The 221276-nt window shown below is 41.3% G+C and overlaps 3 protein-coding genes across 5 annotated transcripts; 1 reads left to right on the top strand and 2 right to left on the bottom strand.

Moving 5' to 3' along the window:
- The first annotated feature begins 25648 nt into the window (after window positions 1-25648).
- ITPR3 (inositol 1,4,5-trisphosphate receptor type 3) lies at window positions 25649-155370 on the top strand. 3 transcript variants are annotated; one of them, XM_020795844.3, is made up of 58 exons: window positions 25649-25989; window positions 55052-55122; window positions 71700-71821; window positions 81488-81574; window positions 82873-83031; window positions 84105-84203; window positions 84321-84404; window positions 86361-86507; window positions 87305-87400; window positions 91448-91492; window positions 94604-94746; window positions 95953-96052; window positions 98508-98668; window positions 99431-99572; window positions 100454-100615; window positions 100944-101116; window positions 101897-102016; window positions 103217-103399; window positions 103604-103855; window positions 103987-104131; window positions 105276-105423; window positions 106519-106715; window positions 106891-107020; window positions 107390-107447; window positions 107692-107857; window positions 110411-110575; window positions 111776-111844; window positions 113499-113624; window positions 117543-117665; window positions 117907-118107; window positions 119151-119402; window positions 120869-120994; window positions 122726-122851; window positions 123731-123851; window positions 124642-124826; window positions 125569-125717; window positions 126167-126275; window positions 126787-126877; window positions 127604-127773; window positions 129433-129607; window positions 131412-131596; window positions 131745-131945; window positions 132143-132253; window positions 133078-133173; window positions 134215-134316; window positions 135503-135589; window positions 137564-137674; window positions 139179-139371; window positions 142709-142834; window positions 144953-145125; window positions 145412-145576; window positions 146072-146264; window positions 147591-147698; window positions 148190-148314; window positions 149163-149328; window positions 149962-150122; window positions 152317-152478; window positions 153605-155370. In XM_020795844.3, the coding sequence occupies exons 1-58, from the start codon at window positions 25901-25903 to the stop codon at window positions 153671-153673; spliced, it is 8001 nt and encodes a 2666-aa protein (XP_020651503.3). In that variant the 5' UTR covers window positions 25649-25900; the 3' UTR covers window positions 153674-155370. The 3 variants fall into 3 exon arrangements, 1 of the variants encoding a protein (XP_020651503.3); XR_012086332.2 differs by lacking the exons at window positions 152317-152478; window positions 153605-155370 and having other exon boundaries at window positions 146199-146264; XR_002300734.3 differs by lacking the exons at window positions 152317-152478; window positions 153605-155370 and having other exon boundaries at window positions 149269-149328.
- Window positions 154055-164162, bottom strand: UQCC2 (ubiquinol-cytochrome c reductase complex assembly factor 2). The gene is made up of 5 exons (XM_020795877.3): window positions 163967-164162; window positions 158894-158968; window positions 158124-158193; window positions 157001-157076; window positions 154055-154685 (listed from the first exon to the last, which is right to left on the bottom strand). The coding sequence occupies exons 1-5, from the start codon at window positions 164102-164104 to the stop codon at window positions 154682-154684; spliced, it is 363 nt and encodes a 120-aa protein (XP_020651536.2). The 5' UTR covers window positions 164105-164162; the 3' UTR covers window positions 154055-154681.
- Window positions 164163-166209: 2047 nt separating this feature from the next.
- On the bottom strand, window positions 166210-201946 carry IP6K3 (inositol hexakisphosphate kinase 3). The gene is made up of 6 exons (XM_020797959.3): window positions 201810-201946; window positions 187712-188088; window positions 173102-173312; window positions 171049-171227; window positions 169429-169604; window positions 166210-168243 (listed from the first exon to the last, which is right to left on the bottom strand). The coding sequence occupies exons 2-6, from the start codon at window positions 187908-187910 to the stop codon at window positions 167788-167790; spliced, it is 1221 nt and encodes a 406-aa protein (XP_020653618.3). The 5' UTR covers window positions 187911-188088; window positions 201810-201946; the 3' UTR covers window positions 166210-167787.
- Between the last annotated feature and the right edge of the window lie 19330 nt (window positions 201947-221276).

Here is a 221276-nt window from a genome sequence, read left to right as displayed (position 1 = left end):
CCTTTTCCATAAGTGGATATACCCACAAGGCAGTGGAGGTTTGAAATTGGAGTTTTCCTTCTCCTAGATGGGCTGCCTTCCATGGCTGACAAGCCCAACCTACCTGGCCTGCTCTCTAATAGTGCGGAAGTATGATCCGACCCTTAAAACTTTCCTGCCTCCCAGGTGTATGCAATGCTAATTGGCTTTCCTATTTACCATATTAGGGTCAGAGATAGAGTCAGAGAATTTGAGGATTTCCTGGCACACCCTCATTTAAGGAGGGAAAGCCCACCTCCTAGGCCATGCGGTGGTGGCGGGGAAACACTAGCCAGTAGAAAAATGCCCATATGGAAATGTTGTCAATGATACACACAAAACAAAGGGATCAGCATGCATCAATGTCGTACTAGGATCCTGCACTGGAACAAGTCAGAGTAGAGCTGAACAAAAAACACCGCCATCTGAGGATGGTGTAAATAGAAGAACCTTTGCTTTGCTGTTGCTAATTGTAGCCTTGCATCGTGTGGACGCCAGGATGCAGTACAGGCATCATGGGGCCAAGGAAGGGTGAGCAAAAGCTGAGCATTGGTGGGCCTTAAGCTCTGCAATAAAAAAAAAATAGGTGGTTGCCTTTTAGCCCTTGGAAACAATGATGCTTCCTCTGTTACCCAAATGCCTGTCCTTGGCTCAGGACCATTTAGCATTGGTTGCAAAAAGGTAAATGTTGTTCCACAGATGTCATGGATTTCTGGATTTCACTGTTACACATTTTATTCCTCAAATCCAAAAATATTACGGGAGCCAGGTCTAGAATAAGGAGCATTTGTTTTACCCCATTGCTCTGCCACAATATACATTATGTTTGTTGTGGTTAGGATCACCACTGCATTTTGTGGCAAAGGGGTTGTGCTTCTGATTGATCTGGTTCATTTCACATATAGACAACCATGCCGATTCAGAGCATCCTCATCACATTCTCACAAGCCTTTTGAAAGTGAACTGAGAGAAGGAATGTAGCAAGTTCTCATTACTAGCCATGCTGAAGCGAAGTCAGTGATCACCAGGAACACAGTGCTGTAATTTGTAAAGAACTGGAATAACTAATCAAATCCATATAGGGAACACTTCCTTTCAATTTCGAACACCGTTTAGTTAGCAATAAGCCTTCGTTTCCATGTTCATTTAGGAGCATTGGAAAGAGACTTTTACCTGTTTTTTTTTTTTTTGCAGAGTAAGCATTTCATCTCATATTTCCAATCAGAGAGTACTGTTAAAAAAATATATGAATGTTCTGATAACGCCGATTTTTTTCTTGTCCAGCAACTGACCATCCAGCCTTCTTTAACAGGGCACACTCCAAATATGTTAGACCAACTCTCATCATCCCCATCCACAATGTGGGCACGGTAATACGGTAAGAGATTTGTAATTCAACACATGTGGGCAACACCAGTAGGAGACAACATTATAGTTTTCTTAACAGCCACCACAAAGTATCCTGGGAATTTTAGATCTCTCAGAGGTGGGGCTTGACTTTTATCCTAGAAAAAAATCACATTGGTAAGAGCACAGTTTCAAGCCACAACATTTATAACATTTTCAGGCTGTTATAATTCTGTGGTGCTGAGGTGACAGAGCACCTCATGAAGCTGTATCTTTCAGAAACTATCACGTTAAGTAGTCCAGAACTTTGAAAAGCAATATTTTTACTATGAATTCCAGAATCCTCTCCAATTAATATGACAATTGCCTGTGTTTGCATAGGGATTCTAGATGTTGTCATCCAAAAACCATAACTTTTTAAAATTTGCCTCTACGGTTGTTAATAGCTTATCTGAACGAAAACATTTAGCAGGGCAGGGATCATCTATGTGTGGCAGGTGAAGACCAGACACAGAAATGTTAGTAAAATAAAATAATTTGCTTCTGTGTAGCCAAAACATTCCAGTGCTGCAAGTCTCATAAAATTGCACTGCCACTGTTCGCTGGTTGGATTTATAAAGTGCCCACAGAGAAGTTTATATATTTTGAAAAACAGCAAAACATGGAGGCATGTGTGGCTCTTGCTTTCACTTCGTTCAGAAAAATGTACCAAGAGGATCTTGTGCATCTTTCTCCCTTGGAAAGAAGATGTAGATGTTCCAGTTGAAAGTAGAATTCATAAATTTTACCACAGAAGCTCGCATGAGCTCTGCCATTTAAAGTTACTACAAGAGTAAATAAAGTGAACATGGGATTTATTCATGCAGCCTGATTTGCTGTTCCCCATGGCATTTGCCATGTCCCAGAATATATAAAACCAACATCAGCAATTTTAGGCACAATTGTATTTAACTTAACCAACTAAGAGAATCTGAAGCATGCTGGCATAGGGGAGAGATGTTCCAATTAGACCTTAATCTGCCTTATTCAACAAAGATCTATGACAATTTAATAGGCACTGGAGTGTTTCAAATACTCAATGAAATTTTAATTGGTATGCAATCTGAGAGTTACAAGAGATGCTGCATCCCACACTTAATGAGTCTTGTCTTTCACAAAGTTCCATGATCTCTGCTGAGGGGTGTGTGCAAGAACTGGCTCAGGAAAGAAAGCATGGCTTAGCTGTGTGAATGTAGCCGCTCTGTATGTATGTTTGGGTTGCAGGAGAGAGAGCACCATACATGAGTGAACAAGGAAGGATCAGATGGCCCACGTTTGTTGACCCACAGCAGATGTCAGATTTCCAAGGAGTTAATACCCAATTTGCATTTTAAAGTGCATTATGTTTACCAGGAAAAAAAATGTAGTTCTGTGAGGCAGCTACTGTTGTGGTAATGATCTGCACCTCACAGCAGCTTGAGGATCTATGGACTCCTCTCAGCAAACACGAGTGTGTCTTGTTTCCCAATGTGTGATATTATCTCTCTCATCAGTGCAGGGCTTTCTTACTTCCATTTGACACATTCAGCTGCATTTTGGAGAAATCTATTTGAAATTTCAAGTCAAACTGCGTAACAGTAATGGCTGAAGAAGGGTAATATAGCTTGCAAAGTGCTTTTTGATATGCTGGGATGAATGGTGCTCTATGAAATCTAATAGAATATATTACCTTCAGTGCATTTTGTGAAAAAAAGTGTCTTGCTCCTGTGAATAAAATTCACTATATTTCCATTTTTATAGGCTATACACTACAAACGGCTTCATGTTCGTCCTTTCTGTTCTGACTTCTCTTTACAGCTTGATCAGGACTTCCTGATCAAGCAGTTACAGACAAATGAGTAAACAAACATTGATGGCTTGATTATGATCCGTCATTCCACACAGGGTGAATCAGCAGATGCATGGGAGTGGTGCTGCCCAGCTGCTCTTTAGGCACCAAATGAGCTTTCCTAAGAACACTGTCTTACAATAATATCAGATTTCAGACTAGGAATAGTTCACTCACCTGGAGGAAGTATTCATAAAAGAACAGTTGTTGGGTGTACAGACACAACTCTCCAGGTATTTGTAATGAGATTCTAAGGGCCAGATTCCTCTCTTGGCAAACATACACATCAGATTGTTCCTTATCAGATGGAAATTCTATACATCCTTTCTCAGACACTTTTATTTTGGAGGAAACAACACTAGAAACTCAAGCGGGTCCTTTTATCTGCAATTGCACACAGGAGTGGCTCTAGGACTTGTCATCAGAGGGTATCTCAGGCTGAAGATTTTTCAGGGGCAGTACTTCAGTGGGCATCAATTAGCTTATACAGTAGGACTCCCATATTTGCTGGGGATTAGTTCCAAGCCCCTGTCTACAGATTCTAGTGCAGTGGGTCATGGATAGAATTTCAAACTGACTACACACAGCAGGAAGAATGAAATAAATGTGAGGGATATTACTGATGTATCACAAATTATATGTTTTTTAGATCAGAATCCAGAGTAGATCCATAAAGATCTCTGATTTGTTTTACATGTCTCTACACCACTATGGTGTAGAGACATGTACACACTCCCTGGACAAGACCCTGATGTTGGGAAAGTGTGAAGGAAAGAGGAGAAGGGCACGACAGAGGATGAGATGGTTGGACAGTATCACCGAAGCTACCAGCATGAACTTGACCCAACTCCGGGAGGCAGTGGAAGACAGGAGGGTCTGGGGTGCTCTGGTCCATGGGGTCATGAAGAGTCGGACATGCTTCATTAGTCATGGGGAAGATGGGGTGGGTATGCTTTTTCCTGTAGTTCCTCACCAGGTGGCTGGAGCATGTTTTCCCCCCTCTCTACTTCTAAACAAGGGTGTTGCACTACACAGCTGTGTAGGATCCTGCTGCTTCCTGCTCCTTCCACGACAATGGAGGGAAAAGCTGGCTATAGTTCCAGGGTCACATCAGAAGAAGCAAACGGTCCAGTGCTGCTCTGCAATACATGAAATTTAAAAAATTTCAAACCAGAAGACAAGACAATTTCCAGCCGGCTGGAATATAAGATAAGAGGTAATATACTCCTTCTGCCCACTAACAGGTAACATACAAAAACCTTACCAAATAACTCAGAAAATTCAATAATGTTGTACTTGTCACATCTAATAAAAATAGTTCCAAGTTCTGGGTGATATCTTATAGAAGTTTATGGATCAGGCATTTTCAGCATTTAGAGCTACTTAAGGATTTACTTGCTTTCACCAGGTCTAGCATCCAGACTACAGTCCGACATATGTATATACCTGGGCTTTATGTCCCACTAAATTCAGTGAACTGCACTCATTTCACATGCTAGCAAGGTTATGTTCAAAATCCTACAAGGGAAGCTTCAGCAGTAAGTGGACCGAGAACTCCCAGAAGTACAAGCTGGATTTTGAAGGGGCAGAGGAACTGGAGACCAAATTGCTAACATGTGCTGGCTTATGGAGAAAGCCAGAGAGTTCCAGAAAAACATCTACTTCTGCTTCATTGACTATGCAAAAGCCTTTGACTGTGTGGACCACAGCAAACTATGGCAAGTCCTTAAAGAAATGGGGGTGCCTGACCACCTTATCTATTTCCTGAGAAATCTATATGTGGGACAGGAAGCAACAGTTAGAACTGGATATGGAACAACTGATTGGTTCAAAATTGGGAAAGGAGTACAACAAGGCTGTATATTGTCCCCCAGCTTAATTAATTTATATGCAGAATACATCATGTGAAAGGCAGGACTGGATGAATTGCAAGCCCGAATTAAGATTGCTGGAAGAAATACCAACAACCTCCGATATGCAGATGATACCACTCTGATGGCAGAAAGTAAGGAGGAATTAAAGAACCTTGTAATGAGGGTGAAAGAGGAGAATGCAAAAAATGGCCTGAAACTCAAGATCAAAAAAACTAAGATTGTGGCCACTGGTCCCATCACCTCCTGGCAAATAGAAGGGGAAGATATGGAGGCCATGAGAGATTTTACCTTTTGAGCTCCATGATCACTGCAGATGGTGACAGCAGCCACGAAATTAAAAGACACTTGCTTCTTGGGAGGAACATGATGACAAACCTAGACAGCAACTTAAAAAGCAGAGACATCACCTTGCCAACAAAGGTCTGCATAGTCAAAGCTATCGCTTTTCCACTAGTGATGTATGGAAGTGAGAGCTGGACCATAAAGAAGGCTGACCACCAAAGAATAGATGCTTTGGACTTGTGGTGCTGGAGAAGACTCTTGAGAGTCTCCTGGACTGCAAGGAGAACAAACCTACTATTTTGAAGTAAATCAACCCTGAGTGCTCACTGGAAGGACAGATCCTGAAGCTGAGGCTCCATTAGTCTGGCCATCTGATCAGAAGAGAAGACTCCTTGGAAAAGACCCTGATGTTGGAAAAGTGTGAAGGCAAGAGGAGAAGGGGATAACAGAGGATGAGATGATTGGACAGTGTCATTGAAATTACCAACATGAATTTGACCCAACTCTGGGAGACAGTGGAAGACAGGAGGACCTGTCGTGCTCTGGTCCATGGAGTCACGAAGAGTCAGACATGACTAAACAACAACAACACATCATTATCCTCTAAAGGCGTTTCTGCATCAAAATGCAAAATAATAGAGATAAAATCCAAAGGCGCTGTAAGGGGTAAACTGTACAGAATTGGCTCAATGTATTTCTCACTGTAATCCTTTTTCAAAAGAAACCCCCTCCAAATATTACATAGCTGATATAAACACATTCCTTCTTGCTTTCCTTGTCACTATCACAGAGATGCTTTGTGTGTTAGAATATTCTGAAAAAGCAGTTATGTTGGGGGGAAAGGAACACAATCTCATGTGTAATGACCACAGACGCCTAATTCGCCTTCCCTGCCCCATATACATACTACGTATACCTGTGTCAGGAACATACACAGATTAAGGAAACAATGGATGAATTTCTCAGTTATTACCTTGTGTTATCTTCCATGTTAAAATGATACCATTGCATTTACAGTCCTTTGTCAAGGCCAGGTTGGAGCATAACAGTAAGACATTATGGGACTATATTATAAAAATTATATTCCAAAAATATCAGACTAGACTGATATGAAATTTGGCTTTCTGAGAGAGGTCACTTTGAGAATAGTCTTTGACAATTTTAAGAGAAAAAGACATAACACTGCTTATCTATAGAATGTAAGGTTTGATGAATGATGTCCAACAGTTTTATAAGGTATTACCTTCCTCCCCTCAGAACTTTGTTGAGGATTAGAATGGATAGTTATCTTTCTATATAGCCTCTCCTACAGGTCTGTGGAAAGGTCTAATATAAACAGCAGTAAAATGCATGCACTTTTTTTATTTAAGCTGTTTTTAGTCTACTTTATCACATACTATATACAGTACATATTGTCTAAATAACTGAAGGTCATGACCCTTAACAGCTACAATTTCCTGGTATTTTAGAGTTTGAATGAAAGTGGTAGAGCTATTAGCAGAACATGTAAAACTGAATGTTTTGTTTTTGTTGTAGTTGTTAACTGAATTCTGAAACATCACAGAAAGTCTTTAGTTTAGATTTTATTTCAAGTGTAAATAACTTCTTTTTTATTTAAAGGGGTTGTAGACTGCACAGCATTGATTCAATAAGACTGCTCATTCATCAGTAATACAAATCCACAATGCAATGCTTTTAAAACAAGTCCATCTGTTGTTATGCCTGGAGGGAAGGAAGTCAATTTCCTGTAGGAGCCAAGTGGAGACACTGTTCTCTCACTAATTAGCAGCTAGGAAGGTTGCATTTTCCAGACCCTTGTCCAGCTAGTAGTAACATCAAAGAACCAAACTCTTAATCCCCAAGGTCATTCTTGTCTTTTGTAGCTGCTACAAAGACTAATATGATTTAGGCTGCATTAACCAGAGCCATAGTTTCCATATCACAGGAAGTTCCTCTTTATTCTGCTGTTTAGAGTATTTTGCCCAGTTCTGAACACAGCTCTTTAAGAATAATATGATGGGCAAAAGTAGAATGGGTTCAGAGAAAACAATATGGGAAACAAGTCCAGTGAGCAAGCTTTGAATGGACAAGCCCATGTTTCGGCTGGAGACCATGGAGGGCGGGACCATTGCTCTTTTCAAACAGAATCAAAATGCCACCCCCATCTGTAGGAATAGATGGGGGGTGGCATTTTAATTGCTGCTGCCACCGTGGAGAAGGCTATATCTTCCAGGCTTAGGTTACATGAGAGCTGATGCTGGGCGAATTCATGATAGTGTGAGAATGGTTTGTTTTTATTATGTGCTATCAAGTTGCCCTTGACTTGTGGTGACCCTATGAATGTGTCATCTCCAAAATGTCCCCTCCTCAACTCTTGTTCAGCTCTTCCAAACTCAAGCCTGTGGCTTAATTGAGGGAGTTAATCCACCTTGTTTTGGGTCTTCCTCTTTTAATGCTACCTTCAACCTTTCCCAGCATTATTGTCTTTTCCAGAAAATCCTGTCTTCTCATAAGGTGCCCAAAGTAAGGCAACCTCAGTTTTAGCATTTTTGCCTTCAGAAATAGTTCAGGCTTGATTTGCTCTTGGACTCTTTTTTTTTATTTTTATTTTTTGTCTTTCTGGCAATCCAGGCTATTCACAAAGTTCTCCTTCAGCACCACATTTAAAATGATTTTTTCCCTGTCAGCTTTCTTTACTGTCCAGCTTTCACACCCTTTCATGGAGATTGAAAATACATTAGCGTGGATGATCTTAGTTGTCTGCAGTGGCACGTCCTTACATTTGATGGTCTTTTCTAGTTCCTTCATTGCTGTCTTTCTGAGTCTCAGTCTTCTGATTTTTTTTTTTTTTTTGCTGCGGTCACCGTTTGGACTGCTGATTGAACTGAGGTATACAAATTCACTATTTCAGTTCCTTCATTGTCAGCATTGAAGTTGTGTAGTTCTTCAGTAGTCATGATTTTGGTCTTCTTCATGTTCATCTGCAGTCTGGCATTTGCTTCTTTCACTTTCACTAAAAATGTTACAAGTGATTGCTGCTTTCCACTGGTAAGATGGTGTCATTTGCGTATCTTAAATTATACATGTTTCTTCCACTAATTTTCACTCTTCCTTCATCTGAATCTAGTCTGGCTTTCCATATGATATGTTCTGTATACAAATCAAATAGATAAGGAGATATAATGCACCCTTGCCTGACTCTGTTAGACAATGGAATAAATCACTTAGAGGAGGGGAGATAAACTTGTGGCCCTCCCGAGGTTGTTGGATTGCCATAACCCCTCACAGTGGGCTGTGCTGACTAGGGTAGCTGATAGTTGCAGTCCAGCAAAGTCTGGGGACCACAGGTTGGCCAATCCTGGTCTACAGGAATAGTAGGCTTACACTTGCTAGAGGTCTTCACAGTGACCAGTTGGAAATGCTCTAGCTGCTAGCACTTTATTTCCTGCTTAGGTGTGTGGATGTGAATGTGGAGGAGTGGATTGCCTTCAAGACCCTCTAGCTCTGTGATTCTATGTAACATTGCAGTGAAGCTGCGAGAGCGCTTCCATTTTTGTTCACATCTTCTTGCAGGGGCTGGCAAATTATATCAAGAATATGTGATAGTGGAAGTATTGAGTGTATGGTGGTTGCTTACCACATTTTATGTACTAGGAACATTCTTCTTTTTTTCTTTAGTGAAATAGCTTCCACAGAAAAATGAGTGCAATAAAATAAAAATGCATGGCATTTTCACACACACAAAAGTGTGAAGCAGCCTGCAGTTTTCCACAGCTGAGAGGAACTGATTACATTTTTTGGTCATCTCATGGGGAGGAGACAATGATCAAATGCCTCCTCGCCTGTCTGTTGGTTGCCTCCATTTTCTCTGGTGTTTGGTGCACCAGGCTATAGAAGGAACAGGCAGCATGCTCTTTGGTTACTTCGGCCCTTCAACATACAAGAAACTAGTTGATGACAGGCTGGTCTTTTCAAGATCGTTGTGTGTGTGTTTTTAAAAGGACTTTGTTTTACCTGCCTCCCCCCCCCCCCCATTTAGGGAACAATAGTGATCTTTCTTCTTTGAACTGTTACATATTACAGTACATATGCTGGTAATAATTGCAGGAATGAACACAAACTTGAGTTATAAAATACTTCCTGCTCTCTCCACAGATTCTTTTACATTCTGCAGAGCTTGCTTTCTCACCAGGAGGATAAAGGAAGGGCTGGATATTTGGCTGGTTACACCCGCAATCCTGAGCATATTTACTTAGAAGTAAATCAAGTAAACATGTTTTGGGTCAGGGTATGAATGATGACAGTAGGCATGGAAGAAGAATGGGAATTGATTTATAACTTCCAGTGAAAAGACTTTGCCTTTTCTTTGTGGACAAACATATGTACAGTACCTATGTATTTTGAAAATACAGTTACCCTATCTTTCCATCCCATAAAGCTGAACTGGGGAATGGTGGTTCTCCATATATTCATGCATAGCAAATTCCATCACCCTGACTGGATAGGTCATTGAGTTCAGTATCTGGCTGTTGAGCCAAAGGTTGGCAGTTTGGTTCCCCACAGTGCATCCCAGAAGGGCCAGGTTCTGTAGCCTTGGGCAAGCTGCACAGTCCAGGATGCCCCCCAGAAGAAGGGAATGGCAAACCACTTCTGAATATTCTGCACCTGGAGAACCCTGAAGGGTCAGAATAAATCAGAATTGACTGGACGGCACACAATAATAATTGGCACCATACAATAACTGTTTTAATCACCCAGACTTTTTATTAACTTGTTTGATCTCTGCCAAAATGTTGGTTTTTTTCTCTCTCTGGTCTTTTTTTAAAGTTATTTTTTAAAACTAGTAATGATTATGTGGAAAGGTGGGACTTAAATCCTTTAAAGAAATGAAAAAAAAGTGTGGTTGTGCACCAACTAATTCTGATGGAACTGGGCTTCTGTTTCAGAAGAATTCTATGGTGTCTCTGTTCTGCAGAGCTGATAAAGAAATTTATCTTAGATAGGTATGCATGTTATGTCCCCCAGGTAGTAGCTACCTCCATTTTGTGCTTGCCTCACCTAGCAACCATGGCAAGTATAAAAGTTTGCTAACAAAGGATGCTTATGCATCTTTACACGGAACCAAGTTTCACTGAATTTAGTGGGACATAAAACCCAGGTGTATACATATGTAGGACTGTAGTCTGGATGTTAGACCTGGTGAAAGCAAGTAAATCCTTAAGTAGCTCTAAATGCTGAAAATGCCTGATCCATAAACTTCTATAAGATATCACCCAGAACCTGGAACTATTTTTTGTTATATGTGACAAGGACAACATTATTGAATTGTCTGAGCTCTTCAGTAAGGTTTTTGTATGTTACCTGTTAGTGGTCAGGTAGGAGTATATTACCTCTTACCTTATATTCCAGCTGACTGGAAATTGTCTTGTCATCTGGTTTGAAATTTTTTAAATTTCATGTATCGCAGAGCAGCACTGGACCATTTGCTTCTTCTGATGTGACCCTGGAAGTATAGCCAGCTGTCAGCACTTGAAAGACTTTTTCTTCCATTGCTGTGGAAGGAGCAGGAAACAGCAGGATCCTACACAGTTCTGTAGTGCAGCACCCTTGTTTAGAGGGTTAAGGCTAATACATTATCTTCCAAAGTAATATTTATGAGCTCTATATTACTAACCCACTCTTCTCTATTTGTGTGAAGACACACAAGTGGAATTCTTTTCTGGTATTTATTCCACAGGGCACCTGCAGAAGACTCACTATGATCTCAAGTCCAGCAGAGCAAGGCCCAAGACATTTTGCTTCCTGTGTCAAATGACAAGATAACACTCCCTCACCAGTCAACCTGCAGAAACTGACTGGCCTGACCTCAGCCCCGGCAAGGGGATGATGTGCTTTGTTCTAGCTGAGGCTATTGTGACTCCCTCCAGGATCCACTGTTTGAGGCACTCCTGCCTATTTCATTCAAACCCAAATCTGTGTTAAAGTTCAATGAGATTTACTCTCTTGTAAGTATGGATAAAAACTGCAGCTTCAGCAGGTTGTAATGTGAAAGCCATAATGTGAAAAGTAACCAGAAGCTACCAAAGACAGTGGGAGTGTGAATCGGTTACTATTTATTTATGACGCTTAAATCCAATGACCCTTGAAAACAAAATTCAATTCCAAGAAAATGAAATGCCCCCAAAAAGTAACATTTAATGATTTAGTTGCAAGCGAATTTTAAGACTCAAAAAGAAATATAAAAAGGGCATAAAAACAAACCGCAATGCAGGAACTAAAAATTTCAAGACGAAAACTCTGAAACTAAATTAAGATTGGAGGAAAATATGTATTCATACACATTGTAAAAAGGCTGCAGCCATCTTCACAGGTTTGGCTTCCTCCAGCGCCCCCCTACCACCCCCTTCTGCTCCAGCGCCCCCACGCCGCCCCTTTTTGTTCTACCGCCCCCCTGAAAAATGAAATCGCCCCCTGGGGGGCATTATCGCCCACATTAAGAACCACTGCTGTAGTGTAATGTAACTAAATTTGGGACTGAAATCAAGAGCTCTTGAGGAAACCTTTGGAAGATACTGTAGCCTATTTTGTAAGCCTTTGTCTTATTATACTGCACTGGATGGAGTCATAACATTTTGCAAATGAAGAAGAAACAGCATTACTCAGTCATATTCCCTTCATACAATATTTGGGAAGGGAATGAGGCCAAGCATATGGGGTTTGTCCAGCAATCAGAGCCGGTCCTACCAGTGGGCAGAATGAGGCAGCCCATTACTTCTAGGGCTGAAGAGGGCAAAACCTTATTAGTTTTATGAATAACAGAAGAACTGGTAATGCAATTAGTTTTTAAGCACAATGGGTAACATGCTTACTTTGAATGTGACTTCTAAAGTGTTGAGGTGTTAAGATTTTTTTTTTGGTGTGTGTTTTTCTTTCTATTTTCCCACTTCTAAAAAAGTAATTTTGTAGATAATAATACTAATGATGGTGGTGTGGTTAAAAAGGAAAATGTTAGTAATGGGTTGGTTTTAATGGGATAAGTAATACATTACTTTTTAAAATGCAAATACTGTTGCCAATACATTCCTTTTGAAAAATAACCTTCTGAGGTGTGCCCTGAATCCTTTGGCCATTTTCCTCTCTGGGAGAACAGACCTCTCTCTGTGTCACACAGCCTTTCCCATTCCCTTAAAAACAGCCTGCTGCCTTCAGGTATGACGAATGTTGCTATGGCATCACCAGTTTTCCACTGGCTATCCATTCAGCTTCTGTCGTATGGAATGTGGCACCATTTTGTCCTTCACCTCAAGCAGTAAAACGTCTTTGGCCAGCCCAGCCAAAAATCAATTCATATTCATCTTCAAAAGATATTGCAGGCACAAGGAAACAGGAAGACTGTTCCATTTGCCTCTTGATTAAATGAAAGCATTTTTGCATGTGTGATATGGTTTGGGGCAAGCTGCCATTAGAGCTCGTAGTAAATTGGAGTCTAGATAATCCCAACCTGGTTACACAGTCTCACCTATAAAGGGCTGATATCTTCATTGCTTTGCCAGATAAAGCACCCTATGATTTCCGATAACTGCTAGTTAATGCCTGTCTGTTTCCCTTTGCCTTCATCCTTATGCACACAGTTCTTGCCTCTGTCCTGCTGCCAGCTGGTCTGGTATTGCTAACGGCAGCTGTTAATTGTTCTTATGTTCCGTACTATATTTAATTCTTCACTAATTTTTACCCTCCTTAATCATATTAAAAACCTTGAATTTCCCGAGGGAATGTTATTGCCTCAACTATGGAAATATACCTGCAAATAGCAAAGACCTAAGCCAAGAGGGGATTGGATGTATTTTAAAACCAGAACTCAGAGTGACTGCATTTCTGAATTTATTTAACTCTTTGTAAAATAGAAAACAAATATTTAATTGTGTGGCTTTACTTTCTTTTCCATATTTACGTACTGCCCAGGAATGAAAGTTCTCTTGGCTATTTAGGAGTATTAAAAAAAAAATCTAAAGCCATAAAATACAGAAGTGCAACATAAAAATAAAATGTGATGCAAACTAAAAGAGCAGAATGAAAGTACAAAATAATTGGCAACAGAAAACCATTAACTATTTTTAACCAGTGGAGCTTTTCAGGCTGTGTTCAAAGACATATCTGGCTCTTACACATTAGAGGAGAGGTTAGTAAAGCATGGATAGTTGTAGGCAAGCTACCTCTACCTAGACAGACAGGTAGTTTGTACACAGTTATAATTTATATATCAGTCTAAACTGATAAAAGGCATTCCAGGATATTGCGCAACATGGGGAATAAAAGAGAGTTTCCAGGAACCTCACAGAATAGCTGCCAAGAGGCAGAGCAATATTCTTCAGCATCCTTTCTTGTAATCGGTGATCCAGGCATTAGTGGTCGTGTCTTCTCCAAATCATGCATGAAATTTGATTGAAACAAGAGTGATTGTAGAATTCCTTTCCAAGGAAAGCCAGGCTTGCTCTATCTCTTATTAACTTCTGATGGATATCCAAGATTGTATTGTCTGATATGACCTTTGTATGTAAATATTGTGAAGCTGATGTCTGGAGAATGTTAACTTTTAAATTTAGTCTTTAAATTGTTTTTCATCTGGTTGTTGTAGGTTTTCTGGGCTGTTTGGCCGTGTTCTGGAAATTTTTCTTCCTAACGTTTCGCCAGTCTCTGTGGCCAGCATCTTCAGAGGACAGGAGTAAGAACTCTGTCTGTGTTCTAGTGTAGTGTGTGGGATAGTTGAATATTTTTGTCCTTTTCAGGAGATTGGGTGATTATGGTGATGGGGGTGATTTTTTTTTTGTTATGGATGTATTGTTGTGATAAGGGGGGAGATGATCTTTCACTGTGATTGATGGGTGTTGTCATCTATTTGTAAGAAATATTTTTATCCTAGCAGCTTTTGTTGTGCTCTTGCTTTGGGGGTTCTCATAGCTGCAGAGTAATACATAAAGACATTTAATAAATTAACTAAATAAACAGATAATAAATTTTATCTAATATCAATAACTTCAAATCTATCAAGAAAATCTGTTCCACCCAATATTGATAATTCCCGATCCAGGCCTTACCCAGTGAGATGTTGGCAATGACTCTACAACTATTTTTCATCCAGCAGATCTCTTTAGATTTCCTTAAGAGTGATTCAATCATGGGCTTTCTTAAGTTGATATTACTTTTCTTTTCTTAAGGAAGGGGTTAAAACTGCCTAGACCCAGTCATCTGCTAACTAGAAATGGGTGTATTCTTATTCATATATGAATATCCCACAGAGGTGCAGATAACGAGAGTCCGGCCCCCTGGAGACAGACCGACCACTCAGGATTTCACTACTGCCATGAGCTCCATGGAGCCTTCCTATCTCTCCGTTGCTCACGTTAGATTAGCCACTCTGTGACCTGGCAGAGAGGGTTGTCATCTGCCAGAACTGGCTAATCTATCATGAGCAATGGAGCAATAGGAAGGCTCCACGGACCTTGTGGCAGCAGTGAAATCGTGAGTGGTCAGTCTGGCTCCAGGGGGCTGGACCCTCATTATTTGCACCTGTGGGGGGATATTCGTATACAAATACAAATACCCCCATCTCTACTCCTAATCAATTGATATAAAATATTGGAATCACTTGTAACCACCTCAGCCTGGAGCCCACAGTTAATAGAATACTATATGTTGAGGTGCACAGAACACCAACTGCTCAAATTGTATTGGATTGCTTTCAGGTTCTCTTTTTAGAAATTTAAAATTTAAAGATATCTAGCATCACACTTTCTGCACCTGTTTGTCTGAAACTCAGAGGCATGATACTGTACATTCTTAAGGTCCTACTGCACCTATTAACTTAATTTGAAAACTAGGACAAAAAGGTGGCATGGATTTGTTGATTTTCATTTTAGTCAACAGGAATCATGAAGATATGTAGATTTCTGAATGCAGATAAGGACATTGAGTCAAATCATACACCCTTCAGAGCAGCATGAACAAAATGGGCTGTTTTCTAAATCAGCAGACTGGATTTTGAACCAGACTGTCCCTTGAATGGCCAAGAAGCCTAAAGAAGAAGACTAAATTCTGTTAGATCACCGCAACTTAATATTCCTAGCCATTTGTGATTCTATACAAGTGCTGCACTGAGTATCCGTCAAGGAGAGATTAATGCCTCCCAGTTCCTCCATCAAATAATATACACCAACTTGTGCTGCCTATTTAGGGATAGAGAATCAATGATAATACTTTGGATTAACTTGGCATTCAACGTTCGCACCAGCAGATCTGAGGGCTAACTGCAAATTCATTATTTCACAGGTACCAGCACTAAAATTCCAGGGCACAGTTACTCTTTAATGTTTTTCTTTTATGTGAGCTCTCTACATTCTTGGCTTTTTCTGTGTGGCTTCTGTTTCTGAATTGTTTTTGGCTCCCAGGCCTGTCAACTTCCTCCTTTATTTTCTAAAGAAATATGCTCTCAACCATCTACCTCCAGGCTTGTGACTCTCAGTAACAAGTGTGTTCCTTTCCTTTGCATTTGTGACAAAATAACATTTATATTTTCTATAGGAGATAATAAGACCTGCCATCACGTTGCCATCTGATAGAGTTAAGTTGGCAAAGTTTGTTCTAAGTTTGTAGTGGGCTTGGCTGGCAATCTCTGATAAGGATTGTTACACAAGGTACAGTAAGTAGGAATAAGTTCAAATATGAATGCAGACCAGCAGGAGTGGAGGGCCAGGACAGGAAAACCTCTTGGAATGGGAGGTTCCTGAATAACATCCTTTTACCTAGTAACTTACTCAGTGTTTGCTCTGCTTCCTAAAGATTAGCAAGTGGCTGCACTGCAGATCTAATTAAACCAATGGCCCTGGCTAAGAAAGAAGAACATTAGTTTAAAGATACTGGGCTTTGTAATATACATGCTTTTTGTGTACTTTATGCCCAATTCGGTCACTACCATCTTCACCTTTTGTTGCAAATACAGAGGAAGCCCAGCTACCTAATGGCTCGCTCCTTCACTGCTTAGAGCTGCAGTCAGTAATTTGCTGAAATTCTCTGCCACGTTGATATCTCAGTGTTATCAAGGACCCTGTCTTAAGGATCTGGTCACTTTTTGCTCTACAGGATATGTGGCAGGCTGTCGTGGGTGGAACCCATTCATTATTTTAAAGTTGGTATTATTTCCAGAAGTCTTACCTTTTAGATTATGCTTGCTTAAACGTGTCACTTACCTTGAAAGCCTCATTAGGTTCTGACTTGAAGGTGCATGACAACAACATCTAAGCTAACTTATGCAACTTCATTGGAATCAATGTCTTCTTTTGCCCTCCTTTTTGGTGACACATGTCCTCCTTTTTGGTCACATGAAGGAGGCACAGTATGCTCAATACAGATATACACTTAGTCCCATGAGTCAGATGCGCTAGGATATGAATGCTTACTTGTGATCTCATAAAACTTACATCTACAACTTTGGTTCTTTTTGGTAACTGTTTTTCCTCCTGTCTGGTTCAACTGTATGAAGAGTAAAATGGATGCTCAAGGTGGTAAATCTTTTTGGGTGTGCTTACAGAGCAGTGTTTTACCCAAGAGGAACATCCCAGAATCACTTGTAATGTCTCAGAGGATGCTGGCATCTGATTATTAGATTACATAAAACTGTGCATGTCATAGATTTGGACCCTGACATCTTTAGTGAGATAAAAAGGATTCTGTGGTGTGTGTATCAGGTCAGTGGAACTGCACATTTGGGTGGGAAAATGTGTTCAGCTGATACTCCTGACCCCATATTTTCTTGGTGTGTACCTGTGGTTTCCAGACCTTTTATCATATTAGTTGCCATCTCCTGGACATATCCCAGTTTCTCAGTGTCCTTTGTAAACTGTGGTGCCTAGAACTGAACACAGTATTCCAGATCAGGTTTGACCAAAGCAGCCATTCCAGACCTTATTTGTGGGATGCAAATTAAGTCAGGATGAATTTTGGATCAAAACCTTTTCTGGTTTCTCTCCTTTTCCACTGATAAATTATCACTGTGTCTATCTTCTAGGCATCAGATATGAAGTGGGGAGGGAATGGAGTGGGGTGGACACAGCATGAAAGATGCTTCAGAGAAACCATCCTTGTTAGACTGCATTGTACTTCTGCATAATAGTAAGCCAATGGAGTGGGAGCAGAATTTATCTCACAAGCCAAAAATTCTTCCTTTTTATTTTCTCTCCCTAAAGAATTCCTTCTCTCCCAGACTTGGCTGTGAAAACAAAGGGCTTAGTGTATCAACTGCTCCTTCTCGTACAAAGGCAGTTAAGAGTCATTTTCAGTTTCTCATCACCAGCTGCTTTGTCTTTATGGCATTGCTCAGCATTGGCTGGTTTAATGTTGGTCAGATAACCCTGAAGCACAAAATTTTCCCCCAAACATAACAATTCTGACCATATATTCCTTTCAGGGGGCTTTATTTCATTTTGTACATATGCAAAATGGTTCAGGTAAGAGTTTTCACCATCAGTATGGGGCATTTGAAGGCTATTCCAAAGGTGATTAAGGATGCACTGCATTTCAGGTCGGAACATTTTACCACTGAGATTATGTGTGATAGAATAATGGTTCTGCACCATGGCTGTTTAACTTGCCTTTTCCCACAGCATACAGAGAATATCTGTGGGACTCCCACATTTGTGCTGATTATCCAAGAAGCAGAGACTTGCTTTTTCATACTTTCTTTTGTATGAAACAAAGCAGACTTCAAAGCAGCTACTGCCCACTATCCCAGGAGATGTGGGAAGAGGTAGTGATCTGGCAACATTTCCATCTTCTTTGGTTTCATCTAGAATGATGTCCATGAATATGCCATGTTGAGCCTGTGGAGGTATTTCTGTTGTGGTCTTCTTCAATAATTTGATTTTATCTGTTGAGGATACACCTCAAAGAATGTACTGCCTCACATATTTTCCTGCTTTCTCCTATACTGTTCTCAAGCATCTTTTGCGACATTGTCAAGAGGACAGTGTCTGTGGAAAAAATGGGCTAGATTAAATCCATTCATATAGCTAAAACAATTTACACCTGATTCCCTTTGCAGCCAGTTTCCATTCCCAATCTCCCTGCTCTCCTGCCTCCCCCCCCCTCCACTATTTGTAATTTGGAATCTACAGTATCCCTTTTTCCAGTGGCATACAGCTTGGAATGGATCTCTGCTTTTACATGGTCCTCCAGGACAGCCAAGGTGGATGTAATTCTTTCTATTCTGCCATCACGTTAGAAACGGGGCCTCTGATCTTCCGTATGTATGTACAAGTCATCCACTTACATGCAGGGATGTGAAAGGCATGAGAAAGCCAAAGTTAACTTCGAATGAGCACAAGGAGTGGGTGGAGAGGATCTCCTGCTAGAGGAAACTCCACAGTTTTTTTTAAACCTTCCCATTGAGGAATTGCAGCATGGAAAAAGAATGCAGCTCAGCTAAGGAGACAGATGACTCTGTGTCCATTACCACACTGAGTCACTCTGTGATGCTGCTTGCAGCCACTTCCTTTCCAGAGCAACCCCTGTTTTAATGTGTCCTTCAGCACATATGTACCAAGGAAGGAAATACATTTATAGTTCCTCTCCCTCAAACTATGGAACTGGGGACAGAGATAACAAGAAATACAGGCAGAGAATGTGGAACAGAGTGACAGTGGGTGACTATGATGTTGAAACATCTCAGAGGCACACCCTCCTCTACTTCCATGTTCCACTCTCTTAAGAACAGGAATATGTTGGTCCATGAGACAGAACAACAATAATATCCATGGCTGGACAATATCCTTGTGTGAGCTGGCCAAAATACTATAGAAGTATGGAAACAGGGCAAATGTTGAGGTCATGAGATCTGCTGTTAAATTTGAGATTAAAATGGAGATGGTGAGCTGAATGAAGCACTGAAAGATGTGAAGGTACCAGATTAGATATAGAATACAACTGAGATGAATACAACTGAGTCTCTCTGTAGATCTGTTGGCCAAATCATCTGGTCTAATATTTTATTTCATTTTTCTTTTTGTTTTCCTACCTCTAACTATTTTGTTTCATCCAGTCTGATGAAGAGTTTTTCAGAATTTAAAAGCTTGCATGGTTTTGTGAGATTCTGGTTGGTCTTCATTAGAGGTGTTGCCTGTGAATGCCTTGCATATTGTCTTATTATTGTTCATATTCACTCCTTCCCACAACTTCCCATTAGTACTCACTAATCTGACAGAGGCCTCAAAAAGGAATTCAAAAGCATGCATGCTTTTGTCATGTCTTGGATTATTCATTATTCATGTAAGGTACATTTACCCTGCCTTTCTCCTAAGAAAGGACCTAAGGAGGTGTACAACATTAAAACATAACATTAAAGCTAAAAACAGTGAATTATTCAAATAATCAAATACCTTTGGTTGGTTCTTACAAAGATATTGCCCAACTGTGGATAGATTATTGTTGGTTCTTATGGACTTGACCTTTCTCTGATTCTAGTTGCTTCTCATGGATTTGGCCTTTAATACTTGGCCCCTTTTTAACAGCAGTCCATATTGTTTGTAAAATGGGAAGGGAAAAAAAAAGCTACAAGACACATTTTCCTTTTTGCTCTTTCTCCACTAATAGTCTTCAACAAGTTTTGTATTCTCAATTGTAAAAACCTACTTCTCCCTAACAGGGAGGTGGTGGTACTGTGTGTTAAACTGCAGAAGCCTCTGTGCTCCAAGGTCGGAAGACCAGCAGTTGTAAGATCGAATCCATGCGGCGGAGTGAACTCCCGTCACTTGTCCCAGCTCCTGCCAACCTAGCAGTTCAAAAGCACGTAAAAATGTGACTAGATAACTAGGTACCACCATAGTGGGAAGGTAATGGCGTTCTGTGTCTAGTTGCGCTGGCCACGTGGAAACATGGAATGAGCACCGCCCCCTAGAGTCAGACATGACTGGACTAAATGTCAAGGGGAACCTTTACCTTTACCTTATTTCTCCCCAACAGTGCCCTTGTCTTGACCTATCATTAGATCTTTCTCACAAAGCCAAAATGGCAGATCTTTGTAAACAAATTAAAACCCCATCAGTCTGGGTTTTCCTCTACATAAAGCATTAATTACTTTCATTTCTCCTTTATTTTAAGAATCCTTCAGCAATTCAGAAATGATGTAGTCTAGGAGTAAAGGCAAGAGATCTCAGTTAAGTATTAGCTCACCAGTATTGGAATTTCCTCCACAAATTCTTAACAGTTTTGTGTTAAGATCTCTTTGCAAACTATCACATGGCCCTCACATCATGCATTCAGTCAGTGGTGGGTGGATTTTAAAATGCATTACTGGTGTACAATAAGTGACCAAGGACTGGGAAATGTGACTGAAATATTTTCTGATTTCTTTTTGCAAACACAACATCAATTCAGCATAATAAACTTGGATCAACAGTCTCTGAAACCAGCTGAGTTATCAAATTCCAGTGGCACAGCCACACTGGCCTACTGCAGGCAGCAGCAGATGCTTGTGATATTTAAAACATTCACATGTTTACTGTCGTTTGATACCACCTTGTCAGAGACATGGAGTGCTGTCCATGTGCAAGAGGGCTCTACTTCAGGAGTGCAGGCAGAATAGCGAGTGAGTCCCGGAGAAGGAAGGCATCTGAAGAGGCAGGCCAGAGCACTCATACTTGAGAGACAATGGCTTTTTGTTTGTAAAGAGGTCTTCATGCATCGGGGCTTCTCCTTTTCCAGAGACTGTTGATAACCTGCAGCTGAAGCATGGGTTCAGTCGGGTAGCTCCTGTATAAAAACCCTGTATCCAGGCCACTCCAGGTGCTAATAATAGGGCCGTCTTTAGGTCCTTCTCTGCCAGTTCTGGGCCTGGTATACATTGCCTCAGTAGCCCACCTTCCGATGGAACTTTTCCAATTAACTCTGTAATCAATGTTTGACCATACCTCAGGCTTCTACTATACTTCAAATATGTGCAGGCCTTGACCTTGGATTGCCTGGGCCTCAGTGCTTGCTTGTTCCCCAGAATTCAGAAATGTGATAGTATAGATCTCAGAACATTGCTTGCCACCTTTGTCTTTGACTAAGACCCTTTTGATAACAGAGCACATATACATGTTGGAGAATACCATGAAATGTAAAAGATCTGAAAGCAAAACTATTTACCAAGTAGGGATATTTCACCACAGTAATTACAAATGGTAACACCATCTTTCTTGCTCTGCTATGCAAATTTTAAGTGGGAGAGTCTTGATATAGCCCCATTCTTTCCTTAAAATCAAGAGTTCTCTCTGAACCATGAATGTTCCTCTAAGCTAAGGCAATGGTTCCAAACCTTTTTTCACTTGCATATCAGTTGGCAGCCTACTTGCATAAAATTGTACTCTTCATATCAACAAAATGTAATTAATATAGTTGCTGTTATTTCACATTTATGTGTTGTGAGTGACTATAAATAAATAGCCCAATAATGGGATTAAAAAGCAATGGAATAATAAGGTGAAGGGACTGTTGCACTTAAACATATTGGAACACCAATATGTTTAAGTGCAACAGCACTTAAATGTTTGTGAAGCAGAGGAGAGTGACAGCCGAGCATACACACTGTAGTGGCCTATTCACAATACGTTGTTTACAGAGGGACTCCTCACCATTCACCAAAATAACAAAGCAAGGGAATGGGACTTTTCTTGAGGTTAAATAACCAAGAAAACTTGCTCCACCATTCATCATAATGTTCAATTAATTTCACAACTTTTGACTTGAAGCTTGTCTTACAATGTTGACACGTGTTTCCCACCGTTATTCAATTACTGTATTATTTTTTGCATATCCCTAAAAGTGCTTGTTTGTACACCTGGGGGTTTGTGTACCTCAGGCTGGAAGCCACTGCTTTAAGGTATAATCAATGATTGGATATACTGGGCATATTTTGTGTTAGGTGGAATAATATGATGATTTGTATCTTCAACTCCCATTCATAACTACGTACAGAGATTTTTCTAGGTGACAGAAGAAAGCCCAGTAATTTGTTACCAAAGACAGTGCACCAGAAAGAAAGCCGTACAATGTGAGTATTGTCATAAGGGTGGCTGTGGATGCAGATGGCTTTGATCACAGGGTTTTTAGGGGGATAAAATGGCAGGGTGTGTGGACTGGAAGTATGGACATTTTCTGAGCTTCTCAGAGGAAGATATAGATAGACTATGAATGTAATGGATAGTGATTAGTCAGGTGGAAGACACTGCTCAGTGCAGCTCTTCATAGCCATTTTGAAGGACAGCATTGCAGCTACTGAGTTTATTTCTGATTGATTCTCTACCTGGAATGAAAGTTTCTACATTTACCTCGCTCTTAAAAGTGCATCATTTCCAGACAGACGTGAACTGGCACTTGCCCTACAGAAGTGTCCCTACACCATTTTGCAAGACTACCATGTTTGGAGTGGATGTGGAGACAAAATAAATAAATAAATGCTATAGATAAAACCCCTGATACATATCAAAGTCTAAAATCAATTTGCGTCCTGGGAAGGAATAGAAAGGACACATTTCTATTTTTAAAATATGAGTGTTATTATAACAGAGCCAATAGGTAAATTTAAAAGCCAGCATATGGAAATGCAGAGCAGGTGCATGTACGTTGGGATCGGGTTGTTGTGTATGATGATTAGCAAGGCTGATGAAGACCGGAACTCAAGAGGAAATATCCACAGGAATAACATATCCGGAGACACTACCTTGTGAGCTATGAGCCCAAAAGCCAATGTGGCCACTGAGTGGCAAAAAGAAAAGCAAAACTTTGTTCCTCTCTGGGCAATATTATTTTTGGTTATATGCTGTCCAATTGGAACCAACTTATATATACCCTAATTAGGCTTCCAAAGTGGGTTAGATATTTAAGATGTGGTATTACCAGTTCCGCACCTCCGGTGAACTTCCATGACTAAATAGGGATTCGAACCCTACACCTTCACTCTATCCACTACGCCACACTGGGTACCTGAGGTAATCTTATATCCATCTGCAAATGACAGAGTGGGGCCTGCTGTAGCCCTCACTCTTGAAAGAGTACCTGTTCCATGCTAGACAGTGGACTCTAGAAGATGATGAGGCAGGACTTAATCAATGCTAAAAGTTATTGTTCCTCCATAGAGGTTGTGAATACAAAGTTTTGTTTAGCCTTATGTGCAATTATTTAAATCTAATGCTCAGTCAGTGCACCCTTATGCCCTCAAATGCACAAGGGAGTCACCAACAGTTTTCTAATGGATATTGATGCATGGCCCAGCAACACAGTGTTGTTGCCTATCCTGCCTTTGAAATGACCCTCCCCAAAATTACACAGAGAGAGAGAGAGAGAGAGGGAGGGAGGGAGAGAGAGGGGGGGGGGAACAATGTCAGAGTAAAGTGACCAGATGGAAAGGAGGACAGGGTCCCTTGTTCCTTAGGAGAGGAAATTTCAGCAGACATCACTTTTAACACACGCCACACCTTGTGACATCTTCTCCACTACCTAACTATTCTAGGTACAGGAACCTCGTCTTCTTCGGCTGGTTACCCTATGTGGCCCGTTAAAAAAACCTGACAGGAAAAAAACTGATTGGTTTGACACGTGTTGCTGGAGAAAAGGAAGGCCAAACACAAGAGATCACAGGCTTCAGTTTGCAAGAGCTGAGCAGGGCAGCAGAGGACAAGCCCTTTTGGAAAGCGCTCATTGATAGGGTTGCCAGAAGTCGGAGGCGACTTGACTGCACACAACAACAACAGACCCTAGGTGGGAAGCGAGTGTGTGGCTACCTTTTGCCCCATGGCTGATGCATGCTGCGCTCATGCCCCTTTTCTGCCTGCGACAGAAAACACCTTTCTGCCCCGTGGAGATGGGAGATGTGCTTTTGCCAGGACAGGGCCTTCCCCCGTGACGATGGGCCGAGGCGTGCCCATTCCCCCACAAGAAGAGAGGCGTTTCATGGGAGTTCTTTTGAGTGTGTCAGCGAGGGGGATTTAGTCAGGTTATTTTGTTGTACTCGAGACGAAGAGCTACCCGCACCCAGCCCATTCCCCCATCTAGGCAGTCTGGAAAATGCCACCCTTTCCTAGTTCAAGGTTTCCAGGTGGCGAAAAGGCCGCGGCCCCTTTAAAGCCAAACTTCGCTGCTGCTGAAAGAAAAGGGAGAGTCACCGCCGGAGAAACTCGGGCGCTTCTTTCCGCCCCCGTTGCCCGACGGAGGCTGAGCGGCAGCGCCTATCTCGACAGGAAGGCTGCGCGGCCGCGTCGCAAGCCGGGGGAGGGCAGGGGGAGACGGGCGGGCCAGTCGGCCGAACCCAGAAGCCAAACGAACCGCGTCCGCACCAGCGCTTGGTTTTGTAACAATATGCGAAGCGGCGGCGCAAACGAACAAACACAAAAGTCCACAACTCCTTCCCTCCGCTGGGCTGTGGTCCAGGGTGTGTGTGTGTGTGGGGGGGGGGGGTCGTGCGTCTGTGCAGGAGGCGTGGGCGAGCCTGCGAGCGCACAGCCGGGATTGAGGCTGTGAGATCTCATTGCTTGTGCAAGGCAGATAGATGCAAGTTTCCAACAGGAAAGGTATCTGCCTACCTCCGAGGGTCCAAGAAGCCCCGTTCCCTAACTGTGCCGGCTAGGCCTTCTGGGAGTTGTAGTCCAAGAACATCTGGTCCCTTCCAACTTTCTTGGAACCACTGGTTTCCAATAAGAGCAGGGGACGCCCCTTTAGTTTGTCACCCTGATGGCAGAAGCCCCGGGCACTGGTTTGAAAAATATGGATGATCTCGGGCAGTTCCCGCAAGAACAAAGCGACAATGTTCTTTTTCTGGAAGGGCTCAGATGCACAAAATTGTGGAGCGGGGGTGGGGGTGGCGGGCTGGCTTGGGAGGAAGCCGCCTCCTTTTTTTTTTCTCCTCGCCGCCTTCCCCGCTGCTTCGTGCGACAGACGCTCTCGCAAAGCCACGAGTTCGCGGTTGGAAAAGTTTCCTTCCCCGGGTGGGCGGGAGGCGTGGCCCTCGGGGGCGTGGCTTCCCTCCCTCTGCACACCCGCCCCCCCATCCCCATCCCCATCGCGATTTGCATCGCACATTTCAGCAGGACTTCCTGATCGCTTTCTATTGGCTGCAGGTACGAAAAAGAGAGAGAGTACCAGGGGAAACTCATGCAAATCTCTGGTCGGTTCCGCACTCCTTGCCGCCGCCCCCCCCCCGCGGCACCTCTTGCAGCCGATCCTCCAGAAACCACTTCTCGTCTCCTCCTCGTTGCCGTCGAAGCATAAGCACGTGTGACCGGAGAGATCGCTCCGGATCCTGCCCCTCCGGTTTGCCCGTTTGCCGGGCGGAGGAGGATTTGTGGAGCAGAAGTTTTCGGCGCCACCACCAGCCACATGGTGGAAGATCGGAGTGGGAGGTGAAGGACGAGACGGAAGGGGGGGCCGGCAGCGGTGGCGGCGCAAAAAACCGAGAAAGGCATCATCAGGAGGTCAAGACGCGGGAACCATGAATGAGATGTCCAGTTTCTTGCACATTGGGGACATTGTCTCCTTGTACGCCGAAGGGTCGGTCAACGGTTTCATCAGCACTTTGGGGTGAGTGACAGACGGCACCTTTCTGGCGGCAGGAAGGGAAGGGTGGGTGAGGAGGAGGAGGAGGAGAAAATCCTTCCGAGAGAGAGAGAGAGAGAGAGAGAGAGAAAGTTGCGAGGTGTTTTTTTTTTTTAATGAAGCCAACGAAAAAAGAAAGAGCAAACAGAATTGCCCCCTCCCTTAAGGCTGCCTCGCTTCGGTGGGTGAAGAAGCGTTGAGCCCAGTGCCGTGCAGAGCGCGATTCTAACGGACTGGACAAAAATGGGTTAATAGGCGATTCCGAGGCTGAAGTTGCCCTGAAGTTCCGGACGGCGCTGGAGTTCCGCGACGTTGCTTCGCTGGATTTGTTTGTAAACAGGCGGAGGCGCGCGGCGCGGGTTCAAAGCATCCGGACCCCCGCCCACGCGCCGACGCCGGGAGCTTTGGGATCGGATGGGAGGGAATTCGGAGTCTTTCCGGCAGGATCTGTGCAGGATGTACTGAAGAGCCTGATCGAAGCTCACTCAGGTTGTCCATAGATCGATATCTTCCGGCTGTGGGCTGCAATCTGTGACCAAACCAGTAGAGTGCCTGGCTTAAGGACAACCCGCGACAAGCTGCTTCCTTCCCCTCCCCTGCCCCGTCCACTTTGAACCAGGAGGCTTCCTTGAACCTGTTGGGCAACTGCTGGGGTGGGTGGGGGTGGGTGGGAGGTGAGCAGGAGTCGAGACAGGGCTGGCCTGTGAGAAGGGGTGCTCTAGTGGTCTGTGGACCTAGAGCAGCATGAAGACAAATAATGAAAATACTCTAGAGAACAGGGTCCAATCCACATATCCCCATCTGTGCAGGATACAGTCTGGTATGTGTGCTTCCTGATACTGTATACACATGCATGAACAAATTAATTTGTACTGGTTGACTATGATTAGTAGAAATTATCACGATGGCAAGAATAGGGAACAGTTTCAGTTTGGGCTGTTTTTTCTTTGCTGCTCTCTGTATATGACTAATTGCAAACGCCTATTGTTTTGCTTGAGCAACGGAACAAAATACAGTATTATCAATCCTTAACGATGTGTTATTATGGCATAAATATTCGTAGCCTCATTTTGGTGCATAAAGTGTTAAGAACCAATCTCTCTCCTGGCCATCACCATTGTTCATAATGTCGTTCAGCGATGCTCAAAAACTCTGTAACTTTGTATTCCAGCCTTGAATTCTGTTTGCCCAACTTAATCATATCAATACAGTTAATGCTAACGTTCAGGGTATAGAAAGCTGCCCTTTGCTTTCCTTCTGGAAAGACGATTTGTATCATACACTGTAGATGCCCTTCTTGAATCTCCGTGACCTGGCCTTCTTTACGCTGTCTGCTCCCAGTTAGCCCTCCCACTCATGTTCCTGCTTTCCCCTAATCCCTCCTTTCACCTTTGTCATGCCTTCTGCTTAAGGTTGCAAGCCTGCTGGGCAGGAACTTTGTCATTTTCAGCACCTAGTGCATGGGGCTGGCGCTCAATCAATGCTAATTGGTAGCCATGAATCAGTGCCTGCAAACTGTGACATAACCTGCCAAGTAGCTTGCCAGCTTACACTCCTCGGGAGCCGCTTAAAGGCTGCCATCCAGCTGTGCTGGTTCATTCTTTGCTCTGGTGGCCCCTTTGGATCCTCAACAGACTCTGCAGAGCTGTTCCCCAAAAGAAGAGAGGAACGAAGGCAACTTATGGGCTCCATGAGGGTCGACCCTTGACTTCTCTCTGTCAAGGATTTAGAGACACACAGAGATGCCTGTAAATCTGGAGTAGGAGTGAACAGTTGTGGTTAATTCCCACAAAGCCATTGTTTTCAGACTCCTTTCCCTTAGCAGGACATTGCTGGCTGGGTGGCTGGCAGGCGGAGCAATAACTTGGGTAGAGTGATCAGAGCTTTGACCCAGGGCTCCAACATTTAGAGGGTGAAAAATCTGATGGTGGAAAGGTGCAAACCCACCCATTGGCATTTGTTGGTAGAAGAGTGTGGAACTGTCTGGCCCAAGTGAGAATGCCACCTCTCCGTGCTCCTCCCCATGTGGAAGTAAATGCAAAGCATGTGGGTAAGTGTACAATCAATTTGAACGTAGTGCACTCAGGTCCAGGTGTTCCTCTTCATCCCACTGTCTGTCCCCTGCATATGCCAACTTCATGTGACCAAATAGGATAGCAAAGCCTCAGCTGCCAGGATTGATTTCTTAAGAAAAATAGTACAGTTACATGAAAGCTCATCAGTGTTTGTTGGCCCTGCGTGACCAGTGGATGAGAATAAGATAAAATTCATTTCCTGGCAGAGCTGAAGTCTTAAAGGGCAGGGATGTGCTGTATCCATGCAGCTTCCATACAGATTGCAAATGACTCCATGTTTGTGCCAGTTTTCAACAAGTTGGAGAAGATTTGATGCCCAAAGCTTGAAGGAGGCCATGCAAGTAGAAGGCATCCCCTGTACGCCAAAAGCCCCCTACAAAACAGTATCAGGTAAATGGCTCTCTAGTGACACAGGAAGACCATGTGTGACAAAAGGCACTTTGTCTTTTTCTGGAAACAGGCTCTTCTGTTGCCACTCTTCTCTTTAACACAGGTGGTTTTATGATAGTTTTATGAAGTCAGCCTTCTCAAAAACCTAGTGGCTCCCAATGAGTATGGGTATGATCTCCATCATCCTCAGCCAGACTGGCAAGTGGCCAACAGATCTGGAAGGCATCAGATTGAGAAAAAGCAACTCTAAATCAGTATCATTCTAGATACTCAATGCTTGGGAAGCAATTGATGTTCGGAGGAATGAAGAGTTATATATATATTCTCACTGTATATATATTCTCACTATATACTGCCCCATAGTGAACAGGCACTTCCTGGGTGGTGTTCAAACAGCCATGATATTATATCACAACAACAACAACAAAACAACAGTTAAATATATTAGCAATCAACAAATAACAAAACGTAGTCAGTAAAAAAACAAGTGGCATAATATCATTTGCTAAATAAAAAGGATTAAATTAATATTGACTCCAGTCTAATGTCCTAACCACTTATGCTACCTGTGCAAAGGCCACTGCGGCCTTTGTGGTACACCAGAGCATGAAATCTGCCAGACATTTTAGGTAGGTAGCATGAGACTTTAGTACTCTTTGGTTGAAATCTTGTTCCTTCATGTAGAAATCTTGTTGCTTCATGTTGTAAGTTACACTAAAGAAACCCCATTGAATCAGTGGGGATTTGGTGAGCTAACTGCTCCATATGTTCCATTGATTCGATTGGGCTTACAGTACTCTGTTTTGAACTCACTTCATGAAGCAACAGGATTTGAGTTTCTGTGCAGTCACCTATAAATGCCGGGTGCCCTGGTTGGTTACATTTAGTTTTTTGTTTCCTAAATAGGATATAGGTCAACAGAGGTGTGTATGTGTAATTAAAGAGGTGCACATGTGTATTTGTTTGCATCAAAGTACAAACATAGGTCTAAGAAGTGCTGCAAAACTGAGTGGATATTTCAGGATGGCTGTAGAAAACAATATGGGCTGCAACATGTTATGTACTTGTACCCTGGGAGATTCATGTAGACACTAGTACTAAAGACTGCCTGCAAACAAAGTCAGAAGCAGACTCTGTGAGGCAAAGGCAGAACTGCAGTTAAAAGGAAAAGGAGAAACCCAAGCATATTGGGGCAGAGAAGAACCACAACAGTATCCACAGATGGTTGCTCGGTCATCAGTATCATCAACTTGCCTAAAACAAAAACAAATTTTATGACATAATGGAAAATAGCTTTTCAAATCTGTGCCAATTACCATGCAATCCTACACTTCCTTCTCAGAATTAAGTCCCTCTGAGTTCCCTGAGATGTACGTCCAGGCGAGGGGGTAGAGTATTGTAGCTTTAATTATTAAACCAATTTGCAGTGTCCATTAAGAAGCCATCCAGAACTATTTGTGCCTTATTGTTCGCGAAATTAAAACTTGAGGTATATCTTACTGTGGTACAGTATAAAAAGAACATATGTGTCCAGCATCATGGCAGCTGATGTGTAGTATTGTGTTTGAGAGAGCAGGTATTGATTGGGAAGCCATAGCTGGCCATATAAACATTCTGCCAGGAGCTAGGTAGCCTAATTTGGGAAACTTTTCAGTATATTATATTCCACAAATCTGTTGAATAAACTGAATCTCACAATGATAGAAACAGAAAACTCACCTTTTCCAAGGAGGACATTCATATGTCTACAGGTATTCTGTTACTGTAATCTAATGTATGGTAAGTTGGTGGAGAGAGGGAAGAGGGGGTTAAGAGATGCACTAAGAGTCCAAAGTTCCTATTAGCAGCCCAGATGTTTGCATCCATTCTCAGGGTAATAATTTCTGATGGTAATTGTGGTGCAGCTTGTTGGTTAGCCTGGAACACATAGTGGTCCTCCACAAAACAAACGCAGTGTGATTTTTATCTGTAAGACTGCTGCTTGTGGTTCCTGTCTTCAGGCTAGAGTGGAACCTAGAAGGTGTTGTCATTAGATTGCATGATACTTGTTGTTAGAAAACAGCATTCCACAATGTGGTATCCTCCAGATTCATTTGACTGCACTGGCTCAACTAACTATGGAGAATGGGAGTTACACTCTTAAAACAACTGGAACATGTTGAGTCCACAAAGACTGTCTTACAATATGGATTCTTTGTGGTGTTCCGCCTAGAGTGGTCTTAACTGACTAGATAGGCGGGATATAAATAAAATAAATAAAATAAAATGAATAAAATAAATTCCTTTCCAGCTGTGAATTGGACATCATCATTGCTGTTCTGAGGCTGGATGTGACAGTTTTCACCAGCAATATTGTGCTGCATACAAAATAGTCTCCTAGTTTTTTATTTAGCTAACCTCTGCTTCTTCTTCCTGCATTTCTTTTCCTGGTTATTTTACTTGGAATGATCAGATGGATTAATCTGAACTTTTTCTTTCTCTTTACACTATTGAAGTTTACTTCCTTTCTGTATTTTATGAATTTTACTTTTTTTTTGGTATTCATTCATTCATTTAGTACTTTGCTGGGCACCTTCTTGATCCAGTAAATTCTTGGCATCCTTCGATAAATCCATGTTTTAGATTCTTCTATCATTTTAAGAATTGCCTAGGTTGAAGTCCATGTTTCCATGCCATACAGTAGAACCATAATACAAAGCACTGGGTGTTGTGCATTCTCAGAGCAGATTATGCATTCAAAAGACTGTCACTGCAAATTTGTAGCTTTGAAGAACAGGACTTTGGTGATTGGCTAAATGAATTCAAGAAATGAAGTTCAGAATCTGCTTTAAATCATCTTATACAGTACATCATGTTCAACGCCTTCTTTAGTCTTCCCAAGTGTATGGCAATGGATGAGGTCTTCAGGTTTGATGCAGTACTGCCACTGATGAGAGGTTTCTTTACAAGAAGGATGAAATGGCACAAAAGGAGTTTTAGATACAAAGTATCTCATCTGAATCAAAGATTGAAACAAGGAGAATGACTTGGGGATCTATAATGAATTTTATCTTATTGTGTAAATTGTGTATTTATGTATACTAATTGTAATTATGTTCCATTTGCAAATATTAGATACTTTGATGTTCTATTAGGAAGGATTATAGAATCATAGAATTGTTGTAGGGTTGGAAGGGACCTTGGAGGTTTTCTAGTCCAACTCCCTGCCCAAAGCAGGAGACCTCATACCATCCTGGACAGATGGCTGTTCAATTTTTTCTTGAAAACCTCCAGCAATTGGGCACCCACAACATCAGGAGACAAGCTGTTCCACTGCTTAATGGTTCTCACTGTCAGGAAATTCCTCATTTCCAGGTTGGATCTCCCTCTGACGAGTCAGAGAGTCACATGGATGTGACTCTCTGACTTGGTCCTCCCAATCACTCTGGCACAGATCTAGGAAAAGTTAGTTTTGGAATATAAATCCCAGAATCCCCCGGCCAAATAAGATTCTAGGAGCTGCAGCCCACAAATTAACTTTTCCAAGCTGGTGCTGTGGATATGGAAGGGAAAAGGGAAAGGAGGATTAAAATAATCTTTAACTTAATCTATAACTTAATAAAAGGAAGCTCCCGTGTAACTTGTATGTATGTATGTATGTATGTATGTATGTATGTATGTATGTATGTATGTATGTATGTATGTATTTAATTGCAGTACCTGAATTTGGTGTTCCACCTCAGTTTAAAATGTGTCCCTTGTGCTTTCATTTCAGTCTCAACATGTGTTCTTTGCTATGCTGGCATTCAGAACTGGTCAAAATGCTGAAATTACATAAATGACAAGTTTGGAATAAACGCTAGAGACAATTAAAGGCTCCTTGCAGAAATGAAAGGTTGCTGTCTTGTAACAGAAGAATCTACTGGTGACCAAACAAGCTGAAGGAAAATTGCCTGAGGGCTAAATAAAGCTGCCAGTTCCACCCTTTAGTCACATACTTAGCTTTGTAGGCTTTGCTTTAATCTTAAGAAAGAACAGGCAGGTAGAGAAGAAAAGTCTAGCAAGAATGCTCATTTAAAGCAGCAATCCGGATCACAGGGGAGCTTCCTTTTATTAGCAGACCTAGAGAATAGGACCAGGGGCCATTAAAAGCTGAGGCAAAGACAGAAGTGAAGATCAGGTTTATCCCTAGGTGGCTATCTCCTGTGCTCCATGGTAAGGGGCATTGCTCACTGCGTCAGGAGCAGGAAGAACTCCCCTTCTCTCAGTATCAGTTGTGCTTCTCCTGTCCAAGGATACCAGAGAGGGAGGAAACATGGAGGCCTTGATGTGGAGAGCAGGGTGTGGCATGTATTTGCCTATGTGTCATCTTTCCTTGGAAAAACGATACACATCTTTAAGAACTAAAATGATTCATAAATGAGAATGGAATGTGGGTGGCGGTCACACAATCCAAATGCTAGGCTGGATTGAGAATCATATCATCCAAAACTATACATATATGTGTGTTGTGTGTGCGTATGTGTGTGTGTACATATACATGTATGCATGCATGCAGGTGAGGTTTGATAAGAAAGGGGGAAGCTTGGCTTGTGTCATAATATTCTGTGTCATAATATTCCTGAATTCTGCTATGGAGTTGGCGGAATGCTTAGCACTCAGAATGGCTTACAGAAGAATGTGTCCAAAGGGAGTTGTCCTCTGTTCAGTCCCAATTGTGGTCCACCTAGTCCTGTCCTGTCCAGAAATAGGAGAAGCTCTGCAAAACCACCAGCAGGTGACTGAGGCTAAGGCCCTCGGTATGCCAGCTACCAGCTCTGCTGCCGACCACCACCAGTGGCAGTAATGAAGTGGCATTTTTCAGACACACATAAAGAGACTTAATTGCCACTGCCTTGCTGGGATAGGAAGTTAGGGCATGGCAAGTTTTATTTTTGGGACACAACAGGAAAGAAGATATGGCTCTCTGTTCTTTAGTCCTTTCTACTAATTGCTGCTTTTTTTTCTTTGCTTCTTGTTGGGAATTGTTTTGTCTTAAGCTAAATTAAGCCACTTTATACCAAAGCTTGATAACATTATTTTTTGGGCTCATGACTTCCAGAATTTCCCAGCTGTCACATAAATAGTCCAAAAATACTTGGCTAGGTGAGATTTAGCGCATAGAGTCAACTTGTTTTTCCCTCCAGCCCAACAAGGTACTTCTTATGTTCATCAACCTTGTTGTTGTTATGTGCTGTCAAGTCACCTTTGACATGTGGCGAACCCATGAGTGAGTGACCTCCAGAATGTTTTGTCCTCAACAGCCCTATTCAGCCCTTGCAAACTCAGTGCCATGATTTACTTTGTGGAGTCAATTCATCTCATATTTAGTATCACACTTTTTCTGCTGCATTTTTCCTGTTATTATTGTCTTTCAATTTTTCTATGATGATGATGATGACGACGACGTTGTCGTCGTCGTCGTCGTCGTCATCATCATCTTTTCCAGTGACTCGACTCTTCTCATTATGTGCCCAAATTACAAAAGTCTCTGTCTTGTCATTTTTGCTTCATGAGACACTTCAGACTTGATTTGACCTAGAACCAATTTGGTTTCTGGCAGTCCAGGCAGTCCAGGTTATCTGCAAACCTTACAGTACTTTAAATATAGAAAGGGCAGATATGTACAACACTCTACTCTGTGACAAGAAAATTTAAGAGAAGGAGAAGAAGACTCGCTTACTATAAAATGAGTTTCCAGTACTGCTTTGTTAATGTCCAATGCAACCAGTGGATCATATGGAGAAATGATTGTTTGTTCATGGAAGACTGCCCCAAGAGATGATGGGCTGTCGTTTGTTTGAATGCTTACATCACGGCTATCTAGAGTTCTCCAACCAGCATTTGGGTTAGGAAGAGGTTGGGCATCTGTCTGTCAAGGATATTGTAGTTGCAAGATTTTGGAATTAAATAGGGGTTTGTGAAAGATGAACCCAAAAATCCTTTCTAACTCTATAAATCTATTATTTTAAAAGTACCCCACTGAACCGTAATGTAGCCCTCCTCCTCTTCAGAACATGTTTGGGGTACCATTCACTTGGTTTAAACAGACATTGTAAACACACACCATACAGTGATTTGAATTAATGATTCTTCCCATGACAAGCCACAAACTTGAATTTTGTTGGGGCAGGGATGCTTACCCTTGTTGCAGAGACTGGTGCATACAAAAAAGTATGTGAGAAACTGAATATGACTATGTGTCATGAATGCACTCTGACCCCTTCCCCTTCAGCTTTGAGTAAACATGGCTGAATGTGTGGCTGCTATTTAGTTTAAAATCACACCTGTTGATTAACTATTATTGTGGTTGCTGATAAATTTGAAGGGTGGGGCTCTGAAACAGTAACCGCACTTGAAGGAGCGGTTGGACACACAAGTGATGTGAACTTTAATTCTTTGCAGGTTTCCTTGCAATAGATCTCCTTCACCAGATATTCAGTTTCTTTTTGGGCCCAGTTTAAAATACCCCTTTTTGTTTTTAAGCCTCTGCAGTAGTTGGCTTCCTCATATCTGTGCTGGTTTCTCATGCTTTATTTGCTGCCTCTTTCTCCTCTTTCTTGTACTTTTGGCTAAATTGGCTCATTTTGTTTTGTCTGTATTCTTTCCTTCATGCAGTTGATGCTTTTCTCTAAAATTCACTCCTTCCTTTCCTTACACCCATACCTCCTTTTTTGCAGGGGTGTTTAAAAAATGCATCTGTCCTTGGTCTTTGACCTTTAGTCTCTGTTTCTTCTCCTCATTCTTTGTACAATCCACAGCAAATGGATGCATTTGCCCTTAAAAACAACAGAAGGAGGTGAGCTCTTTAATAGCCACCACTCATTTTATTGTTGGGGAAATGCTACTTCATCTCAAAGGGCCCATTAGTAGGATGGTGTTTGAGTGATGTTCCCAAGACATGTACTCGTTTGGAAAATGTCTTGTGGGAATTAATTTGGAAGCCCTGGTAAGTAAAAAAAGTCATAAACAACTGCATGAACTAAATATATAAATTGTAGTCTTCACGTTCAAAACTATTGCCTTTTGTGGTTAAAAAAAGGTAAAGGTTCCCCTTGACAAAGGGACGTGGTGGCACTGCGGGCTAAACCGCAGAAGCCTGTGCTGCAGGGTCAGAAGACCGAGCAGTCGTAAGATCGAATCCACGCGATGGAGTGAGCGCCCGTCGCTTGTCCCAGCTCCCGCCAACCTAGCGGTTCGAAAGCATGCAAATGCAAGTAGATAAATAGGGACCACCTTGGTGGGAAGGTAACAGCGTTCTGTGTCTAAGTCGCACTGGCCATGTGACCACGGAAAGATTGTCTTTGGACAAAAAAAAAAACGCTGGCTCTATGGCTTGGAAACGGGGATGAGCACCGCCCCCTAGAGTTGAACATGACTGGACAAAAATTGTCAAGGGGAACCTTTACCTTTACCTTTTTTTCCCCTTGACAATTTGTCCAGTCATGTCTGACTCTAGGCGGCGGTGCTCATCCCCATTTCCAAGCCATACTAATGGGCCCTTTGAGATGAAGTAGCAATCCGCTGTGGTCACGTGGCCAGCCTGACTAGACATGGAACGCTGTTTCCTTTCCCACTAAAGTGGTACCTATTTATCTACTCGCATTTTTTTTTTTTGCATTTTGTATACTTTCGAACCACTAGGTTGGCGGGAGCTGGGACAAGCGACGGCGGCTCACTCCGTCGCGTGGATTCGATCTTACAACTGCAGTGCTTCTGACCTTGGAGCACAGAGGCTTCAGCGGTTTTACCCACAGCGCCACCACGGCCCAATTGCCTTTTGTGGTAGACCTCAGCAATTTGCAGTGCCCCATGTTTGAAATGTCACTGTCATGAAAAAATTTAAGTGAGAAGTAGTAGCTTTATCTGCAGAGATCAGTTCCCCAAAGTTATTTTTCCCCAGTGTGAATCATTGGGAAGCATCACATGTAAACACATGAGATTCTAGGAAATATGATAATTAGGCCTACTCTACTAGCCCTTCCCATGGAGGAAAAAACCTCAGTTAGTAGAAGTTTAGCACTCCTAATTAGCTACTGACTATTACAAGAATCTCTAGTACTATTTGACATGGTCCCACTACTGATACATTACAAAACTCCATAGTAGGACATAGCAAATTTTAGAGCAGGGTTGAAGAAACTTTTAGCCTTCCATATGCTTTGACCTACAAGCCCATCAGACCAAACTACGTACTATGACCAATGTTGAGGAATTGTTGGTACTATAGTCTGAAAAACTTCGAAAAGTAATAGTTCTCTACCCCTGTTTTAGGCTCTTATGGGTTGAGTCTGGAAATGTTACTTTCTGTAAGTTACTGTACTTTCTGTAATAGCTCTGGCTGTGGTGACTGGGATAATTTTTGGAGTTCTAGACCAAAAAAAGTAACTTTATAAAACTGTGCACTAGTGGTGGCTGCTTGTGTACTGAAAAAGCAAATGTGTTTTCTACAGTCTGTCCTCTTGCTGGTTGTACATTGTCTGGTGGCTGGGAGGAACAATGGCATCCTTTGCTGTCACATCAAGGCTGCTGTTGAATGCAAGGAAAAAAAAATCAAAATGATGAAAAACCTCTGAAAACTTGCAGTTATGTCTGGAGCAACTTGCTGAAAGCCACCCAGACTGGTTCTACTCATAGGAAGCACAGTGGGGAATTGAACTCTTTACCTGTGAAGCCAGGTACCTAAACCACTGAACCATCCGGATCGGGTTCTTTTGGACAGATTTTTTGTTAGATTATTTTTTTAAGCAGATACTTTAGCACAGTGACAAATACAAATGCATTTTTATTTCCTGCCTGTAGAGATGTAAAAGCATGCTTGGAGCAATCAGTAGTTTTCATCTGAAAAAATCTTACCAGATCCGAGTTATGGACCCATTTTAACACTGTTTTTTTTTTTCCACTGTTGAAAAAATGTAAGAGGAAATGTGCAACAGAACAGAACAAAGTACTTAATGGAGGACTCAAGCCCCTGGCAATTACTTGTAGAGATTGAAAGTGAATCTACTCATCTAATTGCAGCTATTGCTTGCTAATTTGAATTTTTATCTCTTGATGGATGGTGACGGCTTGTTTGTTTTTATTACTTCACAGTTATTTGATGGCAGCCATTTTTTCACAGCATATCTACATTAAATGAATTGTTGGAGTGTGGTTGTGGGGGAAGCGGGCTGTCATAGGATCTGACAAGCTGCTCTTGACCTGTGTGCTTTCAGTTCAACACCTAACTAGAGTTTCTGTAGATGCAAATGGACACACACACTGGCTGTTTATATGCTTAGCGACCTTACCTTTTGGACAGAGGCATTGCATATGCAGATGTGAAAAGGTCAGTCCCCTTACCCATACCCGTACTTAATATAATGAGATTGAGCTAAACTTAGAGCATATATGCTCCACACTGAGTTGGTTTGTGCCTCAAAGCTTGACTCAAAGGTAGACCAATTTATCGACTGTTTTGAGGGATGGTTCACATGTCTGCATACTGAGAACTTCATAATACTGCAGTCATTGTCTGAACAGAAAAAACATGCCTTGCATGGTCAGGCCAGGCTTCAGGTGCTTCTGGATCCTCACAAGCAGGCCGCCACATTTAAGCGATGTGTTTCTTTTTACCCACTTACGTGCATATGGCGGCGAGTTGCGCAAACAATTACAGACCAATTTCTTGTTAGCAGTTGAAAAGGGTAAGTTCAGACATGCCTGTTCTTTGCTGGAAGATAACAGCGCTGGAAAACAGTTGGAACGAACCTTTGTGTTATATTACTTTCAGAGCAATGCTTTTTGAACAGCAACAATTCATGTGCTCAGTTGTGAGTCATTCTGAGATGAGACATTGCAAGCTTATCTGTAATTTCAGGTACTGTATTCTTGGAAGACATGCAGGTATCATGCAAACCCTTTCACAAGTTCACTGAACCCACAGAGGGCTCCTCAGAACTCCATGGTGAAGACCCACCCAAGACCAAAACCCCTATGGATGTTTGTTGGATGGTGGTGCGTTCCTTCCCGAGTAGCAAATTAGATGTCACAGGAGCCCATCTTCAGAGCTTGAAAAAGTTTTTTTTTTTAATAATGGCACACAGAATTCCCCAGCTAATTGTGGCTGCCACTGGTCTTTCTAGCTTGGACCCTGATTTCTCACAAATAATCCCATTCTTGTACTTGGAGTAGGGAGGTATGTGTTCCAGTGCTGAGGCAGAAGTACTCCCTGTTGTCCCAGGACCCTTCTAAATACTCTTTCAGAAGTATGGAGTTATGTACATTCTCCTATAGAGCATTTTATGTCGCCACTCTGAACATTCTCCTAGACTGGTGTAAGGCAAAATAGAGTGAAGAGTGGGATCACCTGTCCAGCTGTGTGGTCCATGAGCAAAAGGGTAAACACCCATCAAAGCATCTCCCTTTATCCTCCATTGTGCATGAACAATTTCTGTGAGTGTGGAGGGGTTATCGTGAACAGTTGTGGGCTGCCAATCAATAGTTTGTTGGCCTCTGTGGGAATGGAAGGCTAGATCGGGAATGGAAGGCTATCAGCAGGGTTCTTCTCATTTCCTTTGGATTAAGCCAGGAGGATTGTTCAGTGGAGATCTTACTGTCAGAAGAAACAGCTAGCTACACTGTACTTCAGCTGCAGATCCTGCAGCTTCAGCCTTTGGCCAGGATGCTTTGGGAGCTTTTATGTTTCTCTCATCCCCCTAAGGTCTGCAGTCGAGACTGAGGATGGTTCTTGCACGACTCAAACCCTTTAAAATTACATTTTAGCAGTCCATTATCTAAATGTGCATTTAGATTAAAGATTAATACAGATCAAACATTTTAGAATGTAGGATATGTGGGCAGATGTTTTAAAGGTAAACGTGCTAAAAGCCTCAGCTTTCCCCATCCCTGCTGAGGGAACTTTTGCAGGATTGTGTGGTTGATGGTGTGCTGTGAGATTGCATTTGTAGCCTCCATGTCACAGTTCTATGGCTGGCTGCCTCATGTCAGCTCAAGCTGTTTGCCTGTCTCCTCAGTACAGTATTTTCCTGTGGCAGTGGCTCTCTGGGGTCTTGTATGCAGTGACCACTTATCTATTACCTGATCCTTTAATCAAAAATGCTGGAATCTGAACCAGAAATCTTCTGTGTGGAAAGTAGTCTACTCTGCTATTAGTCTACAGGCTCTACAGATGATTTCTAATTCTGTGTCATAATGATAATCTGCTTGGAAGTGTATCTGTTGACATGGGATAACTTTGGCAGAAAACTCACATGTGTGATTGTGCTGTAGTAATTAATTTAATATTAGCAGTTCTTGAGGACCCACCATCTTTTCTTTCTAGATAAACACTCAATGTGCTAATCAGTATCTCCTGTACTGACTGATACATACCAACATTGACTTTCTGCAGTATCTAGTTTGGTTGCTGAAATGGTTCCAGAGATCCACAAATCTCACTGAAATAAATGACACCCATATCTTACACGTATTTGCACAGAAACTATTCCTTTTGACTTTAGTAAAATCTATTTGAGATCCTTCAGGTCCAGATTTTTTAACAGGAAGCTTGATTTCAAAATTAATCTTTTAATTTACAAGAGGGCAGGTTGACTTTGTTTCTAACCACAGCACTGCCCATAATTTTGCTGCCAGAGTGGCTTCTGATACCAAGTATTGTGCAGAGCTCTTTCTCGTGTGACAAAGGTGCCTCCGTTCAGCTGTCTCTCTAGCTTAAACTGTGTATTTTCTGTAATATATATTCTAACATGTAAGCCACCCCGAGTAGACATTGTCTAGAGGGGCGGGGTAAAAATCGAATAAATAAAATAAAAATAAAAGTAAACATCCTAATTAAAGCCATATGGGGAGCTATGTTGGATCAGCCCAATGGCCTGCTTTGCCTAGCATTTCCTTCCCCACAGAGGTGGGCAACCCATTTTGCCCCTCACTGTTTTGATGGGCTTTTATGCACATGGTGACTAGATACAATGGAGGATAGAAGATCAGGAGGTGTGGTTTGAATAAAGGTTCCCTGATGGTGTTTTTTCATTTCTGGTTGTCTGGTAAAAGTATAAGAACTCTTCCTCTGTGGCAGATAGTGGTTTATGTGGCATGTATTTTGGTCATTGGAACATACAGTCTTTTGAGTCCTATGCAGTACACGGCTTTTTGTCATTGGGATTGTTCCAGATTAACATCCTGCAGATTCATCTGTGCTACTGCTTTGTGACTGCACCAAAAATTGCATGATTTCTATTTCAGTGAATTCCCTACTGGGACAAAACAACAATGAATGTAAGTGCATAAGTGGCCCAGTCAGGACCTGTGCTAATTAACGTCCTTAGATCATGTTGCTGTTGCACTAATTGCCTCATTTTAGCATCTAAGAAAGGAATTCTGGGTGCCCTACTTACTGTTAGGTTTTGAGCACCCAATATTCTTACTGAGACTACTGTTGTATTAAATGCTGGGTAAATCATTTCCCATCAGCAATGATTTTTTTTTTAAAAAAAAACTCTGTAACACTCTAACAACTGCAGTTGATATTAGAGCCAAATTTCTCTAGGCTCAAGAAAAAATGCACAGTGTTTTTGTTTGCTCTTACTTGGTTGATCGTGTTGACTTTCCATTTGTGAATAACTTAAGGTAACTGCAGGTGGATTGAACTGACCTAAAGTGGTTAATTCATCTTGCTAATTGTACTGGCTGGTGTTTCCGACAATGACATAAGATGGTGAAGAGGCTGTGTTTGATTTTTATAATATGGATCCAGGAATCAGCAAATATGTAAAATACAACAGATAAGATATTCAGGAAATGGAAACAGATAAGAGACTCCAAAGTTGCCCACTTAAGCAACTTCTGGTCCTTTTTCAGACCTACAGTATTCATCTGGGCTTGTGCTCTTAACTAGTAAAAGCGCTCAAAGGGGCAAACTAGGTGGGAGGAAGCGAGATCACAGCATAGATCTGACATCTTGTGATGCTCGCAACATATGAGAGAGACTTCAAGCTTGATTTTACCTATTTGGCTTTCTGGGGTCCAAGGTATCTGTAAAGCTCTCTTACAGCACCATATTCCAAATTAATCATTTTTTTCCTGTCAGCTTTTTTCACTGTCAAGGTCTCACATCTGTACATAGCAATTGGAAATACAGTAAGGTTGATGATCTTGGCCTTTGTCTCCAGTGACACGTCCTTACACTTGATTATTTTCTATAGTTTCTTCATAGCTGCCCTCCCAAGTCTCTGTCTTCTGATTTCTTAGCTGCAGTCTTTATTGAGTCTGGTGATTTTAACTGAGGTATACAAAATCTTTAAGAATTTCTATTTCTTCATTCTCAACATTAAAGTGTCATAGTTTTTCTATAGTCATGATTTTTGTCGTCTTAATGTTCAACTGTAGTTCTGCTTTTGTCCTTCCTTCTTTCACTTTCATCAGCAATAGTTTCAAATCCTTGCTGCTTTCTGCCCATAATAAGGTCTCATCTGCATATTTTCAATTTTTGATATTTTTTCTACCAATTTCTTCCACTTCATTGAAATCTAATCCAGCTTTCCATGTAATATGTCCTTTGTACAGATTGAACAGACTGAGAGATAAAATACCTCTTTGTCTGACTCCTTTGCCTCTGGGAATCTGCTCTGTTGCTCCATGTTCTGTCCTAACTGTAGCTTCTTGTCCACAGTGTTGGTTGTATGTGTCAGCGCAAGTATGTATTAAGCTGCATTCATTTCTTTTAGAACAGCTCATAATACAGAACATGCTAAGGGTATTTTAAAAGCAAATATCTATATTAACTCAGTGCTGAGCCTTGAGCACTTTGTGAGTGGAGAGGTATTTCTGATTTTTAGAAAATGTATAGCTTTAGATTTTGAGCAGTGAGGGATTGTAACATCTACGGGGCCTGATGTATACGTTTACCATGTATACTTGTTGGGAGCTACTCTGAAGCTGCCCTGGACGATTTTGGAGCTGGGGAAGATATGATTCCTAAGGTAGGTGCCAGTCAAGCATACCTTAGTCATCTCTGTTTTTGTCTTCACAAAATTAAGTATTGGTGACTCATAGCAGTGGAATCAGGAGATGTCTTTGTTTCATTTAGTTGTTAGAGATTTTTCCATTCTGTCAATATGATAAAAGAAGGAATTCAAGCCAATTGTATTTGTATTGAGAGCGTGTTGAGAGCGAATGTGTCTGTTACTGCCTTCCGATGCTAGAGTAACCAAGGAAATCACTGGAGTAAGAGTTACACTTCTGTATAGCTAGCTCAGTGGTTTAGTATCTTGCTGCAGAGCCAGAAGTTGGGAGTTTGATTCCCCTTTATGCCTCCCATGAATAGAGCCAGCCTGCAGCCAAACTGCACAGTCCCGGGATGCCCCGGGAAGAAGGGAATGGTAAATCCACTTCTGAGTATTCTCTGTCTGGAAAACCTTGAAAACCCTGAGAAAGGTTGCCAGAAGGCAGAATTGACTAGACAGCACATATTATTATATGGTGAAAGACTGGAATGCTAAAGTAGGGAGTTAAGAGATAAAAGGAACAACAGGTAAGTTGGGCCTTGGAGTTCAAAACGAAGCAGGGCAAAGGCTAATAGAGTTTTGTCAAGAGAACAAGCTGGTCATCACAAACACTCTTTTCCAGTAACACAAGCGGTGACTCTAAACATGGACATCACCAGATGGTGGACAGAGTGCCTGAAGAACTATGGCTGGAGGTTCTTAATATTGTATAGGAGGCAGCAACAAAAACCATCCCAGAGAGAAGGAAATGCAAGAAAGCAAAGTGGCTGTCCAGCGAGGCCTTACAAATAGCAGAGAAGGGAAACAAAATGCAAGGGAGATATGGAAAGTTATAGAAAATTGAGTGCTGACTTCCAAAGAATAGCAAGGAGAGACAAGAGGGCCTTCTTAAATGAACAATGCAAAGAAATAAAGGAAAATAACAGAAAGGAAAAGAAAATTGGAGATATTAAAGGAACATTTTGTGCAAAGATGGACATGATAAAGGACAAAAATGGTCCTTTATCAGAAGCAGAAGACATAAAGAAGAAGGTGTTGCAAGAATACACAGAAGAATTATACAAAAAAGATCTGGATATCCCGGAGAACCCAAATATAGAGAGAAGCTATGTCCTTCAACTTCACCATTAAAATTAGTGACTGAAATAGAAAATTTTCCTAAAAACTTAAAGGATTTAGTAGATTTGTTTAAGGACAAAAATGTTGCAAGATTGAAGGATTGGGTGAGTAAAATGAGATTGAAGGATCAGATTATGGCTAAACGTCAAACTAATAAACTACCGTGGTATACTTATATTCAATTAGATCGCTGGACAAATGAATGGTTGAAAACTAATGGTAAGTGTACAGAATGTACTAAGTATGAACAATTTGTATCATCACATGAAGATATGTAGAAAGATGTTTTGATGAAGGGAGTAGTAAGTAGAATATATAATTTACTTTTGGAACAAGAGGAAAAAGAGATAGGAACAGAAGGTTTGAAATTAATTTGGAAAATGATTTAAAGACAGAAATTAAAACAGAGGATTGGATAAAAATTTGGAGATGAGAGTGTTAAGGTTAATGTCAGTAAGAATAAAGGATTTTTTAAAAAATTTTTTGTTTAAGGTGGTATATGAATACTGTGAAGTTGAACATAATAAATTCAGATTATTCTAAAGCTTGTTGGAAATGTGATGAAGAAATTGGTACATATTAATATGTGGTAGAACTGTAAAATGATTCAGAAATTTTGGAAAATGATTTTTAAGGAAATTTTTGATACATTTGGAAAAGATATTGAGTTTAACTCTAAAATTGCTTTGTTATCAATTTTTGAGAAGACAGATTTTGATTATTGTTTGGAAGGATTGATTTCCAATTTTATGACAAGCGCTAGAATATTAATAGCTAAGTTTTGTAAAAAATGATATTAAATTAGAAGATAAGTATGGGACTACTGAATTGACTACTGAACTCAAGATGAAAAGAGGGGAAATAAATTCAAATATTTTTATGCTATTTGGGGTAGATTTGTTGAATTTGTATTACTGAAAGGAAAGGGGGAAGCCTCTAAACAACAATCTATACAATTTTGGAAAGGAAGCTTGTAATAAAAGTATTTTTCTAAGGGGTCCCGTGGGTATGGGGTGCACGGTAGAATTTAGTGTATAGTAAGCACTATTATTTGTATTTTTGTATTTGTTTTTGTTATGAAAATAATAAAAAAGTAAAACATTTAAAAAAGATATGGAGTCAGTGATAGATTTTACCTTCTTGGGCTCCATGATCACTGCAGATGGTGACAGCAGCCATGAAATTAAAAGACGCCTGCTTCTTGGGAGGAAAGCGATGACAAACCTCAACAGCATCTTAAAAAGCAGAGACGTCGACTTGCCAACAAAAGTCCACATAGTAAAAGCTATGATTTTTCCTGTAGTGATGTATGGAAGTGAGAGCTGGACCATAAAGAAGGCTGACCGCTGAAGAATTGATGCTTTTGAATTGTGGTGCTGGAGGAGACTCTTGAGAGTCTCCTGGACTGCAAGGAGATCAAATCTATCCATTCTAAAGGAAATCAACCCTGAGTGCTCACTGGAAGGATAGATCCTGAAGTTAAGGCGCCAATACTTTGGCCATCTCATGAGAAGAGTCCCTGGAAAAGACCCTGATGTTGGGAAAGTGTGAAGGCAAGAGGAGAAGGGGACGACAGAGGATGAGATGGATGGACAGTGTCATCGAAGCTACAACATGAATTTGACCAAACTCTGGGAGGCAGTGGAAGACAGGAGGGCCTGGTGTGCTCTGGTCCATGGGGTCACAAAGAGTCGGGCACGACTTAATCAATAAACAACAACTCCCAGCCAGTGTACTCTTGCCTTTATCCTTACTTAATACAGAAGTTGTATGTCCCTGTATGTATATGTACAGTATGTTGCCTGCCTTTATGTGTAAGTGCATGTAAGTATGTTTGTACATGTGTATATATGGATTGGGGTGGGGCAAGAGAGAGAGAAGAAGGGAGGGAGGGAGGGAGGGAGGGAGGGAGAGGGAAAATAATTTTGTGTATGTGTATATATGAGTGTGAATGCCACTTTGGCCCCTGCTCCACTTACTATTTATTATTGTGCCTTCCACCCCATCAATCACAATGGACCCCAGTTGCTGCTGTGCAGTGTTGGTTCCCCTCCTCCCCAGTTTGGGGCTGTTTCTGAGGAACTCCCTCTCTGGTCTGATGGGCATCTTGCCAAGAATGCAAAATGGATTTTCACAGGACATGGAATAATGGGCTCAATCTACAGGAAGCCAGATTTAGGCTGAATATTAGGAAAAATTTCCTGTTAGAGTAGTACAACAATGAAACCAATTACCTTGGGAGGTGGTGAGTGCTCCAACGCATTCAAGAAAAAATTGGACAACCACCTGTCAGATCTGCTTTAATTTGGATTCCTTCATTGAACACGGGGTTGAACTCAACAACTTTATAGAACCCTTCCAAAACAATTGTTCTGTGATTCTATCCATAAAATCCAAAACTGGGTGGTGTTGGGATAACAGTTATGTATATGCTGATCAGAACAATTATTCTATGATTTTGTGTCAGGTTCTTGTTGCGCTATGAGAGTTCCATTGCCTATTGATGTGTTTGGATCTGGGAGAAATGGGCCCATCCTGTCAGCAACATACATTAAAGCTAGTGGAATGCCATCTTACTTTAATTTGCCAACATGTGTTGGTAGGTAACTTTCCCAGTTACTTTTGTGCCATCACAGCAACAAGTTATTGCTTTTGCTTCTGAAGGACCATAAGGTTCTGTGTTCAGTGGAGTCAAGCTGTCAGATTCAGCCCACACACACATCAATGAAATCAATAAGGTTTTTGCTTTAATATGAGGAAGTGTGTGTTGAGTGAGTGTTGGCTTGATGGTGCTTTATGTCTATGCAGAGGCAAGTAGGAAGCCCTGTATAGACACATCCACCTTCTCCTGCATTTCTAGTTTTATGCATGCTCTTCTTCTCTTGTTAATAGGGAAGTAGTGAAAAGGGTTTGGAGGAAGTATGTATACCTGGAGTGTGGCTAATAGAAATTAGAAGGGGAATCCCTGTGCATTTAAATCACCTTCCGTTTTCCAAAGCAAATATTTAGTTTTTCAAATCGATAATTCAGATTACAAGTACCTTCTTTCTATCATGAAATAAAGAAACAAACTGTAAACTATTGAATAAATACATTAAGAGAACCTGGATATTAAACATACACCTAAGTAGATAGGCTGTGACCAGCTGGCAGCTTTAATTCACAGGTACGATGTGCAGCTGCTTTGGGAATCTTAAGAAATAATAGGCACTGTTCTTGGTGAATAGCAAAGATAAAGTCCAAAATATGCACATTTGTACACTATGTACACATAGGCAGGTTACTGTTTATGGTTTTTCCACAGCATCTCTCCAGTATTTGTATTTATTTTAATAAGAATGTTGAGACACAGTGATACAGTGATACATGTTCTCTGCTGTACACATAGAACTATGAACATCAGCATTGACTGCTATAAGAAATTTGGAAGCATTTGAAATGCAGATTTACCATAGAATGCTAGTTATTTCTTGAATCAAGGGGGTGAACAAGAAGGAAGTACTAAGGGAAATGAGTGAAGATCAAGAAACCATAGAACATAACATGTAGCAAGTTTAATTCAGTAATGTAGTGAGAAATGAGAACCACAGATTGTTACAAGTTCTCATTTTATGTAAAAGCATTGAGAAAAGGAACTGCAGGAAAGAACTTATTGGCTGATGAACTTGGGAAACTGGTTTGGATGTAACACAATGTCATCATTTAACCTCTAGTAGGAACAGAACAATAAGAAGACTGTATTGTGTTAAAAGAGATTTGCACCTCTGTTGCCATTTTTAATGTGAAAACCTGCCCAGGCTGCTAAGCTACTTTTTGTTTTCTTAGGATATTTCACTATATTTTTTGTTAAGTTCCGTGTTTGCTGGGCTTTGGGAAAGGAAGTCCAAAGTTTCTTCTAAATCTGAGCTAAATGGAGAGAGATTTTGGCGTAGGATATAGACTCTCTAACCAACTGGATGGCTTAGCATGTTTAGGCAGGTAAGTTTATGTGGCAGTCTTTATAAGGGAACTCTTGAAAAGAGTTGCTGAAAACCCCTCCCCATATTGACACGGGTGAGCTTTGTTGAGAACTGGATCATCCTGGCGCTTGTCTGCCTTTTAACCACATGTAGTGCTTGCCATTTGTTTCACCTCCAAACTTTGCTGGCCACCATATAAATTCATATAAATTCACAGCATATAAATTCACAGCAGGAAAAAGTAAAGAAAAAAAAATAAAGAAGACAAAAACGTTGTGGCACCTTAAAGACTAACTGGTATATTTTAATGTGAACTTTTGTAGACAAGTCACTTCCTCAGAATAACAAAGTGCATTCATAATAAGGAATGTACTTCCTTATTGTATGCTCATATTATACACTTCTCACAGTTCTTGCATACTGTACGTATTGTTCAGAACTCTACAGAAATCTTACAAGATTGATAAGAGAATTGGAGTAAACTGTGGAAAGACCATGCTTCTAAAATAGATAACAGTGTCATTCAAATATAATATTAAGGAAGCAGAGAGTGTTACTTGTTACACCAATGGAGTAGCTTCATGCCCATTTGTTCTGCTCCTTTTGACTTCGGTTTCATCGGACTTTAATCGCAAACAAACAAAAAATCCCAAAATTCATTGCATGTACCGATGTTATTTGTTACTTCCATGTTCTGTGTTTCTCACATCATGCGTCATATGTGAATTTTTCCATTCACCTCCTCTTCCCCCCTTGATTATTTGGAAACAGCATTTAAGAGATTGAAGGCAAATAAGCAAACACTGTTTCCTCTGTCTCAGCAGAATGGAAATGATGCATCAAGTATGCATAAATTAAATGCTGGAATTAAGCATTTGGTAATGACATTGACCACATTTTGATTTGAGCAACATTAGAACTAGCATGAGTCTGCTCTTTTAGCTTCACAGGGATAAGCTAGATTTATATTTGAGGCCAAAGTAAGGGTCTGTTCTCCTTTTGCTGCACATTATCTAATGTTGGCTTCTTTGCATGTCTTAATTTAGACATATTACATCGTTGTCTTCACATTGGGGTTTTGGGGATGGCCAAGTAAATTAGAGTGCACAAGTCCCAATTACAGGAACTAAAGAGAGTTCTCTCTTCTGCCAGATCCTAGATTGTGAGAGCAGTTTGGAGGGTTCTTGTGTAATCCCCATCACTTGAAGTAGCTGCAAAGCACTGAATGAAGAGACTCTACTGGTCTATTTTTCTCACTTAAGAGTGGAAGCAAATAATATGTGTTTTTTGGGTTAGTTCCAAAGTACTCAAGAGGCCAATGCTGCTAAGTGCCTGCATCTATTTCCTAGTTCTTATTCAACATCCACCCCCCATGTTTTTCCTTTTATTTACCGCGGCTGCTTTTCCTGTGAGGTATTCAATCAGATGAAAGGAGAGGTGCCACTAAACTCAGAAACTTAAAGTGGTTGTGAGTGCTGCTGTTCCTTCTCTGGATGAGGGCAGCTGGGAGACCCTCCTCACCCATGGCTTCCATAAAGTCTGGACTCCTGGAGCTACCAGGACCAGATTTTATTAGTGTTGAGGAACAGGGTACAAGAAAGGATTTGGAACGAGTAACACTCCTCCCAGTTCATAGGAAGGAGGGGTGGTACGTTTGGTTCACTACCCCCCCCTCCGTCACGTCTCTGCCTGAACCCAAGTTTCTGGTACAGAGCTGTTGGCAGTCTGTTGGTGACAGAGTCTTTAGCACAGCCCTGAACCAACCCATGCATTTTGAAAATAATAATAATGTTCCATCTAGTCAATTCTGACTGATGGCCACCCTTTTTAGAATACTCAGAAGCCATTCTACTATTCCCTTCTTCTGGGGGTGCCATGGGATTGTGCAACTTCCCCAAAGCCACACAGGCTGGCTCTCTTTGTAGGAGGCACAGTGTAGGAATTGAACTCCTAGCCTCTGGCTCTGCAGTCAGATACCCAAACCACTGAGTTATCCAACCAGCTCATGTATTTTTAGGAGGGTTTATAATGCTGGTAGCTCACTATTGTCCTTGCTTCCCCAGTTCCTTCTGCTGCTGCATCGGGTGCTCCTTTTGGTGCTTTTACTTTCTACTGGGTGATGGAGGTAGTTGCTGTGGTCTCTATGGGGCCAGTGCAGGAGGTAGGTAGAGATGCTGGTGGCTGAAGATGGGGGAGCTGCCACGTCTTCTCCCTTTGGCCACAAAAAGCTTTCTGCACAAGCCTGTCTAAGCGTTCTGGACATCAGCGTACTTCTCTCTAAGGGCACAGGGTAATGGGTCCAGCTCCTCCCCACTCTTCCCCCTCGGACCCAGACAAGTGCAATGAGACCTCCCATCCTTCCTCTCACCTCTCTTTTACTCAGCGCTTGCCAGCTGGGCCCAATCCCTACCTCCTTGCTCAGATGTGGCTGGACTTCAAAGAATCATATAAGCGTGAAGTTGGAAGGTGCCTACAAGGCCATCAAATCCAGCCCCCTTCTCAATGCAGGGATACAATCAAAGCATATTTGCCAGATGACTATCCAAGTTTTTCTTGAATGCCTCCAGTGTTGGAGCACTCACCAACTCCCGAGGTCACTGGTTCCACTGTTGTACTGCTCTAACAGTTAGGAGCTTTTTCCTGATATTTAACTGAAATCTGGCTTCCTTTAACTTGAGCCCATTGTTGTGTGTCCTGCACTCTGGGATGATCGAGAACAGATATTGCCCTTTCTATGTATGACAGTGTTTCAAATATTTGAAAAGTGCTATCATATCACCTTTCAGTCTTCTTTTCTCAAGGATAAATGTGCCCAGTTCTTTCAGCCTTTCCTCATAAGGCTTGGTTTCCAGCCCCCTGATCATCCTTGTCTCCCTCCTCTGAACTTGTTCCAATTTGTTAGCATCCTTCTTGAAGTGTGGTGTCTAGAACTCAAAGTGAGGCCTAACCAGTGCTGAATACAGTGGACCCTTGACTTACAGAATTAATCCATATTGGAATGGTGGCCGCGGGTCGAAAATTCTGTAGGTCGAGGGTCCATTTCCCAAAGGAATGCATTGAAAACCATTTAATCCGTTCGAGCCAAAGAAACAAAAATCCTGGGCTTCCAAAGCTGCACCCACTGCCCTCTGCCTCCCATCCCCGCGGGGACAGGAGGCAGAGGGCACCGGGGACAGGGCCAAGACATTTTGCAGCCTGAATGAAAGGACAAGAGAACGTGCCTGTCCCATTCCATGTACTGAAGGTGACTAGACTGTCACCTGCATCTCACTTCAACACTGACCGTGGGAGAGAGTCCTCCTCCACCACACCTAACGGCACAGGCCAGTTGTGGAGTTGCTTCTGCCCTTCAAGAAAGGCCAGGGTCTCAAGAGGAACAGTTGGAATGCTGTCATGGCCAACCTCTAGCATCTGTCATCTGAGGCAATTGCTTCAACTCTGTTTTATGGCAGCAGATGAAAACCGTTTTATTGGAGATACAGTAATTTGTCAAATGTTCTGACTTTGGTTTTTAATCTAGAATCTTAAGAACAGGTTCCTAAGCTCTATAGCAGGGATGTTGGCAGATCTTTAGGTCCAAGTCCCAAGTCTGAGTCTGAATTTTTGGTAACGAGTCCCAAGTCTGTGTCCCGAAAAAAGGGAGGAGATGGTTGGATTCTAAGTCATGAGTTGAGTCCAAGTCATTGAAAAACAAACCCTAAGTCGAGTCCCTTGTGCGAATTAAGTCTGACTTCAGAGCAAGTCCTGCAACTTGAGTCCCCATCCCTGCTGTATAATAGGGCAAATATTTTGCAGCAGAGCTTTTTTCTGAAACTTTTTTTTTAAACTAGCGCTGTGGGCTAAACCGCAGAAGCCTGTGCTGTAGGGTCAGAAGATCCGGCAGTCGTAAGATCGAATCCACGCAACGGAATGAGCACCCGTCGCTTGTCCCAGCTCCCGCCAACCTAGCGGTTCAAAAGCATGCAAATGCGAGTAGATAAATAGGGACCGCCTCGGTGGGAAGGTAAACAGCGTTCCGTGTCTAAAATCACACTGGCCATGTGACCACGGAAAGATTGTCTTCGGACAAAATGCTGGCTCTATGGCTTGAAGAGCGGGATGAGCGCCGCCCCCTAGAGTCGGACACGACTGGACAAAAATTGTCAAGGGGAACCTTTACCTTTACCCTTTATAGACATTTGTGCCCAGTTGCGCCCATATCAAAATGTGCTGCTTTGGTTTTGCGTTTCTCATGTCTGCAATTTGAATAATAGCAATTGGGCATCAGCATTATTGAATACAGTTGGGAATATATATATATTCCCAACAGTATTCAATAATGCTGATGCCCAATTGCCATTATTCAAATTGCAGACATATATACTATTGAGATATAAAGGCACATGCACAGTAGTTCTGGCTTCAAGGGCAGGGGAGATATGTTGAGCTACTTTAGGTTTCTATTCATCTATGTAGATTTTTCCCCCTCAACAGTGTTGCAGCTGAAAGCATTCATGTCAAAATATGTTGGGGAGTTCTGTGTTTTTCCCAGGAGGATTGATGGCAATCCACCAAGCCACACACTTCTTTATCATAAAGAGAGTCTGTCGACAAACAGGAAACAAACTTTTAAATAACACATAATATTTATGTATTATACTGTGCTGCCTAGACAGAGTGAGAGAGATGTAAGAGAATGGTTGCAATCTCTGGGTAAAATTCATTCTTTGCTTCAAGGACCCAGGTTCAGACTGTGGAATTTCCAGTTAAATGGATTTAGGAGTGACAGAGAATCTTATCCAAATCAAATATTTTAGAGCAGAGTTTGGAAAATTTACTTTTTTGAATGACATTTCTAGGAAGCTACTGGTGATGCTGGCTTAGAGATCCTGGGAGTTGTTCAAAATAATAATTTATCCAGGCTCTGTTTTATAGGAATCATTAATGATCTGGAAAAGCATATATCTCCCCTTGATTTTCTAACACATTTTATCAGCCCCCTTCTATGATATGTCTTTTAAAAAACATTGAGACTTGAGAAAGTATTTTGCTGTATGTGTAGGGCTTCCAATGGAAGTAAAATGTAGAGCCAATCCCTTTCTTATTAAGGGGCACTTAAATTCTCAATAACTCACTTTGAGACATTTGTAGAAAAAAGAACTATAATGTTTCTTTACTTATAGTTGCTTGAAAATTACAGATGTCTATGTACTGCTTTGTTTATTGCAACAGAACAGATCAACAGCAACGAACTACTACCACAAAGAGAGGGACAGAACACTTAGCAGACAAGTGGGTCTCTGTTTGAGTTTTAAAAGCTGGAAGGAATGATTGGTTAGTGCTGGATAAACAGACAGGCACCCCAGTTCAGAAAAGTCCCTCCCAGTCACTCGAACTACAGACAGCTTGTGAAGTTATGAAGAGAACTCCAACATGCCATGCCATGTTTTGTATTTATAAATGAAAAGGTAAGCATATCAGGCAAACCCTAAGGGGGGAGGAAATAAAAAAGCAACCCCCCTTGTTTTGATTAAGTAACAGTTACCCTAATTAGCTTAAATGCTAACGTGAGGATAGTAGGACACATCTACATCCCCCCCATTTTAAAGATAAAATTCTTTAAAACTAATGGGAGTTTATAAGAGAGAAGTAGATATAATAAGGTTTTGAAATTTCTTAAAACTTGACTTTTAATCTTAATGTATGTTTAATTGTTTTTAAATAGGATATTTATCTAGTGTTTTAAAATCTGATCTTTTATCTATTGCAAGGCACCTTGAGTCCCTTATGGGGAGAAAGGTAACAAACAAACAGCTAACCTACTGAAAAGAAAACAGGTTCATTATTACTGATCTGTGCTATTGCAGAGGTGTGTTGTAGTAAATGTTCTCCTTGCATTAAAGGTAAAGGTAAAGGTTCCCCTTGACAATTTTTGTCCAGTCGTGTCCGACTCTAGGGGGCGGCGCTCATCCCGCTCTTCAAGCCATAGAGCCAGCGTTTGTCCGAAGACAATCTTTCCGTGGTCACATGGCCAGTGTGATTTAGACACGGAACGCTGTTTACCTTCCCACCGAGATGGTACCTATTTATCTACTTGCATTTGCATGCTTTCGAACCGCTAGGTTGGCGGGAGCTGGGACAAGCGACGGGTGCTCACTCCGTCGCGTGGATTCGATCTTACGACTGCTCGGTCTTCTGACCCTGCAGCACAGGCTTCTGCGGTTTAGCCCACAGCGCCACCATGTCCCTTGCATTAACCTTGCATTAACCAATCTGTAAAAGATTTCCTTGGGAGTAAGAAACTTGAACAGCTCTGATCCTTTGTGTTATTGCAAATCTGGCATCACCTTCTTCCCCATGTAAATGGATTCTTCCTTTCTGTCATGTGAAGTAATTTTAGTTTGCTGTGAAATGTGGAATGGACATCCTGACTAGATAGAATCAGACCTCAGGCACTGTAGAAAGGAGGCATTGCATGCATGAGAGGGCAAGAGCAAGTATGCGCACCTATAACGTTTTTCTCATTCTCTAGACCATGAGTTTGGAATGCAACATGTCTTGAGCTGTAGAGATCACAAGACTGTGGGGGAAGTTTGTAGGATTCCCGTGTCACATTGTATGGATGAAGTATTTTTTGCTGCTTAAAGTTTGCAATTTACTATTTATTCTGTGATTTTTAGCATGAAAATGAAAATTATATTCTTGGGATATTTTGGAACTATTATACTTAAGAAGGTGTCAGTTAATACACAGGATGAAAGTGTTTGCTTTTAAACATTTGTGATGACAGAAATATTTCCCCCCGTTTTGTGTCTTTTGAATTAGTCAGAGGCCAGGCATGAGTAATCCCAGACATTCAGAATCATGAGTCAGCTTCTTCAAAGCCTTAAGGCTGGTCCAAAAGTCCTTTTGAGATGTCAACTCATAATACATCTATTGTTTATTTTATTTTTAAATACATTTTGAGGCGTTGCATTAATTGTCTAGTTTAGTATTTTTTGGGTGGTGGGCACATTTTTGAGGGTAGTTCTGTAGCTAGATGTGTTTCTTTGAAATAATAGGAAAGGAAGTTTTTATTTATGTTTAAAAGCATATTGGGTTCATGAACAACAACCTGGCCACATCTCAATTTAAACATTTGTCTTGGGGGACTCCTTAACCGAACAGTTAAGAAAATAATGTCCACCCAAAATGTTTAGTATTCAAAGCCAGAAGGCTTTGAATCAATTGAGGTATTATAGGGATTCTTGTAAGGTTTAATGGTGTTTCTCTGGAACTTCTGTTTAGCTCTAGAAAGTACTCATTAACATGCGTCATTTTCCAGTCAAGAAATACACAATCAAGGTCATCCTTTGTTATCCTTTACGAAGTTTGCTACATAAAATGTAGAAGAGAGACAGCAGAGCAGAGAATTTTTGTAAGACAAATTGAAATTAATTAAGGTCAAAGCAAATATTGTTATTAAAAGAGGATAATTGAGTCCCTGCCCCTCCTTGTTTTTCAGGCTGGTGGATGATCGATGTGTGGTGGAACCAGCAGCTGGAGATCTGGATAACCCACCCAAGAAGTTTCGAGGTAAGATGTCAAACAATAGAGTTAGCTTTCTTGATGGACCTGCTTTGCTTTAAATTCCCTGGAAATAATTATTCAGTGTTTAGATGTGGTCTTGCAGGTTGGTTTAGTACTGATACAAACATCTCTGTTACTAATGTAGCACAATTGGTACATGTTTCGCTGTACAGTGGTGCCTCGCTTGATGAGGATAATTCGTTCCGTTGAAATCGCTGTTAAGCGAAATCCTTGTCAAGCGAAACAAAAAACCCCATTGAAATGCATTGAAACCGGTTCAATGCGTTCCAATGGGCTGAATACCTCAGCGTCCAGCGAAGATCCTCCATAGGGGCGGCCATTTTCGGCACCTGTAAAGCGAGGAATCTGTCCTAAAACACAGCGGGGAGCCATTTTGCACAGCGGGCGGCCATTTTAGAACTGCTGATCAGCTGTTTAAAGATCGTTGTCTACCGAAAAATCGTGTCCCAAAGCAGGGAACCGATCATCGTCAAGCAAAATTTCCCTATCTAAACATGGTTTTGCGATTGCAAAAACTTCATCGTCAAGCGGTTTCATCATTTAACAAGGTAATCGTTAAGCGTGGCACCACTGTATTGGAATAAAGGTCCTGGGGACATCAAGACAATGGTGATTGTTAGAGCCCTGTAGCCTGTTGTACCAAAAGGTGTCCTGGGACATCTAAGATCATTTGGCTTCCAAACTGATCAGCATGGCTGCTGTGACCCAGAAATAGCACAAATACAAAGAGGAAATCTAGTTGGAATAAAATGGAGGGACATGCCCAGCACGGTCTTCACTGGTCCCATATCTGCTGCTGCTGCACAGCATTCGAAGACGGATTTTGAAATATTTCAAAAAGGCTTTGCTGAATGGAAAAACTCTCCTTCCACATAGAATTTCACAGATGCCATGTCAGGATAACTTGTGTGTCATGAAGATGATGAAACTGCTACGAGTATGCTCCATCTCTGTATATATTTGGGAGCATGATAAAACTCATATATGGCTTCCCTGACCTGAGTAAATCACAAGACTTAGATCTCTCTTTGTTGGATGTGATTAACTGTTGTCCCTAGTTTGCTGCCTAGTTTGGCCACATTCAGTTGTGTGCTCTTCCTGCCTCTTGAGTTCTTTCTCTTGCTATGGTTCATATGGTGTACAATATATTGGCCATCCTTTTAGAGTTGAGGAGCTCTGTATAAATGTATTTAAAGAAACAGACATTTGTACCTACGTAAATAATGGAGGCAGGTACTGTAAATGGTGGTGGTAAATAACAATAATAACAACAATGGAATAACAACTATAACAGCGCCTTCCAGTGTTCAGTGTCCTCTGCTACAATATTTTGGTGTGTTCTTTTGGTGTGAATTTGGTCAATATTTTTATGCCTTATATTGTAGCTAGGGTGGAGGACAACCAAAGCTAAGAGAGAGTGTGAGGGATGTCTGTGTGAAGGTCCGTTAGGAGAGTAAACAGCAAAGATGTTCTCTGGGAGCTTTTAAACCCAGCTCATTGTTCTCTTCTCTGGAGCATTAAACCAGGCAGAAGTTGAACTTTAAAACAAAATTTACTAAGTTTATTTGGAAAGTAGGTTTGATAGAAAAGCCGATGCTAACTAGATAGAAGACCACAGAAGATAGAAGACCGATGCTAACTACGTAGAAGTCTCAAGGGCTGAGCACTTGGCCCAGAGAATTGGGGCATAGCCTGCCCTCACAAAAGAGATGTTAGCAATTTGAAGCTTAGAAGGGACTAAAGGATTGACAAGACAGGGGTTGGTGGATCTTTATCTCTTTATGAGAGATAGCCAATGAAAAGGATAGATAGATAGATAGATAGATAGATAGATAGATAGATAGATAGATAGATAGATAGATAGATAGATAGATAGATAGATAGATAGATAGATAGATAGATAGATAGATAGATAGATAAATAAATAAATAAATAAATAAATAAATAAATAAATACCCCGCACCATCTGGCAACCAGGCCACTGTGGGCGGCTAACAACAATATAAGGAAAAAAATTTAAAAACATGATAAAAATAAATTAATAAATAACAAATACTGAAATTAAAACAGATGGCAGTAAAGGTGGTAAAAACGGTGATGGAGAGGATGGCAAAAAGAATGGTAAAAAGGGAGGGCAAGATCCTAGTGCTCTGGGAAAGCCTGGCGGAAGAGCCAGGTCTTCAATGCTCTTTTGATGCAGCCAACTCTTACTCCAGAATGCCCTTATTTGGCTTCTGTGGGGGCAGGTACAAGACAGGTGATGCTCCAGAAGATTCTTCCAAGGGACAGCGGCTTCTGCATAAAGGAGCTCCCAGCAGAGGCGAGATTTGGTTTGATTGAGGGACTTCCTGATGTGTATCTCAGAACTGCTAGGTGCACTAACTACACTTCTCTACAGTCTGTTGAGTAGTTGCCAAGTAGCTTACAGGTTAGGAATAGAAGAAAGGTAGCACAATTAGGCATGCTATTTTGTGGTGCAGCATGAACTCCATTAATTTCTTGGCAACGTGAGTCAGCAGCACTTGAAATTTATTCAACCATTAAATCAGGATTTCAGTAGAAAAGCAGGGATTAATGTCGGTTTCATGTCTGTAAAGGCAATGCTGATCTCTAAGGCTTTCTTTCGAGGAGTGTTCCCCCCACCCAGCTTTTGGTGCAGTGTCTTTTCCTCACTTTATAACTAATGTTTCCATGTGAATACAATGGGAATGGGCTGTAGGCAAGGATGGGTAAACATGGCGGAGAACAGCTTTGTTGCTCTAAATCTGCTCAGTGATTAAAAGAGAATTTTGGGCCCATGACTTCCATACAAAATTTCTTACATTTTGATTTAAGAATCACTGTCAAAATGACTTGAGGCATTTTCTATCCACCACCTATCCAGAAATAATCCACAGTAACTGTTTAGCAGAAGAACTGTTTTGTTGCTTCATCTCAGAGGCTGCAAAAAAAAAAATCAGAGCCACCCTGTGCTTGTTGCTGCACACAGCGAAAGGCAACCCCGCCTAAGAACAAAAAATAATGGGGAATTGAAATGAAATGGAGTAGAGGACAATGAAATGAAGGACTACCAAACCTACAGTTCAGTAGAATGGAGCAGATAATCTGCTACCCCCACCACAGCGTTATAGATATAATAATACAGTGGTGCCTCGCATAGCGAGGTTAATCCGTTCCGGATTAACCTTCGCTATAGCGAAACATCGCTAAACGGAATAAAAAAAGCCATAGAAACGCATTGAACTTTGTTCAATGCGTTCCTATGGCTTGAAAACTCACCGTTCAGCGATGTTTCTTCATAGCGCCGCCATTTTCGCGCCCTCGTTAAGCGAGGGCAGGGCGTGAAAATGCGGCGCGGACCTTCCGGCGGCCATTTTGGAACCGCCGATCAGCTGTTCTCCCCGGCTTCGTTATGCGAAGATCGCTAAGCGAATCGCTTAGCGATCTTCGCAAAGCGAAAAAAACCCATAGGGGCCATCGCTGAGCGAATGCTCCAGCGATGGCCCAGAGTGCCTCGTTAAGCGATTTCATCGCTCAGCGAGGCACTCGTTAAGCGAGGCACCACTGTATACAGTAGTACCTCGGTTTACCAATGCTTTGGTTAACGTAATTTTCAGATTAGAAATGGAAATCCATTGAAAATAATGCCTTGATTTACAGTTTTTTTGTTTGTTTATTTTGGTTTACAAAGAAAGTTTCCCCAGGATGCATTGTGCCTGGAGGGTTATAGGACCACCCCCATTCCTATGGCAATCCCTGTTTCGGTTAACAAATTTTTCACTTTCCTTAATGTCCCGTAGAATGCATTAATTTCGTAAACCGAGATACTACTGTATGTGGCTAGAAATGTGTCAATAAAAATATTTGGTACTAGTGAGCTGTGTCTTTTCCAAGCTTTTCCAAGGGAAATTATAAGGGCTAGGGGCTTGGAGAATCATATGGAATCAAGCTGTGAGAAGGAATCAAACAGAGGAGCCAGGCTAGGATGAAGATTTACTGGGCCAGTTGTTAGTGCCCCATGTCACCAGATCCCTGCTCAGCTGAAAGATGTTGTATCACCTTCTTTGTGTTGATGCTGTGGTGCCTTGCTTAACGGGTGCCTCGTTTAACGACGAATCCGCGTAGCGATGAATTTTTTGTGATCGCTTTTGCAATCGCATTGCGATGATTTAGATAGGGAAAAATCACTTTGCGATGATCTGTTTCGCATACCGATCATCGCATAGCGATGATTTTCCAACAGCTGATTGGCGGTTCCAAAATGGCCACCGGGTAAACAAAATGGCCACTCGCTGTGTTTTCGCCTGGATTCCTCACTTACTGGGCAGCGAGAATGGTGGCCGTATGGCGGATTTTCGCTTAAAGGTGAGTTTGAATCATATAGGAATGCATTGAAGGGGGTTCAATGCATTCCTATGGGCTTTTTAAATCCGCATAGCGACGAAATCGCTTTGCAGCGATTTTTGCTGCACGGATTGTTGCTATGCAGGGCACCACTGTAGTTCCCTCCACTTGGGCTTGTTCCACCATTACACTTGTTGATTTGACATGCTTAATCCTGTACAGGAAGCAGTGTCAAACTAAAAAATGGAACCAACATTAGTATTTTCTGATACTATGCCTAGTGGGCTTTATTAATTTTTGGAAATTAAGAATGTATTTGCACATAAGTCTCTTCAGAAGTACGCCCATGCATTCAGTCAGACTTTCTCCTAAGTAAATGGACAAACGGTTTTATCCATAAGCTCACTGTTTTTAAGAGTACTATGTGTTCCATAGCCAGTTGAAGAAGGAATTCTGATGTGGTGGTGAAAGAGAAACAATAAAGGAGACAGCCAAGACATATACACAAGCAATCTCCTGTTGGCCACACTCCTTTGCAATTGCCACTGTTTATTTACTCACTTTAAACAGAAAATTCACATAATTTTACTGGATTGTTCTATTTAAATATTTTTGTGTTTTGAGGTTTTATCTGTAGGGACTTCCCTGTCCTCTTTAAAACTGCAGTGTCTGTGTTGACACACAGAGTGTTCTTGTGATTTTCAGTGCTTCTGTGCCTCAGTTAAAATCTTAATATTTGCAAGTTTTGGCCAGATTATTGGATTGTTGTTGTTAAGGAAAGTTGAAGGATCACTAAGGCATTCAACCTTAACTAATCATCTTCAGTTTTCAGAGTGAGGGTGATTTATGGTTTCTATGTATCATCTTCAATAATGAAATAGTGCTATTTCATAATGGAAGAGTAAAGGAAAAGGACAAGAAGTAAAAAAGACAGAAAAAGAAAGACAGGAAACAAGAAGTTAATTACAATTAAAGGGCAGTTCTTCACAGATTTGCAAAGAAGAATAGAAAGAGTGTGTTGCATAAGAAGAAATGAAATTATCTGAATTTGTAAAGGGAAAATTTTAATTAACAATACAAGGGACTTGTAAATAAATTAGATAGGTCTTGGTTATGCCAAAGACCACTTACTGAGTAAGATTATATTACATGCACATGGAGCCTCCACTTTAATCCTTTTGTAGCCAATTATGAAAAAGCATTGCCACAACCATGCTGAAGGGTTGTAATGTTGACATCAGTCTAATATGCTTGCATTGAAGAACAGTAGAGTATTAAAATTTTGTCAGAAATACCAATAGTTTTCCTGTCATAGGCAAGAAGTGAGGTGTTGCTGAACATGAGATGAGTTAGGCAGAACACTGCCTTACTTCTGTGTAAGTAAATGGACAGGGCTGGTGTAGAGCTGGTGTAATTCTGTGGGTTGAAGTAGCTGGCTGCAGAACCAGGGGCTAGGAGTTTGAATCCACCCTGTTTGTTCTGGGAGATAAGCTCACCAAAATTACTTGGCTGTGTGGTTGGTAGCGTTACATGCCCTGTTACCTGCGTAGCCTCGGGCAAGCTGTATAGTCTCAGAGTGACACCTGAAGATTGTTGATGTTTCATGCCATCAAGTTGCCTCTGGATTGTGGCAGCCTTATGAGTGAGAGATCTCCAACATTTCCTGTCCTCAACAGCCCCACTCACCTCTTGCAAACTCAAGCCCTGGCTTCCTTCCCTCTTGTATTTGGTCGTCATCTTTTCCTGCTGCCTTCCACCTTTCCCAATATTATTGTCTTTTTCAGACAATCTTGCCTTTTCATGAGCTGTATAATATGATAGCCTTGGTTTCATCATTTTTGCCTTCAGAGATAGTTCAGGCTTGATTTGATCCAGCACATGTTCATCTTGAGTGATTGTTTATTGTTGTAAATTGTTGTTATATTTTAATTGTTTTTATTCCACTTGTTGTGAGCCACCTAGAGTAGTCAAAGATTAACTAGATGGGCGGGATATAAGTATAATAAATAAATGAATAAATAAATCTTTCTGGCAGTCCAAGCCAAGCTCTGTTCCAGCACTATGTTTCATACAAATAAATTCTTTTCCTGTTAGCCTTCTTTACACCCATATATGGTGATCGGCAATACAAGAGTGTGAATGATCTTGGTCTTGGGCTCCAGTGACACATCCTCACACGATCCCCCCCCCCAATTCCTTCATTGCTGACATTACAATTCCGAGTCTTCTTCTGATTTGCAGTCTCCATTTGGATTAAAGACTGAATCAATATACAGTGGTGCCCTGCATGACAATGATAATCCGTTCTGTCAAAATTGCTGTACAGTGAAATCATCGTTATGTAAAAAAAAAAAACATTGGAATGCAATGAAAACCAGTTAATGCGTTCCAATGGGGAAATACCTCATCGTCCAGCGAAGATCGCCCATAGAGAACCGCCGATCAGCTCTTTAAAATCACTGTCTTCCGAACCTTCTGTCCAGAAAACAGCCATTTTGCGAAGGGAGATCGCCCATAGAGAACCGCTGATCAGCTGTTTAAAATCGCTGTCTTCTGAAGCTTCTGTCCGGAAAACAGCCATTTTGCGAAGTGAGGGAGCCATTTTGTGGCACCGGAAAAATCATTGTTTAGCGAACAAACGGTTCACAAAACAGGGACCTAATCAATGTAAAGAGGATTTCCCCATAGGAACCATCATTTTGCGAAACTGGGAAGGGTCTCCAAAAGTCAGAAATGACCTAGTGGCATTCAGTTTCATTTTAAATGGCCTAGAGACTTGTGTATTTTAAAAAGAAGCCAGATTTGAGGCTAGAACTTGGAATAGTGAGTGAACTAAGGTTTTACCCCATAGTTGCAGAACTGGCTGGGATAAAATATTGCTGAAAGCATATTAAATTCTTTAACAAAAGAGATTATATAAGAAACCTTGTGACACAGTGGTTAAACTGCAGTACTGCACGCAAGACTCTATTCACAACCTGAGTTCAATCCTGGGCTCAGGTAGCGGGCTTGAGGTTGACTCAACGTTCTATCCATTTGCTAAATCTAGTCTCCATCTTGCTTGGGGGGAGCAATATGTGGCATTATTTATTTATTTATTTATTTATTTATTTATTTATTTATTTACTTACTTACTTACTTACTTACTTACTTACTTACTTACTTACTTACTTACTTACTTACTTACTTTCTTACTTACTTACTTACTTACTTTCTTACTTAAAAACATTTCTATCCTGCCTTTCTCCCCAAAAGGACCCAATACCTTTTGAGAGTGCTTTAAGCACCATGGGACAGCATATAAGTAGCACATTTTGCTTTGGTTTAGAAACAGAATGAAGAAAAGAAGATATCTCTGAGTCGAATAGAGTTGGAGGATTCCTTAAGCTAAACCGCTCCTGTTTGGCACACTTCAGCCATCCCTTCTTCAATCAAAGTTTCAGTAAATATTTCCTGTTTATTCAAGGGAAACAAGTTTTAAAGTATCTCTTTGTGTGTCAGCTGCCTGATTCAAAGGGTATCCTGACTCAAAGGGAGAAGATGATGAACCAACAAATGGGCAGGGGCCCTCCTGGCCTGTAAAATAGGAGACAAGGGGCAAGTCAGTCACACAGGCAAATGGGATTCTTGGGTTTTCTTTCTAAAAAAAACGTTCCTTTTTCTAGTCCTTTTTCAGCCTCATGCGTTCTGGAGATCTGTTGGTCTTCAACTGCAACTCTGCCCCATCAACCCAATGACTAGACTTCCTTGGGATGTCAACCCTATCTGGGTGAGCCAGGTTGGGGGAGGCTCTCTTACTCCAGTCGTAACAATCTGCTTATTGAGACTTGTTCCTAACAGAACACAGCTAGGTCTGCTTCTCATAAAGTACCTTGGCATGGGAGGCTTTCTGAATGGTGTAGTCACGCTGGCCACATGACCATGGAGTAAAAATAATTTTACTCCTTGGAATCTGACTCTGAGTAAATCACTATATTTGTATATCTACAGTGGTGCCTCGCATAGTGATCGCTCCGTATAGCAATGAAATCGCTTTGTGATGGACTTTTTGCCATCTCAAGAGCGATTGCTTTGCGATTGTCCCTATGGGAAATTTCGCTTTGCGATGATCGCAGGGAAGCGATCATCGCAAAGCCCCCATTTTCGGCCAGCTGATCGGTGGTTTTGAAATGGCTGCCGGGTAAACAAAATGGCTGCCCCCTGTGTTTCCTTGCTTTAGAGGCACCGAAAATGGCCGCCCCTATGGAGGATCTTCGCTTTAAGGTTAGTTTTTAGCCCATAGGAACGCATTAATCAGGGTTTAATGCGATTCTATGGGCTTTTTAATATTGCTTAGCAATGAAAATGCTTAGCAGCGATTTTTGCTGCACGGATTAACATCGCTAAGTGAGGCACCGCTGTATTTTCTTCCTATTATTAGATACGACTTTATAGCATGAGTTGGTAAAGCTATTGCCATTCTACAGGATTTAGCTGCCTTCGACATCTCTCCTATTGGTCTGTGACCGCAAAATAAATACTACTGCTGCTGCTGCTGCTGCTGCTGCTACTACTACTGCTACTATTTTGACATCTCTCCAGGTCCTAGCAGTTGGACAACCAGATGCCCTCCAGGTTTCTCTCCCCCCCCCATCCCCATCAGTTGGGGGCAGCACTGTCAGTAGTAAGGGATAATATGAGTGGCTGCTTAGAATACTTGGAAGGCGGCTGGATGCCCATCTACACTCTAAAAATTATATTTTTGAGCTGGGAATGGGTGTATTGCTGCAAATGCATCTGCATGAATGCACATGTTCACTAAGGCATTAAGAAATTAATGCAGGAGACTATGTGTCACAAGCAGTGGGCATCTATGAAAGAAATGCAAAATGGCACATAGGTGAGACAAACAGTGTAGGGAACCTGTGATAATTCAAAGGTGAGTGAGAATTCCAGCTCAAGAGTCTGCACTGAAAATGGAAAATGGAAAGAGTGCTTCTGAGCATTTCTGTATGGCAAGAAGTTGTGAGAATTAAGCCCAAAACAGGATTACCAAATTAGAATAATCCCATTTCCTGAAATTTCAAACCCAAAGTCTGAGACCCAAAGAATGGTTCTTAAACCTGAGTTTCAGAGCCAAAACCTGAAAGTTAGTAGGTAAAGGTAAAGGTAAAGGTTCCCCTTGACAAATTGTGCAGACATGTCCAACTCTAGTGGGTGGTGTTCATCCCCTTTTCCATGGTCACATGGCCAGTGAGACTAGACACGGAACACTATTACCTTCCCACTGTGGTGGTACCTATTTATCTACTCACATTTTTACAAGTTTTTGAACTGCTAGATTGGCAGGAGCTGGGACAGGCGACGGGAGCTCACTCCGTCACGTGGATTCGATCTTACGACTGCTGGTCTTCTGACCTTGCAGCACAGAGGCTTCTGTGGTTTAACCTGCAGCGCCACCACATCCCTGTGAAAGTTAGCAACCCTAATCTAAATTGAAAGGGGATGTGTTCTTTTGTTTTGGAACTTGGTGAAACAACCAACATGAATCTGACCCAACTCCGGGAGGCAGTGGAAGATAGGAGGGCCTGGCGTGCTTGGTCCATGGGGTCACGAAGAGTCGGACACGACTAAATGAACGAACGAAATATTTGCAAAGCGCAATATCAGAATTGGCCAGTAGAGGGAAGCAGAGAGGAATTTCTTCTATTTTCCTGTCCAGTTAACTTCTTGTGCTGTTCTCACTTACCGGCAAGAAAACGCAGTGAATTATGTATGCAAGCAAAGCAAGACAATGCTAACAACAACTTGGCTGCCAAGAAACAGTCGTAAACCGATGAGGTCTTTTAAAAAACACAACAATCCAAATTCTGTTTATATTGCGCCTTTTATTTTAAAAAAATCAAAGCAGCTGGAAGAAAAAGGAAAAGAGTGCCAATTCAATTTAAAAAACACACTAGAAACAACATTATTAAGAAAGAAAGAACCAGCAGTGAACAGTCAGATAAAAACCAGCAATAAAAACAGTTAAAATGAATCATTCCAGGGAAGCTTTTCTCTCCTCCCTTCTCTTTATGTTTGCATTCTTCCATCTCCATGTTATAAAGAATGCTACATTTCCAGGAAACAACAGACCACAACAAACAAGTGGGAAAAGCAAAAGCATGATCTGACTTCTACTGAAACACATGCTTTTGACCTAATGGTCCAAAGGAAAAAAAATAACATTCCAAGAAGCATATACCCGTATTTTTCGCTCCATAAGACGCACCTTTCCATAAGACGCACCAATTTTTTAGGAGAAGAAAACAGGAAAATATAATCTGTTTTCTTCGCTCCATAAGACGCACAGACTTTCCACCCCCCTGTTTTGTGGGGAAAAAGTGCGTCTTATGGTGTGAAAGATACGGTATATCTTGCATCATTGTATGAGATGCAAATATCTTCCAACTCTTGCAGAATAAATGTCAATGATTTTGTGGCTAATGAGTGGCTTGCTGCTTTTCTTGCTGGTGCTACTGTTTGACCTGATTTTGTGCTTTTGAAGCACATTCTGACGCAATTCCATGAAGTACTGAAAACATTTCCTTTCTCTACTTTTATGTTTTTAGATAGAAAGAGCTGTAGTTATGCCATTGGCAAGAGGAGTGGCCACCTAATATTGTGGCCAAACCCAACATGTTTGGGTTATGTGTGTTTGCTGTTTCTGCTGATTCAAGTTTGGAAAGGGAAAAATCACCCATTGTTCTCCTGTGTGTTGTCCTTGTACTGCATATTTCCTGTGCTGCAGCTTAGATTGGAAGCACACAGGAAAACAGGCAGGGATGAAGTCTTAGAAGGAAGCTTTTTAGGTCCCACCAACCTTTCCACATGCATACATGACAATGGCTGAACACCCACATTGTTGAGTTTTAAAGTGGAATTAACTGTACAAGGATATGTGGTGCATGAGATAAAGAAAGCACCAGATGTTTACTCTTTGACAGTCTGGGATTTAATGTAATTGACCCTGAATGCAAATGTCATTAGGATTTGCACTGCCCCAGGATTGCTTATGTTCTTGACGTCATGGGATTTTAGAGGGAACGGCTTCAGGTTACTGCAGTGAAAACAGTGGAGGTAATAACATTATCTGTAATATGGCTGGTCTTCCTAACATCTGGGGAAAAAACAACCCTCAGTCTCTTGAAAGTTGCCTGAACTGTATGGAAGCTTCTAGCTTTCAGGATTATTCATTCAGATTATTCATTCAGAAGAATCCGGGTGGCCTGTATCTATTAGTGCTTTTTCAGCAACCTTCAGAGAAGTTCAACATGCTTGATCATTATTAATCGACACTACGGGATTAAAGGCTTGTATTCCATATTGCCAAAAGAAATAGATGATGTTTTCTCTAAGTAGCATCTAGAGACACTGCAGCACATGACCTTGTAATTACTAAATGAGACAGAATGGGACCTGGTGCATGACAGCTGATATAAGTACTATAAATCAATAGTAACAATCTTATAATCCTGAGGGACAGATCTCTTTCTACCGATATGGTCACAAATTAGACCCTGGATTCTTCTGATACCTTGAATGTTCTTTGAAATATGATGGAAGTCCAGAATCATTAATGCAGTGAAACTGAGAGATGCTATGGCATTTCTTTTTTACATTCATGTATGTTAAGACTCATGGAAAACCCAATTTAAAAGGCTCCCTGCGTCATTGCAAATTATGTATATCCATGGAGCTAGTTTTTGGAGATTTTGTAAAAATAATAAACTTACAAACCCTATTCAAAAGTTATAGGATGTACAGTAGTTTCTTCACTATGCTTAAAGGGAGTGGATAGCTGCCCACTCCCTGTTATTGCTTTCTCTATGTGAGTAGCAATGAATCTGAAGATGGAGAGTCTCCTACTCATGTGTAAGATCTGCATATGATTAAGAACCCTAATTTTTTTAGGGTTCTTGCTCTGATGTTATAGAACTGCATATAGAACTGTACCATCTGAATATGGCTACAGAGAAGCATTCTTTGTATGTCGTAAAATACACTGATTTAAAGAAGTAATACCAGGACCAGCCTTTCTAATCTGCCTAAAACTCATAATTTAGCTGTGAAGTGTCTGGACTTGGCCAGGCTAACAAAAGCTTCTGAGCTAGCAGTTTCAGCTCCCTTTCTTGCTGTGTTTTCCCCTGAAGCGCAAGGCAAAGTCCCGCGTTGAAACATGTTGAGAGAAAAATGCAAGGTGTTCAAAATCCTGTACTTCGTTGGAGAGATGACAATAAATGATTTAGATTTTTAAAATGGTTGTTTCTGTGGGTGGATCTAACAGACAATATAATTGTAGAGCACGCATTCCTCCCCCACCTGCACCCCAACGTGCCAGCACATCTTTCTAGTGGAAACACAGAGACAGAGAGCTGGTGCAATTCATAGTCTTCAGCCAGAGGCAACTCAACACTTAGCAATATCAGCAGGAAACGGAAAACATTTTACTAATGTATTCACAACTTTGCTGTAGCTCCCATTTGCAGTCCCTAGGGAAGGTTCTGGCCAAGTCCTTCAGTCTACAATGTATTTAACCCTCACATGACCTATGTGAAAGTAGTATACACATACTATAATGCACATATGGATAACCTGTGTTCTCCTAAGGTTAAAAAGGTAAAAGTAAAGGTTCCCCTTGACAATTTTTGTCCAGTCGTGTTCGACTCTAGGGGGCGGTGCTCATCCCCGTTTCCAAGCCATAGAGACAGCGTTTTGTCCAAAGACAATCTTCCGTGGTCACATGGCCAGTGCGACTTAGACACGGAACGCCGTTACCTTCCCACCGAGGTGGTCCCTATTTATCTACTTGCATTTGCATGCTTTCGAAACGCTAGGTTGGCGGGAGCTGGGACAAGCGACGGGCACTCACTCCGTCGCATGGATTCGATCTTATGACTGCTTGGTCTTCTAACCCTGCAGCACAGGATCCTGCGGTTTAGCCCGCAGCACCACCACGTCCCCGACTCTCCTAAGGTTATTGGCCTGCAATTCCTATCAGCCCCATTGGCCATGCTGCTGGGGCTGATAGGAATTGCAGGCCAATAATATAGAGAGAGGACCTGTATTTCCCATCCTTATTTTAATGATTACAGCCAAGGTAGTGAATGGGATTCATTCTGAACTAAAGGGGGTCTTGTGTTCTAGGCTATGTCAATGTCTGACTTGTGCAGTTTTCTCCTTCTAGCCCTTCTTTATGTTATGGACCAGGGTGGGCATCTGAAGCTGCCTTTACTCCTGTTTTCATCTGGTGTTGGGCAGGTCAGCAAGTGAAGGAGCAAAGCTCTACAGGGCCCATGAGTTGCAACTGATACAAGAGCTGGGGCATGTCACTTCTCAGCCCAAACCACATCACTTTGTTGGTTATGAATAGGGATGGCATCAGGTACAAAACTGATGTGGACCCTAGACAATGCCCTTGCCCCAAGAGGTAGAAAAGAGCTGGTCTCTCTCTCTGTCTCTGTCTCTGTCTCTCTCTCTCAAATAGCTAGCCCTATGTTAAAGATAGAGAGCGAGAATAGTGTAAAGGTTAGATTAGGCCTAAGGAGGTTAGCATTCAAATTTATTTATTAATTTAAAATATTTTTATCCTGCCTTTCTTCTTAAAAGGGACTCAAGGCAGCTTACATCATTAAAAGATAATATTTAAAAGCTAAAACGGTAAGTAAACGAATATTGAAAAGAATCAAACAAATAACACACTGAAAATGGTAAACAGAACCAACATTAAAACCAAAGCCAATCACTAAGTGAAAGCTTGTCTGAAAGAAAGTTCTTTGTCTGTTTGTGGAGGGACAATAAAGCTGGGGCTAGTCTACCGTCCTGTGGGAGGAAGTTCCAGAGTCTGGGAGCAGCAACAGAGAAGGCCCTCTCCTGTGAACTCACTTAACATGTGGGTGACCTTGGATCATTCATCACCTTTCACCCTAATTCACTTCCCAAAGTGGTTGTGAGGAAAGTGGTGACAGCTGAAGTGCTTAGCAGAAAGTGAAATATGGTGGACAATAAAACAGAAACTTGTTTGGTTCAGGACTAGAAGCAGACATGAAAGACTTGCTACAAAGCAGAACCAGGAGTGCCATAATATGCCTCTTGCTTACGTCAGAGTGATGTTTAGTGCTAGCAGTTAGGCCTTGTTTTCAGAAACCGCAGATGAAGCAATAAAAACATGTCTCTGGGCAATGACACTTCAATCAACAGCTGGGATCTTGCGCAATGAATGTTGTCCCATAGTGGAAATCAGATATGTAGAAAAGTAGTATGTCAAGGAAAATGCTGGGATAGAGCCAGCATTGACTGATTCTGATACCTAGTCTTCTTTACTCAGGGAGTTTGGAGGGTGGGTATTTATGAGCACGGCAGCATAAATTACTGCAGTACTCGAACAGGGGTTAACCTTCTATAAGGAGACAAGGTCATGGAAATTTGCACTCTACAGGTGAAGATACACAGTAGTCCTTGGTATGATATATTGTGAATGGCCTTGTGGAACAATATGAGAAAAGAAATGGCTTTCCTTCAGAACCAGTGGAAGGTGTGTTTTGTGCCTGCCTATTCGTCATTCTAGATTAATAACAGTTTATGTTTGCCAACAGCTTGGGATGGGATCCAAGAATGAAAATGGTTTCCTCCTTGCATCTGAAGATCTGGGTTGCGGTTTAAGGAGCAATTAGAGACACCAGGGACTTTGAATTCACTCACCTGGGACATCCCTTCCCAAACGTAATTTACTAATCTGGTTGAATTTAGTGCTGAGCTGAAATATGTGGCCCCCAACATAGTAGGATGAAAAGGCCCCAGAAAAGTGATTTAATTGGTAGGGGGTCATAAAGTTAAATATTTTCAGTATCCGAGTGTCTTGCAAAGTAACTGAGGTGCTTTCTCTCCCACCCCACCCCCCAGTTTGTCTTTTACACGCACACACTTTCTTGCTGTTTCATACATTTTGCCCTGGAGGTTACAACGGTGGTGGCATCAGCAGGGCAGTTTTGGGGGTGAAAGAAGAGTCTCATCAATGGCTCATGGTTAAAGGCAGCCCCTCCCATACCTTTAACTTTTTCTCAGGAAACAAATGGTCCCACAGATATGGAGAAAGCAGGGAGACATTCTGCCCAATTTTAATTTATTTTAATCAGAGTAGTAATCATTAAAAATGTGAGGCTCGAAACGACCTAATGAGGACAATATATTTAATTGCATGTTGATCCCTTATAATGGAGTAAGTGAGAGGTATGCATCTAAAATCCTAGGTGCTATTTTTAGTGTTGGGAGTTCTAGTGCATTGAGCAGGCGGAAGGAAAGTAATTCACTGGCAGGGGCAGATCTGTATGTAATTCCCAGGGGAAATTATTCTCAAGGACTATATCCTAATTCTAGAGAGGAACCTAGTGTCTGTTTTTAGTGCCATGGCTCAACAATGAAACACGTGAAGACTATATCTCCAAGCACACAAATAGTGTCTGTATCTCAGTATTAAGTCCATACAGATAATGCCCACATTCCAATGCATATGTGAAGTTTACATCTCTCCTTTATTTACTCTAATATGGATTTCATAATGGGAAAAAGAATGGAAAAATTTTTTTCCACTGTATTATATTAGGACTTTTCTGTTTTTGTCTAAAACCACCCTATGCTATTTCCATTCAGATATTGTTTTTTCAGGTATCTGAAAACTTCAGAGTTTTTCCTTATCAAAAAGTGTCCTTTTTCTAGCATTTAAAAGCTATTTGCTTTCTTATATAGTGTCTGGTGCTACAGGAGCAGCTTTAAAACTCAGTAAAGGTAGATGAACTCCCATTCTAAGGCACTTTATTTTCCAGGCTGTTCAGATCTATTATGTAGTTCTCTCTTTCTCTCTCTCCCTTGCATTTAATGCATACATAAAAATGGATGGAAACAAGCACATCAGCGATCAGCAGCTCATGATAATAATTCAGCATAATAATGGGAGTCCTGTGACACCTTAAAGATTAACAATTTTATTATAGGACAGCTGAGGAAATGTGGTATAATCCACAAAAGATATATGTCATAATACATTTGTTGGCCTTAAAGGTGCCCATAGAATACCCTCTCTCTCTCTCTCTCTCTCTCTGTGTGTGTGTGTGTGTGTAGGGGCTACCTCACTGGAAAGATCATATTCTGATAGTACTGGTATGTCTAAAAGGCATTAACTCCTTTACCTCTTCATTTTACAGATTGCCTCTTTAAAGTATGTCCCATGAACCGCTACTCTGCACAGAAGCAGTACTGGAAAGCCAAACAAACAAAGCAGGACAAGGACAAGATAGCTGATGTGGTACTGTTGCAGAAACTTCAGGTAGGACAAGCTCAATGAGATGTATAAGCCATGTTTGTTTTAGATTAAATCTGGCGGGCACTTATATACAGTATATCACAAACGTAAGTACATCCTCTAACATTTCATAAATATTTTAGTATATCTTTGCATGCGATACCACTGAAGAAATGACACTTGGCTACAATGTAAAGAAGTGAGTATACAGCTTGTATAACAGTGTAAATGTGCTGTCCCCTCAAAATAACATAACACACAGCCCTTAATTGTCTAAACCACTGGAAACAGAAGTGAGTACACCCTTAAGTGACAATGTCCAAATTGGACCCAAGTAGCCATTTCCTCTCCCTGGTGTCATGAGACCTGTTAGTATCACAATTCTCAGGTGTGAAGAAGGCATAGGTGTTATCGCTCTCGCTCTCTCAGACTTGTCACTGGAAGCTCCACAGGGCACCTCATACAGTGGTGCCTTGACTTATGACCGTCCCTACTGATGACCATTTCAAGTTACGACCAGTTCCGGTTGAAAAATTTTGCTTCGACTTGTGGCTGGAGCGTCCACTTACAAACAGAAAAAGGCAGGGAGAAAGGTGGGAATTGCTGACTGTAGGTGGTGACGAGGCTGCTTCTTTGCAGCTCTTTCGCCCCAGCAGTTAAGAGAGAGTGCGATCAGAGGAGGCTGCCTGGTAAGGTAAGGTGCTATTTTCTGCTGTTTTAAAACTGTTCTGGTTGTGTTTTGCAGCATGGTTTTGGGCTGGGGGGGTATGTTTCAATGCTGCATTGTTTAGTTTTTTGGTGATTATTATTATTATTATTATTATTATTATTATTATTATTATTATTATTATTATTATTATTATTATTATTATTATTATTATTATTATTATTATTATTATTATTATTATTATTATTATTATTATTATTATTATTATTATTATTATTATTTTTGCAGTCCCAGCACCTTCGGGGCTTACTTTGCTGTTTATTTTATTTTAATTTTTTAAGCCCCAGCAACAGAGCTTGCTTTGCTGTTTATTTTTTATTTTATTTTTTTTAAAGCCCCAGCGCCTTCTGACCAGGCTTTTTTTGCTTTGTTTTGTTATTATTATTTTTTGCCAGAATGGATTAATTGCGTTCCAATGGGAAATGGTGTTTCGACTTACGACCATTTCGAGTTATGTCCATCTTTTGGAATAGATTATGGTTGTAAGTTGAGGCACCACTATAGTAATGAACTATCTGGGGATGTGAAAAAATGAATTGTTGCTCTAAATAAAGATGGCCTAGGCTATAAGAAGATTGGCAAAACCCTGAAACTGAGCTGCAGCACGGTGGCCAAGACCATACAGTGTTTTAACAGGACAGGTTCCACTCAGAACAGGCCTTGCCATGGTCATCCAAAGAAGTTGAGTACCTGTGCTCAGCGTCATATCCAGAGGTTGGCTTTGGGAAATAAATGTATGAGTGCTGCCAGCATTGCTGCAGAGGTTGAAGGGGTGGGTAGTTAGCCTGTCAGTGCTCAGACCATACGCCGCACACTGCATCAAATTGGTCTCAAGGGCTGTCATCCCAGAAGGAAGCCTTTTCTAAAGATGTTGCACAAGAAAGGCCGCATACGGTTTGCTGGAACCATGTCCTGTGGTCCGATGAGACCAAGATAAACGTATTTAGTTCAGATGGTGTCAAGCGTGTGTGGTGGCAACTAGGTGAGGAGTACAAAGACAAGTGTGTCATGCCTACAGTCAAGCATGGTGGTGGGAGTGTCATGATCTGGGACTGCATGAGTGCTGCTGGCACTGGGGAGGTATAGTTCATTGAGGGAACCATGAATGCCAACATGTACTGTGACCTACTGAAGCAGAGCATGATCTCTTCCCTTCGGAGACTGGGCCGCAGGGCAGTATCCCAACATAATAATGATCCCAAACACACCTCCAAAACGACCACTGCCTTGCTAAAGAAGCTGAGGGTAATGGTGATGGAGTGGCCAAGCACGTCTCCAGACCTAAACCGTATTGAGCATCTGTGGAGTATCCTGAAGTGGAAGGTGGAGGTGCGCAAGGTCTCTAGCATCCACCATCTCTGTGATGTCGGCATGGAGGAGTGGAAGAGGACTCCAGTGGCAACCTGTGAAGCTCTGGTGGAAATAATGGTGGCCACACAAAATATTGACACTTTGTGCCCAATTTGGACATTGTCACTTAATGGTGTACTCACTTCTGTTGCTAGCGGTTTAGACATTAAGGGCTGTGTGTTACATTATTTTGAGGGGCAGCACATTTACACTGTTACACAAATTGTATACTCACTGCTTTACATTGTAGCCAAGTATCATTTCTTCAGTGTTGTCACATGAAAAGATACACTAAAATATTTATGAAATGTGAGGGGGTGTACCCACTTCTGTGATATACTGTAGATTCTAGCAGCTGTAGCCCTTGTTGTAGTGTGTACATTGCATGTTCCCGGGCAGACTACTTACCTAACTGGCAGATAGCTGTTCACTCCAGCTGTAGCCTACAGTTTAAGTTATTAACTTCTTCATAGCCACATTCCTGTATTAGTGATGCATTGTGACTTTGTCTATTGTTGTTATAGCCCTATTCCTCCTCCACCCTAATTTTCCCCCCTTTGATTTTGTCAACATAGTGAAACAGATTAATGTGGCTACCTGTTTGGAAGTTAGAAGGTCTTTCTTCATTCGGCAAGAATAAAGACTGAGATAAATATTCTGTATTACTATGTCTAGTGAGATGTGTGTGTGTGTGTGTATTGGTGTCTATTCTCTCCATCACATATTTTAGACCACTTCATAACAAGGTGTTGATGATTGGTTTCTGGTTTCTCTTCAGATTGTGTAAAACTTTTGCCTTTTTATTTTAGAAGCATACATAGAAATCAGGGATGGACCCACTGTTGCATGATGAATGTGTGCATTGTCTTTTGAGATTTTGAAATGTTGTTTCATGTAAAGGTGAGGGGCATGTATTTCAAGTAGTATGGCAGAGTGCTCTAAATTGGCACTGCGGGGTGAATTGGGGTTGAAGGAGAGCTTAACAGTTGTAAAGAAGGGAGCAGAAACGCATTCGCGGTGTTCTGCTGATATTCCAGGATTCCCTTACTGGCCATGGAAATTGTCTGGAGTTAGTTTCTTGATGTTTCTGATCATCATGGTTTTCTGCTGCTGATCCTAGTATCTGGTCATATTCTTTAGTGAATAGTATTTTCTCTAAGAATTTTGTGAGGATGTGATTTCAGCTGTGGGTAGGAACATACACACCAGAACAGGATCTAAGTTTGGTGATAAAATAAATTCAAAAGTAGTGCCAATTACAGTTGAAATTAAAATTTTGGCATCCCCACACGAGACTGGAAGATATTATTTTCTGAAATGATTGGGAGCTGTGTCTAGTCGGTGTAGATAATATTGAGATAGGCAGATCAATGTTTTAATTCAGTATATTAATTATAAGCAATGTCTTGTTCTTATCAGGCCATATAAATTAGGCAAAATTACTTTTATCCTTTTGCATCTGATAGAGTTGGGTAGAAGCACAGTTTGCAGGGCACCGAATCCACCACTGCCCCCCAGTGTTGGAGAAGCAGCAGATTTAGGACTGCCATGCTTCCCACCTACGCCCCTGGTATTGTTTGTGCTCCATCAACTGCAGTGTGATAGGCAAACATCTCCAGTATCTCCCAGCCAGAAAAACTTAAGTTGATCAATGTATCACACAGTTGCCAAGTGTATGGGGCTACGAGTACCAAAAGTGATGGACGCCTGATCTTTTTCCTTGTATTGGTTGCCAAGAGACCTGGCTTTGCTGTTTCAGGGGCTAAATATACTTTAAAAAGAAAAGGAAAAAGGAACTTGAAGTTTTCAGGATGTGAACTTATTTTCTGGATGCCATTTCATGGGGTTTTGTTGTGTGTTCATGAGATGTGTGTTGGCTACAAGAATCATTCTATTTCTGGAGAGAGATGGGGCACATGGTGTAAAATACAAAACAAAAGAAAGCAATTTTTTTTAAAAAAACCCAAGGGTGGTGGAGAACACTGTATATTTTGAGATATGTTTCATTTTAGTTTATGTTTTTGTTGTTAAGTTTTGCTCATTTGTTAAATAAAAATAAAAAAGAGATGTGTGTTGACTTGCCAACAGGATAGCTTCACTTGCATTTCCTGTACTTCCTCGCTTTGTAACTGACCATGAAACCCAGCTGTTCTTCTAGTTCTCTGGATTTTGGCCAGTGCTCTTCTCCTATGGCCTAATGAAATTAAAACATTTATTTCAGACCATGAACAAGTGTGGTTTGCTAACAAGAGGCAAATTAGTAAATTAATACTGAAAATACAATGGAAGATAATTTTCTGTATTGCAGAAGGCATGATGCGAGCCTATTCTTTCTACATCACTTCTCTCCTACCTTATTTGAGATAATTATGTGCAGCCTCTCGGTGAGACTAAAAAGAGCAAAGCAAAATGCAAATCCAAAATTAAAAAAAGGAGAACAGTAGGAAAAAAAAACACCCAGATTTTTAAAGCAGCAACCGAAAAACTGGCTGTAACATGCCTTCCCCCCAAAATGTTTGGTGTGGTCTAGCTAGAGCAGTGGTTCTCAAACTTGGGTTCTCAGATGTTCTGGGACTAAAACACCGAGAATCCTTCACCTCTAGCTGTGCTGGCCAGTTTTTTTTTTTTTTTTTTTTTGACCCCAACATGTAGAATTCCTTATATAGGTGGGAGCATTCTGGGAGATGTGGTTCAAAAGAAAAGCAACGATTTCAGTGCAGTACAGCCTTGTTCAAAGGCCTAACAAAAATGAGACCTGTCGTTTATCAAGGAACATGGTTCTTAGGGTCATCATAGCACTCTGCTATCCTGAACATACCAAACCTTGCCTGATTTCAGAAGCTAGGCAGGGTGAGGTCAACTTGGTTGGGATTTCACCTGGGAGTACCAGAGATTTCCAGGCAGGGCTAGGAAAAAGTCTCGCCTGAAACAGTGGCAAGCCCCTGCCGGTCACAGTTGATCATACTGGGCTAGATGGGCCAATGATCTCACTCCATTTAAAGCATCTTTTTGTGTTCTCCTTCAGGCCAGAGTCAGCTGATAACTATTTTTCAATGTTTTGTAGGCTGTTGTGGTCAATATCTAAAGGTCTTACTGACTTCTGAGTGGGACAGGGACATGGAGATTGGGCTCACAGGCCCCCTTATCTCTCCACCAGCCATGTAATCTTACGGGGATTCAGGCATAACACTGTGGCTAAATTCCTGACTGCTGTAGCCAGAATCCTTCTGAACAACTCTGTGCATGCAAGGGCAGTCACATAAACAGTTCCACCTTGGCAGGCTGTCCTTTGTTCAGTTGGTTGCGTGCTCTGTTTCACAACCAGTATCTGGCTGGTCAGGGAAAGAACAGCTCACCAAGCAGGAACCACTTGATTAATGCTCTTCTGCTCCAGATTTCTCCAAAAAGGATTCTAGCCTTTGTGTCATTAAAAAGTGCTTTGCCAAGGAGCAAATAAAGCTTGCTAGGGTTATGCTTTTTGTGGAAAGGCAGAAGTCTAAGACAACTTCACATTAAAAATACAAATCAGACATCTTGTTTAAGGTAACTCACATTTTTGGTCAATAATGACTGCTTTTTGGGTCACCGTTTTTACCACTCTTAGACACTTCTGTTGTGCTTCTGCTAGTTATGGTGTTGAGCAAGAAGTCCCAGGACGCTAAGCCCTTTCTTTGAATAATGGTGATCTGTATTCTCAGATATTTTTAGTTTTCCAAATTTTGTATCATGCTTTTAATGTTTCCACAGCCATAAGGGCTAAAAATTTGCCAAAGGCAGAAGACTGATAGATGCTGAATTTTGTATCTACCACCTAATTCTACACAAGTGGAATTGATATTATATACTGAATGAAGGCTGTGGATCTAAATTTAATTTTAAGGTCTATACTAGGCTAAAAAGAGTACTCCGAACTGCATGTCCCCAACCTGCTCAGAGAGAGGGCTTTAAACTGTGTATATTTTTAACACCACTGCAGGGTGGATAAAAATCAATGCTTTTAAATAATAATAATAATAATAATAATAATAATAATAATAATAATAATAATAATAATAATAATAATAATAATAATAATAATAATAATAATAATAATAATAAATCCCATTGTTTAGTTATTTTAAAAATAATTAATTTTAATCCACCCCGAAGTGAGTTAAAGTGTGATTTAAATTGATTTAAATCAAATCCAGTCTGGTCTAAAATTATGTTTTGATGGTCAAAAGTATTGCTGGTCTTGATTTCTTCCTGGGACCAGTGAGGGAAGCCTTCTCTGCTTACTATACCGAGATCCTTTTAACCACCTGTTCCTTTCTATACATCCTGCCCTCTGGCCAAGCTCAGTATCCTTAGGTGTTATTTGCTTTTTTTTCTTTTCTTTTGCCACCTACCGGTATATGATGAACAGCAGGCCAGTGTGTGCTGCACTTTCATCCTTCTTTGCTGCCAAAGTAGAAAACAAGTCCAAATGTTAATCCAGTGTTTTAGGAGAGATTAAGGCTGAATTAAATAAAAATGAAGTTGTATTTTTAAAAAAGCTTTGACTTGCCAGTGACACGTCCCAAAATAGGCAGCCTCCTGCCTAGGTGGATTTATAGCTGGGACACCACCTCTTTAGAGTGTAGTTTTATGCGGTGGCTTCAAAGCAGTTGACTCACGGCGTGTGGGGCTTCCCTTGCACCACATAAACGCTTCTCATTCCTCCAGGGCAGACTCAGAAATCCACTTTCATTGCATCTGTGTGTGTTATTAGATACTGATCTGGCCAGCAGTTTCCTTGCAATTATATATCCATTATCCTTATGTGAGCTGAGCAGAATGAAAGAGTTTAATGCGCTAGAGTGAAGCAAAGCATGCTGCTTATATACTGCTCCATAGTGCTTAAAACACTCTTGGGCAGTTTACAATTTAATTATGCAGGCTACACATTGCCCCTCCAGTGAGCTGGGTACTTAATTTACTGACCTCAGAAGGATGGAAGGCTGAGTGAACCTTGAGCCGGCTACCTGGGGTTGCGATCAGAGTTTTGGCTGCAGTACAGCTGTTTAACCACTGCACCACGAGACTCCTGAAGATGTCCTAATGCTGATTTGATCTCAGTGATTCAGCAGAAGTAGAATCAGTTTCAATGTATACTCCATGGAAACCACAGCTGGATGGACCCTTGGGTCAGCAAGCCATAGGAGGTTCTTGTTGACTTTTTTTGTGGGGGAAACTTTGTCAATTTTGTAGATATATGAAAACATTGGCTGGAATCCCACTGACAATTTACCCTTGTGTAAGAGAGACTGCCATTTATTAATGAGGTACTGGTGCTATTCCTTGACTTTGATGGAGCGTATGCCCAAGAACGCAACTAGCACCTTGTTAATTAGTGGCAATTTACCGTCAGTTTATGCCATTTCACTCAATGAGGCATAAATAACGAAATAGATTGTGATCTGTAGCTTCAAAACGTCCATCCCACATGATATGAGTATGAAAACATGCCCACGGCTTGTTCTAATGCATAAAAAAAGACAAAAAGCTAGTATCTTTCTTTGCCCTGTTCCTGCATTCGTGTGTTACCTGTTTTTAAAATCTCAAGATTCCTAGAGGCTGATTTTAGGGTAATGGAATATAAAGCAAAACAAAGCAAAGCATGCTGCTTATATACCGCCCCATAGTGCTTCAAGCACTCTCTGGGCGGTTTACAATTAATTATGCAGGCTACACATTGCCCCCCCCTCCCCAGCAAGCTGGGTACTCATTTTACCGACCTCGGAAGGATGGAAGGCTGAGTCAACCTTGAGCCGCTACCTGGGATTGAACCCCAGGTCGTAAGCACAGTTTTGGCTGCAGTACAGCAGTTTAACCACTGTGCCACGAGGCTCTTCTAATAAGGCTATCAACATAGACACAGTGGCAATATATTCCCCCAAGTATTTCAGGCAGTGCACCTCTGAGCACCCATGAGTAGAAGGGTATTTCTACTCTCATATCTGGCTGATGGGCTTCCTGTAGGCCTTAGATTGGCTGTGAAAACACAGTGCTAAACTAGAATACTTGAACATGGCATGACTTATGTTCTTACAGAGATATTAAGAATAAGTGTAATAAATACCCTGTTTAAGAAATATTAGTGGAATCTTATGCATATTTATTTGGGAATAAGCCCAAGTGGAAACAAGTCCCTTTCTCTTAAGAAACATACATAGATTGTGTAAGTTTGAAACAATGAAATACATTGCATACATTTGCATTAAAATAAAAACTCATTCTGAAGGGTAAATGCCTATTTCCCCAGCAATTTAATGATCACACACATATCTGAGCTTGTTTTATAGCTAGTTGTGTTGAAAATGATCAAAGATTTTTATAAATGTTGCTTAATTAAACAAAAGAACCCTTTAAATCAGACAGCAGAGCTTGAGACAGTTAAGCCAATTGACTGAACAACACAACCCTAATTGTTACATATTTCACTGCATGATATAATATGTGATTCAGTTAGGGCTCATGGCTCCCTAAGCAGGATGAAACATGAATAAGATGAAAGGAGATCTTCTAGTTGCAGATAATTGTGTCCTGAGCATAAAGACAATCAAACACAGGTTCTGTTATCATGTGTGCATGAATACATGTATACCTGTGCACACGCCTGCAGACAAATAGGCACAAGTACAAATGTGAACTTATTTTTTATGTGAACAAATGAATAGCAATAAGCATATCAATAAAAAAGGCAATAAGAACACTTGCAAACATCATAGTGTTAATAGGCAGATTTTTTAAAAAAATATGCTATCAAGTAACTTCTGCTTATAGCGATCCTACCAGGCTTTTCAAGGTGTGTGAGATATTTAATAATGGTTCTACAAGTACTATCTTCCAGTGAGTTTTTATGGCTGAACAGGGATTTGAACCAAGGTCTCCTGAGTCGTAATTCAGTACTTTATCCATGGCACTACATTGGCTCTTGGTCCTCAGCAGATGACTGAAAAAGCCTCAGGCAGAAATAAAATACACAATGTGTATGAACAAATAGACATCCATTTCACAACGGATGCAGGGGTTTTCCCACAACCTGGAAATATTGTTCAGCAGCCACACTTCTTTTTTCAGGTAGCCTTCTTGCACATAAATCTTGGTTTGATCCTAAGAAAGTTTATTCTAAAGGGAGAAAAAAAATTATATATCCTTTCAGTCCCCCATTATGGATAAGTTATGCCTGTTCCATAGATTTGCTTATTTGGCATGCTTTAGTTTAACAGAACATTAGGGCTTAAAGAAAATCAGTGCTTCCTGCTGCAATTCTACTTGTCTATTGCTCTCTAAAACTAGTTTTGTCAGAAGGCCGCTTTCAGAGAGGAGCTGGAGTGGCAAATCAAAGTTCAACTTCCTCCAAATGACCTGCAAGTCTCATTGGTGAAGCTGCTACTCTCTCTTGACTACTGTTTAAAGCTCTGGGGTGCTTTTCGCTCATTTGCTGATTTCCGTGAGATTCCCAGTCACAGTTTCCACACACGAATAGGTATCATCTGGGAAACGGCATCTGATTTCCCTCAGATGTTCTCTTGGGTCTTTCACAATTCATGACTTGCATTGATCCTTCGGTGGTCTATGTCTCTGAACAGCATGCTGCACAGATGGAGCAAAAGCAGAATGAAACAGAAAATAAGAAGGTGCATGGGGATGTGGTGAAGTATGGATGTGTCATACAGGTATGTATTGTCTTTCTCCTGCCATCACCCAATGGCATCTTTCTGAACCCACATTTACCTTAGGGTGCTTGGATCTTATTAATATTATCTTTTTGACTAAAATGTCAGGGATATCTGCAAACTGACGTGTCAGTCAGATAGTTAGTTCTTCTTTGTGGCCTCTGAATCACACCCTGGGTGATTCGCACTTGCACGGAGCCTCATTGGAAGAGTCTAGAGCTTCTGCGGTAGCAATAAACACATTAGAATATGCCCCTCCCCTTGGCGCCAAGTGACCCCTTTCATTGGGTTTATCACCTTGTTTGACAACTAGCCCCTAGAGTGGTTCGCCATCACTCCACCAGGGCAGTGTCAGCCTCCACAGCCTTTCTCCACGGTGTACCGTCTTCCGGACGTCTGCGTCTCTGTCACTTGGGCACAGCCGTCCAGATGTATCCGTCATTATAGACTCAACCTCCAGCAGAAGTCTGATGCGGCATTTGGATGTTCTGTTCTATCCTCTACCTTGGCGTGACACCCTACCTCTGGGTAAGACAGCTTATTAGTCACCCAGGGTGTGATTCACAGAGGCCACGAAGAAGAACGACAGGTTACCCACCTGTAATTGTAGTTCTTCGAGTAAACCTCTGTGATTAGAATCTGGATCCAAGTAATCTTTAAACAGACAAATAAAACATATTCCATATATCCAAAGAAGTGGAGATGATCCACGAAAGCTCACATTAAAATATAATAGTCTTCAAGATGCCACTGTTTGTTTCCTTATTTCTTTTTGTTTTGTTCCCTTTGGATTTTTCCTGATGTGGTTGCACAGACTAACACAGCTACCTCTTTCAAAACTACATCTTTAAACAGAGTGACTCTTAGGTGTGGAGTTTCAACTTTAGGCTAAGGCTGTCTCAAGATTTTTTGGGGAACCTCAGCAGGCCTTTCCCCTATATGCCCTGGATTGTAGAAAAATAGGAGAATTCATTTGGCACTATTAAGTAATGGGCCCAAACCAAACCTGGATTGTATGACCATCTGCAACATTTTATTTTGTAATGTTGCTGATTATGTAATAGCACTGTTTTTCATTTTTGTTTCTGTAAATGTGTTCCTTTTCTAATGTTAAATGCCTTTTGGATTACAAATTCCCAAACAAACACATTTTAAGAAAATGAAATATTGTTAATAGGCATAGAAATATCCCTCTTTATTGAGGCTCCTAAAGATAGCTACATGGTTTCTCTCCAGCTGTCTGCATTAATTAAGTACCGTGTGTGATTATGGCCAGGAACCACTTTGCTGTTTTCTAGCTCCTCCACATGAAGAGTAATAAATACCTGACAGTGAACAAGCGCCTGCCTGCTCTGCTGGAGAAGAATGCCATGAGGGTGACACTGGATGCTACAGGCAATGAAGGTTCTTGGGTCTTCATCCAACCCTTCTGGAAACTGAGGAGCAATGGAGATAATGTGAGTGTGTAATGATGAAGAGGTGACTTCTCCCTGTAACAGTATATGGAGACTGTAAGCATGGAGATGTAGAGCTTTGAGGGCTTTACAGACTGAAATTGTCTTGACTGCTCTGTTTTGCAGTGGAGTGGTATAATTCTTACTGATGTTGGGCCTCAGGGCTAAACTAAACTCTACATTAAAAACATAGGAGGCACTACACTAAATACATAACCTAGCACAACTTTACTTTGTAGATTGGGATTACTGTGTGTGATTTAATATACTGAGATTTAACCCACTCCAGCTCACTTCCTTTCCAGATTCTTCCTCCACTTTAAGGGCCTTAAAAATCCTCACTAGGTATAAATGGAATTCCCCCCCTCTTTGTTTAAGCATGTAAGTTTTAAGAAACTCCCCAAGCTAGGAGAGGTTTGAACCTGTCTTACCCATATATGGTGGTCTTGATCTGGAGTGGGACCACATGCATTCACTGGAAAACCAAGAAGAAACGTAGATGAGTCCTCTGTTAAGGAATATCAGCTTGGCCTAAGAGATCCAAGAAGTCAGAGCTCCAATGAGGAAATCCTGTGGGGAAACACTGAGGTTAAAAGAAAGGCGATAGAGAATGGAGCGCATAATAAGGTTATTTAACACATATATCTTCATTACTGGTTGGGCGCAATTTCAAGAGATGATTTGTGTTTGTCAGCCAGCTACAGATTGCACATACGTTTTGAGAGAAGCAATTCACAGATGCAATTATCATAATGGAATTGTAAGATACCAGGTTCAGAGGTATCAGGTGAGGCATACATGTATGTGTCAGTCAGCCCATCCACTGGAATTGGCTTTGTACTTGCAGTTCATGTGGGCATTTAAAGATTTGGCAGGGAGTGTGAGATGCACAGAGTACAGTTTTTTGTTTTCTTTATGGCAAGCGTCATTGAACTTGATGGTGCTTTATTTCGAGTAGATATGTACAGGACTACGCTGTCAGTTTCTCCATCCCCCAATTGATTCAACTTCCATGGAGATGTTTTAGGGAGCCTCCCATGTTTGTAGACCCTAACCTTTATGCCATCCTTCCTCAGGTAGTTGTTGGAGACAAAGTGATTCTGAATCCTGTGAATGCTGGGCAGCCACTGCATGCCAGCAACTACGAGCTCACGGATAACCCAGGATGCAAAGAGGTACAGATGGTGGGAGAGGGGTTCCTGATTTTAGTGGTCAGAATTAACGTGCTCTGGGGATTTAGTCTGGGATCTTATAAATGGTACCTCTCTTCCAGTAACTCTATGTTTTTGTAGGTAAATTCTGTCAACTGCAACACCAGCTGGAAAATCAACCTGTTTATGCAGTACTGCGACCATATGGAGGAAGTTCTTAAAGGGGTAATGTGTGTGTGTGTGTGTGTGTGTGTGTAGCTGTCAAATTTAAGCAGTTTGGCATATTTTAAAAATTGTTATTTCTTGCTGGTATTTTCCCTGGTGCTAAATGAGACATTTCTACAAATGACTTCCATTTTGAGTATGGCACTTTTAAATGATACTAAGGAGAGGCAGAAGGTAGTGGACAGCCATGATGATACCCTGCAAAGCTTTAAGAATTAAAAGTTGAAATATGAATAGGTCTGTCTGTTAGCAGTTGAGACAGGTGGAGTAGCTAGGAAAACAGGTAGGCAGCCACAAGGAAATAGTTATGCTTAATCTAGCATTTGTTTATTGAGACATTTTCTTTAACAAAACAACTATTTGACAATCATACTGCATGCTATCAGGAGTCTTGAAGGACTGGTGATTGAAGAGGAGACCATGGTCAAAATCTAGGAGCAGAACTGATGTTGCATAAAGCTGATGGCATTATCCGTCATTGTAGTTTTTAGTAAATGAAAAATATCTAGTTCACACCCCCCCCGGCCAAAAGTCCAGTGACTTCCTTAGGATTCCTTTTTTCCTAAAGAAGTAGCTGGGAACTGCAGGGCTGGAGAGGGATCTTTTATTTCAGAAAATTGCCAGTGATGGGGGCATATGTGTCAGATTTTTTTAATTTATGAAAAACTGCCATAGCTGAGGCCATCGTTATCATTGTCTTGATTTCAGACGATATTTTAAGAATTGACTCCCTGTCTGCTTCCATGGCAAATTCAAGGTATTGATGATGACGTATAAGGCCCCTAACGGTTTGGGACCTTGATACCTGTCAACACATCTCTCCTTAAGATCTTCTGCCTCTCCCACCTGTTTCCCCCCTGGGTTTTGATTCTATGGGTGGCCATCTTGACGGAGGTGACTGGGAACTGGGCCTCCTTGGTGAGGTCTGTGACATTTGGAATGCTCAGCCTGTGAAGGCATGGCAAGCTCCCTCCTGCCTAGCCTTTCAAAAGCTTGTAAAAAAAAAAAAGCCAGAGATTTTTAAAGAGGCCTTTAAGAATATCCTCCTCCAGTGATAGGGTTTTTTTTTTGCCTGCAGCTCCAAAAATCTGAATGTATTGGGGGGGGGGGATTCCTGATGAATTCTGGGACCTGCATTAAAAAAAATCCGAATGTCCCATATCTACTGTTTAAAAAAAGAAAAATCTGTTTTTTCCTTTGGCATCAAAACCTCAGAAACCAAAACAGAAACTGTTTTCATTGGCTTCAAGCCTACCGTTTACCCAAGAAAAGTCAGACTGGTGAGCAGAGCCATTTCAAAACATTATGGGGTGAAAACCTCTGACTGACACATTGGAAAACTGTTGCCAGTTGGGATAGGCAGCACCGGGTGTAACAGATCTATGACAAGACTCCAGAAAAGGGAACTTCTATAACTTAGGACTCTATTAAAATATTATGGTCACTGAAAGAAAGATAAATATTTTTCTGTCTCTAGAAGGTTCTAAATATACAGCATAGTACTGAATTTTGCTGCTGCATAGTCTTCAGACAAGTTTTAACATATTACTAATATACCAAACGTCAAATAATAAACTTACCACAATGATTTATGTTGGACAGGATAAAACAAATATAGAATTATATGATAGGGCTTGTGAATTTGGATTGGATTTGAACTTAATCATGCTTAGAATTATTTCACATTGAAATCAGTGGGATCGGAGTTAGTCATAGCCAAAAAAAAAAAAAAACTTTTCTTATTGTTTTCTGTGGGTCTGCTCTAACTGTTCTAGCCCATTGAGACTGTTTTTACTATAGTGCTGGCGCTAAGATATTGGTGTCATACCAGTCTTAGTATTTGATAGAGAAATTGGTCTGTTTTCATTATCTTCATGCATTGTATATCGCAGTGCATGGACAATAATTCATAGTCCAGGTAGATGTACCTTCACTCTTTACATATTTCTGTGACAGGGGGACGTGGTCAGATTGTTCCATGCAGAGCAGGAGAAATTCCTCACCTGTGATGAATACAAAGGCAAACTGCATGTCTTTCTTCGAACTACTTTACGACAATCAGCTACATCAGCCACAAGTTCCAATGCACTCTGGGAGGTTGAGGTGAGTACCAGAGGTACTTACAGGTGTAACATACTTGCATAGATGCCTGGTTTATCATTCCTCAGATTGCTTATGTCATCTGAATATACAGCTCGTAGCTATCCTTCCTTACATGGTAGACCTATATGCTTTCGTACCTGATTCTATTAAGTCTCTTATTTGGAGTCTCAGCAAAATAAACTGACATAGAGTAAACATCTCTGGCCAAAATAGCTACATCAATAAGATAGCTGGCTTCAGAGCCAGAGGTTAGGAGTTCAATTTCTCTTTGTTCCTCCTCAGAGAAAATCCAATATTGTCACCTTGAGAACACTATGCAGTGTCAGAGTGCCCCAAGAAGGGAATAGTGCCCATAGAAAACCCTGAGAAGGGATGTCAGAAGTTGAAATTGACTTGATGACACACCAGTATTACTTTATTACAAAAACTGGAAGGATCACAGCATCCTTGTTTTAATGTATGAATTCTCATAGGTTAACAGAAGCCACCGCTGGTTGGTGCCACCTTTTGATGTTGCTGGCTAATAGTTTAATCAACTGACATGGACTTCTAGACAGCCAGATGACCTTCAAGAGTCAGGAGATTCAGGGGTTCCTCACTTTTCCAACTCTTACGCAATAGCAGGAATTAGACCAAACAAATATCAGTCAGTTAGAGACTTTACACACAAAAAATCACACATACAAGATAACAAACAAACTATTAATTTATTGGCGCCACAAATTTGTTATATTTCAGTGTGCAACTCCTCACTATCTGCTTCAAAAATACCTGTGACTTCCTGCTTTGTATTTCAGGTAGTACATCATGATCCTTGCCGTGGTGGGGCAGGGCACTGGAATGGCTTATATCGCTTCAAACACCTTGCCACTGGAAATTATCTGGCAGCAGAGGTGAGAGGAACTGAGCTACTTGCCACAGGGTTCTGTGACTATTTTAAGTTGTTTTGAGTTTGTTTTAAAATGCTTGTTTTGCAACGGGGCAGTTTAGCAGTTATACTTTTTATAGGTGCATGATATAGAGGGGCTAGAAGAAATTAATGAAAAAGGAAATGTGTATTAAATAGGAAAAAGTTTTATTCTTTTATACTTGTTGTCTATCTAGAGCACTGGTTCTTAACCTTGGGTTACTCAGGAGTTTTGGACTGCAACTCCCAGAAGCCTTCACCACCAACTGTGCTGGCTGGGGTTTCTGGGAGTTGCAGTTCAAAAACATCCAAGTAGCTAAAGTTAAGAACCACTGATCTAGAGCATGTAAAAAGCAATTGTGAGACCTGCCACCTCCATCCTCAACAGAACTGGTAGCCTTGGGTCCTGTTAATAATTCCACTGGCTCCAGGTGGCTGGTGATCCTGCTCTTCATTGGAACAGGTGCTTTTCCATGGCAGTTCCTTCTCAATGGGACTGAGTTGTCTGCACTAGTCCCCTGGACATAGTCAGTTCTGTCTCTGTTGCTGTCACTGAGGCCAGCAAAGTCTTTGAAATAAACAAGTCCCGTCTGGAACCAAGCTTGATGCTTTTCAGTGAAGAGTGGTAGAGGTGGTTGGAAAGCAGTGCCAGTCCTCCCGCTCATTGGCAAGCCTTCTCCCCCTTTCACACTGGTGTTTGTGCCACCAGCGCCTTAGATGAGTGAGTGTGGGCACGGTGGAACCAGTTTGATATGAGTTTGAGGGATTTCTTCCCCCTTTTGCAGCCAAGGGATTGTAAGCCTTGTTGAATTATAGCTTTCAAACAAGTCTGTTCTGGAAATATAATAGTATTACTTACACATATTGCCACAGATTCTTACCTTGTGTGGTGGGTTCACCATATAATATAAACTGTATCATGAGTGGAGGTTTGGCTGCTTTCAATCTGGCAAGCCTGAATTCAGAGCATGGTATTACAACTTTTTGTCCCCAGTAGATGTTGGTTGTTTAATTGCTTGTCCTTTGATATTTCTTTCTATTTAAAAGCAGAATTTAGAACAGTATAATTAGGTCACATTATAGAGCAATTGCATCCACAATATAATTAAGTGCTTTTAGTGTAGTGCCAGCAGCTTTTCACCAGGGCTTAGCTTGAGAATTGGCTGTATTTAGGACTATTTCCATTTTATTTTCCTTTTACCTGTAAATCATCTTTTCAGTTTCTGGAATGGAAAACAAATTCCTCTTTGCATAATTTGCTTTTTACATACCCTGTTTCCCCTAAAATAAGACCTAACCTGAAAATAAGCCCTAGTATGATTTTTTGCAATATAATCCCTACCCCAAAAATAAGCCCTGGTCAAGTGAAACCCTGTCCTCCACCATTGTGCAGCAACAGAAGATGACATGATTGTCTTTGAATAAATGTAGATTGTTGTACATGGCAAAAAAAAAAACCATCCCCTGAAAATGAGCCCTAATGTTTTTTTGGAGCAAAAATTAATATATGACCCTGTCTTATTTTCAGGGAAACAGGGTACCTGTATCCCAACTATTTTTGACTGTCCATACGTCCTGGCCTCACCTTTGGGCTGAAAAAACTAATTGGAATAAACAGGTCATATATTTAATGAGCTAGAAGTTGCAATTGCAAATGTGTGGGCTTTTCTGTAGGGTCAGAAAATTTGAACACATGGAGCTGTGCAGTGGACAATGGACCTGGTCTTCCCTGGCCATCAAACATATCTTGTGTTCTGCTTTGATTCCATTCAGTGAAGAAGGACATGCTCAACTGTTTCTAGATGCTTCAGCGTGGAATAATCACCACTGCATCATAGTATGCAACTTCTGCAAATCTTCTGCAACTCATCTCACTGTCTGCTTTTCTAGACCACACTTCAAGATCACAGGTTATGAAACCATAAAGCTTTCAGACCTTCCTTTCACAGAGGCATATGCACAGAGCACCAGATACTCCCATTAACAAGACATACCTTACTTCTCAATGGTTACATTCACGAGAGGACATTTTCCCATCCTTCCTTATCCTTTCTTAGATGGAGGTGGCTGTTGCTAAGTTCTATAAAGTTGCTTCCAGCTTATGATAACCCCAATAGGATTTTTGAAGTATGTTGGATGTTCAAGAAGTTGTTTACTACTTACCAGTGAGTTTCCATGGCTCGGGAGAGATTTGAACCCAGGTCTCCTGAGCCCTGATCTGACACTGTGTCTGCTATAACAACTGACACTCATAAGAAGAATATTCTGTGAAGATTCTCCAGGGTTCTCCCGGCCTTTGCGTTCTATTGTTATTTTCTTCATGGTTGACAGAAGTACTCTGGAAAGGAGTGGCATGGACTTCCATTTATCAATGTTCACCTGATCAAGCTATTGAGGAGCAGGAATAGGTGCATGTAAAAGAAGTCCACAAACCTCTTTCCACCTTATTTTGGCTATTGTCTCCCTAAGAAGATCCACTGAATGATGGTGCATAATGGAGCAAGTGTCTGTGTGAAAAACAGCCTAGGGGAACATTTATTTTGGATGAATCTTGCCTGTGTTGGTCTAAGCGGATTCTAGGAGATTAGAGGTTCTTCTCACAGCCCTTCCTTGTTGACAACTGGCAAAATTCAAAAGGATCAGGGCCATAAACAATATTGCTGAACGACTGTTCCCAGTGTTCAAATCCCTGTTCAGCACTTCCTTTGTGCTGCAACCTCTTCAAGCTGTTATAGGTTCTTTTGCCCTATTTTGTCCTGTAGTTAGGTTTGGTTGGTGGGGAAAGAGAGAAGGATATTTTGTTTGTTTGTTCATTATGAGACAAAATCCCCTGTCACTCCTGGAGGATTATTCTTGTTACTCTAGTCACTCTGAAAATGTGGCTTAACAGGTTGTAGTTTACTCAGAGCTTTCTTGCCCAAATCCTGCTTCCTCGTGCACTTGTGTCCCTCAGTGATCCAGCCAAAATAACTGCAATTGCTCTGCATTTGTAGAGGTGTCTCTCCCATAGTTTGAAAGGGTATCATTATAAGCCATGTTATTCAGCCTACCCAAATTAGGGTTGTTCAACTGATTTTAAAAGAGCCACACCATAGCGTGAGCTTGAAAACCTCAGTCATCGTTCAGGATTTGCACACGAAAGATCCATCAAAAGATATCTGAGATTTTTTTTTTTTTTTAAAAAAAGACAACTTGTTGTCAAAGAACACTAGATACAGTGGACCCTTGACTTGCAGATGGCTTGACTTACAGACTTTTTGAGTTACAGACTTCTCTGGCCACAAAATATAGGTTTGACTTGCAGCCTGAGAATTGACTTACAGACCAGAAAAAAACCAAAATGGAACAAAAACGGCCTGTTATGGGATTAATCAGTTTTCAATGCACTATAGGTCAATGGAGACTTGACCTATAGACTTTTTGACTTGAGAACTGCCTTCCAATACGGATGAAGTTCTCAAGTCAAGACCCCACTATAAACCTTTAGCTGTGTGTGTTAGCAGCAGCTTACATATCTAGAAAGGGATTTCATCAAAAAGTTTTGGGTGTCAAAAACGAAGACTATTTAACCTAGTTTTTTGTGGACTACAATTCATGAAAAGCAGCTTATGCCAGAGAAAAATTCTTACTTTTTCAGGCACTATCAGATTTTTTTGTTGGTTTTGTTGTTGCATAACTACCCCTGTCACAGGATTTCCATCAGCTTGCTTTTTTGTTTTGCAACACCCATGGACACATTCTGAGGCAGGGAAATGTCTCACAAACTGTTACAGTTTTGGGCATAGTAGCATTTCTCTAGCATCTGCTAAACTGCTGTCTAGATATTTTCAGCACGTCATAAATACATTCTCAGCTGCTACAGAAAAATCTTGGAGTTCCTGATACTTCAACCACTGTGGAATCTTGCTGTCACAAAGTCAGTAAAAAAAATTGAGGAAGTAGCTTCCTTTTGTTGGAAATAAAAAGATCAAGGTCAGTTGGCTTTTGTTGTTTCTCTTGTGCACTAACGGTTCTAATTTTTGTAATTTTTCAGGAGAACCCCAGTTACAAAGGAGATACAGGGGAACCCAAGTCCTCGGTAAGCTGTCATTTATCTTTGTTGTAATGGTTTGGCCTGGAGGTGTTCAGTGCAGGACTCAGTACTTCAGTTTCAGTTTATAAAAATATAGCTTTTATTCTAATATTCTTTCTGTTTTGTATTATTCCTCATGGAATCAACTACAGTGTTTCTCAAGCTGGCTCTCTGATACTTTCTCATCTCCAATAATGGCTGCTAATGCTCAAGTGGCTTCCTTCAATGCAGGCCCTACCATAGTGTGGAGTGAAGTAGCCACTCCAGAGAGGAGATTTGGGATGCATGCAAGAGAAGGAAACATTGAGCTGTAATTTTTTTCAAAATAATTTCTATATAAAATTAAAAACTATATACAAATACTGTATACATAGTGCTACACACTTGAAAAATCACAGTATTGCCATAGTGTGGAAAACACACATGTATACAAGTTTAACTTTAAAAATCCAAATCTTATTCACCAGTTCTAATACCATATTCCATTTTCCCAGCCTTAACCTTGAACTGTAAAATTTGCTGTCATTTTATTTTTTGTTGTCAGGGATCAGGAGAGACACTTGTGCAATTTTCTGTTTCATGTGCCAACACGATGTACAGTACCTAGTTTTAGTTACTATGTGTCTTAGCTTTTGTGCTCTGCCTCAGGTGACAAAATGTCTTGGGCCAGGCTGGAGTCCTATTTATCAGAAAAAAAGATGGACAGGTTTCAGGAAGAATTAGAACAAAGCACACAGAGGCTGTATTATTGCACGCCAGTGGGACTCAGAGGATGGTCATTTTGCATCCTTAAAAATGGTGGTGGGTTTTGGCATTCCTGTGCTTTAACTGAGGTGAACTTTGCATTGAAGAAAAGAGGAAAAAAAGAATGTTGAGAAAATCTGGTTTATTCTGGGGTATAATGGATACTTTTCAAGTGGGCAGCAGGTAGACAGTAATTATCTGTGAGTGTCCTGACCAGTTTCTACTCGGGCAGGCAGGATTGCATGGATCACTCAGTTCTTGGCAGGCAGTATTAGTAAGATGTCACAATGGTCTGTGTTCTTTAAACAGACAACCTCAGGACAGAATCATAGAATAAAGGAGTTGGAAGGGGGGGGGCTTATGAAACTCAATGAAAGAAATGGTATCACGGAAGCAGAATGTTTCTTACTTCAATAGAGAGTCTTAGCAAAAGTGGCCAATCTTTGACCAGTTAGCACCAGCATGGAGGCACGTTGGTCAGGTGTGTGAAGGTACTGTGTGCACGAGTGTTAAGGTAGCTAGATTTTGGTTGAATGCTAGGGAAAACTTCTTAATTGTTAGAGCAGTGCAACGGTGGAATAAATTACCTCAGGAGGTGGTGAGCTCTCCAACACTGGAGGCATCCAAGAGAAAATTTAGACAACCATCTGCCAGATATTCTTTGATTTCAGTTCTGTTTTCTCTCCTCCTTTGCTACAAATGGCAACTGGCACAAGCACATGGCATGATTTTTTCTTCTTCTCAGTAAGGTAGGCACAGAGAATATGGACAGAGTCTGCCCTTACATGAATTGAACTGTATAATAAATACCTCTTGGTAGATGCCTGGCACCAGGAGAGACTGAGAGAACAGAGCAGAACTAGGAAAGACTGCCATAGATGGGTACAGGTTAAGAGGCAAACTGGCAGACTGAAAGCAGCTACTGGCTTGAGAGCCCAACTACAGTGGTGCTTCATATTTTGGCTTGTTCCCTGCAGGAAGAAACACTGCAGGCCTCCATCTTTTCTGCCCCAGTGTGCACAAAGGGTGAACCAAAGATGGGAGGGAAGAGGAGCTGCTGCCTTCTCTTGCTTTCATGCTTCCTCCCCATTCCTCCTGTGAAAACAGGGTCCAAGTAAGGAATTGCTTGAGGTGTTCCAAGGGGCTTTCTAGCTGTGGAGAGCAGGAATTCTCCCTGTCACCTGTCTTCAGCAGGCCAGGATTAGAGAGGATTCATATTTACTCTATGGCCATCTATGAGAGAACAATGTCAATTAGCTGCTTTTCCTCCAAAATAAAAATTCACCATTCAGCACGCTTTTAAAGAAAGCATGCTTAACATAACATATACTTGATTTTTTAAGTCTCTCTGAGTATACCTAAGAAAAAATTACTCCTTGAAGGTGTCACTGAGTGGCTGTTGGCCAGGGATAGATAGTGGCAAAGGGGAATTTTTAGAAGTTGTACTCCAAAAACATTAAGTTTCTAGACTGTGGTCTATGCTGACTGAAATAGAAGAGGTGAGATGTGCTTATCTCTGGACAGGATCCGGCTGATTTTGCTGGAGTGGAGCACTTCGAGGAGTTGTCTTGGTCATAGGCTAGGAGACCTGCACTGTGGCAGATGGCAGTATAGGTGTTGCCACAGCCAGCAGAATGACCTGAGCTGAGAAAGTTTGTTCTGATATGCATTTTACTAGGAAAAGCAGCCAGTGTACCTTTTGCTAGGAGCATCAGCTCTAATGTGGTAATACCAAGGAACAGATGTAAGTGACTGTGCTTGCTATAGTAACATGCTGGTGAGGTGCTAAATTGCTACTAGACATTGTCCTACTCCCAGCTTGGTCCACTGAGTGATGCATTGGTGCTTGCTGAGAGCATGAAGCTTGAATTCACATGATAAGGATATACAATCCAGATGAAACAAGTATGAATTCACATGAAAAGAATATCTGATAAGGTGAAACAAATATTTGTGGTTGTTGGTCAGTCTTATTTGTATACGGGTATCTTAGAAGCCTGTGAAGATATTGCAGAGCTAAAAAGAAATGTTCTGTGTTTGTCCCATTGGGTGAGAGGGGATATTTACTGATGTTCCAAGGCCATTCTTAGGTGCAAGAAACATAAACTATGCATTTAAGCTATAGCGAATAAACAGGGAATTGTCTCTGTGAGCCTGGGGCACAGAATTTCAGGAATAATATAATAAAATGAAAAGTGCCATATAGAACCATTTGGATTAAAGTATAATGACAAATTGGCTCTGACATGTAAGTCTCACAAGATGCAAAATAGTTAGCCCTTTGTGAAAATATGACAATTGCAGCTATTTTTGTCACATAACCTTTTGTGGCCCTGCTAACACAACATTGAAGACCACCTTCTCTTGAGACAGGCTGGAACCAGTCGCTCCAGTCGGAGATACACAGGGGAAAAGATCAAGTACCGATTGGTGGCTGTGCCTCATGGCAATGACATTGCTTCCCTTTTTGAACTGGATCCTACCACACTACAAAAGACTGATTCCTTTGTCCCTCGGTAAGTGTCTCTCCAGAATTCCCAGCGTCATCTGAACTAGGATGGAGGCACTAGACATAATCCAGAGAAAAAGGCAGTTTTGCATGAAAACTAATCTACTAGTGTAATACAGGAAGAGAATATATATATTTGAGTAAATGCCATCATGAGACCTTGACTTCAGTGGTTAGGACTAATAATGAAAAGCCAGGTTTTCTGCTGCATTTATAGAAGACTACTTCTAAGAGAAAATGACAGAGAAGGATTTGTTATATTGATCTCTTTAGTACCTTCTTTGCTTGAAATTGCTGTATCAGATTACTTTCCACACTGGCTGGTTAACTCAGAGTTGGATACTTGGATGAGGAGCCAGAAGTCAATAGTTTGATTCCTCACTGTGCTTCCTAGGGTAACAGCCAGCTTGTGTAGCCTTGGGCAAGCTGCACAGTTCCAGAGCCTCCCAGAAGAAGGGAATGGTAAACCACTTCTGAGTACTCTATATATAGAGAACTGTGGAAAGGATTGGCATGTCAGAATCAACTTAATGCCATGCAATTATTGTTATTAGTTCCTTCCACTAACAAATTAGATTAGCTTCTCTTCTTGCAGTTATTTACAGACTACACTCGTTCTTCCTTTCTTAAAACTTTCATCAAGTCATTTTCCAACTTATGGTACTCCTATGAGTTAATGACCTCCCAAAGGTCCTGTCATTAACAGCTCTGCTACAGTTTTGCAAATGAAAGTCAATCCCTCTTATGTTAAGTCTTGCTTTTTTCCTATTGCCTTCATTTTTTCCTAGCATTATCATTTACTCAAGTGAGTCTTATCTTCCCAAGATGTGCCCAAAGTATGATAGCCTCAGCTGTCATGATATTATGCATTTAATGCAAGGGAAAAATTAGCAATGGCTACAGTTCATGGTACGTACAGGTATAATTCAAAGTTTGATGTTAAGTTTCTTTTTATATCAATGGATTTTAAATACTCCACTGTTTCATTAACGTCAGTAGGAATTTGGGTGCTTGATGTTCTTCCTTTCACTTCGAAAGTTATGTTACTCTGGTTTGGTGATAAATATTGTTTCTACGTCCTAGAGTAGGCTGGGTTTTTCTCAGACTAGGAGGAGAGGAAAGGATGCAAATAATATATTTGCATTTGAAAAAATGCTCACAGGTCCTTAAGGAAATCAGTACATAAATAAAATTCATTCTTTGATGGTTTCAGAAACTCCTATGTCCGGCTGCGTCACCTCTGTACCAACACATGGATCCAGAGTACCAATGTACCCATTGACGTTGATGAAGAGCGTCCCATTCGCCTTATGGTATGTCTCTTTCATATTCTGTCAGAGGCTGCTTTTGCCTCAAACAAGAAACTGTTCTGAACGGAAGACTATCCAGATATTCCAGAGTGTTTTTCAAATGGTTAAGAATAGAGAAAGGTAGCAGAGATTAATCACCTTCCATCAAGACCCACAGTGTTGTAATCTACTGAGTGTGCTCTACGATTCTCCAGTTACATAATCTTTGTACTGTGTGATATTAAAATCTTCACCAGAGATGCAGCAGAAGAGCTGATGAGTTGCTGCAGCTGAAGTCCTCTCTTTCCTGCTACAGGTAGCAGTTATGAATATTCCTACTCGTGAGAGAGGCTCTGGTCTGTTCTTGTAGGCCCTGTGATACAGGAGCATGCCTTATCACCCTCCTCCACCGCAGAGCTTTTAACACAAATATACAGTGGGGTCTTGACTTAAGAACGGCTCGAGTTAAGAACATTTTGACTTAAGAACCACTCTCATAGGAAAATATTGACTTGATTTAAGTACTTAGATTTGAGTTAAGAACTGAAAAAAAAACCCACGTGGGAGGCAGGGAAAGTGCAAAATTTGAACTTTCAGTTAACTGTTGGCCAGTGGAAAGGGTGCCTGTCTGCTTCCTCACTCCTCCCAGCGTTTAGAGAGTGGATTGGGAGACAGTCTTCGGACTGCCTGGTACTGCACTGCCTGGACTGTATTTTCCCTGCCTTCCCGGAACCTTTCTTGACCTAAGAAAAAAAGAAACAAAATATCCCCCTCTAGTGGTCGAAGGCAGAATAGCAGCTTCCCATTAGTTTCTATGGACGGAAAAGAGCAAATACGGATCAAATGGTTTTCAGTGCATTCCTATGGGAAATGCAGATTTGACCTGAGAACTTTTTGACTTGAGAACCGCCTTCCAATACGGATTAAGTTCTCAAGTCAAGACCCCACTGTAACTCATAGGATGTGAAGCTGAAGCATTGTCCCTTCCTAAGTAAGATCCATGGTCATGACTGCCTGATGGAGGAAGCCTAAATTTGTTCCATTTGAGAGGAATTGTGGAGTTAAAGCTCAGTTCCCTGCCATCCTGATGATGATGATGATGATGATGATGATGATGATGATGATGATGATGATGATGATGATGATTCAGAAACACCAGGCACAGTGAACATTATAAAAACATTAACTGGTATTATATAACAGATACAAGTTTGAACCAAAAACCTAAGTATCTGTTACATATCAGTGCAGTATGTATGCTGTTCCTAATATTGCAGTTTTTTTGTAGTTCTGATGGTGTTATTTCTGAGATACACAACTGTTTATAGTACTGTGTGACATTTCTTGATATTGTTCTCAAAGCCCTAATGACGTACAGTGGTGCCCCACATAGCAACGATAATCCGTTCCGGAAAAATTGTTGCTATGTGGAATCATCGCTATACAGAACATAAAAGCACATAGGAATGCATTAAAACACATTTAATGCGTTCCTATGGGCAAAAAACTCACCGTTATGCAAAAATCCTCCATACGGACGCCATTTTTGCTGCCCGGTAAGCGAGGAATGGGCGCAAAAACGCCATTTTTTTCCGGTGGCCATTTTGGAACTGCCGCCGATCAGCTGTTTTTAAAACATCGCTATTTTCCCATTAGAAACATTGTTATGCGATCGCAAAAAACAAATCGCTATGCGGATTCGTCGTTAAACGGGGTGCTTGTTAAGCGAGGCACCACTGTATTTCATCCACAAGTGAGATGTTTCAACTGCCAGGTTTCTATACTTCGTTAGTTTTTCCAATTCTTTATTTTCAGCTCTGACATCCCCTGGAATTGCAATGTCAACGATCCAGACTACTACTACTATCACCACCACCATCATCATTATTATTAGTAATAGTAGTAAAAGTGCACATAGATCCCCCAGTACCCTGTGCCACCATTGATCAAAGGAAATGACTTACTGTATCTTGGGCTAGATGGGTGATCGGCAGTATCATTTCAGTACTAAGAGTCACAATTTATGTTTGGGTGATACATTTGATTACAATATTTTGTCCTTGTGGTTGTCTGTTTTAAAAAGGACATTCAAAGTGGTTCACAATATAGGAGATGAAACAGCATATACAAAACACAGCGGTATACAATCCATTGCCAGTTATAATGAAATTAATAATGTAAAAAAAAACAAACAAGCTAAACTTTAGAAATAAAACTGTCATAGTTTCAGGAATAATTCCATAAAACTGGTCGGAACATTTAGCTCTTGCCAAGATGAGATGACTGCTTAGACAATAACTCTTTTACATGGCACCTATAATCATGTAAGGAGATAAATGAAGAAAGATGTGCCTCTCAGATAAACATATTCCAGGAGATAAGTGGAGGAAGTAGATTGCCAAGGAGTTCCCTGCAGATACTTCAGTTCTTTCTAGGACACAACAAACATGGCGATATATGATGAGGTTTTCTTTTTCAGCTGGGCACATGCCCCACCAAGGAGGACAAAGAGGCTTTTGCCATTGTCTCTGTGCCAGTGTCAGAAATCCGAGACCTGGACTTTGCCAATGATGCCAGCTACATGCTAGCCAATGTAGTGGACAAGATGAATGAAGGATTCCTCAGCCAGAATGATCGAAGGTACAAGGACAAAGGCATTTGGGATTATGGGGATCTGGTAGAATATGTAGAAGTATATATTCTGATACCTGTAAGCAGCATGTGTGGCATTGTCCATTTCCTCCAAGGACAAATACATTAGGTTTAGGAGTGGAATGGCACAGTGGAGGAGCTTTGTGGCACAGTGGTTAAACTATTGTACTGCAGCCAAAACTGCTCAAGACCCGGGGTTCATTCCCAGGTAGCCGGCTCAAGGTTGACTCAGCCTTCTATCCTTCCAAGATTGGTAAAATGAGTACCCAGCTTGCTGGGGGGGGGGGGGGGAGGAGGATGTGTAGTCTACGTAATTAACTTGTGAACCTCCAAGAGAGTGCTTTAAGCACTATGGGGCGGTATATAAGTAGCCTGCTGTTTGTTTGCAGAAAAGCATATATTTGTCTAGTTTTCCTTTTCCAATAAAGCAAATATTCTTTTCATTAAGTGGAAATCCTTCATATTTGTGAGATTGTTTGGGTATTTTGCATTATTCTGCATAACTTACGTAGAACACATATTTTCAGGTTTCAGAATGGGAACGTGTTATTACATAATGTGAGTTGTTTTGAATGATATGGGGCTAGAAAAAATAATAAATATTATAATTTACATCTACATTGCTTTGGTTTCCCATGAATTGCATATGTAGTGGACCCTAAATGACTATTGCTTGAATATTTTTAATAGTGCTGATTTGTGGGTATGGTATTGACTTTGTTATAATGTTAGCCATGACCTCTCTGACAGGTTTGTGATCCAACTGCTGGAAGACTTGGTGTTTTTTGTCAGCGATGTAGCCAACAATGGGCAGAATGTTTTGGATATTGTTATTACGAAGCCCAACCGAGAGAGGCAGAAACTCATGAGAGAGCAGAACATTCTGAAACAGGTGATTGGGACCAAGGGGAACTAAGACAGAGACAGACTGGTTGGTGAGTGGGTTGGTTGGTTGATTGACTGACTGACTGTTAGATTGAATGATTTATAGCATTTCTTAATCACTTTTGTGCCCACCAGGGTGTGAAAAATACCACCAGTGGGTCCACAACATACAGAGCAGATCATTGCAATATTTCACAGAGATCTTAGCATATATTTGTGATGTGCTCTTCTAAGGCTGCATTTTTAACATGTAGGATCGAGAATAAGGCTATAATTTGACTTAACTTTGACTATGTATAAGAACGCACTGCACATAGTACATAATAATATAATACATGCTTAATAATATTTTGTCACTCTGTGAAGGATGAGTATCATGGAGCAGATTGCTGCACCTACTTGATCCAGGAGGCTTTATGCACATTTGCTTTAGAAACGTTGTCCTTGACAGTTGGGGAAGTAACTGCTCTTTTGGTGCAGCCAGGGGGCTTCTGAGGAGCTCCGGTTTGGCCTTTAACTTTACCTGACATTGTGTAGGCAAATGGCTGGAACCATTTTCTTTCCTCCCAATTCTGAGCGGTATGGGGGTGGCTGCCATTTTTAATTCCTCTGAGGAAGAAATTCCTTCTAAAATGCTTCACCTGTTGCCTTCCATTTAAAGAAAAATTAAAAGGCAAGACAGTGCACTAAACGTGTTATGATTACTGTTTAGTCCAAGTTGCAGACAGCCACTTCTTTCACAGATTCATGGTGATAAACTTGAATAAATTGTGCATAAATAGATAAATAAGAGACCCATAATATTCAAAAACCATTGTCCTGTTAGTGAGGAAAACAATGGAATACATTTTTCAATTTCACTGTTACATCCCTTTCTGTGCTGGATAGATCTTTGGGATCCTGAAAGCTCCGTTTAAGGACAAGGGTGGGGAAGGCCCACTGGTGCGACTTGAAGAGCTTTCTGACCAGAAGAATGCTCCCTACCAATACATGTTCCGCCTCTGCTACAGGGTGCTGCGGCACTCCCAGGAGGACTATCGAAAGAACCAGGTAAGTTTTTACAAAAAGCTTGTGGTGTCTGCTGGCTTGGAGCTCTAATCCTGAGAGATATTAGGTTAACAACTAGAGAACTTTGAGGCTTTGTCCTATTGCAGCCTCTTGGTGCAATGAGAACACGAAATACATGGGAAACAAATCAAATAGTATTCACTTGCTTTCTGAATTTTTGTTTCCTCAAAAGAAGAAGACCCATAAGAAGATGGCTGCTCAGGCTTTTTGGAAACCTTTGCCATGTATGGCTCTTAGATATTCTAGAATTAGACTTGGAATTTTAACTCCCATTGATCTGCTCACATAGGCATTATCTCTTTTTCCTCAGGAACACATTGCCAAGCAATTTGGCATGATGCAGTCCCAGATAGGCTATGACATCTTGGCTGAGGACACCATCACAGCCCTCTTGCACAATAACCGCAAGCTTCTTGAAAAGCACATCACCAAAACTGAAGTGGAGACCTTTGTGAGCTTAGTGCGGAAGAATCGGGAGCCCAGGTGAGTCTCACCCCGTTAATAGCTGGATTACCCAGTTTTGTGCCATTTTTCCCCCTTCTGCAGCAAGTTAGCAGGCAATAATACCAATGTGTACATGGAAAGTTTCAGCTGCTAAAGCAAGCTGTTGAAGATCACAAGCTAGTATTCATGCTAGATATAAAGATTTAGTCATGTAAATGAAGGTGTTGAAGGAACTAGATGCAAATGGCAAGAAAACTGGTCTGCCAAGAGGACTGTTGCATTCTGTGGCCTGGATATGCTTTAGGTCTTCATGAGGCCCCTGTTGCCACATGAACAAGAGCAATTAGTAAGCTGCAGACTGTGTAATGTTGGGGAGATTAGAAGAATTGGACATTGTAGAAATGCCCTCTGTCGTGAGATGCAACTGTACATCACTGACTCTCAAAGCCAACATGAATGTTTTACTTGTGAATTCTATATTATACTGTATTTCACTTGATATGTCTGAAGAAGTGGACTTGTCTATGAAAGTTCACATTAAATATAACAGTGTTTAAGTATTCTAAATTTTCATTTGGATGCTGCCTGATATGCTTGCACAGACCAACATGCTACCTCTTCTAAATCTCCCTCTGTGGTGGAAATTTCTAGCTGAAATGACTTTCACATGTATTATATTGTTAGCTTCCTTCACTGGAAAGCTGTTGGTGATGTGATTGCATGATTAAGCCATTGCAAGAATATTTCCTGCTATATAGACATTTTTTTCTATAGAAGATGTCTGTAGAGGATAATGTGAACCTCTTTTTTGTGTCCTAGATTTTTGGACTATCTATCAGATTTGTGTGTGTCAAATCATGTAGCTATTCCTGTCACTCAAGAGCTGATATGTAAGTGTGTATTGGATCCAAAGAACACTGACATCTTAATCCAAACTGAGTAAGTATCTTGGGAACCTCTTTCCTCTCTGAGCACTGCTGGTGTTATCATCTTTAGGTCTTTGCTAAGACATAATGGAACTGAATAATTATATGCTGTCATGTCAAATATGACTTAGGGAGATCCTTTCCAAAGTTTTCTAAGTATAAAGTACTTGGAAGTGGTTTGCCACTTCCTACTTCTGGGGGCATTCTGGGATTGTGCAGCTTGCCCAAGGCCACACAGGCTGACTCTACTCACAGAGGCACAGTGGGGAATTGAACTCCCAACTTGTGCTCTTCAGCCAGGTTCCCGGTTCATTCAATTTATCCAGCCAGCTAGCAAATTTTAAAAGTGAGTGTTAAGACTGTGGTGCATCTTAAAACAGGCTTATTATGATCGTGTGAAAAGCTCTGTTTATTTGAGTTTATTACAGATCTAATGAAAGTATATCCTAGCTTCGGTTTGACATGTAATTCAAATACAAGTCTGAAATGGTTGCCTCCAAAACTGTTCTCAGTGTTGTGGGTGGAATTTTAATGATGTTCAGTTTTTTTCTTTCCCCAATCATGGTTATTTCTCCAACATGACTGGTGCTGCTTATAGAAGTTTAATATGATACCTATTCTAACAAAAAAGAGACAATTAGGGAATTGGCAATATACAAGAGAAAAACAGCCAAAAGCAGGGGGAGGGCAAAACGCAAAAGACAAAATGTGGCATCTTAAAGACTAACAGATTTCTTTCAATGTAAGCATTCATGAACCAACATCCATTTCTTTACACATAAGACAATTAGGGAGTTATCACTGACATTGCATTCTGTAGTGGAAAAGCAGACTTAGTGCAAAATATATTGGCCAGCATCCTGTGAACAAGTTATACATGTATAAGGGGAATACTAGCTAAGCCTTGGCAGGAAATTGTTGCTCATTAATGAGGTGTTGGTGGCATTCCTGTCTGTGTGTCTGATAGCACATCTGGGCATGTGCTGAGAAATATAACCAGTACAATGTTAATCAGTGGCAACAAGACTTACACAATTTCCCTTACACTAGCATAAACCAGCAATGGGATTCTGGCCACTAATTAAGAGAAAGGTGGGCGATGGGAAAAGGAGAGAGTCATTCGCTAGCTTTGAGTTAGTCCAGGCAAGTGTCTTTTTAACAAAAATGCAAGAAAGTTCTTTTGTTCAGTGTTCTACTATGTTCTATTTTTCAGGCTGAGGCCTGTAAAGGAGATGTCACAGACTCATGAATACTTGAGTATTGAATTTTCTGAGGAGGAGGTTTGGCTGACATGGACGGATAGAAATAACGATCATCACGAGAAGAGCATTCGGCAGTTAGCTCAGGAAGCACGAGCTGGCAATGCTCACGATGAGAATGTTTTGAGTTACTATAGGTAAGAAGAGCTGCCCCTTTTGGTGCTAGCCATGTCTGGGTTTTGTTCCAACATTTTTTTCCATTTACCAACTGTAACCAAACAGACAAAGAGCTGCCTCAAAGAAGTCATTTGAGCCAAGCTCGGTCCTTAATAATTATGAATTACTGATTCCTTTTCTGCTTCTGATGTTTCCCACTCTAACTTTATTTTTGCTGTTCACAGATATCAGCTGAAACTGTTTGCCCGTATGTGCATGGACCGACAATATTTGGCCATTAAAGAAATCTCCAAGCAACTGGGGGTGGAACTAATTTTCCTCTGCATGGCAGATGAAATGTTGCCCTTTGATCTTCGGGCTTCCTTCTGCCATCTTATGCTTCATGTGCATGTGGACAGAGATCCCCAGGAGAAAGTGATGCCAGTGAAATTTGCACGTCTCTGGACCGAAATTCCAACTGCCATCACCATTAAAGAGTAAGACATATGAAAGGTCTCAGAAGCAAAAGGGAATTGAGTGTATGATGGGAGAAAATACCATCTAGAGGGTCCTTGTAGCTGCCTTACTTTTACCACTGTTATGGCTCATTGTTAACTTTCCTTTGCAGCTATGATGCCAATGTGAATAGCTCAAGGGATGACAAGAAGAACAAGTTTTCCAGCACCATGGAGTTTGTGGAGGACTACTTGAACAATGTGGTCAGTGAAGCAGTGCCCTTTGCTAATGAGGAGAAGAACAAACTCACCTTTGAGGTGAGGAACCTGCCCTTGCTACATTGTGAGCGTTTTCATTCATATCCATATCTGAGACAACTATTACACTCAGGTGGTGACTACTAGAAACAGCAGAAGTCTTGTTAGCTATTTTTCTTCTGCTAGGCTCTGGGTGCTTCGTATGCTCCTCTCCACATGCAGTGGCATGTTGGAATAATTGGGTTGTTCCACGTATTCTGGATAGGTATATCTTTGCTCTCTTGCCCTCTTAGGAACCTGCATCATTACTGCTCTGCAACTATCCACACAGTGTTGAAATGATACAACTGTGAAAACAAGCAAGAGAATATTTCTGTCTCTCAGCCCCTGTGAACTGGTCAAAAGAAGTTTTATGAACACTTCCAGTCTGTTACTATTGACAGTAATGATGTCCAACTGTGGGATGTGTTGATGCATTTCCAGTAATACTCGACTTTTTAATGTGCCAAACTGAAATGTGATAGTCTGGGCCTCCGTAAAAAAGTTTTCAGCATAGTGCTGTCATTCAACCACCGCTTCCCAGCTTTTTTTTCAGTATAGATGCAGCTGAATCTGATTCCCACACAGTTGTAGTTAAAGGCTTGAGCAAACTAATATGCTTTTAACGAACTCGAAGGCAAAGTCTTGGAAAGGAGGCAGGAAGAGGTGGAAAAAGTAAATGGCAGTGGAAGGGAATGTCTGCAAGTTGAGTCTTCTGGTTTTGAGGGAGTTCCGCCCTATACTGCAGCCTCCTTTGCCCTGTTAGGTTAACTTGTAATTCTTTCAGTTTGGCCAGATTCTAGATGTTGGGGAAATCTGGGTCTGGTATTTCTAAGGCCAATGGGAGCAGCCACCTTTCCCTCCCACACATACATATATGCAATTAGAAACAATGGCAAATTATTGTTTCCAGGGATGTTCCATCCTCTTTGAAATCTGTGGTGTAAAAAGAGGCAGGAATTCACCCATCCAAATTTAACATATGGTGAAAATTCATTACATTCATCTATCTGACTAAGTAATCCAATCATCAAGGGCCACTTTAAGTCCTGCCTTTTGAATATTAGAAAAGCCAATGGGCCAAATACAAACAGTGTAGTTCTTGTTTGGACTTTTGAGATGTCTTCATTTTCACCTACTTGACCAAGGCTATCGTTTTCCCCAGGTTGTCAGTCTTGCCCACAACCTGATCTACTTTGGCTTCTACAGCTTCAGTGAGCTGCTGCGTTTGACACGAACTCTTCTTGGTATCATAGACTGTGTCCAGAACCCTCAACTGATGATGCAGACTGTGTTCAATGATGATATGACTGGTACGTCCAAGTAGATGTGACTGAGAATGCATCATGTTGAGCCAGATACTAATTCTGTCACACAATTTAGTAGGAGAATGCCACAGTATTGGTTTGATGTAGCATTAACAAAAGGTTTTAAACAGATTTCTTGCAGATTTACACAGAGTGTACTCTATGATCATATATATTCTTTCTAGCATGAAAGATAACTCAGTGATAGAACAAATCTAATTATCAGAGGGAACATCAATGTGAAACCTGAGAAAACTTTTGAGCATCAAAATTCACTTTGCATTTTATTTTTGTTTATTTACAATATTTTTTTTTAGCCGCACCATTGCCAATGGCTTCTGGGCTTGTTCACTCTCTCCATTGTATGTATGTGCTTGATTGATATAGGCTTGGTATTCTACATCAGTAGTGTAAGCATCACATAATGAGTTTGCTAGGATATTCATATAGTAGCTAAAATCCTATTGTGTAGCTATGCCTGCAGAAGGCAAGTCTCATAACTTGCAGTGGCTTCTTGCTGGTAGTTAACAAACCTCTGATTGGATTTTCAGGGTCATACCCATCCTCTAGACTGGTACATGCCTGTAACTCCCAAGTGAAAACTTGCTAATTAGGAGCAAGAAGCTGCTGCGAGTTACACTATACACAGGTGTGACTAAGCAAAAGGATTTTGACCAATCTATGCATAACAGATGCCGTCTATATAGTGAGTTGAAGTACCTGACTGTGGTATGAAGAGTCAGGAGTTTGATTTCTCACTGTGCCTCCCAGGAAAACAGCCAGCCTGTGTGGCCTCGGGCAAGCTGCACAGTCCTAGAATGTCATAGAAGAAGGAACTAGTAAACTGAGTCTACCTAGAAAACTCTGGCAAAGGTCACTGTAAGATGGAATCTATATTTTAATAAAATAGCAATGCAGAACAAATAGAGATGAACACTGTTACTAAGAAAATAAATTCAATTTTCTATAGAAATTAGTAATGTTCTCCATTTATTTCAAAGATGTTGACATGGCTTTAGAGGATTAGCAAATAGCCATTTCAAGGTCTCAGTTTAGGTAGGACCAGTTCTAACCTTTGGCTGAATGTGGTTGTTCTTCCAGGAAAGAATGTCCGGCGGTCTATCCATGGTGTGGGTCAGATGATGTCAACTATGGTGCTGAGCAGGAAGCAGTCCATCTTTGGTCCCTCAAATATAAATGCTGTGGTTGTTCCTGAGCCAGCAGATAGGGGAAGGAGCATTGAAAATGAAAACATTGTAGTGATGGAAACCAAGCTGAAAATCCTGGAGATTTTGCAGGTTAGCACAAGGCTGTGGCTCTGAATGCGAGGTTGTGAGAATGTGACAAAGTGCCTGCTCCAGATAAACCTTTTTTTTTTTTTGCCATAATCTTCAGAAGAGGGAAAATAATAAAAGACTAGAAAAGCATGAGAGCAGCATTGGTTGACTGACCTTCTTTTCTGCTCTTTTCTAGTTCATCTTGAATGTGCGTCTGGATTACAGGATTTCATATTTGCTCTCTGTCTTCAAGAAAGAGTTTGTGGAAGTGTATCCCATGCAGGACAGTGGGGCCGATGGAACAGCTCCAGCCTTTGATTCCACAAGTAACTTTCTGCTTCTCCCTTTAAACGCACCTCCCCCCCCCCCCAATTTGAACTGCTATGTGGATTTTCTTCTAACATCTTGCTGCCATAGCACTCAATAAATCCTCTAAAAAGTAGATAGGTGTTTGATCTGAGATCTAGGATCTCCTGTATCACTACAGTGCCAGTTGGAAATAGTTGTGTGCAGAAACAGTCTGATACAGAAAGAAGGATGGATGGACAGACTATAACAGGCAGGAATTGGGACTAGACATCATTCGACATTTCCAATGATTATTGTTTTTCATCTTTTTTTTTGTTCTTCCTCATCTTCCAGCTGTATCCTGATTGCACATAATCTTTTTCATTTACATTTTTCCTTTCCTTCAGCTGCAGCAATGAACTTGGATAGGATTGGTGAGCAGGCTGAAGCCATGTTTGGGGTCGGGTGAGTTCTTAACACTTATATCTTCCATTTCAGTTCCTAACCATCTTTTCCATGGAGCACACGTATGTTTGGAGCCAAAAGTGTTCCTATAGGACAGCATGAGCAGCCAAGTCTTAGGATAAAAATAATAACAATTGTTTCATAAGACACCAGGATTGCTCCTGTCTATTACATGAATGCAGTCCCTTGTACTGGAGACCCCAAAGGAGGGTTGCTTCTGATTTTTCTTCTTAACTGGCTACAGGAAAACAAGCAGCATGTTAGAAGTAGATGATGAAGGCGGGAGGATGTTCCTTCGTGTGCTGATCCATCTGACAATGCATGACTACCCTCCACTTGTCTCAGGCTCTCTTCAGCTTCTCTTCAAACATTTCAGCCAGAGGCAGGAAGTCCTACATACCTTTAAGCAGGTAACTCTCAGCGCTATGTGATTTTTGTAGACCAGTCACTCTTCTCGTAAGCTGTATGGGTAGCCCAGTAGGTTAGGTACCTGGAACCAGAGGTTGGGAGTTCAGTTCTGCACTGTGCATCCCAGAAGGGCCAACCTGTGTGGCCTCGGACAAGCTGCGGAGCCCCAGACTTCCTCCAGAAGAAGGGAATGGTAAACCACTTCCGAGTATGCTGTACCTAGAAAACCCTGAAAAGGGTCATCATAAGCCAGAATTGACTTGACAGCACACAGTTATTACTTATACGTCTTCTCCATCTACTACAGTCGTGCCCCGCTTAATGATTACCCCATATAACGACGAATCAGCTTCATGACGATGTTTTTGTGATCGCAATTGCGATCGCAAAACAATGTTTTAATGGGCTTTTTTCGCTTCCCAACGATCGGTTCCCTGCTTTGGGAACCGATTCTTCGCATTACGACGATCATTGTCGGGTTTTCAAAATGGCTGCCGGCTGCTCAAAATGGCTCCCCACTGTTTTTAGGAGGCATTTTTCACAAGACAGGCACCCGAAAATGGCCGCCATATGGAGGATCTTCGCTGGACAATTAGGTATTTCACCCATTGGAACACATTAACTGGTTTTTAATGCATTTCAATGGGTTTTTTATTTCGTTTAACCATGTTTTCGCTCTACAGCGATTTCGCTGGAACGAATTAACGTCGTCAAGCGAGGCACCACTGTATCTTTAAATGTCTTCTTAACATTCTCCATCAGTGGAACGTCTCAGACAGCTGGCATTTTGCTTTTTTCTTTGCCTCAGTGTTTGGTACAGTTTCACTATACTGATATGCCAATAGACTATGAGCTAAAATGTGTCTTTTTTATTGTGTGAATTGTATATTTGGCCAACTAAGATTCCAATGCTTCTAATATTTAATATTAAACATATCAATTCTTTAGGAGGTTGTTGGATAATACAATACTGTACCTGCTTCAAACATGAGTCAAGAGATCATTGTTCGTTTTGTCACGTGGGTTAATCAGCCTGTTTGGGATGGAAGTGATTGCTCTAAACCAGCAAGTGTTTCTGTGGAAAAAAAATCCCACTGGTGCCAGGATAGGCTGGAATAGATAAAGTGGAAAGCTGCTGGCTATTGACGTATTTCATGGGCTCCCCATATCAATAATAATCAAACAAAATAAGGCTACTTGAATATGGGACAATTTTTCTGTGACTGTGGAGAAATTCAATCAATGCAGCACTTTACATTCCACCATGTGTACATAAGAAGATCTAGCAAATGGCCAAGATAATGCTATTGAAGCAGCCTGGTCAAAAATACTCTAATTATCTTAACATTTTAAAATGTTTTAAATTTAGCTTATATTTCATATACATCCATAATTTTAAATAGTTCAGTTATTATTTATAGGGCTTTTCAGAAACTAGAAAACAAAATTTGGCTGAAGTATTACAGTCCTTCAGAAATCACTGGAAATATATGGGTGCCACACCACAATGTTTTCTATTTCTTATCAAACCTTTTTGTGTGTTTGGACAGAACTTCCAGTGGCTGTTCCATATGTAAGAAACAAGCGTATATAACTATGAATCAGCACTCTTGTGTATGAGAGATGAGAGTTTTCCATTTTACATGCAAGACTTCATAAATTAGCTTCCATGGATTCAAAGAACATCTGAGGGCTGCTTGTGTTGGCTTTGCTCTCAGTGTCCCCCTCTCCACTCAGCTCCAGCTCCATATTCTTGTGATCCTTGTGAAGTGTGTTACTATTTCAACCACTGTGAGCATATCAACTACAATTACAATCACAAACATATGTAAACACATACATACCTGCTCAGAAAACCAAACCAAACCATTAAAGGAATAAAATAATTTCTCTAACCCGCCTATATTTTTTCTGAAAGATCAGAATGCATCTTTAAATTGAACAATATCAATAAATAGATGGAAGACTCAGAAAGGCAAAAACAAGAAAAGAGAAAGGAGTCAAAACAGATAGCAGGCATGTTTTGGTTAAAAAATACAGCAACTTTGTCTAATATTTTGAGATGGTTAAATTAGTATCATTATTAATTGTTGTATTAACCTTCTCAAGCTTCTCCTTGGCTTTTGGACTGCCATGGTAAATTCTCGAACTTTGTTCGCCACAAATTTCTCACATTTAGATAATGTGATGTTCTTTGATCATCATCAGATATATCATTATCTGTCCCTTGAAAGTATTGGAATAAATTTGGTCTAAGGTTCAAATAAGTAGTGATGCTGATCCTCTACTGCTTGGGCTCCCATCCTCATGTTCCTGGAGTTATAAGTGATGGTGATGGTGGTGCTAGTGGATGGCTCTCCCATGCATTATTTGAATAGTTGCATGGACTACACATGTTGTGCCATTAAAAAAAAAGAAATTGAGTTCTTCTTGAATAATTTGGGATGGACCTTTATCTTTGATTTCTCTCTCTCTCCCCCCCCCCCTTTGTTTTATTTAATCAGCCACTAACATGGACAGAATGTGCTGATATTCTCTGTTCTCTCTTAATCCAGGTCCAGTTACTTATCTCTGCTCAGGATGTGGAAAACTATAAAGTGATTAAATCAGAACTGGACAAACTGCGCATGATGGTGGAGAAGTCGGAGCTCTGGGTGGAAAAGAAAGGCAGCTCCAAGGGAGAAGATCGACAAGAGGGAGAGAAGAAAGAGAAGAAAGAGGTAAAACCTGAACAGTTGGAGCAGATAGCACAAAATACTTTCCGATTGCTTGTTAAAAGTCAGTGTGATGGCCATGGATTGAGCACCACTTTGTGTATTATGTCATAGAAAAGCTGGGCTCGGCATTGAGCACTGAGGCATTGGTTATGGGGTAGCAGATTCTAGAGCTCTAAACATCTCTAACAAAAGAGAGAGAGAGAGAGAGAGAGAGAGAGAGAGAGAGAGAGAGAGAGAGAGTACTCCACGTAAGCAGGAGGGAAAAGCCAATACTGTACAGAGAATATAGTAGTAATACAGTCTGGACAAGTATGAAACACACACAAATATCTATTGTATGTATGCAGCAGAATGCCATTTGCCAGTGGTTCCCAACTTTGGGTAACTCAAGTAGTGTTCCTGGACTGCAGTCCCCAGAATCCTTCACCTCCAGCTGTCCTGACCGGAGTTCCTGGGAGTTGCAGTTCAAGATCACCTGGGTTGCCCAAGGTTGGGAACCACTGCTGTATGCCAACAATGATGATACCTCCCTCTGAAATGGTCTTATTATTATAGCATAATGAAGCTCCATCGTTTTTGCAGATTATCCTTTTGTTATTTTTCCTTATCCTTTTGACAAAAATAAGAACATTTCCTGATAAGGCTCAAGCAGTTCATTCTTTTTAATACTATATATTTCAATTTTTTGATGGGTATAGTGCTATATTGTATACATCTTTTTAAACATTAGTTTGTCTTTATCATACTTTACAATTTTTAAATAAGTATAATGCCGTGAGTGTGCAACTGAAGAAGTAAAAAGTAGTGTATGAATTAGACTTGAGGTTGAAAGTACACAATGCAGGAAGGGGCCAGGAAGGGAATATATTCTATAAGCAGTGAATTGGTTTAATCCTGTATGGATTCTACTCAGACCACAGCCTGGCACCTCATCCAATTTCAGGAGACTTCTAGAGATCTATGAAAGCCTCAGGAGGATCAAGAGGCAAAGCTACCAAGTTGTAGGCTCACAATACTCAGTTTGATCAGGTTAGACTTTCACTGTGGCATGTTTGTTAAATATTAGTTTGGGTACAATTACACAGTGGCCTGTTTTGTGACTGTTGTAAAGACAGGGCTTGTGGGAAATGGTCCAGGATGGATTTCCTCTTTGTCAACTGATGTCTCACTGTCTGAATAGTCTTTCTTTTTCTTACCGCCCAGCATACCACAGATGAAGAGCCTGGGACTCCTGGAGAAAAAAGCAGTGAGAATTACCAACTGGTTAAGGGGGTAAGCAGTGATACCTGTCATTCCCTAAGCAAGCTATGGGAGAAGAGTGGTACATCGCATAAGCAATTCATGGATGAAAAAAAATGTGCTGCAAGAGCATATGCAACCTGGTATAGATAAACATGCCTCTGCAAAAATAAAGTATTTCGTTATTTACTTATTTGAAATATTTATATGCTGCCTTTCTCCTTTTGAAAGAGCCATCCCTCAAGGAGGTAAGAGGGTTGGCTTATAGACAAAGGGCCTTCTCAGCAGCTGCCCCCAGACTATGGAACGTCCTCCCGACTGAAATTCGTCTGGTGCCGACATTGATGACATTTCGGCGCCAGGTCAAAACCTTCCTGTTCCAGAAGGCTTTTAATTAAAATAACATCAACTGTGGGTCCTGATGATGGCAATTTTAATTGTATTTTAATTGTATTTTAATTATATTTTAATCATTTTATCTTTTATTGTATTGAATTTTAATTGTTGTAAGCCGCCCAGAGACCTCTGGGTAGAGTTTGAAGGGTTTAACTTTCAGAGGCCATCTCGAGTTCTGTGGATTGGTCTCACAACTATGCTGATAATATACACATCTATCATGTGTTCTTTTCTAATGCCAAGGAAGCTGTTGGAGTAATGACTCGGTGTCTGGATGCCTGAGAGATTGGATGTGGGTGAACAAATTAAGGCTCAGTCCAAATGAAACAGAATTTCTGTTGGTGAACAAGAAATCAAATGTGGGATTGTTATTATTCAAGAGGAGGTTGTACTCTCTGTGGAGAGCAAGGTTCACAGTTGGGGGATGCTCCTGGACTCCATATTGCTCCTGGAAAGCCAACTCTCTTCTGTAGCCAGGAATACCCTTTCTTAGGCAGTGTGGATTTGGCCACAGTGATCTGTGGTTTTGTTACCTTCTGATTAGACTACCACAAGCTCTCTGTGAGACTGCCGTTGGAAAAGTGTTAGGAAGCAACACCTTGTGAAAAATGCAAGGACGAAACTGTTGCACAGTGTATGACTTGGAGACCATATAAAATTGGCAAACCACCTGTGTTGGCTTCTAGTTTGTGTCTGAGCAAAATTCAGGGTGCCAATTTTACAAGCCCCAAATGGCTTTGGGAACAGAGAAACTGTCTCTTCTCAATACATATTTGCCTGGAATTTGAGATCCTCAGCAGAGACTTTCATGTTCCCCATTCCATGAGATTAGACTGGCTGAGTTTGTGAGACAGAGCTTTCTTTGCTGTTGAGCCCCAGTTGTGGGACTTCCTGGCAAGATAATTTAGGTGGGCTCCACCTTTGTTAAGCTTCTGATTGGCAGCTAAAGCTATATTGTTCTGAAGAGCCCTTGGTCTCTGGGGATTGGTTTAAAATTGGCTTCTAGATAACATTTTACAGCTGCTTTTGATTATTTTCAATCTGTTTTTGATGGCTTTAAATTTGTCTTAATATTTTAATCCCTTATTAATTCTAATCTGTTGTAAATCCCTTTGGGAGTGCTGATGGACAGAACAGTTATTAAGAAAGGTTTTAAATAAATAAAATAAATTCTGTATTGGCAAAGGAATGTGAGGGTATTTCGTTGTGCATCTCTAATCATTGGGTTAAGACTGCTGGATGGCTTCTCTCATTAAGTTCTCTTTTGTTTGTCTGAACTTTTTCTTCTTAGATTCTGGAGAGACTGAATAAAATGTGTGGGGTTGGTGAGCAGATGAGAAAGAAGCAGCAACGTTTGCTGAAGAATATGGATGCCCACAAAGTGATGTTGGACCTGCTTCAGATCCCCTATGAGAAGGTAGGATGGAGGTGAGGTAGATGATCAATAGACTTGGTTAGAAGGGCAGCAGAAGCTATTAGGACCCTTTCGTTGTCACTGGATAGTAAAGTCATAAGTCTATGTAATTGTTTCTTCCAGCCTTCCCTCTTCTTCAAGGAGGATATTGTGTACCCAAAGACTTGACAGATGTCTTGATCCCTTTCTTGAAAACACCTACAGATGGAGATTCTGTAAACAGCTGGTTTCATTGTGGATTCAGTTCCGTTGTTCCTGATGAGTTTCTCTTTGTCATTGTGTCAAAAGATAAAGTGTAAATCAACCTTTTGGAAGTAGTCAGTTTGCCAGATTAATCATGTTCTTAAAATAATAATAATAGTGTGCAGTCAAGTCAATTCTGACTTATGCTGAACCTTTTCAGAGTTTTCCAGGTAGGAAATATTCTTCATGGATTGCTGCCTTGTCGTGGCGAAGGGGCTTGAGTAACTCAGAGAAACTATGGGCTATGCCGTGCAGGGACACCCAAGACGGACAGGACATAGTGGAGAGTTCCGACTAAACGCAATCCACCTGGAGTAGGAAATGGCAAGCCACTCCAGTATCTTTGCCAAGAACGCCCCATGATCAGAAACAAAAGGCTAAAAGATATGACGCTGGAAGATGGGCCCCTCAGGTCGGAAGGCGTCCAACATGCTACTGAGGAAGAGCGGAGGACAAGTACAAGTAGCTCCAGAGCTAATGAAGTGGTTGGGCCAAAGCCGAAAGGACGCTCAGCTGTGGACGTGCCTGGAAGTGAAAGGAAAATCCAATGCTGCAAAGAAAAATACTGCATAGGAACCTGGAATGTAAGATCTATGAACATTGGGAAGCTGGAGGTGGTCAAACAGGAGATGGCAAGAATAAACATCGACATCCTGGGCATCAGTGAACTAAAATGGACAGGAATGGGTGAATTCAGCTCAGATGATTATCATATCTACTACTGTGGGCAAGAATCCCGTAGAAGGAATGGAGTAGCCCTCATAGTCAACAAAAGAGTGGGAAAAGCTGTAATGGGATACAATCTCAAAAATGATAGAATGATGTCAATACGAATCCAAGGCAGACCATTCAACATCACAATAATCCAAGTTTATGCACCAACCAGCATTGCTGACGAGACTGAAATTGAACAATTCTATGAAGATTTACAACACCTTCTAGAACTGACACCAAAGAAAGATGTTCTTCTCATTCTAGGGGACTGGAATGCTAAAGTAGGGAGCCAAGAGATAAAAGGAACAACAGGGAAGTTTGGCCTTGGAGTTCAGAACGAAGCAGGACAAAGGCTAATAGAGTTTTGTCAAGAGAATAAGCTGGTCATCACAAACACTCTTTTCCAACAACACAAGAGGCGACTCTATACATGGAAATCACCAGATGGGCAATATCGAAATCAGATTGATTATATTCTCTGCAGCCAAAGATGGAGAAGCTCTATACAGTCAGCAAAAACAAGACCTGGAGCTGACTGCGGTTCTGATCATCAGCTTCTCATAGCAAAATTCAAGCTTAGACTGAAGAGATTAGGAAAAACCACTGGGCCACTCAGGTATAATCTAAACCAAATCCCTTATGAATACACAGTGGAAGTAAAGAACAGATTTAAGGAACTAGATTTGGTGGACAGAGTGCCTGAAGAACTTTGGATAGAGGCTCGTAACATTGTCCAGGAGGCAGCAACGAAAACCATCCCAAAGAAAAGGAAATGCAAGAAAGCAAAGTGGCTGTCCAACGAGGCCTTAGAAATAGCAGAGAGGAGAAGGGAAGCAAAATGCAAGGGAGATAGGGAAAGTTACAGAAACTTGAATTCAGACTTCCAAAGAATAGCAAGGAGAGACAAGAGGGCCTTCTTAAATGAACAATGCAAAGAAATAGAGGAAGATAACAGAAAAGGAAAGACCAGAGATCTGTTCAGGAAAATTGGACATATTAGAGGAACATTTTGCGCAAAGATGAACATGATAAAAGACAAAAATGGGAGGGACCTAACAGAAGCAGAAGACGTCAAGAAGAGGTGGCAAGAATACACAGAGGAATTATATCAGAAAGATGTGGATATCCCGGACAACCCAGACAATGTAGTTGCTGACCTTGAGCCAGACATCCTGGAGAGCGAAGTCAAGTGGGCCTTAGAAAGCCTGGCTAACAACAAGGCCAGTGGAGGTGATGGCATTCCAGTTGAACTATTTAAAATCTTGAAAGATGATGCTGTTAAGGTGCTACATTCAATATGCCAGCAAGTTTGGAAAACTCAACAGTGGCCAGAGGATTGGAAAAGATCAGTCTACATCCCAATCCCAAAGAAAGGCAGTGCCAAAGAATGCTCCAACTACCGTACAATTGCACTCATTTCGCACGCTAGCAAGGTTATGCTCAAAATCCTACAAGGTAGGCTTCAGCAGTATGTGGACCGAGAACTCCCAGAAGTACAAGCTGGATTCCGAAGAGGCAGAGGAACTCGAGACCAAATTGCTAACTTGCGCTGGATTATGGAGAAAGCCAGAGAGTTCCAGAAAAATATCTACTTCTGCTTCATTGACTATGCGAAAGCCTTTGACTGTGTGGACCACAGCAAACTATGGCAAGTTCTTAAAGAAATGGGAGTGCCTGACCACTTTATCTGTCTCCTGAGAAACCTATATGTGGGACAGGAAGCAACAGTTAGAACTGGTCATGGAACAACTGAGTGGTTCAAAATTGGGAAAGGAGTACGGCAAGGCTGTATATTGTCCACCAGCTTATTTAACTTATATGCAGAATACATCATGCGGAAGGCTGGACTGGAAGAAACCCAAGCCGGAATTAAGATTGCCGGAAGAAATATCAACAACCTCCGATATGCAGATGATACCACTCTGATGGCAGAAAGTGAGGAGGAATTAAAGAACCTTGTAATGAGAGTGAAAGAGGAGAGTGCAAAAAACGGTCTGAAACTCAACATCAAAAAAACTAAGATCATGGCCACTGGTCCCATCACCTCCTGGGAAATAGAAGGGGAAGATATGGAGGCAGTGTCAAATTTTATCTTCCTGGGCTCCATGATCACTGCAGATGGAGACAGCAGCCCTGAAATTAAAAGGCGCCTTCTTCTTGGGAGGAAAGCGATGACAAATCTGGACAGCATCTTGAAAAGCAGAGACATCACCTTGCCAACAAAAGTCCGAATAGTCAAAGCTATGGTTTTTCCTGTCGTGATGTATGGAAGTGAGAGCTGGACCATAAAGAAAGCAGACCGCCGAAGAATTGATGCCTTTGAATTGTGGTGCTGGAGGAGGCTCTTGAGAATCCCCTGGACTGCAAGGAGAACAAACCTATCAGTTCTAAAGGAAATCAACCCTGAGTGCTCACTGGAAGGACAGATCCTGAAGCTGAGGCTCCAGTACTTTGGCCATCTAATGAGAAGAAAAGACTCCCTGGAAAAGACCCTGATGTTGGGAAAGTGTGAAGGCAAGAGGAGAAGGGGACGACCGAGGATGAGATGGCTGGACAGTGTCTGCGAAGCAACCAACATGAACCTGACACAACTCCGGGAGGCAGTAGAAGACAGGAGGGCCTGGCGTGCTCTGGTCCATGGGGTCACGAAGAGTCGGACACGACTAAACGACTAAACACAATATTCTGAAGTCATTTGCCATTACCTTCTTCTGGGGACATCCTGAGCCTGTGCAGCTTGCCCAAAGCCACATACGCTGGCTCTTCTCCCAGGACGCACAGGGGGGGATTGAACTCCCAACCTCTGACTGCACTGCCAGTGGTACCTAAACCACTGAGCTATTCAGCCAGCTGTGTTATTAAAAAGTAAAGTTTCATGGTTCCTTATATTTTCTAGGGACTTGTCCAGGAGCTTTGTGTCAGCAACTTAAACAACTTAAACTTTATTCTCATGAATGTATGCAGGGTGACACCAAGATGCTGGAGATTCTGAGATTAACTCACCAGTTCCTGCAGAAGTTCTGTGCTGGCAACCAAGAAAACCAGGCCCTGTTGCATAAGCATCTGAATTTGTTCCTGACCCCTGGGGTAAGAAATATGGGACAAGTGAAAGAAGGTGGGAATATGTAAGAAATATAATGCTCAGGTAGCATAAAATGCACATACATTCAGAGATATCCCTTGTTTCTGCTCAGATTTAACCACTGGCACTTATAATAAAGACCATACTTTCATTGGCTAATTGGAGTTTTAAAACCTGCTATGAGCCTTGTGGCATAGATACTGGATTAAAAGACCTGGTAGTCTTACCTCTTCTTGTTTTTTCCAGTTGTTAGAAGCAGAAACAATGCAGCACATCTTCCTGAACAACTATCAGCTGTGCTCAGAAATTGGTGAAACAGTGCTGCAGCATTTCATCCACTGCCTGGCTACGCATGGACGCCACGTGCAGTACCTTGACTTTCTGCACACCATCATCAAGGCGGAGGGCAAGTACATCAAGAAGTGCCAGGACATGATCATGACTGAGGTGAGGTTCAGTTTTTTTTTATCTAAGTGAGGACTGGTTAAACTCCAGGAAGGAGGGTGGAGAAAAAGATTAAGATACAGAATAATAAAGGCCTTGAAGAGAAGCCTCCACACAGCACCAAGGGAGGTGAGGTTGCAGGCTTGTGGGGGAAAACAGGTGCCTTCAGATGTAGGTTCACACCAAGCCATGGGAAGCCAGAAAGTAGAGACATCTGAGTGATCTAGAGGCAAGCTAGAAAACACTGACAGAAACAACTAGTTGTCTTGGACTGGATTAATGGATGAGTGCTATGTGTCCCATAGCCCATGAAATGACTGACTCATAAAAGGAAAAGTCTTATTTGGGTTGGTTGGAGGTAGGAAAAGGAGATAACTTTGTAGTTTGCTCTGTCTTAACTCAGTATCAGAAGGTTGAAGATAATGTTACTAAAATTGGTATCCATGCCTTTGATCACATGTACTGTATATTCAAACGTGCATGTATTTGAATAATATGGAAACACTTGGATCTTTGGCAGAAATGTAGCACCCACAGTAGATTTTTAATCTGCCAGTTGAGGAGTTGTGGCGGAAGGATAATGGTGGGGGCAGTAACTGGCGATGTAATGTATTAATGAAAATCAGAACAATTTGCCCTCTTCCGGTTGTGATTCTGCTTAGTTCCTAGACAGCTGCCAGAGGTCCTTCAGAGGAGATTAGGTCAAAACCATATGATCCGCCTATGCTTCAGCTGAGACTAGCCAACATGTCGGTTGCGGCTGAAGCCATTGCAGCCCTGGCATGGAAGAGGGCTTTTAACTGTCAATTGCATTTTGGGAAATAGTCAAAAGAGTGGAAATATTAAATCAAGCCTGGAAAATAGCTTATGTGTCAGAGATTAGGTTTCAGGTCTACCATGGACCATATAAAGATGAAGGATAGGGCTAAAAGCACAGGCAGAATGTGGGCAAGGGGTTGTTCTGTACATAGTGAACTGGGAGTCTTGTCTTTTTTTTTTTTTTTTGCCCATCCATCTTGTCTAGACCTCTTATCTTTTCCCCGTAGCTGACCAATGCTGGGGATGATGTAGTGGTGTTCTACAATGATAAGGCCTCCTTATCCCATATGCTGGAAATGATGACAGCAGCCCGAGATGGAATAGAGGAGAACAGTCCCCTCATGTATCACATATCGCTGGTGGATCTGCTTGCTGCCTGTGCAGAAGGCAAAAATGTATACACAGAGATCAAGTGCACATCTCTGCTTCCACTGGAGGATGTGGTGCGAGTAGTGACTCATGAAGACTGCATCACTGAGGTAACGGCAAGAGGCAGGCAGCTCAACGCTGAAGGCTTTGGGCTCTTTTCTTATCACAACATTTTGAGTTGCTTTTCCTTGCATGCTGAGACCAAGCTCTCCATATGCATTTATAGCAGGTCTGTATAAAGCAGAGGTTCCCAACCTTGGATCCCCAAATATTCTTCAACTAGAACTCCCAGAAGCTTTCACTACTAGCTGTGTCACCAGCTGTGTTTTCCAAATATACACTACCCAAGCCTGGACAAGGTAGTCAAGTTTGCTCCAAGGGCAAATGTAAAGCAGAAGTACAGAATCTTTTGCCTTCCAGATGTTGGTTCCCAGACTAGGATCCCCAGATGTTCTTGGATACGACTCCCAGAAATCATGGCTAGCACAGCTAGTGAGGGAGGCTTCTGGGAGTTTTAGTCCTATAACATCTGGGAACTCTAAAGTTGGGAATCACTGTTTTAGACCGATTTGGGGATCCTCAGCCAGCTTGGCAAATGCTAAGGGATTGTGAAAACTACAGTTCAGAAACATCTGGAGACCCAGAGGTTCTCCACCTCTGGTGTAGTGGATGATCAGATTTGGATAAATCTTTGTTTAGGTAAAGATAAAGGTTCTCCTTGACATTTAGTCCAGTTGTTTCCGACTCTAGGGTGCAGTGCTCATCCCCGTTTCCAAGTCATAGAACCAGCGTTTGTCCAAAGACAGTTTCCATGGTCATGTGGCCAGCACGACTAAACACGGAACACTGTTACCTTCCCACCAAGGTGGTGCCTATTTATCTACTCACATTTTTACATGCTTTCGAACTGTTAGGTTGGCAGAGCTGGAACAAGCAACGGGAGCTCACTCTGTCGCATGGATTCAATCTTATGACTGCTGGTCTTCTGACCTTGCAGCACAGAGGCTTCTGCGGTTTAACCCACAGCGCCACCACGTCCCTAAAATCTTTGTTTAGCTACTGGTTAAAATCTTTGTTTAAATCTTTATTTAGCTACTAGTTAAACTGAACATAATCTGTAAGAACGTAAGCAGAGATCTCTGCTGGATCAATGCAGAGCTCTGTCGACTTCAGTATTTTGTTTCCCACTAACAAGGTACTTCTCAAATGCTCACAAGCAGATTATAAAAGCAGCAGTGTTCTCTCCTTGCAGCTGGTATTCAGTGACATGCAGCCTCTATATATGAAGTTTACATTTAGCCATCATGACATTGTCTTTCAGCCTGATCACAGAGTTGTAGTGAGAATGAAATGGACTTACTCCATTGTTTGATGCTCTGTGTTTCTTGGAGAAGGAGGAGGCTGTGATGATGATGAAAGAGCTGCTTTTCTGTACGAAACTGATAGGGTCAGGAGCTCTAAGGAAAACACAGGTTATAATATAAAAGAAAGAGTGATGAGCTTTGAGAGTGCCTTTCTTTACTGCTTCCATTTCACACAATGGAGGAGTTCTCAACGCTTGCCACTTATCTTTCAGGTGAAGGTTGCTTATGTAAACTTTGTCAACCACTGCTATGTGGACACGGAGGTGGAAATGAAGGAGATCTACACGAGCAACCACATCTGGACACTGTTTGAAAATTTTACCCTTGACATGGCCAGAGTGAGTGACATGACCTAAATTATAATTGTGAAATTGTGGAGAAGGGTTTGACTGCACTTTGTGGCTGGACTCAAAGAAAAAGAAACCTATTGGTTTGTAAGGTGGATCTGCTGCTTTTGTGATGGAAGCTGTGGGAATAGCTACTTGAAGAAATTAGTATAAGAATGACTTCCCATGCAACATCTGTCTGTGGAATTCATGGTGGAAAGTGCTTTGTCGATTATTTGTATTATTTTTTTTAAAAAATGAATCCCGGTGAAATGAGATTCAGTGACCACACATTAAGATATGTCTATTAGTGTCTAGTCTTCATGATAAACATGAAGAAAAGAATTGGAGACCTCAATGCCAGAATAAGAACATAGAGTGTCTAAGGTGCATTGAGTTGGGATTTATTGAGCTAAATGGGTTTTGATGACTATTTTTATCTGGGAATAGGTGTCGCAGTCCTGCCCTATTTGTAAACTTCTCATTGGCATTAGGCCAAGCTCTGCTGCAAAAGAGAAAGCAGCACAGAATGGAGGCAGCCTTACTTACTTTTAGCATTGCTGGCTCTCAGGAAGCAGGACAACATTTTACTGTTGTTGTACTTCTTACAATGAACAATTGCTTCCTCAAATTATGCTGTGCTGTTAGTATTGCTGGTAACATGCCTTTTTCCCTCCAGTTGCCAGAACTCTTTAGCACTAGAGATATTAAGCCGGGGCCTGTTGTCATAACAATAGCAGGCTACTGTAATGGGGCTGAGGGCCAAAATTCTGCCCCCAGAATCACTGGAAAACTGCAGCCGGCCCAGAAATACTGAGGGGGGAAACACGTATTAATAGAAAAACTGAAAGAGTAAATGACGAGATACCTACTTCTGCTTTTTATTTTCGGAGGGTTTGTGTGTGTGTGAGGCTAATAACAATTTACAACAATTGCTGCTGATAGTTCCGCTCTTTCATGGTTCAAGCTTTCCCTCTTTTTCTGAGAGCATCTGTTGGGCTTGGTGAAGAGAAAATAAAAAAGCTGCTTGTGACATGTGAACCATAGGTTTTCAATTCCAGAGTTATAGAAAATTAGTTCTGTTGTGGATATAGGCAGTATTGTAGAGGAAGAGGCAGAGCTATAACTGGGCTTGGCAGTTTTGGCTTTGATCCAGGGCACCATAATTTAGCAGGAAGAGCAGGATCTTATCTCTTGATACTTGCAGTGCATGGACCCACCTGTTCTGAGCATGCATGCCTCCTCCATCTGTTCCTCCCAGACAGAAGGAAACCTTTAGGCTCATAGTGGAATTAAATTACCTTCAGGTTCCTCCTCATTCCTCTTGTGGTGTTTGCCAATCTCACATGATGGAAGCCTAATCATTAGGTCAACAAAGCCCCAGGCATCCAAACTGCTAGTTAAGGCTCTAGGAGCAGCCTTTGGCCTGTCAGAGGCCCCTTGGACTCATCACACCCAGAAAAGATTACTTTCCTGCTATTTGTGTTTGTTATGGTCTGAGCTGATCTTCAAAGTCTATTACTTAAAATGTGACCTTGGAAATTCAAAGGAGAAGGCTCACCTCAGCTGTAAATTGCTTAGAAGGTGACAAGTTGTCCATCCTTTCTCAGCCACAACCTCCAACTGCAAACAGGGCACGTTCATGCTGACCTACTTTGCAGGATTAATGAAAGGATTTCTAAGACAATGTTCAGGAAAGGCTGTGTACAGTGAAGTGCTGTTCTTTCACCTTTGATTCCACAGGTGTGCAAGAAACGTGAGAAGCGCATGGCAGACCCTACCTTGGAGAAGTACGTGCTCACAGTAGTGCTGGATACAATCAATGCCTTCTTTAGCTCTCCCTTCTCTGAGAACAGCACCTCTCTGCAGGTACGGTCAGGCAGCTCCTGGACTTCTGAATCCATCCCCCACAGCTTCCATTATAAGAATGGCCATTCTGTGCATCATAAATGTGAATGGTCACTGGTCTGATTGTCTCAAAGGAACAATATGGTTCCTGCTATATGGTTCTGTGTCTACACAGCTACATATTAGCAAGCTTCTTCTCTGACTCCTCAGGGACAGGGGACAATGATGGTAGGTGAATACTTTTGGGCTTAAATTGTTACATGTCCCTTCTTGAGAGAAAGGTTCATGGAAGTCTCTAGGTAGCTCAGTATGACCCACTGCAGCAAAAGTGGAACATTCCTTGTAACCTAAATTCAGATTCATTTTGCACAATATGAACATTTTTCCTTTGAAATTCATTTGAAGCAAGATAGCAATTAGCAGTTGGGCCAGTCCTGAGCATGAGGTTAGAATCTAAACGCAAAGGAGCTGTCAGAGGCTGGATTGATAGCTGTTACTCTGCGTCACTAAGTAGATAAAATAGGGTAGTCAAGGTCTCTCATGTAGTATTTTTAAGGTCAGCACTGCTGGTATGTGGAGAGCATACGTGGATCAGGACCATGGTATAGGAGAGTGATAATTGGGGAAGAAGCTCTACCTCCCCTTCATGTGATTCCCCAACTCACACACATCCCAGGGATGCTAGGAACTTCTGTGTGGAGCAAATTGAAACTTTCCAAAGGGTACGGATTGGATTAAAAATTGATAGGGGAAAGGTTTAACCACTGTAACCACAATATCATAGTCCTGATCCCATTCAGCCTCTCCTTAGCATCTTGCTGACCCTGTTAAGAAACTGATAGATCAGTAGAAGCAGCATGTGAAAAGATGCCCCCAATTGCCTCTCCTCCTCTCTTGCAGACCCATCAGACAATTGTGGTGCAGCTCCTCCAGTCTACCATGAGACTTCTGGAATGTCCTTGGCTGCAGCAGCAGCACAAGAGCTCAGTGGAGGCTTGTATCCGCACACTGGCTATGGTTGGTAAGGAGCAGGGCCCACACATCACACAAGTGGTCTGGACTTGGAGTGGTGGCGGTGGTGGTCGTCGTCTCTATGTAGGGTTTATCCACCTGTGTTCAGCAGGAGGAAGACAAAGGTAGCAACTTCTCATCCAAATGCCATTGCTCAGTAACCTGGTCTGGCTGGGCAGACATCTTCTGCATTTTGGGGTCTTGTGCTCCTCCGTTGAAGGGAGGCAGCCAAGAATCTGCAAGGCTGCAGTTTTATATGTGAGGGGCCCATGATGGCATGTGCCATGGGAGCTTTTCCTGGAGGCAGGCTGTTAGTGTCAACCCATACATGGCATTAATTAGGTGGCCTGCAGAGAACTAAAAGAAGTCAATATGAGGTACAGAGCAGTGCACAGGGAGGAGATGTCTGGTACTTTCTTCCTCTCTCTCTCTCTCTCTCTCTCTCTCTTTCTCACTCTCTCTCCAGCTAGCGTTAGGGTGAAAGCCGTCTCTGGTAACACAAGGAGCTTTTTTCCTAATTGCCGGGTGGGCGTGGGGTGACTTCAGTTGGGATTGCATCTGGGGAGGGAGGGGTTAACGTCAAGGCTTATGTCCTAATGCATGATTTTTTAAAAAAATATCAATGATCGTGCAGTTACCTCACTGTATAATTTGATTTCTGGTGACAGGGTATTGAAGCAATATCACAGGTGACTGTGACATGGTCACTCCGGCAGTCAATCAGGCTGCAGAGCATCGTCTTAGTTATCATTGGTGTTCCTTCATGTGTCGTCTTCGTCATAAGCCTTGTTTCTTTCCAGCCAAGAGCCGCTCCATTGCATTGCCCATGGACCTTGATGCTCATGTCAGCTCTTTGCTGAATAGCAGTTCCATCACTAATGCGCAGAGGAATGCCGCCAACTACAAGACAGCCTCACGTGCTTTTCCTCGAGTCTCAGCCACAACAAACCAATGGGACTACAAGAACATCATTGAGAAGCTGCAGGTACGGAAGCGATACCCTTGTTGTGTAGCGTTCTTGTGGCTTATCCTGGAGACAGGCCTTTAGTGTTTCTGCGCTAAGTGTGTTATTTGCTCTTAAGTTGGTTTTGACTTATGCAGTCCTAGCTAGGTTTTCAAGGTATGTGAGATAGGAGCATTTTTACCACTGTCATCCCCGCTAAGGTTCTCATGGTTGAGGGAACACTTGAACCCAAGTCTCCTGAGTTTTAAGTCTGGCACTCTGTTTGCTATGCCACATTGGGATAGCAATTGCCACTTAGAAATGAAAGTCTAATTTCCGCTCCAAAGTTATCTAGTTTTTGTATGCCAAAGTGTTGAATTTGGAAATATATAGCAATTGTACACATTTGACATACTTTCAATAGTTTTATTATAAATAATTGTCATTTTGTATTTATCTAATTTTGTATTCTCATTTTTGCATTCTATGCAGACTATGATTTATAGTTTTGCTTCTGCCAGTCTTAGGGAAGAGCAAATCAAAGGATTATTGAAAGCACAACATCTTGGACCTTTTTATACTCAATATTTCATCATTTGGCTATGCTGACACATTTTCACATTTTTCTCTGGTAGCTTAAGGGCTATAATCTTGTCTCCCCCCCCCCCCATGAAAGCGAATATCCTTAAGGTTCTAAATTCTGCACTCAACCGCGAATTGCATGTTTGGATGGCAAAATCTCAGTGTTATGCAGCTTTGCCATGAGAGTACTGTGCTGTTACAGGACATCATCAACGCACTTGAGGAGCGCTTGCAACCTCTGGTGGAAGCTGAACTTTCAGTCTTGGTGGATGTTCTGCACCGTCCAGAACTGCTTTTCATGGAGGGGACTGAGGCTTACCAGCGTTGTGAAAGCGGTGGTTTCCTCTCCAAGTAAGTGGGTTGTAGAAAACAATATCATTGCATCATTTGAGAGTGATGGTGATCTCCGCTCTTAAGCCACTGTTGCTCAGTGGAAAACATGTGAGGGAGCACAGCACCTTGAAGCCTTCAGTTGTTTAGTAATACAGCAGCATTGGTTGCCTTATGTGCAATAAACATCTCCTTTTCACACTCAGCACACACTATACCATAAGGAACAGTGACAACCAGCAATAGGGAGTTGAAGAAAGAAGCAAGGAGAAGTGTGGGGCATGATTGAGAAGGGGAGTGAAAGAGTTACAAAGAATGAGCAAGTTGGCAGTGTGAGGCAGCCCATAGGGTGTCCATTTAGGAGGAGAGTCTTGGATCTTTCTTAATGCAGCTGGCCTCATTTGATGAGGGTAGGTAGGTTTGGACATGGTGGAAATATGTGGTATGATTTGTTTTTCTTTGCTGATTAGACTGGTGCAGCACACCAAAGACCTGATGGAAGCAGAGGAGAAGCTCTGCATTAAGGTGTTGAGAACACTGCAGCAAATGCTGGTGAAGAGGAACAAATATGGAGACAGAGTGAGTAGCTGAGGATGCTCGTGTTGGTATATAAGTATAGGTACCTGGACAGCAAGCTAGCCTTTTCTGGCTCTTATTTCTGCCACATGTTAGGTGTTCTTTCTAAGTAAAGAACAAGGCCTAGTTCTCCTCTTTCTTATTGTCCCTGTACGACAACTAGGCCATGTGTCTCTTCACTGCACAAAACGTGTTCTAACACTCACAGAAATTATCTTGCTCTGATATCATGAATAAAAATATATAGTTAGTATTAGGAACGTAAGAAGGGACATGCTCGGACTGACCACAAATCCACATAGATGAGCATCTTTTTCCCTACAAGGGCAGAGTTGTCTCTGGGGATCCTATACGGAAGACATGTAGAGAGCAGCCCTTCTGGGTATAATGCCCTCTGAAGACAGCCCTTCCGCTTAAAAACCTGAACTTAGTGAACCTCGTTTATAAGATCATTATATAGCTTTTTTTAAAAAGGAAAACCTTTGAAATGCATCCTGTTTCTTTATCCTTCTAGGGCAACACATTGAGGAAAATGCTTTTAGCTAATTACTTGCAAACCAAAAGGTCTGGCTCCAAAGGGGAGATTGTTGATCCTTCTGGAACAGGTGAGTGGGTTGCCATTCTGGGCTTTAGCTTTCTGTCCTGCATTATTTCCTCCTTCTCTCCCCTTTCGTTGGGTTCTCTAAATTCATCTACTGTCCCTACATCTCATACATGTTATTATAAATGTATAGGCCAAGGTTGGCTATTGGAGGGACACATGTTGCTGGGCTGTCATTTATGGTTGATGGGTGGCATCCATGTGAATCAGGCCACTGGTCCATCCAGCTCAGTACTGTCTGCACTGACTTGCAAAGCCCCTCCAGGCTTTTCATCCAGGAGCTTTTCTCAGTTCTACCTGGAAAAACGCGAGATTGGGTCTGCAGTCTTTGTTCAAAGCAGATGTTCTAGCACGGAACCATGAAAAGCTCTCTGTTGAGTTTAGCTACCTTCTACTCGATCACTGTGACTCATGGGAGGAGCTATATCAAACTAAACATTGGGACGATTGATGTCTGGACTAGTCAAAGATACTAATTCTGTTTATGTGTACAAATGATTCATCATCAACTTACTTAAGTTACTATATCCCTCTAGGACAGTTTAATCTCATCAATGGTTTTTGCATTTATTTATTTATTTTGGTGGTATGATTTGACTGACATCATGTAAACTGCCTGAGGGACAGGATTAAACTGTTCATGTCAGAGAGTGATACATTAACCACTGAGTCATTATAATTTTAAAGCTGTTCCACAGCCTGTCTTTCTCAACAATGTTCTTTCACACAGGACAAGACCAGGACTGGTCAATAATAGCTGCCATTCAGTGCCGTCTGGACAGAGAAGGGGCCACCAAGCTTGTATCAGATCTTATCATGAACACTAAAAATGAGAAGATCTTTCAAGAGAGCATCCTCTTGGCTATTCGACTGCTTGATGGGGGCAATACAGAAATACAGGTATATTTTCTTTGGTAACAGTTTTCACTATACATGAGATATTCGTTTTTTTTATCCCTGGGGATACGAATATAAATATTGGCTCCATAAGTGCCTGGAAAAACTGGACCTTCGCCCCAAACCGGCTGGCCCACTTACTGCTTGCTGCGCAGCGTGCGCTGTCAAGATTGTTCTCATTGCTCCAATCCAAGAAAGGAGCCCAGCTGGCACTTCCCCGCCTCCCCACACAGCCGACCACTCTGGCGAGGAGGTGGGAGGGAGAGTCTCCCCACTTAGTTGTTGAGCAGTCAGGTGTGCAGGGAAGCACTGGCTGGGCTGCTTCCTGGATTGGCGTGACGAGAATGACACCGTGTGTGGCGAGTGGTAAGTGGACCTACCTGTTTGCGGGGAGAGGGTCTGCCTTTCCCAGGCACCTATGGTGCCGATATATTTATTTGCATCCCCAGGGATACGAACATACATACATACATACATACATACATACATACATACATACATACATACATACATACATACATACATACATACATACATACATACATACATACATACATACATACATACATACGCTGTCCCATTAGAACAGTGCACTACTATGGGTGGTTTTACAATAAAATAAAATAAAATAAAAGTAAAAATACAGTGGGTTTTGTAGGTTTTCTGGGCTATTTGGCCATGTTCTGGAAACAGTCCGGAAAACCTACAACAACCATCAGATCATGGCCGTGAAAGCCTTCAAGAATACATAAAAGTACAGTGTTCATGAATTAAAAACAAATACCCAGCACATGAAGAACAAACTCCAAGAGATGCTAATTGCACACTAAAATCTATATTAATCAGTAAGCATATCAATATTCTGTACAATAATCCCCCTTCTATATGATCTTACAAAGAGCTGATTGGTTGATGGAATAAGAAGGTAGAAACAAATTAAATCAATCCTTTGAGAAGTTTAACTACATCAATCAATTTTCATAAGTAATTTTTGCTCCCTCTGCTGGAGATCTTTAAAAGAGCATGCTTTGACCTATTTCCATTTAACATTCCTTGATTTTGGAAACATGACTTAGACATAGAAATATTCAGTTTCTAACAGTACAGGAGGAAAACCTTGTGTAGTCCACTCCTTCATTTGCTCTGATTGCAAGGATATACAAATTAGGCTTGAAGTACACTCCCAAGCGTAGGAGCTACCTGCTGCCAGTTCTGTTCCTGCCTTTGTTCCATCATGAGGTCTCAACAAAGGCTTTTAGAAAGGGCAACAACCTTGGGCCTTCAGCATGGGATCATCTCTAGAAAGGAATGGGATGGATTATATGTGGCCCAGTTTGTGGTTCACAAGTAAGTCTATAGTGACAGAGCAAGGTGGGCTAATTTAACAATGTCTACTAATTGAAGCAATCAAAATGACTGCCGGTGTTTGATCTCACAGTAAATGTAGAAAATGTTTTTTTGAAAGTCTGGTTTGTTGGATTTTTCAAGGTAGGAATGTTGTGTTGGTTGCAGTAATGACCATCAGGTCTTACTTATGAAGTAAAAGTTGGATGCCTCATCCGGAGACATTTTAGATGGTGATGGTCCTGGAAGAATCATAGGTTCAAAAATCGTGGTGTATCTAACAGCTGTGTCCATCATTCTGCATCTTTATCTCTGCAGAAATCATTCTATAACTTGATGACCAGTGACAAGAAATCGGAAAAGTTCTTTAAAGTACTGCATGACCGGATGAAGAAGGCTCAGCAAGAGGTTAAATCCACAGTTACTGTGAACATGAGTGATATTGGCAACAAGCCTCGGGAAGACAAAGACTCTCCTGAACATGGCAGTAAAGGTAAATGGAAGTGAAGGATAATACTCTGAGCTCACTGGAGCATGGCTCGGGAAACAATAAAGCTGTTCTAAACCAGTAAAAGTATTTGGAAATGACTTACCCCCATGTCTCTCAAACACTGGATTTTAAAAGGAAGAACACTGAAGAATGCGGAAACCATACCAAGACGCTTCTTCCACTGTTCGGTGACCTTCTGTTTCCTTTAAGGGTCAAGTCAGAGAAACAGAAAACAGCACTTGCCATGGTGAAAACAGAACTGGGATGTGTTTGTGTGTGTCACGGCCCTTAATGATTAATAGATGGTACAGATACATCTAACCACTGAGCCTCGTGGCGCAGTGGTTAAAATGCTGTACTGCAGCTAAAACTGTGCTCACGACCTGGGGTTCAAATCCCAGGTAGCCGGCTCAAGGTTGACTCAGCCTTCCATCCTTCCGAGGTCGGTAAAATGAGTACCCAGCTTGCTGGGGGGGGGGGCAATGTGTAGCCTGTATAATTAAAATTGTAAACCGCCCGGAGAGTGCTTGTAGCGCTATGGGGCGGTATATAAGTCCAATAAATAAATAAATAAAATAAATAAACTACTCTAAAGGAATTCACATTTTCGGATGAGATGAACAGCAAAAAAATAAATTAAAAAAATCCAGTTGTAATCTCAGAATTTCTTGGAGGATTCTTAGAGAACAAGTGAGGACCTGGAAAATAGCAGGCGGGCAAATACTGTCTCTGTCTTTGAAAGAGAATCCTTGCAGCTAATGCCCACTAAGTGTGGCAGCTTTTCCAGCTACTCGGGAAAAGTTCTAAAACAGATTTTGAAACAGTTACTTAGTGAGCACTTAGAAGATAATATGATGATTATTAACAGACTGTCTGGGTTTATCAAAATGTGCCAGACTAACCTTAACTTCTTTTTTTTTTTTTAAATGAAGTTCCAAGTTTGCTGGATTAGGAAAAAAAACTAGGACTCTTGTATATCCTTATTTCCACAAGATATTTTGACAGAGCTCCCATTATATTTTTGTGGCCAAGCTAATAAAATGTGGGCTGGAAGATGAAGTTGCTAGCTGGATTTGTAGCTGCTTCTCAAGTTTCATCCAGCTCTGTGAGGCCTGGTGAACTGAGTTATTAGACATAATACTAACATTCATGGCTTTATAACTGATTCTCCAGATTTCAGATTTAAAATATGTTGATATCTAGATGTGGCCTTCCTACCTTGAGTAGCAGGAAGCATTTGCTGAATCAGAAAAAGAAACAAACTGTATAGTACTCATTTATAAATATCTATTAATGGTGAGCAATTATGACTTACAGGCTGAGATCCTGTTGTACAGCTTCACATGCACAACAGTAATACTGTACATCCTCCTCTTCAGATCACCCCTAATTAGAGACCTCCTTTGAAGATTTCAGTGTGCATAAATAAAAAAAAACTTTTTCGCTTTGTGTACAGTAGATAGAGATAGGCATGAACCATAAAACCAATGGTTCATGATGGTTTGTGGCTTGTGACTATCCATGAATTATGAACGTTCATGAACCGCCTGAAAAACAAACTGGTTTATGGTTCATTTTTCAGGTTTGTGATGGGGGGGAAACTGCCACTGCCAGCCCACCTTCCTCCCACTCCCATTGCCACCTATCTCCTCTTAAAGTCTCCACCATTCATTTTGGAGAACTTAACAAAGTCACATGTGCTTTTGAATTGCCTGTCTCCAGCTTGGAAACTAACTAACTTTCAGCCCTTCAGGGTGAATCACAATAGCTCCTGTGCTGGCAAGTAATGGGGTGGATTTCCTTGCAGAACGTGTGACAACTTTCATGCTGCCCAGCGCACCATCCCGTTATCCAATGGGTCTAGGCTTCCGGGCTGGCCATGATGCAAGAGACAGAGGCCAGAGCAATGAAATGGGTGTGGCAGTCTTGATTATGGAGCCAATTCTTCGCTTCTTGCAGCTTCTGTGTGAGAATCACAACCGGGATTTGCAGGTGAGTTTCCTTCAGGGGAATCAATGCCATTGTATCAATGCCGCTGTATAATCCTACTAGTGTTACAAGTTGCATTCAACTCGTGGCTACTAGTTAAAAAGCAGTCTGCCACTAAGGAGCCTCTTGCATTCTGCTCTGTGTTTTTTAGAACTTTCTACGCTGTCAGAACAATAAGACCAACTACAATTTGGTGTGTGAGACGCTGCAGTTTCTGGATATCATGTGTGGCAGTACCACAGGACGGCTGGGCTTGTTGGGCCTCTACATCAATGAATATAATGTAGCCCTCATCACACAGACATTGGAGACCCTGACAGAATATTGCCAGGGACCCTGTCATGAGAATCAGGTGACTGCATTTCTCTTGTGGTTTTTTAAAAAAAGTTATACTGGTTCATATTGGGGTGAGATGGGTAGCAGAATAAGAAGATGCTAGGCAGAGCAGTCTGCATCTAGCAAGGTCTGAGCATCTGAAAAGGGAAGGGATTGGGATAAACCTGGGGTCGGCTGCACATCATTTGGATAACTCAGTGTATGTATTCACAGAGCTGCATTGTGACCCATGAATCAAATGGAATTGACATCATCACAGCCCTGATCCTTAATGACATCAGCCCCCTCTGCAAGTACAGAATGGATTTGGTTCTTCAGCTGAAGGTAGAGGGGCCTGCTAGAAAAGGGGTGGTGGGAGACAAGGGATGACCAGAGTGAGGGGTGTCTGCATTATTAATAAAGACAAATTAATGAACTAGACTCAAATATGTACACCAGGTCACATACTAAATTTATGTTCAACAAGTCGTTAACAGTCTGTGATGCTCTCAAAAAGGGATAGGGAGCTGGGGTTTCAAGGATATATGAATGTACCAAGTTGCCTTCTTTTGTGCTATCTTTGTGCTGCCTTCAAGTTGCCTTCTTCAGTGCTGTCCTCTGAAGATGCTGGCCACAGAGACTGGTGAAACGTTAGGAAGAACAACCTTCAGAACATGGCCAAAGAGCCCAAAAAACCCACAACAACCATTGCCTTCTTTTGAATTAATTACTGGATCATCTAGTCCAACATTATTGTCTACTTCTGCCTCTAACCTTTTTAATCAGTCTAGCAAAGATCTCTTTGCAATTCTGCTGCCTTACATTCTTTTAACTGGAGAGATGTTGAGGATTGGACCTGGAAATTAAATGTGCACTCTTTAATTTATGGTTTGTTTAAACAAAAGGATTTTGTCCAGTCTCCAAGACTTCTGGTAGGAATCTCAGCATTGCAAAGTCAGCAAGGCATCGTCTCTATTTGCTGAGTCAACCCGTTGGGTTTTGCTACCTATCTACCATCCTGTTCCTTTTGAATCTTGATTTATGGAGTGGATTTACACTAAACCCTGTAGCCTTAAGATTGATTCTCACTGCAGAGTGAGAAACAGATGGATGATTTGAATATACTCTTTGCCTTCAGTGTAGTGCTTCTTCTTCTTCTTTTTGGTCAGGACAATGCTTCCAAGCTTTTGCTTGCCTTGATGGAAAGTAGGCATGACAGTGAGAATGCTGAGCGGATTCTCATCAGCCTCCGGCCCCAGGAATTGGTAAGGAAGACTGAGGAGGCTGGGGGTTATTGCGCTTGGTGTTTGCTGCTTTTAAAAGATGTCATGCTTTTCACATCATAACTGAAAGGGAAGGAAAGAACCTTGGATTCCTTGTGGTGTCTCCAGCAGGTAGAGCTTCACTGAACTATGGGAAATCAGTTCCCTACATAGCTTCTTCTCTTTCCCCCCAATGTCTTCTAGGTGCTATAGCACATTCCCTACTGCTAGAATTGTATAAAGATGGGTCTGTTCTATTTCATTTATATGGAATGCAGTAGTTCCCAAGCAGTTAATCTTAGCTTGCAACAGATGGGTACACTAATAGGGAACTCTTCAAACATCGGTGTCTCCTGTCTTGCTTATTGGCACACTTGGCAGAGAGAACAACAACAATATAATAAAAACAGTCTTAGTACTGCAGAGCTGGAAGGGACCCTGAAGGGGATCCCATGAGTCCAGCCCCTGTCAAAGAGGCACAGTGGGGAATCGAACTCACAGATATCTAAACCACTGAGCTATCCAGCAGTTCTCAATAGATGAATTGTAGAGGTTCTCCACAGAATCGGGTACAAGGGCTTTATTAACACAATTTCTACCGTGTCAGGAGTTGAGACATAGTAGCTAAGTGACTGATGGATATTTGTCTTGCTATCCTGTGGTTTCCAGATTACTTAGAAAGGCATGACAAAGATTAGAGTGGAGTAACATCTGCATGGATAGTGGTAGTGTACAGCTTCTAGAAATAATAGAAATTTATCTAGAAGAAATATCTATCTGGAATATTAGTTCTGTCATCTAACTACTACTCACCCTCTACTTTTTGGATTTTAAGTCAGTCATTTCTTTACAAGAGATACGAGTAGAAAGGCTAGAATTGTGGTAATTGAAAACAGAAACGTGTTCACGGTGCCAAATTGTACATTGAATGGCAGATTTTCTGCTTCCACAACAGATCCACAGATAGCATATTTGCCTATATGAGGTTACTTGCCTATGACAAGTTACTGGTCTAGCATTTTTTATGTGCAAAATGTATTTCAGGTTGATGTGATTAAGAAAGCTTATCTTCAAGAAGAAGAATGTGAGAACTCTGAAGTTTCCCCCCGGGAAGTTGGACACAATATCTACATTTTAGCCTTACAGGTATCTTTATGGTCTGGTCCTTTATAAAGGTTTGTTTCTCCCATCTTGTTCCCTTGCATTCAAAGACTCAAGTTGGAAGAACATAACCCACAGTTGAATACCTGACTCCAATTACAAAAGTTTTTTTAACCCCACCATAGGAAGTTTGTTTGATATATTGATGGAGCTCTGGTCTTAGAATATTGTATCTTAGAAGAGGAACGTAGAACTTAGAACATCAAGAACATATCTTGATGCTTGTGTGTATTATATCTTACTTTCTATGGAAAGAAATAAAGATTTCAGTATCACCCCAGTGGATGATACACAAATAGAACCAGTGCCTGAAAGAGAATAGAACACTGGATAGTCACCATGAAAATCCATCCAGGAAGGTGCAGAGGAGGAATATGTTCAAGTGGGTTATGTTCTTGTTTACCCAAAGAGAGACAGTGAAATCATGTGACCAAACATGCCAGTAGTTGAGGACAATGCTTTCAATGCCCTCCTCATCGCCAAGGAAAGTGGAAGAAAGAATACGAAAGCACCACAGAGCATGAAAAAAAAGGCTTCTGAGAAAACGAAGAGAAAAACTAAGTTAGGACAGACAAACGTGGGTTCCTTCTCTGCATGTTCCAGAGTGGGCCTTCACTGTAAGTGTCTGATGTTCCTTTCTCTGGATGGTGCAGCAGAGCAACCCAGACAGTGTGACATACCCAAACATACCCAAACACATAAAAACCTTAAAGGTGGTATGGCTGCTACCTTGCTAGAAACTTAAACCCTGGAGTGTGCTCCTACCAGAAGCAGTCTCTTTTGGTTGAAATCTCCAACATTGTATCTAAAGTAAGGACATAATGAAGACTCAACAAGTTTTGTCATCTGTGATTAAAAATGTGTCCCAACACCATGAGAAAACGTGTTGAAAAAATTGTCAGCTGCTGCAAGTTTTTTTACTTGTGTGCAAGAGTGAAAGTACGTTGTCAGGAAGCATGTTAGCCCCCAAAAAGTCTTCTGGGGCAAAAATATTTTTGAGTTTCACTGAGGAATTCTTTTTTTCTTTTTGTATTTGTATTTTTTGTATTTTCTACAAAATACAGAGTTTTCTAGACAATTTTTTAAGGTTGAAAAGCCATTTCTCACTTTAAGACAGATATACTCTTATAATTTGGTTGTCCATGCTTGTTATCTCTCTTCATATTTTCAGCTTTCTCGACACAACAAGCAGCTTCAGCATCTCTTGAAACCTGTGAAACGGATTCAGGAGGAGGAAGAAGAGGGGATCTCTTCTATGGTATGTATGTGGATGGAATGTCCTCACTGAAAAAGCAAGGAAGCTGTGCCCACATAACGTGTCAATCCTAGTGGGGCAGAGTTGATGAAAATAGCATTTGTGCTCAAAGATCTATCTGAATTCCAAACAAATTATGAAGTAAGGTTGTTATCATCCCACCTCAGGAAGGATCCTATTAACCTTTTATTTTCATTTTTGCAATGGTGAGATCAATGGAAACATTTGCTTGTGGTATAGTTATGCTGCACGGTGCTCACAAATGTTTTACCTGCTGAAAAAATAAAGTTGTTGGTGTCAGAATGTTTGATGATGACTCTGTGAGTTAACTGAATGTTCCATTGACGGAGTGGGATTGACATTGCCTAAAGACGCTTTGACTAAAGAGAGGGAATAGAATAGAAGGTGGGCAGGAATCTGAGGATTGGATAGAAAAGAGAAAGTCTCAAGGAAAAGGTGTCCAGAGAAAAGGAGAAGTTAGAAAACAGATCAGTGGCATTTTCGGCAAAGCTCAAGCATAATGTAAGGACAAGAAAACTTTAAGACCGTTTTCATTTTCATTTCATTTTGTATATATATCATTTTGATTTGCTATATCTTTGTGTGCAATGGCTTTGTTAGCTGCCTAGAATAACTTTTTTGGCCTGGAAGTTAAGATCAGGAAAGGAGGAGCTAAAAGATCAAGAAAGAAGTTGAACTAAGGGGGATCTTATATTCAGCCTAGAGATTGGGCACAGAATGTAATGGTCCATAGGCCCATTTTCTGAACATACTAGGTGTATCTTATAGTATTACTACTCTGCTGTGTTTATAAAAAAAATCAGGTGAAATTCTCTCACCACCAATAAATATTTGGAATCTTGCTTGAGACTGGATCTTGGAACTCTAACACTAGGGTTACCAGTGGAGCCCAAGAGGTAATGAATTTCACAGTTTTTTAATTAACCACAAGCCACATCGACCAATGAAGGGGCTAGTTCATTTTGGACTGTGTCATTTTGATCTTCAAAAATCAGAGATCTTGAGGTATTTATTTTTTTACCTTGGTCCCTCTACAGCAGTGGTTCCCAATCTTGGACTGCAATTCCCAGAAGCCCTTGCCACCAGCTGTGCTGGTCAGAGGTTCTGGGAGTTGCAGTCCAAGAACACTGGTTGGGAACCACCTGCTCTACACAATAGTGGCAGCTATAGTTTCAGAGACAAACTCCTGCTAACATCTTTGAGTTATATGGTCAAGATACATGTTGACCTTACATATTTGGGCTAGAATAGCATATAGGTCTCTGATCTCTTTGATACATACATGTTGTGAACTTGCATTGCATACTTCCACAAAATCTCTCTGTACTGTAAAATCTTTCATTATTGTAATTCTAAATGTACAAATATAACATGGATGAAGTAAAAGTCCATATACTTCAGAGAGTCCAGGGGGTGGATGCCAGATTAGAAAGTAGGCAAAAAAACTTAAACTAAGATGCAGGATGATTAAGCATCTCATATGGGTGTTGTGTCTCTGTACAAACATTCCTTTAGGTCCTAGTATTTCTTTATATAGTAATGAAAGTCAGATTTCTCTATAGTTGAGCTAAGTTGTCCCATATCTCCACGGAGAGCAAAATTGACTCCTTGACTGCCAATTTGTTGGCTCACATAGCTTAGTCAAAGACTATGATTGCTATTTGTCTTGTGATTCTGTTTCTGTGGGGATTTATGGGCATGATTTATAATTTTCAGATTAGTGGTCTTTGACTGTAATTATTGTGGTGAACTGAGTAGCTGTCTCCTTCAGAAACTACAGGGCCTGTTTACACTAACTATGTCTGCTTCCCTTTCCCCCCACAGCTTGTCAGGCCTAGAAAAATAGAAAGAAATACAGTATGTTGCTAATATGTGGGTGAAGGAGATTCCCTCAGGCTTTTGCAAGCTGAAGCTATCAAAAGATCTATCATTTTATTTTCTTTATTTTTCATGCAGCTTATTCTGCACAACAAACAGCTGACCCAGATGCTGAAATCAACAACTCCTGTCCAAGAGGAAGAGGAAGATCCTTTAGCGTATTACGAGAAGCACACATCCCAGATAGAGGTAGGATTCATTCTTCTCTGGTTTTATGTACATTTAATTAGATTTTCTTTCTCATATCTAGCAACACGATTTCCCTTTAGAATTATCCTAGTTAGATGAAATACTAGTTATCATTATCTAATAGCCAGTGGCCAATTGACTCAGAACTTAAAAAGAGACTGCAAGCAGCTGTGTTTTCTGTCCACTTTGGCTTAATGTTTGTATAAATCACAAAAAAGGGCTGTCTAGAATTAAGCAGATCTGGTGCTTAGAGGAATTTGGAGGAATATAAAATTTGAAATCTAAAGTTAATGATCAATGAATTTCTTGTGAAATTGGGCCTTCAAAGACTGCATGAAGCATAGCCTGCTGTTGAGATTCCAGCTTATCCAGCAAGGCATGGCGGGCAAAATGTAGTCCTCGAAGTGCCAAATCCAGCCCCCAGCACTCCATATTTGTAATTTTCTTTTTTAAAAAAATGCTCAGAAAATCCCCCAACACCCTCTAGGGGAAGTAGGGGCAATTTTACCATGTTTTCTGCAATTCAGGACCATTTGGCTTCCCCAGGCCCCCCCCAAAAAAGTTATTTTATTTTAAATTGGCCATTAGGAGGTGTGGATCTGTGGATGGGTAGGGGCTTCAATTAGAAATATTTTGTACCTTGATTATGTTAATAATCCTCTAAAGTCTTCACTCAGAGCTGGTCCAGATGGGCAAAAGTACTGCAGTAAATGAACATGAGTAGGAATGGTTCATCCCAAAAGGAACATAGGCTCACCAGTTTTGGTGTCCACACTGCTTGACAAAACCCAAGTCCTTGAGAAATTCCACCCTGAGGCTTCTTATAAGAGAAATCCTTATACTGTACATTCTTTCCTTTCCATGGAAAGTGCTCTGAGTGCTCTGACAGCACTCAGAGGAACTTGGAAGAATTTAGAATTTGAAGCCTAAGGTCAATATCCAACAAAATTCCCTTTAAATGGGGATTTCAGGGCCCACGTCCCACAGGATGCATTTCCTGTAGAATACAGTACCCAAAGGCAGCTCATATTCTGAACAGGGCGTAACTTGCACCAGAATTTTGGACTGAACCCCCACCCACCCCTCAGACTGTGGGCTGTCTCTGTGTTAGGTAAATTGCTCATCAAAATTCCTTCAAGTTTACTGCAGTTGTGTGTACCTGCTGCTGTCCACTTCCCACATGGGAAGGCACTCTGGGGAATGGTGGGTTTGGCAAGGCTGGAGCTCTCCTCTCACCACTGAACTGTAGGGTTTCCCTCCACCAAAGGGGATATCGATACCTTTCTCTGGGTTTTGTGGGGGACATCTGGGCTGTGATGCTCAAGGGCCATGGTATCTCTATAGCTAAACAAATACATTGCTTTATCATTTTTTAAAATGTGCATTTAAGCTGCCTAAGCCATCAGGATGCAATGGGTTAAAAATGGGACCTTCCAAACCTATGCATGTAAGGAGTTCAGGTAAAAGTAAACCAAGGATACCACGATTTCTGCTTTCTCCCCAGATTGTCCGCCTGGATCGAAGCATGGAGCAGATAATCTTCCCTGTGCCTAACATCTGCGAGTTCCTAACAAAAGAGACAAAATACCGGCTGTTTACCACTACAGAGCAGGATGAGCAGGGCAGCAAAGTCAGTGACTTCTTCGAGCAGTCATCTTTTCTCCACAATGAGATGGAATGGCAGAGGAAACTACGTAGTAAGTTTAGGACAAAGCGGCTGGGAGCTGTTCATATGGTTAGAATTTGGAATTCTGAATTCTGTGTCCTCTCAAGTCCCTGCAGCACTATCTAGCTTACGCTGATGTGCAAACTAGGCGTTATCCAGGCCTCAAGTAGAGATGTCACCAAACATGTCTCTCCTAGCTTGCCTTTGGGGATCAGCTGAGGTTGTAGTCATAATGGTCACCTCAAATTCAAGGCTCACATTAAAGTCCCACAGTTGTTTTTAATTTTTGCTGAGGTTAAAAGGTTTTCCCAAGCATTCTTGGATAAAATTGTCAATCTCCCTCAAGGAGTCTGTGATAAAGTTGGGGAACTCTGCTTTCCAAGGAGAATTGGGGGAGTTTGTCCAGTACTACCGTAACAATATTCCATAATCCTGGTGTGAGATACAGTGGTGCCTTGATTTATGAACTTAATCCATATCGGAATGATGTTCGTAAGTCAAAATGTTTGTAGGTCAAAGCACCATTTCCCATTGAAATGCATGGGAACGGGATTAATCCATTTCAGCATTTCAAAAAATAAAATAAAAATAAAAAATTAAAAATAAACAGAGCAAAGCAAAAGCAAAGCAAAGCGTGCTGCTTATATACTGCCCCATAGTGCTTCAAGCACTCTCTGGGCGGTTTACAAGTTAATTATGCAGGCTACACATTGCCGCCCAGCAAGCTGGGTACTCATTTTACTGACCTCGGAAGGATAGAAGGCTGAGTCAACCTTGAGCCGGCTACCTGGGATTGAATCCCAGGTCGTGAGCACAGTTTTGGCTGCAGTACAGCGGTTTAACCACTGCACCACACTGGGACTGCAAAAAATAACAAAATAAAAAAATCCAAAAGCAAAGCAACAATAACACTTCCCAGTCCAAACCCACCCTCCAAAACCCGCCCAGAACAGTTTTTTAAAAAGGAAAAGGACCTTACCTCCGCAGCTGCCTGGCCCGGGCTTCGCTGGCATTGCCCGGCCCAGGCTCCTCTGCCGCTGCCCGGCTGGGATGGGTCCTTGCCTCCCAGCTGGGCTTTTGCTCCTGGTGCGGGGTCTGTCAAAACTGCCACCCCCTTGCCCTCCCTTCCCAGCCTCCCTGCAACCCCGCACAGGCCCAGTGGGGCCAAAATTGCCACCCCTCTTGCCCTCCCGGACCCTTCCCAGCCTCCCTCCACTGTGGTGTGGGCCCACCAGGGCTGAAATCGCCACCCCCCGTAACCTACCAGGCCTTCCTCTGCCGCCTTTCCCTAACTGTTGGGGCCAAAGAGCTACCAAGAAGCAGCCTCTTTCACCACCTACAGTTAGAAATTTGAATTTCCCGCCCTTTTCCCCTGCCTTTTTTTTTGTGTTGTTGTTCGTAGGTCGAAGCTCCGGCCACAAGTCAAAGAAAAATTTGCGGCTGGAGCTGTCCGTATGTCAAACTGTTTGCAGGTCAGGACGTTCATAAGTCCAGTCACCACTGTAATTTGTTTCCATGTGTGCTAATGTTTCTAAAGTTTTCCCCCCTTTTAACTCATTACTTTTTAAAAAATGATCTCTAAACTTAGATGAAGTGTCTGAACTCAAGACAAGCAGTAGGCCAGTATTTGTTGGAGAGCCAACTCAAGGAGCTTCTGTGGAAGCCACGGAAGTGTCTCTACCAAATGTAAAGTGCACTAGTATTCAGAACTACACATCAGCATGGATGGCATCATCACAGCTTTCAGTGTGGCAGCCTTGAAAAATAATGTTGTGTTGCATTTGACGCTTTCCCCCTTCATCCCTGCACCCCTTTTACCATTTAGTTTACCTTCAATGGTCTCCTGTAAAAATATGTACTTTCATTTTCTTACAATGTGACAAAAATATTCTAACTTTCCATGTTTGGTATGCCTTATGATCTTTTGGCTATGATTCATTCTCTTTAGTACTTTCTTGGTCAACCTCCCTTGTTCCAGTAAATTCTTAGTATCCTGTAATAAGTCTACATTAAAAAACCTCTTTTTTCAGAGTTATGTGTGTAAAATATGTATGCTTTTTTTTTTTGCTATATATGGCACTGTATATAAGATAATCTCTACTCTGACTTCCATTGTTTGGCAATGATTCACTATTCATCCAATCAAATTTGAAGATACAGTACTTATATTTCTAAAGATGGCAAACAAAACAACTTTTGTTTAATTTTTAGGCTTTTTCTATTTTTATTTTTAAATATTTCCCTTAATTTGAAGTGAATTGTGTCATTATGATTTGAATGTATATCAGCTCTGGCATAAGTTTTCACAGATTTACACTCTTCAACTAGGACATGGTCTGTTTGGTTCATTATTGTTGGTAGTGGCCATGTTGCAAAGGTTTCCATATATACAGTCTCCTTGGTGGTAATTTGAATGTGGTGTTGATGGCCAGGATTCCCAGTATCCATCTGTACCTGGCCAACAAACTTCACTTCACCAAGGATCTCAATATAAATCATTTTCATTTCTTTTACCATATTGTGCATTTTTGCTGCCACATATACAACTTTATACATTCCATGTTGCTAATCTAACTTTGTTAAGCACCCTCTAAAGTCTGTCAGGAACTGATGGCTTTTTTCTACTTCTGTCTACCAATGGCCAACAAACTTGGAAGACATTACATTGTAGTTTTCCATTGCTTTCCATATTTCGGTGCTATGGCCTATTGTGATGGGTTTGGTTGGATTGATTAACTGCTGTTCAGTACTTGGCATGACTGAGATACTGTACTTGGTGCTTCCAACTGAATTAACACGTCTTACTCTAAATGTTTAGCGTACTGGCAGTCCTTTCCAGTCTAGCAATAGTGAAGTGACATCATCAGACTTGTATCTGAACATATGGATTGTAATCCACAGAAAGGTCACATTGAAAAATATTTATTGAGTTGAAAAGATGCCACAAGACTTTTGTTTTGGTTTTAGTTTAGTTGATAAAACGGACTAACATAGCTACTTCTCTGAAACAGCAGGTTTTTGATTTTATGCTGGCTTTGCAGATTGTATGACCCTATGAGCCTTTGTGCAGAACGTCTTAGTATGAGTTTTCTGTGGATGACAAAAGTATATAGGATGAAATGAGAACACAGTCTTGATGCAGCACTGCAATATATTTCACTGATGAACCAGAAATGTGTGATGTCATTTGGAAATTGTGTCCCAGTTTCTGGCAATTGATTATATTTAAAACTCAGTTATAGAAACAAGAGTATTGATCCCTGGCCCTGTGAATAATTCTACTATGATTGCTGAATCTCTGGGGAGACCTGTGCTATTTCTTAGAAGAGGATGAGATTTACTTAGCTTTGCCTATCTTCTTCCCATAGGCAATCCACTGATGTACTGGTTCTCCCGCAGAATGACACTCTGGGGAAGTATCTCCTTCAATCTGGCTGTCTTCATAAACATCATCATTGCTCTCTTCTATCCTTATGTTGAGGCATCCTCCATGGGTATGCACTCAGTTATATTCACGTTGACATTTATACAGCTACTGCAAGATTTCTTTGTGGGAACTCTCCACTAATATACTCTATGTGGGGTCCTGTGAAACTTCAATAAATGTTGCTAAGTTGGGCTTTGCAGCTCATTCACTGGAATTTCCATAGCTCTAGTATATTATCGCTTTTAAAATGACAACCATTTAATTCGACGGGAACAGCAAAACGCCCTCGGGAAATAACTGTTCTGGATCAACTCTACAGTCAAAATCCTATCTGCCTGCAAAGCATAAATGGTGTAACTTTTGGTAATAAATTGCTGAAAGTACAAAGAATGTACACATTATTTATTGAGCACTGAGTAATGTGACTCCATATGATGCAGATGATGACTGAAATCCTGTTCATATAAGTTGCATCAGGTAAAGTTGATTATGTTATCAGCCAGGATGAATTTTTGGAAATCAAACATTTCCTATTTCTGTCCTGAGCCTTCTATGGTCTCTCTTTGCAATGGGATGAATTTACTGGTGGTACTGATCTTGGCTCATGAAAGACTTCCTTCTCTTTCTGCAGCCCCCATGGATTCCTGATGATGAAAGGAATTACATGGGAGCCATAGGTGCTTTGGGACAGATGTAGGAAATGTTTAATTTTAAAAATAAATGGTTTCCTCTTTGGTTATGTCATCAACTTTATGTGTCATAACTTACATGAACAGAATTTCAGCCAATGCCCACACTGATTTTGTAACTTGCAGGAAAATGTATATCACAAATTATGACATTTATGCTAGCTATTGATTGATTGATTGATTGATTGATTGTATTTATACCCCGCCTATCTAGTCATTTCGATAGTCACTGTTAAACCAGTTCATAATAAGATGTGCTACCTATTCATATATTCATATATTTTCTATTTCAATTCATTTAAGATAGGTAGGTGATTCTTGTGCATCTAAATACAGGGGTTGACAACTTCCACTCTTCTTGATGGCTGCCTGCTCCAGGGATGGACACTTAAGTGAGCATGGCTATTAGAAGGGAGCAAAGTTTAAAGGATTCTTCTCTATCATAAAAAATGTTAGTTTTTATCTTAAGAAATTTTCTGTATATTAAGAAACATGTTTTTTCTGATAAACCTACCCATTTTTATTTTATAATAATAATTATAACTCACTGATTATAATTAACTGTTGGAGTTGGGGGAATTGATCATTGTTTCCCACAACCACAACATTTATATCAAGTTTAATTAAAATTAATCAAAATTTACATTTAATTCATTATAGAATGGAGCTAGGTGTAGAATAGTTTTAAATCAGCTTTGAAAATCATTAACCTTAAATTTGCTTAATAGAATTGGCTAATAAAAACTGGAAAGGCAGTTTAAATAGCAAAGGCTATTTAAATAGCAAAAGAAGAAAAATGCTGAGGAAGAGACTTGTACATGATGGTAATTAAAGGTTTCCTGTTTCATTCAGCATTAAACTTTCTCTTTAATCAATAGTTATCACTCAAGGGCCAAAGTGCTCTTAGTTGCACTTGTTAGTGTAATGCAGATGGTATAACGATTGGAGGCAAAGTGCTGCAGGTTGGAAAGTCAGTGCACACATTATCTATTGAGTGCAGAGTCATACAATGGTGCAAAATAAGAATACTCAGAAAATCTCAGTTGTGCAATTGGTAGCATAATCAGGCACATATTTTGCTTAGCACCCTAAAGGTGTGCTGCTGGTGTATGGATAGCACTGTCCCATCTGGGTATGGTCTGTTACCATATTTGGTCCATAACAGCCACTGCATTAACCACATCCACACAATCCTGGCAACCCTCTCTTTGTCTTGGCTGCTTTAGACATCTGCCAGTTAATACATGAGGTTTTCTACCTTGTCAGTTGCTGTCCAACAATGCTGATCATTTACTGTTTTTGCATCACCTGATTTCATCTGGGATGAAAATGTGATATCCCCTATTTCATCTTTATTTAAGACACAGTTATTAACTCCTTTGTGCTTCCAAAATGTCTGTCTTTCATGTGACCTGCTGTGCAATACAACTATACAACAGCTTATGCTACAAACAAATGTCATAGGTATTTAATTAGAGTATCTTTCTATTTTCTAGGATTATTGGATTCCCCTCTGATCCCCCTCCTTTCCTGGTTTTTATTTTGTTTCTCCATCATGGCTCTGTTTACACGCCGATATGGTATCAGACCACTCCTTGTGGCTTTGGTCCTGCGATCCATCTACCACCTGGGCATTGGCCTCACACTCAATATACTGGGAGCTCTCAATGTAAGTCATTTGTTAAGGCAAAGCTAAACTAGATGTACTGTAAGTGGGACTCATTAAAACAGTTGCTATTTTGAAAAGAAATTGTATAGCATTGGGACCACTCCTTGAGCTAAGACCTATTATTTTGTCTCTGCAAATCCAACCTGTATCAGAGTTAATTGGCAGCAAAACAAGATCTGGTAGGTATTTATTGGTCATAGATCCAAATTAGTATATGAAATGGCAGAATTAACTTTTACAAAATGATTGCTTGCCTCTTACTCTGTGCCTTGTGATTGTTTCACAGCTGACAAATAAGATTGTGTTTGTGGTAAGCTTCGTGGGCAATCGTGGGACATTCATTCGAGGATATAAGGCCATGATCATGGATATGGAATTTCTTTATCACGTCGCCTATATTGTCACCAGCATCTTGGGACTCTTTGTCCATGAACTTTTCTACAGCATCTTGGTATAGTAATTCTATCTATATAGGGATGTTGTGGTTTATTAAAGAAAAGTTATGGGTTGGTGTTATTATCTGTCTGCCTATTTTACTCATGGTATTTTACCTATCTTTATGTCTGTCTGGTTCTCTCTAGCTGCTCCTTGTAATTATTTACTTTTCTAAGCTGGCAAAAATATGTATCTTACTGGTTATATTGGAGAATCTGGCATGCAAAACTCAAACTAATTCATAATCTGGAAAATTATGAGGCCAGATTCTGGAAGCAAGAGCCTGGGATTGGCCAGTTTCCAAATGACTTTCATTTTCCTTTATTGAAAGTAATGTCCACATTAAGTCAGTTCATCCATTGATAAAGTTACTGGTGTTAGTGGAAGCAAATAAACTGCAATCATTCATTTTTCAGTTCTGAGATAAAGCTTATAGGAATGATGGGTTGGCAAAGAGCTTGTTAGGTTGTTTCTATCCAAGCAAGTTTTTGAAGTATTATTATTATTTCAGCTGTTTGATTTGATCTACCGGGAGGAGACCTTATTTAATGTCATCAAAAGTGTGACGCGAAACGGACGCTCCATTCTGCTGACCGCTCTTCTGGCCCTCATCCTCGTCTACCTCTTCTCCATTGTAGGCTTCCTCTTTCTGAAAGATGACTTCATCATGGAAGTAGATCCATTGCCCAACATCAAAGCTAAAGGTCTTTGCTTCCCCATCTTGTACCTGAAGTCAAATATCCCCTGACTCCATTCTGAAATGCCAGTGATTGGCCCATATAATATTACCCAGTTCAAAGAATTATGAAATTGAAGTACTTTTTATATTCAGCTCATCATGCATACATTTATTTAGATGTCCTTCTAAACTCAGTAGGGCTTACTTTAAGTCAACATATGCAGTGTTCTACCAATTTTGTGCTACTGTACTCATTAAGCTAAATCAGGAGAAACTTTGCTGCTTTAGCTTTATCTGTATTCTGGATAATCTCACTTTTAGAAGGTGTTATGTGTTGAAAGAATAACAGTGAAAAAGAGTAATTGATTAAATATAAAGATGAAACGTTTTGCTGATTTCAAAAATATTTCATTTGTCTTCCATCAGATTCATCTAACTACTTCAATATCTTTGAGGACCTGTGGCTAACTTTATGAGTCCACTAAAATAGCACAAACGCAAGCTAGCTTCTGACTCGGGGGGGGGGGAAATAACAAAAAGCACAACATAACAAGCAACAGAGGAAGCACCACTCCCAGCTCTGTAATACCTAGGCTGAGGAAGACTCCAGAGTTGAAAGCTAGCTTATGTTTGTGCTATTTTAGTGGTGTAATGAAATAACCCACTGTTTTCTTTAGACTGAGTACATGGAAGACACTTTCCCCCTCTTTTTACATAAGTAGCTTGTTCATGTCCTTAACACTGGCAGTTTGTTGGTCTTGGCTGCGCTTTAGAGAGAAGCAACAGAAGATCCCTGCTCATTGACACTTAATAAGATTGTATATCTTTTTGCTAGAGTTCAGCTGTCATTTTATGACAATGAAAACATAAGAGGCAGTCTTTTGATGGTGGTCAGGATACTACATGCATGCATGCATGCATAGTGTCTTTTACGAGTTTCACACATGTGAATAAACAATTATTTTAACAGCAAAGGACATTGACTCCCTGTCCTCATACATTTTGCAGACTGAAGCAACAATCTGTGTACTTGGTATTTTTCACAGACCTAGACCCTGCATATGTATTTTCTTCCAAATATCTTCCAAAATACAGAATTATAATGTATAAGGGAACTGTAAGACTCTTTTGTTCAAGCACAGTGGAGTGTAGGATGCAAATTGCCACCAGAGAAATGTCATTAAGTGTGCTACATGGTGCTGGGTAGAACACTACTTAGAGTATGAGTAGCAAAGTAAAACATGCATGTAAATACAAGTTTGGTACTGATCACCAAAACTCCTTTGTTGGAACTCATTTTGTTTATGAACTGAAAGGGAATGTTTTGACAATTCTTACTCTCTGCTTTCAGCTACCCATCCCTTGGGAATGCAGGCAAGCATGGATGCTTTTATGGAGTCGTGCAGTGCTGACAATATTAATTGCACTTCTCATGTAACTGTGTCTGAAGTGATAGAAGGTAAATAGGATTACTGAACCCAGAAGTCTGGGGAGATACTGGGGGAAATGAGGAGAAATGTTGCATTCTTTACTTAGCATTTTGACAGAACATCTGGGATTATGTTAGTCCATGACTCAGAGCAGGAAAACAAAAAGGTATAGGGTCTCCTAATATCTTGGTTAAGATGCTAGACTGATTTGCTGACATTCATTTCTTGCACCATAATAAGACAGAAAAGATATGTCATCCTGCACTCGAGGCCGTACTGCCTAAGTAAGTAATAGTGCAGTGCTGAAACTCAGTATAGAAAAATATTCAGTGGAGGGTTACTGAAAGCTACTTCAATATCTTTCTCATTTATGTTGAAAAGGAATGGCCAGAGAAGTCAAATGTATTTGGAATATCATTAGAGTGAGTAGCAAAGATATACTGAACCCAAAGCTCTGAGGTTTAAGGAGAAGTCCCAGTTCTGTCCTCCTTCACTGAGGATTGCTTTTCTTGTGTTCCAGAAGAGGATGGTGATAACACAGAGCGTGCCTGTGACACACTGCTCATGTGTATAGTCACAGTGTTGAATCATGGCCTGAGAAATGGAGGTGGTGTGGGCGACATCCTCAGGAAACCATCAAAAGATGTGAGTTCATTTTGGGCAACTTCTGTAAGGAACAGCTGGCTGACAGTTAATACAAGCATCCGTGTAAAGCAAGAATGGACAGCCTTCAGATGTCTCAGGGTAGCACATGCCCACCGCTGCACCTTGGAGGGCTGTAGCTGCTCCCGTGCCCCATCTACCCCTAAATAGTTTTGTTTAAAAAGTCGCTTTTAAAGAATTGAAGGACTCCCATCATGACCTCTAGTGGCCAGTTTTAAGTTTTGGGGTACGTGTGTTAGGGACCAGCTATGCTGGGAGCTTGCAGTACTATATAGGGCAAAATTGCCTCCCATGTCCCTAGAAGGCACAAGGGGAAGTTTGGAGTGAAAATGTTTTACTTTTCAAAAAATAGCGGAATAGTGGTCAGGAGGGCTGTATGTTGGTAACTAGTTGTTACAGAGCATAGTTGCTTTACCCACTACACTGCTATAATGGATGCTTACACTCAAATAAATGGGCACCCCACCATGAACCAGACTGCACACTGTGCTTTGAGACAGATGAGCCATATTAAAATTTTCCCTTCTTATGTCATGTCTGTCACAGACACATGTTGCTCTTTTTATCTCTTCTCCCAAGTTAGCAATTTGTCATACAACTACCTCATTACAGCCATAGTAAAATTACTCCTTCCAAATGTTTCCCCAAAGCTTACAATAACACTTTATGTTCCCTGGACTGTGTTGATCAATGATCCTTCTTCCTGCCCATCAAACTGTTCTGTGGGGAATTGGGGAAGGGCAGTGTTGCTTGACATTTTCAAGAAAAACACTAGAATAGAGAAAGCTGTGTTTACTGCTAATAATTGTTCTTGTTTTTGTGTCATAAAGGAGTCTCTGTTCCCTGCTCGAGTCGTCTATGACCTCCTCTTCTTCTTCATTGTCATAATCATAGTCCTCAATCTCATCTTTGGTGTCATAATTGACACCTTTGCAGATCTGAGAAGTGAAAAGCAGAAGAAAGAGGAGATCCTAAAGACAACGTGCTTTATATGTGGTAGGTGCCTACAGGGGATCTTTGTCCAGGACATATGCATGATATCTCAGCCTTCCTATATTGCATAATGTAAGCTGATCTTTGAATTTCAATATGTCTTTTCAAAAACCACATAAAACTACTCAATTCCATGCCTGTTCTTCTAATGTATGGTTTTTGTTTTAAGAAATCATCTTCACAAGGGCCTAAGATCAGGGTCACATATCTCAAATGATCCTATTCAACTGCAGACATAAAGCAAGTATGCTTTCTGAACTACCATAATGACTATCCATTAGCAATCCATCTAATGGGTTAGAGCCAGAAACTGCCTTGTGCTAATGGCAGGACTGTGCTTATGAAAGGTCCTTCTGAGCCTTCCCTTCATCCACAACTGCTCTCCCCACCCCAACTTTCTGTGTAGCATTTTCAGGCAACTAGATGGGTTCCTGTAGGAAGGAGGCTTTATCAGGGGCTGGAATGCACATATCTAAATCTAGATCCATCTGGTATTATTCCAGTAGCTGTGTTGCTACCTGTGGAGGTTGCATGCAATAGAAAACCACAGAGCCAGTCTCTCTGAAAAGGAGTTTTGGAAAGGCACAGCAGGTGGTGAATAACAAAGCATTCTCTTGTTCTTTGTTGCTTCTTCAGGGCTTGAAAGAGACAAGTTTGACAACAAGACTGTGTCCTTTGAAGAACATATTAAATATGAGCACAACATGTGGAATTACCTCTACTTTATAGTGCTGGTGCGAGTGAAGAATAAGACGGACTACACAGGGCCCGAGAGCTATGTAGCACAAATGATCAAGGTATGTATTATACAATTGAGTATTCACCTCCCCATGCTGCTGAGATTTTCACCTTAAAAAGAGACACTTTTAGCAAAAAGCCAGCAGTTAGATTGTTAATTGGGTAAGTGTACTGAAAGCTCTTGCTGTTTTGTGCAACGGCTGCTTTGCCAATGCAGAATATGGCATTTTGAAGTGAGTTAATCCTTCTGCTTTGTTCAGAAGGAAAGAGTAATGTAAACTTGTTTTAGAATCTTGGTGAATGACCCTTTCCCAGTGTCTGACATGCCCAGTATTGACAGAGTTTGGGAGATTTCTGGCTCTATTTTCAAATGGACTTAATATTTTGAAAAACAGACTAAATTTCCTTCCCCCCACCCATGAATCTGTATTAGTGGGTCAGGGTATGGGAAGTTCCTGCTACTGTGATCTTTTAAGAACAACAAACTCCCTAGTACGGGCCCTGCCTGCTTTATATGTGATTAGAGCAGAGGAAAATTCAGTCAACTCTGCCTTCATGTAAAGAAGCAAGATCTTAAGGCTAGAATCCTGTTCACTGTTGCCTGGAAATTAGTGTCATTGAACATATTTGGATTTATATCAGAGAGTGCATACATAGGGTTGTACTGAAAATGTTTTAAGGACTTGAGAACATAAACTTGTGGGTGGGTTAGTTGAGTGACTCTTCTGAACAGAGAATTACTGGCCTAGACTTTTATTCTGTAGACGTTGACCTGAGCTACATGTGTTCCATGATGTGAAAAAGCAATATGTTTAGATTCAGGGAATGCTAGAAAAGACACCAACATTTGAATTTAAAGGGGGAAAATAAGAATCTTCTTCCAGTCATGTGGGCATAGTTCTATAACACCACTCAACTTATTTGGAAAGCTGAAAACAATACTCAGGATGTATAAGACTGGTTTTAAACATTGCAAGTATACTGATAAGCTCTAGGTATCTGTGGGTGAACAGTAGCTCCTGCTCATCCAGCAAGATGACCTCTGCTAGCAAGGCAAGGAATGCAACTCAGTTGGTTCTCTTGGATCTTTCAGTAGCTTTCAGGACAGTGGCCTTCTGGATAGGGTGTTTGGATTAGGATAGAGGGGGCAGGCACTGCAGTAATAGTGATCTCAGTACTCTTGTTTGGATGGGAAATTCCAGGAGGCATTGTTGTGCCACTGATTTGCTCCATGGCACTTATGCTACAAGGCTGATGCATTTTAACTTATACATGAAACAATTGGTGGAGACTGTCCAGAGATGTGAACTATCACTAAATACGCAGTTGACAGCCAGATCCAGATCCATCTCCTCTGTTAGAGGTGGGGGAGATAACATATTGAACCACTGTTTTGGGTAGTGGACCTGATAAGGGTGAATAAAGTGAATCTCAACTTTAGCAAGGAACACATACTGTTTTGTTGATAGTTTCTTTGGCTGAAGGATGTCCGCCCCCCCCCCCCCAATTCTCTAGGATTCTAAAGAATTAGGTGTAGCTTCAGAGTGTTTATGGATGTGTTGTCACTAATGGCTCAGGGTGTCTTAGGCTTTAAACCAACAATCCTTTCTGGACAGATAACCTTGAAATCCTTATTCATCATCTGGTAAACCTCCTCTTGGATTCTTGCATCATCTTATGTGAGAAGCTGCCTTTGGAGTAGAGTTCAGTTACTCTAGTGCTGCTAGATCTTTAACAGGAGCTGGCCAATGCTGTGTCAATATTTGCTGTCTGTACTGTTTGCCAATGTAGACTCACTTCAGATTGCTGCTTTTAAATTTTAAAAGGTCAAAATAGTCACTACCTTATGTTCATAATCGGAAGAGCTTTGCCAATTGCTCCTGACAAGTACAGCAGCATATACTGGGCCTTTTTAGTAGTGGCACCTTGCCTACAGGATACCCTCCTCAGAAAGACTTGCCTGGCACTTACCTTTTCTTACTAGATAGAAATGTTTTTTCCCCCACTGATTGTCAGTGCTTTTAGGTCTTTGCAATCTTTTATCCCTATTACTGATGTTGTCCTTTTCTATGACATATATTGTGACTACTTTGGTGTCTTGAGTGTTATGTTTTTAATTTGTAGATTGTACATAGAAAGTATGGTTGTTTTGCAGTTTCAACATGCAGGAAATAAATCCTCATTAATCCTAAAGCATTGCACAGATTAGCTATTCCTTGTCTTAAACTCTTGTTTCACACATGATTTTTACAGAACAAAAATTTGGACTGGTTCCCACGGATGCGTGCCATGTCTTTAGTCAGCAATGAAGGTGAAGGGGAACAGAATGAGATCCGGTGTCTACAAGATAAATTGAATTCCACCATGAAGTTGGTATCCCACCTCACATCACAGTTGAATGAACTGAAGGAGCAGGTAACAGAAACATCAAGGTTACCTGGGTCTGCATTGTGGATAATTGACCAAGAGGAGCCAGATTTTCAGATGTCACAAAAGCCCTACTCAGGTGTTCTGTGGTGTACATGGGAAGCAACGCATACTCCTGCTTTACCTTCTCCACTTGTAGCCTTCCCGTGTTGACGATGGAGGTCTGCATGGGAGCTCTATTCATGTTGAGCTGAACACACAAACGTTCACATGAACAAAATATCTTACCTTTTCATGGTTCCTGATCACATGGAGGTCTTTAAACATGCTCGGCTGATTTTTTTAGGTTGCCTTTTCAAGCACTCTTCATCAACATGGGTAAAGCAGGAATGGAGGAGATATGGGTGGAAGACACATCCCTGGCTCCATGCTTACACTACACCTGAACAGGCTAAAATCAATCCCTATTTCCTAGCTGCTCTAGTAAATTATTACTGACATGTGAAAGCACATGCTTTTAGATAAACACAGAACAGTTGTCTGATTACTTTCAGCATCCTCCCTACAAATAGGATTTGAAGATTGCGATTTGCAGTGCAGGCAACTAGCCTCCATAAGGTTCAAAATGTTGCATCTGTCTTCTTGTGCCAAATGTCTGCTCCAGTTCATAACCTATTTACATCACACTAGTAATAAGTTATTTTACTTTTACTGGTGTAAGAAGTCATAACTCCATGTTATCGCAACACAGGACAGCATGGATCATATGACTTGTATTCAAAGAAAATCTAGGGCCTATTAAATCAGTTAGTAGTAATGATTTTCAAACTCATTTATGCAGTAAAAGCTAATCAGTTTTTGCAACAAGATAAATAGTAATTAATAGACATGTTATTCCAAATCTGCCATTGCTGATGTCCCTTTACAACATGAAGCTTCAGTGGAGTGTGGGTACTTAATGGATTGGCTCATCTGAAAAGTGCTGATGAATTATGAATTGATACATACCTTTTAAAGTCTCAGAAATTTGTATAGCGTACAGATATTTTGAAGCAGTCTGTTGTACCATGTCATGCAGAACCCATTGATGGTAGGTTTGATAAAGAAAGGAGTATGTGTTTAGGTAGAACAGATTAAAACCATGTTCAATTTTTTCTTCTTTTTAACATTTCAGATGACAGAGCAAAGAAAGCGAAGGCAGCGGATGGGCTTTGTGGATGTCCAGAACACTCTAAACCACTGAGATAGCAAAATCCAATTTACCCAAGTTAAAACTGGAATAAACATAAGCACTTCCTGTGGGAGGTATTTGGTACTATGCTGACAGCATCAATCTCATTGCCAAGGAAAGCTGACCCCATGCTATGATTCCTACTGTGGGAGCCTCAGCACCACCTTCTGTTCATCTCTTGTAGAACTGAATACAGACAAGTTTATTCAGCGAGACAGACCTGAAGCTAATGAGTAGCAAGATTTCTTGCTTCATGAAGATTCGTAGTTTACCATACATTTGAGAGTTTAGTTGCTCTATATAATTCTGTTCTTACAAATCTTTCCTCATGCACTACATTTTGATGGCTACCTAGCCATGTGACAATTATTGACAGTTATTAGCAACTAGTAGTTTGCTGCATCTTAATTTATTCCAGAAGAGTCAACTGAAGGACAACATACATGGATTTTTCTTTACAAGTATGTCATCTCAAGTCCTCCGACGACAGTGCCGTGATCTTGTGTCTAGAATTCTATCTCACATAAGAGGACGTAGCAAGAAAATATACTGTTAGATTAGTTTTTCAGATGAAGATGGAACATTATTTTGTCAGGATATGAAAGGGCCATTTGCCTTACAAGGAGACTTCGTGGTCATGAGTAGGTTACCTGTTCATGTTGCACTGTGAAAGGGTGATCTGTGTTTCTCCTGCCTCTTCCACATCGTTCAGTAGCAGGCAGTGCACTTAAGTTCATCCTGTTTCTAGGGAACAGGAGGCTTCAGAGTTAAAATATTTCAACCTGCTGCAGCCAGGTATCAGTCTAGCTTCACTATCACCAATAGTGATCAGAACTGACACTGAAGCATCACTGGATAGTTTATTGTAAATGCACTGGAGAGGCAAAAGAGGGACTATTACAGAGCTGCAGTTTTAGAAGTTCCTTTGGCAGGATTCCATGTGTGAACCCACCCTCTTACACTGCCCTCCTCGCTGTCTAGACAGTGATGGAGAATGTGTCTTGCTTCTATAGGCAACTGTTACCTGTAGGCAAAACAAAGGGTTAAAATGCAAGGTACAACTGACTATAACACCCAACAGGAGTGCTTCCAAATGGAGGTGTCTTACAGCTGTAACACAAATGGCATTGTGCAACAAGCCCAATTTCCTTATAATTTTTTTCTGAACTTCTTTTTTTCTTCCATTTTGTGTGGAGGAAAAAAATAAAAGAACCAATAAAAAGATCGGGAGGGTTATAGGTTGAAGGGGATGTTGTCTGGGTGCTTGAAATCAGGTAGGGCAAACATTTGCTAGAAGAACTGCTGCTCTAGAGCAGTGGTTCCCAACCTTAGGTAACCCAGGTATTCCTGGACTGCAGCTCCCAGAAATCCCAACCAGCACTGCTAGTGGTGAAGGCTGCTGGGAGTTGCAATCCAAGAACACCTTGGTTACCCAAGGTTGGGAAAAACTGCTCTAGAGTGATACTTTATACAATTTCTTGTGCCAGACAGAAGTCTGTTTTTAACCCTTCTGACTAAAGTAGAGTGTACATTAAGTATACAGGCTGCTTATGCAGATTGAAGGGGGGAAATCCATTAAACAAGGCTCTAGTTCTGCCATTTTACTTGCTCTGGCATGTTTTATAAACATTGTTTAAATTTTAATATGTGAACTTCCTGAAGTATAACACCAATAATCAAATATAATAAAATGGAATGGAGGTGAAGAAGTCTTCTCTGGGTATACAACAGAAGTGCAAGCTTGTCAGATAAAATGGAACTGAGGGTATTTCTAAAGACCTATTAGAGTAGTTTTAGGATTTCAGAGTTAGAAAGAGTCTTGGATTTTCTCTGGGTCCCTTGTTCAATGCAGGCTTTACAAGACACCTACAACTTCATTGCCAGGAGACCATGCCTCCGGTCTATCTAACCTCTTCTTAAATAACAAAAGGCAAAAACTGTGGAGATGGTATAGGACTTGGATGCCAGCACCAGTTATGGACTTACAAAGACATATAGTGAGATTTTAAGGTGTCAGAGTTTGAGGTAAAAAGCTTGAAATATGGAACTGGTAAGAATAGGGAGGCTAGGAGTAAGACTACTATATACCGTGTTTCTCCGATAAGACCTATCCCGAAAGTAAGCCCTCCCCTTAATTTGTAGGATTCCTCTAAAGTAAGCCCTCCCCCGAAAATAAGCCCTATTACCCTACTCGCGCCCTGGGTAAGCTTACCGAGGGCGCGAAAAAACATCCCTTCAGCAGAGCAGAATGCAGTAGGGAGAAAGCAGAGCTTCGCCCTTCATGGCAGTGCTTTCGTCTCAGGGCACGCCGAACGGGATCCCGGGAGCCAACAGCCGCGCGAGCTCCTCCTCCGCCTGGAACTCCCCTGCCCGGCGCGCGAGGGAGAGAGAGGCACGGGCGCCGCGTGGGCGCTCCTGCCCCCGGACCAGAGAGGAGGAGAACAAGGCGGAGGGGAGGAGGCGACCAAGGCAGCAAAGCGAGGAGCATCGCCTGCAAGCCGAGCGGGCACGCTCGCTCGCTGTGTTTTCCCCCTTCCCAGCAAAGCCCGCCTTTTTGGCTCCCCTTCCTCCTCGTTTCGCTTCCCCAGCGGTGAGGGCTTCGCAGAGAGCCAGAAAGCGAGAGGAGCCAAGCAGGAAAGCAGGAAGGAGAAGCCCAGTTCTTCTCAGCCGCTGCCTTTCCCCAGCCTCTGTCTCCTCCCTGGCCGAGCCCAAGTAGCCGCCGCCGCCGCCAATGCCGCTGCTGCTGGTGCGGCTGTCGCCAGCTTTTGGGGAAAAATGCTCTGGTTTCTCTTCAGATCGCATTTTTGGGGGAGGGCTTATTTTAATGACGGGTCATTAAAATAAGCCCTCCCCCGAAAATAAGCCCTCTGCCCTTTTCTTTCCCCCAAAAGATAATAAGACAGTGTCTTATTATCGGAGAAACACGGTATCATCACCACTCACACTTTGTGCACCCCTGTGCAGATAACTGATGTCTGTGGGGAAACTTTTCAGCTATTCTGAAAAGATTTTCTTGCAGCAAAAATACAGAACTCCTTCAGAATAGTGTTTTAAAAAGTGTTCTGCTGACCATTCAATTCTGCAATTATATCACTGTGTTCTACATATATAACTAGACTTCCTAATATCCTCCATAAACCAATGGAGCTGACTTAGCCCATTTCAGCATAACCAAGTCTTTTTATCAGTACTCAGGCACTGCCCAAGATAAAGTAGTTCTGATGTCAAACTAAATTGATCTTTTGATGGTGTAATATCAATGCATATAAGCCAATTTTAAAATAATGTACTAGCAAAAATCCAATGATTTAGGAATATGGGGTAATGATGAGAAATTACTTGGAATCTTCAGAAAACTTGGCAGAGAACTTTTCACGTAACCTTGTCCATTTCCACTTCTTTTCATCTATATTCTCTGCAGATGGGGCAGGGAGTAATAAAGAAAAAAGGTTTCATTATTCATATGTAAAAAACTCTGTTTTCCTACCATTAACGCATGTATGTTTGCTGTGCTAATTATGGATAAGCAGCAACAGCCAGTCTTAGGATGCATATGCTTGTGCAATTCACATGATTGAAAACTCACATTTAATAACACCACAGCCATTCAATTTTAAGGCTCACCTTAAAAACCGTAAGGTACGAGAAGGCAGTCATTGATTTTCATCTAAATGAATTTTCTGTTTCACTACCCAGAGCAAACTTGTTTTCTTTATCAGAACATAATTTGGAGCCAGCAAAAACTAGCATTTTCATGATGCAGCCAGAATAAAAGCTGCTACTTAGTTATACACCACTTTAAATGTGTTTATAATTTCTTCCCTCATAAAGACACTCTGTATAGACATACAAAAACAAAAAAGAGTAAAACAGAAGACTCATACTGTCACAACAGATTTTGAAGCCTTACACAGTAACTTAAGATATCACTTCCTACAGAAGATGCATGTACAGCTAGATTTATTCCTTGGCCCAGCCATAACAAGGAAGGCAGAAAACAACAAAAATCAGTACAACTGCAGTTGCATTTCCTGTTCTACATGGATATCAGTCTTTCCTTGACCCTCATTAACTGTAGATATATGGCCTTCCTTCTTAGTATTAAGTCTGTACTGGTAGTATGTCACCATCCACTATTCCTTTTAATACTGAATTCAGAGCTCCTTTCACTGACAGGGATGAAATCAAAATAGAAAAACTGAGAGGGGGAAAGTGCAAAGTCCCTGAAATCAATGCATTACACAGCTACTAACAAGATCAGTCCATTTGGTCTCTTATAGTCATATTTTACTTAACCACCTCCTCACAAGGTGATGACTGAAAGATCAGGGAGATCTTCTGTGCATAAAGCTCTGCACACAGGAGGTGAAGACATAAAGAGTAGATGGATCACTCCCATAATGTATTGCACATGGGATTTTCAGTCCTTCCCAAAAGCAGAATAGCAAACTGATTTAAATACCTGTTGCAATGGCCATCTTGCATTCTTCCACTGTTACCCCTGTAAAGTTCGTATCTTTCAAGCGTGGATACTATAGGAAAACAAAGAAAAAATCCAGAAAATATTACATATATAAACTGATTTTTAATTTCTGCTGAGAATGATGCTCCTTTCTTCATATGATAGTGTATTGTGTATGTTGCTTGCCAACAGCTGAAATCCAGTAATGTAAAGTTATGCTGTGTAAGACTGATATTTTATACTATGCATGTCATGCATAGTAGACATCATCAGCCATGGTCATTTTCCAGGAGTAAAAAGTTTCTGATTTTGTCCCACAAAAGGTTCCAAGGCTCCCTTGGGATCTCTTTCATCTTGAGGAAGCCATTGGCTATGCGACAGGGGAGCATTTAATTTCTAAAAAATGCCAATGGCTGTTAAATCATCCCAGCAACACTCAGTTTTGGAAGTTAGACTCTGCCCTGTCCCCAACAGCTTCCCTAGATTAAGGGAATCCTGAGGGAACCTGCCCCCCTGAAACTTTTAATTCCTGCAAAACAGCTATGGTGCCATCAGCCTTACATAGCACAACTTTATGCTACTGAATTTCAGCCACCACCAGTTCAGTGTAGATATAGCAAAGAACCATTTCTAACACAATAATGCATAGTAAAAATTATCAGATGAACTGATTTGTCTTTTCCACAGCTAAAGTTACAGACTAGAACCAAGTGTAACAATTTCCAGCAATAGATTTCCAACAACAGGCATGCCACTGTGAGAGAACTCACCTTGTTTTTATAATAGTTGGTATGGATTCTGGTTAAGCTCTCAAACATTTCATCACATGTTGCCGGATCGGAAATCTGCAAGAATACAAAGACAAAACTTCTTCTTCGACTATCCACGAGAATGCTGACACTGTATACAGACTTATTCTCTCTCAGAAACTTTTAAAAGCAAAGATTGGGAACTTCGAGCCCATGGACCAAATTCAATATACCAATCCTCCCTATCCAAAAGAGGTTATCCAGATGAAACCTTCATAAAATCTATGTAGCCCAAGAATATAATGTACCAAACAGAGCAGTATTCACAAATTGCTCTAAAATACTCAAGCAATTCACTGATTTACAAGCTAGGCCCACTCTTATCACTGAACACAACTCTGTGTAAGCAGAGGAAAGTTGAACCCATACTAAGTAGAGAAGGCTGAACCCAAAGATTTGTGATATCTGACTTCATTCTGCCCAGCATGCTATTGCATAGCTCTGTCTGGACAATGTGGCATGATGACACTGTAAGGTAAAGGTAGTCCAGTTGTGTCCGACTCTAGGGCGTGGTGCTCATCCCAGTCTCCAAGCTGTGGAGCCAGCGTTTGTCCGTAGACAGTTTCTGTGGTCATGTGGCCAGTACGACTAAACGCGGAATGCCGTTACCTTCCCACTGTGCTGGTACCTATTTATCTACTCACATTTACGTGCTTTCGAACTGCTAGGTTTGGAGGAGCTGGGACAAGCAATGGGAGCTCACTCTGTTGCGTGGATTTGAGCTTACGACAGCTGGTCTTCTGACCTTGCAGCACAGAGGCTTCTGCAGTTTAATCCGCAGTGCCACCACGTCCCCTGTATGATACTTTAGACTGCCGCTAATTAAGTTTGTTTTCAAATTCATGGTGTGTGCAGCTTGTGCCCAAAGAGACAAACTTAGGTCAAAAAAAGGGCAGGAAAGTGTTTTTTTTCCCATTCGCAAGTCAAGACACGGTTTGTAACTCAAAGCAATATTTTGCATCCGGAGCAAACGTTTGTATGTCAGGGCGTTCGCAAGTCAAGGCACCACAGTACTCCCAACAGAGCAGAAACTGCAAATCCAAATGTTAATGCAGCTACTACAGCAAACTTACTGAATCAATGGAACTTGCATTAGTGTTGATTTACCAAGTTCAGATGGATTCAGCAGGTTTACCCAACTGGAACTAAATCGGATTTAGGCCTTTAACTATTTTGCGTTCCTAGTAGCTTCCTAGTTATGAGGCTCTATGCTTCTGAAATTGTTCAGATGTTTTGCCTAGGGCCACCTTTGTAACATTTTCCCCCCACACCCTTTTCCTTAAACTTTTGGCTATTTTCACAGTAAGTGCCAAAAATAAAAACAAAACGGGAGTGGAATAGGAAGTAAACATTTCTTTTGTAAAAAACACACTACACAAATCCTTCTGCAAATACTCAAGTCTCCTAACTAGATCCACTTCTACTCTGAAAAAAAAGCATGGGAATAGTGGTGAAAGAAGGTCAACTTTTAGAATGCTGTCTGCACCTACACTTAAGACTGGAATTGATCCCTTCAAGGCGACAACTGTTTTTGCATTCTGACAAATTTCTGTTTGTTTCTTTGTTAAAACAACCGAACAAACTTTAGAGATATAAAACATGCACATCTCTCTAGGCACCTCACAGGCACGGTATCTTTATAAGGGGCTATTATTCCTGAAAATTTCACCCAGTTCTGACAAAGTGGGGGGGAGTTTAAACCATCCAATTTCCACTGGCAGTCAATGAAAGGCTTGAAGATTTGGATTTCTCAACTGAGATTTAGATTTGGTGTTAAGCTCAATTAAATGGTGTCTGAATTGGTCTGAGCCGAACAGAGTTGTTTTCTGATTCCAAATAAATACTGTGGCTGCCGCAAATCCCAGATGATATCCAAACAGCAAGTCAGAATATTATGATTCTTCTACATCATCAGGTATTAGCTAATCCACAAATCAGGAAAATAGGACAGAAAACCTGCATAATACCAAATTTTACATATTTTTGTATTCATATTGAAACCCTTGAACAGTGCTGCAGTTATCAAGAGGAAAAGAGAAGCAGCATTTTAGAAAGAAAGAAAGCACCATCTAATTATACATGAATGCAATTCCCTTTTTTGGTCAGAAAAAGATGTCTGGAGGAGGCCTGGACCTGAATTTTGTCCTTCCCTGGTTTAAAGGCTAAGGATATCAAGAAGCTACAAATTGAATACAAGTGTCCACTGTTTACGTCCTCTGTTTCTAACAGACAACATCTCCCTGACCCATACCAAGGCTCACTTTTACAGTCTCACAATTTGTGCAGAGATGGAACTTTCATGCACTAGTCCAGACAAAAATACAGTGGGGTCTTGACTTAAGAACGGCTTGAGTTAAGAACATTTTGACTTAAGAACCGCTCTCATAGGAAAATATTGACTTAAGTACTTAGATTTGAGTTAAGAACTGAAAAAAACCACGTGGGAGGCAGGGAAAGTGCAAAATTTGAACTTTCAGTTAACTGTTGGCCAGTGAAAAGGGTGCCTGTCTGCTTCCTCACTCCTCCCAGCGTTTAGAGAGTGGATTGGGAGTCTTCAGACTGCCTGGTACTGCCTGGACTGTATTTTCCCTGCCTTCCCTGAACCTTTCTTGACCTAAGAAAAAAAGAAACAAAATATCCCCCTCTAGTGGTCGAAGGCGGAATAGCAGCTTCCCATTAGTTTCTATGGACGGAAAAGAGCAGATACGGATCAAATGGTTTTCAATGCATTCCTATGGGAAATGCAGATTTGACTTGAGAACATTTTGACTTGAGAACCGCCTTCCAATACGGATTAAGTTCTCAAGTCAAGACCCCACTGTAAAAACAAAAATTAAAAATGTAAATGTTGTGGCATCTTAAAAGACTGTTATATTTCAATGTGAGTTTTCAGGGATACATCCGCGTCTTCAGACATGATTTGTCAACAAAACATCATACTGAAATATAACAGTCTTTAAGGTTCAACAACAATTTAATTATTTGTTTCTGTCTTCATATGCTTTGTCCACACAGTTGTTAAAGATAAACTTTCATCTCCCTTGGCCAAACAGCTCATCCAATGGTAATACGCTGGAGTTTTGCAAATTCAATTTTTTAAAATGATGTTCTTCACCAAATTCTAAGAGAGCCTATAAACATCACATAAAAGTCTTGCTGCACAGTTTAAGTTAAATTATCATATTGCCCAGAATTCTATCATTTATCTATGTGTGCTAGTTAAGAATTCAGAGCTTGTACTCCTTGTTGTAAATCAGTCATGTTACCTAGTGTGTAACCGGGGATAGCAGCACAGCTTAACTAGAAGCAATTTGCCATTCAAATTTATGGCTAAGAAGCTATGTTATTTATACCAGCATATGTATAGTAACAGTATTGTGGCTGATACTATTTCAGGTTTTTTTTTTTAAAAAACAATCCTTCAATTATTTAGTTCTACATAAAGAAGTTTATTACCACATAATATTGTTTGGCATCATAGACTGCAATTTTGATTTCATTGGAATGGCTGGTGACAGGAATAAGATGCCACAGACATCTCCCTTTGCAACCAGAAGCCTTCCTGGTGAAGCAGTGAAAAACTCTAATTGTCCCACTATGTTCCACAGGCAGCAGAGATCATGATATGGTGCCTGAGGGATGGGTGTCAGGGGAGGTCATGGATCTGCATGACCCTACAGCCTCTTGTTCCACAATAAACCACAAGACAAGCCTCACAGATTACACAAATGCTGGTTGGCATGGCTAAAGGAAGAAATGTTGCCAGTTCTGGACATCATACTTTAAGAAGGATGCTGGAGGCATTCAGGAGAAATTTAGACAACCACCTGGCAGATATCCTTTGATTTGTATTCCTGCACTGAGCAGAGGCTTGGACTCAATGGTCTTATAGGCCTCTTCCAATGTCATTATTCTATGAAATTACACATGTGACTTTGAAAGCCAGCGGAATTAAGAACTCTGAATGTGTTAAATTCACAAGTGTGATTCTTTGTCCACCTGCCTCTGTGTAAATAGAACTGCTGTCCACTACATTTAAACTCCTTATATGTCTACAAGGAAGTTATTTGAAATTTATATGTACTAAGAAACAGAGGAAATGTCAGACCCCACACAATATTTAGGGAACACATTTACATACAGTATTTTTAAAGATTGTTTGCACATTCTGGTTACAATCCTGTGCACATTTGGCAAAAAGTTTTATTAAATAAAGTCTGGTGCTTCCAATAATATAAAGATATTTGGCAATTGTAGGGTATTTTTGATTGAAAAAGCACTTCAGGTATGTGCTATTTAATTATCAAAATAACCCTGCAAGGTAGGTCAGCAAAGTTGTATCAAAGTAGTCTTAGTGATTAGGGACTGAGGCTATTAGGGCATGCACAAACACCTGGGTTGCACATAAACCCTGCTCAAGAATTAGTTGCTTTTTATTAAAAACACACGCTGCAGTGTAACTGCTTTTGTTACTACTACATTACAATATGTAGGGGCCAGGCGACAGGAAGGCCCCGAAGGCTTTCATATATGCAGAAAAGAGAATTTCAGCAGCATACTAATGTGTATGCCAGCCCAGGTCACCGTGTTTCCCCGAAAATAAGACAGGGTCTTATATTAATTCTTGCTTCAAAAAATGCATTGGGGCCTATTTTCAGAGGATGTTTTTTTTTTTCACGTACAACCATCTACATTTATTCAAAGACAGCCATGTCATCATCTTCTGGTTGTTGCACAATGGTGGAGGGCGGGGTTTCACTTAACTGGGGCTTATTTTGGGGGGGTAAGGCTTATATTACGAACATTCTGAAAAATCATACTAGGGTTCAGGTGAGGTCATATTTTCAGGGTATGTGCCCTCAACTCGGAACCGGCTTACAGCGACCCTAGCACTGTCTCTTTTTCCGCTAGACCCAGCGAACAGTGGATACACACGTTACGTAAAGAGGATTTTTAGACGGTCAACGAGGCAACCTCACCCGCACCCCGAAAATGAGGAGGGAGGGAGGGAAATAAAAAAAGCCCCTCGCCCACCTGGGTGTTTTCTCCCTCGCGGAAGGCCAGCACCACCCGCTGCCGCAAAAAGGCGCCCAAATCACGCCCGCGCTTCGTCTCCTCAATGGGCCACTCTTCACAGAGCTTCAAGAACCGCCGGTACCGCGTCACCGCCATCTTGGCAGACAAAGGACCAACCTCATTGGCGGGCGGCTCACGTGGGGTTCTGACTCTGTGGCGTCCGTCATGGAGCGTGTATTTCCGGGGCGGGATGATTGAAATCCTCGTCAATTACAGTTTCTCTCTGCTCTCACCTGTGTACAGTACTGTATATCGCTGTGTCCAGAACGGGCTGCGCCTGCGCAAAGCGTACAGGAATTCCCCCCCCCCTCGACAGAGGAGTGAAGAAGCCTTTGGGGGAGGTGTGTGTGTGTGTTTTTTAGTTTACACATCTAGTTGTGTAGCAGCCCGGTGTGGTTTGGTACAAACAGCTAAGCTCAAGACTCTTCGTGCCTGTTTAAAAGGGTGGGCAATGGAACCTGGGTTACCTTTACTATAACAGTAACTGTCTTTACCAGAAAACTATATTGTAGTGTTGCCACGAGCTTAACTGTAGCTTTTCTTCAATGTAGTATTATGAAATGTTTTTAAAATGTATTTTATTTCTGCCTTGTCTCCAGTTACAAGAATGTCATTAGTAGATTTTGAAAAATGACAGGTTTGCTTTTGTTTTACCGCTCCACCCAAAGTAATTTTCCATGCTGTGTTCAGCCACAATGAACGCTAGTCTGGATAACACTGGACTACACTGCAGGAAAAATAATCTTTTGCATGTTGTTCAAAAAATCATAAGACTCAAACTAGAAATATGAGGAAGTTGTGAGACGATTTTGAGCGGCTTGGAAAGTTTTTAAATGCATTAACAAAAGCTGTATTTTTTCACATAAAACCAGATGTGGTTCTTAATTCCAATTGTTGTCTCTTCTATATTTGAGGTGCATATGTGTGTATGAGAAGGGATGTCACACTGCTGTCTAATGCAGTTATGCTAAAGTCATCCCCCCCTTCAGTTGTTTCCTATGAGCATTTGTCGTAGTAGTCTTGCTGGCAAGAAAGAAGTCATGATAACTAACGGGAAAGTCACTTTGATGAGTTGGACTCTAGTCCTTGAAAGCTTATGTCTTATATCATAACTGACCTGGCTGCTCTTCCAATTATTTTTCAGATAATGGAATTATAATTTCAATTTTATTTTTTAATCATGACTTGGTGTTTTCCCAAAGATGGTATGCATTAATTTTCCTAGGGAGGCTCTTCTGGTGCACAGGTATTTCCTGGGAAGTTTTTCTTGAGGAGGGTAATCACCTTCTGTGCAGCTCTTTAAAAAAAATCTGCCAGGATTTGTTAGTGGTTGTTCACTTCTGTGGTTCAAAACTCATTACGAGTTTCTCTGAAGTCTTTTGGTTAATTGCTAAGTAGGGATTTGAACAGCTGTATTAACTAAAACCTGAGAAGGAACAAATACAGACTTGAAAAGCTCATTGTGTTTCTTGCTGCTATGCCATCTCCCCAACATTACTGAGAACTGCAATACAACTATAAAGCCTGTTTATGTTTTCACAGAGCTTCATCCTCTAGCTGCCAGACAACAGAGTGGGGAGGGCTGATGACTGAGCCTCCGATTACTGCTTGAACTACATATGCATTACATTTTTTAAAAAGTAAAAAAGGTGACTTTTTAAAAAGTTAAACATGAAATAATATAGATAAAGATTAATTCCATTGTGCCCAGAGACCTTGCCAGGTAAATGAGGATTGCTTTGCACAGTTGTGTGATAGCAATATTTTGGACTTCTAGAAATTTCCTCCAGCTGGTAGTAATCCAAGCAGAACATGTTGTTATGTGCCATAAGGTCACCTCTGACTTATGGCAACCCCATGAATGAGCAATCTCCAAAATGTCCTCCAAATGTCAACAACCCCGGCCAACTCAAGCCTGTGACTTCTTTTAGGGAGTCAATCCATCTCATATTTGGTCTTTATCTTTTCCTGCTGCCTTCCACCTTTCCCAGCATTATTCCTTGACCTGATTATTTAATCTTCCTGTCACAGTTTGTGGTTGGTTACTCACAGGCTGCAGGCAGTAAAGAGCTAGCAAAAGGATTTCCTTAGAGGCCTGATATTTAAACTACGGGAAACAATGATTTTTATGACAATTAAGTATATACCAACAGATCTATAAGACACAGTGTAAAGGAAACACAGACACAAGCAGTATGTTCAAAGGCCTCTACAATTTATTTACAATATAACATTCCTATTTTGTTGCTGAGGTTCATACTGCTATTATATATTTACAAGCGCTCTAACAAGTTTCCCATCTGACACAGGGAGGAATTAATTATTTGGAGGTTCCTTATTTACAACTCTCCATGAATTGTGTAAACATTTTGTCAAGTTTTTGCAATTTGTTTCCACTCACATACAAACATACACACAGAGAAATATAAAGCTTCTACATGAGTTTTAGGCCCTAACACTGATATACAGTAGTGCCTCGCAAGACGATGTTAATTTGTTCAGCAAAAAACGCTGTCTTGCGAAAACATCATCTTGCGAAATGCGGTTTCCCATTGGAATGCATTGAAATCTATTTAATGCGTTCCAATGGGGGGGAAATTGTCATCTTGCGAAAATCGCCCGTAGGAAAACCATTTTGCGAAGCACGGACCCAGCTGCCAAAATCACTGTCTTGCGAAAAACCGTCCCTAAAAAAAACTGTTTTGTGAATCATGGACTCAGCTGTCAAAATCGTCGTCTTGCGAAAAACCGTCCCCCCCCCCAAAAAAAGTCTTGCAAAGCACGGACTGAAACATCGTCTAGCGGAAATTGCCCATAGGGAAAACCGTTTTGTGAAGCGCTATAGCAATCGCAAAAACCCATTGTCTTGCAAATTAACCGTTTTATGAGGTAATCATCTAGCAAGGCACCACTGTATGTGCACTTATACCTTCAACTTCCCAGACAAAACAGACGGGATTTGTTTATTGTTTTGGACAATGGTTCCCACAATCCCACTTGTAGTTTGGCCAGATATTTCCCATCTCTGGGAAGTGCATGTCTCTGTAGTGTAAAATGCTGTGGAGCCAATGCCCTCATTACAGCCATTTCACAGATTGTGTACCCTCTGTGTAACAAGTTATTTTCCAGGTCTTCCATCAAAAACCTGCTTCACACCAGGAGGAGCCATGGAACGTTCCTGCAGCTGATATTTGGGTTCTACTGTGTTCACTTCTTTTGGCTCTTATGTATATTCCTTGGAGGATCTATTACTGCAAACACTGTTATAGAAAAAAGAATTGAGGAATTAATGTGTGTTTTTGAAAGTGCCAGTGTCTGTCAGCTGAGCACATGCAGGGCAATTGTCATCTGATTGTGTAACTGAAATTACCCGTCAAACCCAGTGAGAGAAAATGAAAAGCTGCAGGTTTTTAAGAACTCACCAGTGTATCTACATAGTCCTTTTACATGATCCTAGTATTTGCTTTGCCTTTGTTGGTTAACAAACCTTTAACTCCAAAAATTCCTTTCAAGTAATATTTTCTCCTAGCTCACAAATGATACAAGTAGGCAACATTCAAATAAGTGATCTGATGGATCATTGTTTGATAGAGTTTGGCCAGTCTACAGTGGCCATATAGTATAATCTGAGCTCTTCTTAGCAAGCTGCCCACATTATCATTTTCAAACAGTGCAGATGATGATGATGTTGTTAGGCAGGCCTTCTACTGATGGCCCAGCATATGCATTCTGCCATTTAACAACCATATAGTCTCCTGTCACTTTAGCAGTTCTCGTTCTCACACTGGTATGCTCTGGACAATTTTTATTAAGTTTTCTAGACCAAAAATATAGCCATGATCTGGTCCATCATAAATAGTCTGATTATTCTTTGAGCCTTTGTAGGTTGTATGAGCAAAGTCTATCATGCGGACATCGACTTTAGGTTGGCTGTTTCCTTGAAGGACGGAGCAGCTAGTATTTTGACAATAGCTTTGACTGTCCAAAGGCATCGCTTTGTCTAGTCCTTCATAGTTTATGAGAAGTGAGCTGGAGTAGAAGCGGTAAGTGCTCTGTTTCTTGATGACAGATAGCAGCATTTTCAACTGAGATACAATGGGTTCCACAAGTTCTGTTCTCAAACGTATGCCATTGTGAAGGAACTGGTAGATGGCTTGCCTGAAGCCATCGGGTGAAAGTTTCCGCCCATAGTACTTATCTTTGCAGAGGTATTGGTTAGTATCTGCCTGGTAAACCTGAAACAGAATGAAAAGAGCAAGACTCCTCATTAACCTCAGGTCCTGCAAACTGTAGTTAACTTATGTAAGTTCTTCTGAAGCCCCAATAATACAACAACTGAACGTGTCATGAAATTAATCCATTAAATTTCTATTCAGCCCTGCTAGGAAAAACAGAGCAGAATTATAATGTTTTGGGTAGACCTATAGGGAATGAAGTGCAGAAAAAGTACAAGTAAGTTGGGATAGAGGAAAATATAACCAGTGTACAATACTCAAATATTTACTAAGCTTTTATGGTAACTGTCTAAAAGGCTCTCAGTAGTATGTGCATCTTATTCTTATAAGATCCCTATGAGATAAGTGAGGCTTATATACTAATGCCAAAGTTAGCAACTAACCTTCATGGCTGAGTGAGGGGTTTCATATGCTCAGTGAGTTTCCATGTCTAATCCCAAGTCTTCCTGAGTCCTAGTCCATAATTCTATACACTACACCCCATTGGGTGGACTGAGTGACAGACTAGGACTGGGAATGAACAAATAGAGCTTTAAAAATGGTAATTCTTAAGCATTCATAGATTGATGGTGGGTTTCAGAGACACTGAAGCATAGATACACAGTCCAGTACATTCAAAATATGAAAAGATCTTCTTTAGGTCCAGGGGAAAAAAATTGTTTTTCTCCTGCCTCCCTCTACATTAAACAACTGCTATGCAGAACCATAACTAGGGCAGGGTAATTTGGATTTTAATAAAGGACTCTGAAGTGAGGATGTGCAAATATTTGCTGCTGGAACGGTGCAAGCTCTCCATTCCACTTCCATATACTGCCTCAAGCAACTCTCCCCATGAGAAAGAAACAGCAAATTGCATGTCCAAGGTTAACCAATAAGGCTGTTTCTAAATGCAAGAAATTCTTGTTACAGTTCTGGTGTTATGAATCAACAAACATTCCAAGTTCTTTCTTTCCCCATCTCCCTCCATCTCTCCTTTTAAATATAGGCCTGGTCTAAAGCAGAGCAGTTTGGTTGTAAAATCAATAATATGTTTTTTTCCTCTCTTTTACTAACACTAGATTCTCAGTTGATGTGTATTATAGTTTCATTCCAAGCCATATTTCTTTGCACCATTGAAAATGCACTCCCTGTTGATAGTGCTATGTGACTTTTTTTGAAATAGGGAGCACTAGAATGAGTTTTTACCTGCATGCCACAAATACGAACACCAAGAGATGCTGATGTACTCTGTTCACATTTCTTTATCTGGCGTGCTTTCTTCTCTTCTGATGCATCATCACCATGCTGTCTGGTTCCCATCTTTAAGTCTAGAATGCATGGGCATTTGTACTTGGAGACCACATTCTCAAGCAATAGAAATTCTGGACAAACGCATTAAGGAAATCAATTTTTCTCCAGCTAAGTTATAACTGTAATAAAACTTTACAATCCACCTTTACTAGCTCCCATGACTGAGTCCTTGCTTCTGTCTCAACCTATTTGTTCTGATGGAAGGCCCACTTCCTCAGTGCTGTCCGTTCAATCCCCACTAAAGGCCAGCGGAGATTTTACAGCTTCAGAGGTCACCAGCCAATGCATAAAGGTTGACAGGTAGTTCTTATTACATGACTAGCTTTGAGGTGTGTTATTAGGGGGAGCTGGGGCAATCATGAGTCTATGGACAGATTTTTTCTGTATGCATATTTTTCTTTCTTTTCTTGACTGATAGCAAAACAGAGCAGAAAGAAAAAGCCACAGAAATGCTATATTTGATTTATGTTTCTTTTGGAAACATTTAAGTTGAAATGTAGAATTTTTCAACCAGAGTAGAACTTGGGTTACATATATACAAAACTCTGCTTTTATTATTTGGAAACTTCATCTTCTATATATCATAAATTGTAACAAAAACTCAAAATCTATGAGATACGAGTTTTGTTTTTCTGTGATCTCACAAAATAGTATACAGTAGTACCTTGGTTTATAAACACGTGGGTTAACATAATTTTCGGTTTACAAACGGAAATCCATTGAAAATAATGCCTCAGTTTACATTTTGTTTGTTTGTTTGTTTCAGTTTACAAAGCAAGTTTCCCCAGGATGCATTGTGCCTGGAGGTTTATAGTACCAGTTTACAAATTTTTTGCTTTACACAATGTCCCGCAGAACGCATTAATTTTGTAAACTGAGGTACTACTGTAGTATAATGTAGAACAGAAGTTCTATATTACAGTATAAATATATTGATAATATGCATAAATGTATAAAAACATGTACGAATCTTGTGTATGGACTAACATAGTTACCTCTTTAGAATTTTTTTTTTAAAAAATCAACCTGCCCTTGCAATTTTAAAATGAATGTTCTTGTATTTTAAGTTCAAAGACAGGACTATCGTAAGGTCTGACTGGATGGGCAAAATCTAGTAGAAAATAGAGTCAATCCTGTACATGTCTACTCAGAAGTAAGTGCCATTGAGCTTGACAAACCTTCCTTCCAAGAAAATGTATAAAGGGTTGCTGCTTTAATCACCTTGGAGTCAATACTGGTTCACAATGCACAAACTGCATTCTAACATGATATATGTGCCAGTATCGTGTCAGGTTAGACTGTTATTCATGCGTAATCCCAGCTGAATTGTGCTCTATAGTTTATTTTTTATCCAGTGCTACTAGAGGCTATAACATGTACAAATTATCCATGACAGATGTTTGTTGCACAATTCATCTATTATTAAAAGTTAACAGATTCCTAGGCATTCTGCTTTGCAAGCTTGGATTAGAAACCATCAGCCAACTGTAACAAGAACAGCTGAGAAAAGGATACGATGAGGTTTGTTCTCATTATACTTGGAAGATATGCGGTTGAGATGCTGTTTGTGGCAGTGCAGTCCCCATGGGTTATAACTGTTCTTTTCTGCTTGGTTCCCATTGGCATCTTCCATAAGTGTAGATACATCTCCATGGTACTGAAGGTCACTTTGCAGTATTGCTTTACCCTGGCAACTGAATACAACACAAAAAAGAAAGAAGGAAAATGGTCAGCAAATTACCTAGAAGCAAAAAACAAAACAAAAACAAAATAAAACAAAACCTATCACCTTCAGTTCAAACCAAGATGTAGTTCCCAGTGATTTCAACAGGATTTACAACACAATCCTGATCAAACGTCCACTCATAAAATCCTCATGTATTCAGTGGGACCTGCTCTCTGCTGTGCTTGGGATTGCATCCGGGCAGAACAATCCTATATACTGTATTTCTACTTCAAAAACAAAGCGCATTTTGGTCTTGAAAGTTTATCTGGTCCACATGTGCAAGCACCCACTGCGTGTGAAGTTATGGGGTTAGGGTTAGGGGCAACGTACCAGTAGTTCATTGTGCAAGTATTCCTTTTTGCTACAGCAAGGTGGCCTCTGAGTTGTGTGACAGCAAACAGGAAGCTGCATGGAGCTAACACTCTGTCCACATTGCATAGCAAAGCAAAGTGTGTCACTTATAGTATACTACCCCATAGCGCTCAAAACACTATATGGGCAGTTTAAAATTTAATTATGCAGGCTACATATTGCCCCACACCAAACTGGGTACTCAGTTTACTGACCTCAGAAGGGTGGCAGGCTGAGTAAACCTTGAGCCGGCTACCTGAGCCTGTTGGGATTGAACACAGGCTATGAACAGAGACTTGGCTGCAATATTGAAGTTTAACTACTACACCATGAGGCTGCAACAGGATAGTAGCCACATAATTTCATTGCAGTTATACCCAGATAAGCCAAAACATTCATTCCCTATGTTTGTTTATTTTTTCTTTGAATCCGTTGGTATGCTCCGAATGACTAACATAGGTGTTGGTGGTCAGCGATTTTCGCTCAGTCAGTTTTATGCAGTGATATGTAAGATGGATTTAAGTGAATAATGATGAACAAAGAAAGAGGACCCTACCAAGTGGTTTAATAGATTTTTGAATGTTTAAATTATTATATTTCACGCAGTATAGCATATTGCATCCCCCCCCCATTGTGACTTGTCTTAAAGCTTGGGTTGAGAACCTGCCCACAGCCGTTCGCAATGGATTTCGGCTGTGGCAGGTTCTTGATCTAATCTAATACAGTCTTTTTTTCTATTTAAAATTTCCTTTCTATGGAGCAGTGGAAGTGTTTAAATTGCCAGTATCCTAAGGTGACTGCCTTCTTAAGCCACTACAGTGGACCCTTGACTTACAGACGGCTTGACTTACAGACTTTTTGAGTTACAGACTTCTCTGGCCGCAAAATTTAGGTTTGACTTGCAGACTGAGATTTGACTTACAGACCAGAAAAAAACCAAAATGGAACAAAAACGGCCTGTTACGGGATTAATCGGTTTTCAATGCACTGTAGGTCAATGGAGACTTGACTTACAGACTTTTTGACTTGAGAACCGCCTTCCAATATGGATTAAGTTCTCAAGTCAAGACCCCACTGTATATGATATATGAAATTCATTGCTTTAGTCCTTTTCCAACAATTTCTCGTGCTAGAATGGAGCAATCCTTCTCACACCAAAAAAGTAGCAGTCCTTGACAGGGACCTAGAAAGGTGAGAATGAGGACAGGATAGGTTTGCTCCAGCAATTATGTCATATCATCTCCAGAAAAAGGAGTGAAGTATCATGTCCCTGCAGTGGACCAAATAGCAGGCTAAATGCTCGTTTGATCACATTATTCGTTTTAAATGTATTTTAGTGCATTTGCATTTTCTGGGATGTAAATGTTGCCATCTATTTCTTAAATTTATATTGGGAATTCTTGCTCGTTGAGGCGCAATTGCAAATGAGAACGGTTCAAATACCATCAAGATACGACTATCCCTGTGTATTGCCAAGTTCAAATTGCTTACCTCTCCTTGATAGTGTTTGCGAGATGGTCATGATTCCATTTGACAAATGTGTGATCACCGTTGCTAGTGTTTGCCTGGTTCAGCTTCTGCCATATCGTCATAGAACATTCCTTCGGTGCATTATCCAAGGAACTGCGCCGATCCGTTTGTGGACAGGCTATGAGGCTCAGATTGCCCATGGTATCCTTCTTGAGGTTTACTGAAATAGTACCTTTAAAAGAGAGAAATAATTGAGTAGAGTTGAGAGAAATTGATCTCTGTAAGTTCACCTGCGCACAATATGTTGAAATTTGGCAGCTAGTGGGTGGTGAGCCCTGGAGGAGTTCACAAATAGCAACAGTTCCAATTTACTGTGATTTAGAACCTCAGCTATTATTAATTATCACTAAATTCCTTAGTTCCTCAATTCAGTAAATCATAGATAATTTGTGAAGTCATTGCATGCTCAGTTATCACAAATGTTTAAATCACTGTGGTGCTTAGCAAATAAATGCTAAAAACACAAATCCTTCCTGAATGAAATTGCAATCTTAAAAAAGTAGTGGGTGAAAAAAATCAGGAAAAAAGAAGAAGAGAAATTACTACTTTTCCCAAGGTTCCTAACCGGGATAATCTGTGCTTTCATTGCAGGGCAAAGTAAGGTGCACATTATGTGAGAATAACTATTTCAGTTCATACAGTACACCTAGAGGAATGAACACATGGACAGCGGTAAGTGGAACAGTGCCTGCTGGGACATCCATGTCTTGCTCCCACTCTCTCTGGTGTCCATGCAGTCATATCCTTGGAAATGGGTGGGTAGCTTATGAGTGCATTGGGAGCCAGTCAGGAAGCTATTGACAGGTCAAATGTGATTCTAATTAAATCTTGGATTTTGAGAAGTTGAATGTATGCCCCGTCACTCTTTGGAAAACAGCTTCACCTTCTCTGAAATACTCTTTTCTCATTGACTGAATTGTACTTAAGACCTACTCTGTCTGCAGTGTCCTTGTACTTTAAACCTATTTAAGTTATGCCATAACTGAACCATCTGGGGCCAGACTTTTTGGAATGCTGGAATTCAAGAAACTCTGGGGCAATGAGAGTCTAGTAAGCAAAGTAGATAATATCAATAGTGTGATCTAGGTCCTAGAAACATAATAATACTTACATGCTATCAAGTCAATTATTTCTTATAGCAAGCCTTTTCAGGTTATAGATGTGGTTTACTATTCCCTTCTTCTGGAAATGTGCAGGGACCATGAAGTTTGCTCAAGTACACTCTTACAAGCTGGCTCTATCCTTTAGAAGTACAGCAGGGCATTGAACTCCCAAATTCTGGTTCCGTAGCCAGATACCTAACTCACTGAACTATCCAGCCTTCTGGACTGGTGGGACTTACAGCCAAGAAGAAGGTTTTCCTTTGGAAAACAAGGTATGTGGCAACTCTATTCAGCTCCCTCTTCCTCTACCTTCAGTTAACCCAAGCTCTTGTTCTTTAGGAGTTTGGCCATGATTTCCAGATATACATGTGCTCTAAGGACTTCTGTAGAGTTCAATTCCCTGCTGAGTATTCTATAACCTGTGGTGCTTATTCAATTTTTTTTTTAGGACTATGACTCCCAGAATCCCCCAGCCAGCATGGCCACTTAAGGGCTGAAGACCCAGAAAGTAACTTCTAAGCTTTGTGTCACTGATAATTAGTGTAAACCAAGGTCTTACTAGATGAGGCACTGATTCCATAATGACAAGTAGTGTGCCCTTAAAAGGAAAAGACTGTTTGTTCATTCTAACAGGAGCTTACCTCAATCCACATTTGGCAAAGTAGCTTGCTTTTGTTTTCTAATTGGTCATTTGGGAGATAGCAATGGAAGTTTTGTATGACCAGAGGGAGAAATTTGCCTTAATTTTAGCTGTGATCGAACCCTTTATTTTACAGCAGAGGAAGAAAAGCAAGAATAAGAAAGAGATAAATAAAATGCAAAGCGTTCTAAAAACTTGTTTTCCCGAATCTGTAAGTGGCCTTGTTATCTGGCCTTTAGCTTTTCTTGATGCATCAGCTCTGCCACAGCTGCTCTTTCCCACATAGGTCAGATTTCACATATGTGTTAATATGTATTGTCCGAAAATAAAACACAATGGAAAGGAGGTGGCCAGCTATAAAGGAAACAGATCTTTGTTCTGGGAGTCATTTAGAAGCAGAGCATCACAACAAGGAAAAGTGTGACGGTGATATAGTCCACAGTTATTGTTCATTTGTTTGTTTGGGTGTTATCCTGCAATTTCCCAAAGGGCAGTAGCTCAGCACACTACACAGGCATGCTTGGTTTCTTGTGCCTGATTCTTATAGCCATGATTTTATTGGGGAGGCATTCCAAACTAATGGCTCCTCTCATCCAACTGTGATTTTGAAAAGGCAGAAACTGTTGCTATATTCACCAGTGAATGCAAATGGCAAACTTTTTAAAATTAAAAGAATCTAATGAAATCTGCACATCCAAAAAAATCACTGGAGTATAAACTGCATACAGTGGACCCTCGACTTACGGAATCAATCCGCATTGGATCCGTATTATAATTGTAAATAACTGTAAAATTTTATGATTTTACATATGTATATATTGCTGTGTTTTATTTGTAAGCTGCCCGAGTAGACATTGTCTAGAGGGGCGGGGTAAAAATCCAAATAAATAAATAAATAAATAAATAAATAAATAAATAAATAAATAAATAAATAAATAAATAAATAAATAAATAAATAAATAAATTGGAATGGTGGCTGCAGGTCAAAAAGTCTGTAGGTCGAGGCTCCATTGACCTACAATGCATTGAAAACCGATTAATCCATAACCGGCCATTTTTGTTCCATTTTGGGTTTTTTTTTCCTGGTCTGTAGATCGATTCTCCGGCTGCAAGTCAAACTTAAATTTTGCGGCCAGAGAAGTATGTAACTTGAAAAGTCTGTAAGTGGAGCCATCTGTAAGTCGAGGGTCCACTGTATTTGCAGTGAGATTTATAAATCATTCTAAAGGCTACCTACCTACCAACAACAACAACAACACCCAGCATCAATATTTTGATAATTTTATGTTGAAAATGTATAAGCAGCAATGGCTGGTCTTTGTTGAAAGGAAGAAATAAGGATAATAAAATAAGACGAAGAACAGGCTATCAAGAAATGATTGTTGATATAAAGTGCATATTCTGTCCAAAAAAGATACATTCACTAGGATTATTGGTGAGAAAAGTAATAATAGCTAGAATGCTATTGGTTAGTTATACTAGTTTAAGTTCAGTGGCATAAACTGCACATGTGGCAACACATTAACTAGTGGCAATTTGGTGCTGCTGAAGTTTATGCCATTGCACCTTTGCTGGCATAACTATGCAAAGAGATTCTGGCCATTTTGTATTTTATTCTTTTGCTTGAATTTACAGTGCATTAATATGTCATAACAAAGGAAAGATACACATTTTTAAAAAACTGCTTTGGTCTGGAAGGTTAACAGTTCTATAGGGCCATCCATCTATAAAATGGTAAGTCAGAAAGACCAAGGCCTAAATCCAGTTGATAATCCCAGCTCAACATAGACTCACTGAATCAAGGGGGGTTATGTAAGTGTTTATCTGTCTTTTAGCATTTAGTTCAATGGATCCACTCTCAATTGGATTTAAGCCAATGAAAATTTAATGCAAAATTCTCCTTTTTGTAACAGGGCAATCCGCAAGAAGTAGTGACCCCAGCTGTTGATATTTAGCATTATGGCTTGGTACAGCAGAGCCTGCAACAAGATGCTGCAGTGTTGGATGTTTCTATACAGTGTTCCAGTTAATCAACCCTGCCTTCTTCCACAATAGTCCATTCTATTCTCTCTCCTGCCTAGATTTTCAGAGGGCAGGCAAAGAGCTACTGTGATGTGTAGTCACAGGAGTGATGGGCTACAACTTTGGAGGTCCAAATTTTAGATCCCACAGAGCCTAGAAACACAGTGGGTTTACATGGCCTGGAGATTCCTGGAACAAAAGCAGTACAGACATGTAGCAAATAATGAGAAATGAACTTCAGTGCAGAAAGAAGATCATGGTCTTCAGACCAGTAGACATGTGCTTTGTATTTCAGCAGTACTGCCCTGCCTGCTGACTTTAACAGCCAAAGGACTAGACGTTACAACCTTTTACATATTTAACCCACTCCCAATAAAGCCAGCATGATCACCGTTCCAGTCCCGAGAGTCTCAGATGACAGGTTACTTTTGGGCATAGCTTGCAGATGAGGCAGCTTTGACCTTTTGATGACAGGCTGATGACAGTCTCTCCCCCTTCTTAAGGACACCAGAGACACCCGTCAGCATTGACTTTTCAGCTGCCAGTCCTAAATTCCTCACAGTAGGGCTAGCTGAGACTGTTTTGCATAGTACTGCCCTTGGGGAGATTATTTAGAATCCCTCAGAATCCTTCTCTGGGCCATGTGAATGGGTCTCAACAGTATCTGAGTGGTTCCAAGTCTTGTGGTGTGAGCTCAGGACAAAGTGGTCAACTGATACTGTCTTGGCTGCTCCTCTGCTTCTACCAACATTGTGTTCCTTTGCACAACATAGAGATAAACATTCTTATTCACCAGGGTGCACAAAACAACCCATTAAAGGCAGAGGAGCACAGATAAGTGTAATGCTTTATAGCGGTGACAAGGAAACACCCTTTAGCCAAAGGATATTTTTCACTTCAGTTGCTGGATAGCTCAGTGGTTTAGGTATGGCTGAGAGTTCGATTCCCCACTGTGCCTCCTTGACAGGGGCTGGATTTGATGATGCATATGGTCCCTTTCAGCTCTGCAGTTCTAAGATTTCTTATTATTGTCCATGCTGACTGTGGCTGGGTCCAAAATGTCTGAAGGGCCAAAGGTTTCCTACACTCTGGTGTATGTTGTTGATGATATTATGCTATTGTTATCAGCTGATCTAAAAAAAATATTTCATGCCAAGAGATTATGCCCATTGACTCCAGGAGTTTTTGTTTGTTCACTTCAAATCTAGCAACAATAAAAAGGAAGCCTTTAAGAGCAGGGTTTTCCTACTCTACTAACCTAGTTCAAAAGCATTTCACAATCAGTCTGTTTTCCTAGGCTGACTGAGAAGTTGTAAGCACATGTCCTGTCCTTGTGATTAGCACTAAGTAACCTGGACCATCTTCCTCTTCACAGCTCATCAAAACATGAGACCAGCACAAACATAAGGCTTTCCCCCACTGTGACTTTAAAAAAAGCAGGCGGAGAAAGACAATACCCCACCCCCAAGAATTAGTATGTGCTGCAGTAGTTTGCTGTGGTCTCTAACTGCTAGATCTGATTTTGCCAGTCTGTGTGGAATACCTGGCATCAGGAGAGGGATATTTATACAGTCTGTCCCACCTGCCAGGATTGAAGTGCCAGGCATAGTAAATCAGCATGCTCTCAACACACAAAAATTCTCATAGCGGGGAAATAGCTACTATTTTGGCTCCTGAATCAATCTACAGTATTTATTTTTGTGCTTTGCTTCGTATGCTGGAGAGAATCAACACTGAATTGCTGGGTGGACCAACATGCCTTTTATTTCAGGCAAATAAGCTTTCCAACATAACTTAATATTTATGTGCTGGAACAGCATCATATGCTTTGGAAGGGATCTGAAGGATCATATAGCCCAATCTAAGACAAGGCTCTCTCTTTTAGATGTCCACAATATGCGTCTGCTCCATTTTTCTTTAAAATGAAAGAGAAAAAGGATAAGAAAGAAAGGGTAGTGCAGTAAATTCTGTGTGGTGTCTGAGTGAATTGCCGACTTAATTCCCTGATGACCAATAAACCAGTGATAAAGCCACAAGGCATCCAAAGAGACTTGAGTGCTGCAAAATTAAGTTTACTTCATACAACCCAGCAGAAATAAGGGAAACATTTGCTGTGGCCTATTTTCATGTCATCAAAGTTACATTTGGAGGTCTAGAACTGTGTAAGTGGAACTGATTACAAGGTCACACTCCCATCCAATTGCTACTTGACCCATAAGCTGTTCATCTATGGGAAGGAATCACGTAAGTAGACCAACCGATGTGGCCCAGGTTTCCAAATCTTACTTCTCCATGGAGAGAGACGCCATGGAGAAACAATTCCCACACATTTGGAGTTAAGAGGACACCAGCTCCTAAGTGTCTATAAATGACTGCATTTTCTGCAAAGCTGGAAAAATAGGAGGTAAACTTGTTGGTAAAAAAAAAAATCCAACCACAATATTAGGATCAAATGAAATGTCACAAAGTCATGAGCAAGGTTTAAAGTTCCCCAGAACTCTTTCTTCACCAGGAGGACTTCACCAGAAGAAATGCACATAGGAACTCGTCTGACATAACTAAAGCAATGTGGTTATGTATACACTTGGAAGGCTCAGCACGTCATTTCATGGCAATGCTCACCAAAAAGAACAACTTATTCCTTTGCCACACATTTCAGAGAGGCACCATATTAGGGCCTGCCCACACTGAAATTTGCGCAATAAAAGGTCCTGTGCTTAAAAGGGCCTTATCTTCAGTGCAATCTATTTTCATTCTTGGTACCTGTCTGCCAAGGTAGAACAAAGAGCTATTTTGCATCTCAATTAATCAACTCAAAAAAGATTGCATGCCCTAGGCCTGTGCTAAAAAGATATGGGCCAGCTCTTAAAAGGGAAGAACGGATCCTTTTAAGTAGAAATAGAAATGGACAAGGTATTCCGCCCCCCCCCCAAAACAGTGCTAATCAGGGAACCATAAATCACAATTACATGCCAGTGTGAACAGGCTCTTAGTCAGCTGCAGCATATGTACCCAAGGGGCCCATGGAATCTTATTCTAGACATATGTGTTAACACATGATCAGAGAATCCAAGAATATATGCAAAATAGTTTCTGCATGCTGGGTTTTGGAATGCTTTTGCTTTGTTATGCTTTGGAATTTACAAGTAAAAGGGCAGTTGTTTATCCAGCTAAATGCTTGCTTTTGCCCTTATTATGGTACCCCTGAGAATTCTGCTGTGTTATGTATATTTCAATTTAAGGCAGACAGATAATATTTATAGATGGTATCACTATGTCAAATGTATCACAGCAACTCCCAGAAGCTGTTTTGCCACATAGCTCCTTAGCTCTGCACTTGTGTGTATATTTTTAAATTAATAGGCATATTTATTTACTGCCATGTGCAGTATGAGTCTGGGCAGAACTTGGCCCAAAAATACATTTACAATCATGCTGTGTGTTTGGCAGAGGAAATGCATAAAAAGAGTTGCCTGCTCTGTAAATGGGTTCCTGAAATACCATTAAGCGGTATTATGTAGATTTAAATGACGAAAGTCAAGCAAAGTTTTGCAAAATGGCATCTAATATAATGGCCTCTAAGTGACAGTGAAGCATTCAGGGTATGTAAAAATAGAGCCAAGGCCGAGGCTCCTTGGTGAATCCATGCCAGACAGCACATGGGTTCTCCTTTTGATGTTCAATCCACCCTTTTGCCACATTGAAATGTTTTCTCTTCTTTCTAAAGATACGCCAGCCCCAACCACTTTCCTTTGATAGGGGGTTGTCTAATGCCATTGCAGGCCCTGCGTTGCTTATGTGTTCTGTTTCTTTGTTTATTTTATTTGTGTATATGCTACCTTTCTCCCATAGGAGACCCAAGGTGGCTCACAATAACTAAAATGCTAAAACAATCAACAATTTAAAAAAATACTATATAAATCTATTAAAAAACAATTAAACATACATAGCAATTAAAACCGAGATTAAAAACAATTTTAAAACATTGAAAAAAAATTAAAAATCTTGAAGTTAATAAACAATGCATTCTTGAGACACTCAGTGCTTAAAAGCTTGCTTGAAAAGCAAGGCCATGCTTGGTGACGGAAGGAAAAGAGGCGAGAAGCCTACATGGCTTTTCAGGACAACAAATTCCAAATTGGAATGTTGTCTGGGAACAACCACACAGAGAAGACTTTCTCTCATCTCCTTGCCAAATGAGCTTGGGAAGGTGGTGGAATCGAGAGAAGAGCCTCTACAGAAGTTCCTAAGAGCCAAGAAGGCTCATTTGGAGTGATATGATCCTTCAGATAACCTGGACTAGGAAACTGCCATTACAGTATGAATTTTGTTGTGGGTGGCATATTCTAACCGGGGTTCCACTATCAGATTAGTTGTAGGGAACCTACAACTTCATTGAAAAAGCACTAAACTCCCAGGGATCTTCTTTGCAATAGCTGGAACACAATCATAAGAAAACATTGCCATTCAAACAGTTATCTCATTTGTCTTCAAAGAAATAGTCTGTGCAAGCATATCAGACAAACAAAACCAAAAAGAAAACATGAGGCAAAAATTTGTGGCACTTCAAAGAGATTTTTTTCTCTCTCTCTCTTTTTTTTTTAAATCTTGTGTGTCTTCTGATCTAGGAATGAGGCATTGTTTGGCCACAGCCCAAATATAGTCTGCAGAGATTCCCCATTCTCAAGACCCAGTCTTTGTCCACAGAGAGGGAACGCATTTCTAACCAGCAGTTTAGAAAACATTCATTGGTGCCCTCAGACCAGCAAAGATGATGGCACCACTGAGTAAATATTCTACTCTGTCATTTCCAGCTGCACAGGCACTTATCGTTCTCTAGGGAAATTTAATGCTTTAGGGAGAGCTGGTGTAGCTCAATGGATTGGACTGCCTGCTTGGGGAGGCAGAGGCTGAGATTTTGAATCTCCACTGTGTTTTCCAAGACAGGGGCCAGCTGAGAGTAAACTCCATGGTCCCAGATTAGCACCATAAGGAGGCACTGGTAAGCCTCTTCTGTGTTCTTATTGCCTAGAAACCTTTGGAAGGTTTCCCTAAGTCAGAATCTGTTTGGTGGCACATTATTAATATATTCATTCATTCATTCATTCATTCATTTGTACCCCACCCATCTGGCACCCAAGCACTACTCTGAGCAGTTAACAACAATTAAAAACACAACTACCCACCCTATCCCACAAAGACATAAATAATGAGATCCAGACCAAAGCAGTAATAAGCCAAAATATAAAATAAACCTGTAGGCAATGGCTAAGCAAAATCAAGATTTTAAGTTGTCTCTGTCTGCTCTTTCAAGGGACAACTGGGGCAGCTACCTGATGAGAATATATGTATCACAGAGTTTTTGTTTTTTGTTTTTTGCATATACTGTTTGCTAACAAGAACAGCAGCAAAGGAATCCCCTAATAAAGATGCAAACGAAAGAGAAATGTGACAAAATGACAAATCCTAATTTACTCTGGGGCCTTTTACCTCAGACAACCTCTTATTTATTTTATTTATTTATTTATTTAATTTATATGCCGCCCACTCTACCCAGAGGTCTCTGGGCGGCTTACAATAATTAAAAATTCAATACAATAAAATGATTAAAATACAATTAAAATACAATTAAAATACAATTAGAATTGCCATCATAGATAGATATAAGTACTTGTATTTTTATTTTTTTATTTATCTCACACACACACACACACACACACACACACACACACACACCATTTGTGAGGAAGAGGGTTGATGAACTGGCACAGGGGGACAAAATACTTTTCCCTTGCATTTTAGAGAGGGGGGAAGTGGAAGGAGTTTTAATTAGGGCAACTTCTCTTCAATTGCTTTATGGTTACTACTTCAAAATTAATTAGCAACAGCTGAAGAAGCAAGGAAGCTGAACTTTTGTTTACTATCAGAAAAACTAATTGGAGTGAGTGAAAGAACTTTCTACTTGAGGCAGGAAAGCATTTGCTAGAAGAGATGAACTTGAAGAGTTTCTTATTGCATTACACATATTGATATTTCATTTCTTTGATCCCATTTTGTTAAACTATTGACTGCAGGCAATGTTTATGTCTGAAGGCACAGATATATTATTCCAAGTACATTTTGTCTTTGATCTATATGGACTATTCACACAAAATGACAGCGGAATTTTACTGAAGAAAGCCTGTATTAAGATAGGCAACAGATGTGTCCTACTAGTGAATATATTTTATAATCCCCACAGAATTATACTTCTCTTATTATCAATCCACTGCAACTCACTCAGAGCTTGAAAAAATTACTTTTTGGGATTGTAAACTCTCAAATCTCCTCAACAGTATGACTACTGACTAGAGGATTCTGAACTCACAGTCTAAATTTTTTGACTTCACCACATTCATTAAAGCCTTGTGAAGCAGTCCCTATAATATGATATTGAGTAATAATGATATGAAGTACTGTACATGCAAGTAATCCTTATTTGTCCCAAATCATGAAGGGCTAAAAGTCCCCAAACATTACCTTGAATTAGACTCATAGCAAGTGAATAAGTCAGTTACTGGCTTCATGGCCCTCAGACCACCCATCTCAGCTCTTTTGTTACTTGCTGAAGTATCTGAACTTCTTTCAGAAGTAGTGGTTGCTATGTGCCATCAAATCACTTTGAAGTTATGACAACCCTAATCAAGTTTGTGACAAACAAGAGATGTTCAATGAATAGTTTTTACATTGCAACCCCTCCCCAAGTGAGTTTGTTCCTGATCACATTCACTGTGTTGCACATCTTGTTCTGCTGAGAAACCCTTGCGGTGTCATTAACAGCAGGTGAAATAATTGCTGAGCCATGGAATGAAGGGGCTTCTAAAACAGGCTCAGGGTATTTTATGAAAGCTCAGTGCCAGTCAGTCACAAAGAAATGGAAACATGTTGGTTGGAGTCAGACACATCATATACCTAAGGTGCTTCCATATCCTTTGCCAATAAAGACAGGAAACATTGCAAAAATAAAAAAATAAAAAAATAAAAAAAAGGACACAGGCTTGCAGAAAATTGGTAGATAATGTAAGCTCTATGGACTAGCTAGTGTAGCCTTTTGGTGGAAATTCTGAAGAAAAAAGCTGTGCTTGTAAAAAAAAACTGGTTTAGAGCAAGAAGTGGAGGAGCAGGGGTAGGAGAGCTGGAGAGGAATGGGGCTGCTATTCCCTAGGAAGCAAGAATTTAGACCTTATCGCAGGTAACAGCATTTCAACCTATGTGTGCACAATTCTTTTTACTAGTATTATATACTGTGTTTGTCGTTTATTTTATAGTTTTGCCTGTTGGAATTATTGGGTTCTTTGTGATAAAATGTATGAGAAAAGGAATACACTGGAACACACTGAGACAGATTCACTGACTTGAGGGGAAAAAAAATACATTGGACAGATCTTCAAGCTACTCCTGCAGACTCTTTGGTTTGGTGTATGAAATTCAGGCGGGAGGTCTCTCCTGCTATATAAATAATCCATCTTGGATTATGTTTGAACTGTGTGTGTGTTTTTTTTAGCAATCTGTTTTAAAAATGCAAAGCCTTACAAAATGTATTTCTGATGTTTATTAAGAGAATTAGTCCCACAACCCCCAGGAGAAAGGTACTCCATTAATGTTATAGATGCTGACTTAGAAATAATGGGTGTCATTTAAATAAAAATGCAATTTGTCCCACCATAGTGCACAATACTGTAATCAGATGACCTGGTGCTAACTGTGGGTGGGCTACATCAAGGCATCATCTGTTCTCCCTTCTCATGGTTCTCTGTTTTTAAAACAGTTGGACAGGAAGGCCCTTCAAAATGAGGATGGCTTCAAATAGAGGATTCTCCTTTGCCCAACCTGCTGGGAGGACTGTAAAGTAGGACTAATCATGATGATGATGATGATGATGATGGTTGTGGTCTATGGCCACTCTACATAGGAATGGCCACTCTACATAGGAATGGATGACTAAGTTGAAAGCCTACAAAGGTGTCCTTATCAATTAGTAGTGTTGACTCAATTGACAATAAAGATGCATTTTACACTGGACATTTTTCACTAGTCACATCCACATCACACAACGCACTAATGTGAATCTGGGCTTCGCTATCCTTATTGTGCAGTATTGGGGGCAAGGGGTATTCTTGAAGGGGCAATTTAGACACATTAACTTTACAAAAGAGCTGATTCTTAATTGTTGATATGCACTGATCCAACAGCCTGTATGTCTGGATTCTCCTTATGGGGCAGGAGGCCATAGTAGGGGCTGTCCCAGTGAGCACCTGCTCTTCCACCCCTGGAAGTAAACATTTCTGTTGGATACATATTTTACCAGCAATGAGCACTCCTGTTGATACACAGCTATAAGCTTGTTTTTCTCAATCTAGGAGGCAGAAGCTCATGATGGGTAGCGAAACATGCACAGATGGTTTCCTTAACTAGAAATAAAACACCATGAATTCCAGATGGATTGAGTTACAGACACATATCACAGCCACTGAGCTAGCTATCCACAGATATCTAAAGTGTCACTGGGAAAAATGAACAGGAGAGATCTTTGGAGGCTTTGCCAACCAGTAGGAAATGGGTTTCTGCTTCGTCATTCAGTATCTTTCAAAATAAGTTGAGCCCACCTCCTTTGCCTACCATTCTCCTCTTACTTTTTCTTCACAGCAGTTTTTACAAATGTAGCTATGCCAGTTTTTTCAACATGTATAACAAAAGCAAAAGAAATGCAGAGCCTAAAGATTGTAAATTGTACTCCGCGAATGCTCAGACTGAAATAAATCTCTTAATTAGAAAAGTGACACCTTTCCCCCCTCTGTATATATATGGTGTTTATCTATGTTTTTAATACCCCTCAGGTGCTGCTGGAAAGATGACATAGCACTGTGGCATTCTGGCCATTGGACATTACTGGCTGGATGATGACCTAGTTTTGGATTCACAGATTTTTGTTCATTCTTGTTTAGTCTGGCCTGGGAGGCACTATTTGTCTGTCTTTCTGCCTACCTACCTGTGTCTGGCACTCTGTTCTTCACCCTAGAAGAGCCTCATAGTACAGTGGTCAAACTGCAGTACTGCAGTCAGGACTGCTCACAACCTGAGTTCAATCTTTATGGGCTCAGGTAGCCAGCTTGAGGTTGACACAGCCTTCCATCCTTCAGAGGCTGGTAAATTGAGTACTCAGCTTATTGGCTGGGGGTCAATGTGTAGTCTGCAAAATTAAATTGTATACCATCCAGAGAGTCCTTTAAGCACTATGGAGCAGTATAGAACCAGCACATTTTGCGTTATTCTAACAAAGCCTCATTAAAACAAAGTGAGAAGTACCAGAATATCAAACCTCATTGTAAAACTTCCAAACAGTTCTTAAGCACTGACGGCAGCATAACTAACCCCATCTTTTCTAAAACGTTTTTGATGGTATATGATACTACTAAAAAGTTATTTTATTTTTTCTATTTCTTCTGTAACATCCTCTACTGACACTTTGACATTGCTGAGAAGCCAAATATTTCCTCTTTTCCTGTCTCAGCACCATTCAAACATGTTACCATGTATCTTAAGTTGTAAGATGCCTAAAATGAAATGTCAGATTATCTTTCCTTTTCTCACCACAATATTTCTAAGAATCTCCTAGACCAGTGGTTCCCATCCTTGGGATGTTCTTGGACTGCAGTTCCCAGATACCTTCATCACCAACTGTGCTGGCTGGGGTATCTGGGAGCTGCAGTCCAAGCATACCTGAGTTACCCAAAGTTGGGAACCGCTGATCTGGACGGTAGATCCTAGAGACGGCCATGCAAAGCAATAAATCAATACAAGGACTATCTGAAAACTGGTAGAGGAAATATGTTGCTCACATTGCTTATGACTGAAGTTGTTTTCCATTCACATAAAATATTTTAGCTACACTTATGTTTGCACAGGGTCTCAGTTCCATTCTTGTAACCTATACTATAAGCCTCCAAGATCATCCTTTAAACCAGTGGTTCTTAACCTTTGTTACTCAGGTGTTTTTGAACTCCAACTCCCAGAAACCTCAGCCAGCAGAGCTGATGGTGAAGGCTTCTGGGAGTTGCAGTCCAAAAACATCTGAGTAACAAAGATTAAGAACCAGTGCTTTAAACCAATCTAACAAGAAGCATATTTTGAATGATTTCTAAGCACTAAATCATGCCCGCATTTTATTTGCTTTTGATATTGCAACAAATTCAACACATGGCACCTTCTCCTAACCCAAGGCAAGATGAACAGGCTAGCCAAGGTACTTTGGTACATGAGGCAGAAAATTCCATAAGCACCCTCTTCCCACCCCCAGCAACAGAAACACAAGAATAAACAACTAAAATTAAATAACTTAAATTTGTTTTCCTTCCCCTTATGGCACTTAATGTCTGCTATCTGCAGTGGCTGCATCATGTTGCCTGATAACAAGGCTGTCCCTGTAACCATGCATTGGACAATGGCTAGTTCTGCTTGCAAACTGCAGGCAGCAGCATTAGGAATCTTTTTATAGCATCACTGGTGGATTGTTCCACCAAGATACATTCTTTGCAAGGCTTGTTGCCACAGCTGCTGCTTCCTCTCCCACATGCCCTTTGAGTTATGGCTTAGTACTTGGCAAAGGACAAATGGCATCCCATGTTTGTTATCAGCATCAAAGACAGGGTGCAGATCCTTTTCCTCTTTAGCTTTGAAGCTTGCATCCTTGTTCTCATCCTCTTTACCCAGAGTTCAGTAGAGCTTGCTTCTTAATAAGTACACATAAGGCTAGAGACTTGGGCCTACCTTTGTACTGAGGGGTAAATCGTTTCATTGCCGTGGGGAGAGATTCATAGAACCATTGTTCCTGTGAGACCAGGGGCTTGCAGACAGTGTGGTCATCATACTTCATCATGCTCATATGGCCCCCAACTTGATGGATGAATGGCTCCAAGAGGATGCCTTTCCTAGTGTCCCCAAGGTCCAAATTGTTCTGCACCACCATGATCCAACTTTTTCTACCGGACTCTTTCTCTTGTAGGATGCTAAGCCCCAGTTGACAGAACAGCGTTCTTTGGGTCTCTTCAGGTGGAATCAGAAGGTGCTAGAGGGCCTATGTGCCAGCAGGTGAGCTCAGATCCAAAAGGCATATGCCTTCTAGCTGTTTAGTAATCCTTTGAGAACTGAAATATATAAAAAAAACAAAAACAAATTCAGCAAGTGAGAAAAATGTAAATAGTTTCATGTCCTCTATTTCTCCCCTGTCTAGCACCATTCTTACAACTGTTGGGCATTAACATGGAATGCCCAGTTCTCTGTAAATCAAAAGCATAAATCAAGTGATATAATGACCCAGAAAAGTCTGCATATTATCCAAGAAGAGAATGCTCATTTAACTATTTTGGTGACACGGTATAAGTTGTGACCGGCAATATATATCCAAAGGTGACCCAGTTTAGATTGTATGGGTGATCATGGCTGGGCAGAATAATTTCTGCTGTCAGCCAACACCAGGTTATATAATAAGAAGCCTTTTCTCCTTGCTAAAGAGACTGCAGGTGAAGAGAATAATCCCAGTTTGTTTACCAGGAAACTGCTTCTAATGTGCTTTTTGACTTTCCCTGAGGTAGCCCGAGACCAACATGTTCCCGGCCAACAGGGTTATTAGTAAGGCTCTTGGGAAACCCCTCACAGGATATTTGTCACCTTTTAACACCATGGTGTTAGCAAAAGCAATACCCATCTTTCCTTCACGGAATCCCCCCTGCTACCAATCTTTCCTAAAGGAACCTCAAGATCAGGACATTCCACCATCAGTCAACATGAGTAATGAAGTCATAAGCCAGGGCCTCGTTTGACCTTCTGAATGATCCAAAACATGTTCTGACTTGTGGGTGTACAATGAAAAGGAAAAGATTCATGCAGGTCCAAGTGCTGATGGATGTGGCCTCCTCAGCCACACTAGACACTGGTCCAAGTCCTCTATTCAGAGCACGTTATCATAGTCTCTTGAGATTGAAGGATGCCTACTAGATGGTGTTACATAACAGCACTGATGTTACCTGTCTGTCATGGGTTTGGAGGGAAAGTTCCATCCTATGGGGAGTGGAAGGCGGGACATCAGGAGGAGGGGCTGTACTGTATAAATATGTGATGCCTGTGTGGTGAAGAGAAAAATGCTGAGACAGACTGTGAGACACTGGGTTGGGACGAAGCAGCAGCTGGGGAAGAAGAAGCTGTTGTGGGAGTCTGGGTGTCTGACAGGGTACTACTGTGTGTCAGAGTACCAGCCTGAAAGGTTCAGGGGTCTGTTGGTTAGCCAGAACTGATGGGTTCAGGGTCTGTGCTTTAAGTTAAAGGTTCTAGGTGAACCAAACTGTATGCTTGTGTGTGTGAGAATAAGCCACGTTACTTTATTTTATTCACCCGATTGTTTTATTTACCCTGTTTGTATTTAAAATAAACCTTATTCTTTTATTGTTTAAAAATCCATCCCTGGTCTGTGTGACTTATTATAGGGAATGGTTGGTGGCAGCTTAGTAACTGTGTGATAGATCCCAGTAGGTCTGGGTTTGTCACATTGATTGGTGTCCAGCGTGTGGGATACGACTGGTCCAGTTGTCCAGCGGTCCAGCAAAGCCTTGGCAAGTGTGCCCAGAGCAAGGGGGGTCTAGTCAGGGACAGTCTGAGGCGCGTAGGTAATCTTCTAGGTGTACCTCACGGGGAGGTGCACTAGTAGAAGAACGTGCCAACTGGGGAGACTTAGATTAAGGTGCTCTGAGGCAGCCTGATTTTGGCGGGAAAACGCTGAGGCAAAACTGCGTAGCAACAGTGAGCTAGCTTGCCAGCTGAGAGGCCCAGCAGAGGGGGGTAGGCTCTGACTCGATACTGTTGCAAATTTAGTGCTGAAGAACAGCAGCAATCTCTAGGGAGAGCTGGTTCTGAGGCAAAAAGGAAAAAAAGTGGTCGTTTTATTTTGAGGCTTGACTTTTTAAAGCAGCCTGTTCTGAGGGGGGATTATGCCCTTGACTCGAAGCCAGATAGCAGACATGAGTGAAGTGAAAGACCCCCAGATTGACCAAGGTTCTGAGGATGAATTTGGCTCAGTGCAAGGTGACAGCACAGGAGAGCAGGACCCAGAACTCAGAAAATTGCTCATAGCCCAACAGCATGAACTGAGGATGAGGCAATTGGAAAAAGAAGAAAGATTAGAGAGAGAGAAAATTGCTCTGGAAAAAGAAAGAATGGCGTTTGAATTAAGAAAACTGGAAATGATGAACCAGAACCATAATAACAATAGGGATTCTGAGGGAGGCCAGTTGTCTAAGGCTGACCTGAAGAAATTCCCTGTGTACCACAAGGGAGATTGTCCTGAGGTGTTCTTTTCCTTAGTGGAAAGAGCGTTTGTGGACTTCTCAGTGAGGGAAACTGAGAAGATGACCATCATGCGATCTTTAATCAGTGGTAGCCTTGCTGAAGTTTATGCCGAGATGCCTGAGGAACTGATGAAAGATTTTGCAGAGTTCAAAAAACTGGTGTTTGCAAGACATGGGATAAATGCAGAGCAGCTGAGACAAAGATTCAGGTCCCTTACCAAGAAGCCAGAACAGACTTTTACCCAAGTGGGGGCCCAATTGGTGAGGCTGCTTGAGAAATGGCTATCGCAGGAGGGGACAGAGACCTATGAACAGCTTAAAGACTTGATAGCCCTGGAACAGTTCTATTCAGTTCTGCAGGGGGAATTGAAATTCCAGGTGAGGGAAAGGAAACCGAAATCTGTGGCAGCAGCCGCAGAAATCGCAGATTTTATCTCCCAAATAAGAAAGCCCTTGGGTGAGGGGAAATCTGTAGGTAAACCCAAAGAAACCTACAGCAAGTACTCTCAGGGACCAGGGAAAAGCCAGCAAGGGGGAGGGGCCCATGGTGAAGGGAAGCCCTCAGGCATGAAACCAAGCCCTCAGAATTTGGAGGGAAAACCGAAACCAGAGGAGAGAGAATCCAAATACACTAGAAAATGCTATTTCTGTCAGGGAAAGGGTCATCTGATCTCAGAATGTGAGAAATTGAAGCAGCTAAAAGGAATGGTGCCTCAGAATTCTAGTGGGACCAAGCCAAAAGCTGTGTTCTGTGTCCAGAAAGAGCAAAGCTCATTGTCACAGAGGGAGCCTGTTGCCATGACTACTCAGTCTGGAACAGCTACCTCTGCTGATCAGGCTGAGGAAAATGGTCCTCTTGGGGAGGTAAAGCGCTGCTTGCTGGTAAAAACAGATTCTCAGTTGTTTGAGACAGCCGGGGTGGACGTAGGAATACTTGACCGTCAGTATAGGGGGCTGCGGGACACTTGTTCCCAGGTAACCCTGTGCCATCCAGATATTATTCCTAGGGAGTTTATAATCCCAAATGAGAGCATGAAGGTGGCAGGGATTGAGGGGCAGATAATCTCTCTGCCAGTAGCAGAGGTACCTGTCAACTTTCAAGGCTGGAGGGGAGATTGGCGGATAGCGATTTCATCGACTCTGCCAGCAGCTGTGCTCGTGGGAAATGACCTGGCTGAACATGTGAAACGGGTGCTAGTGATTACACGCTCACAAGCCACCACAGGGACAGTTCAGGGGGGTAATGATGAGCCAGAGACGGAAGCAGGTGGGGGAAGTTCAGAAGCTGTGGTGGAAACCTTAACCACAGACAGCAGATTTGGACAGGAGCAAAAGGCAGACGCCACTCTCCAAAAGTGTTTTGAACAGGTGACTGACGCCCAGCTAACACCTGAGACCCCAGTGAGATTTCTGGAGAAAAAGGGGATTTTATATAGAGAAACCCTGAGGAATATCTCAAAAGGGGGAGATGGGATCAGAAGTCAGCTGGTGGTACCTGAAAAGTATCGCCCCATGATCTTACAAAGGGGGCACTCTGACATGTTTGCTGCACACTTAGGAGTGAACAAAACACAGCAGAGAATCACACAGAATTTCTACTGGCCTGACATAGGGAAGCAGATCAGGGAGTTCTGTAAACAATGTGATGTGTGTCAAAGGCAGGGGAATAACCGCGACAGGACTAAAGCAAAGTTGTGCCCTTTGCCTGTGATTGACACTCCGTTCAAATGCATAGGGGTGGATATTGTGGGACCTTTGCCCAAGGCCACAAAGAGGGGGAACAGGTTCATTCTAACAATTGTGGACCATGCCACAAGGTATCCTGAAGCCATACCCTTGACTAACATTGAAACTAACACAGTGGCCGATGCTTTGGTGGGGTATATGTCCAGGATGGGATTTGCCTCAGAGATAATCACAGATTTGGGCGCATCGTTCACATCAAAGCTCATGAAACGCTTATGGCAGATCTGTGGAATTAAGCACAAGGAAACCACTGCTTATCATCCTGAAAGCAATGGGTTAACTGAGAAGTTCAATGGGACTCTAATGCGCATGATTAGGGCTTACTTGGCAGAGAATCCAAACAATTGGGACCAGAAGCTGCAATCCCTTTTGTTTGCTTATCGATCAGTGCCACAAGCCAGTACCGGGTTCAGTCCATTTGAACTTCTATTCGGGAGAAGGGTGAAAGGGCCCCTTGATTTGATCAAACAAAATTGGGAGCAGATCACCCAGGATGACCCACAAGACGTTGTGACATACATAGACACCTTGATGAATGACCTAAGGAGAAATCTAGAGCTGGCAGCAGAAAACCTGCAAGCTCAGAAGGTCAGACAGAAAACATGGTATGACCACAAAGCTAGAGAGAGGCACTTTGACCCAGGGGAGGAAGTGCTTTGGCTTAGGCCCTGCAGAGAGAATAAACTGCAGCTCAAATGGGCAGGACCATATAGGGTCATTTCCAAGATGTCAGACCTGAACTACCTAATAGAGCAGGAGGAGAACCAAGCAAGGAGGGTGGTTCATGTGAATGCCCTAAAACCCTACTACAGAGGGGAACAGAGGGTTTTATTCGCGATAAAAGCAGCTGAGAGTGAGGAAGCGGAATTACCCTTCTGGGAGGGTAGAGGGGAAGTAAAATACAACCCAGAGGAGGTAAAGATCAGTCCTGCACTCACCCAAGACCAGCAGCAAGAACTAAAAATGCTGCTTAGTAAATATCAACAGGTGTTTTCCAACAAGCCGGGGATAGTGAAGGGAGTGATGCATCGGATCCACACAGGGGATGCACCCCCGCAGGCAGTATCCCCATACCGAGTAACGGGACCCTATAGGGACAAGGTGCGGAAGGAGCTGGACGAGATGCTGAGGGAGAACATAATCGTCCCCTCTTCTAGTCCTTGGTCCTCTCCGATAGTCCTTGTGGACAAGCCTGATGGGAGCATTAGGTTTTGTGTCGATTACAGGAAATTAAACCGTGTAACCACTCCTGATGCCTACCCAATGCCCAGGCTAGACAACCTGATTGAAACCATAGGGGGTTGTCGGTTCATCTCATCATTGGACCTGGTAAAGGGATATTGGCAATTAAGAATTGATCCCAGGGATCAAGAAAAGACTGCCTTTTGCAGCCCTTTTGGTCTCTATGAGTTTCGAGTCCTGAGCTTTGGTCTCAGAAATGCACCAGCCACATTCCAAAGGCTGATGGACCAGACCTTGGCAGGGCTCAGTGACTTTACAGTGGCCTACATTGACGACATAGGGATCTTCAGTAATACCTGGGAAGATCACCTGATACACCTGGAGTTAGTGCTGCAGAGGTTAAGTGCAGCAGGGCTAACAGTAAAGGCCAGCAAGTGTCAGCTGGGTAGCCCAGAAATAAAATACTTGGGTCACATGGTAGGGGGAGGAATGATAAAACCCCTGGAGGCCAAAATAGAAGCAGTTCGTGATTGGCCTAGACCCAACACCAAGAAAAAGGTCAAATCATTTCTTGGGTTGGTGGGCTACTACAGAAAGTTCATCCCGAGGTTTAGCGAGATTGCGGCTCCGCTGACCGATCTGACGAGGAAGAAGGCTGATGACCGCATCCCGTGGACCAGCGACTGTGAGGCGGCGTTCCAGAGGTTGAAGGAGGCGTTAATCAACTATCCTGTCCTGCGTGCTCCAGACTTCGACCGGGAGTTCATCATCTACACAGATGCGTCTAACAGCGGGGTAGGAGCAGTTCTGTGCCAAGAGGATGAGAATGGTGACCAGCATCCAGTGTCCTACCTGAGTAGGAAACTTCAAAAAGGTGAGAGACATTTGGCAACCGTGGAGAAGGAGTGTTTGGCCATAGTCTACGCGATCCAGAAGGCCAAGCCTTACATCTGGGGAAGACATTTTATTCTTTGTACTGACCATTCACCATTACAATGGTTAAAGACAATGAAAACCCACAATAGCAAACTTATGAGGTGGGCTTTAAACCTACAGGACTATGACTTTGAAGTGAAGGTGGTCAGAGGGTCAGTGAACTGTGTTGCTGACGCCTTATCAAGAAGACCTGAAGAATGAAGACGGCGAAAGAACATGGACTATGTGTATATAATGATGACAAAAAGTAAAATGTACCTGTTTTTGAATTGGTTTGTATGAATAAAGGTAAATTGATGTATTATATATGGTAAATGTTTAAATGCATAATTGCTATGGTTAACTTAGAATGTAAGTATAAGTAAGTATGGTATTATATGGTATGTATAACTGTTGTTGTGTGTTTTATCAAGGTTGTTTTTTGGTGAAAAGCACTTTTAGCTTTCCCCCTACAAAACAACTTATAAAGAGGGGAGGTGTTACATAACAGCACTGATGTTACCTGTCTGTCATGGGTTTGGAGGGAAAGTTCCATCCTATGGGGAGTGGAAGGCGGGACATCAGGAGGAGGGGCTGTACTGTATAAATATGTGATGCCTGTGTGGTGAAGAGAAAAATGCTGAGACAGACTGTGAGACACTGGGTTGGGACGAAGCAGCAGCTGGGGAAGAAGAAGCTGTTGTGGGAGTCTGGGTGTCTGACAGGGTACTACTGTGTGTCAGAGTACCAGCCTGAAAGGTTCAGGGGTCTGTTGGTTAGCCAGAACTGATGGGTTCAGGGTCTGTGCTTTAAGTTAAAGGTTCTAGGTGAACCAAACTGTATGCTTGTGTGTGTGAGAATAAGCCACGTTACTTTATTTTATTCACCCGATTGTTTTATTTACCCTGTTTGTATTTAAAATAAACCTTATTCTTTTATTGTTTAAAAATCCATCCCTGGTCTGTGTGACTTATTATAGGGAATGGTTGGTGGCAGCTTAGTAACTGTGTGATAGATCCCAGTAGGTCTGGGTTTGTCACAGATGGATGTAGAATGTCTTGATCAGAGGTTTGTTTAGGAAATATGGATGGGGCAGGAAATGTTTCTGTATTTCACTGCTCTCCCCATGTTGCCACCTCACAAATACTGTATAGCATTCATGCCACACTTCATTTCTGTGCAGGTGATGAAAAAGGCCTATTCCTTGGACAGTAGAAAGTCACAAGCAGTGCTCTGGATGTTCCTGTGGAGGTTGATGATCTGGTTGCTTTGCACTGGTTTCTGCAGCCTTGTAAGCATCATGGAACACAGGCAGTCCCAACATGAACCAGAGCTGTTATGAGGCAATTACCTCCTGTTCACTAAGCCACTTTTCAAGGCACAGGAGCCCTACTGAGGTAAATGGCTAGCAAGCCCAAATATATCTTTTGTTTCCAGGAGATAGTCTATCTCAAATGCTGTTCATTCAAAGGGTGGGATCAGAACCTCTTTAGTCAAACTCCTAATATGACAGCCTGTTCTGTAAGCAGCTTATCTTTTTCCAGGCTTGCTCAGGGAGGCATCTATTAGTACCTACTACTCCAGTGACACCCCCATTAATTCCACCAGGGCAATCCTCAGTTGTACTATGGCAAGCTGGAGATACCACAGAACTCCATCAGTGGATTTCTGTACATAGATGGAGTTCAGTAGTTTTCTGGCCTTCTGACTTTCCAACACATGGTGTTTCTTTATTGTCGGCAAACAGTTGGTGGAAATCCCTTATATGTACTCTAGAATCCATTGACTTTAGTGGGACTCAAGAAGAGAACTCTAAATGGCCAGCCAGGCAGGTTAATGAAATCAGGGTCTGTGCCTCCTCCATTGTTCACTCAATTTTTTTGGAAACTGTCATGCCATTGTAAGAGTGATGTATCTCACTTCCTCATCTCTTGGGATATACAGTGGTGCCTCGCTAGACAGTTACCCCGCATGACATTTTTTGCTAGACATTGACTTTTTGCGATCACTATAGCGATTCACAAAACAGTGATTCCTATGGGGGAATTTCACTGGACAGTGTTTGGTCCCTGCTTTGCAAACTGATTTTCGCTAGACGACGAATTTGGCAGCTCCCTCTGTGCTCGCAAAACAGGTGTTTTCAGGACCTAAGCTTTGCAAGACAGTGATTTAAACAGCTGATCGGTGGTTCACAAAGCGGCTTTCCTATGACCGATCTTCACTAGACAACGATTGTTCCCCATTGGAATGCATTAAACAGGTTTCATTGCATTCCAATGGGGAAATGCTTTTCACTAGACAATGATTTCGCTAAACAGCGATTTCAGTGGAACGGATTATCATTGACTAGCGAGGCACCACTGTATACTGCACAGCCAGAATGTGAACCTTGTACCTACCTGCTGTTTTAATCTACAATTCCCATAATTTCTCATTATTGGCTCTGCTGGGGAGGGGGCTGATCAGAGTGGCATGCCTAAACATCCAGAAAGCAACAGAACAGCTTCTTGAACTGTGGTGTATAAGGTTCATTCTCTAGAGCAGTGGTTCCCAACCTTGGGTAACCCAGGTGTTCTTGGACTAAAACTCCCCAGAGCCCCAGTCAGCATAGCTGGTAGTAAAGGCATCTGGGAATTGTAGTACAAGAACACCTGGGTTACCCAAGGTTGGGAACCACTGCTCTAGAACTCAGAAGAGCTATTTGGACTACAAGTTTCAGAAGCTCCCACTGACCATGCTAGTTGGGGGATTCTAGAATTTGTGTCCGGAAAGTATATTCTGAGGTCTGGCAATACCCAAGTCATCAATAGCTTCTCACATAGGAAATTATTTCTTTAGATTTAAATGCAATACAGTACACACTGAATTATTATTTGCTTGATACTTTAATACAACCTAGAAACAGTTACCATAAATGTGAATATATGATCAGGTCTTTCAGATATTATAAAACTATCAATTCTGAATACTGTAGTTTGGTTTATCACCCAAACAGGAGAAAAGATGTTTACTTCAGCCAGCAGAGGGCAAGGATGTATGCAGGAGATGTATGCAGTCGTTTCTGTACTTTGTGACTTAAGCAGCAGCCAGAGAAAACAAATATGCCAATTTCTGTCATTCTATGCAAGCTGCGATAGCCCATAGATAAGGCCTATGATAGGGAGGCAGGAGATATTTAATAAGATGTATGGATGTAGTGTTATATATATGTATATAGATGTTTTAGTGTTTCTAGATTGATTTTATGTCTCCTTATTTAAATAATGTTCCATACTTTTGCTGGTCAATGACCGTAATAAAACATTTATTATTATTAATATGCCAATTTACATATTAAACTGTTTAGATTTGAGATCTTTTACTGAGGGCAAGATGCAAACAAGCATGGGGTCCTATGAAGCTCTTTACGTTCTTGTTGAAGAGGAAACTTCAAAGTATAGCTTGTTATGAGAAACTACATCTGCCAAAAGTCTTTTTGCTCACAAGTACTAACAATTCAGATCCATGCCCTTCTTTTGCTTTTGATGACCCTAGTTCTTATTCAGGCAACGTTCATACTCTTGATTACTGTTCTTACAAAGGCTAAGGTCAGAAAGAACCTATGGTAAAGGTGAAGGTTCCCCTTGACAATTTTTTGTCCAGTTGTGTTCGACTCTAGGGGGCAGTGCTCATCCCTGTTTCCAAACCATAGAGCCAGCGTTTGTCCAAAGGCAATCTTCCGTGGTCACATGGCCAGTGCGACTTAGACACGGAACGCTGTTACCTTCCCACCAAAGTGGTCCCTATTGATCTACTTGCATTTGCATGCTTTCGAACCGCTAGGTTGGTGGGAGCTGGGACAAGCAACAGGCGCTCACTCCGTCGCGTGGATTCGATCTTATGACTGCTTGGTCTTCTGACCCTGCAGCACAGGTTTCTGTGGTTTAGCCCGCAGCGCCACCACGTCCCCCTCAAAGAACCTATATTTGCCATTAATAATAATCAAACATGCAAACATTCCTCCAGTGTTGTTGATCATTCATTACATGATTAATGTTTCAAATTATGTAAGTGGCTTAAATATTTACTCTACCAGTTCACATACCATCCATATGGATATCAATGGGTCTATATCTAAGTGGATGGGTCTGGGGGCCTGTTCTCCCTTTATTTCCACCCACCATGTATTCTACCACTTGCTACTGCTGTGTATGCCACCAACAATGGGTAGCAGAAGTAACTGAAAGTCCACTTCATTATTTTGCTCAAAACAAGCAATTTGAGGTATCTGGGAGAGAGAGTCTTTCCCCACTTCCCTTTTTTGGGGGGCATTATTGGCAGGCTTCAGCATCCACAAGAAAAGGAAAGGGCCACAGGTAGCTGGCATGACACCCACCCTAGTTTACATGCTGAGACTTTTTGAGGAGCTGATATCACCTGTATGCCTGTGGGTATGTATACTTGTTTACGTAGTGGAACGGCCAAGCTGATCTCCTCTGTTCCATTTCTGAAGCTGCGGTTTCTTCCAAGTTCCGACATTCAGTGCTGACATCAATAGCTGGATGGGATACCACAGGCAGCCTCTTTCAGGAGCAATAAAGTAAGCAATGGTGAATGTTTGGTCCTCCAGATGCCATTGGGTTAGAACCCTAAGCATTGGTTTTGTTGGCTAAGGCTGATGGAAGTTGTAGCTTAACATTATCTGGAGTGCCCCAGATTCTGCACTCCTGCAGTCAGCCAATCAAATGATTTTGTTTACTCTTGTAACATTTTCTTTGGCCTCTCCTCCTTCTTTTTCCTCCCTTTTGACAAAATGACTGACTCCTGTCTGAAGCAATCAGTGCCATCCTTTAAAAACATCTACTACCTGTAACATAACAGCCCCTTGGGTGCATATGCTCTTTGCCAAAGCACCAAACAGGACTCACAAGCAATATGATGAGACAGTTAATTTAAATAGAAAAGTTGCAAACAACAGAGGGCACGTCACAATGGCTCAAGGAGAATAAAATAGTGAAGTAGTTGCTCTCTGAAGCTTAGGGCAAAAGCATAGTTTTTTGTTTGTTTGTTTTAAAAAAAGGAGTCCTTCTTAGGCTGCTTCAACATATCTATCAAAAACAAAACAAAAATAAAAGCAAAAATATGGTGGATGATCTCCTTGCAAACTTCAGGGCTTCCTGAAATAGTTTTTACCAGTGTTCAGTATTAAATTTAAGCACCTTTCAAGCTTTGCTGTCAGAAATTTAGCATAAAGGCTGTTCTGAAAGAAAACTCCGGGAAGCCACATAGCCTCTGTCCTCCCTCAAATTAACTGACTAAAACGAGCATTTCTCTTTTCTCTTTGCACAATTCAGTTTCCCAATGACAGCTGGTGAGTTATCTGTACACAGCGCACTCTGCTGCTTTATACATGCATTGCTTTACGATAAAAAAAAAACTTCTTACAGATATTGGGAAAGATTTGGCAGACTTTAGTAAGCTCTTTATATGTGTTTCCATATGGACATTTCATGTGCAATGACTGGGATGTAGCATTAGTCCTCTGTGTATTTCTAAGCCCGCTTTTGCTCCACTTTCCTCATCTGAAAGAATAACTGTCCTGGGTGACAGAGTGCTGCAAATGAAAAGCTTCATTCTCGGTGAATAGCCAAGTCCCAACACCAATGCCATAAATCCTTGTGTGCACAAACCCTGAGCCCTTTTAATCTTGTATTTCCTTTCCTGAAAGAATATGATGTTCATAAAGTTTATGGCTGGTCCCAGCATCCCTCATGTATAAGAGGCAAAGATACTGTTTGTTTTGATGAAGGATTTATAGGGCTGCTTTGCAAAGCTGGAGGATTGCAGGCAGGAAGGATGGGAGCTGCGTTAGCCAGGATTGATAGGCTGCTAAAGTGCTGTATCACTTGCCTGTGATTGCTTGGGCATCCGGGATAATAGGAGCGCTGCTGTTGCCTTGGCTGGTGTCTTGTGTGCCTTTAGTTAATATTCTACGGCTGTGTCCCTCTCATTTATTTATTTTTAAAAGGTATAAACTGTACTGTCATCCAAAACTAGATCTGTAGGTGGTGATATATATCTCATTTAAATGTTCAATGCAGTAATAACATTCTATAAAATGCCAGCCAAAGATGTATTTGGCTGAATGGCGATATCTTAGGAGCAGGGCTGAAGCCCACCTCTTCTGCACCACCCCTAGAACTTGGCAGACATGTTATTTCCGATCACCTCAATCAAACACCTCTGCCTTTCAGCTATCATTGTGGACCTGGGCCCGTTCTGCTCTGGAAAATGAAATCTGTGCTCAGCTTTTGCTAACTGAGGGGAAGAAATTAGTTGCAGCCACAATGTACTGTATCTGATCCAGATATACAAATCCCGTAACTCTCCTTGTGGTGACCTTTCTTTGTATGAGGGTACAACCTAGAATGAACTGGACTGTGACATGTTACTATGGAAAAGTCTTTCCAGCAAGATAGGTTTCCTCTTCCTCTTTCTTAATAGTTTTGAACAATGTTTCCATAAAACAAATTGTGATCTGAATCTGGGGTTGGCAAAGTACATTTCTGGGGAGACCTCTACGTCAGCTTTTTCGAAAATAAATCAAATTATATTTCACAACAGTGTTCTTAAACACTTCATCAGTGTCGCACTGATGCAGGACTTAACTGATTAGGAGAGTTACTCTTACAATGAGGATGCTCACAAATATAGTGACATTTTAATTTTTCTTTTATGATTTAGATGCAGTCTGGATCCGGAAAGTACTCTTCCTTTAATGAACCAGAGGAGTCCAGCAGTGGAACCTGAGAGAGAGAGGGAGCAAACTGTCTATGACGGTGCTTGCTTCGTTCCCTCCTCCTCCAGCACTGCCTCTGTCTGAAATATGAACAGGGGATGATTGGCAGATTTATGTAAGGTTAGCAGATAGCAGCTTGTCTGGCTGTATCACAAAGCATGCTTCATCTCAAAGGCAGTGGCAATTTCTCTAGAGAGTCCTTAAAACATATTGGCCAAAACCTTCCCACAGCTGGACACCTCAGGTAGATGATATTTCTGTTTTTAATGGGAAAACTGATCACTAACTGCATAACACCAAAGACTTTCCATGTGGCCTGCACCACTGTTCAGTTGGATCTGCAACCTCAAACTTGATGGGATATAGTCAGTTCAGTCCTTCCCTAAGGTTGTCACCATGCAATCATCACAAGAGTTTACCAGACCCCGAAAGGCCTGAACAGAAGTCACCACTTGGGTTCCCCTTACCAGGTATGTAGACAACACAAGAAAAAACCTTCAGAATTTCTGGGCAATTGCAATTATCCTATGAAACCAACAGGCAAGTATTTGCCCACTGTGTCCCTCCTTGGGAACAATGTACAGATGTGGCTGAAGAACACATGCCCTGAGAACTAGGACCACATCTCAAGAAGGTCCCAACTCCCTGTAAGAAAAACTGGAACTGGGCTACCTTTTGCAGAGCATTGTTCAACTTGGTAGAGCCTATCATTCAGGCCATTTCATTTTTGATGCCCAAGTCTGCCCCTTTCAGATCCAAATCCTGAAAACACTCTAAAGTTTAATGATCACCCTTGACAGCCTGCATATGCTTTCAGAACAAAACTAAGCATTTCTCTCTGTAACAAACAGCCATTGATTCATGCATGCACACAAGTATTGATATGATACCCCAAGTGATTACTCACCTAGCTGTACCTTCACAATTGCACCAGCTACAGTGGTTTTGTGAGCATCCCAAATTTAGCAGGGATGTTGATCTGTTCGGTTTCCTTGCAATAATGCAGTCTTGCTAAGAAGCCCAACCTCAGTATATGAGTCGGGGTGTAGGAGCAGGAAGGGAAATGGAACAGGAGGTATCACCTGACCTTCTTAGAAATTCTTGGCAGGAATCTATGAAGTCCAGCCAACAGCTGACGCAACTGTGCTGAGGGGCATTAACGGGAGACAACAACCATGTGTGCTGTGGGGGGAGACACATCCTTGACATTGAAGGAAACAAAATCTGTAGCCGGGTGTGGGCTGCTTGGAACTTTCTGAAATAAAACACATTTCCACCTTGCTTGGTAAAACAATGAAAACTGTGTGTCACATATATGTTTGAGAGTATGTGTACTGTATGTGATACTGTTTCCTGTATGGGTTTGGTCCATGATATTGTCCAGTATAATGACCTATACATACACTTGTTTTTATGCAGAAAAGAGCTTGCCTTACAGGAGGGATAATGTTCCAAATACCCTTGAAAAAGTTAATACCACCAGGAGGGAAAAAAACTGCTGAAAAATATTGGAAGCTTCTTCAAGAGATGGCTGGACAGGCTTGATTAAAACAGCAGTGTCAAACAGAAGGTCTTTGCTGAGTTTTGCAGCTGGCATCACCCAGAGCATGCCTTCCTTGCCTCCAACAATCATTTAAAGAAAGTACCATTGTTTGTTGGTTTTCAATCTTCTGCTCCCTGGCTTCTCTCCCACCTTTTGAAAAGCACTGTGCTCCATATGCAATTCTTTTGACATTTGCAGATTTTGATGAGATTGGGATGCGAGAACACCCAGCTCCTGTTGTTTTGTAGATAACTCACTCGGATATCCAACAGATGTTTGGGGACAGGCAGTTTCACAGACAGCTGGCTTGTATTCTGCTTCTTCTGTTAAACTGTATTATTTGTCAGACAAGTCTGGATGTTCTGGTGAAAAATGCCCTTTTGTGTAAGAATGAGTGGGAATGGGTTATGCCTATAGTCAGGGCAAAAAGCCATAACCTTTGTAGACTTGTTACATTCACATAAACCTAAACTGAACAGAAGAAAGTGGAATGATTTGAACTTTATCACATGTGTGGTATTTTCACCAGCAGCTTCCTGACAGTAGATCTCCTACTTGTACCCTACAGTTGGCTGGCCTCCAAAATCCCAGCTTTCCTACATTTTAAAAATGTAAACTTTTGCTTCCCTTTTTGTGAGGGATGTTGAACATTGCATTTCCCTTCTAAACTTACTGACCCCAATTAAAAGATGGCTCAAAGTGGACCCTACCCTTAAAGGCTACTAGAGGTATCTTTGTTTTTGTGAGAACGGTGTGCTTAGCTAAAAACAAGGGTCTCTTATCTGAACTGCTGCCTATTTAGAAACAGAAGATCAGCCATTTCTTGCTCCTTTGTCCCAGCTACCACTGCTAGAATTGCTAGACCTGATACCTGCCTCTCTTCCAGTGATCAATTTAATCTGCATTCTGCATCTTAGAACTGAGTCTATTGGCAAACCTCAGACTGCAACCTCTAACCTAATTTGGGGACTTCTGTGAGTTCTTTTTGTTACCCTTCTCATATTTTTGTACCACCTAGCTCAAAGCAAAGTTTTGGATCAGCTCCTCCTCCTCTTCCTCCTTGGTAGTGTTTGTTTCCTCCAGCGGAAGAGGTTATGGAAGACACACAGGGGCTTTATAATAATTTGTTTCAAAGTATATAGTATGACATGAGCAGGTGTTATAGGGACGTCCAGCGCTTGAAGCCAATGTAATCTCAATAGCAACATCATTCCAACTGCCTTAGGAAAACCAGATTGCTCTTGTGCATCTTTTAAAGGAACTGTTAAGGGGCATATTATAAAATATGACACAGGAGGTCTGTGAATAGGAAACAGAATAGGAAAAAAGTTGATAACAGCAGCAGAAGAGGAGGCTGAACAAGAGTCTCATGGCAGTTGTGTATATTGAAAAGAGACTGACAGAAAGAGGCTGACAGTAAAGGAGAGTGAAACCATATGAGTATCATATGGTGATTATGTATTTTTACCCTACAGGGCAAATAGCATCTTCAGGAAGATGCTAACTGAGGACATGGTGCAAAGAGAAAGCTCCCTCCTGGTGGGACTCCCAGCATTTCCTGTGAGGCAAGGTGAAGAGAGGAAAGGCAAGCCAAGGTGGGTAAGAAGTTAAACAAGGTGAAGTAAATCATGGAGAGGCAGAAGTTTTCAATGGTCTTTGTTGCTCTGGCTGTTGGGAAGTCTTTCTCTTTGGAAGAGAATCATATTTCTCTGGTTTTAGCTCTGGTTCCTGCTCCTGGACAGCTAAAGCTGGCATTCTCCAAGGTACATCAAAAGCAAAGTTGAGACCTATTGCTCCTTCTGTTGAGTTCACATTTGCCCACTGGGTGGTGGATATAGGCTTTGCAATCATATACATTTTGGGAGTGCTAGGTCAGGGATTTCATGGTTCCCCCTCCCCCCCCCCCCGGCAAGTAGTACTAGTGGCATGTGTCAGGATCCATTTTCAGAATAACTGCTAAATCTGCAATATGAGTGATGCCAAGAAGATAGATCCCCTATGCTAGCATGAACCTCTGATCAAGAAAAGAGCTACAACCAGAGCAAGCCACCTGGAGCAAAGCAGATTGTTGAATGGCAATGGGTCAGAACAGGTGATGCAGTAAGCACTGATACTTGAAAAAGCCTGCAAAATCAGCCTGGCCCTCTCCTGATACATACTCTCACCTCGCCTCTGGAACAATCTGCCTCCGGAGATTCGTGCGGTCCCTTCGCTGGGTATTTTTTAAAAAATCAATTAAAAAGATGGATGTTCAGGCAGGCCTTCCCTCCAGTTAATATCTGATTCTTTTTTCTTTTCTTTTTATGTTTATTTTTTATTTTCTCTTCACCGTCTTGAAGAACTGGCCATTGGATATAATAATTTCTTTTTGTTTATATTTATTTGTTGTTTATGTCTCTGTAAGCCGCCTAGAGTGGTCGTAACACCAGATAGGTGGGATATAAGTAGAATAAATAAATAAATCATTCTTGGAGTTGGACATGACAGCCAAGACATTCTGTGCATTCCATCTGTATTCCAGCAAGTTCCTGTAGTGGTAGATGTTTCCCCTGAGCTATTGGTGCTTAAAAGCCCTCTCCACAGCCACGTAAACTCATGCTGGATGCATGGACCAATGTCACTTTCTTTAATTTGTAGGTATTGGGGAGAATGCCAGCCTTTAGCCATTCAAGAGCAGGAACTAAACTAGATTCAGAGGATGGTTATTTTCTTTTTCTGCTTTTCAAAGAGTATATGCTACCAGATCATTACGTCATGCTGCACAATTTGGCTTCCATTGATTCCTTTGGCTAAAACATGCTTTCAAATTATCCGTCAGTTTTGATTAGAGAAAAAGTTTCTCTTTACAAATGGATTTTATTTAAGACTTGAGAGGGACCACGCCAACCACTGGACTTTATGTTTTAAAATTAATGATATGGCTTGGCTTCTTTGTGAAAGCTGAGACTTACATATTTTCATGTAGACTGTATGACTAGAAGTTCAAGCAAATTTTTATTTTATATATTTTAAATGTTTGGGTCACCCTCCACTGTTCTCCCTGTTTCTTGCTTGTGTAACTTCCTGCCTGATGAAGACTTCCATTAAACAAGAAACATCCAGATTTATAATTCTTCATTTTCCAAGGGGGTAGGGTGGGAAATATAGTGTGGGGCTGCATCTTGACATGTCTATCTTTGGAGAACAGAAAATGGAGGAGACAGAAAGTGGAGCTAAGAGAGGAACAATGGGAAAAAAGGTGTCATCTCAAGGACACTGAGGCATGAGAAAAATATCTATAATTAAATTATTCTGTGACTACATTGCAATTTGTGTTGGGGTTGGCTCGGTAATATGAAAGTACTTACTGGTGACAACACAATGTAAAGTTAAGGGAAGCCTAGCCTTTTTCCATGGGCATTTCTTTCATTTCATTCAGCTAAAAGGGGATGATTCACTTCAGATGGCATTGCTTGTCACCATTTTCTGAGACCTGTCTCAGTTCACAGGGGCAGTCAGGAGCAGGTCTATATTGATGGTGACAGTGGCATATTCAGTGGAGTGCAGTATTACAATAGGATAATTCCCTTCAACTTAAACACCTGTTGCTTCTGCTACTCCAAACCATTTTTATATTTTTAAAATTATGTTTGTCAAATTTAGTGCTATATTAGATGAGTGGTAGGTCACTTCTAAAAAAAGAGCAAGACGGGAAAAGGTGATACTAAGAAAAGAAATTGAACCAATTGGGAATTGCAGTGTGTGGACTCTTGCAACAGGATAATGGATCATACTGATGCGGCATATCCTATATGAGCAGCACACTTTTTGATCAGAAACCAGCAGGGACCCAGTTTACAAAACATAGAAGGAAACTGGGCATTCTTCCTGGTGTAGTTGAACTCTTAGTCATAGACAATGGTCACGCCGATAGAGGGACCAAAGGGATCCAATTATCGAGACGTGGCTTTGCCAACTTGCCTGGATTAACACATAATGTTGAGGGGCCAAATGCAAGGATGGCCAAGGGGTGTGGGCTGGTTGGAGGCCATTTAAAGGGGTGCCCTCCCATTGTCCTCCAGCGGCCATGCTGAACTGGCAAACCCACCTGCCCGCACTGGACTAGGAGTGTCAGCCAAGCGAAGGTGGTAGCATCTGGTCACACAGGGCGGGTCGTGCAGATTCAAAGGTACTGGATATTGGTTTCTTGGGCAGTGGCAACACATTCCAGTGCATCTTGACCAGTAGCACGCCCGGGCACGCAACCACGGTGCTGGGAGGTCAGGATGCACTGGGGACAATCCTGGACCTCGGAAGGCACAGAGAGAAGGAAGGGGTCTGGGGAAATTCGGAGGCCGTTAGTTATTCCATGTCGATAACAAAGGGAATAACTGAGGCCTGAGCCCAGCCTCGCAGCTGGGCAAGAACCAACCTAATACCCAGCAAGGAATTTGAATCCGCATTACAGCAGGACCCCCCTTTTCCCAGAAGATTGGCATGTTCATGAAAATGGAATGAATATAATAAAGTGTGTCCCATGTTTAACCCATGTACCTCGTCTAGCGTGGATATTCCGGGATAAGTGGGCAATGCTTGGGATCTAGAAACAAACAGGGCAAACAGTGCTGCTCACTAACACCCAGCATTACAAGAGAAGTATGCAAAATTGCATCCCCCCCCACATATATCACCCCCATTAATCAGTCCAATAGGTGCTACACTTAAAAGTATATTAGAGCAAAGAGGGTGATCCCTTTGCTCTAGGTGATCTTATAAAGGAAAGAGCTGTGTTGGATAAGACAGCCTGGATGAGCAGGTAAACAGCGTGCAAGCCTGGCACCACATGGTTCCCATTTGCTAGAATGCATGGGGCAGAAGCAGCAATAATTTCTTTCCCTGTTTCTCCTAAGCTGCTAGCCTTCAGCCTTCACCTTGCTTTGCTTTTTAAAACATTCATGCCCTGTTGTTTTGGAGAGCTCTCTTTAAAGAACATTTCTTCAGGCTACAGGAAGAGTTGAGGAGCAGGAAGAGAGAGCAGGGCATTTGTTTCTTTTAAATGATTCTAAACCACTGCCAAGACGGTGCAGGAAAAGGGCTAGAGGTTGAGTTCCCATCCTGGACATACCAACCTTAAACGGGCAGAAACGCTCTTAATTTCGACAGAGGTGCTTCCAGGTTATTCACAGCACTGTAGACAGCTCTTCTACTTAGGAAACTGGGTTAACAAACCCCATTAATCAGGGCTCTGAATTTCAGACAATAATAGATATTCCAGACAATATAGCAACTTCATCTGATGCTTCATCTACAGACCTGAAGCAGGAGGTAGAACGGGCAGTATATCTTCAGATGATAATTTTTTATGCTTCCTGAGATTAAACAAAAGGTTTTTTGAAAAAATAACAAAGCATCAATCCCTACAGATACCATTCTAGCCCTGCCCTTTGTTAGCTTGTATGATATTTACAAGAGAGTTATTCATGTAAAGGAACATTCAGTAATAGGATCTCATACGTGCAGCCTTGAAGTAAGGCCACCCATTTTTTCCACTGCATCATATTACCACTTTTACTGCTGAGTTATCTTGTGCTGATATTGATTTGCATTTAAACTACTTCAGATTCAGTAATGCTGTGTTAATTAGCAAATGTGAAACTGAAGCCAGGGTTACCGTATGTCTTGTTGCCACATAATGTTCTATCTAGCAAGCACTTGGAAGGATATATTTTGAAAGGCATGCAATTGTGTCACTCCTTACTTCTCAGAAGCCAAAATGTTTTTCTCCTTACCTTACCAAATGCTGCCTGGAAACTATGGGCAGATACTCTTTGGTTCTCTCTAGTGGCCAGTTCTGACATTGCATTTTGAAAATATTTGTGGAAAGACAAAACAGAAAACCAAACAGTATTGTGTTTGCCACTTCGATTTAACAAGAGAATGACATAAAACCCTGAATACTATCTGTCAAAACATCATTAAAAGTGTCTGTAAAATGCATTTTAAACATAATATTTAAAAGTAATTAGTTGGTAATCTTTACACTGAAGTAATGCGCTAGTGTGGTATAATGGATAGTGCATCAGGAAATTTGGTTTCAAATCCCTGCTTGGTAAAATCACTCCTTAAATATCTCACATGTCTTGCAAACTCTACTAAGGTCATCATAAGTTGAAACTGACCTGATGGCATATGTAGGTGTTACTCACTAAAACTAAAAAGTAACTTTTAAGCATTAGTTATTTTACTCATTAGTCAAAATTAACTAGTTACAGGTAACTGTTGCTTGTGACTAGTCACCAGCAAACTTTTCATCCATCCCCTCACTTGTCCATCTGGTACAGGAATGGGGCAATGTGGGGCAGGCTTGGAGCAATATTTTTGTACATTTGGGATGGTTGGGGATTCCACAAGACTCCAGCACCACAGGGATTTTGTAAATTGTAATCCAAAGCCACAAATATACATACCTCTCTCTCAAATATATATATATAAACACTGGTTCACAGATGGTTGTGCAGAGTGGTGTCTGTGTATGCAAAGTATGGATGTGGTTTGCCTTCTGGCACAGATAAGTGCCATACACCCCCTCCCCAAGCATTTTGTTGCACAACTATGGAAAACAAGCCCCTCTTCCCTGAGCTTCAGTACTTTTCCAAATGATTTCATTGCTTTTTATAACTCAGGGACCAGAATAGAGGATGGAGATCCCTGACAGCATGCTTCTAATAATCTCTGTGGTGTTAACATTGTGCATACCCAGTGGCAAAGTCTCTAAAGAATATCTAGCTTTTTGTTTGTTTGTTTGCCTCTTCTATGCTTGTGGTAGGATTGGATGGTGGCCTAAGTGATTCAAGGACTCTTTACCAGATTCTAGCTGAGAAGGAGACTAATTATCTTCTGAAAATCTTTGGTATACTTCAGTAACTAACTTTCATCTGCAATATGATCTCTAGAGCCCTTTCTTTTTCAGAATCTTGCTTGAACATCTGGAATTCTTCACTATGCTTATAGCAGTAGTCTCTTTTGTAAAAAAGTGAGCATCATTTTGCTTGCATGAGAAATAAATGTGATAGTCCTGTGGATACTTAAATCTTTGATGTCATCTTTCTTTGAGATTGAATATACATTGAATGTCTCTAGTCTATGAGCTGTTATTTTGTTCTTAGTATTTGTTGGTGTCCTCTCTTTATTTTAGCCACATCAAATAATATATTCGCCTACACTGTTCATTTTGTATTCCCTTTTTTGTTGTTCTCCCATCAACTTACTTTTCTGTTATTAGGAAGCACCTTTAGCTCCTTTATTATGTATTTCATTTTAGATGTCTGTATAGCTCATCTATGATATCTTGTCAGCGCATGCATCTGATGAAGCAGTACATTGCCTGCAGTAAGCTCTTATCAAATAATAAGTAAATCTCTAAAATGACAGGAGTGTGGTTTTTCTTTTTATTTTTTATGTTACATACAAATCTGAGAACAATCTTAGAACTGTTGAAATTTTTGCAACCTTGCATGCTGTGTCTAGCAAGTGTCTCAGGGAGGGATTTTCTGGGCTGAGGTGACTGTCATTCTATCCAGCACTAACCAATTGTTCCATCCCTGCCTCTGAATTCAAAGAGCCTCTCTCCTTTTGAGTCCCCCCCCCCTTGTCTGTTGGAAGCAGTCAGTCAATCTGTTGAGACCTGTTGTTTGGAGCAGTCATGTTTGTTAGTTTTGCTGTAGATATGTTCAACTGTAAGTAAAGAAACATGTTTTATTCTTTCTCCTACTAATATCTCAGAGTGAGTTATTGAGACCGTAAGTGCCAGTTGATAAGGAAAAAAAGGTGAATTAAATTGAGGAACTTAAAGCTATTCTGCTCTGTGAATCCCTGCACTTCTGTTGTGCAGCTAGAAGAACTTAACCAATTTCAAAACTCTTCAACATTGAGCTGCAGAGCTGGGGAATCAAACACCCAACCTTTGTCTCCATAGCCAGATATCTAAACCACTGAGCTATCCAACAGTTAATTGGTTAAATAAGTTCAATAAGGGAACTCTTCTGTAATTTTGTGTCCATAAAAAAAAAACAGTCCCACTCTGGAAAAACTGATGGAATTCTCCATATAACAATATTAGAAACTTCATTTGCAGCCTGCCCCAAGTGTTCTGAACTACAACTCCCATAATCCCCAAATACAATGATTATCCTAGTTTGAGATATTATGACATAATCTAGCATATTTTGGGCTGAAATAATAATAATAATAATAATAATAATAATAATAATAATAATAATAATAATAATAATAATAATAATAATAATAATAATAATAATAATAATAATAATAATAATAATAATAATTCTTGTGGGTCATAAAGTTGATTTTGACTTATGGTGACCCTTGCTGGGATTTCCTAGGTATACTCAGAAATGGTTTACAATTCTTTTATTCTGGGGGCATCCCAGGACTGTGCAGTTGCCCAAGGCTACACAGGCTGGCTCTTCTCCGCAGAGGGAATCAACTCCCAACCTCTGCACTCTAGTGCACTGAGATATCTAAGAATATGGTAAATTTTATTGTGGCTTTCCTTTTTTTTGCATGAGTTTCTTTACCATGCACCCCCCCCCCAAGCCAAGCTCTTGTCACAATTATTCATGTTACAATTAAGATGTCATCAGAGTAATCACAAACTATTTTGTTATTGCTGGTGCTGTTGACTCTATTAGCACACGACTGTTACTTAACACATGCTAATCCCTTTCAGTACTCTTGCACTGGCATAACTCCTGGGGCTGAGTCACTGGGAAGCAGACAAATTGGCAACTGATGGTTTATAGACACAGCAGGGCACATCATTTGCCACATGCTAGGAAGGGGAATCCACAGGGAGACAGAAGTTCTGTTGATACTTGCAAGCACATGCTAAATGATATTCAGGCTGATGTCTCTAGGTCTGAGGAAGAAACAAATTTCCACTTGGACTTTAAATGAAGCCATTGATATGTATGCAAAATAGGTATAACAATTTTCATTTGAAAAAGTATATTGGCCAAAATCCTGTTGCTTAGTGTAGCAAATTGCACTAGAATAAGCCCATTTATTCGACGGAACACATGTAAAAATTGACCCGCCAAATCCCTATTGATTCAATGAGCTACTGTAGTGTTAAGCAACTGGATTTTACTATGATAACAACAGGATTTGGGCCATTGTCTTTGTAAGGTTGTGATAGATGTGTAGAGTTACGTACTGGAAACTCAGTGCGTAGGCTATGACTCTGAACATGCAGAGCCTGGAATTTCCAAAAAGGGAGTTGTGTAGATCTGTTTCATCATGTCTAAAACAACAACAAAAGCAATATGAAACCTGTGTGGTATTTTAAAGTCTAGCAGGTTTTATTTCAGTGTGAGGTTTTGAGGATTAGTCTCCATCTCCTCAAAGACAACTGGAAGCTAATATTGAAGTAAATGTGTTCACCTCTAAAGTCCCAGTGCCACAGCACTTTTGTTTTGTTATATATAGCATCTGGAATGTGAAAAGTAGAGACTGGAGCTCCAGCTAATCCACTGTATGTCTGGAATGATCCCCTGCAAGATGTGTAACTAAATAAATTGACATGCGTTGCCCTCTGTTGTGAAAACAAGGATGTTCCGCCTCCCTGTTTATGGAAAGAGTAGAGATGTTTTCTTTTAAAATTTTCTTGATGATCAATTGATTATTGGAATTCTTTTCTTTTATTTAAGAATGACCCTGTTTTAAAGACAGGGTTTCGTGCTTGAGCGGTGCATCACTCTGGGCCCAGTTTGGAATCCTGAAATTAAATGGGCCACAGCCAGGCTGATTGAACTGACAGAGCCAAAATGGCGAAATGATGGTTCCTAGGTGAAACAAAGGCTATTTGGATTGATTCAGTGATTTGAATGCTGATTTAGTGATGGGAGGAAACCAGACTATGAGGGGAGATTATGTGAATGACTGTGTGGGAGAGGAGGAAGGAGCTGGGATTTGGGAAGTGGCAGCCATAACATAGGGGCTGAGACCCAGTAAGAAGTCACAACCAGACCATGTCCATTAAATCCGTTGGGATTTGATAAGCCAGTGCCTATGTCAGTTCAAGTGATTTGATGCGCTTACTCCAGTTGTGACATACTCCTGGTTTTTAGCCAGTGACCGCTGGTGGCTTTAGTGTCAGCAGTGGCCCACAACCTGCTCCAAGTTTTACTCTGAACTTGACTGGGGCTATCCCAAGGTGTGGATCCCTGCCCCCAAAACAGCTCCACAGTTTGGATCAGCCCTTTAAAGTCCAGACTAAAACCCACATTTGCTGCTCTGTTTTGCATCTGTCTTCTCTCCAAATTTCATGTATGGGCTGATTAATCAGTGGGTGTGGACTGAATAGCAAATTGCAAATCTTGCTGACTTTAGGGTCTAAGGGTGCAATAAGGAAAAGAAAACAGTTGTTTTGGTTTTCTAATGCTGGTCAGTGGGAAGGCTAGTTACCTGACTTTTTAAATTAATTGGGATGCCGGGCACAAATTGAATTGGGTGAGGCTGGGCCACCCCAGACCAAATTGTGATCTAACCCAAAGTGCCAGATTGGATGCCAAACTAAACCAGGAGATTCACACATAGCCATGCTTCACACTGCATTTTATTACTGCACAACTGGAAATTTTCTTGCACCTTGCCCCCATCCCCCTTCCATGCTTATTTCTTGCCATACACTTACAAGTATATGCTCTAGTACAACACCAAACTCTTTATCTTTCAAGGCTACATTTTGAACTGACCTTAGAAATCTTAATCTGAATGGAAGGAACCAGCAGACTAGACAATTTAATGATAGAGTTCTTACACCTATGTGAGGACTCCTTACCTCCTTAGGCAAGCTGTCAAATAGAGAGATGCAGTGTGGAAACTCTGTGATCACCCTTGGTTACCAACCGTTCCTATAGTTCAGCAGTACACAATTGGACAATGTGTTTCCTGTGTACATATCACAGATGATGGAAGGGAAATCAAAATGCTGACATATATGAGACAAACGGCTATCCTGTTACAGCCTCCTGTCTCTCACAGTAGCCAGCCAAACACGTGTGGGAAGTCCATAAGCTAAACCTGAGGGAAATTGCCCTTTTGCACACTAATGTTTCCAACAACTGGTGTCTCAAGTGACTGCTGACATATTGGTCATGCATGTGGTGAGCACGGAACAAAAGAAAGGCTAATTGTCTTGGAGAGAGAGAACAAAAGAGTTGACATCAGTTGTCCGAGCCAGCGGAGCCTACTGGCAATGCCCTGAGGGCTCTTTGATTTAGCATGATTACATAGCATGTTGTGAGAGAAACAGATAGGATAGAGGTTACCTAATCGTAACTAGGATTGGCTAAAATAACCCGTTGATCTTATGCTCTACCTCTAAGTGAAAGGGCAGAAGAAAGGGCTATTCTGACTCTGGCCGTATCCTGCCAGAAGTGTATGCATGTCACTGAAACAGAATCACAGCTACAACCTTTAGGCAGGAGTTTCCCACAATACAAATCTTAAAAATCATAATCAAACCAAACCAAGCCAAACCAAAAACCCACTAATAGTAGGATATGGGACATGGGTAGGGACAGGCAGCATGTGCTTCCCATAGTTTTACTTAAAGAGTTGCTGTCTTGATTCTGCTGAACTCCTAAATTTATACCTTGACATTTACCCTCGTGGCCGATATGTTCAGGGCCATAGTACAGCTTGCTTCCTGGACACCAACAAGAGCTTGTGAGACATTCATTCTGACTTGTTTAACTATTAGGACATAGCCTGATTGCACTGAGGTGTTGCTTACACTGATATTTTAGCAAGACTTTATCATGCCAAGTAAGAAGACCTCATAACTAGGCCAAATGTTGGTGATAATCCCTGCCTTGCCCATATCATCCGCTAGGCTTCTTAAGCAGTGTTTCAGTTGGATCACAAGGCAGCTAAGAAGACAGGTGCTTTGGTGGACAAGAAGAGATGCCTCTTCCAGTTTAGCCTTACCACACAATGATGTAAAGTGATGTTTCTACCTCACAAGACCTGTTATAAAATGTCAACAAATTCTCACTTTATGTGTACAGCAATGCTGCACTCCATCTGCAAGTATCTATACAGTTTCAGAAACAGAAAATTTGTAACATGACTAATCAAGAAACATTTGTAGGTGTTCCCTCTTTCCCCCTTTCTTAACCAATTTTGTAGGAGTAGAGACCCAGAGAGACAAATGGGAAAACAAATAAAACATGTTTTCCACCTCACCTCACACTACCAGCAGTAACATTCCAGAAAGTTCCTTTTCTAGAATTGCCATTTTCTTAACACACAAGACAAGGTTAATGTCCTATTTGGACCGAAGGGACAATTGTGTACATGTTTTCAAGTTCAGAAAAAAAAATCATGAAAAGGCCTCATGGTGCCCCAAACAAGACAAATGCAGGAAAAGGTGATAGCCACAAGAACTTGAGTCACAGTCTGAGGAAGTTGAATTATCATCAAAAGCTTGTGCTTTTTTGTTGCATTTTTTTAGTGGTCCAATAAAGGTATCACCTGTATTTGCATGTTTTCTAGATATTCAGGATGTGTGGATGTCAGGTCCCAGAAATCTTCAGAAATTCATTCAGTCAGCTTTCTGGGAACTTTAATCAAGAAACCAAAGACTTGACAAGTTTTTTTCAAGTTCTTAAGCAAATGAATTCAGACTCTGGCGGCCATTTTTATGCTGTGGAGAAGACAGAGGACGTAGGTGGATAGAACTAAAATCAATGGGAGCTACAAATGATTATTGGTCTGGTAGGGTTTTTTAACAGACTTCCCATGCAGGGCCTAAGGAGCAGAGACTACCACACCCACCTCCCTTGCAACTTTCACAGAGTTTAGCCTTGCACATCCATCTCCTCTGTCTTCTCCACAGGACAAAAACAGCCCCCAGAGTCTGAATTCATTAGCTTAAGAACTTGGAAACATATGTCAGATCTTTGATTTCTTGATCAAGGCCCGAAGAAGCCTGCCTAGAGGGACTTCTGGGAGATGTAGTCCACTAATCCTGAAAATTCCATGCCTGCAATTGCATGACCAATCCCACAAGCTGTGTGAGAATGAGCATGCAAAGGGACCCAGGGGGAATATTCATGTGATCACTTTTTTGCAGTTGTGTAATGCAAAAAGATATGGGCCAAAGCAAAGATGACCATTGCTCTGGAGTTAGTTGCTTGTCTGAGAGGTACTCACCAGTGTTTTCCCACCATCACCGAGGTTAGGGATTTTTGTTCTTGCATCAGAAGAGGAACAGCACCACAAAACCATTTCATACATCATTCCAGGGAGTTTATTTGATGTAACAAAGATCTAATGACATTCTGGCAGTTTGCACATAAAAACTTATCATCATCTCTTTTATCAGTTTATGTGAGAGCCTGACAGAAGAAACCTAGACTTTTAAAGCGGTAATTTATCACTTGCATGGGGCATAGTTATGTGGTAGTCTCTTAAACTCAGCAGACTCTGAAATGACAAGAAAGTGAGAGTTATTTCTTGACCTTTCTTCCAGATGTGCAGCTGTTTTATGCAGGGAATGGTGGTAGGGAAGTGCTGTTTGGTTGGGTTAACCCATAATTACATCCAGGCTGTAGGGTGCGCTGAAGGAATCTCTGAAGAAGAGACCATCGCATAGGAGTTGGAACAAGACATGAATAATTCTGAGCTCTGGTGGATTTTGCTCAGTTTCTAACAGCACTAAGCTTTCTTCGATGGTCAGGGGGAAAAGGCAAACATCCAGAGTTAAAACAATTTGGGACAGTGTCAGTAGACTCAGGACCCACCCAGATTCTGTTGTTTTGAACAGGGCAATTCCAGACCTACAATTGTCTTTGAACTCAAAATATTTTTATCGACAAAGTTGACTCATGTTGGTACATTCTTTTATGATGTTTCCTGAGGAGAAAGCTGAACCAAAATTGTGAATGAGGTCAGTGGTGAAACAAAATCAATGAAATGAACAGAAAGATAATTGAAACACAGATTCTGACTATTTCAAACTTGCATGTCGTAGGATGACATCCAGACCCACATTGCTTTCTTCTCTGGATATGTGTGTGTGCATTGCGCTGTCAAGTCAGAACCAACTTATAGTGACCCTAATAGGGTTTTCAAGGTAAGTGAGATATTTAAGGAGTGGTTTTACTAGTTCCCCCCTCCCCCAGTGATTTTCCATGGCCAAGTGGGGATTTGAACCCTGGCCTCTGGAGGCCTCTGGAGTCCATCACTCTATCCACTACAACCCACTGTGTATCTTAGCTAATATGAAATCTAGGTACTTACTCTCTGCTTCTGTAATGGAGTGAAACAAATGTGTTTAAAAGAACAGAGAAACAGTTTTTGTTGGTTTCATATTTTCATACCTTCACACAGGAAGATGTCGTGGCATAGGTTTTGTAGGATGAGAGTCATGGTAGAAATGGATAAAGCACATTTCAGTGAAAGCCACAGCTGAAGAGTTAAATGAATTAGGGGATAATAGCAAAAAGAAGATGTGCTCGTAAGAGTAGGAGATTCTTCCCTTTTTTTTGGACTTTTTTTTTCACCAGCCTGGATTCAGCATCCTTGAAATATCTTGAGAATGAGAGCCCCAATTTGCTCCTTTTCTCCTCTCTGTCCATATCTTTCCCCTTCTGAATCATTTATTTTAGTTTTGAAGCCTGAGGGCAGGGATTTCCTTGCTTCTTCTCACCTTATAACTTGCTCCAAGGACCTTTTCAGTTGGAGGGTGGTTAAAAATGCTTCAGATGAATAATATACCACTGGCAGCTGAGGATATCACACCCACTGCTGCTGATTGAAGGTGATTTCGAGATGCACGCAACTCATACACAATGTGACAAAGTCTCAAGTAGCCCAAAATGGCCAAAGGAATCCTTTAATCAGTGATAATTAACTACTCCTTCTGGTGTCATCACAGTTGCTCACGCAGAGCTGAGCAACTGGGTTCCAGCCATCGCTGCATTATTTTAATTATTATTATTTTAATACATTATTGATTATTTTAATACATTATTGTTATTGCTTTTATACATTGCTATCTTCTTTGAGAACATGAGGATGGCATACGGTTGGGCTTCATAGGGATGCAAACAAAATACAAAAATGTGGATGGTAACATCATGTGCCACACATTGTAGGAACAAAAGAAGGATAGAAATAAAGCAAATAAATAAAGACATGGTGCAATATTTCAGTGTGTTCCACTCTCAAAATCTATCCAGCAAGTGAGCTGGTTCACCCAGTGAGCCCGCTTGCATCTAGGACCCCTTGTGGCATTACCTCAAAAGAGAAATAATTGGAGCATCTCACCTAGAGATGCTGTACAGCAGCCCAGAACAAAGGGTGTTCATCCCAGTTGTTCTGAATGTGCCTGAGCACACCTCATTAGAGCAGAGGCTTTCTCACAGAAAGATGGTAACTTCAGAAAACCTTTGCTTCAGCAGCGACAAGCTCACTTATTTATAGACCCAACTTTTTTTCTTTGTTTGTATCCGGTTTATAGACCCAACAATGCCATTGCATTCAGTTAAAGACAAACCAAGGTTATCTGCAGATTCCCACACCTGAGTGGGGGAGAATCAACCTCCCCTGCATTTTATGGGTACGGGACACAGGCTAGGGTGAGCGGTTGTTACTTGGGCTGGTGGCAGAGCTACCTGTACCTTGTAATTACCCAAACTACCCCCTATTTTCCCTGCCACAGTCAGTAGCTTTTTCTCTGAGTGCCAGGAGCCGGCTCTTCCCCAGCTGCCAATGGGCAGAGCAGCCTCAGTGATTTCAGTAAGCTTGATGTTCTGAGGCACAGAGATGTGGTCTGCCTCACCTATGGCATGAACATTGTGCAGGAAAAGGACACACTGAGTTGGTGAGCTCCCTTTTGCCTCTCCTTTCCTTGCTTCAGATACACCTCCCAAGGCTCCATTTGCTACTGTCTGGTGCTCATCACAGGCTGTTCAATTAACACTTGATCCCCTTTGCTGCTGCTTTTATTTTTTGGGAAAAGTTTGGCCACAACCGGTAGAGAGGAAGCCAGGTCGATGACAGGCATCGCACAGGCACCTTGGCACTCTCTAGTGAGATTTCACATCTCTTACCAAGTTCAAGACAGACAGACAGACAGACAGACAGACAGACACACACACACACACACACACACACACACACACACACAAAACCCCTCAAGGCTGTATGAGTATGCACAACCATAAGCATGCAGGTAGTTTGCTGTGGAGCAGACGGAGAAAACCTCTACTCTCTGTATACTGTGGCCAAATCTAGAAAAAGTTACATCCTGGATTACAACTCCCACAAGTCACAGCCAGCACGGCACTGGGGGATTCTGGAAGTTATAATCCACAGGACAATTTTTCTGATTCTTTGCCTGTTACTTCTATCAGCTCCTGACCAAATTCAAGAGAATTTGAGAATCATAATCCAAGCCATCTGAAGGACCAAATGACACCCGACCATACTGTAGGGCCTAGTGGGAGCCTTCTATTCCCCCCCTTTCCCTCTTGGACGGCGTAGCATGCCATGTAATTAACCAGGAGAGGAGGCCACCATGTTTTCTACTCTGTACCCAGCATTATGTACCCAGCAAACCCCAAAGTACAGCTTGGAAATTATTTAAACTTGAAATAAATGTTGATGTGACCACTGCAGCTGATGATGATGAGGCAAGAGGCCCCCACTGGAACTTATAGTGCCCCCTCTGCCTATAGTGTTCACATTAGGTCAAGCCACGCCCTGTGTTTCAAAGCCTACATTCACTTGAGATAAAATGGATGCTCTGCCAGAAAAAAAAAAGATAATGCTTCATTTTTATTTATTTATTTATTTATTTATTTATTCAATTTATATGCCGCCCAAACTACCCAGAGGTCTCTGGGCGGCTTACAATAATTAAAATTAAATATAGCAAAAGATAAAATAATTAAAATACAATTAAAATACAATTAAAATTGCCATCAGACCCACAGCTAATATAATTTCAATTAAAAGCCTTCTGGAACAGGAAGGTTTTGACCTGGCGCCGAAATGTCATCAGCGTCGGCGCCAGACGAATCTCAGTCGGGAGGGCATTCCATAGTCTGGGGGCAGCTGCCGAAAAGGCCCTTTGTCTACAAGCCGTCCCTCTTACCTCCTTAAGGGACGGCTCTTTCAAAAGGGCCCCCTGGCTAGATCTTAACTGCCGGGTAGGTTCATATGGAAGGAGGCGGTCCTTCAGGTATCCAGGGCCCAAGCCGTTTAGGGCTTTATATGTCAAAACAAGCACTTTGAATTGGGCCCGGGCAGCAACTGGTAGCCAATGTAACTTATACAGAATCGGCTTGATATGTTCCGTGGCAGCTGCACCACTCACCAGCCGCGCAGCTCGATTCTGGACCAGTTGCAATCGCCGGACCGTCTTCAAAGGCAGCCCCACGTAAAGCGCATTGCAGTAATCTATGCGGGATGTTACCAGTGCATGTGTGACTGTCATGAGACTCCGCTCGTCCAGGTAGGGCCGTAGCTGGTATAATTTCCGCAGCTGAAGGAAGGCGCCCCTGGCCACCGAGTCCACCTGGGCTTCCAGTGTTAGACTGGGGTCCAGGAGCACCCCCAAGCTGCGGACCCTGTCCCTTAGGGGGAGTGTAACCCCATTCAGGGCGGGGAAATGGCCCTCCAGCCTGTCCGGCGAAGCACCCACTAACAGCACTTCCGTCTTGTCTGGATTGAGTTTCAATTTATTAACCCTCATCCAGTCCATTATCAGGTCCAGACACGAGTTCAGCACAGAAACTGCCTCACCTGGATTGGTGGAAAACGAGAGGTAGAGCTGAGTATCGTCAGCATATTGCTGACTCCTCAGCCCAAACCTCCTGATGACCTCTCCCAGCGGTTTCATGTAGATGTTGAACAGCATGGGGGACAGTATTGAGCCCTGAGGAACCCCATGACATAACTGCCATGGGGCAGAGCAACTGTCCCCCAGCACCACCCTCTGGACACGGTCAGCCAGGAAGGAGCGGAACCACTGTAAAACAGTGCCCCCAACTCCCAACCCAGCCAGCCTATCCAGAAGGACACCATGGTCGATGGTGTCGAAAGCCGCTGAGAGGTCCAGGAGTATCAACAGGGTCACACTCCCCCTGTCTCTCTCCCGGCAAAGGTCATCGTACAGGGCGACCAAGGCAGTCTCTGTACCAAAACCCGGCCTGAAACCCGATTGAAATGGATCCAGAAAATCCGTTTCATCCAGCAGCGCCTGGAGTTGCCCGGCCACAACCCGCTCCAACACCTTGCCCAAATAAGGGAGGTTCGCCACTGGTCGGTAGTTGACCACCAGCCTTGGGTCCAGGTTAGGCTTTTTAAGGAGTGGTCGAATCACCGCCTCTTTCAAGGCGGTAGGGACCACTCCCTCTCTCAGAGAGGCATTCACGGCCTCCTGGACCCAGGTGCGAACCCCCCTGGCTGATCTTCCAATTAGCCAGGATGGGCAAGGGTCGAGCGGAGTGGTGGTAGAACGGACAGATCCAAGCACCCTGTCCACATCATCAGGTCTCAACAATTGAAACTCATCCATTAATACTGGACCTAAGCACGGCGCACTGGACACATCCTCTGATTCTGCAGTAACTGTGGAGTCCAACCCACTGCGAATCTGAGCGATTTTTCCCTCAAAATGTATAGCAAACTCATCACAGCGAGCTGATGAGCAGTCTGGGACCTCCACCGGATTTCCCGGTTGAAGAAGATCCCGGACCACCCGAAACAGCTCTGCTGGACGACATTCTGAGGAAGCAATACGGCTGGAGAAATATT

This window comes from Pogona vitticeps, chromosome 4, assembly GCF_051106095.1.
Source record: "Pogona vitticeps strain Pit_001003342236 chromosome 4, PviZW2.1, whole genome shotgun sequence".
In the NCBI taxonomy this organism is placed as follows: domain Eukaryota; kingdom Metazoa; phylum Chordata; class Lepidosauria; order Squamata; family Agamidae; genus Pogona; species Pogona vitticeps.
Note: the sequence above shows the minus strand (reverse complement) of the source record. Positions and strands in the feature narration are given on the sequence as shown.

Bases quoted from the DNA above. Each gene is read 5' to 3' on its own strand.
- ITPR3 (XM_020795844.3), top strand. From the start codon at position 25,901: ATGAATGAGATGTCCAGTTTCTTGCACATTGGGGACATTGTCTCCTTG. The intron at 94,747-95,952 runs GTAAGTGTCTCT...TGATGGTTTCAG, and splicing joins ACTGATTCCTTTGTCCCTCG to AAACTCCTATGTCCGGCTGC. The intron at 139,372-142,708 runs GTAAGTTTAGGA...TTCTTCCCATAG, and splicing joins ATGGCAGAGGAAACTACGTA to GCAATCCACTGATGTACTGG.
- UQCC2 (XM_020795877.3), bottom strand. From the start codon at position 164,104: ATGGCGGTGACGCGGTACCGGCGGTTCTTGAAGCTCTGTGAAGAGTGG. The intron at 158,194-158,893 runs GTGAGTTCTCTC...GTTTTCCTATAG, and splicing joins CCAACTATTATAAAAACAAG to TATCCACGCTTGAAAGATAC. The intron at 157,077-158,123 runs GTATTTAAATCA...CCCCATCTGCAG, and splicing joins CAAGATGGCCATTGCAACAG to AGAATATAGATGAAAAGAAG.
- IP6K3 (XM_020797959.3), bottom strand. From the start codon at position 187,910: ATGGTGGTGCAGAACAATTTGGACCTTGGGGACACTAGGAAAGGCATC. The intron at 173,313-187,711 runs GTAGGCCCAAGT...TCTCTTTTAAAG, and splicing joins ATTTACCCCTCAGTACAAAG to GTACTATTTCAGTAAACCTC. The intron at 169,605-171,048 runs GTATCCTTTTCT...GCGTTTGTCCAG, and splicing joins TAATGAGAACAAACCTCATC to AATTTCTATTGCTTGAGAAT.